At 37.6% G+C, this 288,358-nt stretch overlaps 2 protein-coding genes, 1 non-coding gene and 1 pseudogene across 3 annotated transcripts; 3 read left to right on the forward strand and 1 right to left on the reverse strand.

The window, feature by feature from the left end:
- Positions 1 to 2,123: 2,123 nt before the first annotated feature.
- Positions 2,124 to 141,110, forward strand: KIF21A (kinesin family member 21A). The gene is given in 39 exon segments (XM_028533277.2): positions 2,124 to 2,394; positions 72,466 to 72,688; positions 72,821 to 72,934; positions 72,936 to 73,004; positions 74,345 to 74,494; positions 75,206 to 75,340; positions 76,293 to 76,460; positions 78,329 to 78,444; positions 82,255 to 82,450; positions 83,580 to 83,769; positions 84,091 to 84,154; positions 89,716 to 89,919; positions 95,227 to 95,265; positions 99,288 to 99,378; positions 99,805 to 99,922; positions 100,325 to 100,513; positions 100,934 to 101,133; positions 102,219 to 102,326; positions 105,472 to 105,540; positions 105,636 to 105,853; positions 105,997 to 106,150; positions 106,520 to 106,714; positions 107,116 to 107,217; positions 108,227 to 108,392; positions 108,873 to 108,893; positions 113,119 to 113,179; positions 113,778 to 113,832; positions 116,193 to 116,407; positions 118,732 to 118,839; positions 120,213 to 120,341; positions 122,446 to 122,484; positions 123,171 to 123,182; positions 125,327 to 125,463; positions 127,355 to 127,535; positions 129,124 to 129,288; positions 131,330 to 131,447; positions 133,081 to 133,251; positions 134,521 to 134,720; positions 139,845 to 141,110. Coding segments are annotated over 39 exon segments (5,028 nt in total). The 5' UTR covers positions 2,124 to 2,350; the 3' UTR covers positions 139,939 to 141,110.
- Positions 141,111 to 184,480: 43,370 nt separating this feature from the next.
- On the forward strand, positions 184,481 to 184,584 carry LOC114514290. The gene has a single exon (XR_003686009.1). It is a non-coding gene; the product is annotated as a small nucleolar RNA U13 (small nucleolar RNA).
- Positions 184,585 to 229,039: 44,455 nt separating this feature from the next.
- On the forward strand, positions 229,040 to 281,355 carry LOC118498540 (sucrase-isomaltase, intestinal-like). The gene is made up of 9 exons (XM_036016738.1): positions 229,040 to 229,068; positions 231,452 to 231,579; positions 267,104 to 267,623; positions 269,969 to 270,071; positions 270,281 to 270,429; positions 277,871 to 278,039; positions 278,361 to 278,457; positions 279,134 to 279,246; positions 281,344 to 281,355. The coding sequence occupies exons 1-9, from the start codon at positions 229,040 to 229,042 to the stop codon at positions 281,353 to 281,355; spliced, it is 1,320 nt and encodes a 439-aa protein (XP_035872631.1).
- Positions 281,356 to 285,126: 3,771 nt separating this feature from the next.
- On the reverse strand, positions 285,127 to 285,658 carry LOC114513811 (annotated as a pseudogene).
- Between the last annotated feature and the right edge of the window lie 2,700 nt (positions 285,659 to 288,358).

Here is a 288,358-nt window from a genome sequence, read left to right on the forward strand (position 1 = left end):
ATAATTAGATGAGTAATAAGGAAAGGGATTATAGCAGCTATAAAGGAATTTTAAGTAAATACAAAATAGATCATTAATTTACAAATTTTGAGATTTGGAAGAAAATTACTGACTCTGTCATCAATGAGAATCTGAATTTTTACCCTGACCCCTTGTGCAACCTGTACTCAAAGACACAGTTATACTGGTGCTAGCACTTTGGTCAGAAGTTTCAGCCTGGTGCTTGGGGCTGAGGTTGGCCCAAGACATATTTTGATTGTTTTGCATGGTATGTAAGTGTAGCACTGAATTCGTCGTTGATGTTTAAAAAACTGAGTTTTCACGTAAAGGTCTGCTTTGTCTCTGATTCTTGAGAAGGAGCAAACATACAAGCAAAGAAAAAGCTTGGTGGCAGAGGGCCTGCATTCCAGCAGTCCAGAGCTGGGGATGGCCCCTGCCTTTGGAAGGGCCTGTGTTCCCTGTTCTGCAACTGTCCTTGTCCTGCCCACTCCACTCACTCAAGTCACCTGCCTGGCTTCTGGTGGCATTTGTACTTAACAGCTCCTACTGACACATTTATGTACTAATGCTACTTTAAATGAAACTTTTTTTTAAAATAAAAGGTCCTAATTATACACACCTCTTTAGTTTTCTTGCTAAATGTGCTTGGCTTTATTTGCCTCTGTCATAGCTTTTATCATTCCAAGAAGCAAAGTGTCCAGTCCAGAGCCATCCAGATGGGGTGGACTGTGAGGACAGAAGGAACCAGAGCTCAGATTGGTTGACAGACAAATACTGAGAGGAGGAGATGCTCTCCAGAAAGACAGCCAGAGGAGAGCTTTGCTACCGATAATGTTCTACGAAAGGATATTCACCATCACTGGTCTCTTTACTTCCCGGTTGTGTACATGTTAAGACTCAGAGGTATCAAGGTCAAGAGACAGAGTAAGGTTAAACCTATCTATAATTAAACATCCCATAGTCATTCCCTAAGATCATTAAACATTTCCTGTTTGTCCCAAAGTGTGCTGCCTCCTTCTACCCTTGCTGCTGTATCTCTGCTGGGTAGGATATTAGGCATGGGATTTTCTATTGTAGGTACTTGGGGCCGTGCCTTTATTTAGATGGTGACATTTAATCTATTCTACTGTTTCATGCGTCCCTACATGTTTATTCAGGGAAATTGTATGGGCATTCCACAAAAGATACTCTGTGGTAAAGCTAATAAAGGCTGTTTCCACAGCGTTATCTCGAGGCATGTGGAAGCACAATAGCCACAAGCAGAAACCACAATGGGTCAATGTTGATGGAATCCCGGGGTTGAGAGGTTTTTGAAGGCCAGAAGGCAAGGAAAGTCAGTTTGGAAGGATTTACTATACAGCAGGTCTCGGTGGATATTCAGTTCTGGGAACACTTGGCAGTACCAGGGTACAGTTCATTTACCAGTGCACAAATGATTTAACAGAAACGCATTCAAGAGTCTTAAGGGTAAATCATTCCCATATCCCACGCGAGCTGGTCAAGGGGCGATGGGCTGCAGAACAGAGACAGCGGCCAAAGCCGGGAGCCAGTTCAACCGGAGTGGCTGATTCTCGAGAGGGCTGGCGTTCACCCGGGGGGCTGGGGAAGGGGGTCAAAGTCCAGGCCCGAGAGAGGACAATAAAGCTAAGAGTGGAAACAAAGCCAAATCCGAGCGGCAGCTGGCCGATTCTTGGCGCTGCGTTGGTGCACACGCTTTGATTTTAGAAGAGACTCAGGCGACCGGGAGAGCGTCCGCTGCAGCGTTGTACCCGGAGAGCCTGGGAGGGCGCGCAGGCCGGCGGCCCTCCCCCGCGCGCCTCCCTGCCCGGCAGCGCCAGGCAGCGCCCCGCCGCGGGCAGGGGAGGCCGCCGGCCGCGGACAGGCGAGGGGGGCCGGGCCCGCGGCCGCGGCTGACGCAGTGCGGGGCCCGCAGCCCCGAGAGCCGTGGAGGACGTGGAGTCTCAGGCCGGCCTCGGGCGGGCGGAGTCCCGGGCAAAGAGGGCAGGGCACAGGGACACCGCCGTCTGGAGGCCGCGGGCAGCCTGCGGGCTCCTCCGCCGCCGCGCTCGCCAGTCAAGCGCGCCCGTCCCCGCCCCAGATCCCGGAGGGGGCGGGGGTGAGAGGGGGAAAAAGGGGCGGCGCCCGCCGGCGGGAGTCACCTCCTCCCCAGCGCCAGCCTCGGCGCCGCCGCCACCTTTCCATTCAGTCGCCTAACATGGCTGGAGCGCCGCGGAGGTGAGCCGGCCGCCCCCTGCCGCAGTAGCCTCCCGCGCCCCAGCGCCGCGACTCCGGCGGCGCCTCAGCTCTGCGGTGCGGAGGCCCAGGGGCTCGGCTGTCGTCCGCCACCAGGATGTGGGGCGCCCCGGACGAGAGCTCGGTGCGGGTGGCTGTCAGGTGAGGACGGACGCGGCGGTGGGCGGACGGCGGGCGCGGCGGGGACCCGCTCTGGCCCGGGGCGCCGGCCGCCGGGGCTAGGAGACCTGAGGGGCGGTCCGGCGGGCGGCGGCTGTGGAAACCGAGGCAGCGGGTGCCCGCTGGCCTGGCGCGCCGGACGGAGACCCCGGCAGTCCTCCCGCTGTCGGCGTTTGCAGGTGGCCAGCGGCTGCGCGGCGCCGGGTGCCCCAGGCGCCCCGACCCCTCCGGGTCCCGCACCCACCCGTGGCACAGTGGTCTCAGCTCGGGCTGCCTTGGGCGACTGCCGGTCCGCGTTTGCCTGGAGGAGCACCCCGGCTGCTGGACTGCGGTGCTGTTTTTAGGTAGAGAGTGTCATACGTGTACTAGCAACCCCGGCCTTTCGAGGCAGGAGACAAAGCATCAGCCTGACAGCGCTTCCGCCCGCAGGTTCTAGATACAGGTCTGTGCCATTGAGAGCCTCCTTAAGCATCACTGCGGAGAGGACAATGGCACCGGCGTGTGGGTGGAGGAGACACATCTGGCCTCAAAGGGGTTGGAATGGGAATTATATTGAAGACAAAGTCACTGGCGATGGTCCGTGGAAGGAAGGAAGCCCTTCAGCAAGTGGAAGGGTTAAAATGCGTGCAGGGTGGATCCAATATAAAATTACACGTGCCTGGGGGTGAATTTGGAAATACTGGATACCTCAGAATTGCATTTTGGTCAATGGCAGATACATGAGTATTGAATGTAGTTTAAATCGCTTTGATACATGTCAAGAAGCACAGCGCTGACAGTTGCTCATGGAAAATTGCAACATCATCCCTGAAATATTAATGAAGCATTCATGGTGGAATAAGTGCGTTGCTTTCACAGCTCGGATAGGCTACTACTGTGAATTCACTTCTCCTTATGTATACTTTAAGGATTAGAAAAATAATCTTTATCAAACATTTATTTTTTAAAATCCTCTACTCTTGTCTTTCTGGGAAGTTATTTTGCAAATCCTATGATGTCAGCATTTCTGTTATTTTAGTGACAAATCTCGGTTAGGCATAGAAATGGCAGTTTTAGATATACTTAGTATATTTATCACTTTAAAGAATACAAGTAATTTTAAAGATTTTTTGCATGCCCCGTACGGACCAGGAAATAACCACCTTTGGAAGTGACAGTTTTATGACTGTTTAGAATCACCTGTTATAAAGCCTTTGAAGTTTTAATACGGCCTCAGTTATTCTGGGGCTACTTATCTAATTGTTGGATTCGTTTGTTTCTCCTGTTTATTGCCACTGTGTCTCTTTTGGTCTTTTAATGCTTATAAATGATGGCAGATGAAGGGAAAGGAAATAGGAAGTCCAGTAAGGAGCAGCTTTGTTCATTAGCTGATCTGGTTAAGGAATGTGATGAAGGAACATAAAATGGTAATGGAAACAGAAAATTTGGCTGTGAGAGAAACCATTTTTAGAGATTTAAGATTTTTATCTGGCCCTGGCTGGTGTCGCTCAGGGGATTAAGCACTGGCCTAGGAACCAAAGGGTCCGCAGGTGTGATTCCCAGTCAGGGCACATGCCTGGGTTGTGGGCCAGGTTCCTTGGTGAGGGGCGAGTGAGAGGCAACCACACATTGACGTTTCTCTCCCTCCCTTCCCCTCTGTCTAAAAATAAATAAATAAAATGTTTAAAAATAAGATTTTTTTCTGTAAATACTCTCACAGGGGTGTCCGACCCACAGCTCCATGGGCTGCCTGCAGCACAAAATGGCTATGAATGCAATGCAGCCCAATATAAAATCGTAAATTTACTTAAAACCTATTTTTTTGCTCATAATTTTTCATCAATGTTTGTGTGTTTAATGTGTGGCCCAAGACAACTCTTCTTCCAATGTGGCCCAGAGACACCAAAAGGTTGGACACCCCTGGAATATCACAGGGCAATTTATTGGCCGTGCTGTTAAATCTGATGCTGCTTTGCAGGAGAGGAGAGCAGAGCCATGGGTCACCCTAAAGTGAGGTTGACAGGTAAATAACTTATGTTGGTTTTGACATGCATATGAGCACTACTTAAGTGAATGGGGTGGGTATGATTGTTGGGTAAAGGCTTTATAAAAATTTAACAATTTAGTAAGCCACATTGTGAAGATCTATGTTTTTCTTCACGAAATACATTGTCTGAGTAGATCCACTTTCTAAACTTATTTTACATAGGATGAAAATAGTTTATATAGGACTGTTATAAACATAGGACTTGATAAGTGCTTGGACATATATTTTTATTTACAACAAATATTTGTTAAGCATTTATCCTCATCTCCATTATCCAGATTTCTGAGTTAAAAAATAGCAATGATTGTTGGGTACATACCATGTACCAGGATCAGTGCTGTGTGTTAAGATGTTTTATGGCCTGTGAAATCTCATTTATTCCCCCATAGCAATCTTTGACTTAGATCTGGTCCCGTTATTATTAAGGCCATTTTACAAATGAGACACAGAAAGATGAAGTAACCTGCTCAAAGTTAAACCGATAGCAACTGGCAGAACAAGAGTTCCAACCCAAACTGCCTGCCTCTAACCCTGATTGTTAACCATTAAGCCTACAGAGGTGAGAGGCGAAACATGCTTTGCAAAGCTTTACTTCGCGGTAAAGTCAGTTGCCTCTTCCTGGTTCTGTACTAGTTCAGCTACAAATGAATGGCTTTGACAGATGATTCATACCTAGATTTTGCTAGAAAAGACGGAGCTCAGAAAGAGAGGACCTGAACTTAATGCTAAAGTATTTCCTCAGTCTTGAACCTTCCCAGTGCCCTCTGATCCTACCCTCCTGTTTGCGATAACTTCATCAGCAGGGTAAATAAATCAACAAATAGACAAATCAGCAGGGCATCTGACCTGTTTTTCTTCTTCAATGTATAATGTAATAACAGGTAATAAATAGAGAGTTGACTCTACTTATGTAAATGAGCAAAAATGTCCTAGAGGTTCTTGTGTTTTATTAGATGGAGAGACTTACTATTATGTCAAAGCTGATGACTCTATTTGAGGTTTTCTCAAAATAAGTGCATGGGTCACATAAAACTTTGAGGAAAAGAAGTTAAACAGAAACTTTCTCATTTAGGGAGGACATTTTTTATTCAGTATTTGAAAATGTCTTTTGGCAGAGTATATATCTGAGGTGTGGTGGACATGGATTCAGGTGACAGCTGTACTACCTGACCCCTCTGGAGTGATGATCAATGCTACTAAATTTTAAAGGACTATAAAAATTGGCCTTTGATTCAGTTTTTGGAAAAATTTTATGTATGCTTGGGACAACTTAGTATGTGGATTTACTTTTTAACTGTCAAGTTTATGAAATCTAAATACCGATAAAGTATTTCTGGTACAGTTAGTGTCCTAATTGACGTGTGTGTTAAGTGTAATATATGCCTTGAATCTCAAAGACTTATGAAAAAGTATGAAAAAAAATGAATGTAAACATATCAATGATCTTTGTAATGATTATATATTAAAGTGATAGTTTAATATGTTGGATTAAATAAAATGTTAATAAAATTAATTTAATATATTTAATTTTCCTTTTTAAAAATGTGGTTACCAGAAATTAAAAAACAAGATTTTATTTACTTATTTTCAAAGAGAGGGCAAGGGAGGGAGAAACTGAGGGAGAGAAACATTGATGTGAAAGAGGTAGCCTCTTGGCTGCACCATGGCTGGGGATGGAACCCACAACCCAGGCGTGTGCCCTGACTGGGAATGGAACTGGTAGCCTTTTGTTTTGTGGTCAGGGCACTACCAGAAATTTTTAAAATTAAATATAATGTTGCTCGTATTGCATTTCTATTGGATAATGCTGCTCTATAATTTAAAATATGTGAAGAAAAAACATAAAATAAAAGCCATTCTATTACAGACTAACTTCACCCTCAGATCAAGAAAATACAAAAACATTAGGTGTCTATTTTTAGAGTGGTTATACACACATGCACCCCACATACACACACACGTATATATAAGATTTGATTTAGTAGCAATATTTTTTCCCACCTAATGCATAGGTGTAGAAAGTTACTAATTATGGGCTCCATATGGTAACCGATTCTAAATCTAAGACATTATGAGACTGTTGTATTTCCTTTCCCTGTCATAATGCTGGAATAATATTTGAGACTTTCTTTTCCTTTACAGGAACTTTAGCTTACAAAATGTAACAGCTGAATGAAAATGGAGATACAGGAATAACCATTGGTTTTCATGTTATTGTCTATGTCAGCGATTTTCAAGTGGTGTGTGCCACACAGCATGCACATCAGGAGCCACAAGAATGTTTAAAGCGTGCAACATCGGACTACTTAGTTGGGGGTTCTGACCTCTTTTCCCTTAGATTGTCAAATAAAAAAATGGCAACAGCCAACACAATAATAGCCGTCCAGTGTGAATGAATCAAAATTATGCCAATATTTTTTATTTATTTATTTTTAGAGAGGGAAGGGAGGGAGGGAGAGAGAGAGAGAGAGAGAGAGAGAGAGGGAGAGAGAGAGAGAGAGAGAGAGAGAGAGAGAGAGAGAGAGAGAGAGAGAGAGAGAGAGAGAGAGAGAGAGAAAGAAACATCAATGTGTGGTTACTGGGGGTTATGGCCTGCAACCCAGGCATGTACCCTGGCTGGGAATCGAACCTGGGACACTTTGGTTCCCAGCCCGCGCTCAATCCACTGAGCTACGCCAGCCAGGGCCCAATATTTTTATCATATTGGCAAAAATATATATTTTTGGGTGTGCCACAGCTTTTTAGTAATTAGTTTATGTGTACCATGAAAGAAAAAGGTTAAAAATTGCTGATCTGTGTGGTTGTGAACTAAAATCTCTGCTTGGCTTTTAGCAGAGAACAGTACATATTTTTGACAGTGAGTTTAGATAACTATGTAATGTCTGATTTGCTGTATTTTCAATTTACTGAAGCACTTCTAAGAGGTAGCATTGCTTAGCAGTCTTGAGAGCTGATTGGACAATCAAAAGCTCTGTTATAGGACTGTCACTAGTACTGATTTGCACTGTGACCTCCCTGAACTTTTTTCTTTCCTCACGCTGAGGTGGCAATATGATGTTATTAAGAGTTGTAAGAACTTTCCATATTTAGTCCATTAAATATGTGATGATTTTGTTGTTGTTAGTCAGACTGTTGGCACAAACGGTAGCACCATATTGACATGAAGAAACTATTTTGCCATTCTTAACTTGACTTTTCCAACAATGTGTTTACTCTGGGTGCTCTTGTGACTGAAGAGGAAACATTTAGGCTTTTGTGGTCTTTCTGTTTCATTCTGGTTATAATACTTTTTATATTTTATTTAATCTACATAAAGACCCTGAAGAGGAAACATTTAGGCTTTTGTGGTCTTTTTGTTTCATTCTGTTTGTAGTACTTTTTATATTTTACTCAATCTACATAAAGACCCTATGAGGTAAGCTGCACAGATATTATCCCTATTATACAGATGAAAAGATCACTCTCAAAGACAGTAGTGACCTGTTCAAGATTTCTCAGCCATTAAATATGTAAAGTGGAACTCAAATTCAGGTTTTTGATACCTGTTTCTGTGTTCTTAAACATATTTTCCAATGTTTCCAAAATATTTTACAAACTAATTTCAATGTAATAAGGATCTTTCAAGCTGAAACATGAATATACACGTGTGATAAATTAGTTGAAACAATGTAATGTTTAGAAAATATCTAGGGAGATAAGCTGGGGTCTTAGAAATATTTACTGTTAGCTGGATATCTGGTATTTGGTCATTTGTTTATTCCTTCCTTTATTGCAACAAACAAGTGCCTACTCTGTATTGAGTGCTCTCCCACAGCTGCGGATGCACAACACGTGACAGGCACGATCTCTGCTTCCGCAGAGCTTAGACCTAGCAACCTGTGGCCCTTCCAACGCACAGACTGTGTTGGGACTAACGCAAAATAGAGACAGCAGCACACACTAGACATGAGAGACATTTGTTCCAGTGTAGCTTTTATTTCTCTCTAATTTTAACAGCATTTTTTAGTCCATACATTCCTCATGAACAGTGATTTAGAAACGAAAAGTGCTCTCTGCTTCTAAACATACATCATACACAAATTGTACTCCAAAGCCTATGCATTAGAAGGATTTCATTTATATCATGTCCTCCAAGGTATAACATTCATTCCCTACTTGTATGTCTTTATATTTGGACCAGGAAGAAAGGGAAAGGAAAGAGAGGAGTAAAAACTAGCAGATGATGTGAGTTGAAAGCAGGTTTGTTAAATTTATGAAGTGTGATGGGCCTGCGTGTTTGAAACCCCATGGAAGTTCAGGTTTCATGTCTAATTATCACTGCCCCTTGAGCTCTTAGCATCTTACCTGCTAATTGGTTAATATTTTGATGCATAATTATGGGATAGTGCATGATGCACTAGAAATTCCAGTTTAGTGAAGCCATGAAAGCAGAAATTATCTTGGCAGTTAATGCCATAATCTGCCCAATCTTCCAGTTCACATCAGTTTCCATAATCTGCCCAATCCCCAATTCACATCAATTTCTCCTCAAAGAAGGGAACTTGGAATTTTCATTATTATGGATGTTTTTCCCCCAGACAAGTTACAACTCACCTGTGTGACTCTGACTTATATATAAATGGTTGTCTTCTGTCAACATTAGACATTACCTTTATCTGAATTTTAGATCAGGAAGAAAAACACATCCATGAAAATGAATGCTAAATAATAGAAAGTATTTGTATACAGTATATTATGGAATAATTTTATTCAGAATATAACAACTATGTTTGCTATTTTCAATGCTTCTTTCTGGGAAGCGGATTTGTGAATTCTGTTTTTCAACAAGGTTTCCCAGTGGATTAACTATTTAATCTTCTCAGAGAGTTAAAATAGTTTTCCTGTGGCTCAGGGTTTATTTGAAGCCAATGACAGCCAGGCCAAAAGGGCACTTTTCATGACACCTCACAATTATTATGAGGTCTTTCTGAATGTTTAAGAATTATGTTTGAGGCTCTGTTGCCTTTTGTTTTTTTGAAATTATTAGGCATTTTATATATTGAACATAATTTTTAGTACTTCTATAATTGGCTTTAAAACTTGAAAGGGACCTTGAAGGGACTAGCTGGTTGAGAGGCCCCCACTGCCAACCCCCCACGTTTTAAAATGACTGAGGCAATTTAGGCTCAGACAAGTTGCAGAAACTGCTTGAGGAGCCACAACTAGCAGCTCAAGTCTTCTTTGTGCTGTGGGTTTTCAAGGACTTTATGTTTTGCTGGCACACGTCCCAGTAATAGAATAAATTTAAAAAACTGTAGTTTTAATCCCTTAAGCACTCCTTATAAAAGTTTAATTTGACATTTAGATGAGTTCTCCCATTCTCGGTGCCCATTATTTTGGCTTTATGATTGCCTCAATTCTAGAAACGACACCAGTGATTATAGTGAGAGAAGGACCCTGGAGTAGATACCCGGGTTTATACTGCAGGTATATTCAGATGTGAAGAAATGCCAAAATTGGGTTATAATATAATATAGACAATTTTCAACATTTACATGTATCACATTAATGCTTTAACAGCAACTAGCAAAGAACAATGTGCATGTAGTCTAAATGTGAACTAATGCTAAACATGTAAATAACAGGGTCTGGTAAATGCTAGGCCTGAAACATGTGGCCTCTCCTCCTTCCTTCATGTTGGTTCTTACAATTTGTTTTCCTACTCCTATAGTCTCGAGGCTTATACCACATTTCAGTAATAATGGCAGCCTCTTTACAAAGGAGGTGGCTGGAGGGTGGGGTTGGGGTAGAGGTCCAGTGGGATGAGGTGAGTTGTATTTTGGAATATGGAATGGGAGATGGATGTAGAAATCCAAGTGGTTTAAAATGACCCCTTTTGAATATTACTTTACTGGATAGGTAGTTCTAAATTTTTAAATAAAGGAAATAAAGAATACAATACACTTTGACCATAAGCAGGATACACCACCTAAAATAAGTATTCAAGTCCCACCTCTACACAAATTCTTTCTGGACTGCTCCCATGCAGGAAAATTTCTGCCTTTTGATGCCATCCACCTTCTTCCTATGATTCGTCTCTCCCTTCCTCTAAAATACCAATTGGAGAGATATAAACAATGTGGCAACTTTCACTGTTTGGCTTGAAATGTTCCCAAACCAAAAACTCAAGAGAACATTTACTTTTTTGTTTTTTAGAAGGTGCTAACAGTATTGACAGCATTATTACAATAGAATATTTGAAGGACATTGGAGTTACTGAATTGAAACAAGCTGATACAAATCTAGGTTGGAATGAAGGTCATTCAGGATTTAACAGCAGGGCCAATTAACTTGAGTAACTCTCTTCTGCTTCTTCAGTAAGAGCAAGAAACTGAGAGAATTGTTCAGACTTGGTTGTGGAGAGGCGGGCAGCAGGAGCCCACCCAGGGGCTAAAACAAGTTCAGCTCATTTTATTCCCTACTCTTTGCACCTCTTAAAATGTGGAGTAACATTTTAGTTTTTGGAATTATCCTCAACTTTGGGAAGTTGTTTCTGTCACTTATGCATGACAATATTAGTTATCTAAATATGACGAATTATATTTTTTCAGAGTAGATATCCACATTCTTTGACACAGCTACACAGTCAGTTTGGAGTTCTAAATAAGAGACTTTTCTTTCAGCAAGCAGGAACAAGGAACCTTGGAAAGGGTCAAGCTGTAGTTAATTATTATGATGTGGTATGTTGATCACATGGTATACTAATGAGGCACAGGACATTTTTTACCCTCAATTGTATTCCTTCTAAATTTATTTATTTTTTAGGATCAAAATTAATTTATTTATTACCTAATTATCGAATGTCCACTGTGCACAAGAATCAAAGAAATTACAGGCCTTAAAGCAGTTGCAGGCGAGTGACAAATGAACTTCTGATGGTTTGAAAACTGTTTTGGTCTGGACTCTTAACAAGGATAAACTTGGCTTTGAGTAGGTAGTTACCACTTACCTGAGTGGACTTGGGAAAGGCTTAAAATAAATAACCATGTGAAAGCACTTGGAAAATGGCTTTTATACAAACATAGGCAGTAATATTATTAGAGATGAGTTTGATATAACCAACAATGGGCATGTTGGTTATATTCCATACTCTAGCAATTGGATTAGTCATTCTGTAATATGTAAACCATAACCTGAATTTGCAAAGTGCTTATAGTATTTTTTTTTTTTTGCTTTTTTGAGTGCCTATTACTTGCACCACTAGGAATGAAACAAAAATTTGTATAAATACTGCCAAAAACCTTACCTTACATAGTCTCTTACTTTTTTTGTTTTCAATATGTAAATCACATACCATGTTGTTCTATCTTACCAAATTCCTTTTATAGTTTAGTAAAATCCACTATTTTTATTCTTCTTTTTCCACAAAGACATTCACTTGGTATTGTTTTTGGTGTTTTGTAAAGGTACTACCATATAATTGTGAGATTAACAATAGCAGTAAGTTATATCTCATGCTTGTTGCTTAACCTCTTATCATATAAGAGCATGGTTAGGTTGGTTAATAAAAATGTGAACTTCCTTTCTGGATTGGCTTGCACCAGGTTTTTGAAAATGTTGCTAATGCTTTCCTGGCTTTCTCTTATCAAGCATGGCCACAACACGCTATACCAGGCTACAGAGTAAAGAGAGCTGCAATGAGTAAACATTTTTCTGGCAGCTGGAGCTGAGGGAACAGTGTGTCTGTAGTACTTATTGATAGAGCTAAGGGAAGACTTAGCTGAAAGCACTTTAAAAGAAGCTTGAGCCTGGCTGGCGTAGCTCAGTGGATTGAGCACAGGCTACAAATCAGTGTCACAGGTTCAATTCCCAGCCAGGGCACATGCCCGGGTTGCAGGCCACGGCCCCCAGCAACCGCACATTGATGTTTCTCTTTCTCTCTTTCTCCCTCCCTTCCCTCTCTAAAAATAAAATATAAATGAAATCTTAAAAAAAAGAAGATTGATACTTAGAATCAGGAAATAGATCTTTCAGGTCTAGTCTAATTATCTCAAAATCAGTTCTTAATATAATTTTTTCTATTATTGAAATAATGTAATCACATTAGTGAAAGTATCTGGGAAAAGATGAGAAGAATAATCAATCATAATTCACCATTCTGATATAATTACTATTAGCATTTTGGGAGATTTTATATATATATATATTCATATGTATATCAACATTTTTAAAAATGGTTGTAATCTGGATATACTTTTATAGCCTGATATTTATAACTTTAAAGTATAGTGTATGAATTTTTCTATCTTTTTATATTAAAGAAGGATGTTTTGCATAACATGTTAAATATACATTACCTGCTTTACTTTAATAATTCCACTCTTATATATTCAATTTGTATATCAAATAGTAATTGACAAGTCTTTGTTGTCTAGTAAGGAAATCAATTTCATTTTTCTAAGAGTTGTGGTGTATCTTATGGTTCTTGGTAATGTTTTCATTTCCACTGATGAGCACAGACTCTACCAATGACTATTTTCTGGAATTGAAGTTTCTAAATTAGAAATTTTTTTCTCTCAGCAAGCTGGAACAAGAAATCTTGGAGAGGGTCAAGCTGTAGTTAATCATCATGATGTGGTATGTTGATCACTAGTTGTGGAAGGGGGAGGATAGTTCGGTTTACCCATGATATATGATTAAATGCTATGGTCCTGAGGATGCTTTTCAGGAGAAGATATATTGATATATATAATTTTATCTTTTAAGCTATATGTGAAGCAAGATAAAATGTATTAAGATAATACAGATATTTGCTCAACGCATTAGTCTAAACTATGATGGTAAACAAAGCACAGGTTCATTCACACCATGTTCCTTGGAAATCAGTGCATTTCTAAGGCATTTATTGTGCTTGTGTTCACCTCAGTTCAACACAAAACATCTTTGTTTGAGCTGCCTGTTGGTCATCAAGTCTGCATCTGTTCTGCCCTAAAATGGAAGCTGTCAACTGCTGATTGATTAAACACGAGATTACAGATTTCATTCCTCAGTATTTGGCCTGCCATTTAAGATTCCTTAATCCAAATGTGACCTCTGTGACATTTTCAAGTCTCCAGTTAGGCAGTATGCTATGATGCTTTTGAATTTTAGTTTGCCAAGTTGGCTTAAATTGGTAACAGATTCTATCTGCCCTTGATTATGTTCTTATCTCTTTTGTTACATAAGTGTAGCTGGACTTCTGTTACCTTTGTAGCAGATTTGGTTCTTGTCTTTGAGTATAGGGTTTCTTTAGTTATCTTTGATTCTAAATTTTGTATTAACTTGGTATAACAACATAATTGTTCATGGACCTTGTTTAGGTGTTCTATGACTGCAGCTCTCAATGTAAAGTAACTCAAAGACTTGACGATTTCAGTTTTAAATTTGAGCATGTTTTGACATTAATTTTGTGGCCTCATTTTATACGTTTCAATATTAGGATTCTACATCATTCTATTTAAACATAGGCACACAAATTATGTGTCATTGAGTGCTGGGGGTATTGATGATTTGTAAGTCCAGTGATTTTTGTGCAATGCTTAATAATAAAGCCAAGGTGATGAGTTTGACCCCTGATGGACTTGGTAGCTTTGGTGCTTTTTTAATGCAACCTTTACAGTCACAGCAAATATGCTGTTTGAAGCAGCTTCTGGATATTAGTGGGGATGAATCAGTACAAATTGGTTAACACTGATGAAGAATATCTCCAACCATTTTCCAGAATTCTCATCCCCTTTATTAGATCATTATGAATGAAGGTATTTTTATATTCAAAGTCTACAGGGGGCTTCATTAGAGAAAATAGTACCTACCTCATATGTTGTGAGAATTAAATAAGATAATGTATTATATAAACTCTTGTCATAGTACTGGCATCAGCAAGTGTTTTATAAGGAATAGTTGCTGCTATCATTTTATGATCATTATTTTTATCTGCTTAGTACCTCTGAATTTCTTGGTGAGTCCTAAATAAAGTCAGCTGTAAATCAGAGCACTGTTGTTGCCCTCCCCAGCCCATTGGTCTAAAATGTGTGTTGCTGCTTCAAACTTACATGCCTTTGCTTTTAGGATCATAGCTTTTCCTGTCACCTCCTATTTGTTTGTCTAGAATTGACTTTTGTCTGGGTTTCCTGATGCGTATTTCCCCCCTATATCTTGAATTCAAATCTACTAGATTAAGTGACATTATTGAAAGCTCTCTTTCTGTGGAGGAGGAAACATGTCCCTTTTTTTTTTTTTACAATTCGTATTTACTTCAACTCATTTGGGCCACTTAGAACTGGAAGCTGCCATCAGATTGGATCCAAGTGTACACATCTCTGGCACTGGTCAAGTCTGGGTCACTTCTGGACCTCACTTCACTCCCCTGTCACCCAGGCCTCTGAGTGGGCTAGTTGTCCAGTTTTTCCTTAACCCATGTCAGCTTGGAGGCCACAGTATGTTTTGACAAAGATTTTAGCTGAGATCCAGAAGCTGTGATTTTGGTCTGAGATTGACATGAATGTGTGTGTGTACACACACATATACACATATGCATACACGGACACAAACACAAAGGAGTTGATGAATCTGTCCAATATGGTATAAATATATTAACGTTAATAAATAAAATGAATTGCTATGTGTTTCTTTTTTCAATTACAGTTACATTCAATATTATTTTGTATTAATTTTAGGTATGATATGTGTTTCTTAATATCAGTTGATGAAAAAGATTTTCAGCTCATCCTTATGACATTTTGGTTGAATAGGATATGTTAGGTTTGTCAAGAGGCTTGAAGCTTTGAGTCCTCATCTTAGCTCTCTTAATAGTGATTTTTGAAATGGAAAATTTTAGTCACAACTGAACTGTGTCTACCTTTGCATTAATATGAAAATGGTACTTTTGGCTTCTGCCCTGGCCATACAGTGCATGCAATAATGGATTTGCATCTCAGTTTTGAAAGGCAGCCCGGGACTGTGTGTTGGGCTAGGCCAGCCTACTGGTAAACTCTCTACAATTGCTCAGTATGGGATTGGCACATCCATTTGAGTTGGCCACTGCTTTTTCTCATGACAGCTTCACTGATATGAGATGGAGTAGGGAAGAACACAAATGTGTGAAGGGATTGAGGGTACTAGTCCTTAAAATCAAGTAACCACTCTAGGTCCTGGTAGCTAGATTAAAAGCATATTCTCACCTTGGCAGGCGTAGCTCAGTGGATTGAGTGTGGGCTGTGAACCAAAGTGTTGCAGGTTCAATTCCCAGTCAGGATATATGCCTGGGTTGCAGGCCATGACCCCCAGCAACTGCACATTGATATTTCTCTCTCTCTCTCTCTCTTTCTATCTCCCTCCCTTCCCTCAAAAAAAAAAAAAAAAAAAAAAAGCATGTTCTCTGTGGCAATAATGCCCAGTCTTATCCCAGTATCCATCAAGGAATTATTAAAATCTGGTTGATCTTTCTTTTTCTAGCTTCACAATCATTAGTTTTTCCTTCAACCCTATCTCTGCCTTAGTTTTATTTATCTTGACAACGTGACATATTGAAAAAAGTATAGACTTCAGGGTCACGTAGATTTGAGTTCAAAATTTTAGGGCAGTCCCTTAAACTTTGTGTACCTTAGTTTTCTCATCTGAAAATAGAGTTAATACACTCACATACACATTTTATATATAAGCTCTAAGAGAACACCTCACTATTTCTATGACTAACATGAAGAAACTAAAAGATTTGATTGAATTGACAGATTTTTTTTGCAAAGTTAGAAAATACATCTGAATAATTTTGTCCTTCTATATGTAGTTTATATTATATCATTTTGCATATTTTTAAATTTAATTACCATGATTATATAAAGAATAAATCTGTGGCTTTCCCCCCATAAGACTTTACTCACAATTGGTCTTCCTTGTCTATATAATGTTAGCTGCTGAGTTCTTTGATTAGGTGACTAGTTTTATTTGCATTGGGAAAATGAAGTCTGAAACTATCCTAGCAAAAAAACTTTCATTTTTAAAACAAACCTGCTTACAAAAACTTGATTGAACTGGCAAAATAAATACCTTTTGTGTCTTTCACAAATTGGCTTACTGTGAAATGAAACATTGTGAAGACGGATGAACTCAGAACATATGTGGAAGAAAGTGAAGTGGACTGCTGAAAGTGACTAAGACAGGACTACTTGCTGTCTTTGACAAGCAGAGGAATCCTACCAATATTAGCTTTTAAAATAATAAACACAGTGGTAGAATTAGAGTAATGTGACTGAGTATGAACATCTTTCAAAATCATCTCATTCCCTACCCTCATATAAAAAAATGATGTTTATTTATATGAGTTGTTTTCTGTACATTCTAATAAAAACCATACTATCTATTTACTTGAAAAAAGTGCAATAACAGGAACTTGTGTTTCCCCAGTCATCTTTGTGCCTTTGACTATCAGATATGTTTATTTGCACACTGCATAATTTTCCTTGTATGATTGAATCTTTTAAAAACTTTTGTGAACTTTTGTGGTGAAAGTAATGCTTTTGGACTTCGAGTACAGATCTCCTCTGTTTCACTGACTCACTTTGAGGTGGCAGTGGTGTAAAAGTAACCCTGTGGAAAAATAACATGACACCTATGACTCAAGTCCCTCTACATGTCAAGTGGATTACACTTCTGCTGAGTACATTATAGCCTCTTTGTAAAGGGCTATAAAAGTATAAAAAGAAAGGTGTTGCTTCAAGCTCTCTGTAAGTACAGCAGAAATTCATTAAGTAACTTTTAGGTATTTTGATATCTTAAATGGAGGAATAAAAATTAATTTGTGAGGATAATGAGTAGCTCTTATCCCTCACCATTCCAATCATTTTGACTCAGATAAATTCAACATATTTCAATTTAGTTTAATTCCATTTACTAGTTATTGAGCCGCACTAAAATCAAGGGCACTCAAAACACTTTACTAGGCAATGGGAAATGTAGGATGAATAGATATGGATTTTGCCCTTAAGGAGCTCAGTCCCATTGGGAGAATTTCCAATGACCTTACAAGACTGGACAGTTCTTCCATGAAACATGTCATAAATGTAATGTGAACACATATGTGCAAATTATCAGAATAGTCTGCCTCTATAGCCATTGGATGTACATTAGTCCACTTTCTAAGAAAATGACTCCTTATTTTCCAAAAGAGTAATGTAAACTGTTTTTTTAATAATTTAAGTCTTGTGATATCTACTCTTTCTAATCTCCTAATCTTTAACATAGCCTTATTTGGTTTATTTGCTTTCTGTTCTTTTCCTCTGTACTTATTCTAATTTTCATGCTCATTTCATTAAAAAATAATCCTCCATAGATTTCATTCTATTTTCATCAGATGTTACTTGCAAAGATTTACTGACAGTTGTTTATCCACACACATAGAGACATGAGCATACACACACATATATGCATGTGTGCACAGTTAAATGTATATCCTTTTCCCACATTGTTAATAACTAATTCCTTCAGAGTGGCCAGCTTGGATCTGAGTAAGGCAGGAAGCTTCTGTGGAAAGTTCTCTAAAATATTCGATTTCTAAGAATAGTTTGAATAAAATATAAAATCCCTTTGTTAATTGCGTATTTCTTGTGTATCTGCTTCATCAGTCCCAGAGTCCTGTGGGTAATAGGCTGCATTCTTTCTCAGGAGACTGATGATCTGTTCTGTCTTTCAAGACCCAAAGACCCAAGGCACTTTGAACATGTGATATTGGTGGAGTTATGGACTTTGAGATGTTCTTGACAGCTTCATTTGTGATTATTCAAACTTTTGTTAGATACACTTTTTAAAGTAATCAGCTCTGGTAATAAGGAAGTGCCAGAAATGATTTCTTAAGAGGAAAATGAGATTTGACATCAAGGGACTTGTTCGAACCTGACTCCTAGTTTTTAACCTTGAGTGAATTGTTTAAGCTGGCTGAGCCTCAATTTCCTCATCTGTAAAAGTATTGATAATATATAAAGTATCCAGTCATGTACTATGAAAAATAGAGACATTTATTGAATAAGATGCAAAATAAAAGGAACATTGTACATAAGACAATGGCACCTCAGTACTCTTCAAAGTAGGTACCTTGGGACCTCATACAGTTCTCCCAGCGTCTCTTCCACTGTTTAAAACACTCTTCAAAATCCTTTATTGGAGTCACCATCAGGTGCCCCTTTGTGTTTCCTGAATTTTATCAATGGTCTGAAATCTCTTCCATTTCAAAGGTGATTTTAGTTTTAGGAAAAGCCAAATCTGGGCTGTAGTGGGGCTGAGTCACCTGGGTGATTTGATGTTTTGCCAAAAATTCTGCATGAGATGTGATGCATGAGCAGGTGCATTGCTGTGATGAAGCTGCCAGTCACCAGATACCCATAGCTGAGGCTGTTTTCATAGTATTGCATCTGTCAACCTATGAAGAACATTGAGGTAGTACTCTTTATTAATTGTTTGGCCTGGAGGGGCATACTCATGATAGACAACACCTTCCCAATAAAAAAAAAAACACAGTTAGTATGATCTTGATCTTGCTGCAACTTTGCCGCACCTTCTTTGGGCGTGGAGAACCAGGTGACTTCCATTGGGATGACTGGGCCTTCATTTCTGGATCATAGCCTTAGACCCACTATTCATCTCCAGTTATGGCTTTCTTGAGGAAATCTGGTTCATTGGCAGTGGTTTGAATCAAGTCATTAGCAACTGCAGCACGATATTCCTTCTGCTCTGGTAGCAGAAGCTGCAGAACAAATTTTTCCTTAACACGTTTCATGCTAACATCCTGTGTTAAAATATTAAACAAAGTAGTTTTTGGAATCCCCAGATCAGCTTCTGGTTCCTACACTGTTAGTTGCTGATCTTTGTTGATTGCAGCCTGTACATTCAACATTCTCAGGCGTTCTGCTTGTTGCAGGCCTTCCAGAACATGGATCACTTTCAACAGATTCTTGACCATCTTTGAAGTATTTGTGCCACACTTTAATTTGCACTGCATTAATTGTATCATCCCTGAAATTCTTCTGAATCACCTGAGTAGTTTCCATGGAATGTTTAAGCTGCAAAATCTGATGCAGATTCATTGCTCTACTTGCTCATTTTGAATGTGGTGGCCACAGAGTACATATGCTCACTTAATGGCATATATTGGCCTCACTGACTAGTATAGTGAAGCCCTCATTGTTCACGCATGTGCATTCTAGTCCACTCTCCTTGGCTGCCAGGTTACTTTGATGTCATCAAACGGTTTTCATTATATTAACAGTGGCTGGACTTTTCCCAGGCAGACCTCATATACTTCATAGAACTATTCTCTCCTAAGGGTGATTTTCCTCATTAATTTTGTCATATTCACGTATGTAAGTATAATTTATAGTACATGATAGACTGCTTTGTAAATATTTGTCTTTAGTATCTTGGGTTTATGTTGTTTTTTTCTTTCTCCTTGATGAATTTTGAATTATTTAAGAGTATGGGTAGACTTTTATTTCTTCTTTGTGCTTCTCTGTGAAGTATTTATATTATCAGTAAGCATGTAGGATCTGGTTCTCAACACCATAAGAGGAAATATAGTATGCTCCTGATAATTCTTATGGGAACTTTAGTCAGTCTGTCAAAAGTATTTGACTGCTATTGATGTTGCAGAAAGGGTGTTCTGAGGTTGGAGGATAGAGATGTGAGTGATATAAGAGTTTCCACTTTTGAAGAGCTAGTATTGGATAAGGGTAGAGACCATAAATGTAAAAAATAAAATAATTTCAGGTGTCAAAAAGTACTTTGGAGAAGATGAAGTGAGCCATGAAAAGATATGAGAAGAGAATTCTAAAAAAAAGTAAGTGCAAAAGCTGTGAAAAATAAGCTGGCCTGTTAGTGGAATGTTTTAAAGAGTAGTATAGCCAAATATAGCAAATAAAGAAGAGGATGAAGATAACAGATAGGCAAGAGCCAGATCATTTAGGGCCTTGTTGTCTAGAATGGAAAGTTTGGACTTTATTATTTTTTTGGTAAAAACTATTATTTTATTTTTTAGATGACCTAAGGGCCCTTTTATTTTTATTTTTTGTTTTTTTTCCTTTCTATTGAATTCATTGGAATGACACTGGTTAACAAAATTATATAGGTTTCAGGTGCATAGTTCTACAACACATCATCTGTACACTGTACTGTGTGTTCACCACCCAAGTCAGGTCTCTGTCCATTAACATTTATCCCTCCATACCCTTCTCTACCTTTCTCCCCCTCGTCCCTGGCAATAACTTCAGTGGGAAGGCTTTTAAGGAGCTTTTTTTTTAAAAGATTTTATTTATTTATTTTTAGGGAAGGAAAGGAGGGGGAGAGGGACAGAGAGAGAGAGGGAGAGAAACATCAATGTGCGGTTGCTGGGGGTTATGGCCTGCAACCCAGGAATGTACCCTAGCTGGGAATCGAACCTGGGACACTTTGGTTCCCAGCCCGCGCTCAATCCACTGAGCTACGCCAGCCAGGGCGAGATATGACATGATCTAATTTAACTCTTAGATAAATAGTCACTGTGTAGAGGATGGATTGTGTAATAATAGTTAAAAATGGTGGTGGGAGACCAGTGAGAAATCTGTTGTGTTCCAGAGGAGAGATGGGGGGAGATTATTTTAATGGATGATAATGAGCAATGGATGATAATGAGCAATGTATAATTATGCCTGACTGGAATGATCCAAGAAAGGGAAAAATTGATGGTGTGATAAAGAGAGGAGATATTTGCTAGATGGACCTTTGAGATGAGATTAAGGATGAATAAAGAGAAAGTGGAGAGAGTGGCTTTAGGTATGAATAAGGAGACTTCCATTTTAAGAAGATAAAAAATTTGGGGGAATGTAGATGGATGTGGTTTGGAACTGGGAATATAAAAATGAATTAGTTCTCTTCTGACTATATCTTTTTCAAAAACAAAAATAAGAATGTTTCTTAAGGAGATCAAACTGTGAGATAATGGTGTTGGTGTATCACCTAAGGGATTTGAAGTTGCCAAGAATGATAACAGAAGTCTTGGTGAAGGGGATATTATAGACCGTAAATGAGATTAATGAATGAGACTGTGAGAAAGCCAGCAATAAAGGATGCTGAGGAGTGAGTGGCAAGGTATGATGACATGTGCTTCAAAGAAGACAGTATCTTTGGAAGACAAATGAAGAGAGACAAGTTGGAAGCTGCAAGAGGGAGCAAGAAGAAAACCTACCTCTAGGCAATGGCTTTTATGTAACGTGCAAGAAAAAATATCTTTACTTGAGACCACTTTAGTAAAAGCCATGTCCTCAGGGAATGGGCAAGTCACATTTTAGGTTGAGGATATAGGTAAGCTGTAATCAGAATAAATGAGCTATCTAGGACTCATTCTATAGCAGAAGCACATATTCTAAACTCTAAACCACATATTAAGTCACATGATCCTTACAATAATTCTATAGTATAGGTACAGTCATGTGCTATATAATTTTGGTCAGTGATGGACCACATGTCTAACCTATTCCCATATATTGGCCGAAAAATTCCTGTCACCTAGGTAGCAATGTCATGGTGTTATAGCACAATGCATTTACTCACATATGTTTTTGGTGATGCTGGTGTTGCTGATATAGGTTGTAAACAAACCAGCTATGTTGCCCATCGTATAAATGTAAAGCACATATGACTATGTACAGCATATAATACTTGGTAATGATAATAAGTGGCTGTGTTGCTGGTTAATGTATTTATTATACTATACTTTGAATTGTTGCTTTAGAGTATACCCTTTCTACTTACAGAACAAAATTTGTTATAAAACCGTATGCCGTGTTATGCTGGCAGCAGCTTTGTATGTCTCACGTTTACTACATCTCTTCATTGCATAATTTCTCTTGTGCTTGATTTAATCTCATGTTGTTTGGTATAGTAGCATGCTGTACGGGCTTGTAACCTAGGAGCTATAGGCTATACCATATAGTCTCTGTATGTATAGGCTAGACTATCTACATTTGTGTAAGTACCCTGAACAATAAATACATTGCTCAGAATGTATTACTGTTGTTAGGTGATAAAACTGTACTATTATTAGTCCCATTTTTATGAATGAGGAAATTGAGAAGTTAAACAATTTGCTTGGGGTCACACACACAGCTGTAAGTGAAAGGGCTGGATTCATTTCTGGCAAGTTTGACTCCAGCCAGTGTTCCAGGTGTAACCACTCATCTGTACTCTACTTCTGGACCATGATTTCCAGCACACAGTGGATGTGTTTAGGAAGTAAGTAAGAAATAGGCAATGGGGCCAAATGAGAGGCCATATATAATGTAGTATTAAATGACTATTTTCATATTAGATGATTGGGGAAGTTTGGGCTTCTGATATGGTGACTTTGATGAGCAGGAGCTTGATGAACTGTTTCCATAATTTAGACCAAAGAGCAACTTGAAGATCTGAGATGACTGGTTTTGATGGGGGCTAGAGATGGTTTGCTTTCGAGGAGAAAGTGGGTAATGAAAATTTTGAGTTGGCTGGTGACACTACCAAGAGGGGGTGGAAGGGTAATTGATTATCTATCTAAATTCTGGTAGCAGTGGCTTGCCATGTTATGTATGGCCTTGTAGAAAACTCGCTTGACAGTTTTGGGTGAGCATTCTATTGACAAGTTTATCTTTCTGGCTTTGGAACTCAAGCATGTTGTAGTTTTTTTTATCATCTGATATTATGGAAATTGCTTTTGGCTGCAAGATTTGGAACAATATTAATGACTCTAAAAAGTAGATAGAAGTTGACGATGTAAGAGTAAACATTTTCATAGTTTTTCATAAGACTACTTTTGACAGCCCAGTTGTTAATGCAAAGGAAAAATTTTTAGTAGTATATTTTTTCTGATTATAAGTGTTAATCTGTTCACTGTAGAAAATTTATAAGAACTTCACCCCAGCTAAATAAAAACATTTTATTTCTGTCTCATATGTTTTAATATAATTTCATTTATGTAAGTGAAATCCTACTGCATATATAGTCTCCCACTATATATTGTTTTTGCTTTACATTTTTTATTTCATAAGTGCTTCCCTAGGTCATTGTATTGTGTTCTCAAATATGATTCCTAAAGATGGTATAACTGGTTTGTTGAGTGGGCTGAATTTGGTAGCTTACCTCTAGGTAAGCATTATGCTTCAATCACAATTTGGTTTTTCTTTCCAAACTCTTGGGTATGTCTTCTTACTTTCAGGTTATTTTCAGCTATAAGAATGATCTCATTTTCAGGAATTAAAGTACTATCCAATCTAAACCAAAAACATTCAATTCATTGTTCTTCTCTTTCCATCTAGCTCAGTCCTGACCTCATCCATTTCTCCTTCCATGCCTATACTATGTCTTCTGGGTCTTCCAAAGAGGGAGTGGGGGAGACATTTAAGGAAGAAGAGCTAAATTTATTTTACTTAGTGTTATTTCTGCTTCTTTACTTGGTGCTCTTTTGTAGTTCTCTCAGCTTTTATTAGTTGGTTGTTAGGCCTTTGGATTCATTGAAGAAGCTCCTAGGTTTGCTACGTCTGCAATGGGAGTGGCACTCTGCCTGACCTCTTGAGAATGCTGTGGCTCCTTTTTCCTCCTTACACTCCTCATAATTTCTATAGTATCTTACAGCGAATGTCCCTTTGCTCCAAAGTAGTCAACTTTCCTTGGCAAAATTCCTATGAAATGGCTTATTGTCTGGCCACTCTTGTCTTTGTCACTTGGACAGTGAGAAATATCACATATATGTGACTTGTCTAACAGTAAAATGCAGCTTGCTCACTCAGTTACTGCCCTCTGAACCCTTTTTTTGACTTCCTGTCTTCAGGCTTTTACAGTCTGAACTCCAGATTTTTCCAGGTAGTCTCACTCCTCCTGAGCTGGGCTTGTCACCTATGAGATGGACATTTTGAGATGGGAACACTGTGTTTATGGAAGTGAAAGGCCACAATCCCCTTCTTTTGGACTACTCCCTCACTTTGTTTGATAAGAAGACAGATGTTTTACTTTCCTATACTTTGGAGAGGAAAAGAGAAAAAGTATGCTCTATACCTATGAATTATCTTCAAAGTAGCCCCACCATGAATTCTTTAGCCTTATCTTTTATAGCCTGAAGATGAGTGATAAGCATTGATAGTGGAAGAGCCAGTTTGGCCAACTCTTGGTAAATACTGTGGGGGTGCATCTAGAAACTTCTCCTGAGGCTTGTAATTGAAATTAAGAGGCAACAAGAAAAGCCACATTCCTTATCTTGTTATGAATGCTAGTATTTTATTATATGAATTATTAGTTCAAATGATTTCACAGGAAACAAGTATGGCTCCTTCACAAAGGAGCTCCAGTCAAGTCCCAAAGTAGTGGCAAAAAAGAGGAACTTTCAAAAAAGATCCAGTACTCTATCATTCTATGACATTTCATTCCTTTTCATGTCACACCCATTCCTTTCCTTTCACTTCTTTTTTCATCAGTATCTATTTGACAAACAGTACTCTTACTTACTCCCATACATCTAGTCATTGCACCAATTTCACATACAAAGGTAGATAACGTGCCTTTTTCTCTAAAGAGAGGAGGAATAACCACATTTTGAGAAATTGTAAGTTGAGAAAATAATAAATAAAGTACTAGATGTAGATTCTAAGTACAGTTTCTGGAACATTATAGTTGCTTAACAAATATAATGGGCAATTAAGCTAGTTGAACATATTCCTGGAGGCTCCAGTAATTGTGCCATGTTATTGCTAAATTCTGGGTGATTTGTGGGTACTCTAAGTCCTGTATTAATAAACATAATTATGTTACATCATCATCATGACAGGCATTTAGCAACTTGCTCTTGTTGCAAAACCAAATCTTCCTTTTGCAGGCGTTCCTTGTTTTATTGAGCTCTGCTTTATTGTGCTTTGTAGATACTCTATTTTTTAACAATTGGAGGTTTGTGGCAACCCTGCGTGGAGCAAGTTATCAGCACCATACTCCCACAGCATTTGCTCACTTTGTGTTTTTATGCTATATTTTAGTAATTCTTGCAATCTTTCAAACTTTTTATTTTGTACTAATTATGATCATCTGTTAGCAGTCTTCTTTGATATTATTATTGTAATTTGGGGGGAGGTATCATGGACCATATAAGGTGTACTTACACGATGGTGAATTTATTTGACAAATGTGTGTGTTCTGACTGCTTCACTGACCAGCTGTTTTCCCGTCTCCCCCTGTCTTCTTCAGCCTCCCTAATTTCTGAGACACAGTAATATTGTAGTTATGCCAGTTAATAACTTTATAATGGTCTGTAAGTGTTCATGTGAAAGGAAGAGTCGTGTTGTCTCTCACTTTAAATCAAAAGCTAGGAGTGGTCAAGCTTAGTGAGGAAGGCATGTTGAAAGCAGAGATAGGCTGAAAGCTCATCTTATTGTGGCAACCAAGTTGTGGATGGAAAGGAAAAAGTTGTTGAAAGTCATTAAAAGTGCTACTCCAGTGAACATAAAAATGATAAGAAAGTGAAACAGCCTTATTGCTTACATGGAGAAAGTTTTAGTAGTCTGAAGAGAAGACCTCTTAAGCCTTCCTTTAAGCTAAAACCTAATCCATAGCAAGGCCGTAACTCTTCAATTCTGTGAAGGCCAAGAGAGGTGAGGAAGCTGCAGAAGAAAAGTTTAAAGCTAACAAAGGTTGGTTCATGTGGTTTAGGGAAATAAGCCATCTCCATAACATAAAAATTCAAGGTGAAGCAGCAAGTGCTGATGTGGAAGCCACAGAAAGTTATCCAGAAGATCTAGCTAATATATTTAATCAAGGTGACTACACTAAACAGCAGATTTTCAATGTAGATGAAATAGCCTTCTACTGAAATAAGATGTTATATCGGATTTCTATAGCCAGAGAGGAGAAATCAATTCTTGACTTGCAAAGCTTCAAAGGACAGACTGACTCTCTTGTTATGAGCTAATGTGGCTGGTGACTTTAAATTGAAGCCATTGCTCATTTACTGTGCCAAAAATTCAAGGGCCCTTAACAATTATATTAAATTTATTCTGACTGCTTTATAATTGGAAGAATAACACCTCAGTGACAGCCCACCTGCTTACAACATGGTTTACTGTATATTTTTAGGCTCACTGCTGATACCTATAATAGTTTAGGAAAAAAAATTCCTTTCAGAATATTTCTGCTCATTGACAGTGCACTTGGTCACCCAAGAGCTGTGCTGGGTATGCACATGACATTAATATTATTTTCATGCCTCCTAACACAACATCCATTCTGCAGCCCATGGATCGAGGAGTAATTTTGACTTTCAGGTCTTATTTAAGAAACACATATCATAAGGCTATAGTTGCCGTAGATAGTGGATTCTCTGATGGATCTACGTCAAGTAAATTGAAAATCTTTTGGAAGGATTTTACCATTCTAGATACCATGAAGATCCTTTGAAGTTCCTGGGAAGAGGTCAAAATTTCAACATTAACAGGAATTTGGAAGAAGTTGATTCCAACTGTAATGGATGACTTTTGAGGGGTTTCTGATTTTGGTGGAGGAAGTAACTGCAGATTTGGTGGAAATAGCAAGAGAACAGAATTAGAAGTAGAACCTGAAGATGTGACTGAATTTGTAATCATGATAAATGTTAATGGATGAGGAGTTGCTTTTTATGGATGAGCAAACAAAGGGGTTTCTTGAAATGGAATCTACTCCTAGTAAAGATGCAGTGAAGATTGTTTAAATGACAACAAAGGTTTTAGAATATTACATAAACTTAGTTGATAAAGCAACAGCAAAATTTGAGGGAATTCACTCCAATTTTGATAGAAATTCTACTGTAGGTAAAATGCTATTAAAAGCATTGTATGCTATGGAAGAATTGTTCATAAAAGGAAGAGTCAATTGATGCAGCAAACTTCATTTGTTGTCTTATATTAAGAAATTCCACAGCCACCCCAACCTTCAGCAGCCACCCCCCGATCAGTCAGTAGCCATCAACGTCCAGGCAAGGCTCTGCATCAACAAAAAGGTTACTACTCACTGAAGGCTCAGATGATAGTATTTTTATCAATAAAGTTTTTTAAAACTAAGGAATGTACATTTTGTAGACATAATGTTTTTGCACCTTAATAGACTGCAGTTAATGTGAACATAACCTTTATATGCACTGGGAAATAAAAAAAAATTGTGTAACATGCTATAATGAGATATTTGCTTTAGTTCAGGTGGTCTGAAACAATGTCTTCGAGGCATGCCTGTATGTAGTAATGGGGAATTCTCACTGATGCTACTGTAGGTGCTTGAGTATTTGCCACTCGTTGAACATTCTGAATTAAATGGCTTTGGTTCATAAATTCCATTGCTTCTGTAGTTTTATGGTATTTCGTAAGCAGTGGCATTTATGTATTCAGGTGAGATGTAATAATAGGGTATTAAGACCCTGACAACAGACAAAGAACTCATGGAGAACTTAAGGAAACCCTATATTGTGTTCCTATTAAGATGTCCAAGTTAAGAAGCATTTGCATTGTTGGAGGACACTGATCAACAATATAAACTATGCTTTTCATCACACATTACTTTATGCATGGGTCATTCCTACTGAACTAGGCATGCCTCAAAACTGTTACTAATCATCTTTGTCCACATAAAGACTAGACCATACTAAACCATTGTTTTTTGGATACTGTTCTGTCTACAGCATATCCTTTGCTCATTTAAATGACAAAATTGGACGTTGCTCAGAAGAGGGGCCAAATTGGATTCCCACCAGTATAATTGAGGTGATAGAGCCCAGATCGGTGTACAGATGTGTACATTCGTGTACAGGTGTGTTGTTACTGTCTTTTGTGTCTGCACCCTTTCTTCCATTTCCTTTGCCACTGTCCTAGTTCAGGTTTTAAACTATTCAATGCTTGAACAATTACAATAATGTTTTAATTAATGATGTGGACCAGTATGATATGACTTGTAAAACCTTCCTTCCAGGATGATCAAATCTAGAGTCACTAAAGATTGGTTTTGTTGACTATAGCCATACAGAACTCTGTAAGTGACGTCATGAAGAGATACCTTTTCTCTGTCTGTTACATTTGCAAAGTAATACAAAGAAGCCTCACAGCATTTTTCTTTACAAGTTAAAAGTAATCAGCTAATACATTTTTTTATTCTTGGTCTGTATCATAATATAATATAAATAGAGGAATATATCTATTAAAATCTTAAAAGCTACAATTGCCAGTATTGTTGATATTAGAAAGTTTAATCATGACTGAACAAAGTTGTACCCACTTGCACATTGTATACCATCTTTACATGGATTTAGTACTTTAGATGTTATACTTAATATTTGTTCACAGTTCAATACTCTAATTTTAAAAAGTTACTCTCTCTTAATATTATCTCTGGTACTTATGTTTTAAAAATTTCTCTATTTTTACTTACCCCTAGTTGTTGACAAATACTGCTGCTTCCTCCTCCTTTAATGTCTCTTATATTGTACTGTTCACCTTGTCCTGACTCTCATAATTAACATTGCCTTCACTCTAGTTCTGGTGTTTGCTATTTAATGACTGCTGTGGTCTCTTTTCTAATGATAGTAATAACTAACATTTGTATAGCTCCTTGCAGATCAAAGAGTGAATACTGTTTTCTTACTTGAGCTTCCTAGTCATACTTGTGTTATTCCTCTTTTAAAGATGACATAGACTCTGAAAGTATCAGAAAATGGTAAGTAAAAGAGTAAGAACTAGAACCAAATGTTACGACTTACAATCACATGCACTTTTTGCCTTACTATATGCCTTATTTTGTATCCATCTCCAATCTCTCTCTTTCACCGCTATCAGATTATTTCTCCCTAAAGCACTGCTTTGAACTCATCTGTACTGATCTTCTTGTCTTCTTGCCACTGTATATCTCTACCCTTTGAAGTCAGGCTACTTAACACTTGCAGATTTATCATTAACCTAGACTCCAGGACAGATCTTGTTCTTAAACACCAGGCTTTCCGGAGCAACAGTGGCTCAGAGGTCAGTTTTGTCTTGTTTTTTTAATTTTTAAAATTTTTTCATTTCTAATACTCAGTACAGACATAATTTTTTGTACTGAATGAATTAAATCTTTATTACTAGGCCTTCAATAGCATAATTCCAGGAATTGAACTTTTGGCCCTGCCTCGTATTCCGATAATTTGTACTCTGTCTTGTTGCTCCATCTGCCTTAGTAACCGCCTTTGTTTACTGCTTAGTTCATCATTAAACTTTCCCTTGAACTAACATCAACAGCAAAAACAACACTTGTATTCACAGAATGCTTAGCACAGACCCTTGTATATACTAAGTAAACTTCTTTGTTTTAGTCACAACTGGATTGCTGGAATCTAGAACAGAGATTAATTCAGGAGAGACTTTCAATAAATATTTGTTGATTGACTTTAAATTTTTGTTATAAAGTAAATCATTGTTATTGAGTCTTATACCCGTCAACATGCACTCCCTGATGCTTACTGTATCTGCTTAGACATCTGCCTCCTGCTTGACTCATTCCTGATGTTGTTTTCTGCCTACGTATGCCACCTGCCTACCTGCATGGATTTCTTCCTGTTGCTTGACACTCCTGATGATTGAGACCCCATGAATCTATTTGGTTTCCAGATCTTATGTTTAGCTGGATCAGGTGTTTATAAAGCCTATGTAGAATTCTTTAAAAGCTGCTTAAAGCTTTTTAATTATTATAAAAAAATGATTTTCTATTTGTCTACATAGTAGTCAATAAATGTCAGCGAGATCTTTTGACAGTAAAGTGCCAGAGACAGTGATGTAATAGCAGTTGCTGGCCTCATAGTGATCATGTTTGGTCTGCTTTCTTCACAGTGACACTTCTGCATTGAGTAAATTTTGGGGAAGAGAGTAAAAAGGACAATTGGGTGAAACAATCTGTCTCTAGTAATGGGAGAATTACTCTAAATTTTTAAGTGAAATGTATTAAATATATAAAATGATTTAGAATGGTCTTATTAATATGTAAAGAAAAAGAAAATATCAAGTCAATTTGTTACATATACCATGTTCTCTTTTTCCGTTTCTTATATGGTAGAAGTTTGTTTGAATTAGAGTATATCTGAACCTTTTGTGAAATCAAAGCATATATTACACTTAGGCCCATTTTGTGGGTGTTCGTGTAGCACTTTTATTAGCTTCAACAACTAGGTTTATTAATTAGCTTCAAAACCAGGCTTATTATTTTAGTTTTATGGCATTGCGTTGATGTTCTCTGTCAGAATTGTCAATTATAACATCTTCCCATGTCAAAATAATTTTACTAAATATTTACAGTTTAATACAGCTTTCATTCCATAGGTCACGTTTAATTGTTTTATTTCTCATTATGGCAAAAAAAAGAGACATGTCCTGAATATATTTTTATATTTTTTTTAATGTATGTAATATTTTTAGTTCCTATTTCACAACCAGTTTTAAAGTAATTAAATTAGTGATCTCTGTGGGACTTCAAAATTATTATCCATCAGAACCGCCTTTATTCTCTTCAAACAAAGAAGTGAGGTGTGACAGTGGGCATGTCTGTACACACTTTCTTCTTGTCCCTGAGGAGCCTCTTTTAAGTAATCTGCCTGGCCGAAGGGACTCAAAGGTTAGATGCTGATGTTTTGGTCAAGTAGAATAGCATTAGACAGGAACAGGAAGGAAGAATTGACCAATTGTTTTCAAATGGGGGTAAGAAACTGGGCATGCAATGTAAGCTACTAATTTATCTGTTTAAACTGGAAACAAAGATTTTTAGATACTATAGTGTCAATGAAATTGTACTTTCTTTATGGTATTGTCTTAGGTGCCATATTAATTTTTTTAAAGAAGTTCAGACAGGTCAAGAGGGATGTTTGCCCTGAAAAATAGAGGGGACATCTCTAAAAGATTTTTCATCTTAGTAAAGGACTACACTACACAAGTGCTTTCAAATTTAAATTTCAAAACTATTATGTAGGCCCTCCAAAACTGTGAATTCCTGCTTGTTTGCTTTACATGAGATGTTAATTTTTCTCATTTTGTGAATGTTAGAGTTTTCAGCACTCTGATAAACTATATAAATTTATTAAAATCTAGAAGTAGCTTCAGGGTAGCATTTTATAGCAAAATGAAACTTCATATCCTTGAGGGCTTTAAAGGGGACTGAGGCAGTTCAGACATAGATATTTGTAAAGTGGGGCTTGAATTACTGCCCTACTTATTGCAGATGCACTAGTTGTATAGTAGATATATCTCCAGTTGATGATTGACTTGGCTTTCTTTTTTTTTTTTCATCTTGGTTTTCTTTTTCATCATGGGTCATTCTTAGTGACTAGTCAAACATTTATCCTCTGCAGAATATCTAAACCAGGAGTGTCAAACTCATTTTCACTGGGGGCTACATCAGCCTTGTGGTTGCCTTCAAAGGGCTGAATGTAGTTTCAACTCTTAAACAGTTAAGGAGTAGTTACATTTATATAGTCCTAGAATTATTTCATCCCTTTGAAGGCAGTCATGAGGCTGATGTGGCCCCTGGTGAAAATGAGTTTGACTCCCCTGATCTAAACAATAAACAGGAAACACACAAACCTTGATTTTTATGGGCATGTTATGTTGCAGTGTGCCTAGATTTTTGATATGTCTACCAGCATACAGTCATCATTTCCTTTGTGAAAATATTGTTTTCCTGACCTTAAATTTACTGTATGCCATTTGGATGTTAAAAATGTAACAGCATTCATGCTATATTTTTAGGCCAATTTGAATGGTATTTATTGAATTGCCACTATGAAAAGGAGCACTGTGAGGTATATATTATATCATTAAATAGCCAACATTCTTATTGAAGAATGAGTGTTTATACACGTGGAATATTTAAATAATACTTTAAGGTAGGTGACTGAGACATGGACAATTTGTGGTCTAAAAGTTGAGGGGAAGGTGAAATCGTTATGGCCTGCCTCATGGCAAAGGCAGGGTTTAAGCTGGCCCTTAAAGGGAGGAGGAATTGGTGGAAAGGCAAAAGAAAGGCTTTACAGAGCAGACAAGTGGTGTCAGAGACAAAGATGAGTCTGAATGAGGGTCCTGACTCTGCACAGCTGGGAGATGCCTTCTCCTTTTTTTTCCATCTCCCCACAAAGCCTCCAAAGTATGAGAATTTTGGAGCGGAGGAGGACCAGAGAAGGAGCTCTGTAATTTGCTTAATTTTTCAATATTTAAGAGTTTTAAAGTTAATTTTAGTTTAACTCCACTGTAGTTAGAGAATGTACTTGGTATATTTTCAGTTTCTCTGAGATTTGTAGAGACTTACTTTATGGCTCAGCACATGTTTTGGAAAATGGTACAGTGCACTTAAAGAATGTTTCTACAATGGTTGTACTTAGTATTTTGTAAATATCAGCAAGGTCAAGATAGTTAATAGTATTACTTAAATCTTCCATATCTCTACTAATTTAAAAAATCTGCTTGTTTTATTAATCGCTAAGAGGTGTAACATTTTTCAACTGTGATAATTTATTAATCTTCCTTGTATTCTGTCACTTTTTGCTTTTTATATTTGGATCCATAGTATTGGGTAGAGAGATTCAGAATTGTATCTTTTTGTTTTATTCATTCTTATACTAGTTTTCTACTGCTGCCATAACAAGTTGGGACAATTTAAGCCACACACATTCATTATCTCCCTGTCGTGTAGGTCAGAAGTCCAAAATGAGTTTCATTTAATTCACTTTCACCAAGCTACTCCTGAGGTCCTGGGGGAAATCCCTTTCCTTGCCTTTTCTAGCTTTGTAGCACTATAGTTCTTTATTCCTTGGCTCATGGTCCTTCCTCCATCTTCAAAGCCATCAGAGTAGCATCTTTAACCTTTCTGTTTTTACCTTCACATTGCCTTTTCTCTCATAGGGACTCTTGTGATTAGATTAAATCAGATGTCTAATGTGGATACCTGATATCTGATAATGACAGATAATCCTTCAACTCAGGATTTATTCACATCTGCAAAGTCTCTTTTGCCATGTAAAATCGCATTTTCACAAGTTTCAGGAAATAGGATGTGGGTATCTTGGGGTGGGTATTATTCTGTCTCTCATAATCCTGTTACCATTATGAAGTATTCCTCTGTGTCATTAGTAATATTTCTTGCCTTAAACCTTACTTTATTTGCTTTTAGGGTTCATCGACTTTCTTTTTTTTTTTAATATATTTTATTGATTATGCTATTACAGTTGTCCCATTTCCCCCTTCACTCCCCTTCCCCCTGTGCCCCCTCTCCCACCCACCTTCCCCCCCTTTAGTCCATGTCCATATGTAATACTTATAAGTTCTTTAGCTTCTACATTTCCCGTACTATTCTTGCCCTCCCCTGATCTATTTTCAACCTACATTCTATGCTACTTATTCTCTATACCTTTTCCCCCTCTCTCCTCCTCCCACCCCTACTGCTAGCCCCCCCTTGTGCCCTCTATTTCTGTGGTTCTGTTCCTATTCTAGTTGTTTACTTAGTTTCTTTTGGTTTTGCTTTAGGTGTGGTTGTTAATAATTGTGAGTTTGCTGTCCTTTTACTATACATGTCTTTTCTTTATCTTCTTTTCTTAGATAAGTCCCTTTAGCATTTCATAAAGTAAGGGCTTGGTGATGATGAACTCCTTTAATTTGACCTTATCTGAAAAGCACTTTATCTTCTCTTCCATTCTAAATGAGAGCTTTGCTGGATAGAGCAATCTGGGATGTAGGTCCTTGTCTTTCATGACTTGGAATATTTCTTTCCAGCCCCTTCTTGCCTGTAAGGTCTCTTTTGAGAAATCAGCTAACAGTCTGATGGGAACTCCTTTGTAGGTTACTGTCCCCTTATCTCTTGCTGCTTCTAGGATTCTCTCCTTCGTTTTTACCTTGGCTAATGTAATTATGATGTGCCTTGGTGTGTTTCTTCTTGGGTCCAACTTCTTTGGGGCTCTCTGCGCTCCTTGGATTTCTTGGAAGACTGTTCCCTTTGCCAGTTTGGGGAAGTTCTCCTTTATTATTTGTTCAAATAACTTTTCCACTTGTTGGTCTTCCCCTTCTGGTACCCCTATAATTCGGATGTTGGAACGTTTAAAGGTGTCCTCGATGGTCTTAAGCTTTTCTTCGATTTTTTGAATTCTTATTTCATCATGCTCTCCTGCTTGGTTGATTCTATCTTCCTTCTGGTCCACTGTGTTGTTTTGAGATTCAGATTCCTTCCTTTCACAATTGGCTCTTCTCCATGTGTCTTCCTGCATCCCTTTTATGGTAATCTGCATTTTTTCATGTAATTTGGATCCAAAATCCACCAGTTCCGTGAGCTTCCTGATCACCAGTGTTTTGAACTGTGCATCTGATAGATTGGCTATTTCTTGGTCACTCAAAAGGATGAGTCCTGGGGGTCTGATCTGTTCTGCTGGAAACATATCTTATGTCTTTCCCCGTCTCTCCTATTATTTTACTTATTTATTTATTTTTTCTCCGGTCTGGTCGCTCTTGTTACGGTGGGGGGCGGAGCCTTAGGTGTTCACCGGTGCTGGGTGCTCCAGTCGCTAGCTTGTGACGTTATATGTGGGGGCAGGGGCGGGAGTGGGGACAGGAGGGATCAATGGCGACCCTTCCGTTCTCCTGGAGTCAGACACTTCCCTGGGCTTCTGGGCTGTGAGCTCTGCCCTGATCCCCAGTCGCCGCCCCACTGATTCCCCCAGCCGCCGCTTGTGTACTCAGGGATCACCGCTACACCGCTGCGCTCGCTCCTGCGTCCCGGATTGCTGTTGCGCCGATTCTGCGCCAAATTTCCCCCGACCGCCGCGCGCCTGCGACCCGCGCCAGCCCCACGCCTGCTCGCTTGGCTCGTCGTCCCCTACCAGTCTGGATGTACGGGTCTACTTCAACTTCTAGGCTGTCCGTCTTCCTTTTAGATAAATCCTCTGACAGTTCTGATATTATGACTGCAAATCATTGTTGTAAATTATTGTTGCTCTGTTCTTGGTTGTGCGAGGAGGTACGGTGCGCCCACCTATTCCTCCATCTTGCCGGAAGTCATCGACTTTCTTAAATCTCCAAGCTTATGTCTTCCAGCAAGTTTGGAAATTTCTTGCTAATTATCTTTTCAAATATTGTTTGTACCGTGTTTTCTTGCTCTCCTCCTGGGGCTCTAATGGCATGTACATTGCATGTTGAGTGTCCCACATCTCCCTTATGCTCTTTCTCTTCTCATTATTTTTTCTTTTTGTACTTCAAATGGAATATTTTTATTGTTCTCTTCTTGAGCCAAACATATCTTCTTTGTCCAAGCTGTTGTTAAACCTATTTAATTAGTCCTTAATTCAGATACTATATTTTTCAGTTCTAGAATGTCCATCTGTTTTTCTAGATTCAGATTGAAATTATCTTTTCATCTATTTGTTCATGTTTTCTTTAATATAATAATTATTTTAAAATCCTCATCAGCTGACTCAAATATCTTGGTCATTTGTGGGTTTTTTTTCCATTATTTGTTATTTTTCCTCTTGATCACTGGTCACATTTTCCTTCTTCTATTAATATGTCTTGACCTTACTGACTTTTCCAGATATAATGTGTAAAAGACCAATAGAGGGAGATTTTTGTTTGTTTGATTGGTTGATTGGTTGGCTGGTTGGTTTTGGAATGAGGCATGGGTTAAAAGAGATTGGGAATCACTGTGTGTAGTATGGTAGGGGCATAAGGACATCTGCTTTGCTTGTGAAGGAATTGGGAATCGTATTTGTTAAAATGATTGGTAGAGTAGAGCCAAATTAGGGATTTTTCTCTAGAACTTGATCAGAGATTGAGTCAGCTCTGTGACTTTTAACAAATGTTTATACTTAGAAAATTATTAACATAATTTTCTCTGATTTTCTTATTTTTATTTAAAAATTATTTATTTTTAATGTCAATATTTTATTTATAGCCCAAACAGAATTTATCTTCTTGTTTTTAAATTTTAATTTTCAACCCCAGTTGAGATTCATTATTTTGTATTAGTTTCAGGTGTATAACATAGTGGTTAGACAATCATTAAGCTGTGTGATCTTGAGCAAATTATTTAATCTCTTATTATCTAAGTTTCTTCAAAAGAATTATAGTATCTATTTCACAGAGTTATCATGAGGAGTAAGTGACTATGTCTGGCAACATGGTAAGTGTTCAGTATGTGTTGGCTATTACTTATCTGAGGGCTGAGAATAGGCTATTGGTTTTGGTTACATGGAGCCATTAGTGTCTTTGTTAGGAGGGCGTTCAGTTTGGGGGTGACAAACGTGAGTGGATGAGGGTTAGGGGAGAATGAGGAATTTGAGATAGGAAGAATAGGCCACTATTTTGAGAGCACTATAATGGGGATTAGAAAATGGGTAGCCAGAGGGGGCCATGAGGTTAAGTGATGAATTTAAAACATGAGAATAAAAATAATTATAATTATAGTAATCTTCACAGCAACTCTATAAACTAGGTACTACTTTTACCCCCATTGTAAAAATGAGGAATCTGAGGTGTAAAGAGAGGAATGCAATTATAGAATGGTTTGTATGCTGAGAATGATCTATCTAGTAGGGAGGGAAGAATGCAGGAGCTGAAGGGATAATTCCAGGAGTAAAGTTTTCAAGTAGGTGAGAAATGATGGAATGCAGCCTGCAAGTGGAGGCAGTGGCCTTTGATAGGATCAGGGAATGTTCATTCACTTGAACAGCACTGAATGCAAAGAGTAGATTTGAAGTGGGGAAAAATGTTTTATTCCGATAGTTTGTCATTTCTCATTGACGTAAGAAAAAACGGGGATTAGCTGGGAGTGGGGTTGGAGATGTTAGAGAAGAAGCAGTGAAATAGTTATTTTGGAAAGTGAGTAAGACAACTTCGGATAAGCTGAGCTTTTTGGTAGTGCTAAGGGCTCCTTTGAAGATTGTGATCAGAAATTTAAAGTGGGGGTTGTCGAAGCAGGAGAGAAAAGGGAGTTAGGGAACTCAACCTCTTTGAGAAGGAGTAGAGGGTGAATTAATGTCTAGAAGCCAAGAAAGGATTGAAACAGTCTTTGCCCTTGAAAAGCTTAAAGTCTGCATGCTAAAGTGGTGCACACCTAAAAGGATACATAAGTAAGTAAACCATAGATGCGAAATGGATCCCCTAGACCACAGGCTTTGTTTCTTCAAAGGAGGGGGGAACACTGTGGGCAACATGGCTGGTTAAAGTGAAGTGCGAGCATTGATTGGGTAATAAAGTGTGTGAAGATGCCAAAAGGATAATCACTTAGCATCTCTTAGGATATACGTAATTATTTAATATATTTTATGGCATAGATAATTATGTAATACATTATATTTTCTATATAATATTCTCCCTATGTTATATAACTTATATATTATATATGTACTTTTTTTACAAACTATATTCTGTAACTTCACATTTCTGTTAGAATTTACAGAAGTTTCTTTTTTGAGTAGTGTAAGCTTTCTTTGACTTGAACATGAAGGGTTGTCTGGAAAGAAAAAACATACTCTACATATGAGCTAAAGGAGAAGTTATTTTTGTATACAAAGTAAAATGTTAATAAGTCATATAGTTGATATAATGATGTGTTTGTAACTGTTTTGTAACCATTTTGCCCACTATTGAGTGAATTTATTATTTTTTCTTATTACATGTTTTTTTTTCTTAGGGCCTAGTTAAGTATGACCTACTCCATGTTTTCAGTCATTTCAATGAACAGGCAGCCTTCTGTTTCAAACAGAGAAACGTCTGTTAGTGAGAAACATGCAACAATAATGTGGGACTTTTCTTAGTAGTTTGTTTTGGAACTTTATATACACTTTTATAAAGCAGCTGCAAGGAAAAGTGTGTGTAGGTTTTTGTTTCTTAAATGTTAATGTAAGGAATATTTAAAGAACTGTATGAAGCTTTACAACAGACCTTTATTTGACTATTACTATTTAAATTTTTTTCTGCATTTCAGTTTTATTAGATGACTGCAATTTTACATAAGATCCTAGATATTTTTATTACACAAACATATTTTTTACAAAATATTTTTCTAAATGTTGCAGTTATTTTGGACAGAAATTTCTGTACATGTTTAAATTAATTTTTTACTTTTTAAAATAGCACTTAATATTAAAGACAATTAAGAAGTAAATTCTCAGCTATAATTTTATCACATAAATGGCTTTAAATTTTTATTCTAAATTTTAATGACTTACTATTTTTTAATTTGAGGAAAAAGGGCCTTATAAAAATTTCATTTATATCGGCAAAATTTGTTTGTACTGTGTATTTGAAATTTGTGTAAGCTCAGTAAGGAATGTATAATATTTGGAATAGTATAGATATTGCTGAAATAGTATGTAGGTATCACTCATTTTATACTTAATTTGCTAAGAAGAACTCTTAAATTTTTATTATTTTCTTTGTGATGTATTTATCTAAAGTTCAATTAGGAACAAGTAAGAAGTCTACTTGCTATTGAAATTATAGAAAACATAGTTGCAGAACTATTGACTGTATTTTCCTATTTCTATATTATGACATGATGGTAGTATTACTGTGCAAGGAGGAGGTGACATTTATGCTAAATTGTGTTATCTCAAGGAAAAAGGGATTTTTTAGGTTAATGGCTCAAAATATTTATCGCCTATTTTTCAACTCTTTTTGGACGTGTTTTCTGATTATCAAAAGAGTAACAACTTTGATTATTTTTAGTACTACATAAGGTAGTGAAACTACCTAGAACATATCATTCTTTCTTAATTTAACAATATTTTTAAAGTAGCTGGAAAAAGCAGTAGATATTTTATGAGGTCTTTTATTTTCTACTCAAGACATCTTTTTTCCCTGGTCTTATTTGCTAGTAAGGTCAGAAGAATGAAGTGGTCTTTTTCCATACGTTAGTGGCTCTAAGATTTTAATATGTGTGAAAATCTCCTGAGTGTTTGATAAATTTGTGGATACCCATATTCAAGCCTCTAGAAATTCAGATGTACAAGTCAGAATGTTTAACAGGCTCCAGGTGATTAGAATGTACTTGGTCCATTTAGAAACTGGACCCCTGGAGAATTTAGAAAATTTTCAACATTAACTTAATTCTCACTAGTATTAACTCAATGTTAATTTCAACATTAACTCAATTTTTATTAAATTATCAACACTAGTCTTAAAAGGACTAAGACTTTGCAGTTGATCTAGGCTTGTTTTAAAAACTTACATGAAAGTATTTTAGCTATTTTAATAGCTTTGGAAATTAAAATAAGTGCTTCTGTTTTGGATTGTAATAACATTGTACATTTGTAGAGTTCTACAATTTAATAAACACCATTACATCTTTTTGCCATTTTATCTCCATAATAAGCCTGTGAAGAATTATTATCTTCATTTTATGCACTGGGAAATAGGCTAATGAAAGTTAAGTGACTTTCCCTAGGTCACTTATATATGAGCATATATAAGTGACTGCTTCTCTCTATAAGCAGTCACTAGAATGTAAGTCTTCACTTGTAGCTGAATGCTTTTTCCATGATATCTAATAATATAAGCTATCTAAAATCGAAGAGTTACAAAAGTATATATACACATATGTGTATACATGTTACATATATATATTCATAAACATAAACATCATCAGGCACCATTAAAGTTTTCCAACTAGAAAAGTTAGCAGGCTGATTAGATTTTAGTATTTTTTTTAGAAAGTAAATATGCTTTATCTTACAAATCCTGGACTGTGAGTTCCCTGTGTAAGGGCATGGAATGTGTGCTGTAATATCTGTATTTTAATTGCCTAGCCTACTTTTTTGCACAGAGCCCCCAGCTGTTCCACAACTGTTTGATGAGTGAACGAATGGATAAATGAATGACCTTTAGGCTTCTGTATCAAGAGGGAGTATTTTGAATTTTTTGACATGTATTCTTGTGTTAAAATGGGAAAGGCTCATTATTGGGCTGTTGATATGTAAATGGAGATGATGCATTCCTGAATCATGAATACAGATGTAGTGCCAGTTCTCACAAGCAGATGCCAAATAATGCTTCCTGAAGAAGCACAATGGTGACAAGAAGGTAGTTTTCTTTTCTTTTTTTTTTTTTTTTTGGTAACACATTGTAGAGTATTTTATAGTTTTTAGGTCCTATACACACTTTTTAAAAGTAATATAATTTATTTTACCAGGGTAGAACTAAATTCTCAGTAGAGATGAAAGGAATTCCTTATATTTTAGAATTATATCAGAAAGCCTTAGGAGCATCTAAAGAAAATATTTCTAAACCCAATATACCTTTAAACTACTGTTTTAACTTTCTCCTTACTTTTCTAGAAAGAAATAGACTCACATTCTGTTCCGCACAAGTGGTTTCGGTAGTTCAGGAAGATTTCCAATATTCTAGTCTATGTCTACTAGAGCTCCTTTTGTGTTATATAAAATAAAGTGTCTTTAGTCTCTCTTCCTAAGTGTGTAAACTCTCCTAAAAGGCACTCTCACCTTTCTTTTTCTAGAACCAGATTATTCTGTATGCCAGTTATTTAGAATGTCCAAATAGATAGTTTTTGTGGGCCACTAGTTTTTATTTTGTTTTATCCATATGTATAATTTGCTGTTTAAAGGACTAGTAGGAAGAATTAGTGAATCAAATATAGCCAGTGTATTTCTCTACACAGTTGCATATTTGCAATTCATAACTAGTTTAGCAAGGAAGTATATAAAGTCAATGGTTCAAAAGACACTTTGGATAAACTGGTTTGAATGTATTTCTACAATCCCTCCTTTTAAATGTTATATAAAAATGATAAATGCATTTATTACTAATCCTGAAATCCCATTTCCAAAAGGTAAATGTATACCCTTTTCTTGAAAAGTAAGATTTGAGAATTTAAGAAGAGAAAACACTTTAAACATTTCTCATGGAGACATGCTTCTGATTGATATATTCTGGGCACTGGTTTTAATTCAGCATTTGGCGTTTAGCCAGGTGTTCCTCCCATGCACTCTCAAGTTCTTTCAGTTGCCTCAGTGAGATTCTGTAGAATCATGGGAACTTGGCCTTCACAGTTGTTGATGACATTTTACTGTGAGCACCCTTTAAAATCCTTGTTATACTGAACTTTTATCTAAAATATCTTTTTTCAGTATAAGAAGTGTTTTTCAAAAATTTTCTTTATAAATAAGGCAATTGGGCAAAGGATTTGCTTTGAAATCTTTGCTTTTTAACCACTTTACTTTTCCATCTATTATTATTTATTTTGACCTAGAAAGTTTATTTTCCAATATAATTCTCTCATCTTTTAGCTCTCCCTAGAATAGCTTCCAACTATAGAAATTGTTCCTTTCAAGTGTTCTGTTTTTCCTTCCACACTATACTTTCTGATGTTTTCCTTTTGACAATGATTCCCATTGGGTTCCCAGAGCATTTTTTTGTATTCCCTCTTGCAATACTTATTTTATCATTTTTAACATGGCTGAATTCTCTGAAATTCAAGTTCTGTGAGGGTAAACTCTTACCTTATTCATCTTTGTTATCTGTGCCAAGCATAGGGATTTTGAGAAAGCACTTGCTCAGTAAATATGTGTTCTTTTAAATTAAATTAATGTTTCAGTCTGGTTTCCATGAATGTAATCCTATTAAAACCACATCTCTAGGAGCCTTTGTAAAACCTAGACAGAAGATGGTTTTTTCTTTTGGTACAGTTAGCCATTTTCTTTTAAACTTGTTCTGATTTCAGATGCATCATCAGAACTACATATCTTCAATGATACCTTCTTTTCCTCTAGGGATAAAATAGTCTTCAGAGATTCATTCTAAGTCATCCTTTCTCTATTGGTGTACCTAGTTAATACTGCTTGATACTGTTCACAAACAGCCATGATTACCAAGAAAGTAGCAGCAGGTAAATATACTCCTCTTCTAGCATTAAAAAAGACCCTGGACTCTACTCTCCTTATACACCTCCAAAAGTAGGGCTGAACATTCAGCCATGGGTAAAGAAAGCTGTGAATGATGGAAAACAACTTTAAATCCTTGAGCTGGGGGCTTTTCAATATAACCAAGAAAAGCACTTTTTTTGGGTGTTTTTGTAATCACATTAACTCTGCTTTGTTTCCATATTGCTGTTTTCACTTATTAGCAAAAGAGCTTTATGTCACTATTGTACAAAGGAAGCACAAATAGTACATGCTAGATACTTGTATACATAGGTGATAAGGGATGCTGTTCATTTCCTATTCTTTGCTTTGGATGCCAGTAAGATTTGAAATAAGTTAATTGGGACGGAATCACATAAGAACATATTAAAATCCTTGAACTTCCACTAAATAATTTATTTTTACTTTTGGCTGTCAGAAATATGAAATCCATCCTTCAGAAGAGCCAATTAGTGACTTATAGATGATTGTTAAGAAAAATAGTGTGATTCCCCTTCCCTTTTATATATCATTAGTCTTTAGAGATTCAGCCTAATTCTGTCCTAATAGAAAATGTGACTTTCATTGCTGAAGTTGTCATAATTTTCCTGAAGTATATTTCCACATCAGACATGAGATACTTGCTGGCCATATAACTTGGGATAAATTATGTCTCAGGGTTTCTCATTAGTAAATGGGGGGTATCCAGCTCAGGCAGGGTCCTTATAGGATCTGACTTATTTTCCTAGCCTAAATTAATTTCCTTCTTGCTCAGCTCCAGTGATGCCTCCAAGTTTTCTGTTTATCTTGTCCTGTTCCCCTCCTGTCCAGAGCAGGTTGGGATTAAATCTTTTCATGATTGCTAAGCTCCCCTGGGATCCTCTCATGGAATCTTTGCTCTTTATTAGACCCGGAGTTAAGACTGAACCTGGCTGCCTTTGCAGTAGAGGGTCTCAACATTCCCTATTTCCCTCTCCTGTTTTATATGTTGCCTTAGCATGCTCCTGATTCAGGGCCCTGAATCTAAGCCTTCTTAATTGTAAATATGCACATGTAACTAATCCTCTTGACAACCATAGAAGTTAGGTACCTGTATCTATTTTGGGGACAAGAAAACTGAGGTACAGGGAGATTCAGTGACTTGCCCAAGTGCATTGAACTGTGGAGTGGTAGAGTCAAATTTCAAATTCTGATCATTTAATCTGATACCAAGGTCCATGTTCTTCATCACCTCACTATGCCAACATTTTCTATACACAGAGTTCATGTCTTCTTTGGTGCAGGAAGTCTGTGTATGGGTTTTCTGTGGCTTTTCCTCATCTCCTGATTACATAACTTAGTGCATATCAGTACCTGAATTTTTATTGAGTTTCTAGTATTTCTTGAGGGACCACCTGAAGAACCTAATTCCATTCACAGAGCACAATCTCCATAATTGTAGGGTTTCCTCATGTCCTGACACTCAAGTCCTTGTCTTTGCTGTGTTTATTGACGCACATCATCTGGAGTTTGAGGCCAACATGCCCATCAGTTTTTTGTTTTAAAGAATATAGAATATATACAAAAATGTATAATTCTATTCATTTCTCAAAACTTTTGTTATTATATATTTAGAATCTTAAGAAAAATATAAGAAATTAAAAAGTAAGATAAGAAGTGTCTATATGCCAGCCCAGAGAATACTGTTTGTTAACATGTACTTTCTTCAGACCTTAGACAAACACACATACATATGTGCCATGTACATAATTTTTATTCTATATTTTTAACTCAGTGAAGGTAGTTAAGTTGTTATACTATTTTATAGTATTCTTTTAAAGATAAGGTTATTTCCATTTACATGGACAATATCATAAACGGGTTTCATAGCTTCTTATTTGGTAGTGTCATGTCATGACTCAGAGCAGATTTCCTTGTTTTAGTCTTCGTGGCATGTATCTTTCCATTTCTTATATGGAATGATGTGGCCAGTAGTTGTGCAGGCCAAAAACCTTGGATTTTCATTTGTCACATTTCACCTGTAATCTGTCAGCAAATCCTGTGGCTCTACCTTCTAAAGTATGCAATATTTGAATAGTTTTTATTCAAGGGTAGACACTTTGTTTTATTCAGTGTTCTTACTCTATCTAGTGCAGGGGTGTCCAACCTTTTGGCATCTCTGGGTCACACTAGAAGAAGAGTTGTCTTGGGCCATACATTAAATACACAAACATTAACAGAAACAAAACAGTATCTCTTAATGTTTTAAGTAAATGTACGATATTGTGTCGGGCTGCATTTGTAGCCATCCTGGGCCATAGATTGGACACTCCTGCAGGTCTAGTGCTTGACACATAGTTGTTCAATAAATATTTGTTTAGTAAATGAATGAATGTGGAGCCAAATGATTCCTTAGAGATTCACTTGGCACAGTGGGATTCCTTTTCTTCTTTAAAAAATAGTGTAGGCATAAGGAAAAATGTGGTTAGAAAGGTCATGAAACTACTAGGCTGGCTGTCAAGGAACATTTTGCAATGTGAGATAGTTAAGAATATAATAAATAATAACTTTTAAAGTAATAATAACTTAAAGTTTATCTGAGAGCAGAAGGATGATTAACTTTAGTTACCATTTTTGAGCCTGTGGTTGCATGATAAATCAACTAAAATAATCTTTGCAATAATTAGCATGTATTTCAACAAGTATTTATGGAATACATGCTCTTTCCAAACAAATATAAAGAATGGATTTTGGAATTAAATATTTTACCTTCTATATGGGGAAACAGATACATCCAAGAAATAGGAAAGGAAAATGTATTGCAGGGTAACATTTAGCATAAAATGAGTCAAGCTAATAAATGATGGAGTTCAGAGAATGAAAAGGTTAATGTTGGCTAAAATGCTAGAGAGGTCCCTATCTGAACCTTGGATGATGGATTGGATTTGTAGAAAGAGGTATTGAATATTTGATGGAGGTAAGGAAAAAAAGATTCTGAAGACTTATATAACAATATAAAGAGTTTGAATTGAAAATTTTAAAATTAGAGGCTAACAGTCAGATAAATGTTTGAGAAACACAGTAAGTGGTGGCCTATCGAGAATGCACGGGGGAGAGATGGTGGCTCTGGCACGAATACAATTAAGGAAAATAGAAAAGGCTCTTGTAGTAATTTAGGAGAGATGCTGGTGTTCTGAACTCAAGTAGAGTCAAGTGGGGTTTTTTTGTTACCCTTTATTAATATTGTTTGTTCAATGTATTACTGCTCCCTTTTTACCATGTTTTACGATGACCTTCATACAGGTTTCTGTTATTGCACATAGTACATAATATTGCAGTTATTTTCACACTTCTGTCCTCTACCAGTTTGTAGTCATCTCGTGTCCTAGTCATGTCAGTGCTCAGAAAATGTAGGACAAATGAATGAGTTTAATGACCCCCCTGAGATGTTTGGTTAGCATGGGATGCATCTAAGTCAGTTAACTTAAGTTTTGCTCCCAGAATGGAAGTTAAAATAAGTTCTTAAGTTGGGGAATAGTCAAAGGCTGTTCATATAAATATGTTAAAGTAGTTCAGGCGATTGGCACAAAATTTAAAAATGTGCATCTTGACAATGTCAGTAAAAAGCACATTCCCTACCTTTCAACTTCCTCAGACATGTCTGTTCTTTTTTGTCTTATAATTTGTCCTTGATTCAATTGCCTTCATCTCGGTTATCAAATGAAATGAAAGCATTCATATAGAGAGTGCTAAAATGAGCAAAACATTACATTTAATGTTTAAATATAACAGAGTTAAGTATCTAGCAGAGAAAAATAACTTTTTAATATTTTATCTTAGAATTCTTATCCTATCAAAAACTTTTTTGATGTCCTTTATATGGAGAACCCCTAGGCACATAGCAGTTTGGTATAAACCCTTATGATTTCAAAGCCAAGATTAGAAAGAGTCACTGTTTACAAAATCTGAGAGAATGGACAAGAGAAATGTGTCTGCAGATACAAAGTACATATATGTCACTTTGGGCTCTTTAAGTACTTTTTGTAATGTTTTCTTAGCCTCATTACAACCTGAGTAGATAAGCAGGTTAGATAGTTTATTTATGTTTGACAGATTAGAAAATGTGGTGTTATCTCCCATCAGCAGCTTGTTTTTCTTTAATTCCTTTTATCTCTGTGCATAATCTCTAGTAGAAGAGCTTTATGAATTATCATTTAATACTAAACATGACCACTTTAAACCAAAATTCATGGCCTCTCCTTATGATGTGTTTTTTTTAAGTGTAGAGTATAAATTTCCCTGAAGAGTTTAGTGCATATTTTGAGTAGTGTGTACAGCATTGTTGGCACCAGTGATAAGAATATGTCAGTTGCTTTGAGTTTTCAGCGAAAGTTTCAGTTAGAAGAATCCTTTTTGGTTGTCAGTTTGACTTGTGGTTACATAAAAGCCTTTTGGGATACAGTTTGCAAGTCTGGCTAAGAGCATTGGGTTAGATTTGTGTGGGTGGCTGTGGTTGAGGCAAAACTGTTGTGTCATACTCAAAATCTGAGGAATTTGATCCTCTCTTTATCTAACATTGTGTTAAGTCTGTAAGCTCAGCACCCAGCTATTTATAGCTTTGTGGACAGTGCTTGCCACAGGACTATTTTTGCCACTGGTCGAGTTGCTGTGGCCATGTGTGAAGGGCTGTGGGCCAGGAGATCCCAAATAGTAGTTTGTCATTATTTGGGAGAACTTGTGAATATGTAGATTCCAGGGCCTCACTCCAGGGGTCTATCTGGTAGGTCTGCAATGAGGCCCAGGAAGATTTTGCTCACACAGTAAATATTTGAGTGATGACAGTATGTGCCAGGAACTTTTCTAGGTTATGAGGATATCTCAGTATTTCTCTCTTGGAGTCTTCTTGCTACAGTATGTGTATGTGTGTGGGAGTGCAGGGATCACTGCTGGGAAAAAGACAGTAACATAATAAGTTAATTATATAGTGTGTTAGAGGGTGATAAAATGCTGGAAAAATAGAGTTGGTTAAGGTGGAGTAGCAGTGTAGGGAGTGGTGTGGAGGGGTGGGGATTGGAGTGGTGTGGGGGGGTGGGGATTGGAGGTGGGGATTGGAGGGGTGGGCGTGCAGTTCTCAATACTGTTTTGATATATGTTTAACCACACTTTGAGAAACACTGTTGTAGAAACTATAATTTAAAATGGCAATTTAATATGATTTGTCATCGATGTGGTTCTTAAAATTTTTTAAATCTTAATATTAAGTCTGATCATTTTATTGTGAATTACAAAGAACTGAAGAGTTACAGTTTTATTGGGATAAAATTTGTAGACCATAAAATTTACCCAATATGAGTGTTTAGTTCAATAAATTTTGATAATTTTTTTCAGTTGTGTAGCTATCATCACAATACAGTTTTAAAAGGTTTCCATTACCCCAAGATTTTTTGTACTTGTAAGTATCAAAGGAAATGACATCTGAAAGTGCCATACACATATTAATTAATCAATTACCTGATGAATAAGTGATAGACCAAGCTTTCCTGAACTTGAATGTCTAAGTTCTTCCTCTTAGTGAAGTATATTCCCATGACAAAATTATGGAGGAGATTTAAGTAGTAGTTGGGGTTGAACTTACATGATCGTTAAAGTCTTTTCTGAGTTTCCTAAGTTCTGAGGCTGAATGAGTTCACAAGTGGAAAGCCCATAAAACAGTGCCTGGCACATAATATGTGTTGCATAAGTGTTTGTCATCATTCTGTAAATCTGTAGAATCTTTGTGGTCTTTGTTAATTTGGATACCAGTACTGTTCAGGTATATCAATACTGTTTGATTGTAAAATGTACATGAAAATAGCAAAATTAACTAAAATGCAATCCAGTGTTTCATTTATGTCTAATTATTTGTAAATAGATTCACCAAAAGCAATAAGTGGGATTGCTTGGCTAGAATCACATATAATTTCTGGAAGGACCTGGAAAATGAAAGAAAATTAAGTTTGAATTAGCTGAAATTTAATAAGTTTCCTGTTTTAAAAAGACAGGTAGACTCAGGCTGGTTGTCTCAGGTTGGTTGGAGTATCATCTTATACATGAAAATGTTGCAGGTTCAATTCTGGTGAGGGTGCATACCTAGGCTTGTGGGTTTGATTGCTTGGGGCAAGTTCTGGAGGCAGTGAATAGATGTTTCTCTCCTTCATCTGTGTTCCTTTCCCTCCCTCCCTCTTTCTCCCCTTCTCTCCCTTACTCTCTCTAAAATCAGTAAACATATCCTCAGGTACTGATTAAATTTAAAAAGGCAAATAGACAAAGACTGTGGCATTTGACATGCAGATAACACCTGTATTGCGTACTCTGCCCAATTTACAGAAGCATTGGTTTAGGAAAAGTGCTTTCTGGATGCCCCAGGGCTCGATTAGCATCTGAATGGAGCAATGAAAAAGTTGAAACCAAGCATTCAGAACGAGGAGGAAAGGACTGCAGGATTCCTGCATTTGGGCGTAGTGTTGTAGGTCCTCAAGTTCTGGAATATGCCTGTACTGATCTGGCTGACTGCTACACCTAATCCCAGCCATTGTGCTTGTACTGCTGTGCTGAGCTCAGTATTATACAAGTTAAAAGCTTAACCTCTTTACTTATATTTCCTTGTTTTTTTATTGATAAATTTGGGTGGTTTAATGTGAGGATTAAATGAGATTAAATGGAATAACACGAAAACCCAGTGCAATGCCAGGCATACTGTAAATGCTAAGCCTATGTTAGTAGTTCCCGTTTTCCTTACTCCACTGCAAGCACAGTAGTGGTTAAAAACTGTTCTTTCTTTCTTATTCCTTTGGGGAAATTATCAAGCTGTTGCCTCAGTTAGTTTAATACTGCCTATTTTAGCCTGGGCTTTCCTAAACAACAGACTGAGGCAAAGCCTAGGAGCTAATGATCTGTCAGGAATACAACCCTAGGGTAGCAAAGGGATGGGGAAAATGAAGCAAGGAAGAGAAGATAGGGTAGCAAATACAAAGAGCACATTACTGAGTGGTGAACACAGCAGTGTCACTTGGGATTTCTCTGGATAAGCCATATTAAAACACTCATTTCAGAAGAGTCTGTTGGAGGGAGGAAAGGGGAATAATTTTTTTCTTTCTATCTCTTGTCTTTTATTCGTCGGTGTGTGCCCCCTGGCCTACTACTAGGTTCTGCTACTGAGCCTCATGGGCAGCTGCTGGGAAGCCAGATCTTGCCACCAATGGAGCAGCCCTTCATTTCAGTCTGGAAGCAGTGGGAGGTGCCAGGGCCTCTGTGAGTCTAGTCGCACCACGTCTGGTGCCAAGATGCTGCAGGCAGTTCCAGTGCAGCACCAGGAGCCCAGCCCTCTCAGCAAGTAGGGCTGAGACAGCTTACAGGAGGTGATGATGCAGGTGGGGCCAAGATATCTGTAGAGGATCAAAAATGGCTTAGTACACAGCAGGTCCTGTATAATGCTATTGTGTCGGAAACATATCTTTTCATTTACTTGTTTTTTTAAAAGATTTTATCTATTTATTTTTAGAGAGAGGAGAAGGGAAGGGGAGAGAGAGGGAGAGAAACATCAATGTGTGAGAGAAACATCTCTTGGTTGCCTTTCACACTCACCCCCACTTGGAAACTGGCCCACAACCCAGGCATGTACCCTGACCAGGAATTGAACCATGACCTTTCATTTTGTGGGACAATGCTCAACCAACTGAGCCACACTGGTCAGGGTGGAAACATTTCTTTTTAAAATGTGTTAATCCATTTATATATATCATCTAGTATAGTTTCCTTATAGTACATATTATTTTGATGGCCTTGATTTTATTTTACGCTCTTATTGGTGTGAGCCAGCACTGCAGATGCTGCTGAATTCTCCTTTGAGTGTGAGTGCACACTACTGCAAATGCCGTCAGCCAGGGAGAGCACCAACTGCCTCCTTGAGCTGAGGGCATTGTACCAAGTGTAATACACTTCACATTGGCCTTTTCAGTGACATTTATTTTCTTTTTTCTGGCACACCTACATGATTGACAAAAGGTGTGGAAGTGTTGGGTTTGCCACAGAGAAACAAAGGACTAATTATTGGATTGTAAAGCAAGTGATCAGTGAGAGATTCTCCAGGAAAATACTGAGTAAACTGAGGGCAATCTCCTTTCTGCACAGCAAAAAAGTGTACACATCTGTCACCTGAAGGAACTGGCCAGGAGTTGTGTGAACAGGAGCTGGGAGAATGATGGTAGGGGCAGTGTGAAAAGCCTGTGTATAATATGTCAGACTGTTCTCATTCTCCATGAATACACTCTATTAATTCCCATCTGCTTATTCATGCTTCTTCCCTTTGGCTGGAAATAATCCTTTTTTTATAGGCCTAGTTTCTGCCAATTCTCTCTTTCCTCCTATAATAAGAGCTATTTTATCTTAGCCCCTGATTTGTGCTTTTGTGATTATCTTTATCAATCTTTGCTTTTAAAAATTATTGCTGTTAAAACCACTTAGCTTTTACTTTGTATATTATAGACCTTATATACCTATATATACACGTCTGTGTATATATATGCATACATACACATACACACACAGGTGTGACAGACTTGTTTCTCCAAGTAGATGGTAATGCCTTGTGAATCAAAATTCAGGTTTTAAACCTCCTGTTTTTCTCTACTGAATTTAGTACAGGACCCACGTTAGCATTACCAGAAAACTATTCAGATGGTGTCTCCTGTCAACTGACCACCAGCTATCTGAACTCCAAAACTGAAAAAATTCTGAAAATTCTTGTTTGAATCCTTCAGTGTTCACCTTGTTGCTATTTGTCATCCAAAACTTAAGAACCAAATAGATTTGCAATTTCTTGCTATCAGAGTTTGCAATCAAACTCTACCCAAGCTGAGGAACAAACAGATTTAGACAGCATAGGGCACCCGTCCTTTGGGATTCGTGTTGTGTTTCAGGGATGGGACCGGCAGTTACGCTGACACTCTAGCTACAGCTCCTGCTGACTGCAGTAATAATCATCATAACCATGTTGTTATCCTTGTTAACCAGGGCTGCAGCCAGGCGTATGTTGTCTTCTGTTGTCTGATTAAACCGGAATTTTCTCAGCTACTACAAATTCTTATTTAAATCATTCACTCATATGAAAATGTAGTAGGAATGATCTGAATGCCCACAATGTGTAAAAGTTGTACCATGAGTGCCTTGTATGGCTGAGAGAGCGAGCTGAGGTGATTTTTTTTTTTTAGTTGCCATTTTGAGTTGTTCACAGTCTTCTCTCTCCTACCATCCTAAGAACCTGCCAAGTGGAATGCATTGTGTTAAATGGGAGAAGGGATACAAGGAGATGAGTCAGAGATGTTGTTACAGCCCCCTAAAACACAGTTTAATGGAAATGTGAGTGGGGGAGAAAAAGATGTTCCATATGAAGGGAAGGTGTTTAGTGGGAGTGGGCGTGGCGAGGAAGAAGAAGGTGTTAAGCCTTTAAATCCAAATTGCATGACATCCCAGCTGATCTTGGGGCAGAGAGAGAGGCTGTGTGGTAGAAACTTCTTACAAACTTCTACAACATGTAGTTATTAATGGGGTTTGAAATAATTTATTTAAATAGCTGTGAATTGAAAATTTAAAGGATTTTTATCTTCATAACAATAGATACCTCAGAAAAAGTGCCTTGTGCTCTGAGAGAGTAATAGGTAACCATGTGCTGGGAATGACCTGCTCCTGGAGAGGGTGGCCATTCTCCCAGTAGTCCTGAATCTTGGCATGCCCTGAAGACCAGTGGAAGATACTTGATTATGGTAACTGTATCTCCCCTAAAATTCTTTCATGGTTTAAATGCTTACAGATGTCATTTGGCTCATGAGGACTCTGCCCTGTGGCAATGGCAAGCAGACCCCAGTGAAAAGAATTCTGTGGGGAGCCAATATTTTAGTTGCCAGTTAGGGCATCCAGCTAATGTGCCATGGGACACATTACTTAGCAATTTACATTACAATTGCTCCTTCAAAGGCTGTGCTGTGGATGATACAATACTATATCTTGTTTATATGTAACTCATGAATGAACAAATTTTATATGTGAAAGATTCATGAAAAGCATTATGTGAACTGTGAAACATTAAATGTATGTTATTAGCTATTTTTTTTGTTCTTGGACTTTCAGGAGACATTAATATGTATGTAAGTTTTTATTGAATAAATATTAAATAACTAAATATTTAGTTAATATTAATACTAATCTATATGATAGCTTTTTTCATTTGAGATTTTTTTAAAAATTGAGGAAAACAAACTGATGAAGTCTTAATTCTAACCAAGTCTATAACACATATGTGCTAATATAAAATTTACATTTTAAGAAATGCTACTTACACAAATGTATTTACAAATTCCCAAATTTTGTAATTCAAGGCATTCTTACTGTGCTTACAAAATCCTTTTACAAGAACGCATTTCATTTCAGTGAGGTTTCAGTATGTTTAGTGTCCTAATTTTTTAATAAGTGGCAATTTAACACCGTATTTTAACTACTATTATTGTCCTGTAACAAATGGTTTTATAAAACACAGAATCACCATAGTGAGTCATAATCTAAATAGCCAGTAGTTTAGTTGGAATAGAGTTTTAAATCCATGTGCTGTGTCTTTACACATCTCTATACATTAGATTAAAAAGTTCCTTGGCATATTTTCTAAGCATGCATATGTCATCTAGAATTGGCTGCTATAACTGAGACCTAAAACATCAGTTGCTTAAATAAGATTATTATGCTAATCCAGGGTTAACAAGGAATCTGCAAGGTGTTGGGGACTCAGGCTGCAGTTATCTTTTCACTTTGCTGTCTGGATATTGATCTCATCTTGAATGGAAATCACCACGTTTATATCCCAGGAAGAAGCAGTCCCTTTCTTTTAAGGGATTGATTGACCTATAGGTAGCACAGATCACTTTTCTTGCATGTTTTTATTCAGAACTTAGTTGTATCACTGTATGTGGTAACAAAGGAGGCTAAGAACTGTAGGATGCCATACACTTGACTGAAATTCCTGTTATTATGAAAGAAAGAGAACATGGATTTGGGGAGATATTTAACAGTTTCTGCCAAGTGTACTCCATCCCCCAACCATGAAACATACCCATTCCCTCTCCAGGTCTCATCCATCTCAGTTTATTATATCTGGGTGATACAAAGTCAATTCTTTTTCTCATGCCCTGATATTGCATCTTAAGTTTGACACATTTGATCTGAATTTATCTGCCATCTGCTTACTCCCCAACCCCCTAAACGCACATCCAGTATACAATGGTAAGGTTGAGACAGGGTAACACATCCAAAAGACAGAGTAGAGGAGAAGCAGGACAAGACACTCCCATTTGGAAAAGGGGACGATAGGAAATCCAATAGTCACTCAGCAATGGCCAAATCCTGTGTGTAGGAATCATGAAGATTTTTATCCAGGAAGTAGAAAAAGTTCTTTGTTAACCTTCCTGGCAAGCTTGTCCCCTTGCTCTTGGGAAGGAAATCACTTGTCCTCCTTGGTTCCTGGCTCTGTCCTTTGGGAGGTTCTTTATTGTCTGTTATTCTCTATGGCCAGAGCTAAAGTGGGCATTGGCAAGTATACCCTTTTCTTGTGGACAGATAGCTTTCAAAGCTGACTTCCTGCTGGTGCAGGGAAAGGAGCCTGAGGGGTTGTGTCTGAGTTGAGCTGTTACAGGCTTTTACAGTCAGTGTGAAATACAAGAGCTTAGTGGTTTTTCTGCGTTTTGTGCTAATTAGTTCCAAGTGCAAGTAAACATTGCCAAACATTAATCGAGACATAGTTTTGTGGGTTTTTTTCCCCTTAGCTAAAAATATTGGGTTTTAATGATTGGACTTTGTGTTTGGCAAATCCTTCGGTTTCCAAGTCAAGGATAGTTACCTTGATGGGTATGGGGGTTTACATTCGTATAAAGCATTTATGTTCTGTGAAGTCAGATTTACTGTCTATATTTCAGAAGAATTCTGAGTATTCAGATATTTTGAGAAAGAATATTAAAGATATCTTTGACCTGTGCTGATTTTTCCAAATAAATCTTTTGGATCTTAAAGGGGGAAAAAAGGGCAGTTACCTTGAGGCTTTGGTGAAAAGGTAGATTCCTTAATATCTTCCTGATTGCTCCTCTGGTTCCCACTGTCTGGCTGTGAACTCTTGGAGTCTCTCTTTATATCAGCTTAGTCTGTGTCTTTGAACCTCCTGATTTAACTGTGTTCGTTTGGGATACAGAAGAAGAATTTGGCTTTTAAACCTTATGAAGCCCCATTGTACCACTCAGTCAACCTAGATTTCAAGCTGTAGGGTAGGGTGAGCTTTCTTCAGTAGAGCTAATTCTCTTCCACATCTCCTTGAGACTGCTTTATTTAGGTTGGGTTTATATCTCTTGAAGGATCTTTTGAGAGCAGCAAGAGGTAGCCCATACATACTAACATTCTTACTCTCCAAACAATTCCCTCCAGCTAGAGGCTTGGTTGGTATCTTTAAGGTGCTAACTTTGAAGGTGATAGTTTGCCATAGAATAGCAGGAGTCAGCAGCTTTTCATCTTGCTGCCTATTTTCCACCACCTACTGCTCAACCTCCAAGTCAGTATCACAAATTATAGGTTCTGTTAGGGCAGCCATCAAATTCTGTGTTACTTAAGACATGGGTTCAGCTGCTCTAACAAAGATCCCAAATTGCAAGGACTTGTTCAAAATAGAGGCTTGCCTCTCCTCCACCTTTCAGCCTGGGCATAAGCAGCCCAGAGCTGATAAGTTCCATTGTGTTGGGGATCCAGGATCCTTCTGTTTTGTTGTTCCACCATCCTTTGAGTGTTGACCTTGTCCCCATGGTCTAGGATGGTGCATGACCACCACTTCTGCATTCCAGCTAGTGAGGAGGGAGGGAAAAAAGGGAAAGCCCCTCCCTTCCATTTAAGACTCTGCTGTTCACATTAACAAAAACTTAGCTATATGCCACATGTAGCTGCAAGGAGGCTTAAAGTATGCAGGATAGCTGCATAAAAAAATTATTAATTGTAAAAAAAGTATTAAGGAAAAATGGGAGAATGGATTCAGACTACTCTTAGCAATTTATACCACAAAACATAAGATACGCATTTGGATCCTAAAGAACAAAACCAAAATCAACCAACCAACCAAACAAAAAACCTTTATTACCTCATCAAAAAATTAATAGTTGTTAGGATAAGTGCAAAATTCAATACCCTAGGCACCAAAACCCAAATACCCAATGTATAAATTTAACTGTCTTTATAAAAGTTTAGTGTACAGTTTGCCTTAGAGATAACAGTAGACGTGCTCATGTACATTACATTTGAGACTACGTGCTTAAAAATGTATTTCTTCCTCTGCAAGTTTTCCCCCCTTCATTGACAATTACTAAACTATAAAGTGCAGAGTAGACACCAAGTAGCATCCAGTGTCAAGTGTTTCCACCAATGTTCCCATAATGGGCAAGAGAGAACATGTGTAATGTAATGTACACTCAAACTGGAAATTTCCTTGAGGGAGGACTCAAGTGTTACCTAAAAAATTCAGTGCAAATTTTGTGTTGCACTTCATTTCACATACCCATTCTATAAATGTTTGTTTTTAATATAAAGTGTTTACATTACTTGTTAATTTTACCACATATCAAGTCCAGGAAGATGTACAGTGTTTTATCTTTGTCATTCACATTGATGCGTATCCCTTGGGTAGGCATGAAGTAGTTGAGAAGTTGAGTAGTTGGATTTATAAAACGCACCCTATATACTTTATTTACATTCTTTAGCAACCAGTTATGTAATTAAGAGATAGCTGATACAGCAACTGGAGGCAGTCGTGTTTAGGGCTACCTCCTTCCTCCTTATTTCCTCTCCCTTGCCCTGTGTTCCTAGTGGTTGCCTCCTCCGCTCACTGCTTTCACACAGCTCATTCCTCATTCTTGAAGTCTAGGCAAATGTCATATTGTCTGAGAAAGAAGCTTTTTGACTATGGCAGAGAGTGCTAAGGTGACACCACCCAATGATCTTTTCCTCCTGGTGGTCATTTCTTTCTGTAATCCCCTCTGCTTGTACCTGTGACTTGGCTTCTATTGAAGTGGAATTTTGGCATAAAGGGTGTCTCTCTCGTGACTTCTTTGTGTTGTACGAGACTTGGTTTTAACAGACTGGAGCAAGAAATTCTCTTGGTGGTTTTGAAGTAAACAGCTGCCATGTGCCATATAGGGCTAGGACCTGAGAGTGGAATGTAGGAGCTGAGAGCTGGTCACCCACCAGCAAGAAAGCAATGACCTGAGTCCTACAACTGCAAGTAACTGAATTTGGCCAACAACTTGAATGAGCTTGGAAGAGGACCCTGAGCTCCAGCAGAGAATGCTGCCCAACTGATGTCTTGTTTTCAGCCTGGCGAGACTTAGAGCAGGGGGCAGAACTGTGCCATGCCCGACCTTCTGACCTACAGAAACTGTGAAAAAAATCAATGAGTATTATTGTCTTAGTCTCCTAAGTTTATAGTAATTATTTGTTGCACAGCAATAGTAAATGGATAGAGATGCTAAGAATCCTGTGTTGTTTGAGGGGGTAAAAAGACCCCTCCTATCCTCCATCCTCCATCTTTCTACATGGGTGTGGCTGTCAGCATTTGGGGCAGCCTCGTCCGAGGTGGTGGAGTTGGGGATACTATCCAGAATCAACTTTACAGGCTTCAGCCTTTGCTGAGCTTTCTTGCTTGAGCTCATCCTGTGAACTTTCAATTATAATAGTATAGGGTGAAGCTGCTTGGCTTTGCACCATCTAGAGCCCTTAGGCATTAGGATGGCACGTTAACAGACTTCTGTCTAGTATATATCTACAGGTAATATAAAAAAGCTCTTTTAAAATATTAGATATAGTAGTTACTATTAGAATTTATCTTAAGTGAAAACACTGTTAGTAAAAGAACACATCTTTCTTTGATTTATTTTATATTTTATTTCTTTTTCCACAAAATGCTACTTCTTCAAGAGCCCTCTGAAATATCATCTCCCTCCCTGTTACGACTATACTTTCTTCCCTTCTCTAATGCAGTGTGATGTCTTCTGCCTGTTTTGCCTTAAGGCACAAGTGCTGCTTCAGCATCATCTGTAAGCTTATAGAAATGCAGCTTCTCAGCTCTTGCTCAGACCCTCAACATTTGAACCTGCATTTTTATAAGCTCCCATATAATTCATATATAAAGTTTGAAAAGTTCTACTCTGAACCTTTTTTAAAGTAGTTGCTAGTATATCTTGTTAAATTTCAGTTATTTTTGTATTTGCTTGATTTCCTGCATTAAATGATAAGTTCCCAGGTATCAGAAAATTAAAATTTGTCCATCTTTATTTCTCTGGCCGTGTCTAGGCTAGCATTGTGTCTTACATATAAAGGTGTAAAAAATAATTTACACAATAAATTATTTGTTAAATTGAATGGTCTGTAGGATGGTTTCTATTTTCTTTAATTCTTTTTTTTTAAGATTTTTTATTTATTCATTTTTAGAGAGGGAAGGGAGGGAGAAAGAGAGAGAGAGAGAAACATCAATGTGCGGTTGCCGGGGGTCATGGCCTGCAACCCAGGCATGTACCCTGACTGGGAATTGAACCTGCTACACTTTTGGTTCACAGCCCGTGCTCAATCCACTGAGCTACGCCAGCTGGGGCTATTCTCTTTAATTCTTATAGTTATCCTAAAATGTCTGTTACTTAGGACATTTTGTTGGTAAAGCAGGAAGCTTTATAATCTACTTCTAGATATTAGACATTTGCCAGAACGGGAGAGCTCATTGTGTTCTAAAAATCTCGAATGACTTTTTTATTCAATTCCTAACACTCAGCTTATTTTCTCAGAATGTACAACTGTGCTTCCTAACTGTTTTAGTATCCACACTAATGGATGAGATTTATCTATTTCCTCTGACCTTCAATTCAAGAAGCGGATTAAAGTGCATCCTGTGCATTTGTCAAAGATACTTTGTTCTCTAATGTTTCTCTATTACATTTATGGCCTAAAACGTCTGAGAGAAAGTGAGCCTTCCTTGATAACGGCTCCTGCCCACTTGTCAGGGATCTGTGCACTTCCTTCCGATCCTGTTGTTTTTCAATCACTTGTTCTTTTTCCTTTCAATTTTTTCACATCAAAAAACACGTTACAGTACTAAACTAAATAAAATTGGTGAGAATTTTTGGGGGGAATGCCATTTTTCATACTCCATTCCTGATTCTTCCTGAAATAGTGTAAAGCTGCATGGGGGATATTTGGCTGACTTTCTAAAACGTAAACAAACTGTAAAAGGTGAAGCAGATGGGCGGAAGTTTAACTGTTAGAAAGATAATTTCATTAATAAGTAATTTTATTCCAAATGGTATGTGCTGTGTGTGTGTTTATAAAAATATGATTTGTTAATTGTTTATTTGGGGAGGCTTCCCAGATTTGTTTGTTAATGTATTTTTACTCTGAGTCCCGCTGAGGCTCCTTCGTGGTCAGTCCCACCTCACGGCACTTAGCAAGGGCGAGTTGTGTAGACAGTGGAGTTGTTTCAGAGGGCAAACCCAAACAGTGTTTCAGTTAGCACAGGCCGCTGTAATGAAACACCCCAGACTGGGTGGTGGCTTCAACAGCAGACGTTCATATCACACAATTCTGGATGCTGGAAAATCAAAGATCCGGGTGCTGGAAGATTCAGTTAGTGGACCACTTCCTGGCTCACAGATGGCTGCCTTCTCTCTGTGCTGTCATATGATGGGAGAGAGAACGAGAGTGAGCCCTGGTCTCTCTTCCTTTTAGGAGGCCGCTAAGCGCTGCATGGAAGCCCACCCTCATGACCCTATCTAAATCTAATCACCTCCCAAAGGCCCTGCCTCAAATCACATTGAGGGGTAGGGCTTCAACGTGAATTTGGAAGAATACACTCAGTCTATAGATACAACAGGAAAGTAATTTTTAAAAAAATCTATTGGATACAAACTGACCTGGAAAGTTGAGACATGTGAGCAGCTCTGCCCTCTCAAACATGACTTGTGTTTTTATTTCATCGGCAGTCATACTACCTGCATCTGCTTTTAGAATCATCACAACATGAGGTTTTTAGAATTTTACAGCCGATGCTTAAGGGAATTTTAGGGTCATCTAGTTCATCCTTTATCATATGCAGGAATCTTCTCTACAACAGTGGTTTTCAAACTTTTATGAACTCTAACTTACCTCCTTTTAAAAATAAAATCCTGCTAATAAATAAGGAGCTGAATCTGCCATGGTTTAAAGAGAATGATTATATACACATAGGTTCTTCACCCTTCCCCTTCACCTCATCCTGAAGTATCCTCCGACAGAAAACTGTAAACCAAAGAAAAGTCATTTACAAAGTTGGGTGAAAAGGCCCAACTTATTACATTAATGGAGACAAACTCCAAATACATAGTTTTTACAGACAGTTGCTCCCCTGAGTAGTCACAGTATTCTACGGACACCTGCAGCTGCCTCCTCGCAGTGATGTGGAGACTTGGTTTCCGCGGGCCTGTTCTCTGAGGAGCCCTGGCTTTCACAGAGGAGCCTCGGGGGCTGTTGCTGGCAGATCTGGGAATCTCAGGAATCCCTGGCTTACCTCCAGTAGGAGTGACTTAATTTTTATATTTTCTGCATATGGGGCTTCAGAAATAAGATTGTGTTTTGGAGAAAAGCAGGTTGTGGAATTAATGGCATTATTATATGGATGTGTATATGAGGACCCACGGGTGGTAGGGTCCATTACCAAAGTAAAGTACAAATACCATTCTTCACCACTGCTTTCAAAGTTTGGTGCTGAGCTGGCACTGTGTTAGAGTTACTTGGAGAACTAATTTAAAATGTATATTCTGTTTCCCCTTCTCTAGAAATTGTGATTCAGTGTGTCTTGGGGTAGGCCCCTGTATTTAATATGAATTAAAAATACAACAAAACAGAATAAATAATTACATTGAAACATACTAGGTGATTCTTCCTTGCAGCCAGGTTTGAGATTTTGTACTGTTTTCTGTTGTCAGTAGTCATTGTAGGTACCTCCCTACCTCCTAAAGCAACCCATCTTTTTTTGATGGATTGATTGTTAAATTTTTCCTCATTTTGAGCTGAAGTATATACATCTCTGTAATTTGGTTGAATTCTCAGCTATGCGTGCACCATGGGTAGACTGATCTTGATTTTCCTGGGATCGTCATAATTATGGTGTTGGGCCACATGGATAATACAGGGTAATCTCAAAATCCTTAATTTACTCATGTCTGTAGAGACTTTCTTACCATGTAAGGTTCTGGGAATTTGGAACCATTATTCAGACTACCATAGGGCATAACCTATCCTATTGTTGTCATATCTTGGTCTCATAGATAGCAATGGCTGCTACCAGAATAAAAATATCCCACTTTCATAGTAGAAAATATAAACAGAGAAGTGTGGGAACTCTGGTTAAAAGATTGTTAAAGAAACAGAGAATATAAGTCCTTATTATGACTAGCACTTTATAATATAATTGCTTCTGAATTGAAGGACCTGAGAATATTCTATTTGGGAAGATCCCATGTTTCTAATTGGAGTTAATTGTTTTTCTCTATGCTTACCAGCATTTATTTTTATTTTAAGATACATAATAAATGTAGGATTTTGTCAGACATTTTGAGTTGGGATTCGGAAGTAAAAAAATTAAGCTTAAAGAAACAGAGTTGGAGATTTATAACTTAAAAATGGGATGAGTTCATTTTTTTCTTCCAAAGGGCAGCTAGATTAATGGTACCATGAATGGAATTTCTTAGACTTACTTATTACTGTCATTGTAATATGCCAGATGTCACCCACCTGACTTCTGAGTTCAAAATTGCATAAGTAGTAGTTTTAATTACTACAAACTTTAAAGCAGTAGGATTTAGTGTAATAAAGAGTAGAAGGCTCGTTATGAGCCTTATATCTTTCTTTATGAGTTTTCTATTGCTGTGTAACAAATTATCACAGATTTATTGACTTAAAAATAACACATGTTTATTATATCTCCATGGTTCCCATGGATCCAGGGTCCAGGCACAGCTCAGCTGGATTCTCTGCTCAGGCCTCACAGGGCTGTCATCAGCGTGTCAGTCGGGGCTGCAGCTCTCCTCTGGGCCTCACTGTCTGTTTCTAAGCTCTTTCAGTTTGGTGGCAGAATTCAGTTCCTTGCAGTTGTGTGCTGAGGCTCTATTTTACTAACTCTTGTCTGGAGACCACTCTGGTCTCCTAAAGACATCTTTCTCTCTAGGCAGTTCATTAAATGATTGTTTCTTCCTGCAGTCCAGCAGGACGTGTCTTTTGATGCGTTACTTTCTTACAAAAACTCACCAGCCTAATTAGGTCAAGCTGAGACGGGCTGATTTCCCTTTTTTAAAACTTTAAACCAAGTGGTCAGTAATTGAATTGGAAGTGGTATTTCATCATATTCACAGGTTTCATCACATTTAATGGGCAAGAATTATACATGGATATGGATGACTGGGGATCATGTTAAAATCTGAACTACCACACTCTCCTTGAAAAATGTGTTCCCTGTCTTGGCTTTGACCTGTCACTTTGGATTTATTGTAGAGATGACAGAATTATGGCTTATTTTAGCATTTGTGGTAGAAATTATATATTTCAGTGGTAAAATTTGGTATTAACAATTATGTTCATTAGTTTAGAACCACAGTCTTAATCTGTACAATATCATCCATACTTAGAAATATTACTTGTATTTCTAAGAAACAGAGCTGAAATGATAGCTCTTTTCTCTTTTGTAGAATGATTATAAGCATAAATAATTTACACCCGAGATCAAGGATGCATTACTGTTATTACATATAGTCATAAAATCAGGTTTTCTCATGAAATAGTTCAATAATCATACAATATTATTAGGCATAGAAAGAGACCCATTTCTTTCATCCAGGAGCACATGTGGTTTTATTTAGAAAGGGCATTATAGGAGTATTTTTGGAAAACTTTGTATATAATTGGGATGGAGTATGATAAGAGAAATAAAAGGTATTAGAAACTTATGATCTCAGAATGAGACCTGAAATGTCATCTAGTTATCACAAATCTCATTCTGAGATTACTTTTTCTCTTTTCTCTTGAATCTCCTTCTACCTTGTCTTCAAGTTTGAAAAACAAAAATGAAGTGTTACTTTTTTGTTGAAAGAATTTAAAAAAACTAATTCTCTTGACCAAGAAAGAGAATGCTTTATGTGTTTCATGTTATTACATATTTAACAATAAAATCCCTTACAGGTATCTCAAACTCTGGCTCCCCTCAAGGAAGAGGGGTTGATGACTTGAGTGTGAAGGGCTGGAGAATTGTAGGGACCTCGGTGGCTCTGTATTCTAGGTCAATATTAGTATCAGGAATGGGATGGTGACACTGGTAGTGTGAGAAAAAAGGATTGTTGCCATTTTCTTAGACTAACCCTGATTCGGTCAGGATCTTGACAGGCAACAGATGATACATTCAGACAGTATGATTGGGGAGAATGTGGTAAAGGACAAGCGGTGCTAAGGGAAACACCAAGGGATGAGGCAGTTCTCTGGCATTAGCAACAGTAGGAGGGGCTATCTACTGTTGTAAATGTCCTGAAAGAGGTGTGGCCTTTGTGAGAGGTTCACACCCCACCAAAGGACTTCGTGGGGGAGGAACCAGAAAAATCATTCCATGACTATCCTACAATGTCCTACTGAATGTGGAGGGCAAGACAGTCCCAGTGGAAGCCTGAGGGCAAGAAAGCCCATTGTTGTAACTCATGAAGATCAGTCTCCTAGGGCACAGGATAAGGTCATAGGGGACAGGGTGAAGAATTGATCTAGACAGGGAAACAAAAATATATTTGGCAGAGATTTCTAGTATGGCTTTTGTGTGCCTTTTTGTTGCATCTTTCATCTTGCAGGGATCAGGGTATTTACTTTAGAGAATAATGTCTCAGGTAGGATGTCTACTTAAGTGGTGTCATAACATCCATAAATGTTCCTAAGTTCTAGCAACTCTTATTATCCTGGTGCTTTTGCCCCAGAGCACTAGGTTGCAATCAGGAACCAATATACTTCAAATATCTTTGCCTTTGTTTTGCCTTAACCTACCTCTTCTTCCTCCTCAGCCTGGAGAATTCCAGTCACCTCTCAAAATCTAGGTTAAATATAATTTCCTGTTGAAGGATTTTCTATACCTATCCCAGTCTGCTCTGGCTAATCATTAATCAATTTCTTCTTTGTATATAATATTTCTTTGAGTACATGTTTAATTTTCTTCTAGATTTTTCCCCCTCTTCCATGGTTATCCTCCTCAAGTTATTTTTTATTGTTCTTGTTTGTTTGTTTGTTTTGGCTTTTAAAGTCCTACACTGTTTAACATTTAGTAGACGTGCTACAGGGATTTATTGACTCACATTTTCTGATAAACTTGAGCTATAGATATGCTACCACATACAGCCACCAGAAGCAACAGAAATTCTATGAGCACTTTGGACAATAGGCAATTGGGACATGCTGTCACCTAAAGTACCCTGTTTTCTTCTAATCCCTCTTCTATTATTATTGGTTTTTTAAAAGATTTTATTTATTTATTTTTAGAGAGGGAAGGGAGGGAGATAGAGAGAGAGAGAGAGAAACATCAATGTGCGGTTGCTAGGGGTCATAGCCTGCAACCTAGGCATGTACCCTGACTGGGAATCGAACCTGTGACACTTTGGTTCACAGCCCGCGCTCAATCCACTAAGCTATGCCAGCCAGGGCCTTATTGTTATTTTTTGAGTGGAAGCTCTTGTATTTCTAGGAGAGAGGCTGAAGAAGAAAGCCTCAGAGTTTCCAGAAGGATTAATTACAGTGATGCAGAGAATTAGTTTTCCGAACATCTGGTGTGCAAAAGAGAGAGTGGCACAATGCTACCCTCTATGAAAGACACTAGTTCCCCACCTTTCTCTCCATGTGCTGTACCTTAGTTGAATCATGAGGATAAAAAGGTATAAGAGTGGACATCAGAGGGAGATGGCACAATGTCACTTCATCTTATTTCTCCCACTTGTTTCCCTAGTTAGCCAGTATTTGTTTTTATAAGTGGGAGTACAAACGAGAGACCAAGTAGCTTAGTGTAGGAATCACAGCACCAAATACTAACAGAATACACTGTGAATTAAGTTCTTTAATTAAAAATAGATATGACTATAAATATCTTTTAGTGTTATTGTGTCGGGTGAACCACACAGGGATGAGGCATTAGGATACATAGTTATACAGATTGGGATAAGATTTTTCGTTAATTTTAAAAAGTTGATTCATTATTAATGGATTAAAACATGAAGTTCTCCTCTTCATCTCTGTAATTAGACATATGTTATATGTCTATAATATATATTATGTGTAATAATATATATTTTATATATATATATATAAGTCATAGACATATATATTTCCTGGTTACCAGTGCATACTGCTGTGCTTTATTGTTCTTAGGATTTTTACAGACTTAATGCCTTTAATGGAATTACTGAGATGTTCTTTTCTTGAGTGTCTTGAAGAAATAACAATACTTTTCTTTCCATCAATCATTATCGTAATTAAAGATCCATTCCTGGGAGGAGAATTTCTTTTTGTTGACCTGTGTTACTTATTTATACAGTGCCTGATCTCTTAGGAAAACAACTCAGCAAGGTGGAGAGGGTTGAAGTAGGGCAGGTCCTTTCTTAATGTCTGCCTACTAAGTAGAATGAATTAGGGGAGGATCAAAAAAGGGACCTGAAACCCTAGTGGCTTAGCTGTAGTGACAAAATGATAGCTGTCTTGTTTTTTTTTCTTTTAAGCAATGGAAGGTAGGAAATTAGTAAGATATAATTAACATTAAGATATCAAATTGAACACCAGTAAGTAAAATCCAATATAATGATCATCCACAACACTCACAAATGAGATAAAAGCAAAGGATCCTTACAGGGGACAAATTTATTGGTGTCCCTGTGGAAAGAACAAAGGTGTTAACAGGGTGCCAAGTGGGCTAGTTACAGATAGCTGTAAGTAAAAGAGCTACACAGAGTGGGAATCAGGTCAGATTATTGAGTTAACTGTAGAACCACCACAGTCACGTGGGGATGAGATCAGAATAACTCAAGCAAAAAAAGAAGAGAGTTTACAAAGACATTGAGGTAATGGAAAAATTTGTCACATTTATGAAACCATAGATTAAGGACAACAATGGTTTCTAAGAGGACAAGAAATTAGCTGTGGCCAACAGCAAAAAGGAAGATATTTTGTGTGTTATTGTCTTATATTTGTGGGAGAAAATAAGAATAACCAATCAATTAGTAAAAAAGGCTTATCCTTTGTGATGCTTTAATAAAATGGAGAACAGAGATAAGAGAGGTGAGGGCATTAGAGAAAGTCTGGAAAGTAGTACTAAACTACATGTTTAACAATGTAGGTTTGACTGCCAGCCCCCGTGGACTCAGGTTAATGAGTGATGTTAATGCTACTCTTCTAATTCAGGGGGATGAAAGGAGTGACTGTACAACTTCTGGGAAGTTATAAATTATAATGCATTCAATTATTTATTTTCCTTAAGCCAGCATCTTTTAAATAATCACAAATCGTCGATTAGTCATTTGTCAAGATTCTAATCACTAGCATTTAATCAAATTTATTTCAGTATAAGGACAAATTGTACTATGACAAATTGCCCCTTTTTAAAGAACTTTTTGCTCAGGAACTTGGTTCTCTTCCATTCTGAATGAAATTTTGCTTTTTCATTTTTTAAAAAGGTTTTATTTATTTATAGAGGGGGAGGGAGGGAGAAAGAGAGGAAAAGAAACGTCAGTGTGTGAGAGATACATCAGTTAGTTGCCTCTTGCACGTCCCCAACTGGGGACCTGGCCCACAACCCGGACATGTGCCCTGACTCTCAATCGAACCAGTGACCTTTTGGTTCACAGGCTGGCACTCAATCCACTGAGCTACACCAGCCAGGACTGACTGAAATTTCTTTACTGGTTATACGGAGATAGTGAAAGTGATAACATGAAAGAATAAAAATTCCCATTTTGGCTTTAATAATACTCTATTCTGTTATGGATAGCATGATGAATAAGGGTTTGTTATTTATTACTGTGAAAAGGTTAACTTTGGGATTATGGCTTTTCAATGAGAGTGGGGTGTGATATTACTCAGCTCGATTCTCTTTGCATAGCAATATATGTATGTATATTTGTATGTATATGTGCACATATATCCCAGTAACAATGTTCACTATCATATTAGACTTCTATTTCTGACATACAGTGTACATTTGATTGTTCTAAAGACTCGGGGCATCCAAAGGGCATTTGAAAAAATATGGCTAGGTGCCTGATGAAGAAATTGATTTGGAGAATTTTCAAGTGGTGCTGTAGCCATAACACTCTATACCTCCGTAGACTTTTATTGCCACCTGTTTTCTCATTTGTTTGAGATGCTGTGATGTGGATATCACAGTAATGACATTACCATTTTACAGAAGGGAAACTGAGGCTAAGAGAGATATTTGCCAAAGATCACAGTTAGTATGTGTTAAGTAAGACCTATGAAGGGCCTGAGATTTTATACAAGCTAGCTTGTTACTGGTTTATGTATAGTGGCAGAAGACAGAAGACTTCTGAGTCAGAAGAGGCAAAGGACTTTTATTACTCACAGTACAGTAAGCATTGTGAACTTCATGTAGATTTGAAGTGCTTCCCCATCTCTCTCTTGTCCTCAGTCCAGTGGAGGTAGTGCAGGGAGACCTACTATTATATGGATGCTGTGCAGGCATCCATGTAATATGGAGAAACACTGAGCTTGGGAAATTTACTGTTTCTATAGAAAGCATAAGCAAGCCAGCCCTTTGTCAGGTAGAAGACATCATCCCTAAAGCTTGCTTCAGTGTACCTTGAGAAATGATCCATGAAAAGAGCAGCCAGGGTCTTGCATTCTTGGGATGCTCAGCAAGAATGTGCAGGAATGCTCATGTGTCTTCAGTCAGTTTTGCTGACTTTTGTGACTAAAACTTTAGCTGTAAAGGTAGCAACTGTAAGCTATTTCCCCCCAACTATGTTTACCTTCATATTTCTCTGACCTACCCAGGACACCTTGAAACTAGTTCTTTGGCTTATTTGATGTTCTTCATTATTAAAACCAGTTACAGTTACTGTGAAGGCAGAGAACAGAAATGATGACTCAATTTAAGGAAACCTAATGATGGTCTCAGTTTCACTCCTCTGATCTTCATAGTTACTGCCACGCTTGGAGCCATGATAAAGTTTTTGTCCTTGTCCCTAAGGCCACAGTAACATTTGCTACAAAAACTGGAGAGCATAGTAAGAACCAAGAAATAAGGTACAAGTGGTGCCACTAATAGTGAATATAGGATGTAACAGGAAAAAAATTTATTGATGCCTCTTTTAAGTCAGGATTTTGCTGTTCTGAAAGGAGTAATTACAATACAATTTGAAGGTAGAAAGAACCTTAGGAATAGTAAATCCAGACTCATCTTATAGATTGGAAAATGGTTAAATAATTGTTCAAGATAAAGTTTCTGGTAACAGAGTGAAGTGATGGAGCAAAAGTTACATTATGTGATAACCACATACTTGGTATTGGAATTGACCCCCTGACCTTAACTACAGCAGTTTATAAGATTCAGTCTATAAAAGTTTGTTGAATTACTTTGTCTTATGAATGAATAAATATGTTCTCTGCCTTCAAAGAATTTATTATCTAGGGAAGCAAGTTGATATCTACTATTCTAAAATCATGTGCAAATTGCATAGAATAATATGGGGGGAAGTAGGCAAAGCTTTATAAAAGTGTGTATAGATGTTTGAGCTAAGTCTTGAAGAATTACAGAGGTTTCTAGGCAGAGAAATGGAGGGCTGGCATTCCAAGCATAGGCATATACATTGGCATGATGAAGGAAAACATACAAGTTGGTCAAGAAATGGTCAGTGATTTGATGTAGCTGGGTGTGACTAGACTTGAGAAAGTGATCACAGGGAGAATAGGGAATTTTTGCGGGGAAACACTGACATTTTAAGGCAAGTTGATATATGAGGTATAAGGGCTCATAAAAGATGGGCTCATAAATCTGAGTCAGAACAAAAAGGGATGTTACAAAAGCCAACTGTGGATAGAAGTTGAGAAATACGGTGTTTGAAGGGTAGCAGTATATGCCATCCCCAAATATGCCACTTTGACATAAGGATTATTTTGAGTGAAGGGCAATTGGAAAGCAGTGACAAGAAAATGTATCTGCCCTCCCCCTATTTGCCTAAAAGGAACATGAGTTTGTAAAGTTAATCACTGGATATGACACCAGAGGAACCTACCTAACAAACTTTGCTAACTAACCCTTATCATCTATCAGTTTTTCCCTATACTCATTTATTTTCCCACAATTTGCCGTCCTAAACTCATAGTCCTTTTCCCTTTTGTTAAGATGTTAAGTAAGTCCAAGTTCTAACCACTCTCTGAGTTACTCATCTCTCATTCTAATGTGTATGTGTGTTAATAAACTTCAGTTTGTTTTTCTTTTGTTAATCTTTTGTCAGTCTAATTAACAGGGTGTAGGCCAGGAGGACCTAGGAGGACTGAGGGAAAAAGTCTTTCCTCCCCTACAAGTTGTAAATAGGATCAAATACTTAAGAGAGCTCAGGTAGGATGAAGACTAAAAAGGGCCTACTTTATCTGGAGATGAAAAGGTTGTTGGTGACTTTTGTCTGAGCAGTTTCAACTTAGCGAGAACAGAAGCAAAACGGGTGCTAGATACTGAGGGAAACATTCAGCTGTGGCAAAATGGAGACATTTGTTCCACTCCTGTTGTCTTAAAACTGAACAATTGACAGCTTGTGTCATATTCTGTTTCAAACCTTCAACCTTCACGAACTGATATAACAAACTAGATTTTTTTTCCTGTGTGGCTGTCTGTGGTTTTTCCCTTTCAGATCTCACCCCATTAGTCAATGGCCCACAAATGATAAAAGGTTCCATACCTCATGCTAACAAAACAACACATTCTCTCGCAAAAACAGTCACTATTTCCACAACAGCCTCTCTCTGCCTACATTGCTTTCCAGTGTAGCGTTAAAAAAACACACATCTCCATTAGCAAGTTATTATTAGAGATAGAACCCCCATTGTTGTTATCCTTCATAATATTATTTTGCCACATAATATTAAAATGTTATTCTAAATATCTATGACATAAGTTTTATGCATAATTGTTTTTCTTTAAGGAAAAGTGTCAAATATATCTGGTTATATGATTATACACTTTAAAAAGCCTGCAAGGTTCTCCTTTTTATTATTATTTTAGTGTTGATGCTAACCAAAATGTTGACACTGCATATTCTTAGTGTTAGGATTAGATGAGTATGTTTAATGTTCTTTTTTATATAAAAATACTAAGTATATTTCAAAATACGTACAGGAATAAATGTCAGATTCTATTTTTAGTGTTGTCTTTCTGAGAAGGGTTGGTGTATTTTGTCTATATATAATCTGAAATTATAGTCTTGAAACTGAGGTTTGTAACTGGGTAAATATCAAAGTCTTTACATTACTAAAGCAGGTGATTTGGCTTGGATTAGAATTTCATCTGAGAATTCTTGAGTATAAATTTAGGAATTTTGAGAATTTAAAATGCTTATTTTTGAAGGGGAATAGAGAAGATGAATATATCCCTAACCTTTGAAGTATAGTCAGCTTCCAATCATTTGCTTGTAGGGGAGACCATCTCCTCCTAGGCAAGAGTTTCAGGCCTGCTGGAAAACTGTCATTGCCTGGATGTGGCAGAAAAGGATTCTGCACATCTTGCTGTTTTAAAGCCACTCTCTCTTTCTGACCATGCAAATGGATGGGAGCACATCGTCCATAACACAATCCTCCTCACCATTAGCAAGGGTTGTAATCAGGTGAATAGAGGTTGGGAGATTAAGTTCTGAGTGACACTGGCATTCAAAAATTGGCTGTCATAGCTGCAGTCCAAATGGTAGCTATTCTTTGGTTTTAGAGGGAGGAAGGGAGGCACAGAGGGAGGGAGGGAGGAAGGGAAGGAGGGAGAAAGGGAGAGAGTAAGAGACAAAGAGAGATCAGTTTTTGTTCCACTTATTTATGCGTTCATTGGTTGCCTCTCATATGTACCTTAACCAGGGATTGAACCTGTGACCCTGGCACATTGGGATGGCTCTAACCCATTAAGCCATCTAGCTAGGGCATAGCAACTACAAATGCTTCTAAGATGGTCAAGAGTCTGATGGAAGTGATTCATGTTCTGGAAGGCCTGCAACAAGCAGAGCACCTGAGAATGTTGAACGTGTAAGGGCTGCAATCAACAAATATCAGTGACTGGCAGTGCAAGAACTAGAAGCTGACCTGGGGATTCCAAAAACTTGTGTCTGAGATTTTGACACAGGATCTTGGCATGAAACATGTTGTGGCAAAATTTGCTCCATAGCTTCTGTTACCAGAGCAGAAGGAACATCATTATGTAGTTGCTAATGACTTGATTCAAACCACTACCAATGAACCACATTTCCTCAAGAAGGCCATAACTGGAGATGAATGCTGGGTCTATGGCTGTGATCCAGAAATGAAGGCCCAGTCATCCCAATGGAATTTGCCTGATTCTCCAAACCTGAAGAAGGAGCAGTAAAGTTGCAGCAAGATTAAGACTATGTTTTGAACAGTGGAAGAGATGCTGGGAGAACTGTGTGAGGTCCCAAGCTGCCTACTTTGAAGGGGACTGAGGCATCATTGTCCTATGTACAATGCTTCTTGTATCTTGTGTCTTCAATAAATGTGTCTAGCACGTGGCTGGATACTTTATGGACAGGCCTCATTGTATTCTATTTTAGATAACCAGGGTTGCAGAAGTTGAGTCCCTTCTCAGTATTGGCTTTCCTATCCTTCCACTGAACTTCCACCCTGGTGAACTGGAAAGGGCTGGAATTCAGGAGATCTGCATTAGGCTTGGCTTTCTCTCTGGTAAACAGGTGAACTGGTTCCACTGCCATAGACCCCAGTGTCTATATCTGAAAAAGTAAAAATGTGGGACCAGAATCCTTTAAAACCCTTTCTTTACTCCGTCTTTATCATTTTCCATTTTCCATCACTGGTTGTCTTTACTTTGTTCCTTAAATGGCTTCTGTTTCTCCATGGCAAATAGGAACTTCTTGAAAAGCCCAGGTATAGCATGTCAGTGATGTGTCTGTCCAGGATGGTCCTGTGTAGAGTGTGAATAGAATAGGGCTGGATTTTGGGTTGTTTCATTAACATCTCATCATATTTACTTTCCTTGTTTGAAAATGGAAATAGACCTTGAGATTAGGGAGACAGGCAGAAGAGGAAATATCTAGAGTAGACTTGGGTGGGTGTAGGGTGAGAATAATGCTGTGGCCTTCCAAGTGGAGAGGGGACGCCCCAGGAGCACTACATGACAATCCACTGGGTTTGGGAGAGAAAATACTGGAACTTCTATTTGTATTTATTTTTAATTTCTTTATAAAATTCTGCTTTTGTGTATAATATATGACAAATCAATGCAGTACATGCATATCACATAAATAAATGCATACACACATATAGTAGGGATATGCTTAAACATGTTAAGTTGACAGAAGGATACGTTCAAATACGTTTGGAAACCATTGGTGAAGAGTTTGCAAAAACAGGCCGGTAAAGGGCATCAAGATATCCTTGGAAATAAAGAGAAGAACAGTATAGCTGTCTTGTCAAGCAGGAAGAAAACAAAACCCTAGGGTAAATTACAGCAAATAGCAGCTTGGTAGCAGAATGATTTAACCGAGTCTTTACTTCTTACAGAGTTGAAGAAAAATATTCACCCACAAAAGTATTTAATTGATTTTCTCTTGTTCGTGATTTTTTTGGTATTGTTACGTATACTGAAATCCACTCAGTTTGATTTATTGTATTAATTTAAACTTTTCAACTGAAGGAGCAGGAATGGATTACATAAATGTCTTTAAGAGATCTGACCATGAATTTTTAAGTCCTGTTTCTTCAGCTTTTTCCATTTATTTTATCTTATTTTTTGCTTGATCATTTCTCACAGAATAAGACCACAACTTGCCAAAGAAAAGATTGAAGGATGCCATATTTGTACATCTGTCACACCAGGAGAACCTCAGGTCTTCCTAGGGAAAGACAAAGCTTTTACTTTTGATTATGTGTTTGACATTGACTCCCAGCAAGAACAGATCTACATTCAATGCATAGAAAAACTAATTGAAGGTTGTTTTGAAGGATACAATGCAACAGTTTTTGCTTATGGACAAGTAAGTACCAAATTATTTTTGTAGAAATTGTAACTTTTCAGATGTGTTGATTCAGTTGCATTTTCATTTTTGTTATTTGAGGTTGTGTTATTAAGATCAACCAGACACAGTTTTCTCTGTTGCTTTACTCAGACTGGAGCTGGCAAAACATACACAATGGGAACAGGATTTGATGTTAACATCATGGAGGAAGAACAGGGTATTATTTCTCGTGCTGTTAAACACCTTTTCAAGAGTATTGAAGAAAAAAAAACACACTGCAATGAAAAATGGGCTTCCTCCTCCGGATTTTAAAGTGAATGCACAATTCCTAGAGGTAAAAGATTAACTGTATCACTAATTTCCTTCAAATCTTGTCCTTAGCACCATAGATTTTGTGATTTTATGCATCTGGCTCCTAGTACAGTGTTTTGTACGTAGTGCTCAAATTAATATTAGGTCATAGGTATTAGAAAAAATAGATAGTAGGTAATAACTATTCCTTTCTTGTTGGCATTTATGATTATAAGCATTTGACAGGCGTCCATAGAGTAAAACAATTACTATTGTTCATTTCAGAATCTGTCTGTATCCTATAATTACTATTGTATTGTAGGCAGGCTCACAAAGTGCTGGGAACTCAGCGATTAAGACCAAAAGGGCGTGGAGAACAGGAGGCTTAATAGGGTTGAGGCTGTTGCAGAGATCTGGCTGCAGATACTGGTATTCCTGTAAGGATAGGCAGATGTGTTGATGCCCAAAGGTTAGGGCAGGTTTGGATTCATTTAGGGCAGCTTAGTCTGGTGGGAGGGACATGACAGTAACAGGACACGTTGGACCTGAGCAGTATAGCAGTTAGGTGGATGGTGACTTTGGAGTTCTGGGTGCTTGGTTCAGAGAGTGTTCCAGTCTAGTCCTGGTCAGGATTACGTGAGCTAATCATTTTGCTCGTCAATGAAACATTTTCAAATTAATATCAGTTATCTTACTGCTGGTTTTAATAGACCCCCCAATTTAGTAAAAACCAAAAACAAGGAAACTAAATGATGGAAAAAGAAAAGGAAGTGTTCTATCTTCCCTTTTACCCTCCCAAATATTGTTAGGCATTGTGACTTTAAAGTGTTTTGATAGAAAAATGGAGTGTGCATCCTCTTCTAAGGAGGTAGCTCAATCTCGTCATCCACTAGTGACACAGAAACACTGATATCATTGCCCACCCTACAAAATATTAATAATATTAATTTTTAAATACATTAAGAAAGGTACAAGTCGACAGTAAATATATTTTTAGCTCAAGTAGTAAAAATTCTTAAAATCTTCTCCAAGCTAAATTAGGACTTGTCTGTATTTGGTACGTATTTCTTAGAGCTTGATTGTATTTATAAATATTTGTTTATCTCTTGCAAAGGATCAGTAGATCATTTTAACTAGCCCTGAACTTATTAGTCATGATTATGTAATTTACTGTTCTTATTCTTATAAAGAAACCTGGCATGCATTTGAATTTGTAGTAACAATGGCCTCATTCCTTTTCATTTGTTATTTTGAAGAAAGTTATGTTACCATATTTTGAAGAACTTGTAAGATATGTTTGAAGGATAACATTATGCAATGTGTGTTATTACAGTCTGAGGCAGTTTATTCTAAATTTAAACTTATAATACTTCTTTTTGATAGCTGTATAATGAAGAGGTCCTTGACTTATTTGATACCACACGTGATATTGATGCAAAAAATAAAAAGTCAAATATAAGAATTCATGAAGATTCAACTGGAGGAATTTATACTGTGGGCGTCACAACACGTACTGTGAATACAGAATCAGAGGTGACATTAATATTGTAGTTAAAATAGGGCATATTTGGCTTTGTTTAATAATTAGCTTTGCTTATAGTTTGCTTAAGATCAAGATATGAAATTTGTATTTTGTGTAACATCTTGTAAAAGCCTTGTCTTTTCCCTCATATTTTATATCAAGACTTTATCATTAAAAATGCCATTTAGGATAAAGTCAGCTCATTTATTTTAGCATCAAAAGAAGCCAAGGCAATGCGTGTGTAGTTTTCTTCACAGCTAGAAAAAAGAGACTTAGATAATTGAAGATGACAGATGGGACCACAATCCCTCTGCACCTTTTGCCATCACATGTATGGGACTGTGTCGTGGCTCCTAAAGGGAGGTTGTTAAGAAAAGTTGCAAAAAGATGTTTTGACAGAAGATACAGAATAGCCTGAGTAATTCAAGTTATTGCTCAGTTTGTTTCAAAGTGTTCTTCTGTAACAGCTTGGAATGGAACTTGCAACTGTCAGCAAAAGGCAAACAATGGAACCTTAGTGTTTTCTCCTGTTTAAAAAATAATATGCTATTATACTGAGAAGTTCAGCTCAAAAAGTGCATGTAACTAAAACAATATGTAATTCCACACCCTTTACATCCCTTTAATATGGTGGGCTTTAGCCATTAGCTCAGACTTCTGATTGTATGGTGTCTTGCTTAAATATTGTTCATGTAAAACCCTTCTTACCTCCCCTTTTCCAGATGATGCAGTGTTTGAAGCTGGGTGCTTTATCCCGGACCACTGCTAGTACCCAGATGAATGTTCAGAGCTCTCGTTCACATGCCATTTTTACCATTCACTTGTGTCAAACCAGAATGTGTCCTCAACTAGATGCTGTGAGTTATTATTAGGTCTAATTTCTTTTTTTAAAAAAGATTTTATTTATTTGTTTTCAGAGAGGGGAAGGGAGGGAGAAAGAAAGGGACAGAAACATCAAGGTGTGGTTGCCTCTCGAGCACCCCCTACTGGAGACCTGGCCCACAACCCAGGCATGTGCCCTGACTGGGAATGGAACCGGTGACCCTTTCTTTCACAGTCCAGTGCTCAATCCACTGAGCCACACCAGCCAGGGCAGTTCTCATTTCTTAAACTTTTATTTCCCTAAATCACATACATCCCAGGAAACTGTACATATGAACCAAATTTAGTTTGTTTAGTTATTCCTTTCCTAATGAGATATCTCTGATCCAGTTGAAGCTGAATTGGGCTAACTGTAGGATTTTTTTTTTTTTGAAGAGAATGCCCATTTCAACACACTCTCTTTTTTTTTAAAGATTTTATTTATTTTTTAGAGAGGGAAGGGAGGGAGAAAGAGAGAGAGAAAAAACATCAATGTGCGGTTGCTGGGGGTCATGGCCTGCAACCCAGGCACGTACCCTGACTGGGAATTGAACCTGCGACACTTTGTTTCGCAGCCTGCGCTCCATCCACTGAGCTACGCCAGCCAGGGCTAACTGTAAGATTTTGAAATAAAAAATGTATGTGTCTGCAGAAACCAGAAAATGAGCAGTGGCCATATGGTGACAGAAGAAGTCACCTGAGATGCTTCCCTCTGAGGACTGTGTGCTGCAGCTGTTCCTTTATCAACATAAGCAGAGTCTCAGTTCTTAACACCTGGGTTCTTTCTAGCTTTGTCTAAGCTTCTAATTGCCAGCAGACAGTTTTGCATTTATAGTTAGTTGACCACACACACACACACACACACACACGGAATATGGGATTATGGGATTTGAGGATAGTCAATGTCACATTAATAAAAGTATTTTCAATTATTTCCCTCAATTGCAGGAAAATGCTACTGATAACAAGGTGATTTCTGAATCATCACAGATGAATGAATTTGAAACCCTGACTGCGAAGTTCCATTTTGTTGATCTGGCAGGATCAGAAAGACTGAAGCGTACTGGAGCCACTGGCGAGCGGGCAAAGGAAGGCATTTCCATCAACTGCGGACTTGTAAGACAAAGACTAAGGCTTTGTGCTAAGAATATATCAGAGATTTCCCATTGTTCTCTCCTGTTTTGTAATACTTAACACCCAAGTGGAAATCCTTTGTGTGCTCAGCTGAGAAAGGAGAGTTACAGTAAACTTGTAAGCTTAGGTGTACACGCGCATTGAATTTTGATCTCCTCACATTACAGGATTTTTTTTTTAGTTATTCACATTGCAAATTTTCTTTATGTGTGTAATTGTAGTTGGATTAAATTTTATGATATGTCTAGAAAATAGTATATATTGTAGAAAAAGTCTATAAATTACACATTTAAAAATATTTGTCAAAATCAACATTTAATTTTAACTGTTGAATGAGGTGACTTGAAACTAACCTTCTTTTGCCGATATTTTATTTTGCTAATATATTATTTTGAGTATTACAATTAGTGTTTTTTAGTAGATTGTTTCAAAATGAGAACTTGTCTAGGTTATATTAGGAATTAACTTTAATACCATGCCACCTAGTGGTGTTTTTGATTGGAAAGCACCTTGTAATTGTTAGCATAAAGCTTCTGTTATACAGAAGAAATTTTTTAGACTCTATAGCAAATCTTTTATTTTTGTTGACTTCATTATAAAATTGGACATTTGTTCCTACATAAAAGTAATGATATCCCTACACATCTGTGGTGCTGTCAGGATTAAGGCATGCATTTTCTACTTTGCTTCCCTCCGTCCCATCTTAGAGCTGGGGGCTCCAATCGTGTGTTCCTATTTTGCCATTGCCCGATATTTGCTCTTACATGATTACAGCCCTTCTGTGTGGGATCAGCAACTGAGGCTGATTAGAGAGAACCAGACATCCCAACTCCATCTCGGTACCCACCCATCTTGATGCTACCACCATATAGCTGAATTTTGTATGAAAGCGGGTGACCAGGATCCTGGACTTTGTATGTTACTCTGAATTTCTTAGGAGATGGTGGTATTTACATCTGTGCTATCAGGAAAAGACAAAAGTATTGGTCTGGTTTCCTGTTCAGGTTGTTGAAACACAGTCAGATACATCTGGTGAAGTTTCAGTGTAGCCAGTGGTTAAAACCATAGCCTCTCTGGAAAAGAGGGGCAAAGACACAATGTGATGCCGATGCCCACTCTCTGCAAGACCCATTGGCCCTAACAAAGACATGGCTGTAGAGGCTTGCATCACTGAAGGGAAGTGTGACCAGCATTTAGGCTAATGCTTATGCTGTAGGTGCTAGTGACAGTAAGAAAAACAGTAGGGGTGGCAGAGGAGTGATGAAAGAGTTCTGTAATTTGACTTAGATTTTTTCAATATTGGGTGCTTAGCTCATAGATTCATTTTATTTCTAAAGACAGCTGTCCTTACATCAGGAATACCTTGTTTAGAGGCATCATAGTGATATTTTTACGTTGGTTAAAGGAGACTTTGTGGCTATATTGCAACAAGAAAGTTTCATGACACTGTTAAACTAAAACATTTTATTCAGTTGAGGAGGAGAATTTGCAATGTGAATTGACAGTTTTCTAAGGACACACCTGATGGCCTGGTAATTCAGGAATGGTTAAAAGTCACCAATCTTATTTCTATTTCTAAAGAAAATTTCTGAATAGAAGTATAAGTATTTGTGAATTACGAATATACATACATATATATGCATATGCTACTAAATGTTGAGTCAGTTTTAATCAAATTTTGTGTCAGTTTTTAATAGTATAGTATAGAAAACTTTGATGTTTATGTCATTAAAATATAAATACCAAAAAAAACCCAAACCCAAATGCCTTCAATTCTGTCATCTCCACATTATTCTTTTGTAATTTAAAAGTGTTATAATCAGTACATTTTCTTTCTCTCTCTCTTTTAGCTGGCACTGGGCAATGTAATTAGTGCATTGGGAGACAGGAGCAAGAGGGCCACCCACGTGCCCTACAGGGACTCTAAGCTGACAAGACTACTACAGGATTCCCTTGGGGGCAATAGGTATGCATGTGTGATTGTCCATATTCGTGAATTTCAATTCTTCATTGTTTTTGCAGTTTGTAAAGTGACTTATAAGGACTTTTTTTTATTATAAAACAAATCAATGCAATGAGGAACTAAGTATTAAGTATGCAAAATGTGTGAGTCCATGATATGTAGTTACTTCACGTAGTCCTTACAACATTCCTTGAGGTGTAGGTATTATTATGCCTAATTTGTAGATAGGGAAATGAAATCCAGAGAGGTTAATTAATTTATTCAAAGTCACTTAACTTATAAATGAAGTCCATAGCATTTGGTCTTTCTACTTTATCATTGTTTTTACTTTGCTTGGCTCATAGCATATGCCTAATAAAGTTTTGTTGTGAAGTAAATGCTGTCTAAGTAAACATAAAGTAATTTAAATATATTTTATACCATTTTTAAAAGTCTCCTAAAAATTAAGCATTTTTTTGCATGTGGTAAAACTTTTTAAATGAAAGATAGGGGACTTGCTTTGTCCTTATCTTTAATATTCCTCCTTGTCTACACTTTGAATTATGTTTCATCAGCCAAACACATTCTTTTGTAATTCTTTACTTTTTTATGAACATCGACACATTGGCTTTACAAGTAGAAATATTTTTGGCATTTAAATTCAAACAGTACAATTCAGCAAGTTACAGACAACCATTCCATTTTTATTTATTCTATTACAGTTACTAGTCTCTATTTTACAGCATTTTCAGTGCTCTAACATGGTTATTGAAAACATTGTTAAATGCTGTAAAATGATTGGGTAATTAAACTTACAAACTTTCTTTTTAAATAAGTATTATTCAAAGAATTTTGATAATAAGTCTAAGTTTGAAATTGAAGAATGGTTTAGAAATAAAGTTCTGTTTTATAGAATTCAACAGTATCATTTTTGTATTTCTTCCTTTTATTGTAATGTTGGCATTGTCTGAATTCATCTCTATTCCAGCATATCCTCTGTGTGGGTGCAATCTTGCTTCCATTGTTGCATATTTTTTTCTGTATTTTCACCTGACTTTCAATATCAACCTGGGTCTAATTACATCAGGACATTTTTTTTTTTTGCTTTTTAAGCCAAGTATACATTTTTTAAGTTTGCTAAATTGTAGCGCTTTCCTGTAAATGATGAACAGCTGCTCCTTATGAATTTCAATACTTTTGAATACTTCAGTAGTTATGAAAGTTTGCTTGCCCTGTAAGCTGGCAAAGATACTTGCTTTGTGGGTTCTGAATTCCTTGAGTTTTAGGCAGGCTATTGCTAAGAAGTCTCGGATATTCCTCATCTGTTTCCCTACTCTGTGGTAACTACTCAAACAACAAGTCCTCTTCTGATCCCATCTTTAGTGAGCATCACATTCTTAATTCAAAAGCCTTATACTTTTTATAAGCTTTGGAAAACAGAATACCTTCATTTTGTGAAATTTGTACAAATTACTCTTAAAAGAAAAATTAGATCAAAGATATTTTTGGATTCAAGTTGCATATGTTTATGCATGTAATTTAGTGATTTTAGTGATAAGCTGGATTTCATATATTTATAATGTTTAATATATTATAGCAAGATTATAGCAAAAATTCTGAAAAATACAGAAAAATAAGAAGCATGAAAAAATTGTATTTCTGTTACCTACAAGTAACTACTGTTAACATTGTGATGCATTTCCTCCCTAATATATAATATGGTATATAGTATAATAAAATAATACATGATATATAGCATAATATAAATAGTGTGGTACCATTTAAGACAGATATATGGTTTTATATAAACTTTAAAAGTAAACAACTTTAATGTTTTTTGAGTTTTTCATAAATCAACCCTTCTTAAAATTTGTGTCTTTCGGGTTTTATCTAATATATGAACTTTTCCCTATATAATAAATCTTAGCTCCTCTCATTCTTAACTTTCCCTATTCTCCTTATGCACCTGATCTCAGTGCTTTTCAAAATATTTGTGAAGGGCAAGTTCTTTTCCTCCTCCGTCCCCTATTTGTGATGTGTTAATATTGTGCATGACTATACGCAGCTTGCCCCATTTTTGACTTACTATGTGAATTATAAAATACTTGAACTGGTCTATACACTATTCAATGACTTCATTGATTATAGCAAGCCCAAATGTTCCAAAATTTTAAAATGCTTATTTTCAATTCCTTTACTTATTATGAACTAGTAACAAATAGTTTGCAGACTGTCACTAGACCGGGGTCTACACTTGGAGTTGTCCTGTTCTCTAATCAGTGTCTGTAATCATTATTCTTACTTGATTACTTTATCTTCTTCATCAAAAGAGAGCTAGAGATGCATGAATTATCTTAACTTTCCAACCTCCAATAAATAAATATTATGTACACATGACATACACCACAATTTTTAATGACACTGTATGTTCCAAATATTGTGTTATACAAAGTATACTGATAAATAAAATTTGGTAATTCTTGACCTCTAGGATCTAAGAATTGGGGTCTATAAAATTTCATCATCATCATCATAATAAATAATAATAATAAATAAAACCAACAAAAAAGGGATAGACAAAGGATGTGAGGAAGCAGAGAGAAAAAATACACCTAGACTGACAATTGGCTTCTTGGACTGAACAATACTATAGTTGAACCTGAATAATAGTAAGTGTAAGGATAAATAAGGAGGCACAACAGCTGATAAAGAGAAGTTGATGGGTAGAATGGGACCTCTTTTAAAAGGGTTACTATGAGTGCTGTGTTGAGATCATTGGGGGAAGGCAGGAATGGAAGCAGGAGACGAGGAAGCTATAGATTAGAATTGATAGGCATGAATTCCCTATCAGGGTGGGTAAATTAGCTCTTTAATTGCAGTTCTATACATTTTTTTCAGTGAATGTGTGAGTTGATTAGAATGCCCTGGTCTGTTTTACTGAGAGACAATAGCCAGGGCATACTAGGCATTTTACTATCCTATTTTTTGGTTGGTAAAACAATTCATTGTTTTTATAAAGTAATGTTCCCAATCTTTCCTGTGTAATCTGGCCAGAAACCCTGGAACTGGGATCACTCAATTACAAATGATATTCTATATTATAAAACATACGGATATATTAAGTTTATCTGAACTATTGTTCAGGATTTTGTGCAAAATATTTTGCTGACAATGAAAATCAGGTTAGAAGTGATTAAATAAAAGGAAGAAAAATTTAAAATCTTCAAATATTAGGTAGATATTTTAAAAATGATTTTTGAACTTCAGTTAGGCAGATAGAATTTTAGAATTAGGCTATGTGCATTGCCTCAAATTTTTATTGTAAAGAGATGAGAAATAAATATATGTACTTATATTTTCTCAAGGTATTATGGATCAAAGAAGGATAATATAAATTCATTTTCCCCAATTTGACTTGAATAAACAAAATCTCTTTTTAAAATATTTTATTTATTTAAATATTTAGAGACGAGATGGGAGGGAGAAAGAGAGAGAGAGAGAAATGTCAATGTGTGGTTGCCTCTCATGCAGCCCCCACTGGGGACCTGGCCTGCAACGCAGGCATCTGCCCTGACTGGGAATTGAACCTGTGATGCTTTGGTTCACAGCCCATACTCCATCCACTGAGTTATGCCAGCCAGGGCACAAAATCTTTTTAAGATACTCTTAAAGCTTAGGGGACTTTTAAATTTGTTTTTACATTTAAGTTACTAGTATCAATCTTTTGGTATCTTGAAGAGAAGATATTATTCAAAGGGCAGGAATTTAAAATTGATTATTGCAATGTTTTATTTGCTTTTATCTGTAAACCTAATTATTCTTTGAAACTTTCAGCCAAACAATCATGATAGCCTGTGTCAGCCCTTCAGACAGAGATTTTATGGAAACTTTAAATACACTGAAGTATGCCAATCGAGCTAGAAATATCAAGAACAAGGTAATGGTGAATCAGGACAGAGCTAGTCAGCAGATCAATGCACTCCGCAGTGAGATCACACGACTTCAGATGGAGCTCATGGAGTACAAAACGGTAAGCTAATGGGTTTGCATTTTGTGATACTGTTGATGGGAGAGACCTGGTTCTTCTTACTGACGCGTGTAAAGAATTACATATCAGCAAATCAGTTTATTAGTGGTCCATTTCCATGGGAGAGAACAGGACTGGGTAGAGTAGGGGGTGAAAGGCAAAGCTTCACAGCAAAGCAGGGTGAGAAAAGCAAGAGAGGCTGGAGACCAGGGTGCAAGCCCCTGGGCAGCCTGAGGCCTGGTGGCCAGAAGCCCTGTGGCCCGAGATCCAAGAGCCCCCGGGACTGAGAGAGAGAGAGAGAGAGAGAGAGAGAGAGAGCGCCCTTTGTTCTTAGGACTTATATAGTTGGTGGGCTAGGAGGGAAAAAGGTCACATATTGATTAACGGGTAAATGTGTCACCAGCTTTCCTGTGGGAATGTGACTACCCAAGCTTAGGGATGTGTGGGGGTCTGTCAGCCCCAAATCCTTATCTTGCTCCAGACTCCCCTTGGTCATCCTGTTGTAAAACAAATACGTGACAGGAGGAAGTTAACTACAATTGGGGCACTTTCCTTCTTTCTTGTTAACATAGTGTTTCTTGTGATGTTAGAACACCTGGCAATATTATCAGACCAGGCTTAGGACTGCTGAGTTAACATGTGAGACTTGTCTCCTTCCTCCTTCCTGCCTCGGTTTACTATTTATTCTACCTAATTGGTAAAAGGTGTTTCCTGGCAACCAGGGTGATGAATGCTGGCCAGTGACAGTATTGCAGACTCAGAGTTCTTCCTATGTTGGCTCCTGCTTCAGTACGTTTTGCGAACATAGTGATGCCTTTGGTGATGGTTTGCACATGTATGTCTGTCAGGATAGCGGCCTCCTTCCTCTGAAGGTAGAATTCTCTAGTTTTCCTTAATCATGCTTAGCCTATCAACCTTAACAACCGCTTGTTTCAAAAGGCTTCCTATTCAATCAACTTCTTTAGTGACACCCCTGAGGGATGCAGTAGAGGGAAAAGGAACTGTTTTGCCTTGGGGCTGTTAAGACAAAGGGCTCTTGGCTGTACAACTTCATAGTCCTGTAATATCCTGAAACAAATTTCTTGTGTGTTTAAGGCTCCTCAATCAACAGGGAAATATCTTTCTTTTCTAGGGTAAAAGAATAATTGATGAAGAGGGTGTGGAAAGCATCAATGACATGTTTCATGAGAATGCTATGCTACAGACTGAAAATAATAATCTGCGTGTAAGAATTAAAGCCATGCAAGAGACGGTTGATGCTTTGAGGACCAGAATCACACAGCTTGTTAGTGATCAGGCCAACCAAGTTCTTGCCAGAGCAGGTATGCGTGCAGGGTGGGATGAGTGAGGGATTAACCTTTGGAGGACAGGGGACATTCTTTGTGTTTGTTAATTACCTGGAACATTTGAAATAGAAATGTCAGTCTGTGTATGTACAACTTGTGATTTTAAGTTAAATACTTGGTTTGTAAATAATACATTCTTACAGAAACAAAATATGCCTTTTATAAGGGTGGGAAATTTGCTGTATGAATTGTGTTTTAATTATTATTTTGTTTCCATAACTTGTTTTTTTTCTCCCATTATGTTTTGTTGATGTTTTAATTGAAAAGAAATTCTTATGTTTGTATTTTATCTTGCAGGGGAAGGAAATGAGGAGATTGGTAATATGATTCATAATTATATCAAAGAAATTGAAGATCTCAGGTACAGTTCATGTTCAGTGTATAAAATACACATTTTGGGTTTGTTAATATTGCTATTTGTTGGGCTTATTGTTTAGGAACTGTTAATGGTGATATTTCAGCCCTTTGGTCAGGTTAACTTTAGGGGAATAGATATTTGTCTTTCCATAATATCACATTCCAAAAAATTTTCCATTTCTTCCCATCTTATATCCCCATGTCATCTTCCTACTCTGGTTGTCATACCTCTTGTGAGAGCTTATCTAACCTGACATACAGAACAGGCATAATTGATGCCTTTAAAGGTTGATGAAGTGCCCTTTGGTACCATTCCTCATCATTTGGGAATGGTCAGCATCCATAAGTAATCTTTAATTTTTTAAATCTCCCATTCCTTCTGTTCCCTTCTACTGCTCTAGCTACCTCTTACGTGTGAATCATCGCATCCCTACATACTTACCTGCCTCTCCGGTACAGAGGCTCATTCGTCTTCACATTTTACACACATACTACAAATGTTCACCGTATGCTGAGCACCATGCCATGGACTTAGCAAGTGTGACATAAACAAGTTCACAGTCTAAGTGAGGCAATTTAGATAAATAATCACATGTCATAAATGAAATGACAGAAATTAGTAAAAGGAATGCCATCACCTGGTATGGGAATAGAGATGAGACCTCCAAGCCCAGACTGGGGAAGTAGGGGCCAGAAAGAAGGTCAGGGACACTAATCATTTTTGTGTTTTGCTTAGTTAGGTTCCATGGTTTTCCCTGATGGCTCAGCTACTTTCTCTGGAAATAAAACTATAGTCTGCTTCACGGGGAGCCTCTGAGCAGCTCAGGTCTCATTTTTGTACCCATTTGCAGAAAATAACCAAGCGGGAGATCATATTTCACAGCTACCCCAACACTTCTCCAACTTGCATTTGTGTTCTCTTTCCCTTTCTCTCCTTCTGCTTAGTTTAGCAATCCTTGAACAGAGAGAGATGGGGAATGTTGCCACTGTTTCTGCCACTGCAAGGCACACTGGATCGCTTAGGTATTTTAAACAGCAAAAACAAATGAGAAGACATCCGATGTGGCAATAAATAGAGTTACTTTATTAACTGTTACTTTTTTTTTCTGTACTTATATCTCCAAGCTTTACCTTTTGGCGGAGACCTCTGGGGCATTGGTTCCTGGTTCTGGTCAGCAGTTACCTGGACTTGCATTTCTATCCTGTGTGGGCAATGCTCTTTCCCACCTACTGCCAAAAACTTGTCTTTCCTCATGCTCCTAGCTTGCTTCTCTTCTGTTTCCTTGGCACTGCTCAATTCTGAAGACTGATTCCATGCTCTGGTTACTGTGCTCTGATTCTTCTCTCTCACCCTGTTATTCTGAGGCCTTATGTAAGCTTGATCTCACCATTGGACACATGGCCTCAATTAGTGTTATTTCCTAGAAAACCGACTGAATTATTTCTGCTCCTCCTACTCGCTAAAAGCAGCATTTAATATTTCTTTCTTCTAGTTCTTGAGTTAAGACCATTATTTAAGTCATTTAGAGAACAGAGAGGAGGCAGGGCCTGAGTTCAATCAATGATCAAATCTTTCTGGGTATAGGTTAATAGCTCATTCCATTTTCCCAACTCTTCTTTGATGGTTCTTTAATTAGTGTATCTCATTCCTGAGGAGTAGTCTTCTAGAATCCCAGCACTGTAATTTATAGTGTAAAAATAATTTATGTATAAGCATAAATGAGCTTTGAATTTAACTTGGATTACCTTTCTGTTTCAAAATTTATTAATTTATTAATAAGTGTGTGACCTTGAGAAAGTGACCTAATGTCTCTGAGCTTTAGTTAATTCATCTGTAAGAATCAGGCAATTAATACCTGCTCGACTCAAAGAGTTATTGTGGGGCTCTAAGAAAGCACAGGATCTGAAAGTTCTTCAATTCAAAAGTACTCCAAAGGCCTGACACATTATTATTATTTATGCACAAGTTCTCCCATTTTGTTTTTATTCACTAGATCCTGCTCCAATTCATATTTCTGTCAAAACTTGGTCTTAGAAAGGCATTTATTTGTAGCTTCCTAAACTTAACACAGATATATGTATTGTCACTTGGAAATATATTTTGCTCAGACTGGTGTGGCTCAGTTGGTTGGGCGTTGTCCCACAAAGCAAAGGGTCAGCAGTTCAATTCCTGGTCAGGACACATGCCTGGGTGACGGGTTCGGACCCTGGTTGGGGCATATGTGAGAGGCAACCAATTGATGTTTCTCTCTCACATTGAGGTTCTCTCCCTTTCTCCCTCCCCTCTCCTCTCTCTAAAAATAAATAAAATCTTAGAAAAAAATAGAAAGAAATGTCTGTATTTTAAGTCTTATTATTCTAATTATAGAATAATATTAGTTACCTTTTTACCTTTTAATAACTTACATGCCATATTATTTTTTGTGAACTAATAATAGTCATTAATTAATTCTTGTTTTGGTGGGACTTAATTTTTTGTAGAAATTTTGGAAAATATAATGCAGTATAAACAAAATTAAAATCATTCATATTCACATCATTCCTAAAACAATTGATAACATATTGGTATATCTTTTCAATATTTTTTCAAAGCATACTTTAGCAAAGTTGGTATTAGGGGGTATGTATTGCTTTGCTATCCATTCTTTGAAATGTGACAAGATATTATGAGTATTTTGAAAATGTTATTAATTATTTTTGTAACATGATTTCCACATGGTTCCATGTAGTACTATCTTCTGTTTTTAATTAGTGTAACTACTTCCCTATGTTAGATAATTATATTTTTAGAAACTTTTTGATAAGAATAGTTATTGTTAACTGCATTATCAGTCAGGCGAGTTTAAATTCATTGTATCATTGATCCTCATAATAATTCTAGAGAAGTGTATATTTTTCATTTACATTTTACAGAAGAAACAGTGGAGGCTTTTAGAGACTAATGGTCCAAGATTTAGTGAGTGACAGAGCTGAGAGGCAAGCCCTCAGTCTGCTCCTTCCCATGGGAGTCTGTGTACTTCCTTTCACATCTCACTGTTCAGTCTCCTGTCAAATGAAATGCAGGCAGCAAGTGGGTGGGTGGGTGAGTGTGAAGAGAAAGAAAGGGTAACAGAGAGATGCTATCTCTAATAGCCGGTATAAGAAGCAGGTCCTACTAAGTAGCATGGGATTTGTGGAGGTGAGCCCTAAAGGGTTTAGCCTTTATCGGCACTAGGATTGTAAAAACATTGAAATGCTCCTACCAAATGCAAACCTTTATTTATTTATTTATTTATTTATTTAGGGATTTTACTTATTTTTTAGAGAAAGAAAGAGAAAGAGAGGGAGAGAAACATCAATGTGTGGTTGCCTCTCGTGCACCCCCAACTGGGGATTTGGCCTGCACCCCAGGCATGTACCCTGACTAGGAATTGAAGTGGCAGCCTTTTGGTTCACAGGATGGTGCTCAATCCACTGAGCCACAGCAGCGAGAGCCAAACACACTTTAAAATAAGGTATTAAAAAAAAACACAGGTTGTCTGATTGTTATATAAATCAGCCAATAAGTCAATGACTTGACTTAAAAGACAAGGCATTTATTGTCTATATTATTAAGTATCTTGTGTTTGAAAGTTTTGAAATAATAGCACACAACAGTATATACAAAACAGCAAATAAAACTGTGTTTTAACTTTGAAAAAAGACAGGTCATTATTGACAATTAGCTTATATTTTCCTTCATTATTAATATTCATTATTATGCACCAAGCTTTATGATAGGTATTGAAAATATGGAAAATTACACATTTTGATTCAGTTTTTATGTTATGAAGATTTTATGTATTTAATTTTAGAGAGAGGAAAAGGAAGGGAGAAAGAGATGGAGAGAAAAATTGATTTGAGAGAGAAACATCTATTGGTTGCCTCTCACATGCACCCTGACTGGGGACCAAACCCACAACCCAGGCACATACCCTGATTGGGAATAAACAAGTGACCTTTCACTTTGTGAAATGATGCCCAACCAACTGAACCACACTAGTCAGGGCTTGACTGAGTTTTTATACTTAGGCTGCCCCCTTGTTTAAAAAAAATGACAGCACTATATTTATGATTTTCTTTAAAATGATTTTGAAGCCATTTAACCTAGAAGTTTGTACACAGCTACTTAACCATTTACAATATTATAATTGTTTTGTGCTCACATGCAATACCAGATATATAATAAAACAATTTCATTAAAGAACTAGTAAGACATTGCGGGGGCAGGGGGTTGACTGTGGGAATGGAGGGGGTGGGACAGGGGAGAGTAATGGAGAAAAAAGGCAGAACAGCTGTAACTGAACAACTATAAAAAAAGAGTTAGTAAAACATTAACTTGGAATGTATATCACTGATTTATATACACTCTGTCTTCGGCTGGTTTCAACAGTGTCATGAATAATTTTGGTAAAGAATGAAAAAACACAGAGATGACTATGCCTTTGAGAGCTTAATTGTTACAAATAATCTAGCATCTTCTTCTGAAATATTTGCACATATGGCAAAAGTGCTTAGTAATACAGTTTTGGGACAGAAGTAGTAGGTAGCATTTTCTCTTTACAGCCCTATCCTGGTCACATTTGCTAATTTACCTTGGAAATATGTTACATTCAAGTAGATAATTGTGTTCTTGATGGTTCAAATCAAATCAGAGTAAAGCCCAGAGGACTCGCTGAATCCCTTTCAGCCTCAATTCCAGGCTGTTTTAGGATCTTACCATTCCGTGGTTTTGCATATTACTGACAATACATACATTATTCTCCTGTCATTAGTTGGATCACTTGAACAAACAAAAGAATGTTTTCGATTATCAGACTCGGGTTTCCTTGGAGATACCATCTTTTCCCATGACATATTCAGGAGCCAGATGTCTTTCAGCCAGTTTGGGGCAAGTTTGACTGACTATTCTTTGCAAGGGTTTGAGAATGTTATTACAGCATGATGAATAAGGAACTGAAGGGTTGAGAACCATGCTGCCACTGTATTTTAAGTTTAAATGATGGCTTTACAAAGCAAGGATAGCTAGTGCCTGGTGGCCAGAATGCAAGTAATCTAATTACTGTTGGTACTCTTGAGCACAAAGAGTGTGATTTCAAATTTGTAATTAGTTAATCTGGGAATTAAAAATATCCTAAATATTAATGTTTGTGAACACATTTATTTTTTTAAAAAAGCCTACCGTGCAGCAATGATGAAAGACCATTTGGAGGTCTTTTTTTTTTAAGCATGCAAAACAACTCATTTAAAATGCCAATTTATTCCTGCTGTAGTCAACTCTGCAGAGGCAGAGAGTAGAATGGTGGTTGCCAGGGCCTAGGAGGAGAGGGGAATGAGGAGATAGTGCTTCACTGGTACAGAGCTTCAGCGGGAGAAGATAAAGAAGTTCTGCAGACAGGTGATGACCGTGGTTGTCGTAACAGTGTCAATGAACTTGGCACACTGCAGAACTGTACACTTAGGAATGGCTAGGGTGGTAAATTTTATGGTCTGTATTTTTTGCCACAATAAAAAATGTTTCCTGTTTAATATATTTTTATTCACTAGGGCAAAATTATTAGAGAGTGAAGCAGTGAATGAGAACCTTCGAAAAAGCTTGACAAGAGCCACAGCAAGATCACCTTACTTCAGTGGACCATCATCCTTCTCTCCTACTATCCTGTCCTCAGACAGGGAGACCATTGAAATTATAGATCTAGCTAAGAAAGATTTAGAAAAGCTGAAGAGGAAAGAAAAAAAGAAGAAGAAAAGGTAGTGTTTTAAAATCACTGGTTTATGAATCCCTATTTTGTTTTTAGTTTTCAGGATACTTTAATTGGTGATTACAGTGAGTATACATAATCTCATAAGTATATTAACAATTGAAATGCCATTTAAATTAGCCAACAATTACAATGATGCTTTTCATAGTTTATCTCTACTTATATGTAAAAAGGTTACTTATAATATTATGGTAATGAATTTTATTTAGACTATGGCAAGGTAAAATTACTATTAGAGACTGTTACATTATTTCTTCAAATAGCTGCTCTTGCATTCCATTCATCTTTCTTTTCTGCAAAGCTTGCTGTACCATTATAATTCAGTGTTTTCATTTTTTCCATATTGTCTAATGCAATTAAATAGTCTCATGGATATCTTCTAATTCCTGTCTAGATTAGTTTAACTAAAGGCTAAACTAATCCATCAGACTGTCATTTAATATCATTTGCTGTCTCAAGTATTTTCTGCAGGGCTTCTAATTTGATTATGTGAAAGTTATTTATTATCTGAATCTTCCAACAAGGAGTTACTCAGCTTTTCACCACTGTTCTAGGCTGTCTTTTCCTTGCATCCTGATAATATTTCCTTCTGAAATTAACTGGGTGCAAAGAAGAGGAGGAAAATAAAAATACGACCACTTGTAATATGTGAGTGGTTAAATACTCAGGAATACTTTACATGTTTACATATTGATTCTATAGTGCAGTCAAATATATTTTGAACTTGCCAGTCAAATTAATTTTAAGCATTTTTGGCTAGATATTCAAAACTAGGCAAAGCTATCTTATTGTGAAATGATTTGTTACAAGGGGTGCACTTTATAGAATTACTATTGACATTTAGTCTACTGCTTTGCTCAGTTTATTTAGAAATTCATCTTAGGCAACCAGGCATTTCTTCCATCAACAAAAAAGAGTTGGTCAAAGTTATTGGAGGTAAAATTCTTCACATTAATTCTGCTTTATGTCTTTGAGTTAAAAAGGAGTGAGTGAAATAATTAAAACAAGGAGTTGCACATCTGTGGTTAGGAGGCATTGCAGTTGAAATTCCATTCTTCAGATGCTAATGTCTTAGCAGGTGTTTTCTGTGGATGGCTGGTTGTGGCAGCATTGAGACATCTATAATGAGTCCCTCTTAGGTAGGACAATTGAAATGGAAATAATGATTGTTGAATTATTGAAACCAGTGTTATTCAACATACTACTTGGATAAAAATGAGACGTGCACATGACTTACCATTTACATATAAAATCTAATTCTGTAGTTGGTCAGAATGTCAAAAGTTATGACTTGTGTTTAAAGGGTCAGGTGATTGGTGTTCATGAATAAGTGTAATCAAGGGTTTATTATTCAAGGTCATGAGCTGGTTCTGCTCCTTCCTTTTGAGTTAAATTCAGTGATTACCTAAACCGCTGTTGGATATGAATAATTAACAAAAGAAATGAAAACATAGGCTCTTCTGTCCATAGGTACCCCAAATTAATACCTCTGGTGCAGGTTATTTTTTTGATAATGCAGGGTTGTAAGCATTTTGACTGATAAATAGCATTAAAGGAAAAGTATTTTATTAGGATTTGTCTCTATTGCTTTGCAACCATTTCAAGATAAAAATATTAAATAAAATAGTTATTACAAAGTGATAAATTATGACTATTTTAGTGATTCTTTTAGATGTAACAATTATTAAGATAAAAATAATAGCAGATTTAATATTAAGAACTCACCAAATAACTGGATTTAAACACAAAAATCCAAGTAAGAAAAGTTATTTTCTAACAAAAAGTTGTATGAGGTTAAAGAAAAAATTCTGATAAAAACTGAATAAGCCAGATAAGGTAAATTGAGAGATGTTACTTTAATCTTCTGTGAAAAAAGTGGAAGATGGCTTTGAATGAGAAAAACAGATTAATACATACTGTAATAGCTCCTACTCAGTGTTTTTAACATGCTTTATAAAGCATTATCACACACATGCTATAGTGTGTCTTTGTAAAACTGAAACATATAATGTAGTGTGAACCTAGGAAAAATGTTGTGTATCATAGACCATATAATTGTATGAATTTACCACATATATCAATTTGTAAAATTTAATAGAATTTGTTATTACACTATTTAAACTTTGTTGTGGATTAAAAATATGAAAGCCAATACTATTTTAGTAAGCTTGATAAAAGATTTTGTCGTCAGTAACTTTTAGCTATAGATCCAAATAACATTTAGTTGAGTGTTTCTGTTTTTAAAATGTAGGTAAACTCTCATTTTAGCCAAAGAGTAGAAACTGTTAATAAACAGAGATTTCCCGCAGTGTTGAGAAGGACATCAGCTTTACTGACATTAGCGATTAGTCTTCCACAGGAACTCTTTGGAGGCTATAGCTCCTCTTTGGATATCCTGATTTTTGTCCAGTTGTGTTACAGGCCTCGTATTTATTTTATTTATCAGAGAGACATTACAAAATTTGTGTTCTGCCTCAACCTTACATATATAGTAAGTTTAACTAAAATTGTTTGGAACTCGAACTATTTTTTTCTCTGGAAAGTGTTACAAATACATAGTGTTCAAGTTTCCAATTCAATCACATAAAATGATTTTTACACATTTTATAGTGTTTTGACAACAATTCGAGAAGGGAATAGGAAAATACAAAACAGGGGAAATAAACTTTCATTCTCAAGGGTGTAGCCAACCTTTGGGGGAAAATATGAGTTTCTGCCTTCATTGTTCTTTCTTATTCCCATCTACTGACGCTTTGCGTCCCTGTGCTGCCTGGTCCGTTTGTCCCTTCCCCAGTCAGTTCTCATGTAAATCTACCCACTCCAGAGTATCCCCAGTTTCAGAATCATCTGCTTTTTTCTCTTATCTCTTTACATTCAAACTTGGGAGCAAAGCCATCTGACAAAAGGAATTCATGCCAGTGGAAATGACTTAGAACCAGTAAGCTTCTTTACTAGGGGTGTTTGTAATTTTGAAAGAGGAAGCATTAATCTAAATACTAAAATTTGGGGCAGCAGCCCCATTGAGAAAAAAAAAATCAAGTCATATAGGAAAGAATTATTTTTTTTACTAGCTTTTGGCTGAGAATTTCTAAACTTGTCTGGGGCTTGACCTTTCTTTGGGTTCCACTTTCCTAGGCTGTCCTGGTTCTCATAACTGCTTTCTTTCCTCCCCACTGAATCCACAGATTCTTTAGAAGCTCCATATCTTTTAATTTACTTTGTTTTGTGCTGTTACTTTTTGGTTCTGGTAGCTATGGTAGGGAGAGCAGCAACTGGGTCACTTTTATGAGTGCATCTGCGTTCAAGGTGGACGTCAAAGGTCTGTTTTACATCAAAGTTTCACCCTCTTTGGCATCCGAGTCTTTATGAAAGCTACAACCAGTAGCTAATATGTGATGCTTTAAGGTTTGGTCTTCTACCTTTTTTGTTGATCTGCAAAATAGGTCTACACAGGAGGAAAATATGGGAGAATAATTGAATAGATTATATTGCTTGTTTTTCAGTTACATAAATGCTTTAGAATGATTAGCAGGATTTGTACCTGCCTCTCTTCCTGCCCTCCACCCCTGATGTGGAAGTATTATAATGTAACTGAATGAAATAAAAACTGAACTACTTTAAATTATGGAGAAGTGTCAAATTATCAGTTTATTTCTCTGACCCTCCACTGTCTTTTTGAACTATTGATTGCAAAGCTTTTCTTAAAAAGGCAATTGGGAAGGCATCTAAAGTTCATCTACTTATTAGCACATATCATTCATAGATTTTAATATAACTCTCTTGTGTAAGGCAAACAAAAAGTCTTCATATTGAAAATAGAAAATTTTGTTTCTTTGCCAATGAAACATATCTTTTGAGCCATTGTAGCTCATTATCATCAGTATAAGCCTGGATTAAAAATAAAGTACTTTTGCATTTTTTTATGTATTTGGATAAAGAAAATCTATGATTCACACATCCCCATATTTTTGGATATCTAGCTTTAAATGACTCACATCGTAAATAAAAACTTCACTTACTCATCAGACTGCATTATATTTGTATTTAGTGGTGTCAGGTTGAAACTCTAGAAACACAGATTTCTTAGGCAATGGCTTTACTTTAGTTTTTTAGCCATTAAATTGCACCTTTGATCCCTGGTGAATATCACTCTGTTGACTGTTTTTCTCAGAAAGATTGCTAGTCTCTTCTTATAATAGCAGTATATAAGTACATAAGAAAAACAATCACAGGCCAACAAATAAAAATCGTATGTGAGCACATATTGTTACAAAATTAAAATGAGAACTGGCATGATAAAATAATTCACATCTAAGACTCAGTCTCTTAGTTGTAAAATGTTGATGATTCTGGAAAACATTTTTGAAATTCTGAGCAGAAGTGGGCTGTATCAAGGTTGCTCTATGCTTCTTCAGAGCCTAGCACATCTGTCTTCTTGTCTCCATGACAAATGTTGGCATTCAGTACATTCCATTGAGTGAAGATGCCCAATTCTGCACAGTCAGTATTCTGTAAATTTATTTCAAAGCATTTAAGTACATGCTTATAGTTTTTAATACTTTTCTAATTAAACTATAATCTTACTAATGGAAAGTACTACATTTCCCATTTTATTGCCACCTTTGCCTTAGATGTCCTTTTGATAGTTTTTAATATTAGTACAGTGATATTATGAGGTTTTAAATTTTAATTGATAAAATTACATTTTTTGCTGATATCATATTCATTTGACTGTAATACCATTTCATGTATAATTTTGAAATAGGATTTTTTTCATGTAGTGATGTTCACATGTAGTATATTAAAGTAGAAATAGTATGTAGCGTTAATGGTAATTTCATATTCTGGTATAAAGGCATTACTGTTTGAAGTTCTTTAATGATGCCATGAAAAGGTCTTTTGTAAAGGTCTAAAAGGCAGAGGATATTATTGAAAGTAGGTCTTTGTGGGAAACTGAGAAAACTGATCCATTTCAGATTTAAAAAAGAAATGGTATTCAACACTCCTACTATTTATATAAATTGAGACTTTACATTTTATTGCTAAGTAACTTCAACTGATAATCTATATATAGTCTTCTTAGATATAATGCTGCTTGTTTTTCTACTTACTTTTTATTCATACAAAATGTATTGCCTTTTTACTGTGTATTGTCCTTTGATGATATCTTTTAAAATTTATTTTAAAGTCTTCAAGCTCATGTTTCATTTTTACCTTCTTATCACTCTCGCTTTTTACTGTCTGGTTTGTCCTTCATTGGCTTGGCCTTCCAATACTGTGCCTCCTGATTTTGAAGGCTACAGAAACTTGAGGAAAGCAATCGAGAAGAAAGAAGGTTGGAATATTTCCCAGGTTTTTAATTAAAATGTCATTTAAATACTTAGTTGCCATTCAAAAGGAAATGTGTTATAGAATTATAGATTGTTTCAGACTAGATTAGCTTGGTGCTCCTAAAAGTAATGATTTTATAAAATTAAAAATACCAAATACCTTTTTGAAAATACTTTTTGAGTAGAAAACCCTGACTAGTTATATGAATTAAAGTTTAGGCAATTTCATGTGATTTCAGAATAAACTATCATAATTATGAAGGCAACTTACCCTTTGTAGGCTAAAAATGACCCCAAGCCTCATTTGATTTTCAAAATGCATCTTTCAGAAACTTGTGAGCAGACTGGCAGTTATCAGTTGGATGGGAATTGACATTTTGGTGCAGCCCATGCTAAGTCATGGGCGGGCTCTCTCCTCTTCCTATTTGGTGTAATCTTTGTTGAAAAACAACATTAATATGGCAACAAAGCAAAAGGAAACTGTGGCCTTACTATAAGATTTACAAAGCATTTTTAAGGTTGAATTAGGAAAACAAGTGTTTTAAAATGTATTTGAAGTGAGCATCAGAAACAAGGTATCTGCTTTTCCATGTGAAATTTGAACAGAATTTAGAAGAACATTTCTCTATGTAATAAACATTTATGTTTTCACTCATTCAGAATTGTGGTTTTTAAACCAGGGTCAAGTGGTGTTTTACTTCCTAGAAGAATTTCTCCACATAGATTTTTCTAAACACATCTCCATATTATGTAATCAAAATTGCTAAGAAAATAAACTAGTTTTTAATAGTGTTTATGTATTTTGAAGTACCACTTTAGAAATTTCTCTTTTAAAATAAGCTTTTTGAGGACATTTACTGTGCAACAATTAGGTAAACTAATATCTTACTTTAAATATGAAAGCTTAAAAATTACAATTTTTTGAAATTATTTAATAATTCCATTTCACAATTATATTCTATGCATTATATAGTATTCTAAAGTTTCTAGTTCTATAATTCTACAACTTATTCAAAGTATTTTATAATTGTAGTACAATTCTAGTTGTCCATGAACTATACTCAGTCACCTGATTTGTATATCTAGATCATTATGTTTATCATTGGAATTAAAGGCGTAAAAATGTGAAAATTTTTCTATTTTTTAAAATAAGTTATGTAGTTAAAGTAGTATGTGGAAAATTTTTTCCTACCTTAAAATATTGAAGTTATTTAAATGTACCTAGTGGATAGTTTGCTTCCAACTTTTGAATCACCCCTAAAGGGTAGCAAAAACAGAGCAGATTGATGTTCTAGGACAGGGCTTCTCAAACGTGAATATGCACACAGGTTACCAGGGGAGTTTGATGAACTGAAGATTCTGATTCCGTAGGACTAAAGTATGGAGCCTGCATATCTAACAGGCTCCTGGGTGGTGCTAATGCTTCCCTATCTGTTGGACTGAACTTCAGGTGCCAGATTTTAGAATATTGGCCTGGGGTCTTGGTACCTGGTTTTAGTCCCCTTGAATAGATTAATTTACCCAGGCCACAGTTTCTTTTTTGGTTGTTAGCAGAAATGTTGACACTGGTTGTCAGATGTTAAAGGGGTTAAAATCACACGAGCACTAGTGTTCTTCCCAGCTCTGAGATTCTGAATCTGTATAAAGTGCCGATCCAATGTATCTTTAATTGCTTCTTAGCTAATTATTTTCTCTATCAGTTTGCCCCAGTTTATGGAGGAAAACATGAATATTTGAAGTACAATAATTATAAAGTATCAATGTGTATTTTAAAATCCTAAGCTTTAAGTGATTTGTAAAGGTCAATTAATAATGTAAAGTTACAACTACTGATTTTTCTGCATCAGAATTGGCACAGACAGCTTATAATGTGAGCTAACTTTATGTCAAGTAAAAACTAACATTTGTTTAACTGGGTAATGGGGGGAGGAAGAGGGTGTGTTGGGTCAAGGATTTGGAATAAAGTGATTTTATGGGTATAAACCTGAGGAAAAAAGAATTTAGGTTAGTATTTGAAGTAATGAGGGAACCAATAAAAACAAAAATTATATGCTGCAACAGTGGCAGGTAAGGAAGGGAGACACAGCAAAGAGAGGGAATGGGGAATGCTAATGGGAGATATCTTTTCTAACACATTCTCCTCTCTTAGCCCTTAACCCTCATCCTGTATCTCAAGTATGGCACTGTTGGAGTGTATGGCACTGACCTTTGAATGGAATGATTGGATGAAGGGGGAGTTTCTTTCTAGATTTTCAGCTTGAATTGCAGGATGGAGGGAAATCAGCAGCTGTACTATAGTACAAGTGATGTAAGACAGACATTCAGTAAATTCAGTATTTTTTCTCTAGCAAAATGATTTAACAACACTCATGGAACCCTATTATAATTTACTTGATTCCTCTCCAGTTAAGATTGTTTTACTGATATTCCTACTGCTAGTTTCTCCTCACTGTAGAGGTATGTTATCTTCCATCCTTTATGCATCTTCCAGTCACCACTGAACTCCAGCATAGGTGCCAAACAGAGCTGTTTATGCACAGCCATAGGCATTCACATATTGGACATTTCCTGCACATTTATTATGCACATCCTGTGGGTGCTGGGAATGTCATATTGAGCCAAACAGACGTGATCCCTGCCCTCATGAGGCTTACAGTCTAGTGGGGAAGAGAGAAATTAAAGAGGTAACCAATAAATAAACATAAATTAAGAACCCTGAAAAATACATATAGAGGAAAAGTATTTATAATTTATCTTGTATGAGTATGAAGATATCAGTGAGAACTGGGACCCATAAATATTAGAGGCCAATAATGATAATAGCAGAGCCTAAATAAGTTTAAAATTATAGTCTAGACTCTAAATCTATTTATTAGGGTATTTATTTAATGTAGCAGAATATCTGAAAGAAATGCTAGCTGTTATAAAGTTATTATGATAGAATTTTTAAACTCATTCTAGGAGGGATTTTGTTTGGAGAATATTGCCTTATTCAAGTATTCCTTTTATTCTTAATAATTTGAAAATGTTACTATAACACAGGAGTACATTTTCCACGTGTGGATTCATTTAAAGTTAACTTTTCTTCATATTACTTACCTGATTAAATGTATGGGTCTAGTGTATAGAAGTGTAACTTCTGTGCCTAATTGATTATGATGGCTAAATCCCTAAAAGGGTCAAGTGATTAAATGTGCAAAAACTTTGCTCACTATAGAGTCTTCTGTCTTTTTCTCATGGCCACCAGGGCTGACCTAGTTTAGTTTTAACCATTAACTGACATTAATGTGTGTGGGTAGTTAACAGCTGATAGTACTGAGTAACTGAAGAGGAGGCTTCTATTTGTATGGAGAATCTTGTGGCAGACCCTGAAATGTCCTATTCACACAAAGGTCAGGCTGAACTTCAGACCATTTTGATGTGCAAAGACCCATTTCTGTGAGGTTAGCAGAAACAGACCTGTGCTGTAGGTATGGCCTAGGAAGAAAGCATCATGTGCTCTTATTGGAGGAGACCTGGACACTTCGTTGGGTGTAGCCAGTGTGGACAAATGTACTATGGCAGACTTGTTCTGGATCTTTAAATTTATTCTTAAGCCTATTAGGGCATCAATAAAAATATAGTTTCTATATCTTTGTATTTAGATGACAAACTTTTATATACTTAGATAGAAAAAATATTTTGATCCTTTGAATTTAAATTGCTTACATTCTAGTTAATTGGCTGTTTCTGTGACTAGTTCTTAGCTGTCTTATCAGGTATTATACTCCAGGGTATAATCTCTTCCTCAGTGTTTCTGGAAATAAGTTGTTTCTTCATTAGTATAAATCACTATACTATTGGTTGAATAGCAATTTCTGTTTTCTTCTGATGCATCAGACATGATTATTTTGGTCAGTTAAATAGTCAGCTCTTCTAGTTTGTTTTCCAAAATAATTGATGATTTTTTTAAATCTGAAAGAAAAAAAATGAACTGTTTTTCTCTCAAATTTAATACCATACTCTTTCCCCCAACTTTTTTTTAAAGTGTGGCTGGTAAAGAGGATAATGCAGACACTGACCAAGAGAAGAAAGAAGAAAAGGATATTTCAGAAAGAGAAAACAATGAATTAGAAGTGGTAAGTATGGGAAAATGAATTTGTAGATTTTAGTCCCTAGATTAGGTTGTCCTTGGTTGCTGATAGCTATACTAATTTAGATGTAGAAAAGGGAAGTGGTTATCACGCATCTGTTTTAAACTGTTTTCTTGAGAACCTCCATTTTTTAGATAGGTGGGGATTTATAAGTATTGGCAACTTACATTTTGTGTACTGGGAAAGCCTTGTGTGTGGGGGGGGGCGGATAGAATACTCTGAGAGATCAAGTACTGTGACTTAAGACAAAATTTTTAAGTAAATAACCTTAAAATCATGGAATGATTTTTGAACTGATGAAAAGTGAAATTTTTGGACTTCTGTACTTCATACTCCAGTAGTCTCTCTTAATGAGGTACCCAGTTCGCTTTGCCAGAACTGTGCTGTTAATGGCCACAAACCACGTTTTAGGAAGAAAATCAAGAAGTGAGTGATCATGACGATGAGGAAGAAGAAGAAGAGGAAGAAGAAGATGACATCGAAGGGGGTGAAAGCTCTGATGAATCAGATTCTGAATCAGATGAAAAAGGTACTTGCATTTTGGTACAAGGACAAAAATTCATTTGGGAACTTGTTTAAAACATGACAGAAAAGTCTTGACATTCTCCACTTCATCCTTGATGAAAACAGCTTTTATAACTGCCAACCTATGATGATGCCCTTCAAGGCTCATCATGTTTCTTCCCTAATTGGATTCAGCCATTGTGTGATTTCCATTCCTGTTTAGTACAAATAGTCTGTTGTCCCTGATCCATCTGAACACTCTTTATCTTGTTCACCTATTTTAGTTTTGTTTTATCTAGAATATTTTTTAAATAACTGCTAAGTAAATACCTAGATGGAGATTTTAGTTTTCATGCACTTACTTGAGAGAGAGAATTACAATATTTTGGCCCATCCTAGTATTTTTATTTTCTTCTTTTATAAATAGCCAATTATCAAGCAGACTTAGCAAACATTACTTGTGAAATTGCAATCAAGCAAAAGCTGATTGATGAACTAGAAAACAGCCAGAAAAGACTGCAGACGCTGAAAAAGCAATATGAAGAGAAGCTAATGATGCTGCAACATAAAATTCGGGACACTCAGCTTGAGAGAGACCAGGTGCTTCAAAACTTAGGTAAGAATTATATTTAATTCAAATTAAAGTTCAAACTACATCATGAACATTGAATTTTTATAGTTTCTTCCTTTAGAGGAAAAAATATATTAGAAGTCAGATAAAATGTGACTGTGTCTAGATAGTAAATGTTGTTTATTTTGTTTATTTCATTCTGGTACCTGTCAAGGCTATTTAATTCTTTTTTCTGAAGTTGTGATTAATTGTTTGAATGTGTATGATTTATGCTGGAAACATTTTCTAAGTTAAGAAGACTTCAGTAATTGTTAAACAAGTTAAGAGTAGATAATAGAGAAAGTGATTCAGAGACACCCTGGTTTGTGTTTGGGAGGTAGTTCTTCTGGAAGATCATGAGTTGTAAGCCTGTGAAATAAAAGTATGTGTCTCAAAGAAACAAGCCACATATTCTTTGACGTTTAGGCTCAGTGGAATCTTACTCAGAAGAAAAGGCCAAAAAAGTTAAGTCTGAATATGAAAAGAAACTCCAAGCCATGAATAAAGAGCTGCAGAGACTTCAGGCAGCTCAAAAAGAGCATGCAAGGTTGCTCAAAAATCAGTCTCAATATGAAAAGCAACTGAAGAAATTGCAGCAGGATGTGATGGAAATGAAGAAAACAAAGGTATTGATTATATTGTCCATTTAAGTCTGACGTTGAAGATGCTTGAGTCATTTGGGACAAAAAAATTATTGTGGTTTTTTTCCATATTCAATAAAAGGTAACCCTGTCTTGCAAATGATGCACTTCCCTTGGGCAATTAGATGTTGTTTCCTGTAGTCATCCATTAGCAGAGCCTTAAAGCCTTTCTTCAGAGTAGCTGAAAAGCATGTGGTCAACAGGGCTTCTTGGACTTTGATAGACATTTCTCCTGTTAAGACTCTTACATAAGCCTAACAAAAATAAAAATATTTCAAACATGCAAAAAAACATACGTAATTATATAATGAACACTATATCCATGGTCTAGTTTAAGATATTAAACATTACAGCTAGGCTCAAAGCCTCTTTTATATCCCTTCCGGATTGTCTTTCCTGGAGAGATAACTATTTGAATTATTGTTTATCATTTCCATGCATAGAAAAGCACAAATGTTCTCCTCTTGACTGAAGAGAGTACATGAATCTTGATCTGTTAACTGTTTTTGTTGTGGGGTCAGTTATTAACATTTGGCATAAAAATCAATGTTGTTTCCTTAAAATAGCAAATGCAGAAGTGATTAAGAAAGTCAGTTATTATGTTGTGTATTTGCTAATGACATTGACAATAGCTAAAATTATTAGGTGCTTACTGTATGCCTGGCAATGTTATAAGCACAGCACAAATATTAACTCATTTAATTCTCCTAATAGTTCATTGCCATAGAACTACAATCTCAATTTTGTATGTGAGAAAACCAAAACCTAAAGTGGTTAAGTAACACATTCAAGGTCACACATAAAGTATCAAAAATTTATTCATAGAACAACTGCACACCGAATATATAATGCATAGAGCACTAAGCAATTTGATACAAACATATTATAAATGTACTAGAAACAGAAATGTATTAATTCCACAAAAGTAAGAATTGACCATTTGAAATGCAGCAGAACTCCACATTTCCATGTTAAATTTCAGAGGTCTCAGCGCTAATTTCTATACATGTGGTTTATTCCATGAATTTTGTATGGGGTAATTCCAACAGGGTATTTACCTTATCTTGTAGGTTCGCCTAATGAAACAAATGAAAGAGGAACAAGAAAAGGCCAGATTGACGGAGTCTAGAAGAAACAGAGAGATTGCTCAGTTGAAAAAAGATCAACGTAAAAGAGATGTGAGTGGGCTTTCTCAGTTATATATGAATGTTGTGCATTGAACAGACTGCTTCACAAGTGGAGGAAAATTTTCTGGTAACTGTAACTATTAAAGACAGGCTAAGGACAATAGGCATTAATTTTATATAGTGTGTATTGTGCATAAAAGTGTATGCAAAACACTAATATTATTATAAGTTGTATTGAAGACTTATTTCCTAGGTGATGAGATGGAAGAAAATGGCATAGAACAGCTGGTTATCTCTAGGGAGATAAGATAGCGATTTAAGGATGGTCCCAAAGACAGTTTCCTCACTAGAGAGTCTTAGAAATGTTCCTGGAATAATAACCAGGCTTCACTGGAGGAGGCTTTATTAAGACATATGAAAAATGTTCACATTCTTTGACTTGAGAATTCTACTTCTGTGAACACAGACTAAGAAAATATTCTAAAATAAGAAAAATTGCTATGTGCTAAAATTTTTACTTTAGAGTTATTTGCAATAGTGAAAAAGGTAAAAACAAACAGTATGCTTGACAGTAGGGGGAATATATAAATAAATTATGGTCCATCTCATTGAATAGGTTGCTATTCATCCATTAAAAATTAGGGTTTGATAACTGCATAGTAAAATGAAAAATGACTGATTTAACGTTAAGTATAAAGTAGCATTTAAAATATGCATGCTTGATTACCATGAGGGAAAATTTTGAAGGATATATCCCAACATGCTAACTGACTGTTGTCTTGTTAGGGTTATAGGTTATAGTTGATTTGATTTTTCTTCTTTCCAAATTTTTGACATCATAGTTAATTCATTTATGACTTTTTTCCTTTAAAGAAAGGTCATAACCTTATTTTCCCCATTGTTGGCTAGGTTTTAGCTTTGTTCCTTTTTTTACCTCAACATTTTCTAATTCCTCCCTGGAGAAAACATGAATATGCAGTATATTTCAGAAAAATAGAAAGATATTTTGGGAGGTAACATGAAATTTAAGGAGGCAGAGAAAACTGAGTACTAAAGTAGAAAAGTAGATATTTTAACCAGATGATTCTCATATTTATGCCTTTATTTATTTCTTATTTTTCCAGCATGTCAGTGTATTTTAATAATCAGTATATTTTGTCACTTTCAATTCCTGGGCATTTTAGACCTTGTTTATACTGTTATTAATTAAATCAAGAAGAAGGACATTATAACACACTGCCTATTTCTTTTATCCTATTTCCTTTTTTTAATTGAGATAAAATTTACTCTTAAACTATACAATTCAAATTTTTAGTATATTCACAAAATTGTGCAACAATCACCAATTTCAGAACATTTTCATCACTCCAAAAAGAAGCCTTATATCCATTAGCAGTCCCTCCCCATTCTACCCTCTTCCTGCTCCCTGATGACCACTCATCCACGTTATCCCTGTGGGTTTATCTCATCCGGACATTCCATCTCCAAATGGAGTAACACATTTTGTTTCTGGCTTTCAATCAGCATGATGTTTTCAAGCATGTATGGGTAGTTCATTCTTTTTTATGATGTATGGATAGAGCTCATATTGTTTACCCATTCCTCAATTGACAGGCCTTTAGGTTATTTACATTTTTTCACTATTTATTTTGTTTTTAATGGAAAACTCTTGTATGATGGGAACAATTGCCTTACAATATATGCTTTTTATTTCTTTATTACTAATTCATATGAGCTGTAGGGAGATCAATATTGAGCAATTAACTCTTTGGAATCTTATCCACAACATATGATTATATACAATATAATATAAAGATGTGAGGTTGTCTAATCACATACAAAACTAATGTGCAGATTCCTTTCCTCATTTTTTTGTGCTGTTTTTTTGTGCATCTAGTCCTCCTTTCCAAATTGTTTCTCATCATATTCATGTTGTATACCATACAAAACATATGACTGAGCTTGAGATTTGACTTTTAATAGGAAGAAATTTAATATGTTGCAAACTATATGTTAATTTTTGGTAATTCATTTAAAAAAGATTTATAAACTTTCCTTTATGTCAGTCATTATTATAGACAATAAGATATGGCAGTGATAAGATAGAATTCTTATTTCTAAGAATTCTCATCTGATGGCATAGGACTGTGCCAGATCATGGAATTGAATAAATGACAGAACCAGAATTAGGATTTTTTAATCCAAAACTCTTCCCTGAAGTATAGCCCTATGAAATGGCATAAAGTGATCCATAATTAATTGTCTTTGTGATATAGAGGAGCTAGAAACAAATTGATATCCAATAGTAACATGTTTTATTGTCAATTTACCCAACACTTTCAAAGTTATTATAAAGTGCTAATACAATTAATTTGTGTTCCCCCATACTTAAAGCTGATTTTTCAGTTACTATATATATTGTAAGGTATGTTTACTGAAAATATCCTAAGCTATATTACTTCCTGTGTGTGCCTCAGCCAGCAAAACAAAATGTCTAACCAAAATGACATGAGAATATTTGTAAAGCATTTAGAAAAGTACTTGTATATAGTAAGCACTATACAAGTGTATGTTAAATAAAAGTATGTGTCACAGATAACAGGGGAAAGCAGGGCAAGGGTCAAGTTAAGGGACATGTATAAAGGACCCATGGACAAAGACAACGGTGGGAGGATTGACTGTGGGAGGTGGAGCAGGGCAGCGGAGAGTACTGGGGGAAATGGGGACAACTGTAATTGAACAGCAATAAAAAAAATAACTTACCCTCTTTAACCCTAATTCAGTTTTTCCTGTGTTGAAGAGTGTGGACTTCTTTTGGTTTGCTCAGCATCTCTGGCATATTTATTTCATTCTTATAGTCAACCCTTCCACATCCTTATGTATTTAATAGATGTGTCTTGTTTAAACAGTATATAGCAAGATTAATAAAAACACCAACTTGATCAACTGTCAAAAGAATTATGTGTCACAGAGATAGCCTTTCATTTTTCAGAGACAAATGGCTATATCACTATGCATTTGTGTTTATTGGAATAAAATATCTGTATCTGTAATAATGGATGCAAGGTTGTTGTTAGTTTAGATTTTGCTGAAACTCTTATAGTTCCCAGCAGGATGGGAAATATGTTAGTGTAGGTATAGGAATTATTGTATCTTCCAGTTTACTATTTTTAACTTATTCAATATTATTTTATAGCATCAACTTAGACTTCTGGAAGCCCAAAAAAGAAACCAGGAAGTGGTTCTTCGTCGCAAAACTGAAGAGGCAAGTTGTCCATTTGGAGGAAATATTCTGGCTTTGAGATAAATTATGTATTTCTACAGACTAACAGAATGAGTCGATCTCTGTCGCTATTTCAGGTTACAGCTCTTCGTCGGCAAGTAAGACCCATGTCAGATAAAGTGGCCGGGAAAGTCACTCGGAAGCTGAGCTCCTCTGACACCCCTGTTCAGGACTCAGGTTCCAGTGCAGCTGCTGTAGAAACAGACGCATCAAGGGCAGGAGCTCAGCAGAAAATGAGAATTCCTGTGGCAAGAGTGCAGGCCTTACCGACAGTGCCCACAACAAATGGAACCAGGTCAACATGAGTCTTCTGTTCCTAACAAAATCTTTGTGGCATTATTACTGAACGTTGGATTATATGAAAAGCAGCATATTTTCCATTGCACAATCAAATAAGCACATAAGTAATTATGTTTGTCTATTTTTATATGACTGTAGAAAAAAATATCAGAGGAAGGGATTGACAGGCCGCGTGTTTACCTCCAAGACGGCGCGCATGAAGTGGCAGCTTCTGGAGCGCAGGGTCACCGACATCATCATGCAGAAAATGACGATTTCCAATATGGAGGCTGATATGAATCGACTCCTCAAGGTGTGCAAAACAGAGAGTAGACATGCTTGCCCTTAGCTGGCTGTTAATTTTTAGTTTTTCAAATTTGCTCCCTGGGTAAATTTAGTACTTACCAATGTTTATTTTTCCCCTGTGAGCTTTGATTGCATCGTATATGAATAGAAGAACATCATTTTTTAAAAATTACACTAAGAACAGGTAACACGAGATTTGTACTCTTAACACTTTTTTAAGTGTACAGCACAGTGTTTTTAAATATAAGACAATGTTGTACAACAGAGCTCTCGAACTTAACTTGCCTTGAAAACGGCAACTTTATACCCAATAAACAGCAAATCTCCATTTCTAGATAAATATGATTTCTTAAAATCCAACTTGCTTTCTCAACAGCAACGGGAAGAACTCACAAAAAGAAGAGAGAAACTTTCAAAAAGAAGGGAAAAGATGGTGAAGGAGAGTGGAGAGGGAGATAAAAATGTGGTTAACATCAATGAGGAGATGGAGTCATTAATTGCTAATATAGATTACATCAATGACAGCATTTCTGATTGCCAAGCCAACATCATGCAGATGGAAGAAGCAAAGGTTTGTAATATAAAAAAAATGTTTAATGCCTTACCAAAAAGTATTTTTATTATTAAAAACATTTTGAATTTCTATATAAAGGGATTTTCTTTTTTTGATTTAATATGATTCTTAGGTTTTGTATGTATACCACTCTCTCCCTGTCTGCTTTCCAGATAGCTCTGCTCACTTTGTAATATTATTTGTAAAAGACATAATTTTTAACCCACCTTGAATTCAAATGTGTCTTATCTTTTCAACTAGACTATATTTCTTGGTGTGGGAAATTTTTACATGATTCTGAGGAGTCTTGGTAGCTAACCTAAAACTATCAAATAAACACATGAAACAATAGGCTTTTGCATTCTGTTTAAATATAGTTAGCTCTAAGTAATGGCACATCATATGCTGGTTTGATGTAGGAAGAAGGAGAAACACTGGATGTCACTGCGGTCATTAATGCTTGCACGCTCACAGAAGCCCGGTACCTGCTGGGTCACTTCCTGTCAATGGGCATCAATAAGGTAAGATCAACACTGTTTTTTAACATCTGAGTTTTTATTAATTCATTGTAGTTTTGTCTGTCTTTCTCCAGTGACCCTTTCCTTTGTGATAAGATTTTTTTTAATTAGAAAGTATTCCTTTTACCTTTCTTTAGAGGTGTTAGCAATATTTAGATCAAGTTCATTAACTTGTCATCTGTTGTGTTTGTATATTAGAACAGAAAAACAATTTAGAGAACAATTAACTCCTCTTTGCTCTAAAAAGGGAAAAAATTAAAAGAAAAATCTTGGGATGAAAACGAAGTCGGTATCATAACTGGGGTTGTACACTGATTCTTTAAAAAAATTTTTTTTTATTTTTGTTCAGTTACAGTTGTCCCCATTTTTCACCCATTACTCTCCCCTGGCCTATCCACTCCCCACCTCCCACTTTCAACAGCCGCTGGGCCTCCCTGCCCCTTGTCTTTGTCCATGGGTCCAGGGACAAGTTCCTTAACTTGACCTTTCCCCTTCTTTCCCCATCATTATCCCCCTCCTCCCTTCCCTCTGGTGACTGTCAGTTTGTTATTTATTTCCATGTCTCTGATTCTTTACAGATCAGAAAAAAAAATCAGAAAGGAAAAACTACAGTTGCATTCCCATCTTCTTTGAATGTGAATGCATTAATCTGTTACCTGTAAGAAACTTCTGTTTAAATGTTGAAGGGAAATATAATTCCTGACTCATTTTTTTCTCATGCTGGGGTTGTGCCTAGACCTTTTATGATGTTCTCTTACTTAATTCACAAATGCTAGGAAATAGGTATTATTCATATCATTTTACATGTAAGAAAACTAAGAGTCAGGGAGATTAGGTAACTTGCTGAAGGTCACCAAGCTAAGTAAGCAGAGGAGCTGAGATGAATCAAGGTCTCTCTGATGTCAAAATTTTTGTATCACATGCATTTGCTATTTGATACAGATCTTTGTATGGTGGATATGGTTTTGTGTGACCTGAGACAGTTTTATTTATGATTTTGGTGTTGTTACAGGGTCTTCAGGCTGCCCAGAAAGAGGCTCAGATTAAAGTACTTGAAGGTCGACTTAAACAAACTGAAATAACCAGTGCAACACAAAACCAACTCTTATTCCATATGTTGAAAGAGAAAGCAGAGTTAAATCCTGAGCTAGATGCTTTACTAGGCCACGCTTTACAAGGTAATTGGGACTAAATTTTATTTAAGTGAATTGCATGGTAGCTTTGCTCTTTGAGTACCCTGTACTGTACCTCTTTCCCCAATAGCTTGACTGAATAGATGCTATATTTACTTATGCTTTCATTAATTATTCCTTCTTTAATGCATGTATAAATTTGGGGGGATTAATTATTGTCATTTCAAGAAGTGATTACCAACTTAAAAAGGCTTAATTAACATTACTAAGCAGTTAGTTTTTATGGATAAAGAAGATCAATCAAATTTCTGAATTGGTTATTTAAATTATTTATATTAGCCAACTGTCATTACTTGACCCTGCATATCTGCCTACCTTGAAAAATTAATAACTTTTTGTTATGGCATCTATTCTACGTATCTTATAAATGGTACTATCATCTTGTTTTATGTGGGAGTTCTTAACATTGAATCTGTTTTGATTGGAGTATTGCTTTTTGTTTCCTTTTTGCTGTTATTTACACAGATCTAGATAGCGTACCATTAGGTAAGTATGTTTAGCTTTCTGTGTATTGTACAGCTGCATGAATTACTAATTGTTCATGTACACTAATTGTGGTACATCTTATTTTTAAAATTTTTATTGGCAACCACTGTTTTTTTTTGCATGATCTTTTTTGAAATGTATCCACGACCACAAACATACTAAGTCTTTTGTCTTTCTTATACATTCTTGATTTTAAAAAGTTTTAAGATGTTTAAAGAAGTATGCTTTAGTTAATTTTTTCTTTTATTATTTGAACTGCAGTTGTGGCTCCAGTTTTGTAAGCCCTTCTTTCTCTTTCTTGTAGGAAAACAATGGAGTATATATTTCTTTTTTATTTTTAAATGATGTTACTTACATCTGTTGTTTTAACCTCATAAGTAGCTTTCTTTGATATATACCTTTGGTGCATATTTGTCTTTGGTATATGGCTAGATTCTCAGCTAGTCTTAATTTTTGTAAAATTAAGCCACATATATTTTAATATTGTAAATAGAATAAAACCATCCAAAGATTATATGAAGAGATTGAAACAGTGCATAAAATCATAACATTTTTAAGTTAGAAGAGGCTTTAGTGATCATTGAGTATAGATGTTGAATCTTCTTCTCTTGCCACGACAACATTCAGTGAACTCTACGCACCGACTAGCAACAGCTTTGCTCCTCTTAGTGATTATACACACAGAGGGCCAGGAGCATTGGGGCAGCTGTATTATTTATGATTTTTCCAAATGATTATTTTTGAGCTGTTTTTATTTAATTAAAATTATTTTACAATCTGCTTTGAACTTTTTTCCTCAATCATACAGTTGTCAAGGTTTTCTAAATGCTTTTACCTAAAGAAGAGGAATGTACCTGAAAGATTAAATGCAGTTACTTCTCTGTGTCACCAGAATAAACATAATGTATGAATTTGAATTTATTTTAAATGATATTATACAAATAAAATACATAAGCTATATGATTTTTGCAATATTTATACTTCATATTAATCTCAAAGTAATATTTTTGAGATCAACTGCATGCTACAGATATGGAAAGGCTACTACTTTTAAGCTGTTCAAGCTATAATAAGTCCAGGTAGAAAAAGTAGGGTTTCTTGTATCCTAACCAAGGCTGCCCAAATCTTTGGATTGTAACCAGATTTTTGCCATTCCACGTGTTATCAGTGCAGTTCTTTTACTCCTCCTGTTCTTCTTTTCCTCCTCTTTGTTCTTCTCTTTCTTAGTGGCCCGACTTACGGTAATAACTAAATTCTTATTTAAGTTTGTGATTTCTTTTTATTTGGAAGAAAAATGCAATGCTCTTTTTGCTGTCCTTTTGTGCAGAAAATATTAAGCTGCTAATATGATGAGCAGCGTTACTTTTTCACAGCTTTCAAACTATTTCCAATTATCTATAGCTTGAAGAAGGGTCAGAAGCAGAGAGTTGGAACCCATTTAACTGACATAACCTATGTCTTACTGCAGAAATTTGCCCCAAGTACTGGGAACACAAATCTAGCCCAGAGGTGCTTGGATGAAAAGTATGGAAGGAGAAAAAAAGGAGGAAGTAAATCCACAGAAGCTAGACAGTCAGAGATATATGTATCTTAACAACATTTATTTAGCACCAATTTCATTCCAAGCATTGGGCAGAGTGCTAGGATTCAATGATGAGTAAGATACAACATTTTGCACTTAGGGCCTCGATGCCTTGCTTAGGGTGACAGACCATGAACAGATTATGATGCATTATAGTGAGGGCAGTGATTGGGGTATATATAGGGAGTTATGAGAGCACAGAATATCACCCAACAAGAATGGAGGAATCAATGAAAGCTTTCCAGAAGAGGTGACATTTGAGCTAAAACATAAAGGAAGAATAGCTAGGCAGAAGACAAGGTAGAAGGGGGGTTCAAAGCAGAGTGACTCTAGGCAGTGATTTAGCCACAACATTGTGTGCACGAGGTGTTCAAGCAGACTGGTGCCCCAGAGCAGTAAGGACATGGCACAGAAGGAGGGAACATAATAAGGCTAGAGGGTGAGCCAGGGCCAACACCTCATGCTAATGGCCTTTGAAAAACATCTTTATTTTCCCTCCTTTTTTCCTTACCTATGTTAGTGTCCCTATGATCATCCCTATCTTTGGATATTTGCTAGAGGACTCACAGGGCTCACAATATTGTATATTCACAGCAAAGATTCATGAGACTAGAAAGGATACACAGCTGTGTCATAAGGGAAAAGGATGCAGGAGAGTGGAGGAGTCCAAGTCCAGGCTTCCTTAATAATGTTTCTCCCTCCCACGAGAGATTACACAGAATGTACTTCTCCCCCTGGAATGAAAGTGCAGCCACATGTGTGCAAAGTTTATGCCCAGAGAAATCAGCACCCAAGTTTTCCCCAGGGACTGGCCACATAGATGCTCTCTGTCTAGTACACACCTGATTCCAGACTCCCAGAAGGAAACTGGTAGTTTGGCATAAGCCATATCATCTGCACAAATTCTAGGTACAGTGAGTTACTCTCATTAGTTAACTGGTGACTGGGGCCCCTCTGCCAGCCAAGCTTCCAGATGCCAGACAAAGTCTAACCTTGGGAACAGGCCTTTCTAAGGATAGTGGTCTCCGTGCTGCTAGGTTAACTCTTTTTTGTGTGCTACTTTTTAATATAATTTTTAAAAATGACTCAAAGACTTTAAAAATATTTGATTAACTTCCAGTGAAGAGAGATTATGCAATTTTGCACTTATATGAATGAACTTTAGGGTGTTTGGGAGTTATAAGTCTCTTCAGCTTTCATTCCGTGGTGACGAGAAAAGGTGCTGGCACTGGGCTGGATTTATGTCCTTGGACGGTGAGGATGGCGTGTCCTACCACCCAGATGACTGTAGTGCTCATGCTAAGTTCAGTGCTGACAAGGGGTCTGATTTGGTGACTGTCTGGGTGGCACCTCTGACCTCTAGTGAGGTTGGTTATGTCAAACCATCCTCATCTCTAAACAGGCACGCACATATACGCAGGAGCCAGATAGTTTTTCCTAAGCATGTAATGTTTAGTGGTCTAACTGGTTTCTCCCTCCAAAAATGATACAAGCCGATCTTAGTCTGCTTTTATACATGGGAAAATAAAGGCTAGGTTTATCATTTATTTATAACCCCATTTTCTATATTAGCAGCTAATTCTGCCACCTTAGCACACAATTATCCGTCTGTGAAGCAAGTCCTTGAGCCTTCCTCTGCTGGTGGGCTTTGAGATACACATTACCTTCATGACCACGGTTTTCTTCACTTGAGAAAGTAAACTCCCTTGTATGGGTCCTTGATGGGCTCCTTCTTAGATAATACTTTCAGTAGTAAGTATTACTGAATTTCTCTGGCATCTGCTAAACAGTGAGGAAGAACGGAAACATCAGAGAAAAGAGTTAGTTGACTTATGGGCACAGTCCACCTGAAGGATATAAAATTAAAAGCTAAAGGAGGTGACTAATATATTTTTATTAATATGTGTATTTATAATACTCTCTTTAGTTTTCTGAAGTGACTTTATAATACAGTGTGTGTTTTAAAAGCCTGCACCTATGTTATGGGCTCACTGACATTTTACATTGTTCACTTTCAGTGGCTGTTTTATTTACTGACTTCTACTAGTTTTATTTGTTTGCTTCTTCTCTTTTTCACTAGCCTGCTAAAGTGTTCTGAAACAACAGTGGTGTATTCATATTCATTTATGAAACTGTTGCATGCAAACCTGCTTTTATATTTTGTGCACATGTGAATGAGCTGCATGCTGATGTATAACTTTTGAGTACCTCCACACACACACGCTCTCTAAACAAAAATAAAAGTAAAGGAATATAAATATCTAACCACGAAGCTGTAGACCTGAAACTAATACAATATTAAATGTCAGCTGCAATTGAAAAATAAAAAAAATAAAAATAACTGAAATCATGTATTTATCAGAGTATGTATAATTACGTCCTGTGAATGTTGTTCTATATTTTATTGAACTTGTGGTTTTCCTGTTTTGAACATGCTTTTTTCCCCCTCATCCTAGGATGTATAATCAAAGGATTTTCTTAGAGATATTTTTCTACATTTCATTTTGTTTCAGTTGCTAAAGCCAAAGTGCCCACATTGAACCCTTGGGCTGATGTTCATTGTAGCATAGGGATTGCAGTCATCATTGAGACTGTGATGTGTGGATAATGCTTACACTTTGGGCTTTTTTTTTTTTTTTTTAGAAAATGTAGAGGATAGTACTGATGAGGATGCACCTTTAAACAGCCCAGGAGCAGAAGGAAGGTAAGAGAACCTTTGGGAACTTAATAGATTTTACTTGTTTCTGTAGTATATTTAATTCTTTTATCTTCTTATTTCAAACAATTACCCTTATAAAACAAATACCGTATTTTTTCAGACTATAAGATGTACTCCCCCCACTCCCCAAATTTGGGAGGAATAATGTTGTTAATGCTGCTGTTAGGTTCTCTTTACATTTACATTGGTGAAATATTATGTTGTTTATGTTATTAAATATTTTACCACATTTTTTGCTTCAAAATTTTTCCCCCTATTTTCCTCCCTAAAACCTAGGTGTGTCTTATGGTCTAAACATATGGTAATTTTGAATTTTATAGCTAAGTGAATAATATTAGAAACAGTAATATGGAAACCAAATTTAGTCATACTTAACCATGACAAATTTTAAAATAAAAATACTGAAATATTTAAGTAAGGAAAATGAGTTTTTTTAATTAGTTCATTTTAATTTTAAATATTGTCTGTCTTTGTTTTCAATAGATCAGCATATACAATTCCTTCCATAGTTGTAAACATAGAGGACATGCAGTTTTGTATGATACGTTCCCTTTTAATCTTGTGGTTGTTTATTTGCATCTAGCACACTGTCTTCAGACCTTATGAAGCTTTGTGGTGAAGTGAAACCTAAAAACAAGGTATGGAGGATTGAAAATGCCCAGTAACCACTCCTTTTCCCACTGTGTTTTGTTGTCATGATTAAACATGTAGGCCTCAGACTTGACCCCTAATAGGTTAGCAAGTAGTCATGCTTTTTCCAAAGCTTCCATGTGTAAGGTAATATTTCCCTTTGAAAAAGAGTTATATTGAAAAATTTCTGTGTTGTGGAATGTGTGCTTTACTGTATGCTTACACTTTTGTCACAAGATAACATTATGGAGGCTTATTTCTTTCTTTCACTTTTTCCCTCAGGTTTCTAAAGGTTTATTACCCATTAAGGAACTTATGTGTTAATCTATTAAAGTTTTCCTAAATTTCCTAATAGTATAGGAGATAGTGAAAAGTTACTAAGCAATAGTAGTTTAAAGCAGTTGATTAATGAAATTGTAGACATATAATGGCATATAAAATAAACCATTTTGATTGGTGGGAGATTTTTGAAATTTTAACATTTTAGTATGTGCTTATGTATTTCTTACTTTGTTTAACTACATCCTGAAGTGGTTTGATAATAAGCCAACTCCTAATTATCGTGTTGCATTAAAAGCTAATAGGCTACAATGTATATTTATAAAGTTTTTTTAAAATATAAATGATACATGCTGTGAGCAATGTGTAAGATACACCTGGTACTTTTCAGATTGAGTGTTGTTAACATTTGATACTAGATGAATAAACTAACCCTCTTGAGATGTTTGAAAACAGAATTCATAGTGAATATTTGTTGAGTGAATTGATAGAATCAGGACCTGAGAGAATAATACTGCACAGATGGATGGGAGGGATGTAAGGCCCCAGCAATTAGTCAGGTGGGGTAAAGGAGTAATTCAGCTGCATGTAAAATCATGAGTTGGGATCATCATAATCACCTGAAGAAGACGTGCCCCCCACTCAACTCTTGCTCATTTTTGTCATGACGGAATATGGGCCTGACACCAGATCCTTTGGTTTTTGAAGAGAAACTTTAAATACAGATTTTTATGTAGAACTTTTTAATCTTTGAAACACTGTGCAAACCTATCAAAAACCATCTTCGGGCTATGTGTGTGGTCCTTGAGCCATGTGTAGTTTGTGTTTTCTTTATTCTAAGTGACTGAGCGGAAGTTACCCAAGCTCAAAGAAAACATTCTAGTGTGGCTTGGGTCCCGTCTTAAGTGGAGGGGAGAATCTCGGAAGGTAACTTTCATTTTCTAGGCTCTGTGAAAACCTAGTTACCCCCCCTCTTGTGGGGCACCACAGAGGACTGTGACGTGGTGGCCTAAAGGTCATTCTGAAGAACCACTCTGTTAGGAATTCCCAAGGAAACGACTCCTTTCTGCCTTGGCCCCTGGCCACGGAGAGAACTGACTGTGAAAAACTGGCTATGGGACTTGCTCTTCCCACGTTTCGGAAATGCTACCTACTATTCATTTTGAGCTGCAGAGATACCTGGAAGAATCATTTATTTTTCCTCTTTGGGAAAATGAAGCTGACTGTGTGTTTTATGTAGGTGTGTTCCCTACTCTGTAAAATGTAGGGAACACAAAGTTGAATACGACAGGGTGCCTGCCCTGGAGAGGCCTGTAGTCTGGTAAACACCATGATTACCTGGTAATTCCTTAGTGATGACAACTCTGAGCAACAACAGGGCGATCACTTGGTTTTCAAGAATAAAAAAAGTAGGTGCTTACAGTGTGTTTAGGTTCTAGGAAAGTAACCTTCACCTGCCTCACCATGCTGCCAAAAACTGGTGCAGGCTGGTGTTGAATTATCCAGCAGGCAGACTCAACACACATCGCAGGGTAACAAAGTTTGAGAAACAGGCATAAAAGCTGATATTAAAGCATCTAAGCATGGGGAAATTTAGAACTCAGTTGACCTTCCCTGCAATTATATTTCAGTTCAATTTCTTTCTTCTTGTTCTTTCTAAATTATATGCTGAGGGAGCTGGCCATGAGCAGCTGGATAGCACAGTAATATTGGAGGCAGATTGCCTAGTAGGGAATCTGGCTTTGCCACTTATTAGCCATGTGACTTTGGGCACATAACTTAGCTTCTCAGTGCCTCATTTGTGAATTAGGATAATCATATACCTGCTCAAATAATAATGTGTGTAGAACAATGCCTGACATACAATAAGTACAATACAAATGTTGGTTTTTTACTGTGGCCTGTGAAGGTCTTATCTGGCTGTAGCTCTGGCTTGTTACTATCTTACATGCTATGTTTGACACACTCGCTAAGAAAAGACACACTGTATGTTTTTACCTATTTCAAACTAATACTAAATCTCTGTTTTCTAATCATCTTCTGTGCAAAAGTTTGCTCCTGATTGCTTTTCCTTCCATTCTCTGACTAGGCCCGAAGGAGAACCACCACTCAAATGGAGTTGCTGTATGCAGATAGCAGTGAACTAGCTTCAGACACTAGTACAGGAGATGCTTCCTTGCCTGGCCCTCTTACACCTGTTGCAGAAGGGCAAGAGATTGGAATGAATACAGAGACAAGTGGTACTTCTGCTAGGGAAAAAGAACTCCCTCCCCCATCTGGCTTCCCTTCTAAGATAGGCAGCATGTAAGTCTGGCCCAGCAACACTAACTTCTTTCCTTTTGCTTTTTCTTTTTTAATATGCATGTTGCTAATTTCTTATTCCTATTTTTAAAAATTCATGTAAATGAGATCTCTGATTTTGAACATAATTTCTGTTAGGTATTATCTCACCTAACTTTTTGGACATTCAAAATGATTTGTGATGGAAATGTTCTTTGTTGAGTTGCATTGTTTTGTTTCACAGTTTTAGGGTCATTCTTATAGGATTATAATTTTTATAAAGACAGTTATGAATAGCAGATACAATTTATTTAGCAATACCTAAATTAGGTTGATGTTATACCTATAAAACCATCATATAAAATGGAGCCTTTAAAGATTCTTATATTTGCTCTAAATTATATATGTCCTAGTTCTAAGAGCCTGGTCAGGATAAAGAAAACTTTGCTGACCATTTAAAAGAAAAAACTGAAATATGATTTACAGTCTTAATACATTTTGGGCTTTCCTAATTCTTTGCTTTAAAACACATTATGTGTCTGACATGAGTGCACAGACTGTTTTCATTGGTATTATTAACGATTTGGAGGAGTGCATATTCTCTCCCCCTTCTGTGATGATCTGAACAAAAATTATTCTACTCAAAACAAATCTTTTTTAGAGATTTTTCCTTATTTTTCTTGAGGATAAAGATTTCCCAGGCCAGTGTGTGTGTCCATACATTGTGTATTACATCATCTGTATATGTGTTTTGAATTGTGAATTGTGTTAAAATTAGATCAGCCTTGTAGATTTAAGTGATATTTTTCGAACTAACCCTCACATATGATCTAGCAATGATTTATGGGATGAACACATCACAGCATTGAGAAATACAGCCCAAAAGCAGCATGTACTGTGTGATTCTGCAAATAATAAATATAATAGACTTCCTCCCCTTGAATATCTGTTTCCCATAACTTTGTGCATTTTATGAAAATATTTCTGTTGTCACCTTACATCCAGTAAGCCCAGCTGCAACCTTTCGTTCCAAAATTAATTATAACGATGACAGAACTTACTTGCATGTGCTTGAGATGGCCTATGAAATTAACTATTGGAGTTGCTGTTAGAGATTTCTAACCAGTGTAGCTTATGGCTTCAGTGCTTTTCTGATAAGATGGCAGCAGAAGAAATGCTTCTGGTGAAGGCAGTGAGACAGAACTGAGTGCAGGCTTTAGGAACCCACATGTTTTTAGGGCAGTCTGTCAGATGAGTAGAAACTTTTGGAACTTCAAGACTAAATTTATGGCCTGGAATCCAGATTAAGGTAATACCTTCTTTTTTACTTTTTTTTTTCATTTTAAAAAATGTATCCTTTATGACAGGTGGAGAAAGATACCTTTTGGACTCTCTTTGGAATTATTTTTAAGTTTTCATAAATTCAGATGCTTTTGCACAAATTTTGCACCAATTTAATAGCTAGTCATATGCTTGATGTGGTCACTTTGATAAGCCTTAACTGCATGACTGCTATTACATAAACTAAAATAATTTACTCAAGTGTCCTTTATGATTTAAGTGATGCAGAATTTCTATAATTTGATTTCTTCCAAATAGAAAAATTAGGCCCGCAAATTTTAATTATACTTAGTTTTTGTTTTCAAATAGAAATCATGTAACCCTTGCTGAGGATCTTGCTTTCTAATTCCTCAGTGTATTTGTTTTTCTTATTATAACAATTAGTCAAGAATAGCAAAAATTCATTTTCTCAATTAAAATGTATTACTACCATATACAAAAATCATAGGCTTAAATTGTTAATTACATAACTGTTATCAACATTTAAAATTTATAAGGCAAGAACATTTTAATTATAAAAAGCTTATTAAAAAGTAATGTAGTTAATTAAAATAATTATGTTGGTATTTTTTTGTATAACTATATCTAAATATTATTCATCAAATATCATTGTTTCTTATATTCTGAAATTCTAATATTTTTATTTTTGCCATACTGTAAAGATAATTTTTCTGTAACTGAAGGAATTTTTATCAAACTAAAACATTTATGTTTAAAGTAAAACATTTTTGCTATTTGGCAGTATAATATTGATTTTTATATTAAAAAATAACAGGTTTGCATATATTTGAAATGGTTGCCAATTTAAAAATTAAATATATAGTTCTTAAGCTTCCATTAACTAATTGGAATATTTTCCTATCCTAGTTTTATTTTTTTATTCCCATGTAAATCTTTCTCAAGTTCTAGTTATTAATCTACTACAAATTTTAGGTTGAATATCCGCCAAATAAAATTGTATGTATATATTTAAGATTAGATGATTATATAATCTTTTTCTGTTTCAGTTCCAGACAGCCAGCTGTATCGGAAAAAAAACTACCAGAGCCTTCCCCTGTAACCAGGAGAAAGGCTTATGAGAAAACAGAAAAATCAAAGGCCAAGGAACAAAAACAGTAAGTTACTCATACTTTTTACCTGTTAGGTTGTATAAAATGTCTGCTACATTTAGATGCTAAAGGACAAAGGTGAAATTATTTTCCACATTTAGGCTGGCTCTGTAGTTATGACTAATTTGATTAATCAAGATAATCAAGTCAACTATTGGCTTGGCTAAGTGGTCTTCTAAATTCTCCGTCACACACACCTGGAAAAATGTTTGAGCTCTTGTCCCAGTCATGTATACTCTTATATATTTGTGTATGTTATTGTAAGAGTTAACATATATTTGAGGAGAGACTTATTAAATTTAAGCCTCCTAGAAAAATTTGAAATTAATCTTGGCTGTCATTTGATAAAATACATGGACTCAGCTCTTTGAAGTGGTTGACAAAAGCTACTGTTGGAGGGTGTGTGAGTTGTGCCATCTTCTTGCTGATCTTTTTTGTTTAAATTGATATTAACCCCAATTGTGGGGTTTTTTTTTTGCTAAAATCTTTTAAAAGCTGTTCGTGAGGATTGTTTTACTTAACAATGCATAATATAGTCCGATGACCCACTGGGCCATTGTAAATTGCAACAGCACAACAGGCAGAAAGGTGACTGACTGGGTTAGAGTCACTGTCACCCTTTTGCCTGTGGCACACCCACCCCTCCCTGAGGTCACCTAATGCGCTGCATCTGCGACATAGCCATGAGTGAGCATATCAGTGCCAATCTACATTTAAATATTGGTAAAGCTAATTTCTTTAACATAAAAATAAATATAAAAAGAGATTTTAACATATTTCTGTACCTGGGTGGACAGTGTTGTACCATTCCCCTGTCCTGAACCAGCACGCACACTTGACTTTGACCACTGGGTTAGCTGACTTGAATTTCATGGAAATTACCCTTCTAATCTTCCTTGCTTCCTGTATTTAAGGATATAATCTGCCTGTTTCTACTGAATCAGATGGCTCAAGAATAATTGGGTGATGTGGGATGGAGCAAATAAGTAATTTAAAAATAAATGAATGAATCAGTTGAGTGGGAAAATCACTTTTAAACCCTCTGGGTCTGTTTCTTTGTCTCTAAAATGAGCAACTTAGTCTCAATTCTAAAATCGTGTAATTTTAAATTTGGCTTGCTTGTTTTGTTCTGACTTTAGAGTGTAGCAGATAGAACTTTTTCTTTAGTGCCATCTTGTGGCCAATATAACAAAATTCAGTGGAAATAAAATTAAATTGTTCAGGGTGCATTTTATCTTATAAAAAAGGAAAAGAGGAAGGAAGGAAAAAAAGAAGGGATCTCTAATGAAAAGCTTTTTTAAAAAAGCATGTCTCATAAAAAATTCCTAACAAATCATAAACAATTAAAACCACCAATTTAATGTTCTTTTTTCTTGTAGCTCAGATTCTGGAACCTCAGAGGCTAGTCTTTCACCTCCTTCTTCCCCACCAAGCCGGCCTCGTAATGAACTGAATGTTTTTAATCGTCTTACTGTTTCTCAGGGAAACACATCAGTTCAGCAGGATAAGTAAGTTGTTACGGAAAAGAGCCCCAACAATTTATTACAATATTCTGAACCTTACCATGCAGCCTGTAGAAAACATTCAGCCATCTCTTTGTGTGGGAGATGGAGTCTGACTTGTGAACTCTTGACATACTTTATGTGTTGTTCTAACAGGAAATGAACCATAGAGACAATATTATAGAAAATTATTTTCCTGCTGAACATTATTCCCTGTTGTAGATTTGCATTGCTGTACTTTCAGCACTTGTCTTGCTCTTTCTTTTACAAGTATGTTAGGTCTGAAATACCTTTGAGACCACCTGAAGTTTAAATTTCTTGGGATTCTTCAGCTTCTGTGAGTGTACAAGAGCCTCTAATCCAGGTAGTCTAAGTTGAAAAGAGGCTAATTATTTACCTTTGGTGGATATACCAGCCTGAAAAGACCACTGTTATATGTGGAACATGTTACCATCATTTGGTTGTTTTATACAGATCCACCATAAAACTTCAAAAATTCTGTTCTTGGAATTCTGTTCTCTAAAAAGTACCTTTAAGGGTAAAGAGGCTAGGACTGAGGGTGGGATGTGGGGGAAGAGAAGTTGGAGGGATATAGAAAATATTATCTTCATTAAATATGGAGTAAAAAAGTATTCTCACATCGAGCCAGAATCTCTCTTGCAAGAATTCAGTACTAACAATGCTGCCATAAGGTATTTATTAACTCTGACTCACTTGCTCTGATTTTGTATGATAACAGTATGTGTGTGCGCTTGGTATCCAGTCTCCAATTACTTGTTTTCTGTGCTGTGATCAGTCTGTATATATCAATAATTTCTGAAACTTACAAGATTTTCTTTAAGATATTTGGCATGTTTAGATCATTTTAAATGGCTCTATAGACTTAGAGAAACAATATGATTTTGAAATAATTTCTAATCTACTTATAGATAAAATTCTTAATTTGATTTTAATATAGTTGAATCAGCCAATCACATGCCCTTCAAACTGATCTAGATAGGTAAATATCATGACAGTATGTTACTGAAAAAGACTCTCACATTGTTACATCATACTTCTCATTTAAGTGAGAAAAGAGTAGGAGAACATTCGGTATGTTTTGAGGAAGCCCATTTTCACTAGTGATACGAAGAATTACTAAATTTTCTTGACCTTGCATTCAGTCATAAAATGTTCTTTCAGTCTTTTGATAATCTTGACAATCTCATCATAGTTCCATACTTTTTACTGAAATGTTTTTATCAGCTACCAATAATTTGACTGTGTTGTCATTTCTGAAAGTTCAAACTGAGAATAATGGACTACTTTACACTTTCAAAAACTCACCCACCTTTTGAATTATGTGCTTCTGGGCTCCTTTGTGAGGCTGGTATGTTTCACCAGCAACAGGTGGATTCTGTGCATTGTTTCCAGTCACAACCCCTGCGAGCAGCGCTCACACTGTCCTCATTCTCCCCAAAGCTGTTAGACGAGCTAAATAGATTTTCATAGTAGCCAGATACACCGCCGGCCTTGGAGGCTTTAGGATAAGGCTGACAGGGGTGGGTCGCTCATTTTTAAATGCCCCTAAAGTTCCCCAGCTATTAGTGAGAGACTCTCTCATCACAACTCCCTATTCTTAAGATAAGTTAAAATCAAAGATTATTAAATTATGAGTGATTTGCTTTCCTTTCAGATATGTAATATATTTTTGCAACTGCCACATCAGAGTCCAAATCTAAAGTAGTTATCAGGATGAATAAAACGTGTGAATAGTTATTAAAATGGAAAATTTTCTCTGGTGCAAGTCAATTAAATAGAAAGAGTCTTGAAGTGATCCATTTTACTTACTTGATACTGTTCCTGTTCAGGACCTAAATTTCAGAAATAAGGGTAGATAGATTCTGTGGATCAGTAATAGAATTTTTTTTTCCCTGAAGACTTGGTGGATATAAGAATCATATAGTTTACTGGATTGGCTGATATCCAGTGCAAATAGAAAAGCAGGGCAGTATAGAGGAAGTGTTTGCTGTATTTCTATTATTCATACTGCTGATTTCAGTTCCCTCTCAGTATCTTTGCCTATTGATCTGCATTCTTTCTCCTCATAACTCTAACTCTTTCACTGTAGGTCTGATGAAAGTGATTCCTCTCTGTCGGAGGTACACAGGTACTTTCTTTCTATCTTTTCTATATTCTGGCATTTCATGATGTTCTAGCCTTTCTAGAAACTCTAAGCAAATCTCATTTTTGTTGCATGTATAACTTATTGTAAACCATATAAATGCACTAATATTTTTAAACATATTAATTTTAACATTTTTGTGATGTACCTTTTTGACAAAGTAGTGGTAAACTTTCCTTGTGTAATAACATAATAACTTGTCATATGTTTTCTGTATGTAATCTAATTTTTTTCTTTAAAAGTAATTAAGTTCTATGAGTACTGATTTCAAGAAAGTTTACTTCTCAGTGATTTTTTTTTTTAATTTCCAGTACCTTACAGTGTGGGAGGGTGAATATGATTATTTTTTCTTGTTTGTTTAGCAATTTTAAATAAAGAGTTTATGGCAGATTTTCTTATTCAAAAAAAAGATATGCTAGAAAGAAAAAATATTATGATAACAAACTATAGAAAGAAATTGAGTGTAGAAGAGCTTTTTTAAAAAATAAATATTTTCTACTGATTATACTACTTTTAAAATAACAGAGTTGCATTTTTTCCTGTTATGGATTTTTTTGACCTGTAATTTCTCTCTCTTCCTCTCTATCATTTCTTCTTCCCACTTATCATTTGTCTTCTCTCTTTTGCACTCGTTTCCCCTGTTTCATGGCCATTTTGCTGATCATCAGTAGATCCTCCAGAAGGTAGGCAGGGGGAGGGCAGAGCAGTTAATCTCATTTGCAATATTACCTGCTGTTTTTCCTTTAGTAAGGTTTGTTTTACAAGTTTGCAAAATTTATCCTTAACTTAAACTATTTTGATGTTGATTTCTGTATTTCAGAATGTGAATAGATTAATTCTAATAAAGAAATGCAATGGATATATGTTTCTAATTTTTATATTTCCATATTGCAGTTTCTATGTTCTATATTATGAGTATTTGAGAGCATTTTTGGTATCTAATTAATAAAATGCTATGTTTAATGTTGTAATTGTTTTTCTTCAGAAATGTGAATAATGAATGATAGTAAAACATATAAGAATAAAAGAATCTCTCCAGGAGCTATGCTGTAGTTTAATAGTAATAAACATACTATTTCTGTCTTTTGGGATGCAAAAAAATAGACAAGATTTTGAAGACCTCCTTTCAGGCTGATAGGACGATTGATTCATTAGGAGTTACTGTGAACACCAATGAAACTACCTTACCACAATAGTTTTGTGCTAACCCACCGTGTCCGCAGGGATATCATTGGAAAGGCTTACTGTCTGAGCCTCATTGGGTCAACATATAGCGTGAATCTGATCTGCCTCTGTTTTGTTGCCTAGTAACCCTGTAAAGAACTTCCTTCATGAGATCAATTAGCTCATGTTATCTCTTATCGATGAGCCTTTATTTTTGTGTTTGTAATGATTTTATTCATCTGTAATTCCTGAAACCCACTTTTTTCCTGATTTTTGGAATTGGGTCTGCATGATTTGTCCCCTTTATTGATCTGCTTAGAGGACCAGTGGAGGTGCTCCATTGATTTTTGTCCCCACAATAGTACACATTTTCAAAAACCTGTGATACAATGCTTCAAAAACTGAAATACTTGAACTTATTGAATGTCTCCATTGTTAGCTGTACTTATCCTGGCTTCATACTTCCTCTTAGTTATTTCTGCCCTATGTATCTTAAAGATTGTTTTCTTTCATGAAGAAGATGGAAACAATATTTTTTAAATCCCTGTATTTGTCTTAATATTATGCCATCTGTCTTGTATAATGGACATATTTCAACATAATTTTTCTTCCTGCTTCAAGCAAAGATACATCTGATATATTTAGCACATCTTAGTTCATTCTTTTCTTTAGTCTTCCTAACACAATATTTCAGTTCACATCCTGAATAAAACTTTTTTTAAAAGGATTTTGTTTATTTATTTTTAGAGAGAGGGGAAGGGAATGAGAAAGCAAGGGAGAGAAACATCAATAAGTGGTTGCCTCTTGCACGCCCCCTACGGGGACCTGGCCTGCAACCCAGGCATGTGCCCTCACTGAGAATCGAACCGGTGACCCATTGATTCATAGGTTGGCACTCAGTCCACCAAGCTGCACCAGCCAGGGCTGAATGGAACTTTTTAAGAATAAGAATAATGTTTTGATAATAGGTAATTTCCAGAGTGCTTAGACCAGTAGCATAAAGCAGAAACTCCAGAAATATTAAGCTTATGGGAATGATCCTTACAGAACCTCGTTATTCTTTTAAATTCTCATTCTTTTATCTTCTTTGAGATTGTTTGAGTGTTTTCTTTAAGTTTCTGATGTGTTTGATATGTTTTGATATATTTGACAGAATTCTCATTAGATTCTGTCCATGCAGCCTTGTCCTTTTTTTTTTTCGGATTTGTTTGAAATTTGCTTTCTTAGTATTTTAGGTGGTACATGTTACACTTTCTCAAGAATGTCCTTTTTGACATAGATAAAAATCGAGCATGACATAGAACCATATCTTCCAGTTATGATTTATACATTTTTATTTGTCAAAATTCATTACACTGAAACAGCTCCCAATATTGCTTCATTAAACTTAGAAGAGGTGAAATTGTTAATAAGAGAATCCAAATATATTACAGGCTTTGCTCTTTGGGGAATGGCACTGCTCTCTGGTGCCTAGCTAGTTGCTGTACTCCGTCACTACTATTGCAGTTTCACACATTGTCTCTGTCCTTTTGCTTAAAAAAGAGACGAGGGAGCAGCCTGATTTTGTTACTAGTTACTTAGAAAGACTTCTAAAAGTCAGGAAAAAACTGAAATTAGTTTCACGATATAACTACTGAAGTTGTTCTTTGCTCCCCCACTTCAGGGGCATCATCAACCCATTTCCGGCTTCAAAAGGAGTCAGAGCTTCTGCGCTTCAGTGCGTTCACATAGCCGAAGGGCACACCAAAGCCGTGCTCTGCGTGGATGCCACGGACGACCTCCTCTTCACTGGATCAAAAGGTGCTGGTAGTTGTTTCATAGGGTTATTTAACAGATTCTTGAAAAAAAAGATTACATTTTTGACAAACTTTGAAAATAAAAGTGAATCTGCTTAAAACCCATAGGGATCTGAAAGAGAATGTGGTTCAACCCCTGAATTGTATGAACTATATAATCATTTCATAGTTGGGAGGTATGGAAAAATCTCTGTTGATGTTATGTAAATAGACCATCGAGAGACTACATCTCCCTAATGCATGTGAGCCCTGAGCTTAGAAGTGCAGTTTACCTAAAAGTTTATAAAAGGCCATTAGAATGTAGAGTGTGGTAAAGAAAATAAGGTGGGTACCAACTACCGTTTCTTGAATACTTACTGTATGTCAGGGGTTATGCTAGACACTATACAAATTATATCTCATTTAATTCTCACCACAACCCTGATGAGATACATGTGGCATCCTTGTTTTACAAATGAAGACCCTGAGGATTCAATAAATTAAATAATTTTCCCAGAAAAATTCAGCTAGTTAAGCAGAAGAGCCAGGATTGGAAATCCAAGTCTACTCATCTCCAAACCTGCACTCTTCACTCCTTTGGTACAATTGTACATAGCTAGAAATTAACTATGTATGCTTTGGAGAGTTCCGGACCAAGAGTTTTGGGGTTTTGGAAAAGGGAGAGATTTGACAAGCTGTGGGAAATAAGTAAAACTTTAATAAGGAGGCATATACAATGAACCTTGTAGGATGGTTTGAATATTGATAGGTAAGGATTGGCAACCAAGATTATAGAACAACATGAGCGGAGACATGGAGGTAAAAGTGGGATGTGTTTGGAAGTAAATCCAATTGGGTTGAATAGTGGAGTATGTATAAGAGAAGTGAGTAGACAGTGCAGCTAGAAAGGTAGAAAGGAAGCACATACAGTAATTGAGGAGCTAGTAAAAGTTACTTAGTATTCAGGGATGTTACAAGACTCGGTTTAATGAGCAAACATTGATTGCTTATTGTCTGTGGAGAGACATATAAGAATCCAGCTAGAACTTATGAACTGTAAATAATGGCAAGTAGTTCCCAATTTAAAAATAATCTGCTCTGGGAAAATACCCTTTTCTAATGGTTCAAATTAAATCTCTCTCTCCAGGATAATTAGGTAGCCAACAAGTCAGCAAAACAAAGTAGAATAGTTTTATGTTTATGTTTTTGCATCAAGATTAAATTCGTCATGCTGTGACCCCTGGAAAAGAAAGGTGTTTGTGTTGTGCGTGTGGCGTGTTTTGAGGGGGTAGAGATGTGATCCAGGCAGAATGTGAATCGGCAGGAAGAGGCTGATTCGGGATGGCCATTTTAAATTCGGACCATCTGAAGCAACACTTGTTTGATAAGAGTATTTCAAAATTTGATACAATGTTTTTTAATACCACATAATGCATACAACCACTCATCTCTGGCTTCTGACTATTCCTTTATACCTACTTTGCCCTTGAACCTGCTGTAGAGGGTCAAGGATGGAGTCAGGATGCCTGTGGCAGATTAATGGCATAATTACTGTTTTCTTACTGCATTTCCTTCTTACAGGAGAGAACTTTTAAAATAATTTTTATTGTTAAGAGAACCCCAAAGAAACAAGCAAAATATAACCAAAGACACTGAAATAGAGGACAGCCTGGCAGTGACCAGAGGGGAGAGAAGAGGGAATTTCAGGGGAGAATGGGAAGGTTTTACAGGAACAAATTTAAAGGACACATGGACAAAAACTAGGGGGAGGGTGGTAATGGGAGGGGAGTGGGCAGGGTTGGGTGGGTGGGCTGGAATGGGAGTAAAAGGGAGGAAGCTGTAATTGAACAATGATTAAAAAAAAACAATTTAGTTTATATTGACAGTATCTCCCCTTTTTCAATTGTTTGTTTTAGATCGTACTTGTAAAGTATGGAATCTGGTGACAGGGCAGGAGATCATGTCGCTGGGAGGCCATCCCAACAATGTCGTATCTGTAAAATACTGTAACTATACCAGTCTGGTCTTCACCGTGTCGACATCTTATATTAAGGTGTGGGATATCAGAGACTCGGCAAAATGTATTCGAACGCTGACGTAAGTAACTTAAAGACAAGTAGCATAAGAAAATACAAGAAAAGGTAGCACTATCAAAGCACTTTTATTTATTTATTCCTATCCACTTCCAAAAGAATGTTATAATGTTTACCATAAGAACCCAGGGTAAAAAGCTATTGAGAAAATAAAATATGAGGACTTAATACTAAACAGGAAGGGATATAAATCATATGCTACTTGATGTGGTTAAATAATTTATGTTGCTTGCTTCAAATGAATACCACTCCTTGGAAAATGGTGTAAATCACCATTGTAGACAGTTAAGAAGTATCTGCAATCTTCAATTGGCAGATATTGAATAATGGACAGGTTTATTGAGGGGGGATGAACTTATATTGCTTTGTTATTAGCACACATTTCATAACTTCAGGTTATAGTAGACAATTGGAGAATGAGTTTGTTTTCTATGTCTGTTATTATGTATGTCTTTAGAATATGGAGCAAATAATGATTCTTTTTGCCATAAGATTGATGGACTATTTTATAATTGAAATTGAGGTGAACTCTGTTGGTTTAAATAAGAGAAGGGAGCATAGGAAAGGTTAATTTTTACTAAAATTAGGGATTTAGAATAGGGATTAATGATTTGTAACGTAGGGGTTATTAACCATTAATTGTTCATTTTTATTTGGAGGATTATTAATTATTGTACTGAATACAAGTCTCTTGAGGGAAATTTTATTTTAAAAGATATTAGAAAATTACCAATCCAGTTAACTCTCTAAAGTCAACTTTGAAAAGATTGATTATAACTTGATATTTTAGAAGTTAGTTGAGAAAGTGTTTCAAAATTTAAAGATATACTTACCATTTAGAATTTATCCAAGGAAGTAGAAATAAGTTATGTTTGAGTTTTTAGCATATGGTAAATACTGCATGTGTGAGTGGGCTAAAGTGAACAAACACTGGGAATAATTTTAAAAGTCCTCAGAGTCTTTAATACAAGGGAAGCTTTTTAAACTTTATTTATAAAGAGAGAGGAAGGGAGGGAGAAAGAGAAGGGGAGAAACATCGATGTGAGAAAAACATCGATCGATTGCCTTTCATACATGCCCTGAGCAGACCAAACGTGCAACCCAGGCATGTGCCCTGACTGGGAGTTGAACTGCAAGACCTTTCACTTTGCAGGACATTGCCCCGCAAACTGGGCCACACCAGTCAGGGAGAAATGGGCAAATCTTATAGACGAAAGGTAGGTCTGGCCCTCAGGGGGCTTCTGGAAGCTGCGGGAAAATGAATTACCTTTTTTCTTAAAAAAAAAAATCTTTGTCACATAATTTTTTCTGAGTGATAACTTAGTCATTCCTGACTCAGGGCTTATAATTCCTTAGTTTTATAATAGGATTGCAAATTAAGATTTTTAAGCTATGTCATCTTATTTTATTCATTCAAAACATTTAAAGTGGGTGTGAGGTGCCATCCTAAGTTCTGTGTGTACAGTGACCAAATAGGACACAGATCTTTTGTTGCTTATAACAGGTCTCCTAGAGATTGAAGGAGTTTTAAGCTGAACTCATGTGTGAAATGTGTGAATTTTTTGTTTGTTTTTTTTTCTGTCTCTGTTAAGATCTTCAGGTCAAGTTTCTCTTGGAGATGCTTGTTCTGCAAGTACCAGCCGGACAGTAGCTATTCCTTCTGGAGAGAACCAGATCAATCAAATTGCACTGAACCCAACTGGCACTTTTCTTTATGCAGCTTCTGGAAATGCTGTCAGAATGTGGGACCTTAAAAGGTAGAATTTTTATGAAAATGTGCTTCTTCCATATGGAAAATACAACTTTCAGACAGTACTATGCACATGAAACCCAATTTTTATAACCCAGAAGTTAATGTAAACATCATAGGCTTTTCTGTTCAGCCCAACACCCCTAAAAGCTTCTGCTCTCATTAGCAAACTCACAGTTTCCTTTCTTTTAAGTTGCATTGCCCGGGAAAATGTGTGTGAAGGAAAATAGAATTGAAACCTTAGCCTTTTAAAATATTTGTCTACAAATTGTATTGTTTACTGAAAATAGATCAGGATCCTCATCCTAGTGTTACCAATACCTTTGAAAGAATTACTTTTTGCAACATTATTTAAACTTTATATTATCTCTAATATTTCCATTTATAAACTTAATTGAACAAATGTGGGCATAAAACTTAAAGAGTGTTTATGAATATAAAATATATATGTGTGTGTATGTATGTCTGTATGTATAAAGAAGATAAAGTGGTTCAAAAGACAAAAATGATTGATATATTGAAAGGAGGTGTTACAGCTTTGATTTGATTTTCATATGCCACCAACTATGAGCTTTTATCTTTTAGCTGAGTATTTATTTTCGTTTCTTTTCTAGTTCTTAACATGCTGGCAGCAATAGAATACTCACTTACTAGTTAACAGACACTTACTCAACATCACCACGTCAGTTCCTGGGAAAACACTACGCCAGACAAGTGTGGTATCTGCCTCCTTAGAGCTCATCTTACAGTGGAGGGTAAAGGCCGTTAACAGGCAATTACAGGGTGCTGAGTCAGGTTTTCAGTTGGGGTAGTTCAGAGTACCCCCGATGTAGGAGGGCTTTGTCAGTGGTAAATAAAAGGAATAAAGGATTATTTATTTGAGAAAGTTTGGGAATAACTAGTTATAACATTTTAACAGATGACTGAGAAAAGATAACAAGCATAATTTATAGATAGATGAGGGAAAGGAAGAGAGGAACCACCATCCTGAGTGCTATTTTAGAAATAAAATGTAGAAAATTTAAAAGAGTGCTTGTTGAAGGAAATTGGAAAAGTGAGGCGTTACTTTAGTTTTGAAGGTATTAAATTTGACGTGTTAGGACCACCATTGAAGAAAAGGGTATGATTGTGACACATAAGGCAGAAAAGATACCAGCTTTTGAAAATCTTTATACTTTTTTTATTTTGCTGAAAAGGTAGATCATGTGAAACCTGGTTGATTTCAGCAACATGATTAAGTGCAGATTCATCTAAACCAAGTAACTAAGAGAATAGTTTTTGAGAAACGAATACCCTGAAAGCCAAAGACATTTCTGTGTTCTGGCAGTTTGATTTGAGGTAGGACTATGAAACAAAGGCTTATTGTCAGTCCCTATTGACTGACATCATACATTTCTCTACCAACTAGATACACGTTCTGGTCATTTTCTTATCTTTCTAATAACCGATGAAATGTACCACCTATTTTCTGATGTACATATGTACACATATGTGTGTGAATAGGTGTATGTATATATGTGTGTGTGTATATATGAGTGCCTGTATGTGTATTTGTATATGTGAGAGTATTTTTGTCTTTAGTAAAATAACTTCATTTACACTGTATTATTGATCAAGTAAATTATATTAGTGATATAGTCATTTTAATCAACTTCAATTGGACCTAATAGCATCAGTCATATGTTTAGCACATGTTTGGGCATTTAACAGATTAAGGTTTATCTGCAGTTAGGTTGGAGTTAATATTAGTCATTTGTCATTTTTTGGACTTTTGCTGCTTCTTTGTTTACTTCCTAAATGATACTAGTCAGCTTTGGAATAACTTCTTTAGGACTCTTCCACTTCCATCATAGAATAGATCAATTTGGCCATTTTTTAAAAACTCTAATTTGAACAGAGTTGCATAGAGGTGGAGCTAAAATAAAAAATAATTTAGAACATATTTTATGTTCTATTTTATCAAAGAACATAGATTATTTATATTGAAGCTTGGCCTTAGCATGCTGAGAAATATTTTCAAAGAAAATTATTTTTCTTTCTTTTTACAGGTTTCAGTCTACGGGAAAGTTAACGGGACACCTGGGCCCTGTCATGTGCCTTACTGTAGACCAGGTTTCCAGTGGACAAGATCTGATTGTCACTGGCTCCAAGGACCATTACATCAAAGTGAGTATGATAGAGTTGTTGAATTATATTCTGAAGCATTCGAAGTCATTCACCCTTTCTCTTAATCAATTTTTTCACTATTTTTAGCCTTTGCTTTTTTCCTTTATCTTTTCTTCCATAAAGAGTTCCTGATTTTATTATCTTATTTAATCATGTATTCTCATTTTTGATAGAAGATAGATTTGGAGGGATTTTAAAGATTTTAACTTAGTCACCCAACTAATACTTCAGTCTCATTGTCACCATCTTTTATACTGTGCATATTATGGTCTTCAGATTTATAAAATTATGAGCTAAGGTGAGGAAAAATGTATAGTTTGATTCTGGAAATGTTAAATTTGGGATACTAGCAGAGGACATCTTCGTGGAGGCCCAGAGTCTATTAGAACAGCAAGTCCAGAGCTCATGATGACTTACAACTAGAGATGAAGGTTTGGCAGCCATTCAAATAGAAGCAGATGTTCAAGGAGTTAGAGTAGATGACATGGGCAAAGGAGAGAGAAGTTGACAGGACTCAGCCTTGGGAAATACCTGTAAGAACCAATAGGAGTAAAAAGGGTTCTCTCAAACCAGTACGAGAGAAAGAGTGTAAATACTTTTTGCAGAAGCTTTGATTAAGAGAGAAGATCAGGTGGCTTGAAAATAGAATGGGGAGGCTGGGTGAAACGTGAAGGAATTAGCCAAAGAAACATATATATGGGTATATGTGTGCATATACATACATATACATTTATACATATATACACACACAGACAACAGTATGGTGATGGCCAGAGGGAAGGGTTAGCTGGGGCTGGGAGGAAGAGGAATAAGGGGAAGGGGATATGGGGACATCAGCAGTAGTGTCAACAATAAAAATAAAATTTAAAAAAGAAAGAATGGTATAAGGGGAGAAGATTTTATATTTAGACTTGAGCACGGTTATATGCTTAGGAAATGGGCTCAGTGGAGAAGAAAAGCTAAGGGGAAGAATGAAGTGTCAGTTGAAGGTAGTAGGAGGAGTTAGAATCAGATCAGAGATGTGAAACTTGGGAAGAAGTAAGTTCACTTTAGCATCTGAAAAGAAGGGAAGGAGAAGAAAATATTTGAAAATAAAAAGAAACTCTAAAATGTAGAAAAGGATCCAAAAATATACTACCGATCATGCTAACCTTTTCAGGAACCCACCAGATCAACAGCTTAGAGAGATGAAGGCAACTGAGGTGAGCGAAAATTTTTGAAATAAGGGCAAGGTACTAAAATAAAGTGTTAGGGGACTTTGAGATGACTACCAGGACTGCAGAGCTTTCTAATAGTGCTTACATAACAATCACATCATTTATTTGAATTTTAACTAGGTTGATATTTAGTATTTTTATTATTAAGCATATCATTTGTACACTGATACATGAAAAAATTCATTGCCTTTCTTAGAAGTCTACATGTGACATGTAGGCAAAAGTACTGTGCAAATAGGACTCAGGTTCATCCTGAGTGGTTCAGATCAGGTTAACTTAGTTAACTTGGTAAGATGCTCTAATGAAACAAATCATATCTGGTTAATGCACATATGTATGTGTTTCTGTGAATGAACATATATAAGTGCTTATTTTTAAGTTAAATATGATGATTGTTTTCTTTCTGCCTTTTTTAGATGTTTGATGTAACTGAAGGGGCTCTTGGAACTGTGAGTCCCACCCACAATTTTGAGCCCCCTCATTACGATGGCATCGAGGCTCTAACCATACAAGGGGATAACTTGTTTAGTGGGTCCAGAGATAATGGAATCAAGAAATGGGACTTAGCCCAAAAAGACCTTCTACAGGTAATGTAAAACCTTTTCATGGAATGGAGTGGGTACTTCAAAACAATTTAGTAGTCCATAAGAATTTGAAGAGCCTCCATGTAGATCTTCATTGTGGAGGAAAATATTAACAAGGTCTTCCTCTTCAGGAGTGTTTCATTGTCACCCACCTGAGTTACTTACTATGAGAAAGACAACGTTCAACACTTAATACCTCATAGATCAGGGGACAATAGACACTGATAGAAGTTGAAAGATCTGGGATTGTCTCATGCATGTGTTCATTAAATAAAATCAGTCTTGGGGTAGAGCAGTTACAGTTTTCCATTTTGTTTTGTTTTAGGTACACATATTTCAAAGAGTACCAAATTTAGCTAAAGTCAAAGTAGTGCAAATGATTCTTTACCTTACAAGAACACCATCATGCATCCAAAAATGATGGTTCTCTCATTTCCTGTAGAACAGTAGTTGGGTTGAAGTGCTTTGTCAATACAATGGAATATTGGTCTTTTCCTAATTCCCCAGGGAAGAAATTAGTTAACAGGTGAAATTGTTCTCAACTTCAACTTTTCCCCTACACACGTATGTGTGTGTGTATTGCAGCTGCTACCACTTTCTTGCTTGTGATGAGATAAAACCAAAATAAACAAGTAGCATGAATATTAATAGAAAAAATGGCAACAGAGACATATATTGCATTCAAAAGCTTTTATAGTTCATGATGTGGTTTTTATATTGTGTATATAAAAATATTTGTGCCTAAAAGATAGTTATACAGTCCGATCTTATAATTATTGTCTGCTAATTATAAATATATAGGTTAGTTCCAGTCTTCTACAAAGAGCTTTAGGCCTCCATGTTCTTTACCAGAAGCTGGAAGCACTGGTTCTGTGAGGCAGTCCTTAGAGTCTGCACACCAGGCTGTGTCTTCAGACTGGTTGTGTTCCATACATTTTGAGAAGGTGAGATGCTTACTGCCTGTGAAGAGGATGTGAGGCTTTGAAAATTTTGTACACTTTCCAGGTTTTTTAGATTGTATAGATGTTTAACATTATAGGCCTTTAATACTGATAATACTGATGACAATTAGACAAATTGGGGAGCAAATTAGATTTACTTTTTTAAGCCTCTAAGAGTGATTGCTTAGAAAAATAATTTTTACAATTTCCAGGCCATTCAACATTGCAGAAATTTAGTTTTGTCAATAAAAATGTTTGTAACTTTTTGGGGTGTGAAAATGTATGTTTGGAAGGCTCCCCTTAAGCTTCTGGTTTCTTTTTTTTCTCCCAGCAAGTTCCAAACGCACACAAGGATTGGGTCTGTGCCCTGGGAGTGGTGCCAGGCCAACCAGTTCTGCTCAGCGGCTGCAGAGGGGGCATCCTGAAACTCTGGAACATGGACACTTTTGTGCTGGTCGGAGAGATGAAGGGTCACGATAGTCCTATCAATGCCATATGTGTTAATTCCACCCACGTTTTCACTGCATCTGAGTAAGTTTTTTGTATGTGATTTTTCTCTATATTGGCTACTTGTGTTCAGATTTAATAAATAAGTTGTAAATATCTGGAAACATAGAACATGAAAACCTTGAAATTCCTGTTTTATTGTAGTGATTCTCATGTCTGCCTGTGTGTCTGCCTTAAGATGTGTGGACTGAACTAACAAGCAAAATAGAGACAGACTCATAGAAAGAGAGTGGGATGACAGCTAAGGGTTGGGGAGAGGGTTGGGGGTAGAAGGATTGAGCAAAAAGAAAAAAAGGACTCAAGGACATAGACAGCCGTGTGGTGATTGTGGAGAGGGAGAGGTTATAAGGGAGCTAAATGTTAATGGAAAAAATACAGTACCCCCCACCAAGATGTCTTATTTACATTTTCTGATGTATACTTCAGGTACTGAGTTTGGGCTCCTCCACCTTCATAATAGTGGTTTTCCTTATATCACCACTCCTCTTACACCATCAAGTCTGCTTCCAGATGACTAACTTCTAATTTTCTTTCTCCAGAAGGGCAACAAACTTGCTTTTCTGTACATTTTGAACAAGTCTTTAAAATATCTCTTCGTGCCTCTTCCACTTTCTTTTAAAATACAAGTACATAGTAAAACCACCTGCTTCCTCCTTCTTATGGAGGTTGGGTTGACTGATTGATTTGTTCACTTATTCATTCATGACGAGTCTCCGCTGTGCCAGGCACTGTCCCAGGCTCTTGGGAATAGAAAAGTGAACACAACAAACCCAGACCAAGATGTAGATTCCCATGAGAAAACAAGAAAAGAAATAAATAAAATATGTTAAATCGTGGTATGTGCTATGGAGAAAAATAGAGCAGGGAAGGGGTGATAAGTATATCATGGAGGCACCCTGGCTGGCGTGGCTTAGTGGATTGAGCCCCAGCCTGTGAAGCAAAGAGTCGCTGGTTCAATTCCCAGTCAGGGCACATGCCTGCATTGCAGGCCAGGTCCCCAGTAGGAGGTGCGTGAGAGGCAACAACACATTGATGTCTCTCTCCCTCTCTTTCTCCCTTCCTTCCCCTCTCTCTGGAAATGAATAAATAAAATCTTTTTAAAAATAAAGTATATTTTTAAAAAAAGAATATCATGGGGCAGGGGTTACATAATAGGGTGGTCCATGAAGGCCTCATTGAAAACATGACATTGAAGAAGATGCTTGAATGAGGTGGAGAGATGTTGTGACCATACAAAATGGCACAATGTATGTATAAGGACTTAGGAAAGGAAAGCATATGCACTATAATGTGAGGCATTGGTCTCATCCAAATAAAATGTAATTTCTCATGAATATCTATTTTGAAAATCTCCCTAGGTCATTTGTGCATCAGTCATGTTACTTAATTTAATTTGAGCACCTTCTTGATTTGTCTATTCTAAATGCATGGTTACCCTGATTTGATTTTGAAACCCCTGCTATGTTTCTGGGGTATCTCATAATTTGTGCTGTTTCCATCAAATCCCTCTTTTCATTTGGAGTTACTTTTTTTCACCTCTAAAGACCCTCAAAGCCAATTTATTTTATATTTTTCTAAAGTGCTCACCTTCAGTGCTTCATTAATACTATTTCCACTCTGCATTGCTTTCTTAAGAGCCACCATCTTTATGTATTCCCTTGAACACTTGTTGTGTCCTTGATAATTTACTGAAAATGATGAACACCCTGCAGAGCTGCAGGACACTCAGTATAAGACTATAGAAGTACCGTGTATCACTGTGGTCTGGTGGGTAAGGTATGATTGATTGTATTTACCTCTCTTCCATCGTAGTGTCTTATTTTTGAAGACCTGAACTTTTTCTCAGTTTATCCATTGAGTGTTAGATGGGAATGTATTTACTACAAAACTTAAAAGACAGAAAAATAACCAATAAAATCAAAAGGCCTATTTTCAAATTAGTTCTACTAATTTGTTATTTAAAAAACATTTATATTGTTCTAAATGCTTCATTAAGTCTTCATAAGAACTCTAGAAGGTAAATATTATTATTCCTTTTTTACAGGTGCTCAAACTGAGGCAGTTCATAACCTGTGTAGTAATTGTAAAACCCTTGTATAGTAAATTGTAAATTCCTTGTATAGTAATTTCATCCTATCTGGTATTTCTGGATCTGTTGTCATGGATTGATTTTTCTTATAATTATGGGTCTCACTTTTCCTGTTTCTTTTATGTCAAGTAATGTTTTTTGGATGTTGAACATTATAATGTGTTTCCAGTATCTGGATTCTGTTGTATTTTTTTAAAGACTGTTGGCTTTTGTTAGCAGTTAAGTTACTTGTGGTGCGGCGTCATCTTTTTGAGACTTTTTTTAAACTCTTCTACTGAATATTTCTACAGATTTCTACTGAATATTCTGGGTGTTTGATGATAACTCTCTACTTTGCTGATCAGGACTTAAACATCTCATAGCCCTCGGTGAACTCCGGAAATCATTCCACTTCGAGCTCACTAATGGTTGTTTTTTTGTCTGGCCTTAGTCTTCCTTTTTCCTGTGCAGCTTAGCCTTCCATCCGACATTATGGGCCCTCTCTGTAGATTTATGGAGTTCTTTCCCCATAGCTCCCTAGTTCTTTCTGCGTAGCTTTCTTCTCTTGTCTACTTGGCTTCTCGAATTCCAGCTACTCCACAGATTTTCAGTTCTGTGCCTCCAACTCAGTGGTTCCATGGTTCTCTGCTTGGATTGCCCCTTCCTGTACTGTGGTCTGGAAAGAGCTCCTGGGCCCAAAGCCAGTGCTGTCACAGAGCTCACCTTCCCTGTTCCCCTTTGCTTGGGACAGCAGCCCTGCACTACCCATTGCCAGGGCCGGAAAAGTTTTGTTCCACGTATTTTGTTAAGTTTTTACTTCGTTTACATCAGGAGAGCTAACCTGGCACCAGGTGCTCTGTTATGGCTAGTAGTGGAAGTTCAATTCTCTTGAACTTAATATGTCCAAAACTGAACTCCCAGTCTTCCCGAGAAACTGCTCATTCCACAGACTTCTCCATCTCAGTTGATGACTTCATTTTCTTCTGTGTTGCTTGGCCAGGACCCTTCATCCCTCCCTTTCTGTCATATTCCATATCCAATCCATCAGCAAATCCTGTTGGTTCTACCTTTACATTGTACCTCAAATCTGACCACATCTCTTCACATCTTCTGCTACCTCAGTGATCCGTCATGGCCAGCCCTTGGGTTATAACAGTAGTCTTCAAAACAAGGTTCTTGCCTGTAGGTAGTCTGTTCTCAACATGGAAGTGTTTTAAGTCTCTTGAGTCAAATCATATTCCTTCTCTGCTAAAAAGTTTGCAGGAGTCTTTCATTAAACCTAGAGTAGAGGCTATATTTGATCTGACCCTCTCAGCAGCTGTTACCTCTCTCACCTGCCCTTCGAGTACTATGGCTTGTTCTTTCTCTTGCAACCTCAGTAACCTCTTTGCTGGTCCTTGGACATTCCAAGTTCACTTCTCCCTTGGGACATTTGCCTTGGCTGCTCCCTTTTGCTGCCATGCTTTGCCTTCCGACATCCTGACCTTCTTCCACTATCTTTCTTTCTCAGAAAGTGTTACATTGTTAGTTTATTTAAAACTGTAATCTCTCCTATCGCCTAACACCCACCAGTCCCCTTTATCCCATGGTCTGTCTTTTTCTATGATATTTATTACTTTCTAATAAACTTTATAATTTAATTATTTATTATGGTTTATCGCCTATTTTCTCTTGCTACAATGCACGGTCTGCAAAGGCTTAGGGTTATGTTTGTTTGTTTGTTTGTTTATACCTAATTTACCCTAAGTACCTAGAATAGTACCTGGAACACAGCAAGTTTTTACTAAACACTTGTTGAGTCAATGGTTGAGTGAATAAATGGATTTGGATGAATGAGTGGATGAATGAACATGTATCCTTGCTGTTACTCATGAACATGTGCCATGTAGGCTGTTGAGATGGATTATTATTTTCCTCCCAGTTTCACTGAGATATAATAGACACATAGTGCTGTATAAGTTTAAGGTGTACAGTAAAGTGATTTGACTTAGATTGTGAAATGACTACAACAATAAATTTAGTTAACATCCATCACCTCACATAAATACAAAAAAAAGGAAAAGGAAAATACTGCTTTTCTCCCTCATGATGAGAACTCTTAGCAGTGAGAAGATTATGGATTAAAGATTAGAAAGCCTGGGTTCTAGGCTTAACTCTTCCCTCTACTATGTTACATAGTAAACGAGGCACTAGATTCCTCCTATCCGTGAAACGGATTGCTTAATCTCTGAAGTGACTTCTACTATTAAACTCTATGGAAACTCTTTCTTTTGGCTTTGGGTTTATTAGGAAATGGGGGAAAATCAACATTCCCTTTAAACCATGAGAGACATGGTAAGAAATGTAATTATGTAATGACTGGTCCTCCGTACCCACATACTGGGTAAACAAAAAACACTTCGTATATTTTTTGTTCTATGGTAGGAGGAGTATTAACCCACTTCCCAACAGCCTCCTGCTTTTTCTGTGTGCTTACGCTGATTTCATCCAGACACAACTCTTCCTTACTCCTTCCAGGTTCACCAAGCCCCCGACATCCCTGCCCCCTCCCCACCCTCTTCCTTTCCAGAGGCCTCCCTCTCACCTGACTCTGGGCTGTTGTGACCAAAGGCCTCTGACCATATGTCATATCCCAGCTTGTTTTCTGTAATAATGAGTGCAGTAGAGTGGCTGAGACACTGGGCCCTGGAACCAGACTGTCTGGGTTCAAGTCTTAGCTCTATTACTTACTTTGGGATCTTGGGCAAATTATGTACCTTTCTGGACTTCAATTTGCACATCAGTGAAAAGGGGAGTAAGAGCACTGTCTACCTCTTGTGGTAGTTAAAGGGAGTTAAATGCATCCGTATATGTGAGGGGCACATAGTAACAGCACCTAACTCCTACCTTCATAATATGAGCTATTTTTAATGTCATTATTATGGGTGCCTGTTAGATATGCTGATGAGACAAGATTCACTTTTATCTATTATATCTGTTAAAGACCTATTCATAAAATGTTTCCATAAGTAATTTTAATCGCTATTTCTTTATCTTTCTGCCTCTTTTCTCATGTTTATTTTTAATTTATTGTCTTTTAGTGATCGAACTGTGAGAATTTGGAAGGCTCGCAATTTACAAGATGGTCAGATCTCAGACACAGGAGATCTGGGGGAAGATATTGCCAGTAATTAGCATGAATGAAGATAGTCATAAACTGAATACTGTGATAATACTCTGTATATTCTTCATGGAAAATGTTACCCTATATTTATTAGGCAAAAGCTTGTGAATGGGATTAACTGGAAAATATATCTGAACCCAACTTCTGAATATAAATGTTTTCTAGTAAAATCGTGTCCTATCTTGTGCGCTTAATATTAACATCTCCAAATATATATTTGCCCTATAACTGATATACTGCTTGATTCGCACTTTTGTTTCGGCTGGATTTTTGTGGCTAGCTATAAAAAAAACTCTCAAATTATTTGAATTACAAAATGTCTGCGTTTGTGACAGTCAGAAAATACACTTGCAATATAAAGCAACCCACTGTTAACTCATTCATATAGGCTGTTCAGAAGATTTACTGTAAACATATTGGAAATGTTAGTCAAATTGTAGTCTGTTTGTCTTGTATTCATATCAGTCTGTGGAAGATTCCCAAATTTCAAAGCTCTCTTAACGTAATGGAAGAAAAATAACATGGGAATAGTGTTGATGGTTTTTCATAAGGTGGAATTGACCTTAATCTGCTAACAAAGAATGTTAAACAGTTTGTGTTAAATTTTGACGTTTACTTGTATTGACCAAAGTTTTGCCGCTGTGTTGTATCCTGTGCTCAGGACTAAAACGCCGTTACATTGTTTTGTTAGTGCTGTGCATACATTCTGTGATGGGAAACTTTTTTGATGTCCTAACAGAAATATATTTTGATCTATTTTCCTATGGAGTTGTTTCTACAATCACCTTTTAATTTCATTTTTATTTAATAGTACTGTTTCATTGCCCTTTATCTAATTTTTTATATGCTGCTAAATATATTTTAAATACACTATGTTTGCAAACTTGGTAGCTATGATGAAAACTATCATTTGTGGTGGGGAAAGCTCTGTAAATACGTAGATTGTAAAGAGAGAATGTCTTACTTTGTAACTGTATGAATTTTTAAATGCTGTAGATTGGATTTTACAAAAGGATGTATGATTTTTGTCTGCTCAGAATATTAATTTGTAAATTCCGCAAGTTTCATTTTTATTTAGATGGTATAACATTTGAAACTGTTGCCTTGTGACTTTTGTTTTTCTGAAAATACCTGCTTGTACATGAAAGCTTAGCTAGGGCTTAAATAAACAAATGTTGCTATGGATTATTTTTATTCTATTGCTCTTTCTCTAATTATATGAAAATGGTAAATGTTTGTAAAACTTTATTTTACCTTGTGTAATATTAGGAAAGCCATTTTTTTGTTATCCAGCACTTTGTACACATTACTTTCTTTGCTCATTAGGCATGATATATTCTTGAAAAGTTTAAACCATAACCTAATCTTGATGAACCAAGGAAGCTCACTATTTAAAGGAATTTAATCAAGCTATATAATTTAGGCATTTGAACCTAGATGGTAAAACAAATGTAAATCATTCCCATAAATCATTCCCATAGTAACTTCTCCTTGGAGAAGACGCAGAGGTTGCGGTGACTGGTGTTGCTGCGGGAAGCGAGTTGGTGGGGGTGTGAGGGGTGTGGAGGTCCTTCTGGGGTCCCGGCAATGTTCTGTGGCTTAACCTACATCTCATGTGACATGCTAAACTGCATATTTCTGTTTCCTATCTTTTGTGTGTATGTTCTAGTTAAAAGTGAAATATTTTTTTAAAACGACATTTTAAAGATTTTCCTGTGAAAGAGAAACTTAACTACTTCGTAGTTTTGCCTTCTTTCCTGAAGGAAGATGCCATGCCTACACCCGAGAGACATTGTCAGGACTATTTTGAAATTCAGTACGCCCAGTGTTTCTTTTCACACGAGTATTGCTCAAGAATTTGATGATTAACTTATTAAGTAAATATTTATCGAGCATATGCCGAGCCAGGTACTGGGGATGAAGAAGTTACAAGACTGAGGTGCGGCTTGCCCTCTGGAGTGGAGAGAGAATGAGTCCAGCCCTTGTGTAACAGCTAGGTGAGGTCTCTGGCAGGGGAAAGCTGGGTGCCTTAAAACCTATTGGAGGTATCTGAGCCTGACAGTCAGTTCAGTTAGAGGTCTGTTATGTGATCCTGTGTTTGCTTGTGCAGAATACAAAGCCCTGTGTCTATTTTCTGATTCATGTAATTAAAATGAATATGTAAAAGAGTCAGTCCTCTTAAGACTTAATTTTGAAAGATGCTGGGAGAAGTCATCAAGAGGATGTGATCTCTGGTTGACCTGCATGCTGGCCCCGGGCAGTCAGCGGCCCCTCACCACCATGCCTGTCCTCGGAAGGGAAGTTTCTCCACCTGACCGTTCTACCCACTGCCCCTGTCCGGTGCTGTTAAAGGATGTAGCCATGAGAGAGTAAGGTGTTGAGAGCACGGGGACAGGATTGATGACCAAACTGAGTCAAGGCCTCAGCATAAACTTTTAAGATTCTGGCCGGCAGGGGCAGAGATCCGCTCATCCTGTGGTCGCCCAAGACAAGCCTCGTGCAAGTTTCCTTGCTCATTAAGGCTGCCACCCACCCATCTGCAGGGGTCTGTCTCTTGCCCTGTGTGGAGGGAGGTAGGGGGCTATTTTAGGAACCAACAAAAGGTAGCCTTAACCCCTAAAGATGCCATCCAGGATGATTCACGATGACTCAAAACACAATAGTGCCCCTCTAAAACTTTAGAATGGGCTATCCCACACTATGTATTAAATACATGCCTTGTCTTTCCAAAAGAGCATCTTTTTTTGAAGATACATTTCTTCTTACAAATTCAAATCTCTATATTTTAGCTAAAGAGTAATGACAAGGTTTTGCACATTATGTTCACATTTATTTATTTAATTCCCAGCTGACGTGGAGTCTTCTATAAAAACTTAAATGAATGTTCATATATAACAAAGTTGTTTCATGTTGCTGTAAGCACTGCCTATACCTTACCTCACAGTCATTTTAAATTCTGTTTTCAGTCTCAGATAAACAGGTTGTATCCCCACTGTGTTGCTGGGGATTTGATTTGCCAACCACTGTGCAGGTGCTGGTGGCTGGATTTGGTGTTTGCAAATTACAGGAATAATAAAATGTACAGATTTCTATATTTGTGCATTATGGTACAAAAATAACAGTTATCTGTCTTTCTAGTTTATAAACATAGTGAGAAGCCCAGATAGTTCTAAAATGTCACAGCTGCCATTAATCTCCCCTCTTTTTTGATGGCATTTATAGTTGTAATGGCCAGCATTTGCTGAGCATTTCCTCTCCCCATTTGTTTCTGACTGTTGTCCCCTGAAATAGGGGGAATCTAAGACACCACTAATGATAAGAAGTACCCAACTTCACTTACATTTAATTGCAAAAAAAAAAGTGTGCATCCTCGAACTGGTAAAGTACAGTATCGTGGGGGATGCTGCCAGACTGACATTTGTGACAGATGTCCACCACATCATACATGGCAGATGATAGATACCCCAAGACCCATCTAATAGGTTTTGGTGTGTGTGAGATTTAGGAAGAGCACGGGCCACCTTTTTTAGAGTTTCGTTCAGCGTGGGTTCCACATTTAACCCGGCTTCCCCCAAGCACCCACAGGCTATACTTTGCCAACCCCTTCTCCAGATTGCTACTTGGGAGAGAGAAACCTTCAACCTTTTTTGAGCCACTAAAATTGAAGGTCCTTTATTAGAGCAGTCTAACTAATATGGCATATAGCTGTATAGTTAATGACTTAACAAAATATGTTCTAGAAGAGATTTTCTGCAGACAGGGAGTGGTTACGAGGACTTTCATGCAGTTCACACCCCAAGAAGATAGATTTATGTATTTACTCAAACGAGTTTAGGGTACATGGCAGCAAATCATCTTGTTCTTTAAAATATAAGAAGACAGTGATAATTTTCAGCGTATGGAATCATGCAGTGTATTAAGGAAGGATTTTTTTTTTTGTAATGTGAGCCAAGATGCCTGTAGGGTGGCAAAAGCCAGCCAGCTGGTTCACTCTTCAAGCTCCTCTGCCTAAGACTAAGCTGTTCCTTATTAGGTAAGGCCAGTTTAAAGATGATAAATTTCTTCCCTTAAAAATATTGGTTGTTCAGAACACCCTGGCTCCATGTAATTTTTCGTTAAAAATTCAAAATTTGAAGCACCACAATATTTTCTGTCATGTATGCCTCAAATAAAAGTGATAATAAATCAGCCATTAAATAGAAGGATTTGGACAAGATGGCATATTAACAGTTTCTCTTGGACTTATAACTCATTATTCTAAGAATAATTGAATTTCTGATAAGCATTTTGCTAATCGAGGATTCCTCACGACGTCTGCGTGGTCCAAGTGGGCGGCGTGCAGCCCTCCATGAGACGCTGACGGTGCCGCCTTCCCTGTCTTTGGCAGTGAGCCGTCGCCAGTGAGCGCTGGGGCAGCTGTAACTGTGGCACTGGCCACTTCCACCCACACCTGGTGGCGAGAAAGTAAAATGAAATCGGAGTGTAAACTTTTAGAGGATCCTAAGTCTTGATCTAGTAGATATTTGCCACTCTTTTGGATTTCTTAGCACCTTTGAGTGATTTTGTACATTAGGGGCATTCCCATTTTTGAATTACACCTTTCACTGTAGATGCCGGTTTCTCAGTTTCTACACCTCGTCTTGTGGCCAGGGTGGCAGGTAATAGATTTGGCCCATTAGAGCCACTGGCAATAGACTTTGAACCTAGTGACATATAAATGTTGGCACTTGCACTGAATCCCTGTGCTGGGGGTGGCGGGGGCTAATGCCATTTTCCACGGATGCAGTGGAAGAAGTTTGAGTCATTATGGGCACATAAGCGGTGGAGCCTGTGCCTAGGGCAGGAAGAAGCAACCAGTTGTGAAATGCGATTCTGGACACTGTTCCTGGTTTCATAACTGCCAAATCTCATTTTCTGGCCCCTCTGGAAATATTACCTGATAACCTCCAGCAAATTTCTTTTCTGTTTGAACTGGAAGAGTTGGCTGCTGTTATTTGCAGCTAAGAACCACTGCTTATAAGCTGGATCAAAGCCCAGGACAGATGAGGACGATCTCTTGGACACTGAGTTTCAGCAACAGACAACAAATGATCGGAGACTGTAAACTGACTGTTCAGGTTAGTCTCTGCCAGGGCTTCTCCATCCGCAGGCCACAGTCAGGATTCCCTGGAGGGCTTGGCAAGGCACAGATGGCCTGCCCATACCCCTAGACCTTCTGATTCACAATAATTTGCATTTCTAACACATTCACAGATGATACCGATGCTGCTGGTGAAGGGCGTGTGCTTTGCGGAGCACAGGTCTAAGTTGTTTCCATTACCCTTTGCCGTGTGGTCCAGGAATCTGGTTAAGACTAAATCAAAACCAAGCATTCCCCTGGCAGTGATCGCTGGTCTAGTTAAGGACTTCTGACCTGGTTCCTGGGTCTGGTGAAGGGGAGGGTTACTATTATACCAAGACTGGAGAAGCTCGAGCTGCACACTCCTCTGGAACAATTTAGTAAGCATGTAGCTGCAGGTGCTGCCGGAGAGCCATCTAGGACCACAAAGGAACCCAGGTTGGGGATGATTACAGTGACATGAATGTCAGAACAGGCTGACCTCAGGTCTACCAAAATCTGCCCTCTGCAATTCTGTGAGATACTATGATTGATAAACATGTCTGAGCTGGGTTTTTTTTTTCCCCAGTCCTTGAAAATACCCTACCTGAAACAATGTTACCCAGGACAGAGGTGTCTATGCATGTAGTTAAATGAGAGGCAGTTTGAAGGAATTTCAGGTGTGGGTCAAGCTAAAAACTGTCTTGAAAGTACAGTTGACCTTTGAATAACACGGCTTTGAAATGTGGAGGTCTATGTACACTGGAATTTTCTTCCAATGAATACAGTTGATTCCTCCTAGCCATGGCTTCACCTGCTGGTATTCAGCCAAGCACCAAGTGAGAACTGCTTTTGCATACCTAACCTCAGGTTCCCAGCCGCTAATCCAAAATGTTCGTCTCAGTCCATGTTGGATCTGCAGATGCAAAAGGCTGGCTGCAGAGTCAAAGTATGTGCAGATTTCCCAGGGAGCGGCAGCAGGCGCCCCTGAGCTCTGTGTTATTTAAGAGTCAGTTGCACCATTGTTGAGAAAGTCTTGGACTGGCTTGGATCTACCTTTATCTCAGGTAAACAAAAAACTGAAGGTTGTTCTCTCTCTTTCTCTGAGAGGCGATGCTTGACTTTCAGTTTAGAGAGGTAGCAGCAGGGAATAACAATAAGAAGGCAGGGGTAGAAGGAGAATTCCATAGAAGAATAAGTGATGGATCAGGAGGCAGATCAAAACAGTTAAGGACCTTGAACTCTGGCTGACTGTAGTGAGACCAACAAAAGCTTCTCAGTATGATAGTGACGAATCACTCTGGTGGTGCTGTGGAAATGCATTGAAGGAGGCATGTTGGACATGGAAACACTCCTAGGGGATGTGGGAATAACCCAGGTGAGAGGTTTCAAGGGCCTGAAGCAGGGTAGCAGCCTTGAAAATAAAAGAGCAGCTCGAGGATGTGAGCGGTAAAGGCCTCTGTGAAGGACCACTGGGACACTGGGGTGAGGGAGATGAGTGACCCCATGGATCCAGGCGGGTTAGTTGGATGGATGTAGTGCCAGGGTAGGACGCAGATAGAAGTCAAAGCCTAGAAGTGATCCCTGGTCCCTCCTCCTCCCTCACCGGTCGCCACATCAGCTCTCACACCACATCCCTCACATTTTTCTAACCTCCCTCCATCTCTCAGGCTGCTACCCACCATCACCTCCCCGACCCAGGCTCCTGCCATATCCTCCTCTTTGGTTTCCTCTCCTCTCCTCTGATCAGACTGTTCTCCACAGTGATGTTTCTCAAATAAAATTTAATTTCAGTCACCTTCTGCTTAGAACAATTCAGAGGAGTTCGCTGGCTGTTTGGACAAAGACTGGAGTGTTGGGGCACTCCGTGACCAGGCCTCTGTACACTGGCCCACGTTCCCCTAGTCAGCAAACCTTTGCACATGGTGGGTTTGCTCAGTTAACTCCAGTCCATCCAACTGATTTTAGTTCAGGCTTGAATTCCTTAGAAAGTCAGGGTTCCTGAACACATAACATTCCTTTAACAACAAAGAGTTGGGTCCCCTTTCTTCATGTAACTTATGTGAGTTTTAATTACATGTGTGTGCTATTTGCTTTGTGTGTCTTCTGACTCAGCTGCCGATCCCTGAGATGTCCGTCTGATTGTTTCACCCTGTGCGCCCACCTCTAACATCGTGCCTGCCGTGTGATAGGAGCTCAGGAAATATTTGTTGGATCAAAGAACAGGTTCACTTGGGAGCAAGATCTTGAGTTTTCTTCTGGATGTCAGAGGGTGATATGCTTGTAGGAAACCCAAAGAAGTATCCAGCAGAGAGTTTTACAAGAGGACAGGTTTAAAGCATGAAAGTGAAGGGAAAGATTGATAATACTCAGTTGAATATTTGAACTTGGGCTCCGTAGTTTGCTATCAGATGAGCAGTGACCAATGTTCGCCTAACTTGCCAATGAGACTGTCTTTATTGAAGCAATGAAAATGCCAAAATTCATTGATTACACAGTAACATGCTAATAAAGTCAGCGGATATTTTATACTTCAGAAATTTAAAGGGAAAGTTTAAACACTGTAGTATCACTGAAATCTTTAAAAATATAAGAAAAAAGTCATGTTTTCAAAGAATTGCACAAATGATTTCAAAATGTGATAAACTGAACAGTAAAGAAGGAAAAAATTACTTTATCCTCTGGACTTGACGTTATTAGTACTGTGATCGGAATACCTCCGAATGCATTCACTTCTTTCTGCCATTACATTGTAATATGGTGTTGAGAAGAGTCACTGAGATGAGGAGGGTGTCCAAGACCGGGAAAAGGACCATCACAGGAGGATAAAATTATATGGAAAAGGACATTTTCCTCTTCACTCATGTAATATTCATAAGAAATGAAAAGTCAGGGAAGAAATGTTGTTTTAATATTAGTGACAATGGATACAAAAGGGCTGTCGACATTTGGAATCTTTAGAAGTTATATTATGGAAAAAATGTTTTCTTTGCCAAGCCCATTGCTTGCACAGACCCACTGGAGCACTGAGCACGGTCAGCACTGGGAGGAGGGCGCACTGCAGTCAGTTAAACACAGTCCTCAGCGCATTATCCATCGCCGACACTTAATCTTCATGAGTTTTAGCGAAGTTTCTTCAAATCAGTAAAAGCCATTTTAACAGTGCTAGTAATATAGTCCAGAGTAAACCCTTCAGTAACAGTTTACTTGTAAGTTTTACAATGGCCATTCAAAAGAAATGCCATTCTCACAGATGAACTGTGTATTATTTATTAGTACCCAAATCCACCCGAATGCCCACAGGCAGGCGGAACTAATCTGTTCTTCCCATGCACACCCACTTCAGAGTCCAAAAAAAGAAGGATACTTTTTCCTATTCACAGTACCAACATTGTAAAGGACAGTACTCTCCCCTGGTGGACACACTAAAAACTGTTTGTACACAGAGTAGTTTCCTGCATTATGAAGTGGAAGGGTAATGATGAAATAGTACAGAAAACAGGACTATTATGTGGGAGTCCAATCACATACTGTATACTCAGTTTGAACTTTTTAAAAAATTTCATGATTTTATCTTTTGCTAAACATTGGGGATAGAAGATGGATTAGAAAAAGAAGTAAGACATTATAGAAAGTTAAATGGTAGATCTGTAAGGACTGAAAGGTTAAAAATTAACAAGTAGATAAATTTTTTTAAGTCAGCATGTAATTTTCATAGCATAGATGCATGTAATTCTGCCTAAAAATGAACATGCATACAAGGTATATGTACATTTCTATTAAATACTTTGAAAGTGACATTTATCCATCAAATTCAAATGATTACTGTGCTTCAAGTGTCTCAACTAGTTTAATAATAGAACAGTTCCTGTTATAATACCACATATGCATTTAAAAACCAGAGGTGAGAAAGAGGTAAGGTAACCTTTACCATCTCAATCATTTTTAAACATACAGTTCTGTATTGTTAGTGTGCTGACATTATCATGCAGTGGATCTCTAGAATTTTTTGTCCTGCAAAACTGTAACCTTATACCTGCTGAAAACAGGTCTCCATTTCTCCTTCTTCCCACCCCCTGGCAATCCCTGGTTCTACTTCCTGTTTGTATGATTTTGAGCATGTTGGATATCTCACATAGGTGAGATGATATAGTACAATATTTGTCTTTTTGTAACTAGCTTATTTAACATGACACATGTTCATCAATGGAGAAATGAGAAACAACAGTCAAAGCAGAAATTGTGCACAGATTAGTCATTTTCATTCACTTGTTCACTCATTCACTCATTCATTCATTCAACAGTCATTTGTCCTAGAGATATAAAAATGATTCAAACACAATTCTCTAATTCTTACAGAAGTTATAATTTATCAGGGGGAAATATAAAAAATTACAGTATAGCATTATAGGTACTGTGGCCAATTCTATCTGGAATGAGAAAGAAGGTCAGAAAAATGCTTTCTAAAAGAGGGGACTTTGAGACTTTGGAAACATTGTGTTAGTCCTGCAGAGAGGGATAGGGGTGGGGAAAGGCAATTCAAGCAGGGCCTTCGGCCAAAGCTAAGAGGGTTGAAACAGAGGGGTGTGTTCAGAGGAGCTCTGAGTTGTTGGACACAATTGAGGTGCAGCTTTTGCATATTGTGCTAGGAAACAAGAACTTTATCGTATACACAATGGAAGGTGAACAGAAGGTGCTATGCAGGGGAATAATAGCATCTAACTGGTGTCAAGAGATATAACTCTGAAATAAAAATTAATTTTCATGGCGTCAGTTATATAAAAGAAATACTGCTCTCAAATTTTCAAGTTTACTTAGAGAGTTCACTCATTCATGAAAAGTTTGGTTCTTCACACTGAAATCCCAATTCTGTGTGGGTGGTGTCTGAGAATCTGCATTAAACACAACAATAAGAACAAACAACAGACTCTCCAGATAATTCTGATGAGCAATCTGGCATGCACCGATTTGAAAATAATTCTTGGAGTTCAGAGAAGGAGTCAGGTTGGAGTCACTGGGGAAGCCTTCTTCTGTGAAAGCAGTTCTTCTACTCTTTCCTCTGTGCCTCTATAGGCCGGGGAAGAAGGCCCTGGGGTTCTTCTACCCGTTGTTCACTTTTATTCAACAGGAAAAAGGACATGAAAAATTAGGAAGAAATTAAGAGGTAATTTGCAAATTTGCTGTTTGTGCAGAAGCCAGATTTTTGTAGGTTCATGAATCAGAGCTCTCCATAAATTCCCATAGTGTACTGATTTTAGTTTATGAATACAAACTTTTGCTTTGTTCTAAAGTGATCTTTGGGAATTTTGTCTAAGGACATTAACCTGGGAGATTTTAATCTCTTAGGGTCACTGTCCTTTGAGATCATTTGGTGATAAACTGTAGGTGCCTGAGGCATTTTGAGGTTGAGCAGTGATTAGGGAGAGGTTAGAGGAAGTGGGATGACACAGTCATTGGGACCCCATGACCTTCTCTCTCTCTTTAATTGTTGACACTATTACAGACATCCCCCATATCACCTCCCGTGGATCCTCTCCGCAGCCTGCGCCACACCTTCACCAGGTTTTCGTTTGCGTCAGAGGGCTATGCAAATACTAATCTCTTCCAGTCCCCCACCCCCACCCCCTCTGGAGCAGACTGACCCCACCCATGATCTTTTAACTTGCAGGTTTCTCACGTTAGCTTTCTCTTGATAATCTTACAGGATGTTCTTAACCTGCAAATATTGTGATCTTTATGGGAGCATTCTCAGAAACATTTTTTAGTGTTTCCACCAGGGGAGAGTAATGTCCTTTACAATGTTGGTACTGTGGATAGGAAAAAGTGTCCTTTTTTTGGACTTTGAAGTGGGTGTGCGTGGGAAGGACTGATTAATTCCGCCTGCCTGTGGACTTTAGGGTGGATGTGAAGCCGAATTCCAGCAGATGACAGAGTAGGGAAGGTTATCATCTGTAGAGTTACTGAGCCTTTCAAACCAGAGTGACCACTTGATTAAATCAGTTGCTGCGGTTGGTTACACCGAGGCTGAAAATTCATAATTCTTCATTCTCCTCTCTAGCAGCCTTAGGAAGTTTGAGGACTTAGACGTAGCAAGAATTCAGTGTCCCATGAAACCACAGTTCTGTGAAACAGATATCGCAGAACAGCAAACAGGGGAGAATTGCATTCAGACTCTTCATGAATTCAGGCTGTCTTGTCACTGATTCCACTGTAGCTTGTCAGAAGGGGTCTGGCTGCTGGAAGAGTAACACTGTGTTTCCACTGGTGTAGGTTTAATGGCCTTGGCCTTTAGCAAGACAGAGGGGCCATCAGGGTGTTCCATCAGAAAGGAAGGCATACTCATGCTCAGGGGAAGACATCTGAATTCTGGTGCTGCCCTTAGAATGATTGTAATGGGAGTGGATTAGAATCCTTCAATCTGAGTTTTCCCCCCTAGTGGCTCTGTCACTAGTTCTGTGTCATCTTAACTAAGTCACTTAGCCTCTGGGACTTCACAGTCCACATCTGTAAAATCAGTCGGTGGGTCCAGGTGAGCTTTGGTATTCATCACAGCTATAAAATCCTATATTCTATGAAAATGCAAATCCATTTGCACTCTAGGATTTAGCTACCATCCAGACAGCTCAGAGTGGTTCTGTGGAAGAAGAAATTTTCATCATGACAGGGAGGGGGGACCTTTTACCAACTTTGTTCAGCAGCATAGAATTTGGACTTAGTTATGTAAAAGAAGGAGGCTCCTGACTGTATTCAATGGGCAGAGAGCTGGGAGAAATACATCATATGCAGTTTCATCTGAAAGGCATTAGTACTTTTCTTTCCACCCCATTACTTCACAAATGAGGAAGAGGAGACTTACCAAGATTCTGCAAGATTCATTCATTCAGATTCTGTTCTGGGTGGAGATACAGAAGCAAACAAACCAGTCTCTGTTCTCTTGAGCTTCAGTTTCAGAACCAACTGTACAGTGTTGCACACAATGATAAGTGGGAGAACAAAAGTACTGTAAGGCAGAAAGGGTGTGCCGGGGTTCCATGTCATTTAGGTTCTCTGAGAAGGCCTCTCAGTGAGAAGACATTTGAGCAGAGCCCTGGGGAAGGCATTGTTTCAGACAGAGAGAACAGTGAGTGCAAAGGCTTGGAGGCAACCCAGGAATGATGAGCAGAACCAGGATTTGCCTGTTCCCTGATCCATTCATTCATTCAACAAACAGTGCCGACTCAGCGCTTCACATGCATTGTTTCAGCTCCAGGACTGGTGCTGAGTTCAAAGCATTTGTTATCAACCACTTTAAATGCTGCCCCCTGGGTGTGATGCCCTGTTGCTGAGCGCTTTATAGGCATCTCATTGAAACTAGCCTTCAAAAAACAGTCCCATGAGATTGTTTCATAAGGAATAAAAATAAATGGTACTAAGAAATGAAGAAAAATGAAACAATATTATTTATTCTAGTTCCTTTTAAATTGGATGAAAAAGACACACTTCCTTGTCTTGTGAATGACTACCGTAGCTACCAGAGTGACTCTGCTGATATTCATTTAATTTAGGTGAACATTTATTGAGTGTCTACTTTGTGTCTGGTGTGGTGTTAGAAAGACGAATAAAGAATGAACTCACACAGAGAATTACAATAGTGGTAATAAATCTTCTGAGTGTTAGGGTGAACTCACAAGATGAGCAAAGTACTATTCTTCCTGGGGAAGTCAGGAAAAGCTTTGTAAATCAAGAAAGACTTGGGCAGGAAATTATAGGTATTGTACCCACATGGAGCAGATATTTTAAAGGGTTTATTAGGGTGGGGGGTACTTATAGACAGAGAACTAGAATAGCCTGTTCTCCTACTGACCCACAGTTCAGGTCAATGCTAGGGTGCATATGTGAAAGCCAGCATTCCAGTTGGAAGGGGTTCCAACCCCATAACTCTACATACTTACAGGGTCAGAGGCACAGAGGGCATACCTCTGACTAGGTAACAATGGGCGAGAAAATGACATTGTTATTAACAGGGAGACTCCAAAGCTTAGCAAATTGTCCAAAATTTTGTGTTAACTCGGACCTGTTGAGCTGGTTCCCTGCTAATGAACCCAAAAAGGAGGAAGTGAGGCCCCTGGCCCATCAAGATCTGTCTCCTCTGTCTCTGATTGAGGGCAGTCCTTCATGAAAGGGAAAGCTGTGTGGAACTGGAAGGAAACCAGAGATCACAGTATGTCTGGACAGTTGCAGGTATCTTGTAATGATGAAAATGTATAGTGTGAGGCCAGTCGGAGATGGGCACCAGAAGGTGATGAGTTGTTAGGAAGGGAAGGACTCTAGAAAGGTCTCCCAGCAGAAGCACATCCAGATAGCTTTATATGCCATGTTAAGGTATTTGAAGTTACCATTTAGGCCAGAGGGTCCAGTCAGGTGGCCCATGTGAAGGACGAGAACTGGGCGGATGGTGGTTAAGTGGAGCTCAGGACATTCCCAGTCCACAGGATGCGGGTGGTATTCAACTCAGCATTGTCGCTCTGTGGAAAGTTGAGTCCAGCGTTAACCAGAGCTTTGGATTTTTCAAGCAGAGCCATAAATCTGGATTTGTACACAAAATATTTCAATTTAAATATTGGAAACAAATTCAAACTCATGTAACAAATATATAGGCTGAACTAAATGTATGGACTCGTCTTTGGTTTCTGATCCCTGTGGGAAGTGGAAGGGGCCCTGCGAGATCTTAATAGGGTGGCTGATGGGATCAATTTTGTTTTTTTGAAGGATTATTCTAGAAACAATGAGCAGAATAAATGGAAGGATACTAGGATAGAATCAAGAAGAGTAATTATGAGGCTCTCGAAATAACAATTGAGGAGCTGAACTTAATGCAAAGGTAGCAGGAGTAAAGCTGAGTGACATTTAGGAGAAGAATGGCAAGATTTGGTGACCAATGAGACATAGAGGCTATAGAAAAAGGAGTTCAAGGTGACCTACAGATCTGGGCTGTGGATGGCTAAGTAAATGATCCTCCCAGTCACTGAAATAGGAAATGAGGGGCCAACACTGGTTTACAAAGAAATATCAAGAGTTCTTGCATATATTGAGTTTAAGGTATCTGTGGGACATCTAAATGAAAACCTCACAGCCAGTTTGTTTAATTCCGAAGTTCAGGAAGAGACCTGATCGTCACCACACACTAGGGAGTCGTCAGTGAGTGGCTCCTGTGCCTTCTTCCAACAAATGTAAGTATTTTTCCCAAGGGGATGTAGAGTTTGCCACACCAAAATATGCCTTTTTGGGATATTGATTATTTTAAGCTGGTTGTTTTTAAGAAATAAAAGACTCAAGCAGAGTCTTTTACCTCCCTCTTCCTGCCTAAAAGAATTCAGATATAAAAAAAAAAACACAACAAAACCAAAACTGGCTCCCAGAAGGAAGACCAGTTTAGCATAATGCAAACTAAGTGTGGCAAACGGAGTAATCTAGCAAAGTCTGTGGTTGTACTTCCCTCTGCACCCCATTGTTCCTGGGGGCTAGGCAAAAATTTGTTTACCAGATGGTTGTTTTTTCTCATCTGCCTGTGAATTTTCTATTTTCCCTTCCATGTCCCAGGCTCCTGCCTCTTCATCTTAGTCCAGAATGACATATAAACATAAGTGCCCCTTTTGTCTTTGCGTTTCATAATCTTATGGAACCCTGAACATAACTAGGAAATAACCCATGAAATAAACTAGATTACTTTCTCCTGTTAATCTGTCTCATGTCAATTTGATTATTAGACCAGCTAGAAGAACTTTGAAGGGTGGTAGGAAAATTATTTTTCCTTCGCTACAGCTTTAGCATATCAGGCCTTGTGCTGGGTGCTGTAGGCACCAATGGTTAACAACAGTGCACTCAGGAAGGTTTCAGTAGCGTGAAGCCAGCAGCCAGTAAAGAAGAAGGCATGTGAATACAATAAATACACACTGCGATAAGTTCTATAGAGGAAATGTGGTTCATATGAAGACCAAAGATGAAACAGAAGAGTAGTAGAAGGCACATCGGTCACTCCAAGGCTGTAGCCAGGAAGAAGCTGAGGTAGAAGAAAAGCAGCTTACTTTGTCCAGAGCCACTGAAACCTTGGTGGTGAATGAGAGGAGAATGGAAACAGAGCCTAAGGGTCACCCCTGTGCACTGGACTAGTGAAAGAAGGAGCAGAACTCTGAACGTTGGAGGGACTGAGGGCTCAGTCCTTGGAGCTCTTCCCTTTTCTATGGTTCTTCACTCCCTTTGCGATCACCCAGTTTCAGAGCCTGAAATAGCATCTTCTGATCCTCAAATGTATATCTGTAGCTCAGACTGCTGCCTTTTTTCAGATTCATATACCCAACTGCATATTATGTATATTCATGCATTTTATATATCACCTAGCTGAAAGCAAGTTTTTGACACTGCCATCCTCTCTCGTTTAACCCTACTTCACCTGCAGTCTTCCCTGTCTCAGCAAGGGGCAAGTCCATTCATTCTTCCAGTTGCTTAGGCCAAAGAGGTGTAAGTCCTGTCAGCTCTACTAAAAAACATCCAGGATCTACCTTGATGCTACTTATTACCTTGCTGCTACAAAGTGGTCCTTGATCAGAACCACTAACATTCCTCATCTGGAGTGTTACAGTGGCCCCCTACTGGCATTCTTGCTTCAGTCCATGAATTCCTCCTCCATCCTACTCTCATAGAGCAGTCAGAGGTATCCCGTTAAAACACAAGTCTTCTTATTGTCACTTCTCTGTTAAAACCACTCAGTGGGTTGTTACCTCACCTCACAGAGTAAAAGCCAAGGTTCTTCCAATAGCTGTTACAAGGCCCTGTGCATTCCATCTCCAATGGCTTATCTTTGTTCCATTCCTGCTTTCCCCCCTTTCCCACATTCACTTGACACTAGATACATTATTCTTATTGGAGTTCTTGTACTATGTCCTGCGTGTTCCTGCCTCATGGCCTTTGAAATCACTGTTCCTCTACCTGGATTGATCTTTCTCCAGAAATCCACATGGTTTCCCCCCTTATTTTCTTCAGCTTTTTAGTTAATATGCAATCCCACCTTTTCCTGGCTCTTTCTCTAAAACTGCAACCCTAAACAGTTGACACTCCCTATTTCACCTTCCCTGCTTTACTTTTCTTCTTCTTAGCAGTCATCATTTTCTAGTCTATAAAATATTTTACTTATTTTTCTGTGTCCCGTTTAATGTAAATTCCATGATATTAAAGATTGATTGTTTCATTTAACTATTGTGTCCACAGAGCCTAAAAGAGTGCCTGGCACATAATAGGCCCCCAATAATTATTCTTCTTTTTCTTTTTAAAAATAGTTTATTTATTTTTAGAGAGAAGGCAAGGGAGGGAGAAAGAGAGGGAGAAAAACATTGATGTCAGAGAGGAACATTAATTGGCTTCCTCTCACATGACCCAACCAAATGGAAACTGGGCCCGCAACCCAGGCATGTGCCCTGACTAGAAATCAAACCAGTGACCTTTTGGTTTGCATGCTGGCACTCAATCCACTGAGCCACATCAGCTACAGTCCCAATAATTATTTTTCAAATGAGTGATCATAGGCTTACCAGACCAGCAAAACAGAAACCATATCAAAGAAAATTCAATTTCAAGGAAAGAGTGGCTAATAATCCCAAATGAACAGACATGTCAAGTAAGGCAATTGTATTTAGCCAGCAAGATGCTACTAGCAAACTTAGTGAAGGGGAAAGGGTGGAGGTTGTTACAGTACTACAATGAGCTGGATCAGGAAGACAGGTGAGGGACTAGAGATCAGTATGCAGATCTTGCTTGTGAATCAAGCTGGTAAATTAGGGCAGTGACTGGAGACTTGCTGAATAGAACAAGAGGACACGAGAATGTTGATGTCTTAATGTTTCTTACTTTTGCAAGATTTCCAAAATGGACATTTTTTTGGTCAAAAACTGCTGAACACTCAGAGCAGTGTGGGCAAGTGTGCTCATAAATCACTCATTATGAAATGGACAAACACATTGAAAGAGTCTTCAAAAAAAGTTCACTGGAGCCTCACGCAGCTTCTCACAACAGTGCCAGCTGGTACGCTGATATGGATGGGTTCCTAGGACATGCACCTAGCGGCAGAAGCCTGTACTACAAGGAGCACACCTTCCATTTTTGGGGTCCCGCCTTGTATTCTGACCAGATGTACTATTACTCTTATTTTTATTCTTCTCATTCCTTTTTTTATTCTGTAGTAGTTACTCAGTTTTTTTTTCTTTAACATTACTTTTCAACAAATTCTGTGACTTGATGTGGTTTTCTTTGACATGTTCCGTTTGGGTTGCTTTGAGGCTTTTGCAGGCTTCTAATTTTCAACAAATTTGGAAATATCCCAGTATTCTTCTTCAAATATTTTTCTGTTTCTTCACTCTTTCTGGGATTTTAATTACTTTTATATTTGACCGCTGATATATCTGATAGTTCGTTGAACTTCCTTTTTTTTTTCAGTTTTTTCTCTCTGTGCTTTATTTTGGACAGTTTCTACTGATATACTTCAAGTTTACTAATTTTTTCAGCTGCACTGCCTACTGTGCTGTTAATCCCTTCCAGTGTATTTTTCGTTTCAGATATTTCCCCAAATCTAGAAATGAACTTTGGGTCTATTGTATGGCTTTCATTTCTCTTCTTATTACACTTATGTTTTCCTTTACCTTTTTGAAAACATGGATCATATTCATGTTTTCATGAATGTCCTTTTAACATCCTCTGATAATTTCATAATTGCTATGATTTTGAGATATATTTCTATTAATTGATTCCCCCATTTATGGCCCATATTTTCCTGTCTTATAATCGTTTTAAATCAAATGTTGGATATAGTGAGTTTTAAAGTATTGATTGCTGTATTTTGTCATATTTTCTTAGATATGGCATTGGAATTTTTTTCTTGCCTCAGTTTAAGTTAATTAGAATCAGATCCTTTTAAGCTTTGTTAGGGTAAATCCAGGGAAGCCTTTACTCCAGGTGCAGTTTAGCCCCATTACTAAAGCTACATTGTTTTTAGGATCATACCCAGCATCTGATCCTGTGTGGGCTCCAAGAAATGTGCTGTCTACTCCTTTTCCACGATTCCTTTCCTGGCTTCGGATAGTTTCTTCTCGTGTGTACACAGGTCAGACGAAGACATGGGCCACCTCTGCAGATCTGTGGGTCTCTTTCTCTGAAGTTCCTGAAAGCAAAAACACCTCAAAATACCCTCACAGAAACATCCAGAATAATATTTGGCCAAATATCTGGGCACCATGGCCCAGCCAAGTGGGCACATAAAATTAACAATTATCTACAAAAATCTGATTGAGAAAAGGAAGGTTTAGGGAGTTCCTGAAGAGCAGACAGAAGCTGCATCAGACCGAGAATGTGAGCATTTTCACAGGCTGGGATGCGACAAGCAAATTGATATTCTGTGTAAAGCTATGTGCTATTTATGTAACTGAGAGATTTAAGTTCAGCTCCTTTATTTATTTTATCTCTACTTAGTTTGCAAACAGTACCAAATGGTGCAATATAGCTTGGATTTGCTTCAAAGATTGGCAGGGTCTGTGTTATAACCATTACTGACAACCATGGCCAGATTTCAGTAATGGCCTGTACCAAATCTAGATGTGGAAGTAAGCCTTCATATGGGAGGTTGTACCATTATCAACCAGGGCGAATGACTGAATGATTTTCCCATAGGGACTTCTTGAAATGGAGATTACATGAGTACCCCTTACCCCAACACCAACCTCTCAGTGACATTCCATAACTGTTGTATGGGTAGCAATCTATTTTTTAACTGAATTTCTATTTTCTTTTATTGTTTTTATCTCAATGAAATGACAGCTTCCTTTAATATACAATCTTCTCTATATCAATACCTTATAGAAATAATATATACATTAAATAAATATTGGTTAGCTAATAAAATACATGATAGCTAATATCCTACATTATTAAAAAATATGGTAGCTAATATATGGTAGCTACTTAATATGGATTTGTTAATATTTTATTGTATATATGAGGCATTTATGTGGATATTTTATCCCATATTACTAAATATAACATCTAAAAGTTACCATAATAAGGACATCACTAATATTAACAGAAAGAGTAGTATTTTAAAATGGGACACTATAACTTTGTTTGGACATGACAAATCTCTAATTGTGGTACACTCTTTGGGGAAGAATAAGTTTGTTTAATCCTTCTCTCTACAAAGGTAAGATCAGAATGCCTTGTATATTGTAGATATTCAATAGATATGTATTAATAAGCATGTGACTATTATCAGATATTCATTTAAGGAGTACTAAGTAATAACAGACAAACAATTGAGATGCAAGATGTGGGAATTCCATTTTGAGGTTGAAAGCCAATGAGTATAGGAAAGTGTGATACTGTCTCTGGTGAGGATGCACACGAGTTCACACCTTCTCTTCCCTCTTGTCCTCTTGGGTGAGATAGGGAAGCTGGTGACATCTTCAACTGAAGCCATTTGTTCTACCGAGATATCTGGAGGGGAGAGAAAACCCAGAACATCATTCCCCTTTGGGCTCAATAGAAGCTGAGGAGCTAAAGCGGCTGTGAGGGCGGGGTGCTGGAGAAGACCTGGATGGCATGGCACCTAGAACACCGAGTACATTGCTTTTAGAATTGAATTTCCACCTCCTTCATTCTTGTAAACTCCACAGGACCAATTGTTTCCGTGAGGTCAGTGTGGTACCAGAGGACGCCCGCCCACTTTCCCCAGTGATGCGGCTTCCTTCTGCAATCACCACCCTTTATTCTGCTGGGCTATTGCAGAGCACTGGAAAGACAGCCTTAACCCTGCGTGTTCATACTCGATGACTCTCAGGGGGACTGTTTGCATCACTTTTATGAGCCTTGCCTGCCTTTCCCTGCTGCTGAACCTATAAAATCATTTTTTATAGAGAAAAGGAAAATATTCTTCCCAACAGGGATTATCAGTTGTTGATTTAGATTTGATGTGATATTTTTGTCCTTTGGTCTCCATGGCAGCCAGCACTGACGCAACACCTATAGTTCCAAGAAAGAAAGAAAAAAAAAAACCCTTTGTTTATAGCAGAAACTTTTTTTATTGAAAAACTAAAGTCTTTTCCAGAACAATTCAATACGTCTGTAGAAACATGGGTTTAAAATAGAGCTATAAAATGAGTCTGCCACCATGTAGCTATAAATTATAATATATTATTTTTGATTATTTTTTTCTCTACATAGTTTTAAAGTCCAAGATGATTCCTTTTATAGAACAAAAGAGAGAATGAGAAAAAGCACTCTTGCTTCACATTTGAAAACTGCATGTCTGAGTTGGGTGTCCAGTGCAGAATGCACATAGAAGCCTCTGAACCGCTCCACTGTGCGTGCTAGAGAGAGTCTGAGGGTCATAGGGGAGTGGCCTTAGAGAGTTCCCTTCCCAGACCATCTCTTTCAGCCATCCAGGTTTACAGATGTAAGTACCAAGCCCTTGAAACACTAAGACACCTTGTCTAGTAAACAGTTGAACCAAGTCTAGGATTCAAGCCTCCTGACTTTCAGTATTGAAACAACTTCCTCTGTGGCCTCAGCAGATGTCTGACCTTTTGGAGAATGTCCTAAGTGGGCACGTGTGTTATTTTAGCCACCAGGTGCTGCACAACTTCTTTTTTTTTTAATTTTTTGTGGACATATTTTTTAAAGATTTTATTTATTTATATTTAGAGAGAGGGGAAGGGAAGGAGAAAGAGAGGGAGAGAAACATCAATGTGTGGTTGCCTCTCACATGCAACCCCTACTGGGGACTTGGGCTGCAACCCATACATGTGCCCTGACTGGGAATTGAACCAGCAACCCTTTAGTTCCCAGGCCAGCATTCAATCCACTGAGCCACACCAGCCAGGAATTCTTTTAGTGAAAAGGAGCTTGAGACATGTTTATGTTGCCATTTATTGCTCATGCGCTGATAGGTTGTTTGGGAGCAAATGACAGTGACGTTTTATTTGATACAATTCCCTTCTAAATTTAAAACTTTGGTGGCTTTCTTCTTTGTGATTGTGATTCCCCACTCTCCAAAATGATCCAGGGAGGAACTGGGTTTCAGATGCATTGTCAATAGCTTTGTCCTTATGGAAGTTGCCTTATTAATATCAGTTACATCTTACGTTTTCATCAAATGTGTAGAGAAAGGTGGTATTCAAGACTGTGTTGAGTACTTGCTGTGAAGAATAAGGTTTAGAGGCCACAGTACCTGCTCTCAAAATGCCTAATTGATTCCATATGAATTTTAGGATTTATTTTCTACTTCTGTGAAAAATTCCTTTGCAATTTTCATATGGATTGCATTGAATCTATAAATGGCTTTGGGCAATATGGACATCTGTAACAATGTTAATTCTTCTGATCCATGAACACAGGATACATTTTGATGTAATTTTGTCTTTTTCAATTTCTTTCATTAATGTTTTATAGTTTATAGCACAGAGATCTTTTCACCTTCTTGGTGAAGTTTTTGGTATAGTCAGGTCTATATGTTTGTGTATGTTGTAGTAAGTCATTTACCCTTTTTAAACACAGAAATTGCATCTACATTGATGTGAGGCGGGGGGAGAGGGAAGGGGTAGGTCGAGTTTCAGGAATTTGGAATGATTAAGTTAACAGCAATGCTATGATCTTGGATAAAAAAACAGAACAGAAATGATGGTTGGTTAAGAAGAATTTGGGAAAAGAAAATGAGTTTAATTTTGAATATGTTTTGTTAGGGCAGTGATTCTTAAAGTATGGACCCTGGACCAGTGGTGTCGGCATCACCTAGGATCTTTTTAGAAACAGATTCTTGGGTCCTAGAGTAGACCTATCAAATCGGAATCTTTGGGGATGAGCCTGGAAACGGGAGTTTTAACAAGCCCTCCAGATGATTCCGACGCACCGTAAAGTGGAGAACCACTGTGTTTGGCTCATCCAGGTGTAGATTTTTGGTAGGTCATTGGAAACAAGTGTTTAAAGCTCTGGCGTATGCCTTATGTGGGAGATTTTGGAGTGACCAGCTTGAAGCCATCAATGGAGGTGAGATTTTCTAGAGGCAGCATCTAGGGTGAAAAGAGCAGAGTACCAAGTACCAGCCTAGGACAACGATAGTTAGGGGGAGATGATGACGGTGTTACTCCTGCACCAGTGCTAGACAGCAATGACACAGTTCCTACTTACTTTCCTTCAGCTTCTAGCCTCTTCAGTCTTATAGCAGCTGCACCCCCTAGGCCCTAGAATCTAGGAAGCTACAAATGAACACATTTGTATGAAAAGGTTTTTTTTTCCCCATCCTGGAGAATCAAGTTTGAAAAGTACACTAGGATTAGGACGATAAGGAAAAGTGCTCTAGATTTTCATTTCCTTTGTTTTACCCACATTATGAACGTTTTGTTTTCTTATTTTTGAGATACTTTTCAAGTCTAGTTCTGCTGGTTTTCTTTGTTTCTATGGTAATATTTCAAAGCTTCATGGAGCTGAACTGTTCTTTATTACTTTTCTAAGACTGGCAAGCCAACAAATAGACTCAGTAGAAGACAACTGTGAAGAAACTTCAGTAATTATCTCTTCATCATTCTCTATTCATGTTTATGGTGTTCAGTCTGTAGCCATGCAAAAAACTTCTTATACTTGAGTTCTTATATACCAAGACTGTATTTTAGTCATATTACATAAAAGAACATTTACTTTAAGAGCAAATTTTTAACTTTTTAATAAATATGTATATTGTATAAATATCCTGGATTACTTCAAGAGAGGTCACTGGGCATGTCCCATTGCTATTTACATCAGACCTCAAACTTCACTTTTCATAGGAATCAGCTGGAGATGTATTAAAATGCAGGTTCTGCATTTCTAACCAACTCCCTGGTGGTCCTAATGTTGCTTGTCGCAGACCGTACTTTGAGTAGCAAGACTTCAGAAAAAATAGATTAAATGGAAATACTCCAATTCAATTGCACATTTTGAAGCCATTATAAAGATGAGGTCACAAATGGAGAAGTCTGCAAGATGTGTTATTTAAATGAAAAAAGCAAAAAGAAGAACTGAATATATTATGACTTCATTTGCATGCTTTCAAGGGAATTATATATACAAGGAAAATTTCTGAAAAAAAATATAGGAAACTTAATTAGAGATTAGAGGAGGAGAAGAAAGGTCTGGAGTAGTAGGGACACCTTCTTCTATGGTATACAATTTAACATTTGTTTTGTTTTAATCAAGAAATATTTAAAATACAGGGTCCAGTAAAAGTAACACCTGTTTGAGTGTGGTTGGTAGGGTATGTGAATGTCTTGCTTGAAATGGACAGCAATTTGAACATTTCACCTAAAATGTCATATGGTGTGCTTGAGTGTGATATTGTTACAGAATTAAATGCTTATGATTCTGTAATAAAAGATTTTGTATTAAAAAGGGGTGTTATTTGTGCTGGATCCTGTATACACAAGTGTATAAAGCATGTTATAAAGAAAATGAATTCTCCAAATATATTAAAAAGGTTTGGGGGGCCACATTTGCTTCAGTTTTTCTTTTTTCCCTTAACATATATCATATTGATGAAGCAATTGAAGCTCTTTGTTAAGCCCCCTTTAAAAAAAGATTATTTATTTATTTATTTATTTATTTAGAGGAGAAGGGAGGAAGAAAGAAAGGGAGAGAAATATCAATGTGTGGTTGCCTCTTGCATGCCCTCCACTGGGGACCTGGCCCACAACTCAGGCATGTACCCTGACTTGGAATTGAACTGAGGACCCTTTGGTTTGCAGACTAGCACTCAATCCATGGAGCCACACCAGCCAGAGCATTAACTCCCTTTTGATCCCAGTTTCCAAAGCTACTAACTTCTCAAGGTTGGTATGAATTTTCCCCATCCATATTTTTGTAGATTCATTACATAGGAAACATTAACATACATATTGGTTCTATTTTAAAATTTTATATAAATGGAATTATATATTTATTTTTGAATTATTTTCCATGTGAGTCTATTGTTCTTTTAATACAATAAAAGAAACAAACCAAAATCAATAAAATAGGCATGTCAAAACTGTGTGATATAGCTATGATGTAGGAAGAGCACTGGATCAGGATTCAGAGTTATGTCCTTAAGGTAGATCACTAAGCAGTTTATGACATTGGGTGCCATTTATGAAATACATTAATACATATATTCCCTGTTCTCAGTGTACACTTAACTTAGGTCTCAAACTCTCATTCGCATTCCAGGAAGCCACCACTGTGCATTGCAGTTTTTGCCACTTGAGTGCTGATTTGATTTCAAGATTTTGTCTGAAGACCTGACCTTTAACTTGATCCCAGTAAGGTGATAATCAGTGCAGAGGAGAAGCGACAAATGTGAGTGACAAATCCACCTGCCACTCTCTTTGTTCAGTAGTGACGCATGCAGCATTTTTACTGATTGAGCTGTAACAGAGTTCTGAAGTAGTGACAGTGAGTGCTCTGATTCTCACTGTTTTACTGCTATCACTGTCATGATTCTGTTTTCCTGGCTGAAACAGTTTGAGGGTATGAATCACAGGGGTGCAATCACCTACTTAGGGGAGCCTCATGCTGGCCATGGCTGGAGAGGGGAGAAGAGAGAGTGGAGTGTCAGCTGTAGCTTCCTCCACCACCTTGTATTTGTTGGAAAGGTGGGAAACTGAGAAATGTTCAAAGCCAAGATCATGCTATTAATAAGGGAGCTGAGTGAATGTTCCGAAGGACAGTTTGAACTTTTGAAAAAGATTGATGGCATTTATTACTTTATGAAAACCAGATCTTACAGTAAATGTCCAAAATATCAGCTATGCAAGAGAGATTATTTTATGATGCCTGCCAAAGAGAACCAGGAAGATTTAGGCTTCCATTCAAAATGGAAAAGTAAGACTCTGAAGATGTGTAGTATATTTTCTTGAGTAAAATATTTAGTAGTAACACTTATTTTCATGGATATGATATCTCTATAATATGCAGTCAACCTGTTTGAACATAAATGCCAATTTAATGATGCTAGATACTTTTCTTCCCCTGTTTTTATATAAAGGGAATAAAATAATTTTATTAGTTATTCGTCACTGTAAAACACATTATCCCCAAACCTAGCTGCTTAAAAATACCAAACATTTATTACAGCATGCAGTTTCTGAGAACTGGAATCTGGGAGAGGCTTCTCTGGGTGGTCTGACCCAGCATGTCATGAGGTGGCCAGGACTGCAGTCATCCGAAGCTTGCCTGGGATTGGTGGATTCATTTCCAAAATGGTTCACTTACATGACTATTGGCGGAAAGCATCAGTTCCCTGATGGCTATTGGCAGGAAGCCCCGGCTCCTCACCATGGGGACCTAGCTATAGGACTGCGAGCACGTTCTCATGACAAGCTAGCAGGCTTCCAAGAGCAAGTGATCCAAAGAGAGAGAGAGACAGCTCAAGAGGGCACCACAATGCCTTTTTCAATTTACCTTGCAAGTCACAGACGGTCGCTTCTGCCACATTCCATTCACAGAAGCCAATCACTAAGTAAGCCAACATTTGAAGGAAGAAGTATCAAAGAATTGGTGGACAGGTTTTTCAAAGAACCAGAAGAGTGAAATTAATGAAAGAGGGCTCAGTAATATAAGTCAATTATAAGATTGCAAGGGAATATAACTTTGTTAAGTAGTCCTTCAATTTATATACTTTCCATAGAAAAATCACTAATAATAATTAAGCTTTGTTTAACACTCAATATATCAGGTATTGTGCTTAGCCTTTCACATCATCTATTTTAGCCTTAGCACAGTCCTGGGAGACAGATCCTCCTTTTACCAGGTTTCATCAAAATTAAAATGCCATGAATGGTAACACTCATCCTTATATACCATAAAGAAAGAAACAAAAATGCCAATTGAACCATATCACAACACTTTACTTATTAGAATATGTACATTGTACTTATTGAAAGTAAATGTTCTATGCATATTTAGACCTTTTGGGGGTCCTATATCACTCTGTATTCACATAAAAAACATAGTGAAAGAAATTGTTGTTCCTAAAACTTTTTTACTTTGAGAATCCAATTCTTTGCAATCATTGACCTTGTTGCGTCCTACCAGAGAACCCAGCCTTGCATTCCAGGCCCCATGCATGCAGCTGATGCTCATAACTTAGGAGAAGTGGTCCTAGCTCCAGCCTTGAAGTTATTGCCATTGTCTGGTAGTGGGATTTGGGGGATCCTACTAGAAAAGAAAATATGATCTAAAGATCACTGTATTTCTAATAAGTGTAGGGCCTTATATTTTACTTCCCATGTCTTACTCAGATATATACACTCGTTTTATGTTCACTGTGCGAAGGCCCTCACCAAAAAGTCATTAAGGTTTTGATCTCATGCAGTTAGTCCATATCTTGTTCCATATTAGGAAAAAACTAACTTTCATTTAATCTATTCTGATTTATTCAGTGGGTTACCATCAAATGGTTCCCTAGAACTGTAAATAATTAGATAGGAACATTTCATCTTCACAGTATAGGCTTACTTTTTAAATCAATGACTTTTCTCCCTAATTGACTTCATTTGCTTTGCACCAAATAGCCATATAAGGTAGTTTCACTTTCACTTTTGCTAGGTGTGCTTTAAGAAAGAAAAGTTCCTTATTTGTATTCAATTTGGTTTCTTCATGGTGGGCATGCATACTTCAATACATCTCTGTTGTTTAAGGAATTATTCTACTTTTAGAGAAGAGGCTAGAGCAGGGAATTAACACTTCTCAATGTTCTATTATAGACATAATATTATAGTACAGCTCTCAGATGCTGCAGTTTGTGTGACTGACCATTAGGCCTGTCAAGCTTCTTATTTCTCCAAATTTTGCTGTTTTCACAACTAATCAAATTCAGTGACAGTTACTGTAAGATTTAAAAGGTTGTGGTCATAGAATAGAGAAATGAATACTTTTATGCAAATAAATAGTTTCTCCTTGTGAGATTCTTTTTCACCATTTCGTTTGAGTGATTATAGTTCTTTATTTACATTTCCTAGGCAATTATAGCCAGTTGCATGTGATTCAGTTCCCACTCAACCATGACGATGAGGAAAGCAAAACGGAAAAGAACAAAACCAAGTCTAAAAATGGCGAGGCATCTTGGGCTTTTGGAGGTGCTATAAGGATGCTCATCCGTCCTCAGCAGATGACGCTGGGCAACAGGAAGAGGGATATAAAAGCTACTCTGTTCTCTCCCAAAGGAAATCATGAGAGGGAGTCTGAGCACAGGAAGTGAGGGCCAGCAGAGATGGAAAGTCCACTTAACTGTCTAAAGCAATGTGCTTAAAGCCTCTGGGAGCTGACGGAAACCTACCCGGTACTTTCAGCTCTTTTCCAAGAAGCAGCTTCTAGTAGGAGGGTGGAGAGCAGGAAAGCTGACCCATTAAGAAGGTGGTACTTAGAGGGCTGGTGTGGGGTCAGAGGAAAGGCACAGGCTTAGAGACACACATACCTGTGTCAGGCTTTTGGTTCAGTCACTTCCCAGGTGTTTGAGGTAGAGCAGGCCTCTCAAAATTTAAACTATATATAAAGCACCTGGGGAAATTGTTAAAATGCGATTCTAATGCCTAGATCTGTGGTGGGGCTCAAAATCTCACATTTCTAATTAGTGCCTAAAAATGCCAATGCTGCTGATCTGCAAACCACTCCTTGAGAAGCAAGGGACTGGAGGAATCTGCTTTATTTCCAAGTTCCAGTCACCTCCTCTGAAATTCAGAAAAATAGGATCTAATGCCACGATTGTGGCTTTGATAATAAATAATGTATATAAAAGGTTTAGCACAGTGCTTGGTCCACCATAGGGATCAATGAGTGGCACTGATGTTGAACAAAATTTTCTTCATTTAATCAGCTTCAAATGTTTTGCCAGTTTCAGTCAAGAAGTAGTTACCCCAGGGACATTTCTATTAGTGGTGACAACAAGATTTGGCCAAGGAAGCTTGCATTTTCATTTGCATTGTTGGGTTCATTTTTTAATGAATGGCTGTCTCAGCTGCTGAAGATTTCCAGTTTTCTTTTTTCTCTTTTTCCCCTTGACTAATACTGCATAATATAGAGTCAGAGAAAAAAAATCAGAGAGAATTTTAGCAATTAATATCACCTTGGTCATTTTTTAAAAGCAAGAAATAAACCAGCTGGGGAGTTAGATGTGTCCATCATCAACTCAGTGTAAAAGCATTAAAGAAGCGTGTGTGCAGCCCGCTAAGAGCTGCCGCCATGCTAAGAGCATCCAGTGGAGCAGCAGAAGTGTTCCAGAGTCTCAGCGCTATTTTTCTGTGACAAAAATTCTTTGTAGCTCCTTTACATTTCAACAGTCTTGGTGTAATTTCTTGGTAACCGCTTCTGATTTTATAAAGTTCGGCTTTTGAGAAAATTGGTAGTTCTATTCTGGTCAAAGGACAGGAGTCCTTAATTACCCGGTGCACTCCATAGTAATTATTGACGCTGTGCCTTTTCTCCCTGTGGCCAAGGAGGCCTGCCTTGTTATGATATGGTAAGTGCTTAAAATGCTCTCTCAGGAGGTCCTGGCTACAGCGGGGCTAGCTCCCTTTCTCTGCAGCAGGTAGAAGATTAACATGAAACATCCAGATCCCTCTGCCACTGTTTTCCCTTTCTTTGCACACCCTGCAAATGGCTTTACCTGGAGTTGAAGATTTTTGTGAGCAGGTGAAAATTCTAGTCACGAAGGATGCACATGGTAAAGTGGTAAGGAGACGTTTCATACATAGAAACATTTAGGAGTTATATTTGTTTCCTGGACTGGGTAGTTTTAAATACTGGCGACAATGGGTTGAACACTAATTTTTGAGAAATAGCTCTTCTTGAAAACTTGACTTGTTAGAGCAACTCATTTTCTTTACAGATAATCTTAAAGAAGAATCAAAGGTTTTAATCAACATGACACAGCACTCCTTTTCTAAATAGTTCAAAGCAGTTTTGAATAAACGGGATGATTTGCCTTCAAAACATATTTGGAATACAGCTAGAGAAATGCCATTGTTATCTTGGTTTTGAAAAGGTAGAGGAGAGGGAACATTTACCCTGGAGGCAAGTTCCCAATCAGACGTAGATACATTTGTGCCCAGAACCCTTCAGCTTGTCTCACTTTCTTGACATGGAAGGAGGTTATAGCTGAAAGTGAGCTTTTTTTTTTTTTTTCTCCAGAAGACATTAACTCCACTGATTCAGCAGTTGAATTAATGAACCAGAAAGTATTAAATAGGCATCTTCTATGTGTCAGGCATTGTGGTTGGTGTTGGCATAAAACAGGCAAGCAGGAAACCAGCATGGTTCTCACCCTCATGGACCTTGTGGTCTAGAAGGTCCAGAGATGCCAAATACAGATTTGGAGCTTAAGGGCAAGGTTGGGCTTCAGACCTCAGTTTTGGAGTTAATACAATTGTTATTGAAGCTCTGGGGATTGATGAGATTGGCTGGAGCTGTAGTCCTTAATCCTTAGTCACATATTAGAATAATTTAGGAAGCTTTTTAAAAGAATCTTTTACTGATTTTTTTTTTTAGAGAGAGAAGCACTGCTTTGCTGTTCCACTTATTTATGCATTCATTGGTTGATTCTTCTATTTGCTCTGACCAGGGATTGAACCCACAACCTTGGCATATGGGAACAATGCTCAAACCAACTGTGCTACCCAGCCAGAGCCAGGAAGCTTTGAAAAATTCTGAACTTTAGGCCCTATCCTAAGCCAATTAATTAACTTCGACCATCTCCTGGGGGTGGGCCCTGATGTTGGTGTTGTTTAAAACCCACAGGCGAGGCTAATATACAGCCAGAATTGAGAGCCTCTTGTCTAGAAAGGGGGAAAACAGGCTGATAAAAAAGAAGTTATGGGAAAACATAAATCCCAATTATTGACGGGATTTTCAAAAATCTCTTTTAAAGAGGAGTTGATGTATCACGTTCTTAAGGAAAATGATCTAATCTGTGGCATAATGAAGGGGTTCCATTCTGTCTTGTCATCCATTCTTCATATATGTGTGATTTGGAATCCTGACACTCTTCCTCAAGTATCAGAATAGCAAACCAGAATTATAGGTTCCCAGATGGGTGGCTGTGCAGCTGGCAATGTGCACTGTTGAAGTTTAATTCATGCAAGGGTCAGCCCTGGAAACACTACAAGAAAAATAATGCATGTGTGGTGGCAGACGTTAACTAGACGTATTATGTGATCATTTCACAACATACACAAATAGCAAATCCTAGTGTTGCACACCTGAAATTAATGTATGTACATTATATGAAAAAAAATGGCCCTGAATAGACATTTCTGTGCTTGACTCTTCCTGCTCTCCTACATGAAGAAATTTGGACTTGTACCTGTCTCAGTATAATGCATCCTTTCCCCTGGAGTGTTCGCTGCTACTTCATATTTCAGATTTTATACTCATCCTGGCTTTGCAAGTTTTTTAAATCTCAGGATTAATAGGTATTATTATCTATGTACAAAATCCACAGTGGGACATAATTCATGCCTGAATTTGTTATAAAGAACTCCATGTTCAAGTGCATAAGTATCTTTTATTCTGAGTGTTTACCGCTGCAGTAAGTTCAGGAAGTGGAGAGGGAAAGGAGCAGGGAGGGAGCATCTGACTCCCACTTGCAAGCAGCCTACAGTACTGATTAAATTGGAAAGAAGTGCTGCATGTTACAGCAAATAGTGTTAGAAGGGTTACGAGGAAGGTGAAGAGGGCATGTTCCCCTGTGCTGCGGGAGCAACCCAGTTAGAAGGGCAGAGATGACATGTCTGCCCTTTACTTTGGACACAATGGAGTTCCTAAAGCCTCCTTTTGTCTCCTAAAATAGTCTCCTTTTCCTCCTCGGTGTGCCTGTTTTGCTTTATCCAATGATGAAAGAACTCTCCCTCTCTTTTGCCCTCTAGGAGCCCATCATTTTAATTAAGTGTCTCTCCACACTCTTCCTTCCATGGCAGATGATTCTTTTACTTGGGATTCTACCTCATGGGAGACCCAGAATGTTGTGTAAACCCATTCTGGTATTTAATTCTTCTTCTAAGTCACGTTTCTCCACAACAGGTCTTGGCTTCTTTCTAAGTATGGTCAGCAGCTTGGCTTTGAGATGTGAATGGTCAGGCCCCAGGGCAGCAAGCAAACTGTAGGAAAGAGCTGGAGCTCTCATAGAGGGCCAGGCCTGGCCTTCAGAATACAAATTGGGCAGGAGAGTCCAGGAGAAGATGCTCACCTCCATCTCCTTGTCCACTTTACCAGGTGTCATGCATAGTGCTTTATATACATTGTATCACCACGTCCTCTTATCATCCCTACAGAAAAACTTCTACACATTCCACCCGAAACAGGAGCAAGATAAAAATCATGAAGCATGAGGTCCCATCCCCTCTTCATGGCAGAGCCTAGATTCATTTCCAAGTCTGACTTCAGAGTATGTCATAGAGCCTGTAGTCAAAATATATGTCAAGCCAATATCCAGGGACTTAGGCTGGATGTAGGAAACGGGCTCTGTGGCTGGGATTTTTGTTGTGAAATCCAGCTGATGTGGGCAGACAACTCTGTATAATTAGAGGTTATCTATCTTCTATGTAACACAAAAATTTCTTTTCTCCTTACCCATTGAGAACTCCTTTTTATTGTTATCCTTTCACTCAAATATTGCAGAAAAAAGCAGCACAGACACATACATCCCAATCACATAGCACTTGCTAAACACCGTGTTTGGGGTAGTATAAGTGCAGCCCGATACATGGAAAGAAGACAGTTTTCAAAATGTCATGACATTTGTCTCAAAATTTAAATAACAAGTGGTAAAAAGAGGTTTCCTAAATAATTATTTTTGTGATTGCTTTGAGGAGATCACAGAAAGACAGTCTTTGTGATAGTCAATGTTATACTATTCCTCGAATCTTGAGCATCTCTGTGATTATTTTAGCCTATTAAGTTTGCGTTAGTAGTAAACCAAACATGCTTATCTTCTCTGGCGGTGACTAGGGAATATTTGTAATCAGTAAATATTGCCTAGTTAAGTTGCAAAATGCTGATGTGTTTAGTATTAGGTTTGATGCAGTGAGAGTAATTTGGGTCATTTCAGCTCCCATGGTCATGTCCTACTTGGGGATGCATTGAGTTCCATGAGGATGTCCCTTACAACAGTGATCCCCAGCTTTTTTGGCACCAGGGACTGGTTTCATAGAATAGGCAGGGGCCAGGGAGAAGGTGATGGGGGAGGCGACAGGAGGCAGCGGCCAGGTTCCTAACAGGCTGTGGCCTGGAGGTTGAGGACCCCTGCTGTAGGATACGCTGCTTCCTTATGTGACAGTCTCTGTTGCAGAAGTTTATTAAAGGGCAATGGATTAAATGAAAGTCATTGATTATTTCTCTCTGGTTATGATCTAGTTACATATTCCCATAATAATTCAGCAGTTCTTCTAGACCATTGCAAGGGGTATTTGCTAACATTCATGGACTTTTTGGAGGTTCTTTTTTTTTCCCCTTTCAGCTACACCATGGAGTTGTGGGGCCTGAAAAAATGTAACTTTCCTCCTCCCACCTTCTCAGTTCTTCTAGCTGGACTAACAATCAGATTTATCAGAGGTACATTAACAGGAGAAAATGTCTAAAATTTATTTTACAAATGTGCATTTTGGGGTGTTATAATGTAACATATATATGTTACAAGACAAAAATCTCCAATTTTGTATATCACATTATTAGAGAGAAACCAATCAGCATTTGCATTCTACTACACACACACACACACACACACACACACACATATATATATATATATATATATATATATATATGAAAACAAGTGGCCATGTTTAGTAATAATCTTTTTTTAAAATGTGAGGAAACAGGTTTTAATGAAGGCACTTAGAATTTTAGAGAGTAGTTTACTGTTTATGTTTGGATATCTTGTGATTTTAGGTTATATGCTTATAAGCGTACAAAGATATTTTTTCATCTCTGTATAATACTTTGCATACTAATAGCTATGGAATAGCTATTCAGGTTCATCTCATCCTTAGCTATCACTGATAAATGTTTGCCTGCACTTATATTATGCCCAGGGTTTGCTTGGGAGATTAAGAAAGATTTTATATTTCATAGACAAAACTATTTTCTGGAGAATAGTCCTTATAATTCATCTCAAATATAATTTGATTGTATTTGTTTTTAAATTATAGTTGACATATAATATTACCCATTTTGATTATTTTAATATTGTTAATGGAGGACAGAAGTGGTGATTTATTGCTTTTAAATAGATGTCCAATTTTCTCACTTTTTACATGTTAAATTTATAAGGTCAAAAGAAAGTCATTTCCTCTTCAATGTTAGGTTATTTACCATCTGTTGTACATATTGCCTGTGACTTTATGTTGTACATATTGCCTGTGACTTTAAGTATTTTCAACACCTAGCTGCAGCATTTCAAAAACATACTAAAATGACCTTTGGAGAGGACTTAAAAGATTATCTATGATTACAGAAGCTAAAATCTTGCTTTTTAATAAATGTCAAAATTATAGGGAAAAATTGTACTAAGAAGCATGATTATCAATGAAATCTCCAGTTATTAAAAAGCATTAAGCAGTGCTTAGAATATTAGAGAATTCTTGTACTTACAACTTCTAAAAATCACTCCATGTGTCTTTCTGTGGTATGGTCAGCTTCAAATAGAGCTGTTTTCATGTACTGATACATAACGGCTCAGGGTATGGCCCTTCTCCTAGACAGTAATGAGGATGTTTTTACTGAAAGATGCTTCACTAAATGTCATGCAGAACATGACTGTGGATATAATCTCTGCTCGAGATTACACATCCTCAGGGATGGCTAAATTGGAAGCTGTAGGCTACCCACAACTGAAGATGGGTCTTGTCTGGCTTGTGTAATGTTTTGTAAATTTATTAGGACTTAAATTAGATGATTAGAAAATCAAGTGATCTAAAAGACAGGTGAATCTGATGCAGAAGGCTTATATTTCTGCATGGCCAAATATAATGGAGCTGACAAGGTTTTGTTCTTTCTAGGTGGCACGTGGTGCATGGGTTCATTCAAACATCTGTCCCTCCTAACCCATTGAGTCTTCTGCCTGACCCTGCAGGCATATCATTTTCAGCCTCTCAGCAACGCCCAAAGCAGACATGACCTAGATTTTTTTGTTGTGCAACTTTCATTGAATGCTTTCTCTGTGTCGGTACTGTGGAAGAATCCTCATACTAACCCTGTAAGATAAGTGTTGTCATTGCCCTCATTTTATAGAGGCACACTGAGGGACCCAGAGGTACAGAACCTTGTCTAAGTTTACCAGAGAGGGTGCGGGGTTGCTGGCTGAGGCCTGAGGCCACAGTAGTAATAGTCTTAGCCACAACGGAAAGTAGTTTCTATTTCTTAATCACTTTCTTCCAGAGACCTGCCATGTCAAGTACTAACCACCTCAAACTATGCAATTGCAGTTTCTGTTAACACTGATTCCATACAAAATGATGCTTATAGAATTAATTTTATTTTATTCAAAGTAATGTATACATATAGTTTACAAATAAAATTGCCAGTCCATAGTGCTTTATGGAAGTCACCTGTGGTATTTACCTGTATGTTTATGAATCATTGACTTCCCTTTCCACTAGTTGAGGGTTTAACCTCTAATCTCATCTCACTCTCATTTCCTTTTTCCCCATTTCCCAAACAATTGTATCATATTTTTAATTATGCTGTTTATATATTCCTGATAGCAGGTATTGCTCATTAGTAACTTACTACTGCACTGTGATCACATTTTCATCCTCTTACAATATTCTCTCCCCTCCCCTGGAGGAAGTAGTTATTCATTTGCTTTTTTCCTCTATATATTTGCATTAAAAATGCTTCATCAAATCTTTACACATTTTTGAACCTTCTTTCAAATGCCCAAACACTCCAAATAGCCCCTCATTCCCCTCCCCCTCCCGCAACGCCAGGCCTCTTTTCTGCAGCCCCGTGCCCCCCCCCCCCCCCCCCCCCCCCCCCCCCCCCCGCCCGCTCTGCTCTAGGCGGTGGCCCTATCGTCTGGCCCAGAGGTCTCAAACTCCTCAGCACTCTCGACTGTTTTGTGGTTTTGTGTCTTTGACCTGGATGCTGAGTCTTCCTCTTTCTTGGGTACGTCCTGTCATTTTGCTGAAGCACATCTTTTTGTAGCCTCCTAGAAAAGTGTGCATGAGAATACATTTTTGAGTCCTTGAATATTTAAATACCTTTATTGTATTCTCACACTCACATCTTAGTCTGGATAAAAGTCCATGTTGGAAAATCTTCTCTAAGAATTTTGAAATTACTGTTCAAACTGCTGTTGTTCAATGCTGCTGTTAGACATCTTTCTTTGTATGTGATTTTCCTGCCTCTTCCTGGTTTGGGGGTCTTTGACTCTGTTCTGAAATTTTACAATGAGTGTTTCTATGGGTCTTCTATTAGCTAAAGAGGTGGGCACTCAATTATCTGGTCTCCTGCACACAATTACAGCTCTTCTGGGAGCACATCTGGGCAAGAAGGCTGAGATATTCACTGTCCCTTATGGACATGTTCTCTCCAATCATTTGTTTTCAGCTTGCTACCTCATGCCAGTCCTAAGTGGGTAAAGAGAGGAATGTCTGATCTCCTGTGAGGGATGTGGAGATCAGATGAAGAAGGAGGAAGCTGTCTCTGACCAGGTGCATTAACATGGCTGAATACATACATGGTTGATAGATTCAGACGTTTTCATTGTGGTAGTGAGGAACTACAAGTAGTGGTTGTTGTGCCATATCAGTGAGTTCTGGTAATTAAGCCAGAACTGACTTTTGAGCAAATTAGAATTCATTGTTATATAATTAACACGTCTGTGTGGAATCATTTCTCTAGAGTTGCCTGTTTGCTACTCTAGAGAAATGTACATTCATTTTTGGTAATCAACACGCAAGAGAGCCAGAGCGTGCAACATGATCATGGAGACTGACTGCCATACCCACCACTCAGTATTTGCTGAGTTTTACATTTTACTTTGTTTCATTTATTTGATCTGTCGTGAGACAAAATGATTATAAACTTTTACTAAACAATATTCTGACTAGTGAAAACAAAAAATGCTGCTCATAGAAATAGACCTGCTAACTGTTCTTTTGGGAGTAAAAATGATTTTATGTATTTGAGAGATTCACCACATGGAAATGAGTTAATACTTTAAGCTATTTACATAAAACACAAAAAAGTCATGTCTCCTGTAATTATTTCAAGAACTTTCCATTAACATGCTGTTCCAGTTTCACAATAAAATGGAAGAATTCTATTCCTAGATCCCACTTGGCATTGAAAAGCTTCCCTCTAAACCCCACCACCCACTCTGTGCTCTCCAAGAATGTGTTGATTGCATCTGAGTTATGTTGCCAGTTGGAGCCCTGAAACAATAGTTTCCTTCGATATGTGTTTTTTTCAATATGAAGAGGTATAATTCTAAATCTTTTCATAACTTAGGAGTAAGAAAAATACTGCTGTCACATCTGAATTTAATGAATTAAAACTATGAAAACTGCTTATTAAATCCACCTTTATAAGGCAAAAAGGTATTTACCAAGTGTGTTTGTTTGCTAGGGCTGCCAGAGTACTACAGATGGGGTGGCTGCAGCAACAATTTATTTTCTCGCTGTTATGGGGTCAGGGTGTCTGCCGAGTTGGGTTCTGTTCGGCCTCTCTTCTTCGCTTGCAGGTGGCCACTTTCTCACCCTGTCTTCACATTGTCTTCCCTGTGTCTAGATTTTGTTCCAGTGTCCAAAATTCCTCTTGTAGGGGTACCAGTTGTATTGACTTCATTTCAACAGAATTATCCCTTTAAACTATCTCCAAATAAGGTTACATTCTGAGTGAGTGAAGGTTAGGACTTCAAAATACGAATTTTAAGGGAGGTAGGACACAAATCAGTCTCTAATCCCCAGACTATCAGTGGAGCAAACTTTAGTCCATTCTATTCCTCAATGTTTTTTTTTCTCAAAAAGTAAAGAGGTGCTTGGATTGAATCTGCCAGTCAGACAATAAGTTGTGTGTATATAGGTCTGGTTTAGATACAAGCTATATAACCAGCTGTTTAGCCAGATGTGGAACCACAGCGTTTGCTCAACATACTTCCTGGTGAACAGAAGGGGCAGGAGTTGCAGCATTCTCCCCAGGTGCTGAGTACACTCCATGCATGATCTATTATCTGTCTGAATGCTCACAGCAATTCTATGGGGAATATTTCACAGATGTGTGAACCAGAAGTCAGAGATCTTGGTAACTTTCCCAAATTAGCACCACTATTAAAAGAAGCTTGAATTTGGATCTCTATCTGATTCCAAAGACCCTATTCTTTCCATTACTTTATAATGCTAGATTTGACTGTACTCTGTATTGGCAAACTTTTTTATCTCATGAATCAACTTTGCACTCACTCTGATTTTTACAAAAGCAAAAGATGAAGGAGAAATTTTAACATTTCTGTGAAAATGTCCCCTGTTTGTATTCATTGTAGTGTACCCTACAGGGCAGTGTTCAGTGACTGGAGAATCCTTAATGATATTGCGAATATTATGATACTAAATTATACCTCGTAAGACAAAATAATAGAAAATATAATTAAAATGCTTAAACTTGGTTTTAAAAAACTTTCTGTAATAACTTATATTCTCCAGTCCTTATACATAGTGAGCAGTTATTTTTGTGCTACTCACTTTCATGACATTTTTTTCACAACATTCACTGCATTTTTATGCACTAGTGACAAGTGTGTAATTTGTTATATATTTGAAACACATGATCAAATGGACCCATGCCAAACTTATTTATCCTGAGAATTAAATTTTCCACAATATTTTATGAAAAATATGGGATATTTAATATTTAAAGACAAGAGCACTGAAGGATTCCTTTTCCCATGCCCTGGTGCTTCTATGAGTGCTATATAAGAGACCTGGCATTTGTTCTGAGTAGGTTTACATCTACCTTATGTGTAAGGAGAGAGAAATCCTTACTTATTAGCTTCATTATGGAGGATATGTCAAAAAAGTCAAACACTCGACTCTCATAAATATGGTTTCTCACACATCTCAGAACAATCTATATAATTTTTAGGCATCAAATATTTTTATTTCTAGGAAGATCAATTGCACTACTGTATTTTGTAAGTGCATGAGAAAAATCTGAGATTGTCCATTTTATATATGGAAATAATTTTTTTCATGAAATTCTAGGAAACAGTCTTGAAATGTGTTGAATTTTTAAAAGTGAAGTGAAACAGTCAGTCATGATCAAGTGCAGTGTGGCGTGGAGAACAGATGAAACAGATTATTCCCTCTGTGAACAGCCAGCCACAGCTGTAAAACCTTCTCAGACTTTAGGATGATCTAAAGAAAGGGATTTTGGACAGAGAGTAAAACTCACAACAAAGATTTAGTTACCACCTGTTTTGGAGTAGGGGGGTGAAATTTAAATGACCAAAGTGTAAGGAGCACTATCCCCTTTTAGGTGAAGTTCTGTAATGAAAGACAAACAGCAAATCGGTAAAAACCCATACAATTTATCCATAGGAGATATAGTGGTAGGTTAATAGTTTAAGAAATATTGCTAACATATTAGATTTTGGTATTTTACTAAGATGTAAAAAAGATAAAACGAATTTTTGCTAGAAACTATAAATGTGACATGGTAATAGGTTAGGGTTAACTGCATGTACGAATTACAGAATCATGTGATTCTAATATGAGCTTATAGTATATCTGTGACAATTGGGTTGTTTAGTGATAACAGTTTTTATTACATTTTACATTTTAGAAGATAGTTGTATTTATCAGTGAGATTGTTATATGGTACATCTTGATGTCGACATGAGTAAATATGAAGTTTTGAACTGATATTTAGGAGTTAAATGCAAAGTATAGTTAGGGATATTGCATGGGATTCACCCTGTGGCATTTTATCCCCTTTGTAGGAATCAAAATGTAAAATAGATTGTAAGTCAAGTAAAAACATTCCTTTGAAGTTATAAAGATAATCACTATTTTTTCAATGCAAGAATAATTATGTACACATATATAATTATGTGTATATATACTTACATAATATGTATGGAGTTGAAATCCAACATTTTTTAATTAAAATGGAAAAATGCATGTTTAGTTTTCTGTTATTATTATGAGAGGCTGTAGAAAGTGATAAAAATAATAAAAATTACAGGAAGATATTTCCTAAGCACGTGTGTGGCTACCAATATCGGGTGGCTCCTAAAAATGGAGTTAACTCATAAACCAGTTTCATGAAGGCATATGGCAGCCACAGACCAACCATATCATGTTTCATCATTCTAAATAAGCTTCTTACTAATCTGTTAAATGTTGAATGTGTGTACGTGAGGAAACAGTTCACAGTGTGATCCAGTGGGACATTATCTTCCTTCTTGGCGGAAGGCAGAGCTAGCTGCCCTCAGAGCTGGTTGTAATGTCAGTGGCTGGCTCACTCAGACTTTGTGCTCTGACCATCTTCGGGAAGGAAAAACATTATGGAAATGATCTGCCTTCTTGAAATAATCTAACATACTTATAGGATTCTTTGACATATGGATTGTTCACTATGACTCAAAACTTTTACAGACCTTGGTTAAATGAGAGTAATTTCCAGTCTTACAGCAATGTAAAAGGATTGTTAGTAGTACCATTATTGCATTCAGTACGTTTTTTGAAGACCCAATATTATGTCTACAATTAAAATATATGAAGAAAAGTATTCAACAGTCACCTGCTCCAGGAAAAAATAGTTGAGGAAAGAATGACACTTGATAAATTTGCACTTCAGCCCACAAAGTCTTCCCAGTATGTGTTTCAGCGGTTCCTTACTTTTAATAGAAAGAGAGAAAATGCTGTGATTTCTAATTCAATATTAAATATGTGATACTCTCTGATACCTTATCCTACCATTTTGTAAAGCAGTGGAGATGGAAGAACATATTTATGTCTTAGTAACATTCTATTGATTTCATTCTGGCCTCATTGGTTTTCTATAAAATAGATCTGGGTGGCCTCAATTAATATTTCCAGTCAGTTTTACCCAAGCCAATCAAAGATGTTTATTTCTTTTTTCTTTTTTTATTGTATTTTTCATTATCATTTATCCTCGTATACTGTCTTCCACCTCCACCCACCTCTCTCCCGCTTTCTGAAAGTAAGTCATAATCGATGAGCACTTACTGAGTACTTCTGCTATGAAAAACATTATGGTAAGTGGTGTACAGGATCAGAAAGGAATGTAAGATAAAGTATCAATCAACAAAATGAAGGAGTTAAACTTCGCTAACATGAACATTGGCAAGCAATATAGAATAGCATAAATTATAAATTGTTAATATGGACAGAACATTGTATAGGAATTCTGAAAAGGGAGAGATCACTATGGACTGAAATTGGGAATATGTATGAAGAAAAGCAGGACTAGCGTGGATATGAAAGCTGTTTAGACTTTAGTTTGGTAGAGGAACAAAAACAATAGTCAATTTAATTATTCAATGCTGCTTTGACCAGATATAAAAATACAAATTTATATGTCATCAAGGAACCTACATTTATAATAATTTTATCATATCATAAATTATTTAGATGTTCAAATACAAGTTTTTTGGCAATGTCACTCAGAAAATGTTTGTATTATATTCGTGTCTTTATAAAATTTCTCATTATAGGCACTGTATCAATTATTTTATTTTAAAAAACTAAAGTACTGTTGGAGAATAAAATAGTATCATGAAATATCCTCACTTAATCCTCATTCTAACAGGTCATCTAGTAATATCAGTAAAAGTAAGAGCAGAAATGTTGGCATTGAAATAACAATTATTCCTGGGTGTCTATGTTGCACATGTACTCATTGTTTTGTGTCATAGAACATAGTAACATCGTACAAATTATGAATAAAAACCTACAGACCTAATGTCTTCATAAAATACTAATGTTATGCAAAGCTCAGTGTGGCCCGAGATAGATTTCTAGTGCCAGCATTCCCAGTTCCAAAGGCTTTATGTCTAACTACTAAGCTGGAAATGAAAATATATATTCTGGAAAACTGTGTTGGATGTCTCAAAAAATTTAATTGGCAACAACGAAGGCTCTGATGTCAAAGATGCATGTTTAAATACAGTTGTTTGATGCAGTGTCAAGGGGGGGAATGATAGTCACCAATTAATATTGTGTTCAATATTCTGTTTAAATTAATAAATGTCATAAGTAGACTTTTATTTATTTTACTTAATTCAAATGGGGTACAAAACTGCTTTAAAGAAGCTCTCTTAGTTGGGAAAATGTGGACTATGTTATATTCAATATTGTTTTCCATTAGGATTTATGTGGCATTCCGTAGGTGACCCCAGAAAATGTCACCAGATAACTTACAGGATGAAACCAAAGTCTTTGGAATAATGGTATCTCATTTTTCATGCCAGTTTGTTTACTTAATGATTCAATCATCGATACCAAACACTTACTGCACCTAGTATAATTCCACCGTTTTTCACTTGCCCTCGATTCTTATTGAGCAGCATGAATAGTCTGCTGCAGAAGAGCTGGTTAAGGTCACGTGTACAAATATTTCATCCAAACTACTGATTTCTCACATTCAGAACTAGATTTACTTCAGCCCTTCAGAGTTATGAAATAGGTAAATATTCTTTTGGGGAAGAACAGTAAGCATCAATTTAAGAAGAGGCAAATTCTGTAATGTTATGCTGCTGTGCATTATTGCTTTTAGAGCTATTTAAACTTGTCTATGTACTTAAAACGAATCCAGGGATATCACAGATGAATTTTTAAAATAATTTTGATATTAGCTTTTGAAAGGATCATTTTTCTGTAATTTTAACAATATAATTCTACTCTTGTTCAGCATATCTGAACAGACCTAAAAAATCTTCAGGTTCTAAACAACGCAGAGAAACTTAAAGGAAAATATTAAGGAATAAGCACCTTAAAATTATTTGGATTATTGTATATCTTAAAGTAACAAGAAAGCCACCTCTGCAAATATTTCAACAGCTTTATCTGGTCTTTTCTGAATGACCCCCAACCCCATGGCTCAGCTCCACATAAACCATCTTACATGCCTCTGAAAAGAATTCTGGAATAGGGTGTAAATGCAGTTGGGGGGTATTAATAATACAAAAGGTGTGTACAGATGAATACATACCTTTTCTATCACTAATTTCTCTCCCAAAATAAAGAGAAAGGAAGGTTTTACAAGTCTGAACTGCTGACCAATCTGTACAGGTTTTAAGTGTTGGAATTCTCAGCAGCTCTGAAAGTGTTTTCATGGCTGAACTGCTACAGAATCCTTTTGCAGCACATTTAGTTTTGAAAAAGCTTAACACCACCAACATCCTGGAACTAAGATCAGGCCTTTGGGGGATTTTCAACCTGCTTCACAGATCTGAGGTTAATGCTGACTCTTGTTCTCAGGGGCTGCAGAGATTTGAACCTTTGGTTGTTTACAATAGTCACACTACGAAACACAGGACCTAGGCCCCAATGAGTGCAAACTCTTTCTGAAGAAATCTATTAGCAAATGCTTAACTATGGGCAATTCTGACTTAATACAGTCATCAAAACTTCTGGTAAAAATAATCAAGCATATTTTCATGGTGCTGTTGCATTTATAAAGCTCTTAGGACACACATTATGCTGTCAAATCTCCATTTCCCTTGAGGAAAGTATTGCTACTTTCAGGGATATATAAAAAATATTTAATCAGCAGTGCAGCAAGAATAGAAGAAGGCAGGCAGGGCAGCTGAAGAAGTGGTGGACACGTGTCCCCATGTGCAGGTAATGCGAGATAAAGGGCCAGACGGCAGAGGGGCTGCCTGTCTTGCTAAGGGGTTTGGACCTTAATCTGGCAGCAATGAAATGAAGTCTTTTGAGAGGGCAAGTATGTGTTTAGGCTTCAGTCATAGAAAGACCATTCAGCCCTGGCTGCTGTGGCTCAGTGGCTTGAGCTTTGGCCTAAGAGACAAAAGGTTGTGAGTTCTATTCCCAGTCAGGGCACATGCCTGGGTTGTGGGCCAGGTCCCCAGTAGTGGGTGCGTAAGAGACAACCACACACTGGTGTATCTCTTCCTCTCTTTCTCCCTCTCTTCCCCCATCTAAAAATAAATAAATAAAATCTTAAAAAAAAAAAAGAAAGACCACTCAGGCAATATATTAAAAATGTTTTTAAAGGTCAAATAATGGAAGTGATTGCCAGGCAATGAAGATGGAGTCCTATAGACTGATACAAGACTTATTTGAGGGGTATTAAGGAGGTAGAGTGAATGCATTTTGATAATTGCTGTTGGCTAAGTGGGGTCAGTGTTAGCTCCCAGGTTTCTGTCTGGGTCAACTAGATGAATGATAGTGTAACTCATGAGGCTATGGAATGAGGATGAGACACCAGATTTGATGGAGAAAATGAGTTCACTTGTAAATATGTTGATTTTATAGGCATATGAATATGGAATAAAATCACATTCTTACCAGAGAATTCTTACTGTAGTTCTGTTTCATAGGAGGGAGAGAGACTAGAGATTTATTCTGTGGTTTCAGAGGAAAGTAGGTGGTTGAAACCCTTGAGGAAATTGAAAAATATAACAAAAGCACATATGGAATGAGAAACAGAAAGATCAGTGGAGAAGGCCTGGTGAAGTACTACTTTTAAAGTAAATAGTCTCTTTATATATTTATGAATATGTCAATTATTATGGGTTAGAAAAGAAATATCTGTTTTGATTTTTTAATCAATGTTAATTATTTTTCTCACAAGCTCATTGACATTCTAAGAGTAATTTCTTGATTTGCCCTTTGTGGAAAAGCTTGATGAACTTTCTTAAACTGATGTACTAATTATTTAACTTCATAATGATGTGTTGCTATTAAAAGTATAATTGAAAGAGAAGTGAAAGTTTTCAGTTAATTGCTCAATCCAAACAGTTTAGAAAACTTGCTCTGAGCTTTTTCTCAGCACACCCTCATGTGGTGTCTCCTGTTGTTGAAACTTGCTAAAGTCACTGGCAACTCTCATGTTTCCAAAGCCAATGAGTGCTTTTCTGTTGTGTTCTTCTTCGTCAGAACTGTCACTTTTCACTATTCCTTTCTTGAAACCCTTCATATACATGTTTTTTTAAAAGATTTTATTTATTTATTTATTTTTGGAGAAGGAAGGGAGGGAGAGAGAGAGGGAGAAACATCAATGTGCGGTTGCTGGGGGCAATGGCCTGCAACCCAGGCATGTACCCTGACTGGGAATGGAACCTGCGACACTCTGGTTCACAACCCGCGCTCAATCCACTGAGCTACGCCAGCCAGGGCCATATACATGTTTTTAAATTAAAAGATTAGCTCTGGAGAAGGCTGCTCAAGAAACTGGTCATCCTTTCCTAGCTCATCAGTGGGGCAATCGGGTATCCACGCTCTTGCGTGGTGTGTGCCTCTGTCACACCTTGTTGCAACATTGGCACGTTACCCTCCTGACATGAAAAAGAAAAAGAAGAAAAAAGAAACTGGTAACAATGGTAACTATAAAAAATATCCACAAAATACATACCTAATCACATTATAGTGTATCTGGAGAATGTCAAAACTAAGAGATATGTTTAAAAACAACTAGAGAAAAAAGAACAAATTACCTTTGAGATACTGTACCTACAATTAAACTTATAGCTGGCTCTTCATCTGCAGCAAAAAGAGCCAGAAGACAGTGAAATGATCATTACAGTGAGCTAAGAGAAAATAATTATCACATAGAATTATATTCCCAGTGGAAATATATTGTGAATATAAGGTAAACAAAACAAAAATCCTAAAGAGTTTTCCTCAATAAAAAAAGAAACTCTGTATGTTGACTTCAGGCAATAAGGAGAGAGATCCCAGATAGAAGGTCTGAGTAGCAAGAAGAAATGATAATCAAAGAAAATATAAATAATTCTATACATTCATTGACTATATAAGATAATAACAATCATTAAAAAAATGAAACAATAAAATTAAAACCAAAAAAATTACAAAATAGCATATATGTCAGAATGGAGTCATCAGAATTAAAGATCTTTGTTCAGAGGTCAGTAAAACCACTGAATAAGTTTAAATGTTGACAAGTTATATTTGCATGTTTAAATTTTTAAGAGTAAACACTGAAAAGAAATAGAAATAACTTGCTTGGATTCTAAGTATATCACTCATTTCACTAGCCTAGGCTACAGCATTCTGCTTTTAAGACTTGTGATGTTCAGATTTACAAATCCTACCACAGACTAACATTGCCCAAGAAACAATTTCTATTGTCAGATTTTGACTGCCATTGATCAGAGAAAGTTGGAGTGAGTGAATGTCAGTCCATCTCTCCTTCTCAGACAGCCTGATTTTCCAGCACTTAGTTCTTACAGCACTTGGCAGGAGATGATAGAAATGTACAGCGGTTTTCTGATTTTTGCTTGTATGATAAAAAGTTGATGTTTTTTAATATCCTAATGAAAATAACCTAGGATTTACAAGTGCTGAACTTCTTATATTGGATTTCTCAAATGCCTGTTTTAATCAATGCTCGGCAAAGACCTTATTTCTTTGTAGTTTATATTTCTCTTTCAAATGATCTGTCTTTCTCATTTGATGGGAAAAGTACATATATATGCTCTTGGCTATAATAGCACTTATATTATAGTTTACATGGCATTTTGTTATTTTCAAAGCATTTTGGCAAACATTATTTCTTTTTTTATGAGAAGACTTTCAGAAGGTAGAAAGAATAGATGTTAAACTTATTTCTAGGAGTTGGTACTGAAGTTTAGAAAGGTTAAGTGAGTACCTAAGATGCTACAGTTGTTAATTGACAGGAGAAAATAGCTCTTCTGCTATCTATCTGGCTGTGAAAACCTGATGTTTTCTGACTCCCCCAAGCTCTCTCCAAAACAGTGTTTGGTCACATTAAGGACACAGAGGCTCTTTGGGAAATCTGCACTGAAGAGATTGCATTTGCATATATGTGCAGCAGATCCTGAATAAGGAAAAAAGGAGAGAGAATTTGATATTCCACAACAGGAAGCAAAAATCTCTTTTTAGTTAAAAAAATTTTAAGAAATTCATTTAGTGGCCAAATTTTCAAATTTTCCAAGCCTTAACTCAGAGCGTCAGATTGTGTGTGCATCCTGTAACACACACATACATGAGAAGTTTCTGTTGAATAATATTTGATGGTGGCAACATAGGTTATATATAATAGTTTTGTGTAAGATCAAACTTTATACACAACCATATTCCCACATACGGATTTATTTTCACTTTTTTCTTTTCTGTCACATAAATATTTTAAGACTTTTGATTATGAGATCTGTTTCTCATAGAGGAATATTTTCCTTGAAAAAAGTTATTAAAAAGCAGTAAGGAAGCAACTTCACAGTTGTGGTTTAAACTTTGTATACATGCACCTACACATTCATCTCCATCTTGTTTGTCTTCTAGTTGGTGTTTGAATCCTTTGGCTTTGTCACTTTTTAAGGTTTATTGGGAGTAGACTGGCCAAAAGCCACATACATTGGAGGGGCTAACACCCCTGAAAGGACAAGGATGATGAATAGTGTTGAGCCTTTTTGCTTCAAAATTCAGCCAAGGAAGTTTATCCCATGGATACTACAGATCTTAAAAGTAAATTAAGTTCTGGCCAATGAGAAATCTCGTGAAACAAATCAATGAGTAGTGTGTGTCTGATACAAATACAAGTTAAAAACTTACCTTTATATCAGAATAGGGTTTCTTTTGTTTAAATCCTCAGCTGAGGATATATTTATTGATTTTAGAAAGAGAGGAAGGGAGAGTGAGAGAGAGAAATAGCGATATGAGGGAGAAACATCCATTGGTTGCCTCCCATACACGGCCTTACTAGGAATCCAACCCATGACCCAGGTATTAACTCTATGAGTATATTCTCCTGATTTTAAAAAATAAAGACCTACACATTGTGAAAGTCAAATAATTCAGAAACAGATGGTAATAAATCATAATCTCCTGACCAATCTTCATGTCTATTCCCATCCTCACAGTCAACATTTCAAAAAGATCTCTATTTTTTAAAGTTTCAGTGAATATTTCCTGAACTACAAATACTTCTGTCTTTTGAACTTTAGACAATGTCTGATTCCTCCACTGTAAAAAAGAAATAAAGCTGTAGGTCACTGACATTACATCTCCGCTCTCCCTCTCTCCTGCTTGATGTTTGAGGGTTAGCTTCTTTTTTGTCCTTACACTGGTTAGCTTTGTTAACTGTAAGTCATGTTGTCTCTGCATGGTTCCGTCTTTCGCAGTCTGTATCTTGACTCTCTGCTCTGTGAGAGGGTATAATGCAGTGTACCTGCCATTTCCTCCCTCCCCTGTTCCCTTCCCACTGCTTCTAACTGCTATAACTTGAGCATTTCACCTGAAAAACTGTTCATGTTTAAATTGTGTTCACTACTCCAATGGAGACATCTGTGCTTTGTCGACTGGTTGTCTCGAAAAGTTGACAACTTGGAAATGGCATTTTTATTATTAATGAATAAGTGAATATTGTTCACTAGATTAAACAGGGCATCAGTGTGATATTTTCTTCACTGCTGGCCTCATTCCTAATGAGGTCAAATAGATTAACTAGATTCTCTGTTTTTATACTTTGCAACATACTTAAAAGTCTTTTTGTTTGTTTGTTTATTTACTTAATGCTGGAGCCACAACTTTCTCATGACAGTTTGGAATGTTTCTGATGGAGAAATTTCTAATTGCCTTTTTTCTAACTGAAAAGTGTTCCCATGTCTTCAATTATTTCTATGCTGTAAATTACACAGGCTGTTGAACCTCATTTTTACCTGGAAAGCACCCTCCTTCCATAAGTTATTGTTCTAAACTGATCTGAATCAGTGGCCCAGCCATGCCTGCCGGCCAGCTGTCTTCTTAGGAGTTAGGGTTATGTTTCTGAATTGGGCCCTGGCTTCCTTTACAAAGATTTGCATTGAAGACAGTTCTTTTTTTTCTTTTGTAAGAATTGAGTTTATTTTTTTTTTTGTTATCAGCTCATCTTGATTTGAGACTAGGATAAGATAGTCTAGAGGAAGGGGACAAGGCACCAAACATCCGCTGAGGTGTGATTCCTTGTCTGCAGGTGTTGGGGAAACGTCCGTGGAAGCCTTCGCTAGTTGGCCTTGCCTTGGAGTGAGGCATGTCCACTTGCTTTTCCTTCATAAGAAAGTGTGCTGCTCATTTTACTTAGTTAGAGAGTTACAAAATGGAATATCAATACATGACTTTTCAGTAACTATTCACAATAGTATTTTAGACACAATTTCCAAAGGAAAGTCAGGTCTTGATTTTCAAGCTTAGAATGATGTTCACATTCATATCTCCACATTGAGAAGTCAGCAACAAAATTTAAAGGGCATTCATTTTCTAAAGTGATAAGGAGGCACCTTGAAAGAAAAGTTCCTCTGTGCTCAGTGCTGTGTGCTACATGTAAGATAGTTGTTTCAATGGAGGCTTTGCTGTAAATGAAAGATACGGGTTTTTTCTAGACCAGTGGCTCTAAATATGAAAAGGAAAGACATATACTGGCTTTACATTTGGAAGAAAATGAGAAAGAAAACACTGTTGAAAGCATAGAAATGTAATTTATGTTATCCATATATCAGCCTCAACTCTTTAAAACAAAGTTGTAGGTGCTAATGGAATAAATGAAAGGCATATATATTCAGATATATTGTTTTAGCTTGATAAGATTAAGCCCCAGCTAAGCCTGACATCTGGAAAATTACCCAAGGTCCCTAATTTCTGACATTGTCCTCCCAGCAGGCATCACTGCAGTCATTATTAAATTATCTCTTTAAGTTACCACCTACTCAGTTTGCCATTCATCGTGACCTTTTCCAAAGTTGCTATGACAACAACATGGTACTTGTAACAAGTGGCTAGTTAAGGCTAAGCCTATAAATAGTATGAAGCACTTGAAGAAATATTATTTATTGAATTTCTAGAGCTTCCAGCTGTTCATATAATTTTAACGAAATTTTTTTGAAATTTAGATTGGTTCCAGGGTTGAATTATTTGATCCAAGGATATGTATGAGGGGGGACCCAAAAACCTCCCTGGAATTTATTTATAAAAAATTGTGTATTTATTCTTATATGTTTAAACTTCAGTCACCTTCAAAGAACTCTCCATTTGTGGCAATACACCTATCAAGACTTTTTCCCACTGCTTAAGACAGTTTTTGAACTTGTCAATTTTGATGCTTTTTGGTGCCTCTGCCATGTTTTGTTTCACCTCTTCCACATCAGCAAAATATTTCCCTTTGAGGACTTCTTTCACCTGGGGAAACCAAAAAAAAAGTTCCTCAAGGTGCGTTGGGGTGAATAGGGTGGGTGGTAAAGAATTGCTGAATGCTCAGTGCAATGTGGGCAGATGTGTTTGTAAATCACCCATCATGAAATAGGCAAATGCACTGAGTCTTCAAAAAAAATTCACTGAAGCTGAACACAGCCTCTCACAACAACACTAGCTGGTATACCGGTGCAGATGGGTTCCTAGAACTCTCACCTAAGTGGGGGACGCCTGTATTACAAGGGGCCCTCCAAAAGATAATTCCAGTTTTTTCGCAGTCCCTCCTTGTACATCCTATAAACATGACATAGAAAAATATTAGTGTTTGAATTACTTATTGTAACTCAAAACCCTGTAATTCCGTGGCACAGGTTATGGAATCTTTTCATTGTGGTGAAAAAAAGAGAAAAGGGAAAAGCAAATGCTAACACTTGAAACTTCTCAAAGAAGATAATCAGGTTTTCCAGAGAGAAATCGATGCTCTCTAAAGCTTTTCATAACTCATTCTCTTATGAACCCTCCTCTTTCCATTTCTGTGTGTCCACCTTTTAGTGTGAGTAGCATGTAGGGTAATTCTTGGAGTCACTATCACTGAATTACCAAAATACGTACTCAGCTAATATTTAAAGTAGCCCTAAAAAAGAAGATAAAATGGTAATCAAGTTGTCATTCTCTCCTCTGGGTGTTCTTGATTTCATTTTTAATTTTCCCCAGGTTGTGAAATAAAACAGAGAAAATTAGTGTTGACACAGAAGAGTTTGTGGCAAAGACCAAGAATCTTTTTGTAACTTCCCAGACCACGATCCTGATTCTGAGTGAAATGTTCAAGTTCCTGAATGGTTAAACCATCCACTGGTAGGATATGGCCATACCATTGTTCCTTGAAACTTTAAAAACCACTTTGTGCCTGAGAAGGTATAGAATTGATGCTAAGGATATTTGTGAGAATGTGTGCAGAGTTCCACAGGAAACAGGAGACAAAAAAAGATGCCTTCATAATGGTGATCTTGTTTGCTTATAAATGGCGCACACTAGTTCTACCAACATGTGTAATTAAATGTATTTTACTATAATAGTCATTTAAATTGGTGTTCATAAGAAGTGGAACATTTGACAAGGTCTTCAGGATAAAATTCTTTATAGATTGTTTGTTACTCAAGGATGATAGACGGTGCCTTGAGCGTGTTTGTTTTTCTACTTCAGAGTACCTGAGGGCAGTCACTTTGTTTCCCTCTCTGCAGAAACTGACAATACTTAATACAAACAGTTCCAAAATTTGCAGATTATGCTGGAAGTGCTATTAGTGTCTAATGATTAGACCCTATGCTGTAATTATATTATTAAGAACAATTATCATTTACAACAGAAAATAGATGTCAACCAAGTCTTTTGGGGGCACCTTTTTACCCTCTCTGGCCATATTGAATCAATGAGGGACACTTTGTCACAGCCTATAAAAACAAATCCAGGGTGGGCTGGAATGGGAGTAGGGGGGAGAAAACTGTACTTGAACAATGATTAAAATTAAAAAAAAAAAAAACAAATCCAACTGCATGAAGCATTAGTAAGGATTGTGGGTTTTATTGAGGATATTGTAAATAAATGAGAAAAAGGTACAATATTGTACCACACTTAAGAATACATAATCAAAATCCCCATCAAACATTTTCAAACTCCTCTAGCAATTCTTCTTTAGCTAAGATCCACCTCAATCACAGGTTCAGCAACTGCCTCCAGCCCCTCCTTCTTTGCTGTTTACAGCCAGTTCTTCATCCCAGGTATGCTCCTGTGTCGGCTCTCCTTCGGTTGTCCTCTCCTACATTCCAAGTTTATCTTGCACTCACTTTATTCTCACTTTAGAATAAAGCAGAATATTATTTATTTAGAATAAATGCATGTTCAAACAAAAATACACAGACATTTTGTTGTAGTTTGAGAGATGACAACTATTCTCTTTTCTTGACATATTGTTTAGAGAAATGTGAGCAGAAATGAAAATTACATGACGATGACACCAGCTGGAATTATTTCTAGTTCTACTTCCCTGTAATGCATGATAAACTTCAAATGGTCTCCTCTATGGCAAAAATATTTCAAACCAATGTTCTTCATTTCACTGGCCCAATAAACCATGATCTACTTCACTTTTGTGTACTAATACAGGATATTACATTTTACTTTTCAACCCAGTAAATATAAAATGACTCATTAATTTGAGGATAACATGACTCAAGAGCCAGGGCACAGCTGTGGCAGTCCTGTACACACTTTCATTAGTAAGCACTGAAGTCCAGCTCAAATTAGTTTTAGCAAAAATGGGGGATTTATTAGAATGCTATTGGAATAGCTCATATGGTTGATGGAGGAGATCCCAGAACCTGGCAATGCTGGGAGGACTCAGGACTTGAACATTGGAGTTGCCCTCTAGGAATGTACACGTTTTGTACTTCATTTGTCCTATTTCATGGATGGGACTATGACGCCTGTGTCCCAAGAAGGAGAAGAGGCTATATTTTGCTAATTTCACTTAGGAAAAGGTCAGAGATGGCCTCTGATTTGTCCACCTTGTTAGCAACCACACCTGAGCCAGCCACTGCAGTAAACATTAAAGGTGCGATGCTTGACTCAGGTGCACGTTCTCCCATGAAGGGAAGGAAGCAGAACCCTGTTCCATTCTCAGTAGTAGGGACAAGTTGCACCAGCTGGACAAAACCATGATTGGTAGAAGAGTCATACTTATATTTAGGATAATTATTCTTACACTTATCAATCGCTTGAAGAGCATGGATTTTTTTTTATTTTAAAATATGGTGTTAGTATAACATTTTTGTGGAAGATGCAGAGGTTTAACTATTCTTTTAAATCTTCACTGGAGGATATGTTTATTGATTTAAGAGAGAGAGGAAGGGAGGGAAGGTGGGGGGAGAGAGAGACATTGATGTGAGAGAGAAACATTCATCAGTTGCCTCCTGTACACACCCTGAACAGGGATCGAACCCGCAACCTTCTGATATACAAGATGATGCTCCAACCATCTGAACTACCTGACCAGGATAACGTTTAACTTTTTGGTATGGGAAGGATTTGTATAAATTTTTTATAATGCATGTTGAAAGGATTATTGTCAAATCACAATATTCTTATTTGCTTTCTTGGCTGCATCTGTCTTTTCTTACAATAAGAGTCTCATTCATATTAAAAAGGGATCAGCTCTCAAGGCTCTAATTACGTACAAGAGGAAACACAGCTGTGATTTCATCATTGTTTTTGAGTCTTCCATGTATTTCTTTGTACTTACACTGTATTAGCTGCTATAGAGACATAATAATCATCAATAATCCTAAATTCTGTTATGGTTGCCACTAGCAAAGATAAATTTGTAAGTGACTTAGAGATATGCATATGTAGATAAATTTAGATTCATCTGAGACTCACGATGATAACTCTGGAATCCTATACTTGCACCATTTACCAGAAGAAGCCATTGGTATCTCGCATTTGGTCTAAGACTGATTTGCCCATACAAAGGGATTTTATGAGGACTCCAAAGGATAAGAAAAACAATGCTCAAGAAACCTTTATCTGGAAATAATATATCTGATTTTTTCTTAAAAATAAATAAATAAATAAATATATTAAAATTTCCCACAAATGAAATTCATTTAATTAGGACAGATTTGGGAGAATTTGTCACTGCTCTAGGCAAATTATCAACAAAAAGGATGATCTTTATATTATCAAAAAATTATAATATTGCTTTACTAGTCATGATAATTATAATGGTGAATTAAGGGGAAAATGTGAATAAATTAATTTTATTTAGCAACTCCTACATGCTATGTAGTCTGCTAGGTACTTCTATTTCTTACCTCAACCTCACATGTATCTGAGAGGTTTATTATTATTCCCCTTTCAAGGCTAAGGGAATGAAGCCTTCAGAGATTAAGAATTAATCTAAGGAACACTTCTATTAAGAGTCAATATTCAAACCTCATTTGCAAGTTATCTATACATTTATTGAACCAATTTTTATTGAGTATCAATAAGGGACCAGGCAGTGTTATAAGAGATAGGAATGTAACAGGAGAAACAACAAAAGATGGAACCCCTTCCCATGTGCAGGTTAAATGAGAATGACAGGAAGGGGCCCAAGTTGTGATGTTTGTGGACACACATCAGCCAGTCTGTCTGGCCCTCCATCAGATCAGCTCCTTGACCTCCACTGGACTGGTCCAAACCAGGAAAGCCTAGGTCACGTCTGTCCTGCACCACTGGTTACTGGAGCTCTTTGTTTCACTTTGGTGTCTGATTTGATCTCAGCACTGAACCCCAATAAGGAATGAGAGTGAAAACCATCAACTACCCATTCGGTCAACCTAAGTTATGTTTCTGCTTAATGTCTGTTTCTTGATTCTGGTTTTTTTGTGCATTTACGATTTCAGTATGGTGAATTCTGTGATCTTAATTTTATCTGTGACTTGAATACAGAATTCCTCTTTGATTCCATGGGCTAAACCTAATAGGCACTTAGGCTATTTTGAGAAGAGGTGACCTTTCCTAAGGCAAACTGTGAGAAGAGGCCCTTTAAATTCTAGTTTATTTTGTTCTCTCAAGTTTAATGAAATCATACAGACGTGACTCAAAACTTCTGAAGGAATTATGGATGTGGACGAAAGCTGAGACTGTTGACTGCCCTGGGTAGGAGGGAAGTTACCCAGACCTAATGCCTACCTAGGCAGGATAAGACCACGGAGTGGGTGTAAGGCCATCCCAGGGAGCGGAGCCAGCTGAGCAGAGCCAGAGACTCTGCACACTGAGGCTGGGGGACAAGATGGATTTAAGGAACTAGATCTAGAGAGATTAAATTACCTGACAAAAATTATTTGTGGAAACCCAGCTTTTGATTCAAACTTCAGTGTTTTGTTTCTGATGAGCCATTGCATTTTATGTGTATTAATATTTCAACTGTACTTCATTTATTCAATAATGTCATATTTTAATGGGTGTACAGTACTTTCTCTTGGCAACAGTTATGAGTTGGTTTTGAAACACTGCAATATTACACCAGCTATGATTATTACTGATCTCCCCATTCCTCTGGGTGACTCTGCCAAGAGGGGGCTCTGTACCCACTGAACAGCAGCTTTCCATCCCTCCCCCAGCTCTTGCAAACACCGTTCTATTTTCTGCTTTTGTAAGTTCTACTACTTTCGATAGGTCACGTAAGTTGAATCATGGAGTATTTGTCCTTCTGTGACTGGCTTATTGCACTTAGCACAATGTCCTCCAAACTCATCTATGTTGTAGCTTATGAAACAATTTATTTGTTTTATGGCTGAAAAATATTCCATTATATGTATATACCACATTTTAAAAATCTACTTATCCATTTACAGATGTTTACTTTGCTTACAGCTTTTAGCTATTGTGAGTAATGCTGCAATGAACATCAGGGGTGGGGGTGGCAAATTTCTGTTTGAGAACCTAATTTTTTTATAAATTCCAGAAGCAGGATCATATGGTAGTTCTATGTTTAATAGAAAATACTGTTTTCCATGCAGCTGTACTATTTTACATTCTCATCAACACTGAACATGTGTCCCAATTTCTTCACATCCTTGCCAGTGCTTGTTATTTCCTTCCTTCCTTTTCTTCTTTCCTTCTTTCTTCCTTTCATGATCATCTTAACAGGTTTGAGGTGCTATAGTATTGTGGTTTTAATTTGCATTTCCATGATGATTAGTGATCTTGAGCATTTTTGCATACATCTGTTGTCCCTTTGTATGTCTTCTTTGGGGAAATGTCTATTCAAATCATTTTCCTATTTTTATCCAGATGATGATTTGCTGTTGAGTTGTATGGGTTCCTTATCTATTTTTGATATTAAACCCCTTATTAGATAGATGGTTTGCAATTGTTTTCTCCATTCTATGGATTGTTTTTCTCACTCTTTTTATTACTTACTGTGAAAAGGGGTTTAGTTTGGTATAGTGCCTCTTGTCTATTTTTGCTTTTCTTACCTGTGCTTTTTGTCAAATCCAAGAGATAATTGCCAAGACCAATAATATACAGCTGTTTCCCTATATTTTTTCTGGGAGTCTTACAGTTTCAGGTCTTATGTTTAAGCTTTTAGTTAATTTTGGGTATACTTTTGTGTAGTGTAAGATAAGGGTCCAAGTTCATTCCTCAGCCTGTGGACATTCAGTTTTCCCAACACGGTTTATTGAAGAGACTACCTTTTCCCCACTGTGTGGCTGATATGGCTGTAGCAAGCTGTTCTCCACTCGCATGTTTTCAGAGGCCCCAAGTAGCCAAACTATGCCGGTTTCACCAGTGGTCTCAAATGCCCAAGTCAGAAATCAGTCCCTTGGGCAGCCCTTTGAAAAGCCAGCATGTCGGATGCAGGCTTCACGCTTTATACTTCTGACCCAGAGAAGGTATGAGCAGGGGCATTCTCTCTCCATTCACCCCTCAAAGTTATGGGAGAGGGGCATTCTTTCCTGGTATTGAGCTATGAGCTGTGCTGGGTTGGGAAGCGGCTGAAATCGCTATTCTTACCCATTTCTATGTGGGAATTTTGGCCTTGTGACAGTGTAAGAGCACTGCAACTTCTTAATTGAATTCTAGAAATCTCATAAGGGTATTTTGGTTGGTATGTGTTTGTTAAGTCATTGTTTCTGTAGGGGAACAAAGGCTGAGACTTCCCATTCTGCCATCTCACTGATGTCTGTTTTTCATGTTTAAATTACCTGGGAATGTTTATTACAAGAGATAAAAAAAAGCAATTTCCTTATGTCCAATAGAGTTTCACCAACTTAATCACAAAACTATTCACTAAAGGGATTCTAAGATAATGTGTTAAATGGGGATTTGCTTCATATAGTCATTCCGGTTACTATTAGATACTGACAAATCACTTCAAAAATATTTTCTAATAGACTATTTAAAACGTATTTAAATAAAGCTTTTCAGATGGAAGAAATTTTTTAATGTTCATACAAAACCTCAATACATATGTTAAGAAGTCTTTTTTTTTTTTAAATCACTTATGCTGGTTGAGTAGAGGACCCTGGAAACAGACTACCTGAATTTAAGTCCTAGTTCTGACTCTTATTAGCTTTGTGACTGGACAAGTATCTTAACCTGTTTCTTAGTTTGTTTTACTTGTAAAATAAAAATAGTAAAACTATTTACCTTACTGGTTTTGGGGGAATATTAAATAAATTGATATACATAAAAACGTCAAATAATGCATAGTGTATAGTAAATGCTATGAGTGAGTTATAATTATTATCAGAATTTTATTAAATTTTAATTCTTTGAAAATACCTTTAGCTTCTGTTTTGAGACAAGTTGTTTGGAGTCACATATACTTTTGTTACATAAAAACCTTTTTATAATTTATAGAAAATTTGACATAAATTTATGTGAAGAAGTGAAGCATAACAAATGATACTCAAGATAATAATGAGGCAATCTAAAAAGATGAAAACCTTAATCATTTGGAGGTAAAAATACAATTAATGCTGACATCTGACAAAACCTATTTTAATAAGTCAGTAATAAACACTGCTTCCATGTGTGGCTCTGCTGGAGTTAAAAACGCAGCAGACACCATTGATTTCCTGGGTAGCTACTACCTCTACGCTTGACCACCATCCTTCTCAATGGAACCCTGGTTTTTCAGGTGTCAGCCCACCATGTACTTCATAAGGAATTGGGCCCCTTTTCACTTGAAGGGGTGAATCTTGATTAATCAAATATTTTTATGAGTCAGAACACCACGATATAGTATTTTATTCATGAGTCTTTTTTTTCCTGTTCTGTATAGAATGTAAACTTATACAATAAAAAGTGAACTCTAGCCCTGGCTGGTGTGGCTCAGTGGATTGAGAGCCAGACTGCAAACCAAAGGGTGGCTGGTTCAATTCCCAGTCAGGGTACATTCTTGGGTTGCAGGCCAGGTCCCCAGTAGGGGACACATGAGAGGCAACCACACAATGATGTTTCTCTCCCTCTTTTTCTCCTTCCCTTCCCCTTTCTCTAAAAATAAATAAATAAAATCCTTAAAAAAAAGTGAATTCTATCCAGGAGTTTCCACATAGGTGGGATATTCCAATATATAATTATAGGATTCCAAATCAAATCTTCATACTATTCAAGGTATTATTATATAACTTGTTTAGTTCTTCCTCTTCTTAAAGGAATACATTTAACTCTATTATATTTCAAGTGTTAATTCTAAGAACTGGAAATCAAACAAAACTTCAGAAGATAAAAGTTTTTGGTGCTCTATTCAATGAATAATTTCATTCAAGATTTACAACTGATTGAAAGTTCAACCAAAATTTAGAGGTTTACCATATTAGGACAGTTATATTGAACTTTTTCACAACTTTAAAAATCTGGTTGATGGCAGAGAACAAAGACAAAGCAAGCATTGCTCTGCTGAGGTGTTTCTGGTATTCAGCATTAACGTTGTCTAATGAATGTTGTAGTTCAGTTACTGACTTGAGATAAAAATGTAAGTTTGACAATTACAGCTTCCACTTCAGTTGTTAGAATATCACGGCCTGTTTGCATGCCACATCCATTAGGTACTAATTACCTAAAGCGTTCGCCTGCGAACAGGACTTAGTCTGTGCTTACACAACACTCCATTGCTGGCTAAGGGCACAGTGCATCAAGAGCAGGAGCGAAGAAGCCTTGAAAGGGTTCTGAAGCAATCTCAGTCTTTTTTGTGCTCACACTGCTGGATCGCACAGGATGTTCTTTATCTCCAGTTCTCAAACTATTACCAGCATGTTTATGAAACGTTGAAAATCAGGAGGCCCAAATTCTGCTTGCATTGCTAGTCTTTCATGGTGAGTTGGTTATGCAGGCACATTTCTGCTGTGTGATCAGTTGTTTCTGTGAAAACCTCTGGGCCTCAACAAAACCAGAGACAAATAATAATCAGATAAATTGCAAAATCTGTAATATACAAATGATTCCATATTTTTATACTAACTCAGGTATGGGTATCTATTTAAAAAGGCAGTTAAACCACCTTATAATTCCTGTGTGTTTCTTCATGTTTTTGCATCAGTTAACATTTTTCTTACTCCCTGTGTCCACTGTGATTTGGACTCTGTGAGAAGTTTGAACCGACAGATTTATATCATAATTAACTGATTACTAATTAAAACTAACTCCTTTTCATGGTAATTATTTTCCACTGGGATTAAGTACTGAAGAGGTTTAAACTCAATTTGCAAGTATATTTGACCATCAGTATCTGTATTATTGTAGGTCTAATCGACAACTATCAAATTAACCTAATTAATAACTTGCAGTATGATTACAGATATATCATTATAAAATAATTCATAAATTAATACTATAGTATTAATTGTCTCCCTCACTGCAGTTATGACCCTTTCCCATACAAAATATTATCCTGTACTAAGGTATCAACCAAAGCCGATGTCTGGCTTTGGGATTCTGAGTGTTCTATGGACATAACAAGATACCTTCCTTCAACTCACAGGACTGAATTGAAATGAGTTTCCCATGGGGTGGTCTTTTAAGATGGCCCATCAACTTTCTGTTAGGAGTGCACACATAAAATTTGAATATATTTCCCATCCCTACAAATTGTACAATTGACTGTGTCTTATTTGGTTCTATTCATGGTAGCAAAGCAGTTAAATGGGCCTCAGTATAAATGACATTCTCTACTTAGAAACTCCCAGAGATTAGAAGGCCTAAATGTTTTCCAGAAATAGACTCCCTGTGACTTGGCAGCCAGTATGGGTCTGGGCTACTCTGGTTTCCACTTGAAATAACATATCTAAAAGCCCAGCTTTAGTGACAGCACAAGTTCCTTCCCACCACTGTGTTTTAGCATGCTGCCTTGAAGCTGATTTTGCCAGATAACTCCATTATCAGACCATGGAGCTCACTATCCTTAGCTGTGTTCCTGGAATAGTGTTTCCTCAAGACATTCTATTCTTGCACAAAGATCTTTTCCCTCTGAGTGTCTCTATTCATTAAATGACAAGTTATATTTGTTCTAATACTCCTAAGCCTGATCCTGTTTCTTCCAAAACTTTTTATGCTGTTGCCACTGTGTGCTAATTGCCTTGGTGCATATGGAAAATGTATTTTGTACCCAAAAATGTGTGTTCTCGAGGAAAAGGTCATATACGTAGTGGTTACTCCTAAATGTACCTTTGTGTGTGTGTGTCAGAGGGTCTTCCATTGGTGACTTCTTTAGATTTTGGAGGTTTTGGAGGCCAGTAAATGAGTCCACTACCATGTGATTCTGCATGTATTGATTCAATTGATCTCAAAACCCGCATATTCTCTCTCTCTCTCTTTCTTTGTTTTTTTTTTTTTTTGCCTGCCATCCACAAAATCAAGGCAAGAAACTGTCAATGTGACATGTTGGACAAGTGTGGGTAATTTTTTACTTTTATAAACTTGGTATATTAAACTCATAGTTACACCAGGATTTTTAACTCCATTCCAGAACAGAATACTTAAGGATGATCTGGGGAAAGAAGTTTCTGTGGGTAACTCCCCAATATAGGTCCCCAATAGGTAACCTGCAAAAGGAGAGCCAACAGAGCCACGGTAGTGCTGTGGCATTCGACCACCACGGGGGCTTCCATTGTTTCACTGAAGCATGAGCTGTGGTCACCTCTGTAACTGTGGTTCTCAGGCCTGCTGCCTCCGGTCATGGCGTTTTGTATTAGTAATAGCAGAGGCTTTGACAGACAAAGTGATTCACATTTACGGGGAATGCTATGAGAGGAAGTTATTCTCTTGCTTTAAAACTCTCTTGTAGTACCCAAATTATGCTTAATTTTCCATTTTTAAGTATCCTTTTCTCAGTTCCTTCTGTCTGGGCCATTATTTGCCTTCTTTCCATTTGTTGCTTTTTTCAATTCAAACTTTCCCTAAGTAGGCATATCAGGTTCAGTCACAAAACTGGCCCATGTTTCTGGAATACAGAATGCCTCAACAATTGTATGAATTTAGTATCTGATCTCGGGAAGGCAACATTATTATGAGAGCAGATTGCCATTTGATTACATCTAGAACCTGGGCACCTAAGAACAACAAATGGCTGTAGCTTGGCTACCTATTAATCAGAGTACTGATACAATGATTTGAAATAATTATAACAGTAATGTGAATATCTTCTCCCTTCCCCTCTCCCTTTCCCTCCCTTCCTTTCTTTTCAAAAAGAAGAACTTAACCAAGCTTGTGACAGAATTAACAAAAGCCTGGAAAGTTTTCCCAGTAAATTTCCTGATAAGATACAGGTCAATTTAGCATACAACTCATGCAAATAAAGATGAACAAAAAAAAAAAGAATCTTTGCAAGTAGACAGACCCCTAAAAATGGATGATTACCTTCATTGTTGTTAATAGAGGCATTTCCCATCCTTCAGACAGACAGACAGACAGACAGCTGAGGCCAGCCTCCCCTATCTACTCAGACTTCAACACCTCCAACCTATGGAATTCTCTAAATTAAAGAAATGCAGATACCTGCTTTGCTTTGCACTACACCTTTCCAAATTTCTGCAGACCTTCAAATCTTGCTCAGAAGTACCAGTACCACAGCCAAGAAATTAAGCAAAAATTTCCAATCTCTATACTGAAGATAGATGTTTAACTAAATCTATAAGGCTCTTGCCTGGACACAAGAAAAGCATCACAACTTCTAGCAACAACCCAAATGGAGCATTCAGACTCTCACTGTACAAGATAATGACCTGGATAACCATGCTTTAACTTAAGGTTCTAAATAATATTCTACCATGACTTACAGAATTATACTGTTCATTTTTTAAAAAATATTTTATTTATTTATTTTTAGAGAGAGAGAGAGAGAAAGAGAGAGATATCAATGTGCGGTTGCTAGAGGTTATGGCCTGCAACCCAGGAATGTACCCTAGCTGGGAATCGAACCTGGGACACTTTGATTCCCAGCCCGCGCTCAATCCACTGAGCTACGCCAGCCAGGGCTACTGTTCATTTTTTAAATTTTTAAAAGCAAAGACATCTTAGGTAAATGGCTACATGAGAGTCTAAAAATAAGTCCAGTCCGCCATGTTGCAAACAGACAAACACACAACAACAGAAAACTCCGAACCCCACAGATGACTCGTAGCAGCTTAGGAACCCAGAAAGTCAGGGAGACACAAAAGCTGTTCTCACAGCAGGTGCACCAGGACTTTCTTTGATCCAGATTTCCATGGACTTGCCAGAACTGCCATGGTGCAATTTTCAAAATGTTACAAAACACAATTCTCACATGTAACAGGAATATATCAAAGTTTCATTTAACTCACAATGAAGGGACCAGCCAGTTCAAAAGAGTATAAAATAAACCGTCGCGTGTAGTCATTAAAAGAAAAGAGAAAGAGAGGGGTGAGGGGTGGGGAAGGGAGAGGGAAAGAGAGTAACAGAGAGAATTGGTTAAAGATCTGCAGGCATTACAAGTATAAACTTTGGGATTATCCTATCAGACAAAATAATTTGTATTTCTATCCAATAAAATTCACTTTTATCTCACCAGTTTTCTACAAATTGACATCTGACATTACAGAATTATAAGGTCTGGGTCCTAATCAGCAGTAAGTAAAACAAAGTTTTATTTCTTTACAGTAAGATGGCACTTAGGCTTATTAGGAAACCCCTAGATTAACACTGAAGTCAGTAGAGTCACCTTTTTGTCTTACAAGTTTTGGATAATTTTTCTTAACAACTCACAATGCTCCAGGCAAGCCTGGAAGAGCTGGGTGTCCCCCCCGTCATGGAGTCATCATGGAGTTGGGGAGATGCGTATAGATGGTAAAGGAGATACTGCACACTTAGGTGGGGACCCAGTATTTTATATCTTAGGTAAAATTGGCATTTTGATTTTATCATTGAAGTTTCAAACTCTAGCAAGTAAATACTATTTCATCAAAATTATAGGGTGATCTTTGTGTACTATAAAAGGTACATATTTCTTTAATGGTGAGAACATAATGTTTTTGTTGACGACTCTTCCATCGTGAAACTGATCACAAATTTTGTCATTTCCACTGTTGGGTTTCCCTAGTCTTTCTACCAAATGACAGATTTTAGCATGGTCTCTGAACTTTTAAGTTAAAATTCTCCAAAATGTTCTGATTTTAAATGGAAAAAAATAGGAAAATATGATTACTACCTCTACATCCCACAGTAAATTACACCTTTATATTTCACTATATTAATGAAATCTGTAACAATGCAATTTTAAGATAATCTCCTCATATTCTTAAATGTGATAAGTTGTGAGAAAACAAAAGACTATGACCTTCTTACTTTCAGGGCAAAGACTGAGCATTTCGGCTCTGCTGATAGCAGTCTCCTAAGCGGGACTTACCAAGTCACTGTCTTACACTAACAAAAATGGGATGCTATCTTCTAATTTGTAGCTGCTTAGAACGGTATTTCATGAACTTCCATCTGTTACCATGGAAGCACATCTTCCTGTAGGGAAAATAAAATTTGAAAAATTTCAACATTCAGCTTAGTTGAATATGCCTGTCTCACTGAGTCAACAGCGCGAGGTCCCCAGAGGCTCTGTGGCATGTCACGGAGTGCCATTGTAAGATGCTGTGTTTCCATCCCCATTCTCTGTGGAAGTCTTTCCTGGCCAAATGTGCATGCTCTTCAAAATAGAAGTACTTTTATTCAAAACAATTTTTTAATCATTACTTGACAGCAATTAAGTAAGGCACAATGAGCAATGACATCCTCTGTCACCATTTTGTACTAAGGAGAAGTCTTGGAACAAATCAGTTTTGTTCTGGTTTTTTTTTTTACAATTAGTAACAGTCTCAATACAGTGTTCCTACACAGGTTAAGGAAGCTGAAAAGAGATGGGATCTTTTATTATAAACCAAACCACTTATGTGAGTTCTACCTGGAATTTAAAACAGTAAAAAGTTAGTTAGGTGTTTAGACTTTCACAGTATAGAGCACTGTTTTAGGATCCTGGTACTAGCTCTCTTTCTTCCTATTCACTAGTTGCCTGTTGATATTTATTTGTCTAATTCTCTAACTTTTGGGAAGAGAGTGACTTGGGAATGGGGGAAGAGTCTATTTAAAAATATAGAATTGCCTAATTTTAATCAACCTTATTTTTTCTAAGACAGGGGTTTTTGCTCATGTGTTCATTCATTCATTCATTCATTCATTCAACAAAGAACTAGTGGACATTTATTCTATGCCAGATGTGGCAGTAGATGCTAAGGATGGGAAAGGAGCATGCAGATTAACAGAATGAGGTCCATGGTCTCTAGAAGCTCATAGTCCAGTGGGAGTTAATATAGAACCCCTTGGTGTGTGAAAGGCATTCTTACTCAAAATAAGTCTTCTGCTCATTGTTTACTTGTGCTAATCTTGTAAAAAGGATTAAAGAAAGTCTAGTCTTCCTTTAGTGATTAGGGAAGGCATTTCAGTGAAAATGTATTTATTAATTTAAGAGATTTCAAATGACAGACCAAGAATGGCTGCCTCGCACTTTCCACATACACAGCATTACGGACCACAGGACCAAGAGCTTGAACTGATTTCCCATCTTAATTTAAAGGGTGAATCAAGACCAAACCCCTCATGCCTACCTTTGACCTAGCTTGAACATCTAGAGAAACCCAAGGATCCCAAACCATCCATTTTCCTCAGGACTCTCATTTCTGTAAATTTTTGTGTATCCCTTATTCTAACTAAATCCCCCATGCCTCCTATTCCCTCTAAAATCCTTTCTCTGTCACCTCCTAAACTGTAGGGTTTGCAAACTACAGTCTACTGTGTTTACCCTTTTTTGAAATCCTTTTGACCCCTTTCCTTATGAGAGTTTCCTCTGATACCTTTCAAATGAAGGAATTTTTTTTCTCTCACAGACTTGTGTAACTCAAGGCCAGGAGGCAGAATAAATGTTCCACTTGTTTGCCATTGTCCCTCCTAATTCTTTCCTAAACGAGATAACTATTTTGAAATTCATGTCATGCTGTGGGACCAACTGTAAGCGTTCCTTGTTACTGCCATTGGCACCCCACCACATCCTGTATATTCTTCTACTGAAATTTGTCTTCCTCTCCACCTCATGCCAATAAATTCCAAGTGACTTTGTTATCTTGTGAATGACTGATCTTGGACCCTGAATATATTGGCCAGGGTAAAGAATCTCCTAAAGATAATTTAAGTAGGAAAAATTTATTCCAGGGTAACAAATAATTTGAAGAATCATTGGAAGGTCTGGAAAAAAAAACCAATTTACTAAACCTTTAACATTGACTACCAAAGCTGGGGTGGATGCAAAAGATCTGTTGCCTTTCTCTGATTTGGAAAGCGCGAGTTCCAGAACTACACCATCACTACCATGATTTTTAAAAGCTGCTACTCTAAGGAGATCCCCACAATTTAACAGCTGTGATTTGTACCAGCAAAATAGATGCCCTGCTCTCTGCTTCTGGACATCACAAAGCTAGTGATTGGACACTGGGACCTCGGCAAGCGCTTCTCTCTACAACCTGCTGGCTAAAAGAGATAGAAGCAGTGTCAAAAGCATGGGGTCTGCTTTGCTTTTGCCTTCCAAAAATTTTGGACAAAAAAGGAGACATGAGAGGGGAGTTCCCTCATATTTCCAATGTGAAACCCGTAAAGTTACATGCAGTTTTACAAATCTTCTGAGCCTTTCTTCTCCTTAGATTGAAATGAGGGCCCCTGATTCTACTAAAATCAAATTTCTCTACTTGATTGGATTCTGGGTTCTGTCATCTCTTTCCTTTGCAGGGGCTTCTCTCTGTTATCTCCAGTAGTCCGCACACCACCCCTATGGTGGCTAATTCCCATCAGAACACAAACATCCTGCATTATCACCCATCTTAAAAAACAAAGATCCCCTTTAACTCCTACAAGGATGTCTTTTCTGTTCCTCAGACTGGTCAAGCTCCTTATACCCTACAAGAATTTTCTATTCATCTACTTTAGCTTGGGGTATTTTCCTGAATTCTTTTTATGGTTGGTCTATTATTGTAGCTAATGTCTCAGTTCCAGCGAATCACAGTCTTTCTCGGATCACCCTCCCTCCCATGTCTACCTCCTTCACTTGCTCACTATCCCACCGCACTGCTTATTTTCTTTATAATTCTTATCAAATTCTAAAAATGACTAATGTATGCATTTCCTTACTTCTTGGTTTGTTTACTTCACTACAATGTAAGCTTATAGGGCACGTGTATTTTCAATTTCATTCATTTCTGTATTCATAGCACATTGCTTGGCACAGAGGAGACGTTTAATAAATACGTGTTTAATAAATGAATGGCTGCTGTGTACCAGGAAGAAGAAAGTGGCGAGGAGCAAAGAGGGATGGGAGAAAAAATTCTGCCCTTCCACATTTCCTTCCCTAGTCAAGGTTTTGAAGCCTCACAAAGGTGTGCACCCCTGCTTCCCCTCTCCTGGGCTGTAAGCAGAGTGAAGAGAATGGTTCCAGACCTAAGAGTGTCCTGCATCTACCTTTGAGCTCCTGTAGCATTTCTTTCATTTATCATTTTACAGAAGCTCTATTTTTCAATGTTATCTTTGATTTATGAAGAGTCATTGTTTGTAATGCCACCTGATTTATGACAATTTTGCAGGTGTTTATTTTTTAGCTGCCCATTCTCCCTTTTAAAAATTCAAGCTTGTTTTTTCCATTTTTTTCTTGTAATAGTTTTGATGCAACCTACATTGTTTCCTTCTGTTCAAATTATTATCACTTATCTTTCAACAGACATTATTTTTGGACCAATTATTTGCTTACTCCCTATTGCATATTTTTTTTCCGTCTGAACTGTGTATGTTCTTCTTAATGGAGAGCAAGAACTTAATGTCCTGTGTTGCTTTGTTTCATTAAGTTCTGACTCATTGACTCATTTTCTGATTCCATTTAAAATAATTAAGTGCTCCTAAAGGAAGGAAAAAATGCTTTGGTTATAAGACCATTTTGGTTAATATAATCATGTCTGATTTCCAAATCATACAATTTCAGAATTAAATAAGGCCTTAGATACAACCTACCATAAAACTTTACCCATCATGTACATCTCCCTAGAATCCCACAATGCCATGGGTGCCACGAGGACAGCGTTCTGCCCGTATGCTTGCTGCTCTGTCCCCTGGATGCCAGCGTGATGATGCCTGGCACATAGTGGGCACTCATCAAATGCTTTTGAATGAATAAATGAAAATCTTCATTTGGGAAACATAATATTCAAGTTCAGAAAATGTAAACAGAAATTCTTTGAGAAACTTTTGGCCCAAAGACACAAGCACAAAGATGTTCACAGCCTTTGTCTTGAAAAGCAAAATACTGTGGAAGCATCTGCTACTAGGAGAATGGTTGTGTGTTATATACTCATTGGACAGGATCTTCTACACGGTAGTCAAAGCAGATGAACTAGTGACACATTCAACATGGATCAGCCTCAAAAATGTAATTTTGAGGAAGGAAAACTAAGAGAAGAGTAATGAGGAATTATTCTGTTACACAAAGATTAAAAATATGCCAGACTTATAAAACATACACTTTGGGAGACATACATGTGCAAAAGTATAAACAAATGTTTGATTATAGTAAACCAGAAAGTCAGGGTAATGTTGTCCTGCTGCTGGTGGGCGTGAGCAGGTAGGAGTCACCTGGGGAGGCTTCCCAGTGGCTTCACGGCCGCACTTCAGTCCTTCCACTGGGTGTCAGGTGCACGTGGTGTTCGTTTTGTCTTTCGCTTTCCTTTATATGCTTGAAGTGCTTCATAATACACACAAAACCCCAATGGACTACAATAAAATTGAACAAAAAAAAAGATATTCTTTCCTAAAGAAAGTGACTATGAGGCTCAGGGAGGCAGACATGGCATATTGAGTAGATTCCCCAAAGACATAAAGTGTAAATTTTATAAGTAATATATGAAAAAATAATTGACATGGTCAATGATATCTTAGAATTCAACTAGTATAATTTGGTATTCAGTATTTTCCCCCAAATGTATTCATTCCAGTTATTGAAAACATCAGTAACCAACATGCTTAAGTTTTTGAAGCTGCTTTTTGAAAGAAAACAACATGAAAATGTATACAGTAAAATGTAAAGGTAGCCAGATGTGTGTGTAAGAAGGCTGAGTTTCTGATAAATCCACATAGAATTTGAGTTATAAAAGTTACCTGGTTAAAAGATAAACTTTTACATTTTATAAATGCTTACATATTTGATAGTAAGTATTATAAATTAATTGCAAATATCACCTCATTTGGTCCTTGTTAACAACTGTTACTGTCTCATTTTACAGAATAAATAATTGAGGTATAGAAGGTGAAGTGAAGTGGCTTGTTTAAGGTCACATGTCCCAAAAAGGATGTAGGCACCATCGTAAACCACATTGCCCGGTGTTGAAGTCTATGCACTGACATTAATTCCCCACCCATCTCTGATAGACAATTCAGCAATATGGTGGAGAATTGTATTCTTAAAGCTCTTTCCATTGTGACCCATTATAGTTCTGTGAGGAGGCAGACACTGCATGCGTGCTATATGCTGGGTAATTTGCCTGTGCTCTACCACTGAATCTTCATGACACGCTTCTGAGGTAAGTGCTGTTATTCTCCATGTGACACAGATGGCATACATACAAAAACAAAACAAAAAATTTGAAAAAGAAACCCAAATTGGGGGAAATAGAAATAGAAGAGGGTCTTACATGTGGAGTAGCAAGTGGGACAGAAGCAAGTGTCTCTGAGTCATTTAAAAATATTACCATAGAATGTGCTCGTTTAAAACGCTAGCCTTCGAATTTTGATAGTGCATTTCCAGCTCGAGTTTGAGGGCATTGGGTCAAGGTATTTCAAAACAGAAGAGACAACCTCCGAGATGCCCACTCCTCATCGTCTCCTGGTGTTAAAGCACAGGTGCTGGAGGCAACCATACGAATGCGACACTCATGGACTGGGGACTGCTCTGAATGTGTGTCCTCCGTGCCTGGACCCAGCATGCATCTGCTGCAGGCCAGGATACGACCTCCCACTGGGTGCTGTGTTTTGTGTCATCTCTCTGGCGCCAGGCCATGTTTCCAGCCCTGAGACCTGGAAGTCACAGCTGTGAGACTTTAAAGGGGAGTGCAACAGGAGCGCGGCTGCAGGATGAGCGGGACAAAGCCGCTGCGCTCCCGGTGTCCCAGTCTGGTGCTTGGACGAGTGTGGGTGTGTACTTACCCTGAACAGGCAGGCACCCCGGGTCCCCAGCCACCTGGTTGCCAGCTGCCAGGTCTTCATAGGGTGTCTGACTCAAGCCAACTCTGGAGTTTAGGGTGGGAGATGGAAGTAAGAGAGTACCAGCACCCTTTGTTGAAGCCCCTTAGTGGGAGAACATCAAGTTGGCTGGTGCCTTCCCCTTCCACTCCAGTTTGAATAGAGTCTGGGCCTGGGCCTGGAGGTGGGAACAGGCAGGAAAACAAGCAACAAACCAGGGACCCCTCCCCAAGGACCTTGGTGGTGGGGGCCTGGAAGCTCACTCAGGCACAGTTTCGCACAGTGTTCCCCAGGGTTAGGGAACTGGTTTGGTTGTCCAGGCCCCGCAATTCCCCAAGTACCTGAGGCCTGGGCCTTCCCTCTGGTGGCAGCTGTGGTAACATCCCACAGCCAGGACATGCGTGGAGGTACAGCGATCCTGCCTGCAAGACGCAGCCTTTTCCCTATCTCTGGCCTTTCCACGGAGGGGCAGATGGAGAGAGGCCACCCCCACCCCAATAGCTCTATGGTAAGTGGGGACCCTGCAGCTGCTGAGCCTCAGCTACCCCACCTCAGCTACCCCAAGACAAAGGCCAGAATGATCTCGAGTGGGTGGTCAGTCTCTGGAACCTGCCAAAGTTCCTGAAAGCTTCACACAGTCCCTGGAACCCACTGCACAACCTCCCTCTCGTGTTCTGTAGATCTTCTTATAACTATCCCACATCCAATGCTTAATACTATATTGTACCCTTTAAAACATTTGTTAAGAGGAAATATCTCAATGTTAAATGTTCTTATCACAATGCAATGATACATTTTTAAAGAGTTACTTGACTTCCTCATCTCCAATATCATGGTTCTTACATACTTGGAATCTTCCAACTAAAACACTATTCCTTGTGTGTAGTCACATGTACGTATGTACTCCTGGAGCACTGTGATGACTTTCCTATGTTCCAGTCTGTGGAGGACACAATTAAAGATTCCTTTGCACAAAACAAAATTTGGCTGAGAGGTGCCCTGGAAACCAGTGCATTGTACATGCTAGTGTGTAATCACAAAGACAAATTGGAATGACTGGGGAGAAGAAAGAGACTAGGATGGATGACGTTTCTGGGAATGTGCCAAAGAAGACAGAGACTTGAACATGGTGTGTGTGTGTGGAGTGGGGCAGGGAGGATACGTGCAGAAATTGATCCCAGCATTGGGGAGCAGGCCCTGGGAGGATGACCTGCATGGAGGGGTGACCTTAAGCACCATGTACTTGGGTGACCATAAGGAGGAGTTTGGTCAGATTGTTTTTTTGGAGCTGTAGGGCAGACCCAGGTTCCTATTCATTCTTCCTGCTCCACCTAAAGCCTTTTTTTTCTATTACAGTTTACATTCAATATTATTTTGTATTAGTTTCAGGCGTGCAGCATAGTGGTTAGACACTCATATGCTTTACAAAGTGGTCCTTCCCCATATTTCAGGTGCCCACTGGCCCCATACATAGTTAGTACAATATTATTGACTGTGTTCCCTATGCTGTGTTTTACCTCCCTGTGCCTATTCTGTGACTACCAATATGTACTTCTTAATCCCTTCACCGTTTTTACCCAGCCCGCCCAATCACCTCCCCTCTGGCAACCATTATTCTGATCTCTATATCTATGAACCTGTTTATGTTTTGTTTGTTCATTTATTTTTATCTTTGGATTCCACATATAAGGGAAATTATATGGCATTTGTCTTTCTTTGTCTGACTTACTTCACTTAGCATAATACCTGCTAGGTCCATCTATACTGTTGGAAATGGTAATATTTCATCATTTTTTAATGGCCATCATATACCATGCTTTTTTATCCACTCATCTATTGAGGGCATTGGGTTTCTTCCATATTTGAATAGCCTTTTTTTAAGATTTTATTTATTTATTTTTAGAGAGGGAATGGAGGAAGAGAGAGAGAGAGAGAAACATCAATGTGCGGTTGCTGGAGGTCATGGTCTGCAACCCAGGAATGTACCCTGGCTGGGAATCGAACCTGGGACACTTTGGTTCCCAGCCCGCGCTCAATCCACTGAGCTACGCCAGCCAGGGCTTCTTTTTTTTTTTTCTTTTGGTAAACATTTTTGCTCTGTTCATTTCTCTCTCTCTTTTTAAAGATTTTTTAAATTTATTTTTAGAGAGGGGAAGGGAGGGAGAAAGAGAGAGAAAGAGAAACATCAATGTGGTTGCCTCTCACGTGGCCCCCCACTGGGGTCGTGGCCTGCAACCCAGGCATGTGCCTAGACTGGGAATCGAACCTGCGATGCTTTGATTCATAGCCCGGGCTCAATCCACTGAGCTATGCCAGCCAGGGCTGTTCATTTCTCTTAATAGCTATAATCTCTGCCCACAATCAATAGTAGCTTTACATAAGATAATAATTACCTGTACTTTATAGATTTTAAAAGGTCAAATGGCTTATCTTTATACTCTGCATTAATTCTTGATAAAAAAATAAATGTAACTAGTTATTCAGGCTAAGCAGAAGCATTTTTCATTATTCCCCTAGGAACTTGGCTTTATTTCCTCCCCAATATTTCCCCTCCGTATTCCTATGGTAAAGCTGTGAAGAAATACAAGATAGAGTAGGTTACTGCTTTGGAATAGCCTTTGGTCAGTTGTGGAAATATATACATAAATAAGATATAAATTATAAAGCAACATATATGTGTGTGTATATATACATGTACACACATATAGTACAGTATAGATTAAAATGTATAAATGGCAAAGGAAAGTGAAATAAATGGATGAAGAGAGAGAAATGGGTTTCTGGATGCCCAAACTGAGTTTACTATATGGCTTTCTTTTCTATAACATCCATATGGGGTTTGACAATTTGGCAGATTACAGGTGTCAACAAAGTTTTTAGAATGTGTTTCCGCCCTGCATCAGAGCAGTAAAATCAATAGCCAGCCTTAGAGTTCAGCTGTTTCGTTTTGTTTCACAGCTCTAGAGGCAGAAAACAAACCAGCTGAAGCAGGGCTTCCAGGATACCAATCAATAATGTGGATAACAGGCGTGCTATCCCAGAAACCGGAGCTGCCTGCTACACACCGAGCTGCCCTCACGGGACACCTGCCTCCAGTTCTCCCCAGCCAACCAAGGCCAGCGAGTCCACAGGCTGTAATGTTGGCCATACTTTTATATTTCCAATTATAAGACGTTGTCCATTTTATTCTTTATTTGCTGCAAGGATTTTTTTGAGGGAAGTATAAGGAATACTCTAATGTAATATGCTAGTCCCATCACTATTTGAGAAACTTTTCTTTTGAATAGATCAGTGGATCTCAAAGTGTGGTTTCTGAATGAGCTGCACCTTCTCAGCTAAAAATGATGTTCCAGTTTATCACTTACAAATTCTGCTTTTCATTCAGCAGAACAGATTTCAACCAAGTTCTCTACCACTTTGTAACAAGAATTGCCTTTCCTCTAGCTCCCAATAGCACATTCCTCATTTCCTTCTGGAACTTCAATGGAAGCATCTTTAACATGCTTATTTGAAGTCCTGTTTTGTTCATGACAATATATATGTTCTCCTATATGATGGAAGCTTTCTCTACAGCTCTCCATTACTCTTTCTGGGCTCTCATCAGAATCTTCTTAAATGCCTGTGTTTTTACCAATAATCTCTTCAAGGCCACGTAGGCTTTTCCCCTAATGTACCTCAACAACTCTTCCAGTCTCTACTCATTGCCCAGTTCCAAAGCCACTTACATGTTTTCAGGCATTTGTTACTGGAGCATGCCACCTCCTCATGCTAAAAATCTGTATTAGTTACCTAGTGCTGCTGTAACAAAGTACCACAAACTGGGTGGTTTAAAATACTTACTGTCTCACTGTTCTGGAGGCAAGAAGTCTGGAATCCAGGTGGTTCCTTCTGAGAGTTGTGAGGGCAATGTGTTCTGGTCTCATTCCCAGCTTCTGGTAGTCTGGGGGCAGCCGTGGGCATTCCTTCGTTTATGAGTGCATTACTTCAACCTCCACATTCATGTGGCATTCTCCCTGTGTCTCTTCTTGTAGTCTCTCCTCTGTGCATATCTGTGCCTCTGTTCAACTTACCCTTTATATAAGGACACAATTAAGTTGGATTAGGACCCACTTTAATTGGATTACAGGGTTTATCTTAATCTGACTACATTGCAAAGACGCTTTCTAAGTCAAGTCACATTCTGAAGTGTTGGGAGTTAGGCCTTCAACATTTATTTTCTGGGAGATACAGTTCAACCCATAACAATATCTATATATGAGTAAAGCAACAAATCTGCATCAAATTTTGCATTAAACTTGAACATTATTCTGTGGAGACAAACTATTCAGATGATTCAAAAGGCTGCAGCTATGAGCAACTGGTGGTTGGCAGCCTCATCACGACAACACGTCCACTCATACATCACATCTCATGCAGAGTTTTTTGGTGAAACATCAAATCACTCAGGTGACTCAGCCCCCTACAGCTCAGATGTGGTGTCCTGTGGCTTCTGGCTTTTCCCCAAACTAATATCACCTTTGAAAGGGAAGAGATATCAGACCATTGAAAAGATTTAGGAAAATACAACAGGGCAGCTCACGGTGACTGGGAGAACTGTGTGAGATCCCAAGGTGCCTACTTTGAAGGGGACTGAGGTGTCATTGTCCTATGTACAGTGTTTCTTGTATCTTGTATCTTCTTCAATAAATGTCTCTCTTTTTCATAGTATATGGCTGGATACCTTCTAAACAGACCTCTTATGTTACAAGTCAAAAAATACAATACTTTACATAATTTCATGTCTTTTAAAGGAGCTGAGAGAAGAAAAGATAACTAGTGTATATTTATAGTGTTTGCTATACTAACCTTAAATTCCATTTTTTGTTCTCTTCCTTTGCTTCCATAGATTCAAGTTAAAATCTAGAGTCATGCCCTGGCTGGTGTAGCTCAGTGGGTTGAGTGCAGGCTGTGAACCAAAGTGTTGCAGGTTCGATTCCCAGTCAGGGTACATGCCTGGGTTGCAGGCCATGACCCCCAGCAACTGTACATTGATGTTTCTCTCTCTCTCTCTCTCCCTCCTCCCCTTCCCCCTCTAAAAATAAATAAATAAATAAAATCTAGATTCATTTCCTTAGCTCAATACAGCTTTGCTCCCACCCACTCCTTGGTGCTATTATTGTGACATGCATTGCATTCCTATGTGTTATAGGCACGGCAATACAATTATATACTCATTTATTTATGCAATTGCTTTCTTTAAAAAATAGGCTATTTTTAGAGCAGTTTTAGGTTCACAGAAATACTGACTAGAAAGTGCGGAGATTCCCTATATGCCTCCTGACTTCACACAGGCACAGCCTCTCCTGCACCAGCATCCCGCACCAGAGCGGTGCGCTTGCTACAATCGATGAGACCTATGTTGACGCATAATTATCAATCAAAGTCTATCATGTGTCTTAGTTCTTTCTGGTGTTGCACATTCTATGGCTTTTGACAAATGTGTAATGACACGTATCCACCCCTACAGTTCAACAATCCTGTGCGTTCCACCTACCCGTGCCTTTTCTCCCCTAAATCCTGGCAACCACTGTTTCCATAGTTTGACTTTTCCAGAATGTCATGTAACTGGAATCATACAGCAGGCAGCCTCTTCAGATTGGCTTCTTACACTTAGTGACAAGCATTTAAGTTTCTTCCATGTCTTTTCATGGCTTGACAGCTCATTTCTTTTTAGTTCTGAATAGTTTTCCATTGTCTGGATGGACCACAGTCTATCCATTCATCTACTGGAGGACACCTTGTTGTACCTGAGTTTTGGGAACTGTGAATAAAGCTGCTATAAGCATTTGTATGCACCTTCTATAAATATCTACATGCAGGTTTTTGTGTGATTGTAAGTTTTCAACTCATTGGGTAAATATCAAGGAACACCACTGAGGGATTTTATGGTGAGATATGTTTAGTTTCATAGGAGACTGCTGAACTGTCTTCCAAAGTGGCTCTACCATTTTCCATTCTCATCAGAAATGAATGAGAGTTCTTGTTTCTCCACATCCTCACTTGTGTTTGGTGTTGTCAGTGTTTTGGATTTTTTTTTTCTATTCTAATACATGTATAGTAGCTATAATTGCTTTTAAATCAGTTAAGAGGAAACATTTAGATTATTTTTATAATTACAGTTACATTAGCCAGCCCTCTTTGTTTTGTAGTGTGAGTTCAAGTTCCTGCCCAAAGTTATTTGCTTTCAGTCTTAAAAACTCCTTCAGTATTTCTACTAAGATAGCTCTGTTAGAAACTCATTCACTCAGTTTTGATTTATCTGAGAGTGTCTTTATTTTGTCATTATTTTGGAAAGATAGTTTGCTGGATATAGATTCTTGGTGAATAGTTTGATTTTTAATTCCAACACTTTGAATATGTCATTTCATAGCTTTCTAGTCTCTATTGTTTATGGTGAAAAGCCAGTTATTAATCTTAACAGCATCCTTGTATGAGGTGTGACAAGCCATCTTGTTCTTGCTGCTTTCATGACTGTCTCTTTGTTTGTAGTGCTCATCATTTTTGTTATGATGTCTGGTCATGGGTCTCTTTGTATTTATCCTATTTAATTCAACTTATTCATTGAACTTGATGGGTGTATGAATTAATGTTTCAATGTCTTTTGGGAAAATTTTTAGATGTTATATCTTCAGATATTTTTTCTGCACTTTTTAATATTTTAATTCCACTAGCTATCTGCTGACAAGCCACGTATATAGCTTTGAAAAGCTGTACATCAACTAATGACATAAACCATATATGAAGACTCTGCTGATTAAGTCTTCAAGCAATATGTCATTCTAGGTAGCCAAGATTTTCAAATAGCTGAAATCACTACCATTTAAAGACTTTAATCATCGTACATGTGAAATTTTCTCAAATGTATTATATGATTCCAAGCTTTATGAAATGGACCATACTAAACTTGATTTACTTTAGGTTTAAAGGTTACCATTTTTAATAAAAAGTGTTGTGGAATGCTATGACACATGGATATTCTTCTGGAAGAGGGAATGGGTCTTTGTCCTTGTATGAGATAACTCTAGACACTGTGGTGCTTTGTGGTCCTACACATACAGCCTTCAAATATGTCACAGAGACATCTGTTTGGCTTATCAAAGGCTGAAACAATTTGAACATGTTGTGTGTATTAAAATTGAGGAGGTTTATGTAAAATCTAGATTAACTTCTTTTTAAAAAATCGGAAGATCTGGATAGTACTTAGCTTTAACTTCCATGTGACTACAACTGGCTGATCTGAGCAGTGGCTGTTGCTGTTAGTGGGGTTGTGTGCTCTCTACTTTGTCACAGTCTTCACTCCTCCTCACTGACAAATACAGGCTTCCTTCACTCATTTACCCATCCTGCTTACCCTTTTCTGTAAGTATAGGTTTTTGAATTATGACATCCTATTGCAATTGAACATGGAATCCAAGACAGCTACAGTTCTTTAAAAGCTACAAAAAGAGTTAATAATTTCTAAGTGAGACCTGAAAACTTTTCCTTTGAGTATATACATTTTACTAAATGGACTGTGTGTATTTCATCTGGCCACTCAGAGGCCTTTAAAAAATTACTTGTAACCTTTTCTTACTGCAAACTAGTTTCAGATCAACGAGATTTCTAGATAGCTAAGTCCTTTAAAAGTAATATGCTAGTGGAGGGTTTTGACTGGTACCTTTCAAACTATAAATGCTATCAATAAAATGGATATAGTTTGTTCCCTATTTTCTGAAATTTAAAAAAGGACATCTTGACATATAAGCATAACACATTTATGTATTATAAGATAACTCACAGTAGTCATTTCATTTAGCAAATGGAATTGTGGCCCTTTCTGCCTCCCTTCTTCTTTCACTATGATTTAGGCCCCAAATCTTCTTGCTAAATGAATTCAATAGCTTCCTAATTGTTCTCCCTACCTCTGGCTTTCCTCTGTCAAGCTGTTTTTAATGCTTTGGTGGAGTGATACTGCTAAACCAAAACTCTGATTGAGATAACTCATGCTGCATTCTGTGGCTCCACACCATCAGTAGCTGTAATTGCAACTCGCATAACCTACGAGACACTATGTCATTCCCTTTCAACTTCATCTGCTAGTGAGAGGAAAAAGAGATCTTCAAGTAAGTTTTCTACTCTTTTTTAAAATTGTTCTATTCACTAACTTTCCGTTAGTGCTCCAGGAAGGTCAATCTGAATTTTGAAGGGCAGGTGTTTTGAGTCATTTTTATGGCATTATTCCTAGGTAACAAATTTTTTTCTGTATTAATCAACAGGAACATTTCAGACAGAGATATATTTTCAAATGTCTTATCTAGCTAAGGATCTACTGTTACATTTTTAAATTACCCAGTTATTTGTTATTTGTGAACATTTCATTGCATTCATCACCCATATTTTATGTTGAAGTAAGATAGAATGAAGATGCTTCTAGGTGTTTACAAGCTCATTTGCGTGGAGGCTATTACGGGATTTTACACGAGGTTGTTAAGTGCCTTGGAAAATAAGATTAAAATTTAAATGACTTTTAAAATTGAGAGAGGCAGTTTAGAATTATCTGTGAGAAAGGAAATATTGTTCAAGCAGAATCAGTGTAATAAAGATATCTTGTGATAAAACCAAACCATGTAATAATATGTGCTGAAAAGCACGTGACTCCAGAAGGGCAGGCAGGGTATAGATCTTGCTTCCTGAACTGGTTGTGAGGTGCTGGCTGGGATTAACATCTCTCTTACTCTATTACTCCTTCTAACATTCCCCTTGACTTTAGCTACAAGGTCAGGGTTACTTGCTTGCAACTGTCTTGTGTAGAGTAGCTATAGTTTCCCATTAGTCTTTGTCATCAGGCAATGTGGTGTAAGAAGAGCCCTTGGCTTTCACCTATACTGTGCCTAGCTCTGATATGTACCTATCAGGGGTTTCAACTGGAATCTGTCCATGGAGAAAGTAACATAAGCAAAGTAGATTGAGTAGGGAATGTTAACTGGGGAAGGCATGCTTTGAAGCTCTGTCAGACCTTATCCCATAGTGGCTATGAGGATGAGTTAGTGCCTGGTTATGAATAAGTTATAAACTGAGTTACATTGTCTGTGTACATGTGTGTATAAAAGTATACTACTGTCTCTGACAGGTAGAAGGTAGCCTTTATTCAAAATGTTTATTCAAAAGGAGAAATATACATTATGTATGTTTGTGATTACACATCAGTTGCTAGGCAATGTGTTAAACTGTGGCAGTGTCTTACTCTGTTCAGGCTGTTACAACAAAAATACCATAGACGGGGTGGCTTATAAACAACATACATTTGTGAGAGTAACATGTGCAACATGGTTGAATGTAAGATGTAGTTTTGTGATAAAAACTCTTAACAAAGTTCTCTAATTAATGTCGTTGTAGGTTTCTGTTCACTCTTATAGTAGGAAAGAATTGACAGTGGCTTTCATGTGGCTCTTCCTTTCAAAATAGGTTTTACTGCAGGGCAGGGAGCCAATGTTGAAGCACCACTGATCACTGAGACTGCCATTCAAACTTCACAATTAGTGAATGCTGTTAGAGCATCGCTGGGTCTACCCTGAAGCAAACTCAACCAGGGGTGTCCAACCTATAGCCCATGGGCCACTGCAGCCCAGGATGGCTATGAATGCAGCCCAACATAAAATTGTAAATTTACTTAAAACATTATGAATTTTTTGTGATTATGTATTGCAATGTATTTAATGTATAGCCCATGACAACTCTTCTTCTTCCAGTGTGGTGCAGAGATGCCAAAAGGTTGGGCACCCCTGCTACCATCTGGACCACACAGACCTCCATTTCTGATGTGTTGCATACAGTGGTGTTGCGGATTCCCAAACATTAGTGTTATTCCAGAGCCTGTATTCAATAATCTTTAAAAGAGTGTTGAATGTTTCCCTTGTTCTAAGACACAGTTATAAAGACATGGATAAAATGGCCATGCATTGCTTTGGAGAAAGCTAGGAGGAAGATTCCAGTGTACAAAACAGTGCTGGTTCCTGTCATCTCTCAGTGGCGCCCAGCTGCCCTTTATTGAAGGGCCTCTGTGACTGTGAGTTGCCTCAGGGCTTAGGATGGTTTGAGAGGCAATGACACAAGCAGGGTAACTCGATCCTACAGCTGTTCACTAGGTCTGCTTTTAAAAAAAAACATATTAAATATGACCTTGGTGATTGCTTATTGGTTTCATTCCTGGAGCTTCCCATTTTAGCCAGAGTCAGAGATCTTGTGTCTAAATGTTTGCTGTCATCTGTTACTGTACCTGTCCCACTGCCCATTATGTTGATGAAGCCATGTGGTTTTAATCATTCTGGGCATGTGTGCAACTGGCTGATGTCAGAAAATCCATTTCATTCTGCACTCCCCAAATAGATAACTGGTCTAAATATCACAGCTGATAATTAACATTTAAAAGACTGGTGTTTTCTCCCCAATGTCTTTCTACAACAAAAATGAATGGAGATTGATTTGGGTTCTAATGGGCCAGGAATAAAGGGCAACTGGGGGAACTGCCCAATAAATCTAGCATTTCAGTCTTTGAAATAATTGAATACCTTCTACATTGCAAAAAAATAATTTCCAGTCTGTCGCTTGGCATGACCCAGTACCGGGCAAGACGCAAGAGTTAGACTCCATGTTTTACCTGGCACGTTGATTATAGTGCTGAGTGCTCCTATCAATATTAACGAATTCAGCTTCACCTACTCAAAATTATACTTGGATTAAAATCATTCCAAAGTAGTCGAGCTCATTTAAAAACATTATCGCAAATATTCTCTAGATTAAAAATAAAAACAAAATCAAAACCATATCCGTTAGCGGAGTCCTTCGGTTCCTTCTAGGCAGGAGGCCCCTCTTCCTTCCTCTGTCTGCATGTTTGTCCCCACGTCATGTTGAGAGAGCCACTGTGCACTGAAACACAGTGAAAGGAGGGCCGTGAGTGGATTTACACATGCATGTCCTTTGGAAGAGTGTCAAGATAACTCTAGGCAAAGAGAGCACTGTGGTGTTTCTGAGAAATGTGTGTTTTTGAAGTTCTCCATTTCTTCTAGTTCTCTTTAGAGGTAGTGTTAAAATTATTAGTATCTTTCTTCTGATTAGTGCTCAAATGTTTACATGAGAGATTGTGTTAGTTTGCCTGGGAACAATTTGGAGACCTACAGCACTGGTTTCTGTGTTTGGTTTTCTAGAACCTCAGACTCACAGTTGGTAAGAGACTTGCAAATTACGGTAAAGCTCCGAGTTCTGTTCTGTGCCTTGACGGGAGGGTTTTAAGATCAGAACTTTTCATTTTCTTTTCTTTAAGTTCCTTTAAGTTGTTCATAGCCACCATTTCCCCCAGCAGTCTACAATCTCCTTACGTACTTTATTTTGGTTAATGGTAGCAGCTAGGCTGCTGCAGCTTCAAACTCAGTGAGTCCATTGACTGAGATGAGTGTACTTGATACCTTATTTAGTTGTTTTGCCACTTTGTAGCAATGGCTAGTAGTTCTTCATGGAATGCAAAGTGGGTATTTACTTCCACCCACCTCAGCCCAATAAGTAAATTCAAGTCCTACATACATCCCCAAGGTTCTTTTGCCAGAATTGTGCACTGGTACCAATTTCTCTCGACTCTGGTATCCTTCACTTGCCAAGAATAGAAATCAATTCTGGCTAACTTAGGCAAAAAGTGATTTATTTAAAGCATACTTGTTTATTCATAGAATAAGAAGGAAATCTGAGCCACAGGGCAGGCCAGGGGATCAAATGGAAGAGATTTTTAAACTATGCCTAGAGCACTTCCTTGAGTTTACTTGACTCCAGCTGCTTTCTGTCCTGATGAATCTTTGTTCAGGGTTCAGATTGGCCTTAACTGAGTGACACCCTCACCTTGTGATGGTGGAGGAGGAGTAGGAGGAGATTGGTCCTGAAACGAGGGACCCCTCAGCTACATGTAATGTGGGGACAGGGTGTGTCTCCAAATAAGGGCTTTGAGGCAGACTGAATGAAGCACCCAGGTCACCCATTCATAAATAAATGATTTGGTCACTCCTACAGCTCTCCTCCTCCTCCTTCTTTAAAGCAGGCTACAATAGTTCTAGAAGATAATTTTCTCGTTATCAGCTGTGTTTATTTCCTAAAGCGGGCAGAATAGCTAGAAAAATAGCATCCATGATTATGTAAAAATTACAAAATAATAACTAATATTATTATTGGTTAAATTTATATAATTACATAAAGGAATGTGTGGCTCAACTTGCTTCTTAATCTTAAGGGATGATGGAATAAGGTAAGTGAAAGTAGAAACAAAAGCAAATGTTCTTGAATCACAGGGGAAAGATGACTGTTAGACATATTAGAAAAATTCCTCAGGTTATTAATGGGGAAGAAAGAAACTGCTCAGCATGCACGTATTGAAAATAATAATGATCTCAACATGAGTCTCAAAGGCATGTAATTAGTTTATGGCGAAAAATGATTTTGACCAGTAGCTTTCAGCTCTGGCTGTGTATTAGAATCATCTTTTTAAAAGCACTAACGCTCCATCACCATTTCCAGAAATTTGCTTGTGGGGCCCTGTAGGACTGCTATGATGCACAGCACCATGGGACTCTATTCACATCAAAGTCATTCACAGGGCATCCCTTGGAGCTGTGCAGTGCAGTCTGTGCAGCTAGAAGGAGTGGCTGGACCATCAGCATTTTTTAAGAGCTCTCCAGGGTTGTGTGTGTGTGTGTGTGTGTGTGTGTGTGTGTTTTAAATGCTTAGCCAGGCTTGCAACCTCTGAGCTGGGTAGTCCTTTGTCTCTTACCCATATACCCACTTTATGGTGCCTTTTTGTGGTTACTCGTCCAAGGTTCTCTTTGTGTTAAGTGTGATCTCACCTGTCTACAATGGATGGCTGGAACTGGGAGTATTGAATACAGAATTATTTGCTTCAGGCTAAACCTCACACAGATGGCTTTGAGCCCTGCATCTGGTTCTAGGGCAAGTGTAGGAAGGTCTATTTTTAGGGCATGCCTGGTAATGTTGAACTATGCAAATCTCTGAGTGGTAAATAACTAACTTGGGTTTATCTGCAGTAATAGTATTTGGTAGAAGAAGTTATTAGTACATAGTTAATCTCTATGTGTCTAGAACAGCAATTTTCAACTGATGCGCCATAAGATATTTAAAACATGCAATACCTGACTATTTAGTTAGGGACACTGATCTGTTTTCCCTTAGATTGTCAAATAAAAAAAATGACAACAGCTAACACAGCAATAGCCATTCAGTGTGAATGAATCAGAACTACACCTCTTCTTTGTCAGATCGACAAAACATATATTTTTGGTATGCTGCAGAATTTTAGTATTTAGTTTATGTGTGCCATAAGATGAAAAAGGCTGAAAATAGCTGGTACAGATTAACACTTATTACCAAATTATTTCTGATTTACTTTCTTTTCTTCCTTTGTGAGGGAGGGGGTAGTTAGACTAGTACATGTACATTAACTTAGAAAAGAAAGAAGCATGAGAAAACTCAGGTTTTACATAACCAAAATGTTAAAAAATGATTATAGGATTATTTTCCAATTTATCTTTTGAAGTTTGTCTTCTATACAATTTATTAGAAATAAATGATTAAAAGAGGTGAAAACATTGGAATAAATTCCCAGTCTAGGAATAAATTATGTAAGTCATGACTTGGTCATGACAACTTATTCCAAAAGTCACACTTTTGTTTTTAGTTTATAAGTATTTCTTTTTATGGATTGGGATGTTTGTGTAACTTCTGAACTTTCTGGAAAGTGTTCCAGTTTCTGAGACTTGAATTTTTCTCAGATAAGATTTGTTTATGTTGATTGGTGCTGCCTTTGGCTTTACTTGGCTTATACCGAATCCTTTAAAAAAATATATGGAAACTTTATTTAAAAATGGAGAGACAGCTGACAGATGCAATCACCACTTTCAAATATTAAATCCTTAAGTGTCTTGTTTTATAGAGCACCAAGTGTAAAAATGTGGAGAGCTCTCCATTTGTGGGAGGTTCAAGTTTCTCCCATTAGAGGTACAAATGAAGATAGCGGTGTTAGTTAAATTCAAAAGAAAGTAGCCTTGACCGCTGTGACGATAGTCTATGTGTGGTGCATAGGACTGGCTGAGTGTACAGCAGGACTGAAACAGCTTTCTGCTTGTCTCTGGGAGTGTCTGGAAGTCTGGTACCAGTAAAGAAAGATAAGAATAATATATTCTAGTTAGAGACTTATAACGTGATGTTTAATGTAAAAAACCAAACAAACCTGGAAGCATGGGGGCTGGCTTATCTAGTCCGTTGAAGAATGTATGAATTAAGTCCTGGCTGGCGTAGCTCAGTGGATTGAGCGTGGGCTGCGAACCAAAGTGTCGCAGGTTCGATTCCCAGTCAGGGTACATGCCTGGGTTGCAGGCCATGACCCCCAGCAACCGCACATTGATGTTTCTCTCTCTCTCTCTTTCTCCCTCCCTTCCCTCTCTAAAAATAAATAAATAAAATCTTAAAAAAAAAAAGTCTTCTCCTTTAAAAAAAAAAAGAATGTATGAATTGATGGTTTATACCTAGTGTGGTCTTTGCATAGTGTGCCTTAGCTATGTGGCCAGCAGTCTATATAAGATCCCATTGTAAACTTGCACCTAAGCTACCCTGAAATCAAGTCATATATTGTGTTAATGTATAAGGGCTCCCAGAGGGCTGCGCCTGTGGGTCTCTGAACCCTCAGTGACTGCTTGGGCACTGTGGCCCTGCTGTACCATATCTTTTATCTTTATTGAAGCCTCACAGGAATACACTGTATGGAGTGAGGGGGAGGAAGAAACTTTCCTCTTCCCTTTTCGGTTCTTTCAGCCAGTCTGATAATCAAATAGACATGAGACAGCTTCTCAGGAGACAATAACTAAATTTAATTACATTCATATGTATGGAAATCCTGTTTACACGAGAGAGTCAGAGACGTGCTGTGAGAGACTGGGAGACAGAAGGAGAAATTTAGGTATTTGTGACATTCTGAGCTAACGATGCAGGTGCCATGGGCTCAGACAGGAGGAAGGTCACGGGCAGGGCAAGAAGAAGAGCAAATGTTCAGTAGTTAGAAATATGCTCTGCATTATAGATAGGTCATAAAAAGTTATTTCTGATGATAACTCTTATTTGAGACAAGCCTCCTGAATTTAAATTCATTAAGGGAGAGGTAAAAGTTTCTCATGAGATTTCATGCTCTGGATTGCCTTCGGCTCAAAATACTTAATGTGCCTGAGTGGCGTATGTTGGGGAGGCCTGTTCCAAAGCCCTGCAGGAGTCTCAGGAATCCTTTCAATATGGGACCATGATTGACGTAAAGACTGTTTGCACTTTGTTCTAGTTATTAGGGTGTCATGAATGAATAAACAAAACTGTACCTAAATATAAATTATAATCTAGTATACTTGTATAAACACTAATCTTAATTTGAATGTGTGGTTTTAAATCTACATTTAACTCTTTGTATACTACTTGCTTCTCATTTTTTTCTTTTTAGACTATGTCTCTGCCTATCAAAAGCATCTTAAAATTTTTGAGCTACTCAATGTCTGTTTTCTGTGAAAAAAGACAAATGGGGTATAATATAAAGTGTTGGTAACTTTCAGAAAGTTTTTTCAGATGATTTTCATATGGTAATAGTTTGAGACTCTTGGTCAAATTATAACCTACTTGTCTAGCCTTTAAATCAACCTTAAATAGGTTCCTGATTCAGTAATTTCCTTTTCATACTATAATGAAAATAATTAAATAAGACAGTTTGGAGGGGGCAATATTCTTATAATGAACTCGGCTTTAACCTGCTAACAAAGACAACAATTTATGTCAATGTTACCTTTTAACTTGTATTTTTAAACTTTTGCAGCTGCCTATATTCTGTGCTAAAATTTTAGTAATTAATTATGTAATTAATTTTTAGTGTCATGCATGCCTTTGTGCTAAGAAATATTTTTAATATTTTTGCAGTAGTACAGTTTAATCTTTCTTTCCAATGGAGTTATTTCTGTTTAATTTTTAAATTTTAATTTTAGTTAAAGCAAAGATGTACTTCCCTTTCTATTTAATTTAGTCATGTGCTGCTGAACATATTTAACAGCATTATATTTGTAAATCTTGGTTGAACTTTATCACTAATAATGAAAAAGCTATATAGTAGATTATAAATAGGAGTACATTTTTAAATAGGATACTAAAATTTCTCACTTATTTAGACATTTTTAAATAAATTCTTCAAAATTAAATGTTATTAAACATTTGGAAATATTGCAATTTTTTGTCTGAAATGGTTTTCCCTTGAATTGTTGTATAGCTTAAAGAAGTATGTCAATAACTCTGCTTTTACTTCACTTCTGGTTGTATGATCGTGGCCAGAGAGTTTACGGTCTGTGAGACATTGTTTTAGCTCTGAATAATATGAGGGAAGGTGAAGGTTCCTATCTTGTTTTTACCTAACAATCCATTGGTGTCCTTCCTTGATTATTTAATATATTCAAATATTTCTGAAGTTTAAATTAGCCAAATATTTTAAATATTTGAACAGAAACTACTATTAAAAGGAATTAATGATAATTAATAATAATAATTTTTTAAGATTAAGATATCATTTGTAATTTAAATCTTCATTCCCAACATTTTTTGCTAATGTATGAAGAGCTTTCATTTAATGGGAGCATAAAGAGTTACTTTTGAAGTCACTGAACATATTTTGACCTTGTTCTGTATTTCTCAAACTATAGGTGTGACTCAGAGAAGGAGTTATGTCTGTTGGAGGCTATTTCCACGGAACTGAAGTGGGAATGAGCATTGCATTGGCGTACTGAGGAAGATAAATCTGAGAAAATGATTCCACTGCTGCTTCTGTAGGAAGGCCCTTCGGGGAAATAGTTAATTGTCAGTGACAGAAATCCAACATGTACCAGCCTAAGGGAAACATGGAAATTTTTTCTTTTAAGCAGCACAGCAGCTGGCTCAGAGAAAGGAAGGAAACCTTGCAGGAACCTAGATCTCAGCAATGTGAAGTGAGAACTGAAATGTGGCTTTCATTATTGTTCTTATTTTCCTTCTGTCTGTGGACTGCTCCACATGGCCAGGCTCACGATCCTGAAGGACAGGCTCATCTCAGCCAATTCCTGGGGAAGGCTGCTGATGGATCCAGTTGGGTCATATGACTGGGTCTTAGGATGGCTCTGTGCAGTGACATGGACTAACCATGTGACGAGGATGTGGTAGGGAGCAGGTTGGCTGTCTTCACAAGAACAATATGCTTGGAACAGGGAAGAGAAGTTATTACCAGAGAAAAGAGTAGCTATTACCAGAAGTCGCCAGAAAGTGGTTTTAGACAGAGGAAGCCATCATGTGGCAAATTTTGCGTGGACTCAACATGGTGCAATGTGGAAAATAATTCAAAATTAACTTAATTTCCTTACTGGTAGGGTTCACCGGGTAACAAAGTAGGGAGTGGCTCAGATAAATCTGTATTTCATCCAATTACGTGGCAAATCCCACAATATCCTTGTCAATAAACTTGTATTACAGACTTAATGACAACATTTTTTGATGAATTATTAATTTGAATAATCTGATGTCAGTCTGGAGTGAGGTCTCTGGTAGTATTTTCTAAAAGCTAGTATTTGCATAGTGAAACTTTGCTTTTTAAAGTGTTCTGAATAAAGACCACAAACATACTTTTACTAAGAGCACATTGTGGCTGGGCGCTGTTCCAGCCTCTGCTGATATAACAGACCAGACAAATTCCCTCCCTCACGGAGCTCACTGTTAGGGAAGACACATACTTAAACTAATGACTTCCTTAAAATATTATTTTCAAGATATGATAGCCTAAGTTGGGGGGGTGTAGTAGAAGAATTCTCAGAGATGGTGACACATGAGCAGCCTGGAAGTGGTCATTTTGGAAGGACAGGAGGAAGACATGCTAAGTAGAACATTGCATAGGCAGTGAAGTGGGAATGACATCCGACATTTACACATCAGCAAGTAGTTCTGAACATTCACATAGTTATTAAAATGGAAGTGGAACATATTAAAATCTGTGTGTTTTTGAGCAAGAATCTGGAGGCATAAAGGGAGATGTAGCTGAAGGGTCTTGATCAGATCCTGAAATGGCTGTGTGAGAGCAAGAGGAAGCTCATTACATGTTGACCACAGTAGCCACACCTGTTCAAGAAATCCTTGGGACCACTTCCAGTTAAAAATAAAAGAGTCAAGTCATCTTTATGCTACTGTAATGATTGAAATCAACTATAACCTGTGAAGAAGGGCTTCCTAACACAGCTACATGGAGACAGATAGCAGAGAGGGGAAGTCATACTTTGGCAGATGTCCAAAAGTAGTTTGCATAACTTCAGGGAATATATCAACAATGCTTGCTTTGAAATAGCCAAGTCCTGGAATGTGGGAGGGCTACAAGAATGTCTTTGAACTCTACCAACACTCCCATAGCTGACGAGGCAGATCAATGAGGAAGTATGTAGCTAGACCGTTTTTATCCTCCCCCTCGCCCCCAATTTAACTACTTGTTCAACAATCGGAGCACAAACAGGTGAGAGGTGCAACTAGATATGCGGACCCGCTGCTAAACAATGACACACACATGCACGCATACAGACGTATGCGTGCCTCAAAGAAAGAGGGCTTCACTTAGGGTCAGGGAGACATTCTGTTATGTGCTGAGTCATGGCCTTGAGAGATGTATTCAAGGAAATGTCTGGACACAAACAAAAATTCAAGTCACTCTGACCCATCTCCTCCCATCACCTTCCCCTTAAATAGCCTTCAGCCAAAAGCTAGAAAATATCAGTCTGCATTAGAAGACTTGCTTCAAACCAATATAATGTAGTGTTTATGTTACTTAGTTATATGATGCTCAGTCTTGCTAGCAGATTCCATCTAGAGGCTCTTTCTTCTTCACCGGCTTTAAAAAAGCAAGCTGCCATGAATCCTACCTCCACAAGGAAGAATTCCATCAACAACCTGAGGAAGCTTAGAGCTGGTCCTTTCCCTGTCAGGCCATCTCATATCTCGATTACAGTCTTCTGAGTCACTCAGCAGGAGGATCTAGTTAAGCCAAGCTTGGATTCCTGACCCACAGAAACTGTGAGATTGAAAAATGTGATTTTTAAGCTGTTAAATTGGTTATACTTTGTTACATAACAACAGACAACAAATACAAATATATACCCAATTACTGATTTCTGAAGTTTATATTCTCATGGGCAACCTAGACAAATAAACCAGTACTTGAAATAAAGTATGGTAAAAGTCATACTGGTGAAAGTTTAGAAGTTTGTTTGCAGAGAAATAAACGTAATTCATTATTACTGATATCAGGAGAGAAAAAGCTTTCGGGGCCCAGCAGAAGGGTGGGGGAGGCAAAAGAGCAGATCAGGGAAAGCTTTGTGATTCTTTCTTGCTCAGGAGCCTTACTTAGGTTGGAGCAAAAAACGAAACAAAGATGTGTTTAAAGTATAGGAGTAGTAGAATCTATTTTGCATATTAAATTGCTCACTCCAGTGGCTGTGAGCAATTTAGACTTTTTTTTTTTGAGAAATTTAGATATTTAACAGAAAGATTGGACTTGGGGATAAGAGCACAATTAAATTGAAAAGCTGAGGGTTGGAATTAACAATATGGCAGTAAAAATAGATAGTGGAGAGCAGAGGCTACAAACGTATCTGAAAGTATTATGAATACAGATCTCTTTGGCCATGGTGACTCACTGAATTTGGGAGATTGGAGAAAAGAGAAACACATTAAGTTGCTAAATTATATGACAGAAGGTAAGAGATAATGCAAAAAATAATTTTAATAGGTAAAATAACTCTCATACAAATATAAAATATGCACATGTCAAATACTTTATTCACTTCATTTACTAACTTCTTAGATAAACAGTGAGGTGTTATTGGTTCAAAGGATAAACTGAAGACATAGATAATCAAAATGCTGAAGTGAATTTGCTAAGATATTCGAAGTGTACAATAACCTTCAGGACAATAAAATATAATATTTGGCATAATTGGACTGGAAATCAAACTGGTCAAAATTAATTTTTAATTCTATGAACAAAAATAATTAATCTCAGTTTTATTCATATTTTAAAGTTGCAAAAAAACCAAAGACAAGGGTACATGCAAAAGTTCAGTCTCAGCATTCCATTGAAAGTACATCCAGTAATCTTTCACCCACTTCAGTTTTTCAGAATTTTCCCAGACGATGGTGCCAAAAATGAATCCAGGCAAAAAGTGAGTTCAGAAAGGAACACACGACAGAGAAAACTCAGCCTGTCATTGTGAAAGGGAAAAGCTTCCTTTTGCCAGCAGCGGACTGAGGGGACGAGAGGGCAGATCCCATGTCAGCATCCTTCCCTCTCATGGGCTGACTCTGAATGAGCCTGATGGGGCAGAGACTTCAGAAGGGTGCTGGGAAGTCAGGGAGGCTAAAGATGGTGGTAGGCTTTCCCAGGCATAGCCCGAGGGAGGCTGCCTTTGGCTCAGCATTCTGTCCAATGGGGATTGCAGAGAAGACAAAGGCTGCATTCCCCGAGGCTCTCCTCCCACTCCCCAAGGCCTGCAGAGGGCAGGCAAGGGATAGAGATGTGCCTTTTACTCTAGTGCAGCGATTGTCAACCTTTGTCATCTCATGGCAACACATAAGCTAATTACTAAAATTCTGTGGCACTCCAGAAACTATATATTTTTGCCTGTCTCACAAAAAATGGGTACAATTTTCATTCATTCGCACTGAACAGCTGTTGTATTAGCTCTTATTATTTAAAAAATTTTTTACAATCTAAGGGAAAAGAGGTTGGTGCCCCTGACTAAATAGTCAGGTATTGTATATTTTAAAAATTCTTGTGGCACACTGGTTGAAAAATCACTGCTGTAGCTGTGGCCTTTGTGGCTCAGTTGGTTGGAATGTCATCCTATAGCCTAAAGGGCTGCAGGTTCGGTTCCCGGTTGGGGCACATGCCGAGGTTGCAGGGTCGGTCCCCAGTCATGACAAGTAAGAGAGGCAACCATTTATGTTTCTCTTCCTCTTTCTCATCCTCCCTCCCCCTCTTCCTAAAATCAATGAGCACGTCCTTGGGTGAAAAAGAAAAGTAAGAAAATTGTTGCTGTAGTGGGACGCGCAGAAGTGCTGGGAGGATGAGGGGAGCCGTGGAGACCACAGGAAATGAGAACTTGATGGAGAAAGGCCATTGCCACACCACATCATATTTTTGGCACATTTCAGTGTGCTGTGAGTAAATTTTGCAGCTTTATTTCAATGAAGGTTAAAGAAAAAAAGAGGCTGAATATAGAGGCAGGTGCATTTTATTCTTCCATTAAATAGTTGGTGAACACTTATCATGGTTATAGACCATGGACTGGTATCCTTTGTATTATATTCCCACTGAAGAAGAAAAACTACAGGGAAAACATATTTTAGGGAAAAATACATGTATATTCTCCTAATTTCTTCTTAGGAGGGCATTCATGTATTATTTCAGCACACAGAAATTTCATTCAAAAATTCTGCCAATATTCACTGGCTCCTAGGTGCCAGGTATAATGTTAAGTCCTGGGGAAGAACAATCATCACACACAGTCTTTGCTTTCCTTCCAGTCTAGTTAGAAAGTAGCAATTACACGATTGTCGTGTAGCCTTGCAAGTATTTTAGGCTAAGTGCAGTGTGCCGGAGAAGGACCTATGGCAGGCACTGCATTCAGACTTATATTCCATCTTCAGGCTTGGTTATGGTGCTGCAGGGTAGCCGCAGTTTACTTAGAAATTCTGTAATTTCTGCAATGGCTATCATGTGTAAAATACTTAGGCTAAGCTACAACCCATTCAAAGTATGATGGCTCAGTCCAAGATTAATCAGCTAAAATAATATCAGAAAAGGCACACTTTGGAGGTGCCTGCTCAAGCCAGTTGATTGACATTTGAAGCTCTGCTAATTGGCATACCACATCAGAAATGAGTTTTTAACTAGTGAAATTGATGGCTTGATCATTAGAAAGGTAAATGTTACAATGGGCTCTAATTGGTAGAGTATTCATGAGGACTGGCTAAAATATTTTAGATTACTCATGCATAAACAAAGGGTAATAATCCAGCAAACCTGACAACCTAGAACTTTAGGAGGCTGGAGCTCTGCGTGTCCCTGTGTCCAGCCGCTGCTGTGGGGCATCTCTGGTTATCTGATGCTGCCCTTAGGGGAAAAGGATCCTGCTCTGGAATGTTGTTGTGACCGCCTTGAGTGGCATTTTCATGAAAAGTGGGGGCTGGAATATGTAAAGGGACAACGATCTGGGACTTTCTTAAGCTTGCAAAACAGGTACATTAATTGTTTTTGTTCCTGCGTGCTAAGGAATGCTGGTTTAATGAATGAGGCAGGATCTGGCCTGAGACTTGTTTGTCTTAGACCCTGGTAGCAAGGTTGTGGAGCAGTAGTTCATTCTCAGGCAGCTACCATTATTTTCTATTTATCTGATTTTATACAAAAAAAGGCTCCTCTTCTGACTCAAAAATAAAAGTTAGGTTTGAACTCTGTAATTTACCTTCTTTCAAGTTCAAACAAGTAATGACTGATTAAATTATCATTATTCTTATGATAATAAGAATTTTTTTCTGTTGTATCAGCCAGGAGCTAGAAGAAAAATGTGGCACCATCAAGCTCAGTATTGAGGAGTTCAACAAAGGGACTCTTCTACAAAGCTGTGAGGCGGAATCAGGAGCAGCAGCTGGCATAGTGAAATACCTTGATGCCAGTATCAGCAAGTTGTTCCTTCTAGGCCTGAAGGAGCAAAGGAGGGATCAATGGGAAGGACAACACGAAGGCTAGTATATGGAGACCTCTACCTGGAATGGCAAATGGAAGATACCAGCACAGCTATTAATTCAGATATAATTAAATTCCACCTAAGAATTTCTTATCAACCTCAGAAAAGGAGTGATTCATAATACTGCAGTTAAGCGTGTGCATCTGGAACCAGCCTCTTTAGATTCACATCCTTGCTTTGCCACTTAATCCTTTTGTGCCTTAATCTTCCCATCTGAAACATGGAATTTACCTCTTCTTGGAAGGCTTAAATGAGTTATGATAAGTAAACTCTCAGAGCAGTGTCTGACACATGACAAGTGCTGCATAGCTTTTACCTATTTATTGGGCATTTTTATTTTATTCAAAACAATAAACACATATATCAAGTTGTCTCATAATGCCTCAGTCATTTTTCTGTGTTTTAAAGTATATTAACATTGGGCAGACCCTATGAAGTGGGTAGGTTTCTGTCTGCCCGCTATGTCTTGGGAAATCACCTCTCCTCAATTCTCAGACTGTTCATGTGGTTTAGGTTCCTTTGCCCAGCAAGTATTCATATGCTCCCTTCCATGGGACTGACACATGAACTAAATTCAGCTAGCTAGATGCCTCTTTGTGAGTAGTCCTGGAACCTGCATTATACCAAATCCTCTTTTTACTGTAATGGTTAGCTGTAATGATAAGCTACTTAGAATGTTGGTAACCATCATCCAGGGCTGGCTTTTTTGTTTGTTTTGAGAATGAAAAGGAAAGCAAGACAGAAAATGGAGAACTTACCAGTCACACAAACCAAAGTTTTCTTATCTTCCTGTCTTCTAGTTTAAAAATAGGTATCTCTTATCTTCATCTGAAAAAGCTTAATTTCAAAATCCTGTCATATTTCATATTTAATACATTTGTCAAAGCTTTATATTTTGTAGCTATAGTATTAGACATGAGACTTAAAGTTCTTTGTGCTGATAGCGAAGTTCAAATCTGTAAAAGTTAAAATGCAACATGAGAACCAACCTGAAAGGTTATTGTGATGCCATTAATTCCTTTAAAAAATGCCGACCCACAAGTTTTTAGTGAAAACTCTGTGAGGCATCATGTTAGAAACATTATGAATCAGCTCACTTGATTTTCACAAAAATCCTAAAACAGATTCTATTATACTACTGCTTGGTTTATAGTGAGAACACTTCATCTCAGAGGGATTGAAACCAGCCCCAGGTCCCTCAACTCTTTGCAGATAAATCTGTCAGGGGCTCTGTTGTGGACTGAATGTTTGTGCCCCCCCAAATTCATATGTTGAAACCTGAGCCCCCAATGTGATTGTATTAAGAGGTTGGGCCTTGAGAGATGGTAAATTCTTCAGGGTGGAGTCCTCATAAATGGCATTAATGTCTTTGCCAAAGACACCTCAGAGAGAGCTCTCTTGCTTCTTCCACCACGTGAGGACACAGTGAGAAGCTGGTGACACAAAAAAGGGGTGTCACCAGACCTGGACCATGCCAGGACCCTGATTCAGATCTCCAGCTTCCAGAACTGTGAGAAATAAACCTCTGTTGTTTTTAAGCCACCATCGAGTGCTTTGTTAGAGCAGCCTGCCCTGACCGAGACAGGCAGAGAGGTGTCCTGAGAGAGCACGCTCTGGAAGTCCTGTTCATGGACGTGGAGTATACTCAGTACACAGTGGGGAGGAATAAATACACAGCAAATATACAAAATAGAAAGATCCCATTGATATAAAATAGCATTTTTATAATTATATATGTATACACTTCTATAAAGAGATTTCTAGACAAAATTATGTGTACTTACATAATTCATGTTTTTTATATATGTACATGTTTTCTATAAAAATGTACAGGTTAAGTGTTCACTAATACATTATATTTTATATATATATGCAGAGATAAGACTATAACAAGTACATAAAATATGTCACATATTTATGTATTTCCATAAGGCAATATCTGGAAAAATGCTCACTGTTAGATCTGGTTTGATAGATTTCAAGTTATTTTAAACTCTGTGTTTTGTGTTCTGTTTCAATTTTTTTGTAATCCTCACTTGAGGACATTTTTTCATTGCTTTTATAGAGAGGGGAAGGGAAAGAGAGGGGTGGGGGGAGACAAATATTGATGTGAGAGATATGATTGCCTCCTCGTATGCACCCCCAATGGACTGAGCCCACAACCTGGGTGATGTATCTTGAGCAGGAATGGAACCTGCGAACTTTCAGTCTATGGGACAAGCCTCCAACCAATCGAGCCACACCAGGCAGGGCCTGTTTGAATGTTTTTAATCTATGTGTATTGCCTTTATAAAAAGAATGCAGCTTCAAAGATACCAATAACCACTCCAAACAAATAAGTCCTTAATGGATATCATAGCATTAGAAAAGACTAATAAAATACAAAATATTGGAATTCTGATATGGCAACCCATGTTTTCCTTTGTTCATTCATTTATTCAATAAATCCTCATCGGGTAGTGGGTATTGTGGGAGGCAGGCACCTGGCGTAAAACGATGAACAAAGTAGACACTGTCTCTAATGGTAATGTGTAAGATGCTTTTGAGAGCAAACTTCAGAGTCCTGAAGGAATCCGATACGTACGAACATGCATTTGTATGTCATGGATGCGATTGTGTACCTCCAAGTGTTGGGGGTGAGTGGGGAGGTAGAAGCAAGCAGAGCCCTGAGCAAGCCCATTCCTGAGAGCACGCACTGTTCTCTGTGAGGTCTGTGAGCAGGCCCCTTCTGCAATACCCTCCTGGGTGAGGCTCATGAGGCCAGCTGCTAGAAGGGTTTTGTGTAGATCCCCATCTCCTTTCTCAGAGACCCGGTGCTGGAAATTTCTGAATGCATGACAGTTCATAACTTACACTCAGAAGCAGTGGTGTATGTATATGCTGGCCTATAAGTGTGCATGGACACACACACACACACACACACCCCACACTATTTTATTATACCTTCCATGAAAATTATTTACCAAACACACTGCATGATTCAAAATAAAAAATGTAGAAACTTCATTTCAAAAAGGGAGAAATAAAACATGGCTAAGAAAGTTTGAGGTAATTTTCAACTACTTAGACCATAACCTGAAAAGCCTCAAAGTAAATTTGTTCCTTGTCTGAGTGCTTGGTCTGATTATTTTTCTCTCTCCCTTTCTCTTCCATCATCCTGTCCTCACACAACAATCTGGAAATAAACTGCTGCTTGGACCTGACAGGCAAACCCATCAGAGCAACAACATGGCCTGGAAGTATGTTCCTGCTGCTGGAATAGAAAGGATATCAGGTAACTTGGGATATCTGGAAGAGCTTAGCAACACTCTAGGAATTGTGAGGCCCTCTGTAGTGATTACGTATTATCCACAAAAAGGGAAACATAGGTAGTTCAAATGTCCAAGGCCTGAGAATCAAAATTCCATTGCTTGGGGTCACTTGGATATTATAAATATAGACCAAAGGCTATAAAAAAAAAGAAGACATTCCAAGCAGAGGAGACAGACCTACGCATGAAGGCAAAGAAGTGCACGTCCATGTGACTTTTAGGTTTCTGGAGTTATTGTGCATGACTGAACTGAAGGCAAGATGGCAACAGGAGGAAGCATTACACTGGGCACACACAAGGCTAGTGAGATAATAGGGTAGGGGGAAAGCCCTCCTAACCACTTCTGGTACCTGATTAGGGGTGGGGCCAGGGAAAAGCAGGTACATGTGCCATAGAGGTCAAGATGGCACCCTGGGGAGGTGCTGTATCGAAGAAACCTGTTAATCTAGCCTGGAGAAAAGAAGGCACTGGTTGGAGGCCAGACCCTCCTGGAGTGCCGGGAAGTTTGGGCTAAGAAAAGCATCTGGTCCGGCGCACATGGGAAACTAATATAAACCCAGGGAAGGAAGGAATGCTAGTGCTTGCCCACCTTGTGACTGTACTGGCCAGTGCATTTGCGGGACCTTGTAGCCCTGGAAGCCACATGACCAATGGTAGTGCTGGCCCCACACACAGGTTCCAAGGAGAGGGGCTGAGGCCTGCCTGGACAACACCTCAGTGGCTGCCTACAGCTCTCAAGGGACAGTGCATGGGATGGGAAAAAGAACTCTGGACACTGCCGGTGGTTTTGGTCCGGCTAAGGATGGCCAGGCTTTCCTCTGGGTTTCTGGAGGGGTTGGGCTTTTGAGACAAGAATCTGCCATTCTCCTAGATTGTGCAGCATTTGAATAAAGACCCCTTTCCTTTTTCACCAACCTCTGCCTCTGGAATTTGCGTACTGGTGGCAGCAGGAAGCTGAACCTCTATTCTGGTTCAGCAACACTATGATGAGGGAGGAGGCAAGACAGAGTAGAGACCATGTTTAGAGTGGAAGGTAGAGCCTAGGTTGTCAAGGGCTTTGAGAGCTGAATTAAGCAGTTACAGTTTCATTCTTAAGACTATGCAGTTCCTTGAGAAATTGCCAAAACGTATAAATGGCCTGTCCAGGGGTTAACTGGGTATGGAGCAGGAGAATTAAATGTAGCAGTTTTCAGTAGGTAAGTGGTCATCTCTGGGCTGGGAAAAGAGGGTAACAGGAGTCAATACAATGGCTGGGCTAGGATATCTCCACTCTTCACTGCCCCCCACCCCCCCAGCTCCCACAGAGGAAAACAGAAAGCAGGATGGAACTAGATGGGTTCAGCACTGCCTTTTGTCCTTCTTCAGCAAGACAAAGGCTCTCCTTCCTTCCTTCCTTTCTCCCTGGGCAGGACTCCAGTGAGCTGGGGAGACCGCCATTCCTTTCCAAAGCTGCTTTGATTTTTTTCCCCAAATTTTATCCATTTAAGAACAGGGCTGAAGGGAGTAGACAGCCTTCTCATTTACCTCTTTCTCTAAACCCTCTAAAGGGGGCCTGCAGGAAGGGGTGGACTCTAAAGGTGAAATGATGTCTTGGGGATGAACACTGGAAAATGAGGAATTTTCCTGTAGTCACCTTAATCTTATGTCTAAGTAAGGCTTTATTGCTCATGTTGGAAAACTGAGAACTTTTTTTTTTCTCCATTCTCCTTTCCTTTTTTTCTTTTTTTAAAATAAAGAAATGTAAGGTACGGAAGAATGTTAACAGAATGAGGTTACAAACTCTAACCAAACAGGAAAGCAGAAGACAAAAACTGAAAGAACATTGAACAAAGATTGTAGAAAGGACAAGCGATGAGTCTTCCCATGCCAACCTTTCACATACTCTCGCTGTGTTGTCTCACTACGGGTCTATTTGCTTAGGGCGAGTTGAAGCCACACTGACTTCATGTCTTCATGGGGCTTTTTCTCCCTGTTTTTGTTTTTATTTTTGAAGCTAATGGGAAAGTCCAGCAGCAGTCAGGGGATATTTTGGTAATAGTTCAAGGGCAGATAATCAGACCTTCTGGGAAAAGAAGGAAGCTGACAGTTTGGATTAGAATCTCTTTGCATCCCAGAAATTCTAGTCCACAGGTCTTATCCCTGTATGTGTCTGTTGCTATGACTTGACCTAAATGATCTGGTCAAGTACAACTATGAGATCTTTGGTAAACAGTGGTACTTAACAATATTTAGAGGTCATCAGGGTGAACTACACCCTTCCGCTCCAACTTCCCTATCGAGCTATAAAGGAAGCAAACCTCAGACCAAATGCTGTCATGCTTACAGTCATCCACTAAGCAAACATTTATTAACAAGCAGGCATGAAACAGTTCATACAATCCATTCTGTAGGCTTAGTGAATTTCTAGCTCTCTGTTCTTTTGTGTGTTCTGAGGAGACCTAGCATGAAATATTTATTCAAGGCAGATGTGACAATATATTAAAGGCAGAAGTCAGATTTATGAGCAGCATCAAGGAATAAGCCTCTTTTAATAAAGTGGCTGGACCAGTTCTTTTATAGAATTGACTTTTGGAAGGCTTTCTAAAAAGTGAAAGATTCACTAGATTTTCACATTTATCTGAATGTTCAAATAGACATAAATTATTTTAGCCAATTTATGCATTTTGATTTCATTACTGAGAACTCTAGTTTGAACATCTGTTACATGATTTAAAAGGCCACACATTTTCACCAAACTTTTTCTGAGCATTCATTATGTTAATTTACCAAGTCTTTGGTATTGGTTGGAGATAGTGATCTCAGAAAGGCTTGGAATAGCAACCTCTGGAGTATAGATATTTCTGATTAAATGCTAGTTAATCAGGCCTGGAGTGTACATTTCTCATTAGGGCAATAAACTACTTCTAGACTATCACTTAAACTAATATGTAAAAAATATCACATTGCCTGTGCTGAATGAAGTATTTTAAATTGTAGACCTGATAACACCTGCTATTATGAACTGCCTGCTTGTGCATTTCCTTCTCTTCTACCCCATCCCCCACAAATTCATATGGTGGAATCATAATCCTCAATTTGGAGATGGGGCCTTTGGGGTGTAATTAGATCATGAGGGTGGAGACCCCATGAATGGATTAGACCTCTTGTAAGAAGAGGCCAGGGAGCCAGCTCTCTCTCTGCTCTATGAGAACACAGCAAGAAGATGATGATCTGTAAAACAGGAAGTGGGACTTCACCAAGAACTCGACCATTCTGAACCCTCATCGCAGACTCCAGCCTCCAGAACTGTGAGTAATAAATGTGTTTGTTGTTTAAGCCACCCAGTCTATAGTATTTAGTTATAGCAACCCAACCTGGCTAGGTCACCTTCCATGGTTAACCTCCCAGCCTACTAGCTGATGGAAGCCTCACTGAAGTCACCCGCTCTTCCCAGTCAGCTGAAAAGCACAGACCCTTATATAAGCATTAAAATGATATTTCACTGGTACCCCTTTAAAACAATGAGAACACTTCCATTAAGACACATTAAAATGGTCTTGTTACTTTGCACTTACACTGATGAACTCATTCATGTTCTTCAGGAGAAAAGCTTCGGTTTGTAAAATGATCCAAAATCTAATATGTCAAAGTGCAGCATATATTTAATTACATAATTTGATTAATGGTGCTTTGGAGAACACACTTGACATTTACTTAGGAAATTTGATTCCTCTGGGAATCATCACTAAGAGAGCAATCTAAATTTATATTGATGTTATCTTCTAAAACCAAAATTGCCTTTCCTTCAATAAACAAATCATATCAATTTTAGTTAATTTTTTAAAAGTGGGATTTGATGAGTATCTGTTTGTTGTTATTCATCTAAGCCAGATAAATACAGGAAGAGTATTTCAATACTGCAAGATAAAAGAACATCTTTCTTTTTTTTTTTTTAAGATTTTATTTATTTATTTTTAGAGAGGGAAGGAAGGGAGACAGAGAGAGAGAGAGAGAAACGTCAATGTGCAGTTGCTGGGGGTTATGGCCTGCAACCCAGGCATGTACCCTGGCTGGGAATTGAACCTGGGACACTTTGGTTCCCAGCCCACACTCAATCCACTGAGCTATGCCAGCCAGGGTAAGAACATCTTTCAATGTTGGGCAACATTGCAACTTTATATTTTGGAACTTCTATTGAAATCTATGTTTAAAAGACTGTGTTTTTTTTAATATGAGTATCTTACACAACTTACCATGCCTTTTTAAAAAATTTTCTGATCAGACTTGCATTGGCTTTATTTTACTACCTTTTAGTGAAATGAGATAGTAGAATATGTAAGTTCAAATTACAAAAAATAATTTTCCCCATGCTGATGTGGCTCAGTGGATTGAGTGCTGGCCTGTGAATGAAAGGGTAGTGGGTTTGATTCCCAGTCAGGGCACACGCCTAGGTTGTAGGTCAGGTCCCCAGTAGGGGGTGCATGAGAGGCAACCACACATTGATGTTTCTCTCCCTCTTTCTCCTTTCCTTCCCCTCTCTCTAAAAGTAAATAAATAAAAGATTTTAAAAAATAGTTTTCTCCTTACCAGAGTTTACCAATGAAGTACAAGGATTCCCAGCCCTCTCTGTTCATTAGTTCTGCTCTGTAAGTGAACTAATAGACTGTGATCGAATTTGTAAATATTCCTCAGAACATCCCGTTTATCACTGATGGGAAAAGGAAAGAGTCATTAGGTGAGACACATTATCAAATGAGACCCTAATGATGTGTGGAGAGCTCTGCTGAGCAATTTGATATGAAGCTGGGGTCAGGGTAGAAATAGGATGTCCAGTAAAATACAGGGTTCCCAGTTAAATTTAAGTTTCAGATAAATTAGTGATTTCTTTTAGTGTAAGTATGTATTTGTATAAATATGTGATAGACATACTCACACTAAAATATTATTCCTCATTTACCTGAAATTTAAAGTCTTCTGTATTTTTGTTTGTGAAATTTGGCGACCCTAGGTAGGAGGTGGGGGAGATGGAAAGTCTTTAGGTAAATTTCTATCTTTATCTGCATATTGTAAATTTTTTTAATGGTGATCTTAAATGGAAACTCCTTCAGGAAATCATTTTTAACTGAGATTTAGAGAGCTGCTTTTATGTGTACCTAAAGCTGTGAATGTTTCTTTCTGAAATCTGTAAATCAAGTGGCTCAGTGGACTGAGTGCCAGCCTGCAAACCAAAAGGTTGCTGGTTCGATTCCCAGTCAGGGCACGTGCCTGGGCTGCAGGCCAGGTTCCCAGTTGGGGGCGTGTGAGAAACAACAGATCGATGTATCTCTCACATATTGATGTTTCCCTCCTTCTCTTCCCCTTTCTCTAAAAGTAAATAAATAAAATCTGTTTTTAAAAAGGTAATGAGAAATGTACTCTTTCTTGTTTGAAAATGAGAAACTCAGGGCCATGAAAAGGGGGAAGTAAGATGGACATCAATGCTGGGTCATGGGGTGTTGGCCGAGTTTGTAGGTTGTTAGGCGTACAGCTTGAACTTTGGGAAGCTCTACATGAGTGTTTAAAATCAGATACACTCAAGTCCAGCTACAGAGCTTTTGATGTTTTTTGGTGTTAATAAGATAGTGAAATGAGCATAGCAATTGTATCACAATATTATTTGATTTAATCCTGTGTTGGGGATTAAAGCAAATACTTGTAAAGTTCTTAGCATACTCAACATACAAAAGACTGAAGAAATGGTAGCTTTATTCTTTTAAGGCTTTTCAAAGTCAAGTGTGTTTTGCACAAGATTGGATATTTTTCCTTAAAAACGAATAATCGAGAAAAATCTTTAGGTTTACTAAGGCCATTTCAAGGAAAAAAAATGTATTTGCTGTATAAATTACGTTAAGGAATAAGCATGAATAAAATCATTTGTTTAGGAGAAGGAAGATCATGAACAATTTTTCCCTGTTATTTTTTCCCCTTTTAAAATTTTCTACCTTCTGTTATTGCCAGAACTCTAGGAATTATCACCTAACTCCCCTTTTAATATTCAGTATCTGTCATGCACAAATATCCATGGTTTATTTGAGTAAAAAGCTGAATTGCTGTCTTCAGAAATAATGATAATCTAAAGGCCTGTGGTGTTTCAATGCAGAAAAATTTCATTCCGAAGTATTTGGTAAACTCTGAGGCTTTTTACTATTATTGTGATAGATTACTTTAAATATTTAGTTATTTTCAATTGATTTCTAGTAACTTTAAAAATTATTGCTTTTAAAACTGATAATATTGTAGAAATATAATATTTTGATTGTAGATAGGCAGGAGATAGGTAAACATGTGATAAAAGTGGTAAGATATTTTTTCCTTGAGTTAAAACAAGCTATAATAACCTAGTGAGTGAAAGTCCCAGAATCTCTAGTGATGGAACTGCCTTTCCCAAGAGCTTAAGCATGCTGAGTTCTGATTGGTCCAGCTGACTAAACCATTATCTGATTATTTTACATGACATTACTTTATTCATCCTTTGTGGGATGAGGAAGTTCAGTGATTCAGAAGTCAAGTTCTCTTCAATTCTGTATTTGAATCCTTAGGGAATATTTGCCACCTAATTAACAAGGAAGAGGTTTAGGAAAATGTCACTTAATAGGAAACTTCATTCATTCATTCACTTGTTCATTCATTCATTCATTCATGACTAGACGGACACAATATTGACTCTTAAATAATTTACACTTAAAGGGAGATGGACCGCCAATGTGTAAGGCTGGTTAGAAATAAGTTCACGTGCAGAAGAGGAGGGAGATCAGAGCGATGGGCGGGGAAACCTGGGAGGCCAAGCCTGAGGTGCGGGTTGGAAGTGAGAACAGGCGTCTGGTCCAAGGACTTGATGACAACCACTTGTTTCAAAAGAAAATGAACCATAACTGGTTGAGGGGTTTCCTTGGAAAATTACCTGTTTTGGAGATCTTCACAGGAAACAAAATATGGTGAATTTTGCCTAGATCCCCACAGAGTTAGAGCTTTTTGATGTTCAAAATAAGTGCTTTTTGGTAGTTGATTAGAATAACAACAAATGTCTCAGCAGTTAACATGTAGCAGGTTTAAACTCTACATATATAATCTCATTTAATCCTCACCACAGCTGTTTAAAGTATAATTGTTCCCAATTTGCAAATAAGGAAATTGAGTCTCAGGGAAGTTAAAGAACCAGAGTCCAGGTTGAAACCCAATTTGTCTGCCTCTTTAGTCTGTAGTCTGATTTGGCCATTTTTAAAATACTGTTTCTCTTTAATTTAAGGGACAATGGCTTGATATTCTTCTCCTTACATTAAGAAGGGAGAGTAGACAGAAGAAATCAACAAAAGTTCTTTAAAATTGAATTATTAGGATGGCCTTTTATACTGTTCCACCCACAAATGGAGAAAATACATGCACTCAGACATTTGCACAAAGTACATAAATGATTTATTCTTATTCCTGGTGTTAATGGAATTATCCAGTAGAGAGGGGAAAAAGCAATAGCAATTCAAATATTTGTCTATTGGCATATCCCAGAAAACAGAATTCATCTGAAGAACTAAAGTAGAAATAGTTCTCTATACAACTTATTTTCTTTAATGTTTCACTGTTGCTAGGGGTTTTTTTTTTCCTATTGGAAAAGGAGATCAGAAGCTTTGTCGTTAAACACAGTGGGTGATGAGGATGGCTGCATGTGCGCTACAGGTAAGAAAGCAGGGGATTAAATGGAAATGAGGCAAATACAGTCAGCTGAATGTCAAGACCCAGACATGAGAATAGTTCTCTGGTTTCATTTTGTTTTACTTCTCAGGGTGCATTGTGAGCCTTGTGAAAATTCCACTTTGGGAGATAGTCTTAGAATAGTCTTCAGTATCTCCACTAGAGGGCAGTGATATCCTCTACTTACTATATCTCCGGTGATGGTTAATGTTTAGTCTGACACAACAGTGAGAGGGATAATTCCACATAAGATTGGATTGCAGGGTGGGTTTAATACCACAAAACCCAATAAAAGACAGAGCAGCAACATTATAGCAGCAATGGCAGAGCTACAACAGGTTTTTAAATCAAATTTACAAACGCAATACATTGCTATTGTTTGTTGAGATGAGATGGTTAATCCTGGAAGATTCCATCAAAAGGCTTCAGAGAGTCTTGTAAATGGGCATAATCTCTGATGCCCCATGAAAACATAGGGTCCGGGAAAAGAACGAGGGATATGGCATTCTTTCTGAGGAATCCAAATGTCTAAATCACTTTGCCTTGTGCAAGGGAAAGTCTTGTCTCTAACTGCACTTGTTTCTCACTCAACTATTGCAAATTGGCTTGGTGGAATTAGACACTAAAATGAATTCTGAGGTGCAAAATTCTTCTTAGGGAGAACACTTACTTGTGGAAGGTAGAGGGAGAAAGCACAACTGGGCAGAGCATAAGGTTTAATTGTGACACAGGCTTGGCAAAGCCTTTTGGAGCAAGAATTTCCCATTATTGTCCTGTGTCAGACTGACCTGAACAGTTTTATGCCCCTCTTCCCACTCAGTCATAGACTTGAGCTCCATGGAAAGGGCGCAGGAGGACCCTGAAGGAGCTGTGAGGCGGAGGTGGTGTAAGTACCTCAAAGGTACCTTGCTATACACTGACTGACTGTATTCTCTGCCCCCCTAATCCATGTGTGGAAACCTCAGTCCCTGAAAGGGATGGTATTTGGAGGTGGGGCCTTTGGGAAGTAATTAGGTTTAGATCATGTCATGAGTATGGGGATCTGTGGATGGGATTAGTGTCCTTATAAGAGAGAAAGAGACCAGAGCTCTCTCTTTCCCTTTGCCCTCTACACCTCTCTCTCAGCCATGTGAGGATATAAGAAGGTGACCATCTGCAAATGGTTCTTATCAGATACAGATTTCACCAGACCTTAATCATGGGCTTCCCAGCTCCCAGAACTGTGAGGAATAAATGTTTATTGTTCAAGCCACTCAATCTATGGTAATTTATTATAGCAGCCCGAATAGATGAAGACAGTCCTACTATGACAGATAAATTTAGTTTGGGGATGTCAGATTAAGTTGCTAAAGGGGCTTCTGCCATGTTATTCCAAAAAATTCCTTGTTCAAGGCCAGTTTCCTAATGAGTAGTTCTGCCCTATGATATTCTCCTCTTTCATAAAATTATATAGCTGAAAGAATGGCAAAAGTTTACTCAGACGAACCTAGTCATTCTACATATGTGGAAAGTGAAGACTAGGTGAATTAAGGAAGTCACTGAAAATCACACAGCACAGTTAGTAGAAGAGCTGGAATTTGAATCTCATTCCAGTACTTAATCTAGTACTCATTTCAATTTGCCAAGATGTGCCAATATGGCCATGCACCTGACCAATATGGCCAGGTGTTTCCTGTAATCAGCAATGTCAGTACATTGATGACATCATGGAAATCCACCCTGCCCCCATTTTCTTGCCATTGACACCTTTCTTTCACGGCCAAGTCAGATGCTGTCTCTGTTCTGTTTGGCTGAATTTCCCTTCACCTGGAGGAAGGCAGTATCAGGTGATGCAAGTTTCTTCCTGAATGGTAGCCCACTCAGAGCAGATTTAATGGAGCTCTGCATGACAGCCATTAGTGTGGGAGGCAAATGAGAGAAAAACAGGAGTAAGAGAGAAGGTAAGAAGTTGAATAGCTAAGGAAAATTTGAGTTGCGCCTCAAGCCTGTCCTGATAGCATGAATAGATCCTTACATACAGTAACATGCTGTTATGTTATATACTGTACCTATATTTTAATCATTGTAGCCACCGGGCAAAGTTGGCACTATCGTCCTGTCTTACAGGTGGGAAAACTTAGGCTGGGATAGGTTAAATAGTTCGAGCAAAATCAAATAGGACTTCTTTTCTTTCTTCTTCTTTTCTATTCATTCATTCAGTCTTTTAACACATTCATTGCCTGTTACATGTCAAACACTGGGATGTGTGTGTGACCTACATTGGACTGTGATGTGTGATAAGCCACAGAGATTTGGGAGTGGTTGTCTGGTTTGCTTTGTTTATATAAGTCCATTCTGACTAGTACAAAACTATTAGTCAAAGTCTGTCCTTGCGACTTAATACATTAAAAAATTAATGTATAAGAACTGGTTTTCTTCTAATAGGAAATACACATTTGAAATGGTCCGATTATGGTGATGGGAACGTGTGACAGTTCATTGCAGTACCTGCAGCTCTAACACATTTCCTGTGTTATGTGTTGACATATATTATGAACTTTGTTTATTTATTTATTTTTATCTGATACTTTTATTCTATTTTGTGTTACATACAATGTTTTGTTGTCCTCATTTGTTATCATTTTTCTCTTTCTATATCTTTGTACTCTCTCCTGTTTTAGTATTTCTTTTTGAAAAATATTTTATTTATTTTTAGAGAGAGAGGAAGGGAGGGAGAAAGAAAGAGAGAAACATCGATGTGTGGTTGCCTCTCATGTGCCCCCTACCGGGGACCTGGCCCACAACCCAGGCATGTGCCATGACTGGGGATTGAACCAGTGACCCTTTGGTTCATAGGACAGTGCTCATCCACTGAGCCACACCAGGCAGGGCTGTTTTAGTATTTCTTTTAGTTTGGTAGTATATTCTATCTATCCTAAGATGATTCTTGAATCTTTATGATATTTTAGAGTTCTTACTTATGGTTTAGTCATTTTTTCTTCTTACATCTTTAAAAATCTGATTAAGTAAATGTTCAGTGATACACAGTTTTTGACTGAATACATACACAGTCTGAAACTCACATTTTTAATAAGCTTTAATGTAATGCATTAGGTTCAAAATCACTGGTGCATGTTTATGCTCAGGACATTGCCAAATCAATTTAAAAATATTAAGTCAATGCATGTTCAGAAATGCACTCATTTTTTTAAAACCTGAGTGTTGACATTTATAATTTTTCCAGACTGTCTTTCATGTTTTCACTAGTTACTTGTCTTTTCATTGATAGATGGGATGATTTGAAAACTCACTGAGCTGAATCTTAGGAAAATATAAGGTTTGGATTATTTTTTTAGGTGTTTTGTCAACAACCCTATGAAGTTATAATATGAAGAAGAAGTAAAAAACATAAAGACTATATCAAATGTTACTTTCTATTCTTAGAGCAGGAGAATAAAAGACACAGATTTTCTGGAAAAATTATTGTCAGAGGACAAAATTTCCAGAGTGAACTCCACTGACTTAATTCATTTGTTTATTTATTGAATAAACTCACACTGAGACCTGCAGATCCATGCTAGGAATGGCCAATACAGAGATCAGTAAGACATAAGTCCAGGCCTCAAGGCATTCATGGATAGAGTCAATGGGAAGTAGATATGCAAAAAGACAATCACAACACAATAGTTCATGTTTCTAACAAAGCAAGTACAAGTTGCCTTGTACAAAGAACAAACACTTAACCCTTCTTGGGAAAAAAAGAGACTCTTCATAGGAGATGGGAGGAAAGTGGGAAGACTAACAGGACTTAGAGTGAACAAAGCAGTGATCCCCAAGCTTCTATAGATCAAAGAAAGACAGTATGTAATAACTGTGTTATGAAAATAAATATATAGAATGTTAGAATATAAGAAATGATATGGAATAAGGTGAAGTCATCCTGGGTAAGAGGAATTAGGAACGTGTGTTGTGGTAAGGGAGAGGTTGCAGTGTTTCAAGGGATGGTCTAGTAAAAGTGATTTCAAGGAGGAAAGGAGCCAGCAAGTACTTATGTGGGTGAAGAGCATTCCAGGTGGAGGGAACAGGTGGTACAAGAGTTTAAGGCAGAATTACATTCAAGGGCTGTCAAATAGGCCACTGCGGCTTGAATGGAGTGAGAAAGAAGAATGATGGTAGACAAACTCAGAGAACTTGGGCTGGGGTAGGTGTTCAGATCAAGGCCCCATGTAGGCCAAGGACCTTGACTCTAAATCAAATGTGATGTCATTGAGAATTTTTAATAGAGAATGGTGATGTTATCTGACATGTTTTAAAAGGACGACTCAGCTGCTTTGTTGAGAACATATACTATAGAAGAACATGTGTTTAACTCTTAGGAGGCTATTTCAGAATTCCAGAATTCTGGATATATTTTGAAGGTAGGGCTAATGGGATTTGTTGCTAGACTGGTAGCATTTAAGAGAAAGGGAGGAATCAAGGATGACCCCAGTTTCATACCCTTAGAGTCCGGAAGAATGTTCCATGTACTGAAATGAAGTAGGTTTTTTGTTTGTTTGTTTGTTTTTATGGGGCAGGGACCGAGAAGAGAAGATAAAATTGTTTTGGACGTGGTAAGTTGGAAGTGTCTATTCCACATCCAGTTGCAAACGTGGTGAAGTTTGTTGTGTTCTGGAGTTATAAACTTGGGAGGTGTCAATATGTGCATGGTCTTTAAAGCCCTGAGACTGGGTGGGGCCCCCCAAAAAGAGATGATGGACTGATAAAAGAAGGGTACCAGTGCCCGAGTCCTAGGGTACTCAAAGAGTAAGATTTTGAGGAGAGGAAGGAGAAAACCGCAAAGGAGATTGAAAGGCTGTGACCAGTGAGCTAGAAGAAAAACCAGAAGGTGTGGGGCCTGGAAGCTGAGTGAAGGAAGAGTGAGCAACTGTTTCAGATGCCCCTGATGGGCCAGTTAGGGTAAGAACTGAAACAGAGGCTCCCAAACTTCTTCGGCTCATGTCACTGTTAGAGCCTCTGTACATTCTTATGGCCACCCTTGACCGAAAGGAATACCTAAGCGTTTTGCTTATTACGTTTAAGTGGTCTTGCCCAAACAACCTAATAAATATTTGAATCCTATCAACTTAAGAAAGCTGAAAACGTAACACACGCACATTACAAGGGGGAAAAACACTCTAATATTTAACTTCATTCTTGAATAACTGCTGTTATTTTTTAATGGAATGTGCATGTCTGGGCACTACACAACTTTTAATCTTAGAGTGACTTTGGACACCCTCACACTCACGTCCTGTTCCACACTGATTTCTGCACAGTCCTCACTTTTTACCACAACCAACACCAAAAACCCAGATTTGCAAAAACGTGCCATCATCGAAAGGAAAGCAGTGCGATCTAACATTGAAACTGTGAAAGAACTTGAGCAAACGTTGGTGCCGTGGTTGATGGATGTACTTCCTCAAAATTTTAAAATACCCCTTCAGGCCCAGTGAGTTTGCTGTGGTGCTTTAGGAGGCCCAGGAGCACAGGGTGAGGACTGCAGTGCTGAGAAACGGCCATGGGAGTCTTCAGTGGGAGTCACAGAGGGAGGCTGTGTGTTTTATCATCCAGACAGGGAGAGCAAATGCGAGAAAGCAAAGGGGCACTCTCGTCATTAAGCTGTGACCACTGGAGCCAACCCAGGTTGTTTGGGGAAACTGGGATCTATCAGCTACCTAGTAAATCAGGTGGAATAGCGGAGTGAAACCCTGGATTGAGTGGCTTTAGGAAAGAATGGGACACAGTGCAATATACAGATCTTGTGTCATAGAAATGTACACTTGAAGCCTATACCATCCTATTAACCAATGTCACTCCGGCGAATTTAATTTTTTAAAAAAGACAGGATTGGAGAAGACATCGAAGACAGTGAGTACTAAAGAAAACTGGTAACTGAGAACACAGCATAGTGTTTATGGAGCTGATGGAGGAAGAAAGAGCAAAATGGAGGGAGGAGAGAAGGAAGAGACCTAGCGAAGGAGACAAAAATTGCAATGTGGTCATGTTTAACCAGGTCAAATACGAAAAGTAAGCAAGATAAATAACTGAAATGTATACATTGGATATGCAAGCAAGACAAGAACAGTTTTTGAGGAACTATGGGAGTCAAGCCAACCGTCAGTGGAAGAGCAAAAAGGAAGAGCAGAATAGATTCCACTTTCTGGAAGAGGTGGGTAGGCCAATGGCTAGGTGGGGCTGAATTATTCTAGAATGAAAGGGACTTGGGAGTCACCTAACATTTTTGTTTTTAAACATTTGGTGGGATGTGATCTCTCATTTTTGTAACTGCTTTGTAACTTTTATAAGTGCTATTTCTATGGGAAGACAATCCTTAGAAACATTTCAAGGACCATTTACACTCTCATCTCTTCCTTGGTGCTTCCAGGAATCCTCTGAGATTTACTCTGTGTCATTCTTTCAAAACCTTGATTGTTTTTGTTGTTGTATTTTGTCCTTGGTTGATGGCTTGTTTTCAGGGTGCATGTCTGGCCTTGCTGGTAACTGCAAGCTTTCTGAACCGGGACCCTCCCAGCACACACCAGCAGGCTCTCACCTGGACTCTGGCACTGGCTGTGTACAAAGGACACCCTTCTTCCCTGCTTCAGACCTGTCCTCACCTGTCCCCTTTGTAAGGAGGCCTGCCCTGCACTCACCTCTGCAAATTGTCGCCCTTCCTTCCCTCATCCTAATACCTGTGTCTCATTCACCCTTATTCTGCTTCATTTTTTCCTGTAGAATTTTCAACTTCTTATATATAGTTATCAATGTTTAGTGTTCATTTTCTGCCTTCCTCTAAATAGAACATAATCTCTGTCTTTCTTTTGCAGGGGGTGAGGTCTGTTCTGTTTACTGATGAATCCTAAAGCCCTTATATGTAGAAGATGCTCAAAAAGTCACTTACTAAAGAACAAATGTGTTCTTTATGTAGCTTCTTCAATGCATTAAGTCTCAGCTGTGGCCTCAAATTTCAGTTATGTTCAAAGAACTGACTAGTATTGGTTCAAAAATCTTAAAAGTTCTGTAAATTCCCAAAGCAACAACTGCTCCTTTTACCTTTAGTGCCAAAGCACAGTTTTCTGTCTACATTGGCCAGGCAAAGGTTTTTCCTTCTTCCTTTTTTTCAGGCCTTGAATGAAATGTTTGTTGAAGTTACACTGACTGCTTTTATGGTCCACATTTTTATTTAGAATTTCTTTAATTGATTTTTATCGTTTTTATTTGTCTGTCTTTTGTCCCCTTATACTTTTAATATAGCTTGCTGCATCGTGATTCTCTTTGATGAAACTGGCTTCAAAAATAGAAAACAAATATTTCTTTTATCCCAAGAACCAGGAAACTTTCCTCTATACTGCCAGGGCTATGCAGGAGGAATACAAGCATGAATTCAAAGGTACGACTAAGACTCAGCATGCACTTTTCTTTAGTAAAGTTGGGAAAGTTAAGCTCAGAAGCATTGTTTGGTGTGGGTGAATCAAGTGAGAAACGAAGGCTGTCAGCATTCTTCCAGAGAAAATGTATGTTGCTCTTTCAAGAAAAAGCCCCCTCGCCTTCTTTTGAAAATATCTTCACGTGAGGTAAACAGGGTCTATTTTTTGGCCATAGAATTTTCTATTTCTGTCTGATATTTTCCCCAACCAATGGAAATCAGTGGGATACCCCAACAGAAATGATCATTAAAATGCAAAAGTACTTTAACCTTTTACCTAAGATTGATATTGCTTTTAGGAATTGAATTTAATCTGTTCGTTCTTTCACTTCCTCGGTTTATTTCCAGTTTTTATTTGCAGTTTGTTAACACATTGAATACTTACATTGCTTTAGGTTTTGTGCCTATGTGATAATTAAATTATGTTAAAAACAAAACACCTGGTGCAGGTGTACTACGGACTGACTCGCGTCAGCACATCTCACGTTGCCGTCAGGCCCTTAGTCAGTAGGTGGATTAGCCAGTGTGTTCCTGCGCAGCATGTCCGAATATCCTTTGGAGTTTCGTAGGTCAGCCCATTGCTCTTTTAATTATTTTTTAGACACATTTTAGGTTCACAGCAAAATTAGCAAAAAGTACAGAAAGTATCCACACACTTCCTTTCCTCTTCACACACACACACACACACACACACACACAGCCTTCCCTCTCATCGACATCCCCATCAGGGTGGTGCCTTTGTTATAATCCATGAAACTTTCATTCACACACTATGGCCAGTCAAAGTCCATAGTTTACATTAGGTTCACTCTTTGTGATGTATATTATATGGGTCTGAACAAATGTCTAATGACATGTATCTGCCATTACAGTATCATACAGAGTAGTTTTACTGTCCTAAACACTTTGTGTTCTGCTTATTCATCCCTCTCTCCTACAAAAACCACTAGCAACCACTGATCCTTTTACTATCTCCATAGTTTTGACTTCCACAGAATGCTGCGTAGTTGGAATGATACAGCATGTGACCTTGTTAGCTTGCCTTCTTTCACTTAGTAATCTGTATTTAAGGGTTCTCCATCTTTTTGTGGCTAGTCCTTCCTTCCTTCCTTCCTTCCTTCCTTCCTTCCTTCCTCTCTTTCCTTCTCTTCTCTTCTCTTCTCTTCTCTTCTCTTCTCTTCTCTTCTCTTCTCTTCTCTTTTTTTCTTTTCTTTCTTTCATGTCCTAGCACTGAATGACATTCCATTGTCTGGATGGAATAAATAAACCACAGTTTATTTATCCATTTATCAGTTGAAGGGCATCTTGGTTGTTTTCAAGTTTGGTCAATTATGAATAAAACAGCTATAAGCATTCATGCAGACATAAAATGTCAGCTTCTTTGGGTGAATACCATGAGCATAATTGCTGAATTGTATGGTAAGAGTATGTTTACTTTTGCAACAAACTGCCAAACTATCTTCCAGAGTGGCTGTACAATTTGCATTCTTACCAGCAATGAAAGAGTTCGTTTCATTCACATCCACACAGGTGTTTGGTGTTGTTAGAGCCTGTCGTTTAAAAAGCATTCTCTAATTTCATCTTAGGATTTCCAGAAAAGAGTCAGGAATCAAAGGCCAGGGTTCAATGAGTATTTTTTTTTTCATTTTTATGGGGTAGGGGAAGAGAGAGAGAGTGAGAGAGAGAGAGAGAGAGAGATCGTTCTTTTATTTCCTTTGTAGTATTTCCTATTTGTGAGGTTTTCCTGGAAACTTATAGACCATTCCAAGAGAGAAAACATACTCACAAGATTAATAACTGTGAAGAAATAACTTTGAAGAGGATGGACAAGTAAAAAAATGCCTACATTTTTACTTTTATATTGGAAAAATGTTTAAGTATTTACTTTGTTATGTAGGATTAGAACTATAAACTTGGCTGCATGTTCTTCTACTCACTAATTTTTGTTTCTATTTTAATAGCATTCAAATCAGATAAGAGCCTGCCACCATATCTTACACCAATATTCAAGATTTATTAAATATTATAGTACATGATTGAATTAATTATAATACATCCTTGACTTTTTGAAAAGTTACTGTTGTTAAAATAATTAATAATAATAAAATTCATAAATCACAAACCAAATAATATAATAAATCTTTCATTTTGCCACCTCCTTTTAATGTGAATGCGTATTTTTTATAGACTCAAATTCTAAATTGTACGTATTAGGGGAAGTTTGGGAATCAAATTGAAAGTACTGAGTTTGGAAAACTCAAGTAGTCGAGATACTTATTTATCCCCTGGGCCCCAGGCCAAGGCACTGCCTTTGGTAGCCTTGTGGGCCTTAGAGGCTGGCGATGTTTTCTGAGTGTCAGGAAGCCTGGAGTTTTCACTTGGTGATTTTTCAATTCACAGGTGTGTAAAAAGGAGTTTCCATGGGTCATGAATTAAAGGTGTCTATAGCACCTTTTAACTTTCCACTACTAAAAGCTAACCCATGAGGTTACCGATCATTTTGTACTTTTCAGCTGGAACAGTGTGAAAGCCTCTGCCTTGCAAGCACAACATGATGAGGTGAGAGTCTGTCTCCGAGGAGATGAGAGGAACATGCTAAGGCTTCAATGTACCATTATGTCAGCACTCAGCTCTAAACGGTGGTTTTAAGTATTATAATATTCTTAATGTTTTTATTCTCTTACGAGGTCTGTCCAGAATGTATCCAGCCATGTGCTATGAAAAACAGAGACCTTTATTGAAGAAGATACAAGATATAAGAAACATTGTATACAGGACAATGATACCTCAGTCCCCTTCAAAGTAGGCACCTTGGGACCTCACACAGTTCTCTTAATCACCATATGCAGCTGCCCCAGCATATTTTCCTGAATCTCATTGATGGTCTGAAATCTCTTCCCTTTCAAAGGTGATATTAGTTTGGGGAAAAGCCAAAAGTCACAGGGCACCAAATCTGGGCCCTAGAGGGGCTGAGTCACCTGAGTAATTTGATATTTTGCCAAAAAACATCTGCATGAAATGTGATGCATGAGCAGGTGCATTGTGGTGATGAAGCTGCCAGTCACCAGTTGCCCATAGTTGCAGCCTTCTGAATCATCTGAACAGTTTCCATGGAGAAGTGTTCAAGCTTAGTGCAAAATCTGATGCAGATTCATTGCACTACTTGCTCAGTCATTTTGAATGCGACAGCCATGCTGAACACATGCTCACTCAACAGTGTATATTGGCCCCACTGACTAGGACAGTGAAGCTGTCATTGTTCACGCATGTGCATTCTAGTCTACTCTCCTTGGCTGCCAGGTTACATTGATATTGTGTAAACTGTTCTTGTTACATTAACAGTGTTGGACTTTTTCCAGACAGACCTCATATACCGTTCTATTTATACCTGGAAATGATTATTAACTGTTCAAAAAAAAAAGACATGCAGATGTTAAAATGATTAAAAATAAAAGATGAAGAGTGAAAAATCCTTCAAATTTACCTGAAGATATTTCCCAGATCTGTGCCTTGCATCCATTAAATTTTATTCACACTTTACAAATATTCTTATTCAAACTTTAGAAATACTCTTGCACATCAAAAACCAATGTTAAATAGCAAAAGTATAATGTTTATAGATAATTTGGATTTTTGTTATTTTAAAATAAACACTTTTTGTAACAACAATGTATTACTTGAAGATAAATGTTATTTTTAAAAAGCCTATAATCTTCCCTTTTAAAATATTTTAAAAAGCAATTCATAAAACATAATTTTTAAGTATGACAGCAATAAGACTATTATATGTACTGATACTACTTAATTAAAATCACCTGAATCCTTTAGGAAGAAAAATCTGAAACTCTAATGAAGGAATAAAAGATGATCTGAATAAATATCTGACATTCCATATACTTGAATGGGACAAATTAGTATTATAGAAGTGTCACTTTTCCCCACATGAATCTGCAAATTGAGGCAATCCCTAAAAAATTATCAGCTGGATTTTTTAAAAGAATTTAGTAAACACATTATAAAGTTTAATTGAAAGTAAAAAGATCCATGAATAACTTAATCAACCTTTGCCAAGACTGAAGAAACTTGCCTTCCCAAATGGCCCTGTTTTTTACAATGATTTTTGGGGCAATGTATATACATGTATCCATGTACATGTGTAAATAATAAAATCTAATAATACACTGTTGTTGGAAAAAATAACATCTAAAATTCTAAGAGTATTTTGAGAAAACCAGTTTACTAGAAGCTTTCATTAGTGTTTCAGAAAAACCAGTTTACTAGAAGACATGAAACATTAAAACATTGCGGAAAATATATATCTCCACATGTGCCATAACCTACAGTTATTGCATGCATTATGAAGAAAATTCAACTTTCCCAGTGGGGCAGATATTATTTGGGCCACTACAGTCAGCTCCTGTGGGGTCTATGTTTGCTTAGCTAAACTAGCATCCTTTGTTTGAATTGAGGTCTCCTCAGTTTATTGTAGGTTGACTTTCACAGCATTAAACAGTGACAAGCTTGATTTTCACACATATGTGCGAACTGCCACAACTTTGATTTGCTAACAAGGGCTGCCTGCCCTGGTGAGAAATTTCACTGAATGATGTACCTGGAAGTATCAAGTTCTCACTTCAACTAATAAAGTGCTTAATTAATGAAGCTGCCAATGGCAATTTCATTCTGTGAAACACTGGATACTGTTAGACCTTTCACAAGACTGGAAAATAACCTTACTTTTTTCCATTGCAACACTTTCTTCTTACCTAAGAAGTCCACCTTTTAAAAGCCTTTGCCTCCCTAGTTTCTGGCCAAAGGTCATTGACAAAAGCCTTTGTTGGGTCCTCCTTTTTTAAGGATTTATTCTTTATTTATTACAAGGGTACTTCATGCGTACTGACAGTTATACTGTTCTAGGGTTTCTAACTAAAGAGTGTAAAAGAAATACTAGGACAAGTAATTTTTTTTTTAAAAAGACTTCTTTTCTATTTCTGTCGTTAGAAATTAGAAATATTGGGTTGGCCAAAAAGTCTATATGGTGTTTTCCATAAAATAAAAGGCACCTTTTTCATTTTCACTAATAACTTTTATTGATTTGGATATTTTGAGGATGTCAGTTCTCTCCCATGTGGTAGAACATTGATTGTACTCAATTAATGTCTCAGTTTGATTGCTTTCACCTTCAACTGGTCTACCCGACCATGGAGCATTGTCTAGCAAGAAATCTCAAGCATAAAACTTTGCAAACCACTTTTTAAAAAATTTTTAAAAATATTTTACTTATTCATTTTTAGAGAGGTGGAAAGGGAAGGGGAAGAAGACAAGAGAAACATTGATGTGCAGAAGATACATAAATCAGTTGCCCCTTGCACACCCCCAACTGGGGACCTGGCCCACAACGCAGGCATGTGCCCTGGCTGGGAACCAAACCAGCAACCCCTGCTCCCCTCCACCTCCTCAGTTCACAGACCAGCACTCAATCCACTGAGCCACACCAGCCAGGGCTGCAAACCACATTTGACACGTTCAATCAGTCACAGCACCTTCTCCATACACTGCACAAATCTTTTTTTGTGTTTTTAACTTTCTTCAAATAATAAAGGATAGTATGCTGAAAATATTGCTTATTTTTTTCCATCTTTAATATTAAAATGGCTACACAAAAATTCACTGATGTTGATCATTTTTTAAAGGCACATTGATATGGCAGCTGTCACAATATAATCTAACAAAATTGTTTCAAATGAAGTAAAGACAACTAAGCACTACTAGAGCCATCTTACAAAAAAAACTAAACAACCTTTTTGGACAACCCAATACATTTATATTTTTGAAAAATGTGCAGAGTGCCCTGGCAGGCATGGCTCAGTTGGGTTGGCATCCTCCCGCAAGCCAACGTCTCCAGTTCGATTTCCAGTCAGGGCACGTGCCTGGTTTGCAGGCTGTGTGCTCTGTCTGTGGTCAGGGCGCTTGCAAAAGGCATGCTGACTGATGTTTCTCTCTCACTCGATATTTCCCTCCCTCTCTATCTCCTTCCCTTTCTCCTTCCATTCCCCTCTTTCTGAAATAAAATAAAAATAAAGCATTTAAAAAATGCACAGAGAAAGTCTCATGTAGATTTTTAAACTTGAGATGTTGTAACATATTTCACATCCTCCTTTTTGCTAAAGATATATTATAAATATTTTCCCATGTTATTAAAAAGTGTTTACAGATGGGATATTAACAGCAAAATCATTTTTCATATTAAAGTACCATAATCTAGCTATTTTCCTGCTGCTGGATATTTGGTACTTTCAATTTTTGCTCTCATAATTTTGTAATAAAAAATGAAACCATTTCTTTAGTGAGGTGGGCAAATGAGCTATTTGCAATGTACGGTAATGGTAGAAATGAGAGGAGGTGCCTTGGACTATCACTGTAGTTACACTTTGGAATTAGTATGTTTTTTGCTTTAAGGTGAAACATGGCTCAGAGGCATAGCATGCACACTCATTCAGACTTGCGTACTTTGGCAGAATTCATTTCCTATGTCTCTTACCACGGCCTACAAACGTGAGGCAGCAGGACATGGAACTGGTAGTTGCAATTGGAGGAAAGTTCTAAAATATCAGTTGACCCAGGGAAGATGAAGCCATGAAGGCCCCAAGCTGGGGCTTTGGGTAGACACAGGAGGAGCAGGGTTAGGGTTAGGGTTAGGGTTAGGTAGACACAGGAGGAGCAGTGACTGAAATGGGGATCGAGGGACACTACTGAAATTGTTAAATCTTTAATGATAAACTGTAACAATTGGGGTGTGAATGATTGGAAAGTCAACTTGACTTTTAGCTTGAACGTTATTACCTCCCAATATTGTAAATTGGCAGTATTCATGGCCCTGATTGATTTTTAGGATTAGTTGTCTCACAGGTTAAAGTAAATATTTGTTTGGTTCATCAGGTGTTACCTTCCCGCTCAAATGAATATAAATAAATACACTCAATCAGTTTGTAAACATTTAAGATGGGTAAACTGCAAGGTGCCTTTGGTGGGAGAAGTATTGCCAAATAGATATTCTTTTCTCCTAGCTGCTTGTTCCAGGTGTATCTAAATATATCTTGACTTAAAAAAGCATGACTCCCTGTTACATACAGCTTTATTTTTTAAGAATGATCTCGAATGAGTTTTGTGAATGATTTGACTAAGGAAAGGAGACCATCAGAATTGTTGGTTAAAGTTTGACCAAAACTCAGTAAAGTTTATTATTTACCTGTGCCCGGGGAGTAGAATAAAAGAGTTGTTACTGACTCGAGGGGCGAGGAGGATTGACAGGCTCTTGAAAGGCAGGCCTGGAAAGGACATCACAAAGCCTGCAAGTGTGAAGTGGAATGTGCTGGACAAGACCTTGCAGGACAGTGCTGCTAGGGACTCCAAGACCTGGGGGTTTACAGAGTTTCAGCTTTCCTTCAGGTTTTGTTCTTTCCTTGGAGAATATGAGAGCGACTGGCAGGATATTCAGAAAAAGTGTTAAAAGAATAAAAGAACTGAACAAACAGTGCAGCAGATTCCGCACCCCCCACCCTGCTAAGAGTTAGATGTGCGGTTTGTCCCTTCTGCTCAGCAGCACCTCCTTACCGGGCCAGTGTAACACGGCAGTGAGCTGCGTTAGGTGTGCATCTGTGCCTTCTTAGGAGCATATTCCATTGTATCTCCCCTATCTTTTTTTCCTACCTTGGGGATTTGGAATGAAATTTATAATCTGTGTTAGTGATATAGTGTCCTTTTCAGCTAGGAATTGAAAAAAAAGGACAGTTAACTTTCAGTCAGTGTCATTTCTCATTTTTTGGCTAAAATAATTGATGTGTTTGAAGAAAATTCAACCAACATGCGAAGAATAGTAGCAATAACTTTAGCCTACTATTAAAGCTTAGACAGAAAGGTAATAGGAAAACAAGTACCAAATGAAAGTTTGAATCTGTCTAGGAATACACTGATGTCTTGTTACTATAACCTAATTAAACCCCCTGAATGCTACTGGACAGAGCTGTCCCTTGTGGACGGGACACCCACTCTCCTGGGAAATCCCCATTCACGGCACTTATCACCCTGCTTGGTCTGTAAGAGCAGGTTTGTGCTGTGTCCCCAGTATCTAGGCAGAATTTGGCTCATCGTAGGTGCTTAGTAAATACTTATGCAGTGACTAAATGTATATTTTGTAAATTTGTTTTCTGAGCAGAAACTACACCCTTAGGGAACATCATAATGAGAGCTATATGTAAATGTTATGAAGAGGATCTTTGGGTTGTGTAAGGGACTGGAAAGGATAAATGTGTATGCGTGTGCATGTTATCCCAGATTGATTATATTATCTACATGAGCATGATAAATAAAATGCTGTCACCTGTCTGCATTCTCATTCCTCCATCACCAAGTCACTGGGATATTAAGGGAACAGTTGGAAGCAGTTACTGATTTAGCCCTGACCTTCTTTTCCCATATCTGTTGCATTATGAGGTCCAGCTATTTTCCTTATTAGCCTATCTCCTTAATATTTCACTTCAATGTCTTTCTTATTTAGATTTAATATCCAAAATGCTCTCACAAGCAGGTTTTCCTACTTAAATATGCTGAACCCTAGAAATTGATAAATGTTTTTGATCTATATGTCAAAGTGAAAAATGAGAGATGCAGTATATTGGGATTTCTGGTTATATATGCTTAAAATAGCAATTCACTGTTAACTTGTATAAAAAATATGGTGCTTTATATAATCAGCATAATCTATTGATGAAATTGTCAGAAATGGGTGATTACAATCAAGTGAATAAATACATATCATAGCAAATATTTAAGATATTAAATTTTTATTTTAATTGGTGCTTTAAGATAAATTATTTTAATAAACTTTTGAGGAAGGATCTGATTTGTCCTTAGGCTTTGATATTATAAACAGTGATTATAACAATATACAAACCTTACAAAATTATGCAATTCTTTATCCTAAGGAATTGGGAGGTTACTGCAACTAATTAAAGATGATCATACATAGATTTATTTTTACACATCTGTTCCTTCCTTTTGATATATTAAGCAAACGAAAATAATTATTAAAATATGTAAATGCAGTTGGAAATTTTAAGTATAACTATAGGGTAAAGATAAATTAATATATGTGTACATACAATTTTGCCATCTAACAGAAAATACCACATGAGCTAAATAGTTATGGGAATTTTAAGTTTATGACAGGAAATTGGAATAAATGGTGTCATTACAAGTCACCTATTATTTTATTTTGTTTTAAAAAGTTAAAATTTATACATATGTAATACCATATATACAGATAGCATTTTTAGGCATATTTCTGAATTTCAGCCAATAATCCAGATATCAAAAATTCCTTTTAAAAACATACAGAATTTGACCCATGAGCAGGTGTAAAATTTTAGTAAAATATGTGCTATGAATAAATGTGTAGTAAATGGCCCTGACTGTTTCCTGCTTCCAAGTTGAAAGTTCATGACAAAGATGTGGTCCACTGTCCTCAAGGGTCCTGGTTGGGTCTATCTCAGCTGAAAAAATAAATATGACTACTTTGCCAACAAAAATAGTCAACTGGGTGATAAATGTGAATGCTATACTGACTGAGTGAATTTTTAAATGTCTGTACCTTGCGGGGCTCATAATTCCTTTAGAGAAGTTCTCTTGTATGTTCTTGGAATGCAGAGGGGTGTAGGCCATACATGCCTATCCTTGTAACCAAGGACTAGGCATTCTAAGGCTTTTTTCCTGCCAGCTGGACTTAGAAAAGATGGCACAATGATGTAGCTCAGATTTCTTGTACGCACATTTCAGCAGCCTTGTTTAACCAGGGAGGTATTGTTGGGCTTTGGTTCATATCTGGATCTGGGCTCTGCTGTTTGTTTCTTTTTTTTTTTTAAATATATTTGTTTATTTTTAGAGAGAGAGGGAGGGAGAAAGAGATGGAGAGAAACACCAATTGGTTGTCTATCACGCACACCCCAGCTGGGGACCAAACCCGCAGCCCAGGTCCATGCCCTGATTGGGAATCAAACCAGCAGCCCTTAGCTTTGCAGAACAATGCCCAACCAACTGAGCCACACCAGTCAGGGCTGGGCCCTGCTGTTTGATGCTGGGATTCTGAACTCCTCTATTCCATTCCGAATAATGCTGTGTCCAGGCAGAATTTATTATAAGGAACTGAGTTCTTGGGCAGCTACCAATGGAGGTATCATGATATTTGCCAACAGATTAAGTTTCCCAGTTAAGGTGTTTAAGAGATTCTTTTGTAAATATGTGAGAGGCAAGTCTGTCTTTGCCTTTCTCCTCTGCTTTCCACTGTTTGATGTCAACTGCCCCCCTTTCCCTGCCCTCATTTCTAGATCCCAGGCTTCCCCTTCTGATAATTAATTAATCCAGTCAGTTATTGTCATTGGACTGACTGGTGGAATGTCCTTTGCTTTCTTCTCCCAGGATCCTTTCTTTCCAGTTAGACAAGAAGTTGAACTGTTTCTTTCCACTTTATTAGGTTAAAATTACTTCAAGTAGAAATGCAACTCCTAGCCTTGATAATTCTGAAGATGAGACTTTCCGGTTGGGAGAAAATGTCTCATGCTGTGGTTGGTTAGTGAAGAGAAAGAACACTAGAAGATACCTTCCTAAATTTCACCGCATATGGAGTTGCCCATTTACTTATGTGTAGGATGACTAGACATTGTTGAATATTGATGAGTTATAAAATCTTGTGACTTTGGTTAACCTGAGTTATCTTCTCCCTAAACTCTTTCTCCCCCAACACTTTTATCAATCACCCTTAATGTATAGTGATTGAAATTTTTGCTCAACTATGAATGGTTAAAATACTCACAGAACCCGGAATTTCAAAGTTTTGAAAGAAAAATTATAATTCATTTGCAACTTCTCTTCACTAGTTCTTAATTCCTGAGGTAGGTCAAAAAACCTAAGTCATGTCAGATAAGAATCTGACTTTTCACTGAAGTTTGCCTTTTTATAGTAATGTTCTAACTATGCTCTTCATTCCAACCCCATGGAACAGGCAGGGCAGGTGTTATATGCATTTTATGGATGAAGAAAACTCAACTCATAGAGGTCCATTACTACAGCCAACAGAGAGCTGGATAAAACTCCAGGCCACCTGCATGCTAATCTCACATCTTTCCAGTACATGGAGTGCCAGCCTTTGGTAATCTTGTGGGAAGACTTCCAAGGAGTTATTTATTCTTGGCCTTATTGCTCTGTAGAAAAAATTCAAGGCCAAATGATTTATTCAGATTGTCCCATATAAATACATTGCCTGCCATGAACAAGCATCACTTCCTGGGACCATGGAGGCCATAGGACTTCTCCATTTTTGTTCCCTGATTCTGGCTGGTAAGGAGCTCACCTTTTGGTAATTTTTCTTTTAACAAATTTTAAATAAAAACTTTATACCAAAAAAACATGGTAAATCAACCTATCTAATTTTTCATATTTAATATCTCTTGTCCTTGATGGATTTCCAAAAGGAATTTAAGGGTTTTCTATTTATTAATAATGACAAATATTTTAATGTATGCCATGTGCTAAGCACAATACATGTAAAACAACAACTAACATGCCAAAAGAGATATGCCAGCTGCTGACTAAAAATCTTTACATGTATTAACTGATTTAATTTCTCCATGAGGCAGATGCCAGTTCTATTTGTGTTCTGCAGAGCAAAGTACTTTGTCCCAGGACATAGCTAGTAAGTGTTAGAACAGAGATTTGAGCAAGGATCATGTAGCTCCAGGGTTGGTCCAAGCCCTTAACCATGATATTTACATATTACATATTACTATATATTCTACATTAACTTAGTGATCTAAGTAACAGGCAGTTAGCTAAGAACTTATAAACTAAGCTTCATCATGGCTTGCTGTTTTAAATATGTGGCTTATCTAAAGTTATAGAGCTCCTAAGTTATCAGAGGCATGGTTGACCCTAGCAGCAACTCCCTAAGTTGACTCAGAATAACATAAGAGAACTCAGAAAGGATGGTGGCACAGTGATGAGTCCTTCAGTGACAAGCAGGAGAAATTGAATGCGGAGTTCAGATGGACAGAGAACAAATGAAGTAATAACTTGTGTAGGGAGTAATCTGATACATTTGGAGGATAAGCTAGGATAATGCTTAGATATCTATGTGTGAAGTTGTTTATTTCGTGATGTTATTTGCTTGGTTTGAATTTTGAAAAAGAAAAGTGAGATAATGAGTTTTCTATTTGTTGGAATTGGCATTTGGTTTTGTGGAAAATTGTAAGGACCAAACTGAATTACGTGATATAGAACAGTACGCAGTCATCTCATTGCAGTTTACATTCTGCTGGGCATATGCGACTCCTGGCAGTAGGCGGGTACCCATAGTTTCAGAGGGATTCTGAACATTTGTGTATGAGTATGTGTGTGCTGTGTGCAAATGTTTGTGTGCCTGTGGGCAGCCTGGTGAAGTATAACAATCCTTTCTTAGAAATGTTTTTAAAATACATAGGATAAAATAAAATACATAAGATTACAGGTGAAACTAATTATATTGAAAAACTCATAAAAATATTTTTTTAAATGTGTGGCACACCAATAAATGTGCTTCTTTATTAAATCATTAAATGACAGGAACCAGCATCTTGTCTCAAAACTACCATAATTTCAAAGTTATGGTAAATTTAACTAATAGTATCAGATATATACATGACTATAGCATGATACAAAAATATCTGAAATGTCTGATACTTATTTGTGATAAAGTGATGTGTATTTTGAATGCTGCTGTGGTCTGTTTGCCTGTTTCATAAGTAAAGGAAATGTTACATTTCAGTTAGAATTAATGGAAGTAGATATAATTTTCTTTTCCATTCAAGTTCATAAATCTCATTATATTTAGTTATTTGGAATCTTAAGTCTCTTATTCTACAGCAGTCTCTTCTACCACCTCCTCCCTTTCATGCCATTGATTTGTTGGGGGAATCAAATTATTATTTATTTTGAATAAAGTCCCACATTCCAGATTTGGCTGATTACTTCTTCATGGTGGTGTCAGTTAAAGTTCTTCTATCCCCAGTATTCTATTCCACTTACTTTTTATAACTGGACAGTATTTCTAGAGACTTGAATAAATTCATATTTAATAATTTTTTCCTGGAATACTTCACAAGTCATCCTGTGAAATTTCTGTGAAAGACTTCTCAGTGTATGATGTGGTGGCACCTGATCCTGCATTGGAAAGCCCCATCAACTCTTGTTTTATTGTTTTACTGCTCATTGATGATCATTATCTATATATATTATTTCATTGGAAGTTGCAAAATAAGGTCTAATTCTATAACTGGTAAGACATTTACTATCTGGGATTCAATTCTTAAAAAACAATTTTCACCATAAACTACTTGGTAATCTTGTAATAAGGTTTATATAAGGAACACAGGATAATGTATGATTCTTTCTCTTAAGTTATCACTTTTCAGTGTAATCAATATTCAGCTTTTGTCTGGGCAACCACACACAAACACACTATATATTTGTGTGTCTGTCCATTGAAGTGTCCTTTATCTTTTGGTTTATCCCATCTAATGCCATGGAGAATCACTTCCAGTTGGTGCCAGTAAGGTGTGATACTTTATTTCTTGAATATAAAGATATCTTAGGCTCCTCTTATACATTCCTTACTCTATCAGGGGTGTCCAACTCTGGGCAACTCTGGGCTACACTGGAAGAAGAAGAGTTGTCTTGGGCCACACATTAAATACACAACCACTAATGGAAACTGATGAACAACAAAAAAAAGGTTTTAAGTAAATTTATGATTTTGTGTTGGGCTGCATTCATACCCATCCTAGGCCACATATGGCTGTTAGGCAGCGAGTTGGACACCCCTGCGTGAGAATGAGTCACTTTCCCCAAGGAATGAGTCCTTTCCTTTTAATGAGGAGTGGCAGAGTGGCAGCTGGAAGACACAATGTTGGTGGTAGAGGAGCTTCTTGTTAACGCGTTGTCATTACTTCTAGTTTTCTCAGTGGACAGAGCTAGGAGATATGAATGTTTATAAAAGAGTATGAGTAGTCATTATTTCACACTAACTTCAAATAAAATTCTGATTAAGATTTTAAATTAAAAATGGTATAGTTTTTAATGGAAATATTTCTTGTGCTGAAATATTGTTTCTTAGAAACAGTAACATAATTACTTATTTGCTTTAAACTACAATGCATTTATAATACTTTCAAAATAAAAATATTGGTATTTATAATAACAATATGACCCCTGGATTCGTGTTAAAATTTCTTTGTGGTTTGCCCTTTAAATAAATAAATAAATAAATATATAATTAAAGATATAAAAATATTTGCTTTTTTTGTGTGTGGATATGGTACTAACATGATAAAATAAGCAGATATTCTGTTTCAGTATGTGTTAAATTTATAGCAATTTTTTAAACATTTCTTTTAAAATTAATTTTGTTCTTTTGAAAATTAAATTAAAACATTGACAGGACTTCAAAAAAACTATATAACAAGATATAGCTAAAGAGCGATCCTTGTCTTCTTCTCCTTGTTCCTTCTGTTCCCAAATGTGTAACTATTTTTGTTAGCTTTTACCCTTCCATCATTTCTATTTGATATTATAAAGAGATACAAATGTATATTGATACCTCCAACCTCATTTTTACAGAAAAAATATCATTCAGAAACACTGTCCTGAACCTTATTCTCTTCCTACTTAGTATAGTCTGGAGATTTCACTCTATAATATATAGAAGTTCCCTTATTTATTTTTTATAATTTCTCTGTCCATAACTTATCTAACTAGTCCTTTATTGAAGGACATTTTGTATATTATTTGCCATTATAAATGATACTTTACTAAATATCTTTGGGATAAATTCCAAAAGAAAATAGCATTTCTTGTAAAAAAGTTAAAGCATATGCAATTTGTTAGATATTTTGAAATTCTTTTCAACAGTGATGGTGCAGTTTTGCATCCCCACCGGCCATGTCCTGACGACAGTGCTCAGGTCCCAAAACAGCATACTTTCCAATTCAATAGGCACTTCTGAGGCACGTGTTCCATGGGATTCACTTGCAAAAATATAGTTTAGAAATCATTTATGATAAAATAAAAGAGATCAGAATGAAGAGGTGAATTGTATCTGTGTTCAGATATTTCACCTAACTTATGGAGAAAAAGATGAATAATCCATGCTATTTATTGTATTAGTACAATAAAACTCTCACAAAGAACAAAAGTGATGAAAGCGGCACCATCTGCAACACAAACCTAGAACTTTTATAAATAGCAAGCCACAAAGAAAAGAGAATGAAAAAATATACCAGTATTGTAGCATTTTTGAGGGTCTAATGTCTGATAGGAAAAAAAATGGACTCATTTGAAGTACCGTGTTGTAGGAGGTCTCTGTGGACACCCTCTCTCATGGACTGGGAGAGAGAGAGAGAGACCTGAGCCGAGAAGACCCCTCCTCCACCTCGGTTCCTGTCTCACTCACAAAAGAATAATTCAGTTGAGAGAAAACACATATAATGGAAATGACATAGCAAGCTTAATTATAAAACACATATGAGCACAAAGCTGCAAGCAGGCATCTAGCTAGTCTAAATGCCCCATGGGTAGAGGAAATAAAGTTAGTAGTTAGTGAGTTTGTTTTATACACTTAAGCCGAGGCTACAAGTAGGTACTTAGCTAATGTTAAGTATACTGACTACTGGGTTTTGGGAGTTATATACCTCAGCTGCCTTTTAGGTTCCCCCTCTGTCCCCCTTGGGAATAATGTCAGTTAAAAAGGCTTTCTTTTTCAGTTAGTGAAGGCTCTTTGTCTTAGTGAATTTGTTACAGTGGCTCTCTTTCCCAGCATAGAATCTCAAGGACTACCCCCTCCCCTCCTTCCTGCACAATTCCCACTTGTGACATTTGGGACAGCTGGCAATCTTAGTAAGATTGTTACAGAAGCTCCTTTTCTCAGCAGTCTCAATGGCTCACCCCTCCTCCTGTGTTGTTTTGCTCATAATGCTGGGGACACCCCGCAATCTTATTAAGCTGAGCTCAGGACTGCTGAGTTCATCGGTGAGACATGTCTCTCTTTTGCTTCTACCTTCCTGTATTAAGTTCTTTGTTAGATTGTAATGGCATTTATTCCCCTGCCTTTATTTCCCCTTTGGCTGCTCACTCCTAGCTGCTGCCTAACACCTGGATCACAAGAAAGATGAACAGGTGGGTCCTAGAGCAAATTAAGCCTGAAATATCATTAGAGGCAAAAATGACAAAACCGAAGCTGTCCTATTTCAGGCACATCATTTGAAGGCAGGGTTTTTTTTTTTAGAAAAGACAACAATGCCGGAAAAAGTAGAGGGCAGGAGGAAAAGAGGAAGACCAAACAGGAGACGGTGGACTCCATAAAAGAAGCCAGAGGCATGATAAGAGCTGAGCGGGGCTGTGGAGGGCAGGCCACGGTGAACATCACTCTGTCATGGGGTCTCTAGGGAACTGCAGGTGACTCAACAGCACGTGACAAACACAATATCTAGTTATTTTCAAGGAAACATGTATAAATACTTCTACACTATTATTTAATTAGAGAACTGACAACTACTCTCCAGTTTATTAATAAAGGAAAACATAGCAAACAGGAAAGGCAATTTTATGGACTTTTCTGAAATGTATTTGCTAAGATTTTGGAGATGGTAAAGACTGTACAGGCTTAGAATATTAGGAATGGTAAAGTAAAATGTTAGTGCTGCATTTTTAAGGGACAAGTTTTCTTTTTTGCTTTGTTTTCTTTTACCTAGGCTGACAAATATGTAGTACTGTTTAATATCTACTAACTATTCCATTCATAATATTGGCCCTTTGACTCTTTTTTTATATAGTTCTACCAAAGTCTCCTAATGATAAGTATGTTGTCTAGATATTTTTGCATTTACTTTGCCCTGTTTTCCTTCTTGGTTCAGTTCTGGTCCAGCCTGCTTGTTCAAGGTCATGCTTGGCATCTCTATCCCCGCAACTCCGTAAAGACTGTCACCCTGATCCTGGAGCTTCTGAAGCCAGTTGTCTGGCCAGGGATTGCTGCTGGTCTCCGTGGAAAACCCCAGGCGTCCCTTGGTGTTTTGAGAAGGTTGACTTGTGTTCTATAGTGCCTGACTCCCAACGAGTTGACTGTCATCCAGAGGCAGGGGCCAACAAGGCGGCCTGTGTTAAGCAGGGATGCCACTGGTGTGCTTCTGAGAACAGCACTGCTCCCTTTTGTTTCTATAACTCCAAAGAAGAAGCTACTTGCTCAGCGATAGTTCCCATTCAGAAACGCGTTGACTGCCACCCTCAGCCAGGAGCTTCCCGAGAAATCTGTGAAGCTAAGGGCTGTGTCTGGTGTTCTACAACCATTGCCAACGTTCCCTGGTGCTTCTACCCGGAGGATGGTCCACATGGCTACACTATGAAAGATGTTCCCCAAAGAACAGCCCAGGGATGGAGGTATATATTTTCTACAGCTTTTAATAACCACTTCTACCATCTAAAATTTCTTAGCCGCACCAGTTTGTGTGGTACACATATCACTTAAGAGATTTCATTCTATTTTTATTGGCTTTGTCCTGAGAACTCTGAGCCTTTGGCGAATCCAAAAGCCTAAAATACATGACTTTTTGCTTCCTAATCATTTTGACTTCTAAATCATTGTCAAGACTCCCCTGGTGAAGAGTAGGTTATACCTCTTTCTAGTTTGTCAGTCAGTCGTGTGGGCCCAGCCGGGGAGCCAGAAACACTCAGTGTTTGTATTTTGTGTGCTGGGACGATTCATTGCACAGAAGTTGAGCTAAGGTAAAATTTGTCTTTTATGATATCATGACAATCTTTTAGAAAGAAGCCTTTTCTTCTTTTTGTTGCATCTTTTGTGAAGCATGCCAGAGCACCTAATTTTCAGTAATATGATAGAGAAAGAATGAAAAATTGCTCCCGAACTGCAACTATTTCAGAACATCAAAAATTATGCTTTAGCATCGTCAGAGTACTTCCTCTGCTTAATGCATACAAAAATAACTCCGTCACACATGATAGGCTTAACTTTTATGAGAACAGAATAGATTGTCATTTTTCCTCCATCAAGTTCTTAAGGGGGAAAAAGGGGCACATTTAATAGGTTAAGTGTCACTTTAAAAAAATATATTCCTATACTGCTTTTTAGAGACCAGATCTTGATTTTGAAGATATGTTTTGGGGCAATGTACAGAATGTACACAATTATGGTTTTTACTTAGTTGGAGCTCAGCAGAGTATTATGAAAGTTGACTGTACTTCAATTTCTCTTTGGAATTTATAAGCTGTTTCTTTTTTACATTGTAAGAGCAGAGCTCGAAAATTATGTCAAAGTGTGTTTTCCATGTACGTATATCACCAGGGAGTGATATAAAATGTAATGCGGATGGTGAGAAGTAGGGATTTGGAGGCCCATTCTCTTTAAAGACAAAGATGAGAACTGCCTGTCGGGACCCTGGCCAGCAGCAGACGGGTGGGGCCTGGGCTACGAGGAGCTGATTTATGTCAGGGTGGACCAGGGTGGTCTCAGAATTATAACACATTCCAAAGTGAAAGAACAGAAAAAATATCATTACATTTTGTTTGTATTGCTTGTGGACCTTGCAAATGCTCTATGTGGAAGGCACCAGCCTATTTTATGGGCTCAAAAATAGAACTTGATTGAACTAACTAACTTACATTATATGCTGTTTTCTCTTGAGTTTTTACAGATTTTAGCAGAGACCATCATGGGAAATGTTTTGAAAACAGATTAAAATCTGAAATTAAAATAAAAAGAGCTCAGGAGGAATAAGAGCAGTGAATCATAAAATAAAACAAATAAATATCAGATAAATTAAATTATAACTATATTATATTCTGACTAGGAGCAAAGTGTAAACAGAAAGTGGAATTGCAAGAGAAGCAGAAACAATCTGAGCAATCCAGGGAGACTCCAAATGCAGTGTCTTTGCCGTCCGGGCAGCCTTTGGCTTATTTGTAATGTTCACTTGATCTGGCACTCTCCTCTGGGCCCGGGAGATCTCGTTATGTCTCAGTTTGACCATCAGATCATTTTGCTTGCTGACCTTATACAACTCCTCAAATACTAGTGGGTTCTTTGTAAATTAGGAAAGAAGGTTCAACAGCAAAACAATGTCAGTATGTGGTGGTGCCTTTCCATGCTAGACCCCAAACGGTGGGCCTAATCCAGAATGTAACCAAGGAAATGGGCCTCTCTCCTTGAGTCTAACATTGGAAGGCTTGGTGGGAGTGGATGATAGTGGTGATGGTGTTGACTGGAGATTCTGGTAGCTGGAAGTGTGTAGTAGTTTCATATACATTCGTGTGGGGTGAGGAGGGAGGACAGAACTGGGAGGAGAGGGGCTGTGCTCAGGGTTGTAGGTACACAATTGCCTATTGATTATTTCTAAGCTTGGTTTTTAGACGCCATTGACAACCATTCTGATTGAACATGACAAGAGATTTCGTTCTACTGCAAGGCAGAGTACATGAATATCAACTAAGTCAGGTGGCCATGTTTTGTATTTTGTTGCTGCAGCTTTTCCTATTTTTAGAGATGGATTAGGAAGGAAATTAGTTGATTTTCCTTATTACCACTCCAGTATTTCATATCTACACCTCAGTGTTTCTGCTGTTAGTAAAACAGTTGTTATCTGAGTTTTCCTTTCCTTGAATGTAAAGTTGTTTATCTCTCTGTTAACATTCTTTTTACCTGAGGAATTCCACTCATTGTAAAAATAAATATGCTTTACTTGGGTTAATAAAATTGGTTTATCTTCTAGATTAACATTAAACAAACGTGGCAATATATCCCTCTTTGGAAATGATATTTCCCCCATTGTGATGGATATAGAGTTTCATACCGAGGATCGGCTCCGATTTAAGGTGGGTGTAGCTGATGGTCTGCATTTTTCATTAATACAAAGCTTATTAATGGAAAGTTTTAAATGTCATAACATTATTTGATTAAATACCTCACATAATATCCTGATTTGGAGGTAACTACAATTTGTCTTTTTACTTATTGGTAAATCTTATTGCAATTAGATTATTTTTAAAAATCAATACACTATGTTCTATCTAACCTGTTTTAGATTTATGATCCCAATAATAAACGATTTGAAGTTCCACTCAATATTGAATCCTCCTCAAATGTGCCTATTGAACCCAACTATGATGTTGAATTTGTAAATGATACAGTCCTTCAATTCAGAGTAATAAGAAAGAAGACAAGGACAGTATTGTAAGTACTATTCATATTAATATGCTCTTAGTTTTGTCCTTAGAAACAACATGTGGAAAAGGTATGGAGCATATGAGATGAGCAAGCTTAGAATATTAGAAATATGAAGTTTAACTTAAAGCTATGTTTTAGTGTTGGGCATAAAAAATATTCATTTACTCTCATCTTAAATTGTGTATTTAGGAGAATTAAATTATAAGGAATTGAATTATAAGCTATTTTCAATTTTAAAATTCTGTGTTCCCTTTCAGAATTTAATTTTGTTGGACTGGTACATGGTACATATTCTGGTAATATCAGCTGTTATTATATTTATTGTTTCTACTATTAGTCATTGATGATATTTTTGAGCATTAAGATAATAAAAAACACATATCTAATAATGTAAAGTAATAATCATTTTTTTATTAATTTGTGTCTTATTATTATGCAAAAATGCAAGTATAGTGCCAGTATTTGCTTTGGATTTCCATGTATATCTATATCATCCTGACTGTTCAATTCCTTTCAAGGTATATTGGCCTTGAATTAACATGAATTATAATGTGGTAATGTCTATATACACAGTAAAGCTATCCTTGGTTCAATAAGTCAGATGATCAGCTTCTGGTTCTAACAGCACTGCCACTCCCAGTGCTCATGCCGCCCACTCAGCCATGTTTACTCTACGAGGCCACACTGAGTTCCTGACTGAGGTGGGTTTTAAATGGCCCCAAATACTTTGTAGCCCTTTCTGGTCAAGAGATGAGGTCTGTTTCCCCACCTCTTGATTCTGGGCTGGTCCTGTTTTATGCTTTGACCAATAGAATGCAAGAGAAATGACATGTGACTTCCAAGATCTGGCCCCAGTAGGCCTTACAACTTTCTTGCTCACCCTCTTGGACCATTTTTAGCATCATGTGATAAAAGTCTACATAGAAAGAGAGGCCCAGCCGTTTCACTTATTCCAGCCATTCAGGTGAGTCCCCTGTCTTATGAGTGAGACCCTGCTATGCCATCCAACCACGGCTAGGCTGACATCTGGTTCCTTTCTGACCACAAGGTTCACCAATCCCAGTTTATGTCCATATTAGAAGTAAGACCAGAGTCATTGCCTACTAAATGTTCATACTAAATTTTGGAGTAGCTTGTTATGTAGAAATTAATAACTAAGAGGAAAATGTGTTATAGTAGCATTCCCTAGCAATGGGCTGTCATTGGTAACAAAAACAAATCATTTGTCACTGGCTTTGAGACCCAATGACAAGCAGAGGCTGGAAAATGGTGAAGAGGTTTGTGGGGTGGTGACCAAATTGTTAATGGAAGCTGAAAGGATGGCTACCCATGTTTTATACTTTTGTCTATGGTAATTTCAAAGCTAGAAGAGGTATCTAGTGAACTTGTGTATCTGACAAAGGAGATTTCTAGGAGATTTCTAACTTGCCTGTTAGACAACAGGAACTTTACTGTTCTGCTAATCCTTTGACCTTTCAATGTTCAGAACCTAACTTCATGCTTCCACATCCTGCCCACATCCCCCATAGCCCTCATTTATGGATCCTATGTCAAGCCAAACTGGACTGCTGTCTTGCTATTTCTTGGACCTACCCTGACCTTTTCTTTCTTCCTTCCCACATTTATTCAGACTATTTTCTCTTTCTTGAAAGCCTGTCTCTCCTGCCTCTGCTTATCACAATTCTTCCCCAGTATAATCTACTCTTTTTATAAAGTTTGCCTGATGATACTTCCATACATGGAAATGACCTCCCTTTCTTTTTAACTTAAAAAGAACCAAATCTGTACTTTTCTTTAAACTCCTATACTATATAACATCATATTCATTTCATCTTACTATCTTATCTCCCTCTGGGTATCAATTTCCTTTATGGCAGAATCCATGTCTGGTTCATTGTTACGATTTTTATATTTTAAAGCAAGCCGCAAATGTTCAATAAGTAAATATCAGTGAATTCTTACTTGTCCACTCTCCTGTAAGTACATTTTAGATGTGCTGAGAAATAGCAAGACACAATTAGACTGTAATTAGAGGAATATGGTGTTTCTTCACCAAAACTGAAGAGAGTGCAAAAAGTGTCTTAAGAAAGAGGGTGTGAGCAATTCCAACAAATGCTGCTGATAGATTAAATTGGATGGAGACTGAGAATTGAACATGGGTTACACCAACATAGTTCATTCCTCATCTTTAACAAACTTTTTTATTGCGGTGAAGACACTCACCCTGAGACCTGCCCCGTTAACCGTGTCCTCACTGAGCAGTGTGGGTTGGTGACCACAGTCCAGTGTGGTGGAGCAGGTCTCCAGAGCTCAGTGTTCGCCTCAGCAGCAGCAGCTCCAGGGGAGCTGGGCGAGGGTTCAGTGAGTGTGGGGAGTGAAGTTGAAAAGACTGAGGGTAAACGGCTGCTTTGGAAAATGTAATTTTAAGAGAAATGGAGTGAAATGAGGTCAGGAGAGAATGTGAGGGTTTTTTTTCTTTTAAGATGAGAAAAATAGTGATGTGTTTCTATTTTGTTATGAAAGATGGTGTAAGAAAAAGCAGAGACAAGGCTGGAGTCAGTGAGTCACTGAAGGAGTTAGTCTGAGGAGCACAGGCAGTCCATTCATCCTTCCAGACCGGGAGGCCGAGCTAGAATACACAGGCCCAGAGCTGTCGGCCTGGTGGCTGCTCCAGGATGGAAACCAAATGCTTTTGAAATTGCATAGCAACACGTGTTGGGGGTCCAATGCATTTAGATTGAGGGCTGAAAAAGAGTGATGAGGGTCTAGCCTGTTTGTCCTGTCCTTCCACCTTTTAGGCAAACGTCCCAGCTGCCTGAGGTCTGGTTGTTGAGGCCATGGGTATGAGCATTGCTTTGGTGCCCACTCTGGCTGAATGGGAGCCTGTGGAAGCCAGCTGCCCTGATGCCCAATGCTCTGGTGTGCGCTGCAATTCATGTTTGTGGTAAACACCACCTTCTCTATCCCCGTACCCACCCACTCCCGTCAGACAGCTTCGTAGAGAGAGCTTTCTCCAGGGACGTGAGAGTTAGCATACACCCAAGGAAGAGTGAAAGATTCAGCTTCTTATCACTCTGTATAAAACTTTCCAAAATAATAAATGCTCAATACACTTTGTTGCACCCTGTGTTTTCTTCAGGTATATATTAAAAAATATTATTTTCTCAACATCCACTTGGTGTTTGTCATTGGGGATAAGGAATAATAAAGAAAATGCTACCCACTGTCAATAGGACTAACTAGAACAGCCAAGAGAATGAAAGAAATGCAAAATAAAGGTATGAGGAATGGAAAAGGAAATTTAAATTCTGACAGGACAATAAGGTTTCAGGGAGGAGTTGGTTGTGGTGAAGCCTTTTTTGTTTAAGGGAACTATAAAAGAAAGGCACAAAAGAATAAAAAGACTGGATGTCTTCTGGTTTAAAAAGACTGGTATGATAGGAGATACAAGGAGGAACTATGACATGGTTTTATAATGTGAATCAGTACATAGCTCATGTGATGGTGTAGGGAAGGAAAAGCTTCCCTTGACGCTCTTAGGGTTCCTGGCTGGGACTGAAGAGTAAACTGACAGATTAACAGGAGAAAAGCATAAAACATTTTTGAATTTGTGTATGTTACATGAGAGCTTTCACAAGAGAATGAAGACCCAAAGAAGTGACAGAGCAGGAAGCTTTTATACATTTTAGACAAAAAGACAATAACTTTGTGAAGAATTGATAAGACAAGACAGAGAGGTTGTGACTGGGGGTTAGTCAATGGTAAAGAAGTAGCTAGGAGATAAGGGTCAGTTTAATGACATTTATTTATAGATTTTTCTGGCCCCAAATTCCCTGTCTTTGGTGATAAGAATGTCTTCCTTCCTCTAGTCTAGGTACAGTGTGGGCATCTTTCACATGGGGGATTCATGACACATTTCAAGGAAGAACAGTGAGCAGGAAAAGATTAGAGTAACTTTTCTGTTTCTACCACTTTTCCAAACTCTTCAGCTTAAGATACGCAGTATGCCCAGGCACTATATTTTGGGTTAGCGTGTCCTGAGCCTCGGCAATAGAGGACTCAGGAAGTGGAGGTGGTGCAGGGTCCTGCATGCCCCATTACCCTATTTTCTTCAGTTATCACCCACTCACCAGCTGCTGGCCTCGCAGTCATTGTGTGAACTGATCTGACTCTGGTGGAAACACTCTATTTTAATCTACCCTCCAGGGCATAGTAGTCACGAAGTCCTTCTTCCCTCCATTCTCTCCTCTGTCAGATGTTTATTCGATACCTCTTAGATGACAACATATTCATTTTTAAGAGCTATGCAGCAATTTTAATGGTTCATTAGTGATAATAATTTATTCCATTTTATAGCAGTAATCTTGAGTTAAAAATGATTTCTTTAAATGTATTAAAGAGAGTGTGGGGGGTGAGGTGAAGACGTTGTGGTGCTATTGATATTTCTTTTGAAGTTCTAGGGAGATCCTTCTACTTTGAATTAGCAAAGATTGCTTCTAAAAGTTTATTTCATACCAATAGCTTTTATAATAAGTAGGACTGAACACACCAGTATCAATTTATAGTAAACGGGAATGTGTCAACGTTAAACCTTAGGACTTTGAGTATTATGAATAATGTGGTTGTAGATATTCTGGAAAGTACTCAATACTATTAATCTTAATACACGTGATCAGAATTCCATCATCTGTTTATATATCTGAAAGATATGCCTTGCCTAGACCAACTCTTTTCCCCCATTCCAAAAAGATATTTTTTCCCTTGCACAAGCTGTAGCATGTGCCACTGTGGTTAGTTGAAAAGTGAGATTACCTATAAAGAATTTCTGATGATAAATGTATTACGGAGAGCTACCTCTATGGTAAAAAAACAAACAAATAAGATAATGAGGAAGTTCTATTTCACTTTTTATGAACTTTAATTTTTAACTGATCTACTCAGTGTTCTTGATAAAATTTTTTAAAGGGAAAGTAATATGGTATTTAATTTTATTTTTCATCTGATATTATTTTAATCACACTAAAATTATTTTAGTTTTATTTGAACAATGAGAATGCATTTGAACAGTGTATTTGAATGTCATTTTAAAGCTCAATCAACATTGTTTGCATAATGCTATATCTTTTACTTATTATAGTCTAGTTATTCTATTTTTAATGTTTAATGTAGGTAATTTCTAAATAAACAATGAAATGTTTCTTTATTCAGAAACTGTTTCCTTCTTTTGCCTTATTTTATAAGCATAAATATATGTTATATATAATTATATATATATATATATAAAATCAGTGTTCATGATTCATGGAGGGGAATGAGAAATGGGAATGAATATTTGTTAACATGGCTTATGAAAATCTAAGGACTGAGTACCCTCTGAGTGGTGTTAACCTTTTTAGAACATTGGGGATCATAAGAAGAAGCAGAAGATAAAGGACTGACACAGTTTATGCCTCTCAAATCAGTCATTCCAGTCTTAGTAAACTGCTGATAACAACTCACAATGTGCCACAAACTTCTGACAACCCAGTTCTTTCAGTGATTAGATTTTTAAAATTTTCTGCCTAAGGAAAAGGGTATAAATGTGCGTGTAATAGAATACATAGGAGGTTGCATCTAAGGTTTGTGGTTAGAACTAATGAGACCTGTAGCAGGTCTGAGTTCTATTGCCTTACATAAATAAATGACGCTTTAGATAAAACCAAGAAAACCACATGCTTCTATAAATAGTAGCATAGACTGATATTTGAAGAATCATTTGATAGTGTACTACTAAAGCTTAATTGATACCTTTTTTTACATTGAAAAGTCAAAGCCAACAGATTTTTCTGAGAGATAAGGTTACCTTTAAGGTTTATGGCAAATTGAGCTAGAAAATAATTCCTTTCCTCTAAGAAGTGGTTACTCTTCCTTAGAGATAGGCTCCATTATGGCTATAACTGCTGTGGCCATGTTGAAATGCTTCCATGATAGTTAATAGCCATTCCCTGAGCCAGTCCCGTGTCCCTTCTGCTATTCTGTTGCTTTCCTTAGCCCCTCCAGCAGGACCCTCAGGTCTCCCTACGTCTTTTAAATGGCTAAGACCTGTCATCTCTGGGGTCTTCGGGTCTCTGATTCAGCCTTTGGTCCACAGGGGCTGATTGCTCACCATGTGCTGAGCTAATTTTTAATAATTTGAGTATATTCCTTTCAAAATCTAGGTAATTTTTAAAGTAATTTTTAAACAAGTTTTCTTGTTTATTAGGGTCTGAAAATGCTGCATTCAACTAAGAACACAAGAAAAAAAGATAGTAAAGGCTTTTTCCTATGCGGAGCCAAGTTGACACCTACTATTACTCTTCATACACTGTACCTCACCTGCTCATCCTATTTTCCCCGAAACCTCCCCTTTCTGGGGCTGTGACTTGTGCCCTGTTCTGCTCCTATAGCAACATGTATTTACTTATCTCCATGTATCCCACTGTGTTGTAACTACCTAGTTGTCCCCAACTCTTATTCCTTGGAGTATTTCTCCAGTGCCCAGTGCAAGACACTCAGTAAATCATCCCTGAATGAGAGGGGGAGGGAAAAGAGAGTATGAGAGAGAAACACTGAAAAAGCAACAATTTTCAATAAACATAGTTAAGTGTTGCTACTCAGCAGGGCATGAGAACTCTCCTCTGGCGGGGAACTTAGATGCACCCACCTGCCTCCCCTGTAAACAGGTCTAAAAACTGGAGCATGGGAGAGACTGGGATGAGGTCAGTGGGTCTGGGCACAGGATGTGGCCTCCCACCTGTGATTGCTGTGCTGTCACCACCTCCACCACCCCTCTCTCCCTTCCCTTTGACTTAACCTTGGCTTTCACAAGGTAAACAGGTGTTCTAGAACAAAAGATTTCAGAAAATGTCAGTGCTGCAGTCAACTCTCAGAGATTCCCTCTGTATTGCTCCTTATTAAGAACTCTGAAAAAGTTCTGCAGAAGAGAAATGTAGCTCAACATTTCCCAAGTTTTATTTGAACACAGACTACTTTTATTTCAAGAAAGACCTACTTCCATCTCAACAGATAAAATGCTGCACAAAAATTTGAGCAGCAAAACTGACTGAATCTTGGCACTGTTATTTCGGTAATTTTAGGCAAGTCATGTAACTTGACTCTGTTTGAGGCTCAGTTTCCTCATTTATAAAATGGAATAATAATGCCTTCACAGGGATATTGTGAGGGTTAAGTGAAATAGCACATGTTATACCCAGCATTTAGCAAATATTCAGTAAACATGAATTACCATTCCCTCAGATCCCCCACATTCCATTTTTATTTTCTCCTCCCCCTTTAAGCTAACTTTATAGGATTTTTCTTTTTGGACTGGAATTTAATGGAGAAAAGAGTTTTTATGAAAGTTCCACAAACTTTTTTGAAATAAAAAAGCCACCCAGTCACTGTCTTTCTGCTTCTCTGTCTGGCACAGGTGGGAAACAACTCTCGGAGGCCTGATATTTTCTGACCAGTATATGCAAATGATGACCTCTGTCCCGTCCACTTCGATCTATGGATTTGGTGAACATGAACATCCATCCTTTAAGCATGACATGAATTATGTTAGATATGGAATGTTTTCCAGAGATCAATCACCAGGGGTAATGTGTGAATAGAGATTCTTACTACTAGGAGTTTGTTTGTTGAAAGAGAAAGAGGACATGAATAGTAAGAATAATTTTCTATAAGGTGCTATAAATGTACTCTCAGAAATCATTTTGGTTTATACTTAAGTGGTGATAAAGGCAAGTTTGAAATTTTACATGTATTCATGTTTTCATTAGTTTGTCTTTTACCCCCATAACATATATTACGCATTTTTTCTTTTTTGACATCATTAATTGCTACTGGATCTCACTGAGATAGGATAATAAAAAATTCCAATAAATCATAAAAACACCATATTTCTTTTTGTGTTGCAGGCATTTAGCAATCTCTATGGAGTTCATCCTTTTTATATGTGCATTGAGAAAGACTTTAATGCTCATGGTGTTCTCCTCTTGAATTCCAATGCCCAAGGTAATGTGATTCTCTGGTTAAATCCTAAAACAGCAAGTGCATAATGTAAATGCTATTTTTGCCCTTTCTCCCTTTAAAACATTCCTATTAATTAAAACAAAATAGAGTGAGAGATTATTTATAATTTAATATTTTGCTTCAAAATGGAAACTTTTTAGTGAAAAAAGTCATCCTAATAAATTGCAAAATACTATTAAGACACACAGTACTAAAGACACCAGAAGCCCTTGAACAAGCAATGTTAGAAATTTCACAGTAACGCAATGTTGCTGGATCTGCCATATAATCTCAGCAATGTAAACATTGCAAAGTCCTCCTTTCTGCATTTAACTAGTCTAGAAATATTTGAAATGCATTACCTGTGTAGCAGCTTTCCTTAATTTTGCGCCTCAGGTTTAATGAATCTCTCTCTCTGTCGTGTGTGTGTGTGTGTGTGTGTGTGTGAGAGTGAATGCAATGATAGATATAACTGATGTGAACTCTTTAGAAAAGAAAACCATGAACACACAGCCTTGGAAAATCCTGGCAGACACTCAGATGCTGTCCGAACTATCAATAGTGCCTAGTATTAGATAATCAGCCTTGGTAGCGTCTAAATGGTAAACATTATTAAAATAGTGGTCTCTTCCTCTTATATTATTTGTGCTTATTCTCTATTTTGCTTTGTTCTCTTCAGATGTCACTCTGAGCCCATTTCCGTCTTTAACGTTCAGGACCATTGGAGGAATACTTGATTTCTACATGTTTCTTGGCCCCACTCCTGAAAACGTTATCCAGCAGTACACAAAGGTGAGTACAGTACTGTAATCCACAGTCACATTGTCATTGTCCTGGCTCTGAGGAAAGGAGGAACAATTAACACCCAGTCCTTTAACACTTGAATCTCCTGGCTAATTGTTCCTATACTTAGGCAAAGCTTTCTGCCTTGGTTATAATTTCATCTCAGCTGTTACTTCTGATCTGTCATACTCTGTGCCACTTGACTCTTCTCCCAAAAGATTCATCTCCTGGCCACTTGGTTCACTGGGGCTTAAGAGAACTGGGTTTTGAGGAATCCATGTTTGCAGGAAAACCTTCTAATGGGACAGAACTCATGAGAAACTACCCAGTAGTGACCTTAGTTTATCATCTGTACTCACCTTTCTTTTTGCTCTTCTTCTAGATCTTTTCTTTTTAGATATAGGGGGAGACACTTCACCTCTGTCCCCCTCCCCTATATCTACCAGGCATTTGGTATACAGATGTAGCCAATGTACACTGCCAATTCATTGCTCATTCCCCATCAAACCTGTCATTTCTTGAAAGATCTCTCTAGGGTGAACTGGTCAAATACCAAAATCCATAGGGATATCTGCAGTTCTAAATAGGATACTTTGTAATTGAGTAACTGTCTAACAAAATAATTGTAGGCTTTGTAGGTGGATAGGAAAGGTCAGGTGTTCTGGGCCAGGGAAGAGCCTTAGCAGAGCTGTTTCAATAAGTTATGGTTGTCACTGAATCTGATCAGCAGGCAATTCAAAACGCAATGACAAAGACCTTTGCTGTGATAATCATGGGAAGAGGAAATATCCTACCAGGAGATTTCTCAGTTCTCTCAGAGATCAGGGTGTGCCTGACGAGGTGCCTGGGCCAAGCGGGAACAAGGCCTGCACTGAATTTTGTGGTTTCAAGGGATCCCATAAAGATGCATCTCTTCTCTTTTCCAAAGTTGACAGAAACTTCTCTGTGGGGTTTAGAAAAGACAGGATTGAGAATGGACACAAGAGGGGTTGCGGACAGGGCTACATAAAGCTAACAGTGACAGTCATCCTCCTGTTTCTTGTTGCTTCCTTATTTCAGTCCTTCCTTCCAGGGGCACCTACAGCAGGGGGTTGGGGAACGGAGTGGTGACCCATGCACCCAGCCCCTCTTCCTAGAATAACTGTGGTTTGATTCCCAAAGCCTCTAGAATAATAGCTGGCAAAAGTGGTAACAAGCATCAAGCAAAAGTTCCTCCCATTTAACTTGTCTCCTAGGCAATTTCTCACTTCCCTGAAGAGCTGCTCCAAAGCTGACAGCTTAAAAAAAATAAACTTCTTTCTTTCATCTTATTGTCAACCAGTTGTTGATAATATAAACTTCCCTTAGCTCACTTAGTGCTCTGGAGGAAGTGATGACTAGTTATATGTATATATGTACAGCTTGGGTTTGTAGTAAAAACACCCCTACAGATGGCCTGGGTTTGAATCCTGTCTACTACTGATGTGCTGTGTGATCTTGGCCAACTTAACCATTTTGTGTGTCTCATTTCCTGCATCTGTAAATAGGGATAATTACAGTACCCACTTCATAGGATTGCTGTGAGAATCAAATGTGATATAATACACATAAAATACATCTAAATCACCCATGAAGCTCCAAAAATTCCATACAATAAGCACTTATTAAATTTCTCTGTAGCTGCTGACTTCTGTCCTTGGAATCCACTCGTTAGTCTTTTGAAACAGTATTTCCTGGTTCACTGCTAACCCTTCTGACTTCTTTTTCCTAATCTACTGACAAACTTTTTATTCAGTCAATAAATGTCGGTGTTCCTCAGAGATCTGTACTCTTCAAAAAGAACAGTTTTTCAGCAGTGACATCACCCACTGTGCATGCAATGATGAATCACCTGTTCCTATCTCTAATCCAAAGCTTTTCCCTGAACTCCAGCATATTTATCTTTGTCTGTTGAAAGTGTGTACTTCAGGCCCCACGAGCACTACGACAGATTGTATCCAGGATTAATAATCTCTTCCTAAACTGACTTCAACTAGATATTCTGAGTTAATGGAATCATCAAGAACCCAAACATCCAAACAAGAAACTTAAAAATTATTTTCTTCTCTATCCTTGATTGCCTTACAGCCCATGGATTGAATGTCCTTTTCTTCTCTCCAGTGTTCTTGCCTTAATAAGCTTTCACCTTTTCTCCTCAGAATGTTATAATAACTGGGGAACTGGTTTTCCTACTTCCTGTTTGGTTTTCCCACAAACAATTCTTCATTCACACTTTTGCCAGGAGGATACTTCTAAAAGGCAAACTCTTATCTTTCACCTCTGTTAAGCACCTAACCATTATCTAAAAGCGCCACTGTCAAATAGAAATACATGTATTACAAGACACATTTGTAATTTAAAAAATTTTAGCAGCCAATTAAAAAATGTAAAGACAGGTGGAACTCATTTTAATAACATATCCAGAATAGTATATTTCAAACATGTAAAAAATAACCATGAAGTATTTTATATATTTTATTATACTAGGTCCTTGAAATCTGGTGTGCATTATTTTATATTTAACATCACATCTTAATCTGGGCTAGCTGTATTTTGAATGTTTATAGCCACACATGGCTAGTGGCTCCCAAACTAGTCTACACAAGACTAAAGGGTAAAACATCCAAATTAATTTGCTTGGCTTATGAAGATTCTTAATTAACAGCTCCCATGTCATGTCAACAGCATTATCTCCCATCAGCTTATTTTCAAACTCTACACTCCAGCCCTACTGGAAATTTTCAAGGTCTCCTGTGTTCTTAGCACCTATGCTTTCTCTTTCCTTGGAAGAACTCCCATCTCATCTATTCGGTGATCGGCTTGCTCTTTATACCATCTCCTCCGTGAAATCCTCCCACTGCTGAGGACCGAGACCCCCACTGTACTTGCACACTCCTGGCTCACACACAGTATAGATGGAAGCTTTGTTACCTACTGTCTTCTATACCTGCCCTTCCAACCAGTCCAGGTCCTCTTTCCAGTCTCATGAAATCAGGATTTATCCTTGGCTGGAGTGATGAAGAGGCATATTTGAATCAGTTTTTTGTTTCCTTGCTTTAACCCATGTTCTGAGCAATTGTTTTTTGTTATTTTGGCTATAGGTTTCAAACCTACGTTTTCTAACATAAACATTCAAAGTCACATGCAATTATGTTATTGATAGTTGTTTCACATTATTTTTATAATGCTAAAATCTCAACAAATTAATCTTGAGGAAAGGAGACTATGTAGAATTTCAGTTAATTAACTTACTGGATATTTTTTATTTAATTAGTTTTTCTTTACTCCTCAGCCATAACATAAATGACTTATAACAAATTTTTAGCATACTGGGACATTTTAAAAAAACCTTCATTTATATTATTACAAAGAACATCTATGTTTCTAAATAAGCATGACCTTAGTATTCTGGATTGTTTGAAATGAGGTCAAGGAATATGTTTCTGAATAAGTTTATTCTTAATTACACAGGTACTATGCAAATTTTTTCTCCTTGTAAAAGTACCAAATGATGCAGAAGTAAATCCTCAAATCCTCCTGCCTTTGGCAGTAACAACCACTTTTACTAGTTTTCCAAATATCCTTCTAAAAATTTACTATACATTTATACATACATATGTATTTTCCACTTCTCTATAAATAGAGATCATGCTAGAACTATTTTTTGTAACATGATCTTTTGATTTACCTCTGTTAGAGGTCTTGCCATATGAGTACTTACAATTCTACATAATTGTTAGGACATAATTTTTAGAGCAGTTTTATGTTTATAACAAAATTGAAAGGAGGTACACAGATGTCCCATACCGGCTGCCTCCCCACATGCATAACCTCCCCGATTGTAAACACTGCTCACTAGAATGGTACATTTGTTACCAGGGATAAACCCACTCTGACATGGCATAATCACCAAAGCCCATAGTTTACCTTAGGGTTCACTCTTGGTGTTGTGTTGTGTGGGTCACCGGCCAGCAGTGATCACAGAATGCTGCAGATGGCTCGCTGAAAAAACATGCAAGAAAAAAACACATGCACAGAGACAAACTAGTTTCTGTGGAGAAGTAGGGACCGAATGGCCACCCCCTCTAGTGAGGAGCTTGCCGATTTACCATCCATACCTGCTTTTATTGGGCTCATTTTGCATAATAATTCAGGTAAAGTACAGTACTCATCAGGGGGAAGTAAGGAACTATAGAAAACAAGGAAATCTGAGGGTCTATTTTGAGTTGGGGTCAAAGAACTGTAAGACTTTGAGGAACAAACTAACTTCCTCCTTGGACCCCTCTCATTCAACTGAGAGCATTCTAAACAAAGAAGGTTTCATAGTAATTTACATATTCTTTCTTAGGCCTGATCACCTGGGGAATCCGCCCTTTTCAGCACAGAGCTGCACCACCCTGTCATTGTTTCAGGCTTAGGTGGAGCAAGGGAACTAAGGCAACCAAGAGATAAGGAGATTTTCTCCCAGACAATGAGAACTCAGGCTATGTCAAAGCCGAGGAGTGAGGGTCCATCACCCCCTTTTGCTGCAGCCCCCCAAGTCCTTCTTTTGGGGGGCCTCCCAAAGTGATCGTGCCTGTCTTAGGTCGTTCCCCCCTTGGGGAATCTTACACGTCTTTGGCTAACCGACCAAGCTTTTTGGGGTTCAGTTATGAATAAAGCAGCAGAAGCAGCATTCCTGCCAGGGAGATAAGCTTTTGTCTCCTTGCTGGCTTACAGTTCCAAGGGTGTTCCTTAGCCTTAGCCTAGGCGGGGGTTTCAGCTTCTGATACCAGTCAGGGCGGTTCCCAACAGTGTTGTACATTCTATGGGTTTGGACAAATATATATTGATATATATCCATTGTTATAATATTATGCAGAGTATTTTCAGTGCCCTAAAAGTCCTCTGTTCTCTGCCTATTCATCCCCCATCAGCAGCCACATCTCCATAGTTTTGCCTTTTTCAGGATGTCATATGGTTTCAATCACACAGTGTGTATGTAGCCTTTCAGACTGGCTTCTTTCACTTAGTAATATGCATTTCAGATTCCTCCATGCCTTTTTGTGACTTGATAATGTATTTCATTTTAGCACTGAGTGATATTCTATCACCTGAATGTACAATAGTTCATTCACTCACCTAATGAAGGGCATATTGCTTGTTTCCAAATTTTTGGCAATTATGAATAAGCTGCTATAAATATTCATGTATAAGTTTTGTGTGGACATAAATTTCCAGTTCTTTTGTGTAAATACCAAGAAGTTCAATTGCTGGATTTTACGGTAAGAATATATTTAGTTCAGTAAGAAATTGTCAAACTCTCTTCCAAATGGGCTTCCAAACCAGCAATGAATGAAAGTTCTTGTTGCCCTATATCCTCACCAGTATTTGATGTTGTCGGTATCTTAGATTTTGGCCATTCCAATAGGTGTGTAGTGATATCTCGCTGTTGTTTTAATTTGCATCCCCTCATGACATATGGTGTAGAATACATTTTACAGACATATTTGCCATCTGTATATCTTCTTTGGTGAGGTGTTTGTTAAGGCCTTTAGGCCACTTTTTAATCAGTTGCTTTTATTTCTTACTGTTGAGCTTTAAGAGTTCTTTAGATATTTTGGGTAATTGTCCTTTATCAGATGTATTTTGCAAATGTTTTCTCCCAGACTGTAGCTTGTGTTCTACTTCTCTTGGCATTATCTGTGGAGGGCATACGGTTTTTTATTTTTAAGTACCAAATTACTTTATTTGAAGGAATGGTACAAATGAAGGACATAAGTGGATGATTTGGTACAACAAAAAGTTATAGAAAAGGTAATGGTACAACTTCAACATGCACATTGGAGTTCCCTGCTTTGGTGACCAGGGAAGTGACTCCGTGCTGGTGGGAAGGCAGCCTGAGGCTCAGCTCTCTTTACTGTCTTCCAAAGTGTGCTTGTAAGAGATGCTCTGCCATGCCAGGCCCAGGAGCCCCTGATCTGTGCAAGTTGGTTACATGGTCACCCAGTACTTTGGTGGATTTCACCTGCTCATCCAGGTAGTGAGTCTCAATGAAGTCACACTAATGAGGGTCCACTTTTTCAGTGGCACATTTGTGCAAGTACAGTAGTGACTGATTCACACTTTTTTCCAAGTGTATTGCACACTCCATTGCATTCAGCCCCTTCTCCCACTCATCACGGTCTGGTTTCTTGATATCCTGAAGAAAGATATGGCCACCTCGTTGGTTCTGCAACTTCATCAGTTTCTCAGCATGTTCCCTCCTCTCATGAGACTGGTGAAGAAAACACCTGGCTAAGTTTTTCAAGGCCACATCATCTCAGTCAAAGTAGTGAGACATGGACAAGTAGACATAAGAAGTGTAGAGCTACAGGTTGATCTGATGGTTGATGGCGGCCTCCGAGTCCTGTGCACAAAGCATAAGTTTTTAATGTTAACGAAAGTCAGTTTATCACTCCTTTCTTTCATGGATCATCTTTGCTGTTATATCTGTCTTCTTTTTAAAAGCTGTATTGACTGGTATTTTAATGCTTACCAATCCCAGAGAGTCAAGCAACAAACACCCTCAATCAATGTCTTTGGGCACAGGTATGCTTTGTAGAATATATTTCTATAGCTGAAATTAATGACTGAAAAATATATGAATTTAAAATTTTGATAAATATTACTAATATCCCTCCAAAAAAGACTACCAGTTTCCATTTGTATCTAGAATACAAAAGAGAGGAACTGGACTTTAAGACACTGCAGTGTGTTGGTGGCAGGAGCACTGGGTTGAAACATGGGGAGAACCGGTTCCCATCTTGCTTTCAGGTGCTCTGATGAGCCCTGTGACATGGCATGAATCACTTAACCTTCCTGTCTCACTGGGTCCTTTAAACTCTCAAAAATGCTGGTAGATACAGCTTCAAACCTTGGCTTTCAAGCATGTAACAGAATTCAACAGACTTAATACACACTTTATTAAAACTGGTTTTCTAAATCAATCTGATAAATCTTCTGCTTGTCTAAATTCCTTTGGAATGGAGCCAAGTGCAGAGAGAAGCTAAGACCTCCAAGACCCATTCAGACCCTCAGCAGCCAGCTCTGCATTTGGTGCTTTGCTGCCCCAGCACTGCTTTGGCTCAGAGCCTTGCTTCTGGCTGAGTGTCTAAAGCTGGGAGTGAGTCCAGGCAAGCCGTAGACAATCAGTTAGAGGGGATCAGCGCCAAGGTGTGATGCGAGTCCACTCGACAAGCACTCTGAGAGAAAATGCTGTGTTGCCAGACTAACCTGTTTCTCAGTATTCACCTGTGGAGATTTTCCATAATAAAATTTTTCATATTACAAGGCTTTTATTTCCCCTGCCTGTGCCAGAACAGGATTCAGCCAGTCTCAAGTAAACACTGTCTTTTACCAGTATTACTAACATTACTGTAAATATTTGTTTGGTTTAAACACAACAGTGCTGCATGGTGGTGGAGATAAAATCAGCTCCTTAGGTGAATGTGATTCCAGGTTTTGCTGGAAAAGTGAGATGGTGAAGAGAATATCAGCCGCAGCTGTTTTCTTTCTCCCTCTCACACCCACATTTCAAAGGGGAAAAATGGAAGGATATTCAAGCTAGAATTCTGAAACACGGCTGAAAGAAGATTGCTAAGTGAGGCCACTGATGGTGGGTATTTCCTGGGCCAGTGGTTCTTCAATGTTGCTGTCCATTAGAACCCACTGGTGTTGAAAACCATTGACAATGAGGCTGAAGGTGGGGGCGGGGGGTTGTGGGGATGGCCTGATATGAGGATTTAAAAAATTTCCCCAGGAGATTCTAATGTTCAGGCCAGAGAGCCAATGTCCTGGTCCACGTGACAGCCACTGGCCCCAGGTGGCACAGAACATGTGAAATATGTCCAGGGCAACTTGAGACATGCTCAAAGACTTAGTATGGAAAAAGTCATATTACTAATTAAAATATCATTGATACCACATTTTAACACCAATAATATATATTATACATTAATTTACTATTATATTAATAACACTATTATTAGTATGTTAATAACAATATTAATACAATAAAATACCATTTATATGGATTACATGTTGAAATAACATGTCAGATAAAATATGTTACTAATATTAAATTTTACCTGTTTCTTTTTATCTTTAAAGTATGGTACTAGAAAGTTTGAAATGACCAATGCAGCTTGCGTTTATAGCCTGCGTTACGTTGCTATGGGACAACACTGTGCGCCATCAGCTTAGGCAAGCTCTCTGACACTGCCTGTGCATTCCCACACTCAGGGGGTCCAGGACGCTGACTGGGGGTGGGGGTGGGGCAATGTTTGGGGCATTTGGTATTTCTCATGACCATAACAAATCTTTTTCCCTGTAACAGTTAGTCACTTTGGAAATATAATTGTCAACCTAATCTCACCTGTAAACTCTTCATTTCCCTGTTGTAATGTCAAAGTAAATGCATCAAAATTTCTGTTTGTTTTTAAAAATAAGCTTAAAACTTGCAAAGAAGAACATTCTCAAAGAGTCTTCTTCGATGGCTAAAGCTCACTATGAAATCAGAGAGCTTTACTCTGTGGAAAATGTGATGAGTGTGGAAAGAATTCACTAACTTCTCCAAAGGGGAAGGAAAATCATGTCATTGAATTCCAGGGCATCAAATTGCCCTTTTTTTTTTTTTCATAAAATTTTTATACCAAGGGAGAATTTGAGAGGCATAACAGTAGTCAGTGTTGAACCGATGTGCTAGGAACTTTAAATCCATCATTTTTCTTAGTAGTCAGTCCTCTTTTCTAGCAGTGAGAAATCCAGAAAGCAAAGTTTCTCAAGAACAAGCTTACAGGGATAGAGGATTTATCTAAAATTTACCTGGAAAGGAAATCTGTGAATGAAATCTCCCTTTTGTTAGATAATTAGTGCATTTCTTTGTAAAATTTGAAATTTTAATAATTTTTGTCTTGCCTTAAGTCTTTGCTTACCTGTTCCTTTCAGCTATGTCCCAAGAAAATACGTATGAAGAAGGTGTAAGTTCTCTGCCCTTCACATTCCTTTCATGCTGTGCTTTCCTTTTCCTTCTTTGTCCCTTGAACTGGAAAATGAGAAAAGGGGGAGGAAGCAGATAGTTTGG

This window comes from Phyllostomus discolor, chromosome 2 (genome assembly GCF_004126475.2).
Source record: "Phyllostomus discolor isolate MPI-MPIP mPhyDis1 chromosome 2, mPhyDis1.pri.v3, whole genome shotgun sequence".
Classification (NCBI taxonomy): Eukaryota; Metazoa; Chordata; class Mammalia; order Chiroptera; family Phyllostomidae; genus Phyllostomus; species Phyllostomus discolor.

Bases quoted from the DNA above. Each gene is read 5' to 3' on its own strand.
- LOC118498540 (XM_036016738.1), top strand. From the start codon at position 229,040: ATGGTGCCAAAAATGAATCCAGGCAAAAA. The intron at 270,072-270,280 runs GTGGGTGTAGCT...AACCTGTTTTAG, and splicing joins AGGATCGGCTCCGATTTAAG to ATTTATGATCCCAATAATAA. The intron at 278,040-278,360 runs GTAATGTGTGAA...TTTGTGTTGCAG, and splicing joins CCAGAGATCAATCACCAGGG to GCATTTAGCAATCTCTATGG.